At 39.9% G+C, this 263,075-nt stretch overlaps 2 protein-coding genes across 12 annotated transcripts; both read right to left on the reverse strand.

Moving 5' to 3' along the window:
• Positions 1-1,209: 1,209 nt before the first annotated feature.
• Positions 1,210-14,678, reverse strand: LOC124626292 (transcription initiation factor TFIID subunit 3). 2 transcript variants are annotated; one of them, XM_053675670.1, is made up of 18 exons: positions 14,401-14,678; positions 12,595-14,152; positions 11,227-11,409; positions 8,934-9,219; positions 8,667-8,761; positions 8,345-8,370; positions 8,063-8,088; positions 7,653-7,959; positions 7,355-7,514; positions 5,953-6,085; positions 5,763-5,797; positions 5,506-5,575; positions 5,387-5,421; positions 4,685-4,739; positions 3,468-3,545; positions 3,300-3,350; positions 3,057-3,146; positions 1,210-2,955 (listed from the first exon to the last, which is right to left on the reverse strand). In XM_053675670.1, exons 1-17 carry the CDS (start codon positions 14,407-14,409, stop codon positions 3,077-3,079), a joined length of 3,177 nt encoding a protein of 1,058 aa, XP_053531645.1. In that variant the 5' UTR covers positions 14,410-14,678; the 3' UTR covers positions 1,210-2,955; positions 3,057-3,076. The 2 variants fall into 2 exon arrangements, with proteins under 2 accessions (XP_053531645.1, XP_047006811.2); XM_047150855.2 differs by having other exon boundaries at positions 8,063-8,091; positions 14,401-14,677.
• Positions 14,679-18,607: 3,929 nt separating this feature from the next.
• Positions 18,608-232,196, reverse strand: dab1a (DAB adaptor protein 1a). 10 transcript variants are annotated; one of them, XM_017456566.3, is made up of 17 exons: positions 232,100-232,196; positions 208,533-208,590; positions 137,850-138,051; positions 77,974-78,113; positions 75,175-75,273; positions 55,158-55,289; positions 51,923-52,042; positions 51,499-51,537; positions 49,819-49,881; positions 47,350-47,403; positions 42,503-42,565; positions 41,374-41,436; positions 41,185-41,281; positions 35,595-36,203; positions 32,094-32,218; positions 30,236-30,310; positions 18,608-21,395 (listed from the first exon to the last, which is right to left on the reverse strand). In XM_017456566.3, exons 3-17 carry the CDS (start codon positions 137,914-137,916, stop codon positions 21,351-21,353), a joined length of 1,791 nt encoding a protein of 596 aa, XP_017312055.1. In that variant the 5' UTR covers positions 137,917-138,051; positions 208,533-208,590; positions 232,100-232,196; the 3' UTR covers positions 18,608-21,350. The 10 variants fall into 10 exon arrangements, with proteins under 10 accessions (XP_017312055.1, XP_017312054.1, XP_017312056.1 ...); XM_017456565.3 differs by lacking the exons at positions 208,533-208,590; positions 232,100-232,196 and adding an exon at positions 194,621-194,931; XM_017456567.3 differs by lacking the exons at positions 208,533-208,590; positions 232,100-232,196 and adding an exon at positions 194,621-194,931 and having other exon boundaries at positions 30,208-30,310.
• Positions 232,197-263,075: the final 30,879 nt, after the last annotated feature.

The following is a 263,075-nucleotide window of genomic DNA, read 5'->3' on the forward strand; positions in this document are numbered from 1 at the left end:
TCTGTTGGCTAATTTACTTTTTACTAATGACTTGGGCCATGGAAACATTTTAAAACTTTGTCCATTATTGTCTGTACAGAGTGTATAAGTTCTCTTTTCTGAATTACGCATCTGTATTAATTCCATTTTGCAGCATGAAATCCTCCAATGTCCTGATCAAATCGTGAGAAAAGCACACTAACTAGCAAGGTTTTAGACATCTTTCAGCAGACTGAATGTTTACCACTGCGTTTTTTAAACCAGCCCCTTACCCAGCGTGATCTTTGGAGGCAGACAGCTATCGTTAGAAATTAACCTAAAGAAAAACATTTCCACATTGGTATTTACATTCCAGCATTCAGCAGGCACCCTTATCCAGAGCGACTTACATTTGGGCCTTGCTCAAGGGCCCAACGGTGTCAGCTTGGCAGTGCTGGGATTCCAACATCTTAACCACTGAGCTATCACTGCCCTTTGGTTAAATTAAAAAAAAAAAAAAGATGTTTTCCTAAAGTAGAGATTTATTATTGGTGGACAAACTCAATTTTGGACAAAACCAAGTTTTTCGTCTATTTTCGAGAATTCAGCTTTAGCTAAGTTTTTTTTTTTCTTTCTAGAATGCCTCACATATATTCTTGAATATCCTATTTATTTTTCTAGAATTGTTTTAACACGTTAGCACATGGTAAGACAGTTATTCTTCTACCACACTAGTCCTCTATGCTGGGGATTTGTTCTGTAGTTAATGCCTTTGTGGATGAGTTGGTCTTCCTGAATCTTCCTGGCCTTCTGTTTTGTACTGCACTGAATGTGAAGTGGCTTTTGGTCAATGCATGGCGTTTGTGCATCAGTGTGTTTTTGTACCATGTTAGATGTACTGTACTGTTACACTAAGGCTGCAGTAAATCAATGCACCATCCATATCTGAATGTTAAAGAAACTTCAAGCATGAAAGTGCTTAGATGGAGTGATGAGTTTGCAGAAGGATAAATATCCTTTGATCTTTGGGGAGTGAACAAAGTGCAGACACGTAATATTTTTGAACAAGGAGCGGATGTGTTTTATAGTCAGTGGGCAGATTGTGCCTTATTGTGTCTGTAGTAAAAGTCTCTAAGCTGTATTGGCTCTCTCGTAGAACCTGGGAGAGTTTGTTTCACCTGGTCATGGTGCTGCTGGGGTGTTGTCATTTTTGACTAAGCTGTTGATTGCAAAATGTTTAGAAAATCGATGCCTGTACTGCTGAATATGCACCATTACACACTGAAAATCGATTCGTAATGACAGAGTTGAACCAGTTTTGTTTAACAGATCATTTTCCAAGACGCAAACAAGTTTTGTCATTATTTCTCAATTCCAACACAATGTGCAGTAAACACTCCAAACGGACACGAGTAATATTCTCTGCATGGCAACCGTCCAAATCAGTAATCGCAACCAAAGTGTGTTTTTGCTTCTCAGTCGGGCCTTGTATAAGCGTGTGTACATAACATACCTGGTGTGGAAAAGCGAAGTCAGTGTTATGTGTGCGTTTCACTGTCGACGTGCGAGTTTGCACGTTTTTTTTTTTCCACAGATTATGCACTGCATGTTGTTCTCATTTGCACTTTATTATTTATTGTACAAAAAAAGTAAACAGAATGTGTATTGAGCATATAAATGACAGTATTGTCTTGTGGTTATTGGGAAATCTAAATAATTTCATTTTAGCAGTACAAATAAATATGGTTAAGATATGCTAGGAAAGATTATCAAAATGGCTTTACATGCATTTTAGTGTTTTTATCAATATCTGGGTGCCAAGTCCAGTCGTTCTCAAAGAAGCAAAACTATACCTCTATGTGTAATATAAACTGTTTTACATTTTTTTTAACAAGTAACCATTATCCAAACACTTAGACAGTCTAAAGCAGGTGAGACATACACCACACACATTTAATAATATAACTGTACATGGATATAATACTATCAAAGCACAACAGGAATCAATCCATCGTTCTGTCGGGTCAGTTCATCTCAAGTGGTCCAATAACTGTAAAGTTGGTTGCTTGACCATTTTTAATTTTTCTAAATTTTCTTGTTGTGTGATTACCTCTATGTATTGGCATTACAAAACCACCATTTCTTTCCCACTTGGAGCTTAACTCAGGGCCATCCTGAGCCGAGATATTGAGGTTTCTGTAAACAATTGTATAACCAAAATTTGTTGTGTGCCATAACACAAAGATAGTTAAACCAAGTAAAATAACATAACAAAACAAAAACCTGGTGTTTCTTGGTGTTTTGCGATGCCAAATCACTAGAGGTAATCACTCAAAAAGTTTAGGAAAATTAAAAATGGTCAAGCTACCCTGTATTGGACCACTTGAGATGGAATGACCCTGTCAAGTGTGATTGGGTTTTGTAAAGACTGTGTGCTGAGAATACTTTAATATAAACTGAGGCTCATGTTTACATGAGAATAACTAACTATACAAGTACACAACATGATCTTAAAAATCTTTAACAAGAAACAAGAAATATCATTTAGTTTTAGTGGAAATTCAACCAAATGATTGATTGCCTTGGTGTTTTTAACTGTTTTCCAGTTTAGCTTTGTGTCTTACAAGCTCTTTGTATTACATAGCAGTTTCACAGCCAACGTCATCTAAAAGCAATCTTTAATCAGATTACTCAGAATAGCATGGTGGAACTAAAAACACCCAGGTTCCAGAAGGAAAGTAATAACGTTGGACAGCGAACTAGTTACTGTATATTCCTCCATTCAAAGTCCTTCTTAGGTAAAATGGGAGGTAAATGAACCCCACCTTCAACCATGTGTATACCACGTGCATACCCACGCCTCATTTTTATACATGTCTGACAGCATTCTTTCACATCAGCCGGGGGAAGAGTTGCAGTCGAGTTCTTTCTTTCAGTGCACCATCAGACAGACCTAAGCATACGTTGCAGTTTTTCAAAATGTCCATCGCATGTCAGCTGGTGAGGCAAGAGCAGCTGAGTAAATATCAAGCAGCTGAGAGTACTTGCTATATCTATACAATATAACTCATATAAATCACCTAATTTCAATCACATACATGGAATAAATGCGTTCTGTTCACCCCATGACGATGTCAGCATACAAATCTGGAGGTGGAAGGATCTGCAGATCTGTTTCCTCTTTGAGTCTTTACAGAATAGAAGGAAGTGAAGGAAGGCAGGTTAAATAAATAACTTTGTGACAGGGGAATCTTATGCATTCCACATGCAGAACCAGTCTGACAGCATAGCACAGGAGCAAAATCACCATGTCAACATTCAGGGGGGAAAAAAAAACTTACAAACTGACTGGTCCCTCAGCACTGATGGCAAGCGGCTCTGGTTCTTTGATTCTTCACAGAAACAGGCAGGAAGAAAATAGGGATAAATACAAATACTTTCAGGCGCTAGCTAAAAATGTTTATTTTCAGATATTAAAAGACTTGAGAAGCAGGAGAGCTGAATCTTACGGTGTATTGTTCTGCAGTGAGGGCACTTGAGGCTGCGCAAAGAAGGTCGTCAGTTTATGAACCGCTTCTTGTCCTGTACTGCACAGACGCATAATAATTCAGATTGAAACAGAGCCATTATAAACTCAAACATATGAATTCATAAATAAAAAATATGAATTAGTTCAGGGTTGGATGGTATAAATGGATGTTTCTCTTTGAAGAAAAAGTAAACAGAAGGCTCCATTTTTGCTATCCACTTCATCTTCTTTGCTATGAACAAATAACCTCCACCACCACTGTTTATAAATAAAAAAATACACATATAAAGCACTGATTTCTTTGTAGCCCATGCTGGAAATTAAACCTGTTTATATGATTGCCTTTGCGAAATGCCCTCTAGATGGAAAAAAAAAAAAAAAAAAACCTATAGAAATCATAATTGAAACTCTAATGGTATCCACTACAATCCATCAGCTGTTAACCATTAAAACCATTACCAAATGGTTTGCATTACATAGTATGGACGCAAGTCCTTAATAGTATCCACTATACATAACATTCCACCAATAGGCAAGAAATTACCAGTAGAGACCCACAGGGACCATTACAGTTTCCATTAAAATCAATTCAATTGCCATCATAACCATTAAAACTGTTACAAATTCTATGAGGGTTTCTATTGTTTTTTTCAGCAGGGATAACACGTCTATAACAAGTCATCAGCAGATACTGAGAAGACACATGTGAAATACAATTATGGAAGTAATAAAAAGGAATGAGTAAATTACTTTCTTGATATTTTTTTCTCCAAAAAATAGACATTCATATAAGCATAAATTGTACAAATTACACAAAGTTTCTGTCAGAAACAAGTTCCTCGATTTGAACGGAATAGCTGGCAAGTGCAGCTTTTCTGTTTCCTATGCTCGATAATCGAAAGAAACAGCATGATTATGGACTTTTAAAAATGTAAGAGGCCCTGATTGTGTTTTAGGAAGTCCTGAGTGTCTTTTAATAAGCTTGTGTGTCTGTATAAGAGTAACACGAGTTACAGATAAGTAGTAGAATTTAACAGTTAATATTGTGACCAGCCATCACCGAATTAGTTCGATACAACTTTCTAGCAGAAGTAAACACGTAGCATGTAGCATGCTTAAACATGAGCATAAGTCTGTACAAAAACGATTAAACAGATATGCATATGTGTGAAAGATGTCAGTCAGGCTGCCACTTACTGAAACGTATTGCTGCTATCAGTATGTGTTGGTAGAGCTGGAACTGGCTCGGGACCTGAGGTATGCAAGATTAGGAAATGAATGATAAAAACAATACAATATACAGTTTGAAGCCTTTAATGCCTCCATTTATTCTTCTTGACGCATATTATTCAGTAACTACTAAGAATTATTCAGTAGCAATAGTGTGACTAATAGAAAAAGTATGTAGTTATTGAAGTGGCAAGTCTGGACCTGTCATATTTTAAAAGGTTAAACCAAGAAGCGCCTAATTTGACTAGCTCCTGTCCATGTAGCACACACAAGTCCAGTCGTATCCGAGAAGGATCAGTGTGGCTCCAGTCAGGTGATCCAACACATAAGATGATTTTTGACCTTCAGTGAACGATAATGTGTGGCTCCTGCTTGGTTAGAATGAAAGCCTACAGCCACATTGACATAAAACTGAACAACCTGGATGTAGAGGTCGTCACCAAAACCCACCACCCCACCAAAAAAAAAAAAGAAAACGAAAAGACAAACCCTTTTCTAAATTAAAAATCAATGGTTGCTCAAATTCTCTTTTAAAACCCTATGAAAAAAAGTATAGTTGTCACTATACAACATTCATTATTAACATTCTAATATTCTTCCTCATATCTGGGTGACTCATGAAATCAAGTTTCTTTATGGAGAACAAAAGCATGCTTTCTCACGACTCACCAATGTCCGGAGAAGCCGCCCACCGGTTCACGTCTCTAAAAGATTTAAAAGCACAAGACAAGAATATTATGATATTATTATTTACGTGTAGAGAAGACACACTTTGTCTCAGTACTCACAGATCGGTGGCATCAGCTGTTGGGAAAACTGTGTCATCATCGTCAATCCACTCCTCACTGTCATCTTCGACTGAGGATTAAAAACATTCCAGTTTTCACACGCTAAACACGACTAAATCAAATCACAACCTTTAAAATATTAATAATATGGATGAGAGAATATCCAGAACAATTTGTTCAAGAATCAAGATGCAGTAAGTATAATAGTGCCATGCTTTTTCATGCGTTTGTGAGACAGTTCAGAAATAGGAACGTACAGCTCTCGTGGTTCAGGCTATAATGATGTGAGGATCTGCAAAAGCGAAACACAAACATGACAAAAAGCAGTGTAGCACCACAACCTAATTTATGACTAAACAAATAGATTAATGAATGCAGTTAAAAATATAACCTACAATATATGTTGTGCCAGTGCAACACAGTTTATACTTGTAGGCAATGTCTTACATGATGTCTGTACTGGGGGCCTCTGGGTCTATGAACCCATTAACGCTGGTCCTGTTAGTAGCCTTAGATTTATTCCCCAGCACCATCATCTCCTGAATATTCAACTCCACACTCTCCACTGGGATATAGCCATCTGAATAATAAAATATATGCTTAAAATATTTCACAGTGGGTGACATACCGTGTGTTTAATACTGAACACTGAACTAAAACCTAGATTCAGTTTATATATATATATATATATATATATATATATATATATATATATATATATATATATATATATATATATATATATATATATACACATCCATCCATCCATCCATCTTCTATACCGCTTATCCTTTTCTTCAGGGTCGCGGGGAACCTGGAGCCTATCCCAGGGAGCATCGGGCACAAGGCGGGGTACACCCTGGACAGGGTGCCAATCCATCGCAGGGCACAATCACATACACATTCACACATTCATACACTTTGGACATGCTAATTAGCCTACCATGCATGTCTTTGGACTGGGGGAGGAAACCAGAGTACCCGGAGGAAACCCCCGGTTTCCTCCCCCAGTCCAAAGACAGATATATATATATATATATATATATATATATATATATATATATATATATATATATATATATATATATATAAACTTGACAAAGCTTATTCAGTTTTGTTAGATTCTGTAGTCCTGAACCAGAATGTTTAATAACCAGGATGTCATCTGATTAGATATTGATTTCTATACTTCACCCTTTCGAGGTGAGACATTTCCCCCGCTATCACCACTGTCTACTTCAAACCACAATGTGTTGTACTCAGTATAGCATTTTGCTTCCCAGCCCGTTAGCAGAGAGACACCAGACGTGAGCCTAACACTTTGCTCTGGTGTACATAGTATTGCAAAGAAACCATGTTTTCCATAAAGCAATGCAATGTTCCCAAGGAATTTCCACAGTAGCAAACTGCCATCTAACGTTACTGGATGGTGTTACTATGCACTGCCATCCATCCATCCATTTTCTGTACCGCTTATCCTACACAGGGGCATAGGGGAGCCTGGAACCCCCCGGAATCTCGGGGTATAAGGTGGGCGGCACCTTGGACACATTCACACACCACGGACAATTTGGAAACATCAATCGGCCTACAGCGCATGTCTTTGGACTGGGGGAAGAAACTCCACACACTCATGGCGGAGGCAGGATTTGAACCCTCAACCACAGTGGTGCGAGGCAAAAGTGATAACCACTAAGCCACAATGTACCAGAGCTATACACACCCAGGATTTCAAATGTTTATCCAAATAAAGGCAGTTGATATTGAAAATTCCTGCTGTCCAAATGGTATACAGATTATGTTTAACCTACATCTGCTATGTCACATGTTATGTTTTGAGCTAACTCACATTTGTTTGTACTGTCCCTGGCCAGCCATTTTCCTTTAGGGCAGTCTGTGGTGCGAATAATGCTGACGATCTCTCCAGCTTTTATTGCCAGATCATCTTTACGGCCCTTAGTGGTTTCTTTCACTTTAGTTTGGTACAAGGCCTCCTCCTCTGCTGTGATCTACAGACACACATAGAAAGACCGATATAAGGAGCGGTGGAGGGGGTGGGGGATGTTACACAACTTTTTTCTTTTTTTTTTAATGAAGACCTACAATTCCTTAAGTGCTTTAAAACACCCATCAATTTATTGTCATACCTTGAATTTTTTCTTAATTTCATTTACTTTCTTTTCTTTCTCTTTCTGTTCCTTTTTTTCTCTTTCTTTCTCTTTGAGCTCTTTCTTGTTTCTTTCCTTCTCTTTTTGCTCTTTTTTCTTATCCTTCTGTTCATTCTTTTCTTTTTCCTTTTCCTTCAGCTCCTTTTCTTTTTCCTTCTCCTTCTGCTCTTTGTCTTTTTCCTTCTCCTTCTGGTCCTTCTTTTCTTTTTCCTTTTCTTTCTCTTTGTCCTTCTGCTTTTGTTTTTCTTTCGACTTCAGCTCCTTTTCATCTGATACCGAGTTCTTTCTGCAAATGTAGAAATAAGTAAGTCAGTACGTACAGTATCAAGCACCATAATACTTTTTATAAGGGAATTTGCACAAAACTTGAATAATAGATTAAAACTTACTTGGAAAATAGTGTTTTCTTGGGGATCTCCTTTGAAAAAAAAAAAAGATATTTCATAAGAAATGTTGAATGAAAAAAAAGAATTAATCCTATACATTAATTAATGCATATTTTATTTTTCTCTACTACACAACTACGTTCATACATTTAAATCAATTATATTACATCTATTTGTATCTCAATTTAGAAACAACAGCAACTCACACTAGTATAATGGAAAACTGTCACATATTGTAGTAAGCCAGTTATAATTGTAAAAAGCTATAGAAGAAACAGCACTTACCGCAACAGATGCATCAGCATATGGATCTAAAAAAAAATATTTAAAAAAATTAAAATTGATATGTAAACCATTTCAGCTTCAATATCTTGGTTCAAACCATTTTTACCTTTGATATCTTAAAACATCTATTTACTTTGACCTTCCTGTGAGTCTAAACTTGACTCAAAAACTGAATTGTCAGATAGACCCTTATATTTCCAAGACATCGAAGTGTGCATTCATACATTCAATCAAAAATTGGTACATTAGACTGAGACTGCTCTATCATGATGCTGATGATATCAATTGTTTTAAAAAAGAAAGAAAGAAAGTGTTTTCATACTCATAGGAGATCCTTTGCGTTGTTTCTTTGTTGCTTTACTTTTCTTGCTGGTTGCCAGGTCTTCCAAATCTGTGCTACTGTAGTTTATTTGTTTTCTATGGAAAAAAGACAAGATATCAGTTTACTCTACAGTAACTGGCTGAAAACAAGATCAAAATGTCCGTTACTTAAAGAACAAAAACACACAGTTTAAGGGATATACTCTTGGTCTCTGTTTGAAATCATTATACAAAAATTATATGATACATTATCTATATAAAGATTTACCCGGATGGGGATGGGAGAGTTGGATTGAAAGGAGAGTCTGGTACTGAATCTGAAGGTTCAATCGTCACTGTTCTGGGAAGCCCAACATCTGTAGTCTCCATATTTGGGGTCTGATGTTTGAGATTTAAATGTTCCAAAAATGTTTCCTCGTGAACTAATGGTCCAGGATTTCCATAATCTGGAGCTTCTGCATGTGACCCGATCATTTCAGATGGATCACAAATTTCTGAATCTTCATATTTTGAATACTCTGAGGTAAAATCTGCAGGAGCTGGGATAATGATTCCTGTAACAATAATCATGTTGAGTGAGATTTGTTTCTAAAAATGTCTAGACCAAACTACCACATTCAGGAAAAAAGAACATGTAAAAGCCAAAGGCTGTTTGCAACCAAGTGAAAATAGGACTGTGTATATATGCATTGCAGTTTCATCAATACCAATTTCAACTCGATGGTCAGATAGCACATATGTTCACAATGTGCATGATGGCATGATGTTCACAAGTAATTAATCATCTTAATGGCATGACATCTTAAGGACATCACATGCAGCTTGTTTGCTAATTGGAAAGACATCAATGTGGTAATCATCCCCTTTTTGCTAATTAATTTAATCTCCAGGCTTTTGTACTGTTATAAGCAGATTCAGCTCAGGTTTCTTTCACAGAATGTTCCTCCCATGATTAACCTACTTTTTGGGGAGCTTATTTAGATAATAACACAAACAAACAATAAACAAACTAGCATAATCTACTTGGATGCAAATCTTTTGCAGTCAATGACTACGTGAAGTCTGTAACCCATGGACATGAGTTTCCTCCCTTGAGATGCTTTGCCAGGCCTTTACAGGCCTTCGGTTGCTGCTTGTTTGTGGGTGTTTCTGTCTTCAGATTTGTCTCCAGTAAGTGAAAAGCATGCTCAATATGGTTGAGGTCATTGGACATTTAAGAACATTTAATTTCTTTGCCTTAAGACGCTCTTGGGTTGCTTTCACAGTACATTGGTCATTATCCATCTGTTTTGCAGCATTTAACTGAATCTGAGCAAACATGATCGCTTTATACATTTCAATATTCTTCCTGCTACTTCTGTCAGCAGTCACATCATCAATAAACACCAGTGACCCAATCATACATGCCCATGCCATAACACTTCCTCCACCATGTTTGACAGATGATGTGGTATACTTTGGATCATGAGCCTTTCCTTTCCTTCTCTATACTCTTCTCTTCCCATCATTCTGGTACAAGTTAATCTTGCATCAGAACAGGTCAGGCATATTTAGGGTTTTTATTTATTTATTTATTTATTTATTTATTTATTTTGTTTGTTTGTTTCCTATTCAGGCCTTTCCATTCTTGACTGTTACCAGTGGTTTGTATCTTCAGGTAAACCGCCTGTATTTATGTTCATGAAGCTGTCTCTTGGTTGTGGACTTTGACAATGATACGCCTACCTCCTCGAGAGTGTTTCTTGACTTGGCTAGATGTTCTAAGAAGAATTCTACATTCATCTACTTCAATTGTCTTCTGTGGCCTTCCAGGCCTTTAGGTGTTTTGCTTTTTCCACCTAATGATGGCCTCCTTCACTGGACTGCATATTTAGAGTTCCCATGAACAGCTACCAAATGCAAATGTGGAGCTTAGGATCAACTCCACATCTTTTATCTCATTAATTTGTCATGAAATAACGAGGAAACAGGCCACACCTGTCCATGAAACTGCTTATCAGTCAATTGCCCAATTACTTTTGAGCCTGTGAAAATGGCTGTAATTCCTAAACTGTGATATTTGTGATATTTTTGTTAAACCACTTGAATTAAAACTGAACATCTACAGTTCAATTACATTCTGATTGCTTCTTTTAAAATTCATTGTGGTGGTGTACAGAGGCAAAAATATGAAAATTGTGTCACTGTCCAAATCTGGTTGGGCTCTACCACACATACCCATATGGATGATCCACCACTAGTATATACTTAGCACAATATTAGCTGTCCTGTTAAGGAGCTTAGCTAGCTACTAGTCTACTGGAGATTTAACATCAGCTGAAATAACAACTGTCTTTAGGTAGGTTATCTAACACTTTATAATATAATACTAGTACTAATTAAAAATAAATAATACAAATAGTGCACGGACAGTGATGTTTTCATCTGCATGCAAACATTCACTCTGTACCCAAACACACTCTGTACACCCAATCAATTCCAGAACAATTCCTCTTCAATCTTTCTGCAGAGACACATTGAACATAACAATGAAAAGTCTACATGGTTTGAGGTAGTTTTACCATTGTCCTTCAGGGGCCAACTTGGCAGAATGGTGGACTGCATATCTGTGCTTGGAGACTGAGGTGGTTTCTCTGGTGTGAGGCCACCATTAAACAATGTCGGCTGGGGCTTTCTTGGGGGAGGTGGAGGAGGCACAACAGGTTTTTGCACAACCACCACCTTCGGAGCAGGTGAACTTTTCCCTAAAGAGAGGACTGAGAGGTTAATAATCAAGGAAATGCATAATCCAAAACTGCATAATCCAGAGACTGTATTAACACTTGCTATCTCTGTTATTCTGGCTATGGGAGACACGTTGCCCTGAACCACCACATTAGCATTTGTTAGATTCTTCAGATACCAACACATACCAACCCTCCCAATGAAACTTCATCCCAATGCATGAAAAGTGAAATTCTGTAATGTGACCATTCCTTCAAAGTAATAAATAAAAAAGTAAATAATGAGATAATGAATATAAAATACAAATTATCCAATCAAAAACCAGAGGTACATTGTCCTGTAAGTTTTTTTAAAGGAAATTGGCTGGTAGGTTGTTCCACAGTGCTTAGAGATCTTGCTATATTTCTGCAGGTATTAATTAACATTCACTGGCCACCTGTACAACTGCTTATTCATGCAATATCCAATCAACTAAGTATATGGTGCCAGCCCAATGCATAAGTTCATGCAAATACAGATCAATGTTAATGTTCACATCATACATTAGTGAAATGTGAAATGTAATATTTCTGCTTGGAACCTCCTTCACCTGAAAATCACTCACAGCTGTTGAGGATGGCCTGCATGGATAGCCTAAAGATCACTATGAGATTGCCGTGGATGGCACCACACAGATGCCCTAAAGTTCTTCTAAACCTAGCCTAAAGGCTGGACTTGCCAAAATCAGTTTATGCTTACGTCTCAGTCATTAACCTGTCAATAACTTCACTTTGATATAATAGATGTAAAGTTAAAACTCTAATGGACTCTGAAATTACTCTGATGCTCATATGTTAGCACTTTTGCTTCGCACCTCCGGGGTTGGGGGTTTGGATCCCATCTCCGCCCTGTGTCTGCAGAGCTTGCATGTTCTCCCTGTGCTTTCGGGGTTTCTACTGGGTACTCTGGTTCCCCCAACCCCCCCCCCCCCCAACCCCCACGCCTTGTGGTGGGTTGAATGAAAAGGGGTACAGGTGTTCCTATTGAAGTGACTTAACAAAATACAAAACCTTCTCTGAATACTGCATTTAAATATTTGGAAATCAATTTTTTATGTATGGTGCTGAAGACTATAAAAACAATACCGATAAAATAATCTGTTCTTATTAAGATGCTCATTCGTGACTGAAGTATAAACAGGCCAGATAAACTAAACATTCACTTACTGGGTTCTTGGTCATTAAGAGCTGTTTCATAAGGTTGGGTGTTATACTCTCTCAGTGCTGCTCCTTCTGCCTTGCCCTCATAGTCAACAGGGGGGATATCAAGAATATTCCCAAACATTTCAGGGGTATTTGGGGCATCCATATGTGAGAATGGTTCAGCATGGGCTGTCTCTGGTAGTGCAGACTCAAGTGGAGCATTGCTGGGCAGATCTGTCTCAACCAAAGGCAGAATTTCAGGTGTGGATAACTGATCGCCTTTTGTAGACTTTTGTTTAGCCTTTTCTAGAAGGGTAAACAGTCGTTTATCACAAGAGGTATGCTTAACCGGCGCCATCTCTTCAGCTCTCGCTAGAGCAGAGACCACTAAAGGGGTCTTGGGTGAGCTGGACAATGGAACTTCCAAGGGCTTCTCTGTATGTTCAGTTGCCTTGTGGGATTCAGTCACCCTCTTTTCTGCCATGGATTCCACATTTGTTGATGGAGCTAAAACTGCTGGCAAAGGACTGAATATAAAAGCAGAATCTGAATCTGGGGGTTTTATTGCTGGAATAGGGGAGGCTGTACGAGGTAGAGCTGAGCTACTGGAAACTGGAGTAATAGAAAGAGAAGCCTCAGGGAATGAATGCTCAGGAGTAACGTTGGCAGACATATTTAGAACAGGAGTGCCACCATCAAAAAAGTCCTCAGGAATAATTGGAGGTGGAATATCCATTTCAAGAATATCATTGATTTCTGGACTGGATGTTGCCTCCTCTGGTAAACCATGTGGAAACAGATCTGCTGTTGGACTTATTACATTGGAATTAAGTCTAATAGGAATTTCTGGCCTTGGGTTCACCATTTGAGGACCATTTTGGGAGACAGGTTCTGGAACTGTCAGGGCAGGAGGTTTTGAGACTGAAACTGCAGGAGGAGAAATAACTGGAGCTGAGAAAGTAGGGTTTGTTCTAACGGGCGGAACAAGAGCTTTGGAAATCACAGGCTTATTAACTGTGACCTCTGCCTTGGCAGGAGTGGAAATGCTAGAATCTGAATGACCAAGGACAGGGGTAGCTGGTACACCCCATTCTGAGGTGTGTGTCTTCTCTGTCGCATCATAGTCTGTCTTGTTGAAAATAGGCTTCTTCAATGATGTAGAAAGTTTAACTGGTGTCTCCAAAACTGGGGATTGTTGGATAGACTCAGGTTTGGGTGTCTGTTCTAAGACTGAAGTAACAGGACTCATGCGCAGAATTTTCTTATCTTTCAGGGCTTGTTTGATAAGATCTGCTTCCTTCTGCTGGTTCTTATTTAGTAAAACAGGCTTTGCCTTTACTGTTGAGGTTTGCGGTTGAGAAAATTGGTGGTTCTTTTTGTCATCTTTAAAGACCACACGAGGGGCCATGCGGTTCTCCACAGCTGAGTTGATGGAAGCAATTAGGGGGTTGCTGATTTTTGCAGTGGGAGATATTGGGGGGATAGTTTTGGGTTTATCTGGGATGGCAGGTTTGATTCGGATCTTCGAAGTTTCATCATTATGGAACCTTTCCCTCAGGGTCTTAACTTTCATCTCTTCATCCTGGGGAGCAATAAAACATATTCAGATAAAAATTCTTACTTTTTCCTTTCTTTTTTTTTTTTTTAATCAAAGTAAAGGGATAGAATTAACGTAGGTCAAATTCCTAAAGTAGAATCAGGCTATTTCCCTTTTTAATTCATGCTAGTAAACAAAACTGAATGTCCAGTTGTCACTGTTCTGGGAAGCCCAAAATTTGTGCTAAGTGCTAATTCTCTTCAAATAAGTCATGATATGCAACACAAACGTACCTGTTCCATGGTTTTTGGTAACAATTTAATCCTTCTTCAAAGAAACAGCACTTTCCTCAGCATGAACTCTGTCATCTCATGGTTAATCCAACAAATTACCCACTTCAAATGAATCCAATCTGACAAAAAATAATATACGTATGAGCAAAACAAATCCAAAGTAATGTTTGTGACCTAAGCTACGAGACTGTGTTGTTGGAATGAAGGCGGATGGACCCTTCATGCGTAAATCACCAAAAAGCACTTGGTCTTGTTAGACGAGTCCCGCCCGGGTATGACAGAGAGTCATCAAGAGACTTCTGGTTGTTCTCTTTTTAAAAGAATGTGGCCCAGCAGGCATGGCCTGGGCTGCTCACAAGCAGCAGCTGCTTGCATAGTAGGAGTGCTTTAGGTATCGCCTTAGTTTCAGCTCAGTTTCTTCTAGGACAGGAAGGAATTACTCCCATTATTAAACATCAGTGTTAACTGTAGCAACAGATTGTATTTGCTGTTGCTGTTTTTTGGATAATAAGGTTTGGGGCATTATAACAAAGGCAAGATACTGCCTTACTGTTTTATAAACAATGCTTAGATTAGTAGAATTTTTAGAATATCATTGTAAATTTTATTTTCATCTTTATAGATAACATTTCAAAAGAGGCATGATTGGGTACCATGAAATTCTTACTTTGTTGAATTACTCTGTCATATCTTTTGAATGGTATTTAATTCTGACTGTTTAATTAACACACATAATAGTGTGAAAACTTTCACAATATTGAATTGACTATTATAGTGCTCAGGTAGGACTTCCAACTATTCGACATACACACCCACACACTCACACACATCAGCAATATGGAGCTGAGATATTTTTGTTTACGTAATTGTAATGGGCGTGTCCTCTTAGTCATGCACTTTTTGGAAATCCTGTAGGCTAGGTCTTAATCCCAAATTCTTGGGTTCTTGGTTTTGTTTGGCAAGGCTCTTATTTTAAGTCTGCTTTATTTAGATGGGCAACATTTAAATAACTTATAGGAAATATTACTGCATTCTTTTTTGTAAATGCCTGGAATAAATTGAGAACTACAAAATATGTATCTAATCTGACAATGAATAACAAAGAAACTTCTAGAAGTTTTCAAATGGGAAGAAAATGAAGGCTTAATCTATGTCATGAATAAAATATGAACACAATTAGGTTAACTTCTGTTTAAGACAAACATTGATGCCTGTTTATATGTGGAAAATTTGTAGTGACTGCTTAATTCCGTTGTGTGTAGTCAGCCTTATTTTTAGACTTCAACCATGACAGATAAGCGAGATCCATTACCACAGATCTGTTTTACAGTATAGCTCATATACAGCATCCAGCATATCAGTATAGTGGTGGATATCTTAGAATGTAATTTTATGTCAATCATGATGTATTTTATTGTGTATCTATTTAGTATACCTAGTCCCGGGGGCATGGTGGCTTAGTGGTTAGCACGTTTGTCTCGCACCTTCGGGGTTGGGGATTCAAATCCTGCCACCACCCTGTGTGCACGAACCCCTGTGCTTCAGAGGTTTCCTCCCCCAGTCCAACGACATGTGTCGTAGGTTTGTAGATTGGCATTTCCAAATTGTCCATAGTGTGTGAATGGGAGCGTGATTGTGCCCTGTGATGGGTTGGAACCCCGTCCAGGGTGTCCCCCGCCTTGTGCTGAGAGTTCCCTGGGATAGGCTCCAGGCTATAACTAGTTAACTAGTTCCTGTCACACACATCAGTGAAACTTTGTTAAATTATTTTGGTACGTAAATAAATAAAATGTTCTCTTCACAGCGAATGCTGCTTGAAAGGTAGAACCTGTCCAGCATTTTGTGAAATTTAGTTAAATTGCCGTTAGCCATAATAATTACCCAGTACTCTGGGGAACGTACTGCACATGAAAACAACGTAGAAAATTAGAATTGAATCCATTTTTTATTCTAGAGGATTCTGGACACCAGCTGGGAACACTTTTACTTTAGGAAATGGAGATTATGTAGAAAAATAACACTTTTGTGACAATGTTTTCATTTGCTGAGGATGGCCCCATATGGACAGCCTAAAGATACATGAGATAACTTAGGATGGTACCACATAGAAACCATGAAGATGGCTTTGGACTACAGTTGTTATGGCAGCTTTAGAACTGCAATTGACACAAATAGTTTGGCAGTCAAGTCTCCATCAGTGGACAGTGGATAACTTAAAACAGACTTCATGTGAAAATTATAATGAATTTCCTGGTTACACGCGTCCATGTAGTACACAGTTATAGAAGGGAATTATTAATAATCGCACTATCCAGTGTCACCCAGATGAGGACGGGTTCCCTTTTAAGTCTGGTTCCTCTCAAGGTTTCTTCCTCATAAAAAAACCTGCCACTGTCAGTTTTACCTGTCGGTTTTACCTTTTTGTCGGTTTGGCTTGCTCATTGGGGATAAATAAAAAATGTATACATATGTAAAGCTGCTTTGTGACACGGTCCATATACCAATAAAATTAAACTGAATTGAATTTAACTCATATACAGTGCATCCGGAGTGTATTCACAAAGCTTCACTTTTTCCACATTTTGTTATGTTACAGCCTTATTCCAAAATGGATTAAATTCATTATTTTCCTCAAAATTCTACAAACAATACCCCATAATGACAACATGAAAGGAGTTTGTTTGAAATCTTTGCAAAGTTATTAAAAATAAAAAACAAAAAAAGCACATGTACATAAGTATTCACAGCCTTTGCCATGACACTCAAAATTGAGCCCAGGTGCATCCTGTTTCCACTGATCATCCTTGAGATGTTTCTACAACTTGATTGGAGTCCACCTGTGGTAAATTCAGTTGATTGGACATGATTTGGAAAGGCACACACCTGTCTATATAAGGTCCCACAGTTAACAATGCATGTCAGAGCACAAAGCAAGCCATGAAGTCCAAGGAATTGTCTGGATACCTCCGAGACAGGATTATATCGAGGCACAGATCTGGGGAAGGGTACAGAAACATTTCTTCAGCATTGAAGGTCCCAATGAGCACAGTGACCTCCATCATCCGTAAATGGAAGAAGTTTGGAACCAGCAGGACCCTTCCTAGAGCTGGCCGCCCGGCCAAACTGAGCGATCGGGGGAGAAGGGCCTTAGTCGGGGACGTGACCAAAAACCTGATGGTCACTCTGACAGAGCTCCAGCGTGTGTCTCTGTGGAGAGAGAAGAAACTTCCAGAAGAACAACCATTTCTGCAGAACTCCATCAGTCAGGCCTGAATGGTAGAGTGGCCAGATGGAAGCCACTCCTCAGTAAAAGGCACATGACAGCCTGCCTGGAGTTTGCCAAAAGGCACCTGAAGGACTCTCAGACCAAAGATTGAACAAAGATTGAACTCTTTGGCCTGAATGGCAAGTGTCATGTCTGGAGGAAACCAGGCACCACACATCACCATCCCTACAGGGAAGCATGGTGGTGGCAGCATCATGCTGTGGGGATGTTTTTCAGCGGCAGGAACTGGGATACTAGTTAGGATCGAGGAAAAGATGAATGCAGCAATGTACAGAGACATCCTTGATGTAAACCTGCTCCAGAGCGCTCTGGACCTCAGACTGGGGCGAAGGTTCATCTTCCAACAGGACAACAGCCCTAAGCACACAGCCAAGATAACAAAGGAGTGGCTATAGGACAACTCTGTGAATGTCCTTGAGTGGCCCAGCCAGAGCCCAGACTTGAACCCAATTGAACATCTCAAAATGGCTGTGCACCGACGCTCCTCATCCATCCTGATGGAGCTTGAGAGGTCCTGCAAGGAAGAATGGGAGAAACTGCCCAAAAATAGGTGTGCCAAGCTTGTAGCATCATTCTCAAAAAGACTTGAGGCTGTAATTGGTGCCAAAGGTGCTTCAACAAAGTATTGAGCAAAGGCTGTGAATACTTATGTACATGTGCTTTTTTTGTTTTTATTTTTAATAAATTTGCAAAGATTTCAAACAAACTTTTTTTACGTTGTCATTATGGGGTATTGTTTGTAGAATTTTGAGGAAATAATGAATTTAATCCATTTTGGAATAAGGCTGTAACATAACAAAATGTGGAAAAAGTGAAGCGCTGTGAATACTTTCTGGATGCACTGTATCTAGACTGTAAAAGAACAAGTTACTTGCCAATATTCATATATTAATATCATCTACTGAAGAAAATAACAAGGTATAATTTGTTCATGTGTTTATTGGTACAGTATTACATGGTGGATATGTAAATCGAGAGGGGAAAAAAGAGAAAAGAAATCTAAAAATCCACTGTAGAATGTCAACTTCATTGAGATAAAAATAAGATGTCCTTTTACCATTAACAAACCATTAGCTGAGGTAAAGTTAAAATATGTCTAGAAACATACTCAAAGCATTAATGATCTCTTCTCCTGGCTTCTCAATCTTCTTTTTTATATCCCAAGTGTAGTTTATGAACTTTAAAGGGCCAAAATGGCTCTCAGATTAAAACAGGACTCTGGCCATAAAACAGGGAGTATTAGTCATTACAGGTAATGAAATACCAGGAGAACTGGCTGCTCATGTATGTCTCTCTCTCTCTCTCTCTCTCTCTCTCTCTCTCTCTCTCTCTCTCTCTCTCTCACACACACACACACACACACACACACACACACACACACACACACACATACACTGATACTAGCAGGGTTTGATCTTGGTTTAATCTGGGATAAAATGATAAAAGACAGTTGTGGGTGCGTGTGGTCTGTGTTTTACCTATTGTGTAGCCAAAGGCAATTTTCTAGAAATTGACAATAAGGTTGATTTACACATGAGTGTGTGTGTGTGTATGTGTGAGTGAGAGAGAGAGAGAGAGAGAGAGAGAGAGAGAGAGAGAGAGAGAGAGAGAGAGAGATTGAGGGTGTGTTTGGGAATGCACATGTAGAGCAAATGATTGAGGTGATACATTTTTTGTGGTTGTGCCAGTATGCATGATGACACATAAGGCATCTCAAAACAAAACAAAACAAAACAAAAAAAAACATTTTAAACACCAACATACATGGCAGGACAGCTGGAGAATGAGACCAGACTGAAATACCTAAAATACCACAAGGTTATTAGTACATGACTCAGTCAGTGATCGGCTGTGTGAATTCTTTTGCTTATTTAGTTTTAAATACGATATCAACAGTATCAAGATTCCTTGCTTAATTATTGTTAATAATTTTAAAAAAACATGCACACTTTGGAAATGTATCGTAAAAGAAAATACAAGTCTGTATATAACTGGAACGTTTGTTTCATTCTGAAATGAGATTAAAGATCATTTATGAAGGTTGAACTATCAAGAAGCACAATCACTTGCTCAGAACATTATTGGAGGAAGTGTGTCAGCCTACACTTGCTCAATTATCCTATAATGAGTCTTGTGCTATGACACTTGAGGTATTTTAACTACCAGCTTTGCTTCATTGTACCCTAAGGATGTGCGCCACATTGTTAAGTAAACCAAACATGCACAGTGTGTTGACAGCAACATAATCCACAGAGGGGAGTTTTTCGACACATGTAAATATTGCTTGGGTTCCAATGTTGAGCTTGCATCACTTAAGCCTGCCTATTTTATGGCACAGAGCTCCCGTGGAAAGAATGAACATTATTTTTTTATCATCATCAGCGTTATTGTTATTTACAAAATGAGTTTGGCAAACCAATGATCTGATGCCTTAAAGCCATGTTTATCCTTAAAACACGTCTCAAGTCGGCCTCGAGGGCTTCAGTGACTTATAAAATAAAAATCCCGTTTTCAACGTTGTGTTTTTTTTTTTTGTCTTATTAGTATTGTACAAAAGCTATAGAGAAGGAACAGTTCAGTCACAGATTCAGCTTGTTTCGGCAACGTCCACGCCGTTGCAACGTCTTCTCCGTATGAGCTGCTCAGAAGTCTTTCCCGCAAAAAAAGAAAGAAAGAAAGATAGAGAGAGAGAGATTTTGGCAATGTCACTCCTTGAGTCAGATCTCTGTCTGAAAAGTCCACAGAGAAAGACAAAGTCTCTATTTTTTTTTTTATTTGCATTTCTGCATAGCTTTCTAGCAGCAGAATCTCAAATAGATCAGGGAGCAAAACCAAACAAACCCACATGGATGAATCACGTAATCCTATAGATGGATCAAATGGATTACTCTGTAATCGATTGCTCTGGCCTGGACTACGCAGAGAGATGACAGTGCAGAGACTGGGATTATGAAGGATCATGAAGCAGTGATTTCTTGAACTCTCACTTGAGTGAGTGAGTGTGTGTGTGTGTGTGTGTGTGTGTGTGTGTGGTGTGTACAATGGAATGAGCCACCTCTCAGACTTTGTACTCACACTACCCTGGCTAGATGTCATGAGAGTGAGACAGAATTAGAGAGCAAACGAATGAGAGAGCAAAGAGAAAGAGTGTGAAGAAGATCATCGTCGTCATCATCATCAGCTGTGTCTAATATTCCACTTTCAGTTTATGAGTGTAGGAAACATTGAGCGACACAAACAAAGAGCTCGATGGAAGGACATAAAGAAGAGAGGAGTGTCCAGTCTGCAGTTCTCCAGACAGAGTGAGATCCAGAGGAGGACTGAAGGCCAAGAAGGCTGGAGTGATCCATCAAAGGTGAGCTCTGAATACCATCCACTCTCATGCAACCACACACACACACACACACACACACACACACACACACACACACACATACACACACACACACACACACAGTCATCATCCTGCCACTTCCGTTTCTCTTACATTCACTCACATTCTTTCTATTGATCACACACGCTTGTACGCACACACACGCCCATGCACACCCACACCCACACACACCCACACCCACACACCCACACACACAGAGCGGCTCTAAGGGTTTGGTCTCTTGCTCCCCCCTGAGCACTGTTCAGTTGTGTGCAGTCTTCCCATGATCCTTCACTTCTTCCCTTTGCAGATCTTGGCATAGAGAGGGTCCTTCCCCTGGAAAAAGACATAATCCTGTGTCACTTCACTATCAGTGATGAAACACTAATTCTAACTAGTCCAGTGGATTATATCCAGTACATATATCCACTTTACACAAACAATGTCCTTTGATGTTGCACTTGTAAATATGGACTTAAAAAGCATGTATTCAGAAGCACAAGATATTTCAATGTCACAGATTTCATTATAAGATATTTCAAAAGATATGTTTAAAAAACGAAATCGATAGGAAGAAGAGAATTTGAAAAATATATGTAAAGGTCACATATAAATAAATCAAGATCTCGTACATATACACCGATCAGTCATAATATTAAAAACAACTGCCTAATATTGTGTAGGTCCCCTTGTGCCACCTTCATCCATTGCTCCGTGGTCCAGTTTGGATGCTCACGTGTGCCCATCGTAGGTGCTTTTGGTGGTGGACAGGGGTTAACATGGGCACTCTGACTGGTCTGTGTCTACGCAGCCCCATACACAGCAAGCTGTGATGTACTGTGTGTTCTGACACCTTTCTATCATAGCCAGCATGAACTTTTTCAGTAATTTGTGCTACAGTAGCTCTTCTGTGGGATCGGACGAGACGAGCCAGCCTTTGCTCCCCATATGCATCAATGAGCCTTGGGCGCCCATGACCCTCTCTTCGGTTCACCTGTTGTCCTTCCTTGGACCACTTTTTGCAGGTACTAATCACTGCATTTGGAGATGCTCTGACCCAGTCATCCAGCCATCACAATCTAGCCTTGTCAGAGTCACTCAGATCCTTACGCTTGCCCATTTTTCCTGCTTCCAACACATCAACTTCGAGAATTGACTGTTCACTTGCTGCCTAACATATCCCACCCCGCGACAGGCACTATTGTAACGAAATAATCAACGTTATTCACGTCACCTGTCAGTTTTAATGTTATGGCTGTTATGGCTGTTATACTCAACTGAATGTATGGGTATTGTCTCAAAATCTTACTCAACTAAAAGTAAGATAAAAATTTATACTTGACTGAAAGTTTAAAAGTGTCCATGTGTAAAGGCAAGTATTTGAAAGTACAGTGAAAATGACATTTGCACTACATGTGCATATGGAGTCCTTGTGCAATTATGTTGGATGGTGGATTTGATATATATATATATATATATATATATATATATATATATATATAATAAGTCTACTGCTAAGTGACTGAATTGGTAAATTGACAAAAGAAAGAAATATTTGAAACATCTTCAAGGTTTGCAACAAATTCTTGGAAGGTCTACATAAAATGTAAGTAAAAAGCAAAAAGTCTGAAATGTAACAGAGAAAGAATATTCATTTTAAATAAAACAAAATCTAAAACCCTAAAAAATATCCTTGCATTACCACCTCTGCCCCTTCCTCTCTCTGAAAGAGAAAAACTCCATACAAAATAAGGATGAAATCTTGACCCACACACTATCTGCAAAAGTTTCTTTTTTTCCTGTGTGCACTGGGGCTATTATATTTAAGCAAGTTTCACTGACACGTCATCGGCAGTGATGGACAAAGTTTGTGTGAAATAAAATATCAGGAGTAGTAAATATGAATGAGGTGGAATCCTTTTTTCAAATACGGATTTTTCAAAATGCCTTTAAAAAACTAGACGTAAATAGACTAAGCAAACACTGTCCAATCACATCCTATGAAATGACACAAAGGTACATCAGAATTGTACGTTTTGTGTGGTTTGAATCAAAGAGATGACTAAAGTGCAGCTTTACCATTTAACATGCTTAATATTCAGAAGAGACACACAACAGAGTGTGTTCCTATGTGTATGTGTATGAGTTTTATATCTACAGTGAGACTCAGTGCTTTAAGGCTCAGCTGTAATTGTTTCTTTGTAATGCTGAAATCTACTTACTGATAGTAGAATTTTTAACCCTTGCATTTCAAATTATGACTATACGTCACTGAGATTTACACAGTTAACGTGTATCCCTGCATTTCAGGTGACGTCACACTGTATAACTTCTGCCATCTTGAGGACTAAATAGATGACCGACTGCATCAATGTTTTTGAGTCTGATGTGCATTTTCATTCATATGGACGACTGACATCCCGATACACTTCATTACATACAAAATATTTTCAACAAGCAGCAGTGCAACAGATCCTCCATGATGCCGATTTGTAGCTATGTTAGCAAGCTAGCTAGCTTACAGGACAAACAGGACATTCTCAGCAGCAATTACAGCTAACATTACGAAAAAAAAGCAGCAACTTCCTGCCTATAATGACAGTGTTTTTACTTCTCCAGATGGAACCCAGGGATCTTTTACCCATTGCTCTTTAATGCTCTTAAATGATATAGAGCATATACTGTATGTACATAAACAGTAGTGTGAAAAAGTTTTAGGCACCCTATTTTTTTTTAGTACGAACTTTGTTATAGATTGTTTTATTTTATCATTTCTACATTATCAGGTCAGTGCAAAAACATGTTAGATACCCAAACATCAGATTTCCAGTACAAAATTAAATATTACAGGAAAATGTTTGTATGGCAGTAAAAAAAAGCAGCACATTAAGTGGTAAGAGACACTCTCCAGAAAAAAACACAAAATGAAGGCTGCTGGGTTTTGCTGTAAAATTAAGAAGGGAGTGCGACAGTCAAAGTCTCCAGAAGAACGTCTCTGGTTCTGCAAGATACTCAATAAAACTTCCAGCTCAATTCCTTATAAAACTGCACTAATTCTACCTGAGATTACTTTTTTTGTAACACCAAATACTGACTTTTATTTACTTCTGTTTACTGCTCTTTATGGTATTTTTAAATGTAGAGACATATAATTTTATTATTTTTGAAGGCATCTTTGCTCTACAGCATTTCTGTACCTAAACAGTACTGTATCAATCTGTAAAGTACATAAGGATCATAACCTATTTGATCTGCTTTTTTTTTTGTTCTGCTTATTCTTTTCTGACATAAAGTGAGTAATTTTAGCTATCCTTCACCTCTAGTTACTTTCACGTTGTCCAACGAAGCCAGAAATTTGATCCGAAATATGGCATCTGCATCTGGAATCATGTGACTGATAAGCCAGGATGCTTGAAATAACTCATATTTAAAATGAGTTGTGCCTCTCATTTTTTTTAAATAGCTGAATACATTTCCAGAGACCCTCCCCCCTCCAGTAGGCTTTACTTCTTCCATCACTGCCTAATAGCGAACCAATAAAACTTGCAGGGCGCACAGTGGTTTAGTGTTTAGCACGTTTGCCTCACACCTCCAGGGTCAGGGTCGGGGGTTCGATTCCCACCGTGGCCCTGTGTGTGTGGAGTTTGCATGTTCTCCCCGTGCTACGGGGGTTTCCTACAGGTACTCCGGTTTCCTCACAAAGTCCAAAGACATGCATGGTAGGCTGACTGGCATGTCCAAAGTGTCCATAGTGTATGAAAGGGTGTGTGAATGTGTATGTGATTGTGCCCTGCGATGGATTGGCACCCTGTCCAGGGTGTACCCCGCCTTGTGCCTGATGCTCCCTGGGATAGGCTCCAGGTTCCCCGCGACCCTGAAAAGGATAAGTGGTATAGAAGATGGATGGATGGATAAAACTTGCAATAATACATGCAATTCCCTGAGCCGAACAGCAGATGTCAGTAATGGTCTTTGTGTTTACTTTGCAACGCAAACCTGCTAGAAGTAATGAGGTTGCTCCATCTTCCTCACCCTTCCTTTTCTTTTTTTATCTCCCAGGAACTCAGGAGTATAGATGCCAAGCTCAGATAAAAAAAAATAATGTTGCAAGAGTAATTGCACTACAGCAGGTGTTATACCTGCTTTAGACTTCATCCAGTTAGACTGTTCCCCTGCCTCCTGCTTCTGTTTTCACACCAATCCAGTTATTACCGTATAGCGAGCAGGACAGAGGAGGACGGCCCAGGAGGAGGCAGTATGTGTTATTCTCAGGTACAAAGAACGAATGACGGCAGAAATGAAGCTGACTCGCAGCGGGGGCTCGGAGTCCTGCCTGCTGTCCATCCGAAACCCACAAATCAACCTGACACCAGTGAATCAACCAACACAATAATTATGACTCACTTATTCCCCAGTTCCCCCACTGAGAAAGGGAGAAAGGAATAATAATAAAAAAAAGAGATGAGTAAGAGAGGCATGAAAAAAAAGACAAAGAATGGTTCTCTGCCTAACTGACAGACTCGGGGGCTGGCATTACAGCCTGAATAAGAGAGAAGAAAGTATTATAAAAAGAGAAAGACAGAGAGAGGAGGAGAGACTGCGAGCTTATAGACGTTCACACTGAACACAAAATCTCTGCTATGGAGAAGAGCCGATCTGAACAGAGACAGATTGAAGCAGCTCACGAAAGCATTCTCAGTCATGACACTTTACACTCACACACTGCCTATGACACACATTCCCGATAACGCCCCAGCCATCGTCTATCATCCCTGCATACTGGCTTAAAGCACAAAGACAAGGAGAAGCAGAGACATCATCTGTACTGCTACAGATGTTCTACAGGGGCTGAGAAAGGCAGTCTGGTACGAACACACACTTGCCAAAAAATTCCGGGATGCCCTATCTATCTATCTATATAGCTTAAAGCTCTTCTTTGCTCTCAGTGGCAGAATTTCTCACCTTTCCCACTGTCTCTCCTTACTCACCCATGTATGGCAGCCTGTAAAACCATCTGATATGTTGAAAAGTTCTTCTGGTCTCCATGTCTCTTCCATGTTTATTCCCAAGTGCCCCAGATGTTTGTTTTTCCATTTAGTACTGCCGTTCAAAAGCTATATATTTTGTGTTCTGTTTCCCAAAAGACAAATTAATATGATTTACACTGATCATCCTTTTTTAAAAGTTTACATCCCCCTGGCTCTTAATGTAGCGCGTTGCCTTCTTGAGTAAAAGTAAAGAATGTGCAGGACCTGGAGGATTTTTCTGAAGAACAGTGAGCAGTTTAACTGCTCAGGACAAACAAGGGACTCATGAACAACTCTCACAAAACATAAACACATCATGTCGTTGATCATCCAGGTAACGACACACAGGATTAAGAATTATGCGTGTGTAAACTTTTGAACTGGTTCATTTGTGTAAATTCAGTTATTATCGTGTCTTGTGGACTATATGTAAACATCTGTTATGTGAAGGAGCTCATTTAGGGCAGCACTAAATAAAAAACTAAATGCAATTTTATGATTAACATTTTGCAAATTCTGCAAGGCGTATGTAAACGTATGCCCTCAACTGTATATAGTAAACTAAATATGTTTCCCTTTTGCACATATCTCACCCAGAAGTTATAGTATTTTAAAACTCTGGGGGGACACTTTTAAGTTCACACTTTTTTAAAGTTAACACGTTTTAAACGCATTTAAAGATTCCAGTTTGACAGCTGGGATCTATTTACAAGCTAAGTTGAAATCTTTCAGCTGCATATAATGGGTTTTCCTAGGACGCCACACATATCACCAACAACAGTGGTCTTTCAAGAATGGTAGAACATTCCCTGGGTAAAAACACCATCACCAATATATCTGCCACCTTTAAGAGGATTTCTATGCATTTTAAAATGTAAAAAATGTTTTATATGCATAAGGCCTGCTCTTTCCAGAGGCGCTACATCTGTACATGTCTCAGTGGCCATCCGGCATTATTAAGCCCCACACCACAGTAATGAGGCCGGTAGATCGGTGTGCATGCACACACGGACACACAGCTCTGTTTCTTCACACTTTATTAAAGTTTTATACAGCAGAGCCAGAGAGCAGCCACCCCCCCAGCCCTCTGTCTGCGCATTGAGGAGGCCACTTGGGTTTCTAGCCGCATACTACAGTAGTTCACCGAGGCACACATCAGCGCAGAACACTAAATTACACAGTAAGCCGACCCACCACTGAGACATGAAATGGTGTAGTGCGGTGTGGATAGGTGCAGTATCACACGTATGGTGGACGTTGTTGCAATCAGGGTGCAAATTACAGGGATCTTTGACCATCCAAATTAAGACTTAAACCAAAACAAATGAAAGACAACAAAAATTGAGGAAATTCTTAAAATCTACACATACTAAAAATGTTCCCAGTAAAATATGTTTCTGCAGACGTATTAGAAGAATATGTAAATTACACTTAACACTGCCTCAAGCTTAGTATGCAAGCAAGACACATAGCACTGGCTAAATCATTAAACATGGCCAAGAACCGATGCTGAATTTTTCCAATGCAATGACCCTGAAAAACTCATATCACAGAACTGAACTGTATGTTTTCCCATTAAAAATGGTGTATATGAAAATGGTGTATAGAAAACCGTATACACAAAATTGTCAAAATTCTCATGGCACCACCATGGCACCACCATGACAACTAAGGTATATCCAATTCTGTTCTATATACATTGCACCTCAAATACACATTGAGCCTTCATAACACCTTCATAAACAAAAAGACAGAAGAAAACCCAAACATCATATGTATGTGTATGCAAATATCATATACACTCACCAAAAATATTTATTTGGAACAGTATACTAATACTGGCTAGAGCCCTGACCTCAACCCCTCTGAAGACCTTTGGGATGAACTGAAATGCTGACTACTTGCCAGGCCTCCTCACCTGACTTATCAGTGCCTGACCTCACTGATTCTCTTGCGTCTGAATGGGCAAATCCTCACAGCCACATTTCAAATGCTGGTGGAAATACTTCTCATAAGAATGGGGATTACTATAACAGCAAAAGGGGACCAAGGACATACTGTATGGTTGTGACGACCAGGTGTCCACATACTTTTGGCCATAAAGTCCCCTCCATAAGAATTGGAACAGCAAGGCCAATTCTTTTTTCTCCCTTTGCTATTCAATCTCATCTTCATGGCATGAATTCCACAATTCCTAATAACAATAATAATTTTGGTGATACAACTGCATCACACAGTTCCTGCAGATTTTTCAGCTGCACTTTCATGCAATGAATCTCCCGTCCTACCACATCCCAAAGCTGTTCTACTGGATTCAGATCTGGTGACTGGGAAGGCCGCTGAAGAACCCTGAAATCATTGTCATGTTCATGGAACCAGTTTGAGACGTAGCCATTAGAAGATGAGTAAATTGTGGCCATGAAGGGATGAACATGGTCAGCAACAATAATCAAACAGGCTGTGGAAATCAAGTGATGATTGATTTGTATTAACGGGCCCAGTGTTCCAAGAAAACATTCCCCACACCATCACATCATCTCCATCAGCCTGGACTGTTGACACAAGGCAGGCTGGGTCCATGGACTTTTATCCATGGAGATTGATGCCCAATTCTGACCATACCATCTGCCTCAGCAGAAATCAATATTCATCAGACCAGGCTACGTTTTTCCAGTCTGTAACTGTCCAGATTTGGTGAGTGTGTGTCCCACTGTGGCCTCAGCTTTCTGTTCTTGGCTGATAGAATGGAACCTGACGTGGTCTTCTGCTGTTGTAGCCCATCAGCCTCAAGGTTCAACATGTTATGCATTCTGAGATGCCTTTCTGCTCACCACAATTATACAGAGTGGTCATCTAATTTTCTGTAGCCTTTCTGTCAGCTCAAACCAGTCTGGCCACGTCTCTGAACAGCAAGGCGTTTTCGTCAACAGAACTGCCGCTCACTGAATGTTTTTTTCTTTACTGGAGTAAACTCTAGAGATTGTTGTGAGTGAAAATCCCAGGAGATCAGCAGCCCGTCTGGCACCAACAGTCATGCCATGGTCAAAATCAGATCACACTTTTTCACCATTCTAATGGTTGATTTGAACACTAGCCAAAGATGTTGGCCTGTATCTACATGATTTTATGCATTGCACTGCTGCCACATGATTGTAATTGTATAATCTGCTCTTTAGTTAAAGCATCAAGTCAGTGGTTATGGTAGCATTTTATAGACTTTATCAAATTCAAAGGCTAACTAAGATGCATGTGCAATCGTATTTCCCTTATGAGAGACATAATTCAATTGCAAATTCAAATTCAACTGCATTTTGTGCACAGCAATATTAATGGCAGACACAATTAAAATGTACATGTACATGTAATAGCAATCCTTCCATTTGGCATTGCATTTCTTCATTCTTCCACTTGGCCAAAATTAAACTGTGTTTGAGATCCTGTTTAGAATTTCATTTTCACAGAAGTAGAGCTGTCAATCAAATGCTGTGGGTGTGACTACTGGCTGCATGATATGGAAAAAAAATAGCATGTTGTGCTTAATAGTGCTGCATACTGAGACTGTGATGTGCTGTTAGTGAAACTATAATAAGTTGACAATGTTACAAATTTTCAAAACAGCTAAATAAACCATTCACTTTCCAAGTAGAATAGACATTGCAAAGCTTCATTTGAGATGGCGTTATGGCACAACACAATACAAATGCTTAGATGCAGTGTGTTGTGATGTTCATGGATATGCCATGCCAGACTGTCATTCAAAACCACTGCTCTGATACACACTCTGATACTCACACACCTCAGGCAGCTTTGCGGGAATAAAGGAACATTTTCTCATGCATAAAATTAAAAAAAAACTAAAACAGAAACTTCAAATGCACATACCATCTTATGTAGCAGCAGGCAAGGGTGGAGGGATGACAGAGGACAGAAAAGAGAGAGACAGAGAATAACAGGTCAAGAAAGACTGAGAGAGAAGAGAGAGAGAAAACACTTGGCCAGTATGTAGTGGATCTATGTGACGGTGGAGTGAGGTGGCAAGGTGGAGGTGCGCTGACGCGGTGTCACGGCTGGAGCAGGCTGACATTAAGAGGAGGAGGAAGAAAAAGAGGACAGATACCTACCCCGACCTGCCGCTATCTAGCTACCGACCTGAGAACTGTCCGGCTCAGAGCCACCAGGCTCTGCTTGAGGCTCACTCACACTCGGAGACTGTGTGTCTCCAGCCTGCAGAAGGAGGAGGCGGGAGAGAGAGAGATAGAGAGAGAGAGGGGTGGGAGAATGGAGGGTGGGTGCAAACAGATGTTGGAGGGAATTAGACCGAAACAGAAATGTTGAAATAGTAGGAGAGAAAAGGGGGTGAGAAAAGGTGATAGATAGATAGAGAGATAGACAGACAGACAGACAGATATAGAAGAACAAGTGGGATAGATAGATAGGTAGATAGATAGATAGATAGATAGATAGATAGATAGATAGATAGAGAAGAGCAGAGCAAAGCAATGTAGAAAGAGAGAGAGAGAAGTGGAAGAATGGAGGGTGGAGGAAATTATGTTGGAGGAAATTAGACCGAAAAAGAAAGAAAGGTGATAGATAAATTGGGGCACCATAAAAAAGAAATGAAAAATAATGAAAAATAGAAGGATGATAGAGGCAGGTGGCAGAGGGAAATGGGGTGAATAGCAGAAATATAGATGATAGACACAAAGAGATGCGGGAGTACCAAGAGGAAAAACAGGAATGAAAAAGAATGATAGAGATAGAAGAATGAAAAGAGGACAGAAACAGGGAGTGAAAGTGAATTAGAAGGCAATCGAATAGAGAAAGAGAAAGTTGGGGAAGAGTGAGAGAGAAAAATAAAGTAAGCAGAGTGAAAACAGACAAAGCCAAAAAGGGCAAAACAGCACAGAGAAATCCATTCTTCTTTTCATATCTATCCTTCTTCCACACATACTGCCATCTATTCATCCTTCCACTCTTTAACGGTTAACGGTCATTTGAAATCATGCTTTCTTCAATCTGCATATTGTTATGTTTTCATGTGAAAGGATCTGGGCTGCATTATATAAGCACTTTAGAGCTTGCTGAATTAATAGCCTCCTGGTGCGTCGCTCTTAGCACCCGTGTGTGCGTGGGTATATTTAGTGTGTGCTGTGTGATTTGTATGTGTGTGTGCTATTCTGTCACTGAAAAGAGGACGCAGTCTTACTGCGAGAATAATTTGAACAAAATAATCAAACTTGTTGTTCAGCAGAACGATGAAAGAAAAGAGAATGAAAGAGTGAGCAAGGGGTCTCTGATGACTCCTGGAAACAGATCGAGTGAGAGTGTTTAAAACCATGCTACAGTTCAATCAGTGCAGAATTAATATCTCTTACACTCTTTTATTTGTAAATTAAAAGTCTTAAGTCATTCCATCGGCGACGTACAGTAGGTTATAATATGTAGGGATGAAGATAAAATATACATATCAATCCTTTGAAGTTTATTAGCCCTAGTTTCTTATTTAGTATTTCATCAGGTTTATACTAAATACAGAATAGTGGTATGTGATATATGATAGGATTAATAATGTCCTAATGGCCGTTCTGTCTGTTCCAAGGACTAATTTGACACATTATTGGCCACCCGTAGAAGAGCACGCATAATAAGAAAGAGCCAGCGTCTGGTGTGTTTGCCTACTTCCACAGTGATTCATCAACATGCATCAAAAGAAGCAAAAGGTGCTTATTACGGAAATAACCTTGGTGAGTAGAATGAAAAGGTGAAGATTTTGCATCAGGATAATGTTGCATGTTTGTTATGCAGAAGCCTGACCTTTAGAAACAGTAGATGTGACTGATTGCTAGTGTACATGTAAATCTGGGGTAAGATACTGGGCTATTTAAAAAACAAACAAACATATTTTTCATTTGGAAACCTTGTGATACTCTATGCCTATAGCAAGATCCAAAAATCTGAGACTAAAACCAAGTACTATTTTGTGATGCACAGTGTGGGGTTTACTCACAGTGTCCTCCTCGCCGCTGCGGCTGGGGCTGCCCTCCGCTTCCCCGAATGAGTCATCAGTGGGCGGGTCACTGGCCTGCGATGATGCCTTAGATGGGGAGCTCTGGTGAGGAGCTGGTGTGGGCGCTGTGCAAGAGTACATAGTAAATTCAACAATGGACGTACAATTTAGCAATGAATATACAGTTGAGGGCATAAGTTTACACACACACTGCAGAATCTGTAAAATGTTAATAATTTCAAAAATAATAAGAGGATCATAATTTTTTTTTATTTAGTGCTGCCCTGAATAAGCTATTTCACATAACAGATGTTTACATATAGTACACAATAATAACAGAATTTACAAAAATTTCAAAAGTTTACACACGCTGGATTCTTAATACTGTGTGTCGTTACCTGGATGATCAACGACATGATGTGTTTATGTTTTCTGAGAGTTGTTTATGAGTCCCTTGTTTGTCCTGAGCAGTTAAACTGCCCACTGTTCTTCAGAAAAATCCTCCAGGTCCTGCACATTCTTTGCTTTTCCAGCATCTTCTGCATATTTGACCCCTTTCCAAGAGTGGCTATATGATGTTGAGATCCATCTTTTCACACTGAGGACAACTGAGGGACTCGTACACGACTATTACAAAAGGAGCAAAATTCACTGATGCTCAAGAAGGCAACACGATACATTAAGAGCCAGGGGGGTGTAAACTTTTGAATATAATGATCAGTGTAAATTGTTATTATTTTGTCTTCTGGGAAACGTAAATATCTTATGTAGCTTCTGAAGGGCAGTACTAAGTGAAAAAAATTAAGCTCTGTAAACAAAATAGTAACAGTTTAGCATCCAATCAAGTTAATTACTAGGGTAAAAACTATCAAGAATTGTGACAATTCATCATGTGAGTTGACCTACATAACGTTGTTAGCGCTAGAGCTATCTTTGTCTCTTTTCTCTCCCTAAATGGCATGACATCCATTTACTCTGAAAAAAACATGTTGCGGTAGTTTTTGCTAACAATAACTGTCTTTAATTAAGTTAGCCTGTTTTCTTGCTAATGCCAGGATCAACTAGCATTCTAGAGTCCAGAAGCTAACACTATTGGCTAGATGGCAAATCAAATTCTAGCTAATGATAAATACTGATTATTTACAGGATTTTACTATTTTATTTAACTATGTAGCATTAGTCATGCATATGACCAGCAAACATACAGAAATTGATCATTAGAGTAGTTGCTTTAAAAAGAAAATCGCCTTTAAGTTAGTAATAAAAGTTAGTTTTCAGATAAAACATGTCAAAATGACCTGAAGATAATATCAGTATCAGTAGCACACGCATGTAACAATTTTAAAGGGTATTTTTTTGACTCAAAAGCAGTATGAAAGTTAAAAAAAAAAAACATTGCAGACAGCAAACATCTATTATGCATAGAGAGTGGTAAATTGATGGACAGTAATGGTTTAAGTGCATGCAGATCACAACTCGTTAATTACATTAACAGATTTGTGCTATCTGCTGGTCTAAATGGCTACAAACAAATTTGCAATTAATGAGAGATGAACTGCAACACTTACCCGTGTCCCCCCCCAGCACTTTTAGTTTGGGAAACACTTGGCTCATTTGCAATCACTTCATAAATATGATCAAGCCATTTATCAGCAATTAAAACATGAACATCTCAGGTTGGAGCCAATCGGGTGTAAGGTTTCCGTGCATTTCATTTAAAGTAGAACATTTCTCGATTCTTTTCGTTACTTCACATGTAAACATAACACAGTGATATAATGGTTATAGAATGGTGATAGAATTGTTTTTATTCACTCTCACATCATCTCAATGGCTCTCTGTGCAATACAGCTCTCAACCTTGTATTAACCTGAACAACCCAAAAGGCATGATGGTTCACGCTCCTTCATTGTCAGTTCATAATTGAGTATGACCCTCACTCTGTACGTGTGTGATTATTTGCATGGATAGCGCAACAGTGTTACTCAGCAGTAATTACCACAACAGGAATATGGGGATCCAAATAGACCAGAACGCACAATGGATAGCTCTCCTGAGAACGGTAATAATTTCCCTACTTTGTAGCACTGCACAGCTGGAGCTGTCTCTCTCTCTCGCTGTCTCTCTCTCTCTCTCTCTCTTTCTCTCTCCATCTCTCTCCTTTTCATTATTAATTGTCATTTTTCATGCTGACTAAAGACATTGCTCCTTAAAGAGTTGCATTAGAAGCCACCACACAGCTTTTAGTACAGGAATAGAAAGACTCAACAAAATTCAAAAAACAGTGGAAGTTACCAGCAAATTTTGGCATGATCAATCCAGAGTCTAGCCCCGGATCGCAGCTCATCATTAACACACTCATTCACACCAAGGGGCAATTTGTTTTAGTCAATCCACCTGCTGGAATGTTTTTGGGATGGAGAAGACATTACAAGAACATGTACGGAAACCCCACACAGACATTAACCCAAGCTCAGAATTGAACTGGGAACCATAGTGCTGTGAGGTGGCATCAATACTCACTGGACCACTGTCAAAGCCTGACAGAAGGATGAAGAGACAGGCTAATATCTCAGTCTCAGTCTTAATGTAGTGTGGTGAATGGCCATTTTGTAGTTCCAAATCTGATGTAGAACATTTTGTACAGGTGCACACCATAATGGATGGTGAAGCTTCTCTGTTTTCATTTTTTTAAATTCATAACAGTTATATTTAGGAATGTTTAAGTAATCTTATTTTAAAAAATATAGTTGTTTAGATTGTAAAAAATTATAAAAATGCTCTTGCCCAAAATGGTTCTCTCTCTATGTGTCAAAAGCATCTTAAACTCTATCCTAGACAGGGTTAAGGGGAGACTGGAGCCTATCCCAGGGAACTCAGGGTACAAGGCAGTGGACACCCTGGACGGGGATCCAACCCATCGCAGGGCACTCTAGAAGGTAGATTGAAACCATAAAACCATATATAAAGCCTGAAACTCAGTGCTTGTCAGGGTGAAGGCCAATATGTGCTGCTTCCAAGAAACAAAGTCAAAACCTTTTTAAGACACCTGAACATGTTTGGAGAAGAGCACAAATTGCTTTCTAAATTTGATAGTGTTGCTCTGATAGACAGGGAACAGATGAAAGTTCTTTTCCACCCTTCCCAGTTATGTTTTCCTCTACTCCTGGCCACTGATGGCTATGGCATGGTTGATACTTGAGCCAGCGATCAACTTTAAATGAGCTGTATTTGGGGCACAGGGGGAAATGAAGTGTTTGAAATCACAGATGAAAACATCAAATGACTTACAATAGTACTGATGACCAATTACCTACCAATGTTACCCATTAAAATAAGAAAAAACATCCTACCAAATAGAGTGTGCTCTGTTTTGTGTTAACCTATAGATACTGTGTTCAAACTCAACACCCTGTGGTTCACATGCTACTTCAAAATAAGACTGCTGCAGTGATGGAACAGTCTCAACAGCAGTATGTTTGATTCATGCATTCAACTCACGTGAGTTGGTGGACGGTGTGGTGGAGGTGACGGGAGTAAGGTTCATTTGGGAGATGTCAAAGTCATCACAGTCATCGTTGTCCTGTGCCAATCCCACCCGGCTGAAGTAGCTGGTAAAAGCGTCTGTGGTGCAGACCAGATTGGGCTGTTCACTCTTACGTGTACCTGCAGGTGGTGGCTTGGCCATCTGGAAGTCCTTGAACATCTCCTTGCTCATCTTGGTCTGTCCAGGCATTGAACGCTCACCATGTTGCGGACTAGAGGCCGTGGAGGCTGAGGTGCCTGCGGTTGGTGTGCCTGGGGAAGGACCAGCGGTGGGACATGCCGCCGCCATGGGCATGGGTGCCAGTGCCTGGAACATAGCAGCTGGGAGTGGTCCCATGGTCTGTGCAGGGACAAAGGCAGCAGGTGAGAAGTGGGCTCCAGCCATAGCTGCCCACTGCTGCTGTGTGGCGGGGAAGAGGTTGGCCTGGCCCCATATAAGCGGCTGCCCACCAGGTAACACCTGAGCCATAGGAACTGGTGACTGAACTCCGAATGCCAGTGGTGCCTGGGCTGCAAACTGCTGCTGTGCCCAGCCAGGGGGCACTGCTCCCATTGTCACGTAACCTGAAGGTAGGGCAAAAGTAAAGGGAGGGAAAGGGATAGAAGGATACAGTCTATGAGTCATTCATGGACATCATTTAATGTCAGTAAGAAATATCAGTGTCATACAAGTTTATAGTAGGACCATGATGCAACACCCTTCAAATAGGACTACATAAAGTGGTAATATTAATACTAACACTCATTAATAAGTGTTAATAAGTGTAACATAGGACCATAATTATCAGTGATCCCATTCCCCTATCAGCTTTAACCACCATTCAAGCTAAAGAGTCTTGGAGTGAGGCCATGAACCTTAATGTGCAGAAGAAGATGACCTAGTTCTCCTCAGTGAAAAGGTCTTTAAAGCTCAGATGAAGTACTGTAATTACCGCTCACAATGGGTCCAGGCCTAATGAACAGCTTTAGAGGAGACCATTATGAAATCTGACTCACATCATGTGAGTCCTTATTTCATTATGCATCTCCCTCTTTCAAATGACCAGCACCACAGGGAACACCACACACACCTTCAGAGAGGGCCTGTTATATTATGTGCAGTGCTGAAAGATGGCAGGGTTGTATGATAAAGAAATTGGATGAGCTTAAAGATATGTGTTATGGAAATATATAGGCACAAAAGCGTAATAATATCTATTAATATTAGATTAACATAATACCTTGTTAGTTGATGTGCTTGATGATAAGGTGCAAGATCAATCAGTATCTTAAAAGACAAAATTCTTGTTTTTCTGTAATCTTCAATCAAAATGCAAAACATACAATATACAGTATATTGAGTGACAGATTTTTGGTGACATTAGTTTGTGTCATGACGTTGTCTTGGGTGAAATGACAGGACATTACTGAAGCTCGGGGTATTTTCTGGTGTCAGAGTAATATAATACTGATGACATGATTGTCAAGTGAGGCCAAAGACATTTGAGGCTTTTTATTGGCACAGTTTGGGTCCACTTGTCTGCTTTGAGTGAAGTGTCACTGCAAATCAATACAAAGTTATTCTGACTAATCACCTTTATCCTATAATGGAACATTTCTATCCTGATGGGAGTGATCTCTTCCAGTGCACTGAATGATTTGATGAGAATGAAAATGACAAATCACATGCTATAGCCTTCACAGTCACCAGATTTCAAACCTATGGGAGATTTTATTTATTTATTTATTTATTTTAAAATAAATGTGGTAAACACTTCATCAGAAGCCTAATTCATAGTATATCTTTTAGAGGAATGGTGTTCACTAATGAAACTATTCATGTTGCTTACATGAGACACTTTATGTTGGTTATACCTTTAATTTGTCACCTGTCTGTATATACAGGGGTGTGTGTATATCTCACGTAACTGGAATACAGACAGATGCAATTGCAGTTTAAACCTTCATATAAGAGAGGCAAGCAGACAAATCCCAATCATAAGGAAAGATCAAAAATCAATAAACAGGCGAGTGGAAAACAGACAAAACTAGACGAGGCAAAACGTGAATCGAGAAACAGGCAATGAGACAAAAACTAGAACAAAGAACATAGAAACAAGACTTGGTAATGTGAAAGATAAACGGTAACTGAGTGTGTATTTTGTGGCATAACACAGAAACACAAGTGTATAAATAGACACACTAATCAAGGGGAAAATAAAACCAAACACACATCAACGTAAAAAAGTCATGAGATCCCAGGAGCTCCGAGCTGCTTGAGCACACTGAGTGTCAGATCGCAGCCTGGATAATACTTGTGCAGTACCTGACTATATATATATATATATATATATATATATATGAGAAAATATATTACACTACGTCAAGAGTCACACCAACAGTGCATCAAATGCAACAGCAAACCAGGGGCCTGATATCAAGCAAAATGATTTCAATAAAGTCTTTTTGTAAACCATACACAAGATCTTTGAACATCTTTTTATTTTATTTTTTTGGGTCTCTGTACCTAACACCCCAAGGCCCAATCCGGAAAAAAAAGTCCTTTTGATATCACAACACTTCCTTTTGGTTAGCAAAAATTTTTCCTCTGATTTGCACCAACGGCATAAACCACAATTTACTTGACCTATTTTTTAAAGCTTATTTGCTTGTTAGTTGCATCTTATCCCACAACAATAAACATAGAAAAGTATGTAAAATTAATCAAGGCTTGATGAGCGTATGCAATCATGGTTAAGGAGGATGAAACGATTCATTCTTTAAGTCAAATCAATCTGGAGAGACTCGCCTGCCATGACGAGGAGTGTATGAAGTGTAATCTTGTTAGCTGAAATGATCTTGAGGGGTTCAGAGAAGGAAGGGCAGGTAGGTCTGCGCTTGGCTCAGTAAGCTCCAGGCTTCTAATATTTTGAGTTTTACAGAGCAACACATAGACAGATGGGTAGAGTGATGTAGTGTGTGCTTCCAGATGTATTAATCATACACTGTTTAGTGTCTTAGAACAAGTCAATCTGGCTGCAGCAGCTGTCTCAGACGTGTAAGCTAAACTAAAGTGTGTTACAGTGTAGGCAGAGATGACAAAACATTTGCGGCACAAGCGTTGTGTTGAGTTCCCCAAAAAAGAAACCCTATGGCAAGAAAGCTGTAACAATAGACAAACTAACATCTACACATTGCCTGTCATATCTGACATCATTGTTAGAGATGTTAATATGATCAAATATAGACATTTTCCTGTATTCATTTTCATAAAGAAGTGTCAAATAATCCATCTCCAGGGTTGGGGGTTCGAATCCGTCCTCCGCCCTACGTGCGTCGAGTTTGCATTTTGTCCCCATACCTCAGGGGTTTCCTCCGGGCACTCTGGTTTCCTACCCCAATCCAAAGACGTGTGACATGTGAATGTGTGTGTGGTTGTGCGAACATGAACTGCTTCAAAAAACTCTTTATTAACTGTGAAGAATGCAATTCTGTAAACTTCAGCGCACAAAAACTCACTGTGCTTAAAGTTTCTTTTATAACTGTGAACCAATGCACAGAAGTGCGTATGCATGAAAGTGTGTACCAATCAGACTGCAACGTCTGAGAAGCAGAAGCTTGTGGCCTAAAGATATTGGATATTTTGTGGCCTGAGAGAGCCTGAGGCCGAGATTAAGAGTGTGATGTCGGCAGAGTGCGACACTTTCATAATAACATATGATTAAATTTTATTTGTCTGTGGTAGTGGTGCACTTGGGATGTTTTTCTTTGTTTTGTTTTTTTTAAATCCCATTCCTGCCCTTTCCTGAAGAAATCTCTTGTAGAATGTCTCACTATTATTACTGACAGTTATGACTGTTATTCTGTTTACACATGCCTATGATATTTTCTGATGAATGTATTTGGTTCTTTTTCTCGAAATATAAACATAATAATTAGTGATGCACTACTGTGACCTAAATCAGAATAAAGCCTTAATTAATTATGAGTGAATGAAATGCATTGTGTCCATTACACAGTCTCATGAGCATTTTAAAGGCTCTGTGCTAATGAACATGACCTTTCTTTGGCTCGTAAGTTTCATATCTGACTGTCAGTTCCTACCTGCACTCCCATGATATTTTGTTGGGTTCCGTGGTTTAAACTATCTGGCTGACAGAACGTGCAGTATGTGGGCTCGCATCTGTGGTTGGGCTGAAACCGTGATTAAAATTAATACCAATGTGCTTTGTTTGATGCAAGTCAGAATGCAATCAGAATAATAAATGTTATCACTGAACAGTACGTACAGTCGATAAGTGTCTGCTAGCTAACATTTTTCCTAATATTGTCCTATTCTGGTTTCAAAGCCAAGGTTATAGATGTTTATCAGTAGAATACATAAAAATACGTTAAAAAATGTCTTTGTTTATGACCGAAAAGAATCCTGCTGTAACCCAGCTAGAATAGAGTTTGACAGCCCTGCTCTTGTATAGTTCTTTGTCTCTAATAATGGCAATAAATTTGGTGAGGGCGATTTTTTAATTCGTTTTGTGAGATATTCTACTGATCATTAAATATATGATTTGTGCCAACTGTCTGGCACAAAGTTCAACAACAGCTGTTCTTTTTTTTTAGTTAGTAGTTGAATGATGTGTTCTGAAGCCTAGTAGACATTAATAATGTGCTACCACAAAATTTGGATGTAAGAAATAGGACAGGACTTTTAAAGTGCACCTATTATGGTTTTTCTAATATTACCTTTCATGTAGTGTGTTAAATAGCTGTTTGTGAATTTAAAAAGTCTGCGACGTTTCAAAAATTAAAGCGCACGACAAACGGAGTTATTGACTACCAAAAGAAGGAAGCGATTCTGAACAGCTGAAACGAGTCATAAGTGAATGCTGCAATTTAAATTATGAGCACATTAAAGTGTTTTTGACCTTGAATGCATGTAAATCTATTGTACGAGACCTTTAAAACAAAATTAGGCATGTTGCAAATCATAATAGGTGCGCTTTAAGACTTTGCTTGAAGTCAGGAAAACACCATTTGGACATGGATCTTGATAGGCATGAATATTAGCACAATTTTTGGAAAGCGGGTTGGAAAATGCAACTGTGCCACACACCATGAATATCACACCCTATGTGCCATATCATATTTCTAACCAAGAATATGTGCTAGAACTGAGAATGGAAATCTGCCTTATTCCCCATGAATATGCGAGCACTAAGATATTCTTGTGCCTAATTCTTCTTGTTCTTAGAGATTTGTGAACGCGCACAGATACATAGACATACCCAGGGACAGCCACAAAACTCCGTCAGCATCGGTTCAATGCTTAGTTCTTTATGACCGCGCTAAACAAACTAACCTGAGGGACAATACACAGACACAATCTCACACAAACACACTGGGGCTGGGGCTACACTATGTAGTTAATTCAGTCCTCTTTGTAAAGCTTTTGCTAAGCAACCGAGTATACAGGCGAGTAATGAGAGCATTCATATTCTACAGCAAGAGGAGAGAACACTTCATTTAGTCTGTCACTCTCTCCATCTCACACATAAATAGTTAAACTGACCTGAGGGCACAGAGGCAGGGTTGAATGCAGCAAACAGTTCTGAGGGGGGCTGGTGGAGCAGCGTTGGGTCGAGAGCGCTAGCCGGAGAGGCGGGTGTCTGAAAGCAAACACAAACATACCGTGTACATATGCAAATGATATAAACACGGAAAACTGTGTGTCAGTGTGCGAGCGTGTGCGCGCACTCACTGAGGGAGAGGTGATATCAGGTGGAGTGGACATGTCTCCAAAAAGCTCTAATTGGTGGATATTCTGTAGTAAAGAGAGAAAAGATGAGTAAAATCATTGTTCATTTTCTGACTCCCTTTGTTCCTCCATACGATTGACACCTACCTCTGAGTAAACAGGTGGCATGAGCAGACATAGTTGCCCAGTATCAGCAGGGTGTGAACGTTGTATGGATTATGGAATATGATGAAGATGAAATGAGGTTATGACTTATACCCACCACGTACAGACACAAGGATCACGGGAAATAAATATCCTTATATAAACTATAACAGTGTATACCAATTTAGCCTAATCCAGTCATTATAAGTAATCAGATATTTTGCAAATACACAAATTCCGATATTCCACTTTAGTGAAGTTTCACACCACAACTTGTCTGGAATTAGTTTACAGCGCCTATAGTTATTCATATGAAGATTTTCAACACATAAGCAGAAACTTGCAAGAAGCACAAGATGGGATAAATGACAATATATCACTTTCAGAACGACTTTCTTGGAGCATTTACAGCCTGTGCAGATTTGCAAGAGAACAAATTGGTGTCCAAACTCACATGCAGAGTAGCTGAACACACATACACACACATACACCATCTACATATGATGTGTTTGACCTTTCAGCTCACACTAGGTGTCCCATGAGGCTACATACCGAGAACGGCACCGAGACATTTATTTCTTTTTATTGTACTGGCTAGTTGGTATGGAAATATCTTGGCCTGAGGAGGGTTATATTCAAAGGAAACAAGAAGGGGTCACTAATGAAAGGTCAGGTGTCTGATTCAGTAGGGAAAAAAGGGCATATTTAGGTTACTGCTGGACTTTCAGGTCATTTCAAGGGCACGTCAAGGCACACACACACACACACACACACACACAGTGGGCCGTTAAACACTTATGGCAGGTAGTGTGACATTCACTTTATATCATTTACAGAGCGGGGAGGCAATAGAGTAAATAAGGGTTGTGTATGGATCACTTTAACTTTGCCATTTCAAAACAACATGGCTGATCCATCCATCATACAGAAGTCGAGGCACTGAAGCTGAGCGTTTTTTACTCATTTTGTTTACCACTGTGTACCTTACCTGAGGAAACAGCACTAGATCAGCATCTAGATCCAGCAGTTTGGTCTGGCCATTATGTTCATTCTGAAATAGCAGCATGGGGTTAGGTGGAACATGAGATGATGAGATGGAAAAACATTTACACTCACACATAGTCATACACACACACACATGGGAGAAGGTGAACATATGCAATAGAATGAGGTTGTGAATTGAAAAGGTGCTATAGATTACAACGGCATGGGCAGGACTTTACCTGTGTAAGAAAAGTCATAGGTCCTTTTGGAGGATTTTGTGCCCCATCCTCTAGCTCACTACCTCACACATGGTTTCTGCACACTCCAGCCTGACTTCTCTCTGAATGTAACAGGCCTTGGATATCTGAATAGCTACTAATAATGTTATGTTCATTTTCATTCAGACTAAACCCCAGGTCAACCGTAAGCACAGGGGCACCGGGGAAAAGCAAACAGTTCGGTTTTCTTCCGCAGAGCTGCCAGAAGGGCTTTATTGGGAAAGTAATGTGCTGGTACTGTAAAGGCCTCCCTAAAGAGCATACTCTTTCTCCAGTTGGAGAAGAGCAGGGGACCATGAACAACAATCTGCTATCATCTCACATCCTGCAGCGCTATAAAATACCTCCGACTTATGGAAGGACAAGAGAAGAAAAGAGAGGTGCAGAGTAGAGGGGCACAAATCCATTTTACTCATATCATCAGAACTGACAGTGCAAGCATACACAATCAAACACACTCATGCATTCATGCTGTTAAATAAAAGACGTTATGAGGAAGCAGACTCCAGATTGGTAAACAGGGCTAGACTGGCAAGTTTTTACCAGAGGATCATTAGCCCAATGGCCTCTTCGTGTTAGCGCATAGCATTTAGCATGAAAGGACAGACGGCAAGTAGCGGTAGCTAATTAAAACGACCTTGGAGAGAGATAAGAGCTGACTGTAATGAAAAAGCAATGGGAGACGTCCTGCTGCCACCAACCGCCATTTCACTCCTACTATTGCTGAAAGAAGGGGGAAAGTGAAAGAGAGAAAGTCCACAGTGGAGTCCAAGACGTCTGAGAGCACTAGTGAAAATGGTTCCATTTTGCACTCTTTTCGAATTGAACACAAGTTTTATTACAAATTATATTATTGACCGAAGAGTAGAATATTTACATGAATCTCAGAGTTTCTTAGTATTTGGTTCGTCCACTTTGTGCTTTAATGACAGTGTGCACTTGAGCTGGCATGAAGTTTGCGCAAATCCTTATGATCAATTTTAGATCAAATCCATCCAGTGTCGTCTGAACATGTGCTTCAATAGAAGAGATTAGACATGAGCAGAATCTGACCTTATGTACAAAGCACTTAATATGGGCAATATCACACATTTGCTTACATTTAAATAGGGACCCAGAAATAGTGCAGAATCCACTAATGCTAATTTTTTTTTACATTTTAAATTGGAAATAATAATAAAAAAAATTAGTTTATATTTTAAATTGGAAGTAAAAATTTTGGAATTTTTAAAACAAAGGAAGTAAAATATTAAATATTCGAGATATCGAACATTTACTTTCTATATTCAAAGTAAAGGTAAATGTTGAAAGTAAATGTTCAATATCTTGAACATTTACTTTCTTTGATTTAAAAACTCTAGAACCTTCTGTTTACTTCTAATTTTAAATGTAAAAAAAAATCCCAGATTTTCAATGTGGTCTCAGAGTTTTGGACCCTACTGCATATAACATTGAAAATGAAAGCATTCTTTAATAAACCCTAGCTATAAAATACTATACTAATAAATACTAGCTATTCTATAGTAAAACGTTGCATTTCCGAGCCTTAATGTTTTGAAAGAATTCACCATTATGTACTGTTTTCATGGACATCCATGTCCGTTAAGGTTCTGTCACTATAACACTAACTGCACATATTGTATAGTCATCGTGAATTCTCACCGCAAGCACCAAATTCTATACCAGTCATGTTAATGGCATTAGTGGTATTAACTTTATCTGCAGTCACAGATTTTTCTAATTTTCTTAATTCATATGGAAGAATGCCTGAATTGTTTATCAGCCATCATTTTAGACAGGAGGAAATTATTGGGACGTTGACCAGGCCACCTGACCAGGATAAAGCCGTTACTAAAGGAGTAAAAGTAAGTAGTTTTTAAGGTTAGTTATAGCCAGATTCAAAACTCAACCTGGTCAAGGTTCAAACGATCTCCAAATATCAACCCCAATAAGCAGATGTAGTTCGTCTGGTACCTTCATGATATTTCATCAAGAGTTGATCTTGCCAGTATAATAATGTTTTTGTGTAATAATGCTCTTGTACTTTCTTTTAGGCCTTTTTTTTTTCATCCAATGGCCATCCATTGATAAACCAATTTACCACCATCAACTGTTAGTTATGTCTTCAATCTGTGTTTTAATACAGTGTAACTGGTTTGGGATATATGTGGAAGTTTTAGGGATAAAAAAAAGTTCCAGTTGCTCCAGTATTATTAAGTATCTCAGTAGTTGGACTATGTGTATATATATATATATATATATATATATATATATATATATATATATATATATATATATATATATATATATATATATATGTATGTATGTATGTATAAAATAACATTTTGTTGTGATCATAAGGAGGTTTGTCTTTTTTAACTTTCATTTTTTTTTTAGCCCAGGGGTCCCTGGTTCGAGCACATCTGCCCAAAAGAAAAGAAAAAAAAAAAAGAAAAAAAAAAAAAGGCACAGCAAGCATCTATAACATCTTGTGTGAATTGTATTTACTACCTGCCTGGGCGATGGTGAACACTTGGTGTAATTTTGAAGGTCGCAGAGCCGGGTTCATCAGTGTTTACTGGACCCAGTAGCTCAGGCAGGCAACAGTAATATTAGCAGATGTGTCAAGAGATTGTCAAGAGATTCGTCAAGATGTCAAGAGATTCGTCTTTTACACTCCCTGAAGGATCACCATGGAAAGCTCAAGAGAAATGACTAGCAACTATAGGCTACTGTAGTGATAAGACATGTGTCAATCAAAAGCGTATAGTCTACTCATGCAACAGAGAAGTACAATCGATATAATATCATACCCACATAGCGCAGCTTTATGATGGAGAACAGACTACCAACTGTTGAGGACGGATATACTTTTGTAATAAAGCAAGCTCTCTCTCTCTCTCTCTCTCTCTCTCTCTCTCTCTCTCTCTATATATATATATATATATATATATATATATATATATATATATATATATATATATATATATATATATAAATGGCACCTTTCTCTCCTGTATAAAGTTGTTCCACGATAAATACCACCTAATTCCACAATGTAAGAGTGTATATGGGTTAAATGGTCTCCATGGTAACAGTTAGCAGAGTTTTTTTGAGTGGTTTTAGTTAGCTAATCTGTAAGGGAACATATGCAGGGCCATATCCTGATGCAACCTAATCCTGCACAAAGCTCTTGATACTTTCAATCGCCTTCTTTCATGCATTTAATTTCCCTACAATCCTTTTGCACACTCCTCAATCTTCATCACTACAAACCACCTATCCATTAACTGTCTCGCAGGAGATGCTAATTATACGCATGTGTGTGCTTTGCATTGACTTAATTAACGTTGTCTGGCTAATCTCCGGCACAATGACTGATCATGCAAGTATGCACATAGGATGGACTTGAGCGCCGTAGCTGTAAAATGGTGCATAAAAAGAGAGTATAGCAAAAGAAAAGGGAAGGCTGAGGCAGAGAGGTGGTGTGGGTTTTATCATAGTACAGGAGATATTGTTTTGATAGGAGCTTGGCAGCTTGGAGGAGACTTGCAATGCACACTTGGGAGGTCAGGACTCAGAGAGTGGATAAAGAAAAGAGAGAACGGAAGGAGCCGAAAGTAAGGTGGGATGAATAAAAAAAGAACAGAGCACAGGATGAAAACAGGAGACAGAATAACACACTCACAAAAAAAATCTAGCACTGGAGTAGGTTTAAGAGAAGACGCTGAGGATTTAAGGAAAAGCATAAAACTGAAATGGACAGTTCTGACTAGCCAGTTAAAAAATGGTTGAACTTAATGTTCACCTAAAAAAAAAAAAAAAAAAAAACAAGACTTGGCATGACAGAAATATCATAATAGAGGGGTACTGAAATGAACAAAAGCTAGCACTGAATAAACAGAGCAGCAATAACACTTGGTATGAACGTATCAGCCATATCTAAACCGCAAACATAATAGCCATATCATGACCAAAGCATGAATTTATCAGACAGTGAGGTTAACCAGGTCCCGTCTAAAGTTATAGAACTGAATAGAAAGTATACAGTATGGCAGTTTGACCTTGAATGCTTGTCTTGTCTTATCAGGCAGTCAGCAAACAGCATGTAAAATACAGAGCCAGGCTCATTTGGATTAGCTTGTGCATGATTCTTGTGGTGACACGGTCATGGTGTGGAATTAACGTGATGTCTCTGACGCTTGGCGTTGAGTATGCCGTCAGTTGGCCATACACATGGAGTGAAAGCAAGCACACAGCATGCAAACCCACCAAGCACAAAAACCCCTGGCAAGCCTCTCATTACGATGCACAGAGCAAGGACATACACTGGAAAAATCAGCCACTGACACACAACATGCAAGATATACACACACACACACACAAATGCACAAAAATTATCCATAAAGCAGGGAATATGATGAACTTACAAAACTGCACTTGGATTTAAGCCTGCAGATTTGAGAGGCTTGCGAGAAGGTGGACAGGCAAACACACACACACACACACACACACACACACACACACACACACACACACACACACACACGCACACACACACAGCTCCACTCACTGGATGTCGCTTTGGGACGTCATACACTCCCTCCTTTTGTTGGCTGGTAGGGACCTGGGGTGGGCGGCGAGTCCAGCCGAACACACGAGCACAGCACAAGTTACATCACTTTACATTTCAGAAACCGGCTTGAAAAGTGCAATTGAATGTTTTTGTAGTGTACAAATGTGTGTGTGTTAACACTGTACTCTCTATTTAGGTGAATATTTGCACATCTACATTTAATATTTGCAAAAACTACCTAATATGAGCCTTTAAGTATTAGGATTCCATGCTAACTTAAAGCCCTTCAGTTGCTGTGAAAGACCACTTTCCCTTTCCTTCCACTCAGGCAAACGTACTGACCAGTACACACCCACACACTGTTGCTATTTCATTTCCTTTTTATTTTTCAGCTCTTTTCCCTTCTCTAATTTGCCATTGTTCTTAATGTTCCTCTGCCTGGCTGGTTGATTGCAGCTCAGCGGGTTTTCATTCTCATTTTGAAATGATTATTTTTTTTCTCCTGCCATCGCTTTCATTTAAAGATCAAAAGCAGATGGGAGCAATTAATCTCTCTTTCTGTCTTTCATCAGTAAAGCGGGAGGAGATACAGATGCATGCTGCTTACTCACACGGCAGAATAAATCTTAGCACAGACTTGGAAGGTCAGTTTACCAATATTGCTGCGAAAATCAAGCTACAGTCAAGGCTACCTGACGTCCCTGAAGCTTGCTTTAAAGGAAAATCCACCCTGAATGACTTGCATATCAATATTTGTAATCAATATGCTATCTTCAGTGGTGTACACGATTTGTTTTTAATGAACAAGTTGGCTTTCTTTCTTTCATCATGGTATATTTTCACTATGGTTATTGGTTTCTTACATTACCCACAATGCTATTTGACTGCCTGCTCACTGATAGTACTGCCAGTGGGATTTATCCCTTCCTTCATGTCTACCTAAAGAGGCATGTGGCAGCGCTTTAGTCCTTTCGCCGGTCCTCTTCATCTGAACACTTCGCTCAAACAGATCAGCTTCCAAAGCTTCAACATTGAATTGACTAAAAATTTGACGCTGAACATAACTTCCTTGAGGAAATAAGCTATTGCTTTGTTTTTCGGAGCTAACAATGACTATTTTCACTTACTGTATGCCTGAGAATCTCATATGAACCACACAAGCAATGGCCCATTTTAACGTCAGAGCTGCAAACAACCGCTTACTTGATGCAGAATTAATGAAAATGCAGCATCAACTAACAAATTAGCACTTGAATCATTAAGCACAGGACAAACTTTTCAATAGAAACATATTTAATGTGCTTCCGGGTGGAGATTTCCATCAATACGTCTAGACATACAGTAAAGCTGGGCTGAGTAGAGAGTATTTTGCTCGCCATCATCAGACTAATTCAATTCGGAAAAAATGAAATCCTAGTTTAAAACTATATACAACTTATTATGAGTAAATAATGTACCTTTCAGTGTTTTCTAAGTTAAAGGTTAGCCTCCATCACAAATGAATGCCTCGTAAAATACTTTATACGTTTAGAAAAAGGTGGCTAAGGTTCCGCTCATCATCTTGTAATGCATCTTCAACGCACACAATTTTCCCCAAATGTCTTAGAATCAGCAAACACAAGACATGATGTGCACGCTGATTGAATTCGACCTGGTTGATGTGTTAGCGCGTCGGGTGCTGCGAGTGATCAGGCTCCAGCTTCTACGCTTCTGACAGCGTGCAGATGTCTCTTTGATGCTGACTGCCGATGCAACGCCAAGAACCGAGCTTTACAGTCTGGTAAAGAGCTTAGTGTAGCAATTCATTTAAAAGGTAATGGGCAGCCCTGGACAATTCCCTCGTTGCTGTCTTAATATTTGACAAAAGTGGAAGCTCTGTAAATGTCGATGTCAATGAACCACTTCTAGATAAACTCTCAGAACAATTAACGGCCATGTTGGCTAGCAGCCCTTGTTTGTTTTAAGCCTGAGTGAATTTGCTGGTGTCTCAATCACGTGTTTCTGACTGAAGCCACAGGTGACAAGACACATCGGACCCTGAGGGGAGAACACCTGCTGTTGTCATGGTCCTGGTGCTAAACGCACAGAATGTAAATCATCGAGATGGCTGTCACAGTGAATTAGCTCAGCGTAGTGTAGCATAGCACTCTGTCTGTTCTGTCTAATTCACAGGTGGGAGTTTGGCAGCTACACAAAAAAGTGCTGTAGCTGTTCCTTCAAAGACTATACAGATTTTATTTAATGGTGCTGTCCCAAGAACAATCATGATGTCATGGTTTAATGATGCCACGGCCTTGACAAATTTTCCAAAATAATTTATAGTGTTTCTGATGGAGGCTAAACTCTTTCCTAAAAGAAGTTTTAGAAGCTGATCAATGAGATTTCGATCGAATTCTGACAATTTATCTCCACAACAGCATCGGACTATTTGTACATAGTAGTAGAACATAGGGAGTGGCAATGTACCTGATAAATGCTCTCCTCTGATTGGCCACGGATGGACTCGTGTCCCGCCTCAAACACAATGTACTACAACATCGGCAGCAAAGGCGAGATCGAAGGGGAAGGAAAACAGGAACAGGAAGGAGAGGGAAGGGAAAGAGAAAAAAAGAGAATAGGCAGCAGAATGATCATAAAGGAAAAACAGCGACCATGGCCTTGTGAAGCGCTCTGATCCCCATAACCCTGGTGGATAGTCTTATCCTGGATGATGCTTTGGTCATGCTTCCCGCCACAAAAATATACCCAAATATTCAGAAAATATGCTGCAAAATATACTCTGAATAATAAAATATATAGTTGTATATTGTATACATCTACTGGTTGTAATCAAATCACTGGTTAGTCGGTACAACTAAACAGTAGACGGGATCTTCATCTATTCGTCGAGAAATTGAAATTGTCATTCTCTAGCAATAGCTGTACATTTTTGTTTTTGAATGATGCAGTGTATTCCCCCACATTCAGCAGAAATAAATCACAGTGCAGGATCCTCTTTGTGGCCGGATTCATGCATCTTTAATGATACACGTGCTGTACTTGTGAGTGCATGGTGATGCAGACACATGGCCTGCGCATAGCAAAGGGTTGGGAAATCCTCTAGGGGAATTAGGTGCTGGGCTCCAGGTTGCAAATAAGCACACTAAATTGCCACAGAGCTCATACATGCCAGACAGCAGACCTATTCAGCCCCACTTCTGTGATATATTCCTCTGTGATGCAGGAACCATACAGAGACACCATAGCATTACCAGCATGTAGCATTCTACTTAATAGCATATCTGCCTCTTTATATAGCATTATAACTCACAGAAAATACCCTGCCATTTTAGATAATAGCCCAGTCTCTATCATTTATTTCATAACGTATCAACGATTTAATTCACTCCTAATCTAAACATAGCTGCCGATATTGGCTAATCCCTTCCCACTTCTAGACTTCTCAGTGGGAAGCTGCAAATTTGTAGGATGCCCGCTTAGCATCAGAACTGATGATTCTAGTACTGAAAGCTATTGCGCACTTAATAGGTGATTTGTCTAAAGTTATTTTGTATTATTTCTTAAACAAATTACTGTCACTGGCCTAGAATTTCAGCTTTTGCCATTCAGGGCTACGTCACAGATGAATGGAGCCCAATGACTTCGTCAGTGCCAACACATTATGTTAGGGGAATACCTAACCCAAGTTTTTTTTTGTCCCCCCCAGACTACCTCGAACCAACCTCTATTCAACGAACGAACAATACAAACGGAAGCACACACACACGCACACACATACACGCACAGCCCAGAATGATACGTGTTAAAGCTGTCTGTTTTCAGTAAGAGCTAGGAAACCTTTCAGGGCTGGGGTTATGCCTGAATATTCTCACAACAGACCCCAATCAAATTGACAAAAGCAAAAAAATAAATAAATAAATAAATAATAAAAGGATGATTCACCATGGATTTATGCACACGCAATGATGAAATTACAAGACTTATTAATTCAGGCTGTGTGAAAAGAGAATGGAAAATGAAGGAAAGATATTTATTTATACAAGAGAGATTAAAAGCATATTAAGGTGTGGAAACCAGCAGGCAGACTAATTTGACAGGGTACATTTAAGCAAACAGTACGATTAGCGATTTAACACGCAGCGTTACCTGGTACACCGGATCCTCCACATCTTCTTCCAGAATGGTCTTTAGGAGTGATTGCCATTAGGGAAAATAAATTAGCAATTGGTGAAGGAGGGTGAGCAAAGAGAGGAAGAAAGAGGAGGAGAGAAATGAGGGCAGAGTATAATTATTATGATTGACAAAAAGCTAAGCATCAGTAGTCCATAATAATTTACAGATTTTGAGAATTTGAGACAACATAAATTTGGAAGAAAAAAAATTCCTGCATGCAGATTTCCAGCTCAGAAAGAAAGGAATGCTTAGAAGAAAGCTGCCTTGTGAATCTTATTTTCCAATAAATTGTATCCAGTTCTGGATTTGAGTTTAAGACTGGGTGGGTTTATGTACTTGTGTTCTGTGTGTGTGTGTGTGTGTGTGTGTGTGTGTGGTGGGTTTCTGTTTATGGCACCTGGTAAACTGCTTGTTCACACTGCTTGTCTTTCTGAGCCTTTTTCTCAATCTCTTCTCTCTGCTTGATCTCATAGATCAGCTGGAAAAGGTCACGAAGGTCAAGGATCACCGGCTCAGCCTGAGGATTGAGTGAGAGATGGAGAGAAAAAGATCAGAAAAGAAAATTGGATTTATTTAGTTCCTTCAATTCAATACTTCTAATTCAATATTTCAGATTCATAAATATGGAAGGGAACCTTCAACTTGTTCTTCACCTACCAGTGGCATCATTAAATTATTTTTTGGATGAATTAAAATATTTGGCTTTTTTTTTTTTTTTCTCAAACTTTTAAATGCCTGTTGGGGTACCTGGGTATTGCACATGCCTTTGTAATGTGTGTATTAACAAGTCAGTTTATCTGGTGTAGTTGTTGCTTGTGGATGCTTCTGGAAAAGTGTGAATCTGACTACTGTCCTAATTGTCCTACAGAATGTTACACCACATTTATCAATTTGTATAAATTCCATGATTTGCTGTACAAAAACAGAACATCAACACTGGTCAAGAAATTAATTAAGTTCATATCCCGTTGCCCTAAATCTAACCAGTTAACTAAGTTAGGAAAGGCACATTTATTAAAGCTAGCTTTGTTTGTTTGGTTGTTTTCTCAATATAATGCCGGTGTGTAGTTAACTTAGTCTCAGATATTCAGACAGCAATAGATCAGAGAGTATCATGCTAACTTTTACCCATTTAGCTGAATCTTGAAGGTTGGAATCTGCTTGACTATCTCTTCCATTCATACACATTTGTATACACAGGTATCCAATGGCAAAACACACTTTTGAATAGTGTGACACAATTGTCCACATGTACTAAAATATTTGGACCTGTTGTAGGCGGTATCAGGGCACATTCTGTGGGAAGATTGGGAATTCTGCACACAAAAAAAAAAAAGTACTTGAAAAAAAATTTGAAAGTACTGATGAAGAGCACTAAATCAATGTTCTAAACTTCGGGCAATTAGTGGGAGTCAGTTTTTGCAAGCAATTTTCGTCGCCTCAGAAAAGCAGGTGTAAATTAGTATCCTGCATGTTGCTTGGAGAAGTATAGCCAGTGATGCCAAGTCTACAGTTTTCCTATAGAATTTGGCCACTTTTGCATTTCTGGCAGAGTTTCACTAGTTTTCATATATAACCTTTATTCATGAAAAATAGAAAGACTTTTTGAAAAATCAAATAAAAGACTATTTCATTCACTGACAGGTTTATCTATGAGCTACTGAACTTGCATTTCCATTCTTGAGGATGCACAACACCACATTTTTTTAGCTTGAACAATGAGCTTTTTGGAGCAAGATACTGTATAGACAGTGAATTGAAAAAAATGCTCACGGTATTAAGTCTTCAAACGTTGCTAAATGTATTAAAGTGTTTTGTTTGTGAGTAACCATAGTTTTGAGGGTTTCGATTAACTGTGGCTGGCAGTCAGATGGCTTCTTCTTGTGAAAATAGTTCTGTGTCTTGGTTACTTATCACAATGTAAAGTACTAGATTGTAACGGAAATGTCAAATCTGTCTCAAAAGACTATTGATAGCATGTTTACTGGGGTAGCAAGCAAACCAAAAGAAGCCAATCATGGCACTCAAATCACTTTGAATGACCCAATACAAGTAATGCACAAGGATTTTACTGAATTCTACACTAATTCTGTTGTCTTTCTAGGGCAAATAAATGTGTCTATTGTGCCACTACATCTGAATTTTCAGACAGACTTCAAATCAACTGCTATCAACTATCATAGTTCTAAAGAAGTGAGTAAGTATGTTTCCCCTCAGTTTGATTAAAGAGTTTGATGCATCTGCTACTCTCTAAATACTCTCTGATTAGAGGTGACAGTACAAAGTGCTTTGAATCTTAAAAAGCCACATATGATCAAACTCACACTTTGTAGCTAACTTCAAAGCTCCATGTTATCATTAAAAATGCATCCCCTGCCTGCTCCAATCTAAATGTCACTAATAACCCACTAAATGCCCAAATGTACAGAGAATACTTGCACTTAGAATTTGCCTTTGGGTTTATTTCTACTGCTTTCACAAGTGAACAGCAATAGAACAGCAATACCTTTAGAAGAGAGGGAGGGGAAAGCATGGTTTTAGAAATGCAGAGGGCCAATACCAGGGAAAGTAAGTCATATAAACAGAAGAGGTTACAACCCCAGAGGAGGGAAAGTAAAACTGGTGGAGAATAGAGAGGTGGAAGACGCAGAGACAAATCTGAAATCAAACAAATGGGAATTTGGCCATCAACCACAGAAAGAACAGAAATACAGTGAATAAGAGTTCTGCCTATATCCATCTGTGTCATACAACACAGGGTCGCCTGCAGTTCAGAGAAAGCAGGGAATGGATGGGATGGGAGAAGCAGTGTACTCATTGACTGTGAACAGGAAATCAATAGCATCATCCAGCATAGATCTGCAGCACTGCAGATCAGCAATACAGTGCAGTAAAAGAGAAAAAGTGGGAGAGAGAGAGAGCGAGAAGTTGGCAAGCAGGTGTCCAAATTAGATGAGCAGATGGGCAAAGGTTTAATAAAAACTTTCAGCCCGACATTGCAGACTTTTCATACAGTGCAGGAAGGTATTCAGACAGCTTTGTTTTTGTTATTGAATATACTGTGAATATACTGTATTTCCAGTGTATATCTAAAGGTTACATAAAATGTTACAATTTGAATATTGTAAAACGATAGTTGAGAAGAATTCCTAATGTTTCCTAATGTTTTTAGCAACAACATTATTAAACAACACTCAAATGGAAAACGCTACAAAGCCATAGCAAAGACCATAAACATCCCTGTCGCTGCAATTGATTTGACAATATGCCGGTAGAAATTTCATAGAAGCACAACTAATTGTCCCAGGATGGGTACACCACAAAAGATTTTACAACGCTCTCTCAGACTAATGATAAGGAAGGTGAAAAGAGTTGCAGGATGACCTGAAAGCAGCAGGAACAACAGTTACACAGAGAACAATAGGCAATGAACTGCAATGCAATCATCTCCATTTCTACACCTCACACAAATCTCCTCTGCAAAAACATAAGCATAGGGATGTGTGTCAAAAGGCATTTAGACACATGGACAGACAAAATAAAAACAGAACACTTTGGCTATAATTCAGCTCATTGTTGGGAGAAAGAAGGGTTGCATATATGATCCTGAGAACATCATTATGCATACTCACAGACTGAGCTGTTTTGATGGCTACAAATCGGTGGTTGCCCTCTTTCCCACATACATAGCCAAAGGCCCGGTGGTCCGTGATATCCTTGGCAATGTAGGAAATCTCATGAACTGCATGGTGGTGCTGAAGAACCTGAAAAAAAATGTACATAGTAAATGTATATAATTAGGTGAACATATCAGAACTAAACATTAGCTAATCATGGAGAAGAAGAAGTTTGAAGTGATGAAATGTACTTGAGAAATATGCAGAAGATATTTTCAATAAACCTGATAAATGTGTCTCTGAATTAGTGTTGCATGCCAGTATGTAGCCTTTTCAATAGAAAGAGCCTTGCAGGAAACAACTGCTCAAATCTAGGATTGTGACAGAAGAGAAGAGTTCTAAAAATTGGCACAGAGTGTCGAGAGCTCATAAGGGAGGCTCCTCCAGCCCGCTGCTAAACTCCTGTATCCCTACTGGAGCAATACAGCAATCATCTACTGAACTCATCCACTGCAAGTGGCAATCATCTCCTCTCCACCCACTCATCTCCTGCTCATTATAACATCAGCGGCATAATTTCTACTCCTCACTTCAAGAGCTTGACAGTTCATTTGAGGGTTTTGCAGTCTGTGTCATCTCATGGGGATTCATTTGACTGTAAGGTGCTATTTTCTACTCTTAAACACATGGCACAGTACTTGACATGTTAAACAAACTGAGACTTCTTTCAAGAGACAAAAATATAAAAGGTTGATTGGTTGAAAATGAAAAAAAAAAAAAAAGAAGAAAGTCTTCTTTGATTTCATGTATCCACAGAACTGCGAAGCATGGAGCATTTGTAAGACCTAGTAACTAAAATGTAGGATGGGAAAAGTGGTAAAAACATCATGCTTAATCAAATGTTCTTGCCTTCTGCTTGTGGGTGCATATCAAGCTAAGTAAAACATGGAAAATGTCCAATGCCAGGCTAAAAATCCACAAAAATCTATGGCTACACAATACAAAAATATTTTGTCTTTGAGGGATTAATGTAATACAAAGCGACAAAAGCCCCCTTCACCATCAGCTTTAATCTTTCAAGCACTTTCTGAGTCTTAGATGTGAAATCTCCCCGTCAAATAACTGTGCCTTCTTTCCTTCTGGGTGGTTTGAAATTGGAAGCAGAGAAAATCCTTGAAAGATTAATTACTTGTGAAGCCATTCAACAGCAACCTTCCTATACCAATTTCACGGAACGGAATGTTGCCTTGAGCTTGTAATACAAGGATGTGATACCAATGTAGACGGCCGACTTCCAATTATAATGACCTATTACAAAATTGTGCATACACAAATACATACACACGCAGAGGTACACTCACAAGAAAGCAGCATGGCAACATGTAATGCAGGACTTATCAATTAAATGATACACTATTATAAGTAGAATTGCATTTTTACATGCAACTGTCTTGCATGTAAAAAACCTTGGTCAGCATTACAATTGGCTTCAATAAACTTCATCATATATAGTGGAGTCCAAAAGTCTGAGAGCATGAAAAAAAAAAAGAGCACAAGAGAGTGAAAATACTTCTATTTTGCATTCTTTTATAATTTAATACAATAATTTTCATTACAAATTATATTATTGACAACAACATGAGTGTTGAAATATTTACATGAATTTCAGAGTTCCTTAGGGTGTTTTCACATATAGTTCGTTTTAAAAGAACTAAACCCAGTTCACTTAAAGTGAACCAGCCGAAAGTGAGCTCAATCTTTTTGGTGTTCAAAACATAGTGGACTCAAAAGAGAACCCAGTTCTTTTTTAGGTCCTCTTCAGCAATGATGTGATCTTAGACCCTTTCTTGTTCACACCACAACTTCAAAAGTACTCAGACCCGAGCTTGCACCCAAAATTTCATCCAAGTCATCATAGAAGGGACAGGACTCTCCACTTCGACACATTTTGTCAAGGGTGCTCATGTACTTCTGTAGTATTTTTTTACTTTTACCTGGCATTGTAGTGCTGTTCTGTTATAGCCTCTTTCCTTCATTTTTTGAGAAAACAAAAGAAACACTTTTACGTTCTTATTTGTTGAGGATAGTTACCACTCAACCCTGTGACCTGACATGGTGAAAAGTTTTGTGTTGTTTTCAGCAGTGATGGAACATGGCTGCAGGTATGGCAAGCCTACAGGTACACATGTCGAAACGAAACGCAAAGCGGACCAGGACCTCATTGCTTTCACATATCACAAAGAAATCAAACCACAAACGAACCTCTGGAGATGGTCCGAGTACGGTTCGCTTCTGGGTCCTTTTAGGGGGGTCTGAGATCACTTGGTTTGTTCACACATACACGATGAACTGCTCTGAGAGCGTTTGGAGAGCTCAAACAAACTAGGTGTGAAAACACCCTTAGTATTTGCTATGTTCCCCTTTTGCTTTAATGACAGTGTGCATTCGAGCTGGCATGGCATCCAAGTTTTAGGAGCCTTTTTAGAATGGGGTAGATTCCTGCACCTCCAGGGTTGGGGGTCTGATTCCCATCTCCACCCTGAGTGCACAGAGCTTTCATGCTCTTTCCATGCTTTGGGGGTTTCCTCTAGGTACACCAATTTCCTCCCCCAGTCCAAAGACATGCGTTGAAGGCAGACTGGCATCTCCAAATTGCCCTGCAACCCTATGTAGGATAAGCAGTACAGAAAATGGATGGATGGATGTCCACTGCTGATGGATATCCTATATCCTTCAGCCCACACTGTTCTTAATTGTTCGCTGAAGATTTTTTGCTACAATTTGTAATAAAAGGTGAGAGAGGCTATGGTGCATTCGGAAATAATGAAGACTATACAGTGTGGATCAAATGTGGACTGCCCATGGCAACCAACTGTATGATTGTTCCAAACTGAAGTGATGAAAAGGACTTTTTTTTTTAAAAGGCCCACCAAAAGAGAAGGTTACATATGTAACCATTGATGCAACCTATAAAAAGTCCCTGCTCTGTCACACTCATCTAGTGGCAGTTCTCATCAACCTGTGTGACTCAGATGGCCTGGCAGTCCTGCATTTATTCATAAAACCATGCATACATATCATATGTAACCTAACAGTACAACTCACTAAATTATAAATAGTGCTGATACCATTTATTTTTTTAATTTAGCATAAAAGTTGCTAATAGTCCTGATATGGTATTCTGCTGTGGATTAGAATCCCTCAAAGTTATCTGAATCTGCCTCAAAGAAGCAAACATATCTTATATTTGAAACCTTATATTTGCAATCTATATTACCGTTTGAATTACACAAAAGGAATGATAAATTATGAAAGCTATGACTTTATTTCATAAGAATGTAATAAATCCCAAACCCACCCGAAGGACTGAAAGTGTCAAAAGGATTGATTGGTGTCTGTTTATATTATTTACAGTTGCAATCAAAATTATTCAACCCCATTGCAAATCAGGTTTATTGTCAAAATTTACAGACTTTCAGCTGTTTGCACAAATCAAACAAAAGCAAGTGAAATAGTTCAACTCAGTGAATGGTTCAAGTGGTTTCCCCAAATGCAATGGAAAATGCAACTTATAATGACTTCTCCAGTTTCAAATTATTCAACCTCCTGAAAAGAATCCCTCAAAACAGCACAAATATGCAAAACAGGTGTTGTCAAAGCACACCTGATGAAACTAATCAAGGGCTTCATTACTTGCACCAGGTGTGTTTGAACTGGAACACATGAAATGCTTGGACGGGGCAGAAAAAAGAAGCTATCAACGGCTGCAACCAGATTTCTGAGAAGGCAGGTTGTGAAAAACCCTCGAGTCACTGAAAAGACCTGCAGCAAGTCTTAGTAGTAGCAGGCACTGAGGTTTCAGTGAGCACAGTAAGGCACGCACTAAACGCAGAAGTTTTCCATGCCAGAACTCCAAGACGTACACCATTACTGACCAAAAAGGACAAGAAAAGTCTTCTCAAAATCATATACATAAGCCACATAAGTTTTGAGATTCTGTTCTGTGGAGCAATGAAACAAAATTGGAACTTTTTGGCACTATGGATCAGCAGTATGTCTGGAGAAAGAAGAATGAAGAAAGAACACTCTGTCCACAGTCAAGTATGGTGGTGGCTCAGTGATGTTCTGGGGCTGCTTTGCATCCTCTGGCACAAGAAACCTTCAGCGTGTGGAAGGCGAGATGGATCCATTGAAGTATCAGGAAATCCTAGGAGAAAACTGCATTTCGTTTGTGAGGAAGCTGAAGCCTGGTCATCATTGGACCTTCCAACAGGACAATGATCCCAAGCACACCTCAAATTCCACCAAGGCTTGATTGCAGAAGAAATCCTGGAAGATTCTACAGGGCCATCACAGTCACCTGACATGAGCCAAATAGAATATCTCTAGTGGGATTTGAAGCAGCACGCAAACCCAACAATATTACTGAACTGGAGGCCATTGCTCATGAGGAATGGGCTAAGATACCTCAGGAATGCTGCCAGAAGCTGGTGTCTGGCTGTGCATCTCGTTTGCAGCAGGTCATAACAGCAAAAGGGCGCTCTACTAAGTACTAAAGATGCCTGCCATGAAAGGGTTGAATAATTTTGAGACTGGAGAAATCACAAGTTGCATTTTCAGTTAAATTTGGGGAAAGCACTTGAAGAATTCATTGTGTTGAACAATTCCAATTGCGTTTGTTTGATTTCTTCATTGCAAACAGGTACAAGTCTGTAAATTTTGACAATAAACCTGATTTGCAGTGGGGGTTGAATAATTTTGACTGCAACTGTAGATCTTTAATGTATCTTCCAATGAATAAAAAAAAAGACTGCTGATTCCAACTAAGCATTAGCATACAACATAATTACCTGGAAACAACACAAGCTTATTAGGAGGAGCCCAAGGCAGGGAACGTGTTATGTATGTGCCCCTGTGTGGTATATTAGCTTATCTCTCAGGGTTGGTTTGCTGTTTAGTTGGAGGAAAATGAGAAGAAATGGATGGTGAATGCTGCTGTTAAAGAGATAATGAGAGACTGCTGTCCAAAGCTAAGCCTCTAAAACCCACATATTCACAGCTAATTAAACAAACAGTGCACAAAAACACACACACACACACACACACACACACACACACACACAGAGACACAGACACAGTTAACTTACAAACAGTAATGCAGCTGAATACGAATGCATGCTAATTCACCCAAGTTTTATTGGGTCCTTTCGTATCCAGAGGCCAATGGTTTGTGATAAACTGTGCATTTTACCACTCTATTGAGAGTGTTTAGGCCAGAGGAATTAAAAATGCTTGCTTCCAGCTCATGCTGGCTGGGTTATTATGGGCATCATTGAAAACCAGAGAAGAGAAATGCTGGAAGACCTAGGATCCCAGGTTACATCCCAGGATGTAGTTTCCTAAAGCAGCACAGGGAACAGAGGCCCACAAATCCCTTAATCTACACTGATAACTATCTTTTGCCTGTCAACAAGACAGAATTAAGCCGGGTCTGTCAGAACATCCCAAATAAGCGTGCCCCATGTCACCAGCTTTTCTTTAATCCACTTCTAATTCTCTTTATCCAAGTAAAAGGCCAATGGTTGTCGTTGAGCTCAAAATAACTGTGAGCACTGGCCAAACCAGAAGGAAGTCATGTTCTATATACAGTAACAAGGGTAGCTTTATCACACCTGGCCCACTGTGTTCATAATTAATCAGTAGCCAATTTCACATTCTTCTGTGTTCTTACGTGCGTGTTTATGTGTGGTGACAGAACATTGTCCTTACCACGGAAAGTCCAAACTGTGGGGTCAATTTTAGCTCACATTTACTGATTTTCTGGGCTTTCAAGTGGTACAACTGTCCAAGGCACATCTTCAGGAGAACCCAAGATTACATGCAGACAATGCCAAACTATTGGAACCATGGAAAACCATTAGAGGATAATTAGTCCTGATCTCTTGGTGTGAAGGATGCTTTTTCCCACTAGCCATCCATGATATCTGTTAGCTCATGTTTACAGAATATGTCATTTGTTTTGCGCTATCTTCCAAACCTGCTGCTTGTACTGAGAATCAAGTGCCACTGCATGACATCCATGCATTTCTGGAATGCTTAAGACATCTTAGCTGTCTAAAGGTTCTATGTGGAACCTTCTCTGAAAGAGAAAAACCTCTGCTAAATGGATCTATATAGAACCTTTAAGGGTTCCCCTGAGACAGACATACCAAATATGCTTGGGGATTCTAGTGTACACTGTCAATTATTATGTGATTTTCATTACTTTCAAAATTTTTGCCTGAAATAATGAAATTGATGCAGGATTCTATTGCCTCCATTAGCCAATGTCGGACTGCACATAATCTGATTTCAAATAAAAATTAATTAGCTTATTTTAAGAACATATCATCATGGATGGGCATATGGTGGCTTAGAGGTTAGCACGTTCGCCTCACACCTCCAGGGTTGGGGGCTGGATTCCCACCACGGCCTTGTGTGTGCATGTTCTCCCCGTGCTGCGGGGGCTTCCTCCGGGTACTCCGGGTTCATCCCCAAAACATGCATGGTAGGCTGATTGACATGTCCAAAGTGTCCATAGTGTATGAATGGGTGTGTGAATGTGATTTTGCCCTGTCCAGGGTGTACCCCGCCTTGTGCCCGATGCTCCCTGGGATAGGCTCCAGGTTCCCTGTGACCCAGTATGATCAGCAGAATAGAAAATGGATGGATGGATCATCATGGAAAAAAACTACATGAATCTTCAATTTCTCCTCATGCCTGTGTTTTCGAGAGTAAAGGAGAATGACAAAAGCAGAGAAAGCAAAGAACATAGCTTAACTCATACCCGAAATGGCCGCTTGTATAGAGAGGCGGCTTTGTTCTAATTGTTCAATATTTCATCCGATGAAACACAAACTAGCATCTGCCAGCTTGAACCACGCCCAAAAGCTATGGAGCACAAAATCTTCAGGTTGCACATTCATCAAGGCACAGCAGAGGAAAGGTACAGGCACTAACACTTCAGGGTTTTTTTTTTTCCTGACACCTTTGTCCTTTTGGAGGTAAAAAACAGATGGATGAGTCAACAGTGAGACAGCAGTCTACAACAGTATGGATAAGATGAAACATTATTATAAAACGGAACTTATTTAACTCCTTTTGAATATGAAGCTTGTGTGCTACATGATAAGTGGATTACCTGAAGTGAATTCGCAAAATGAAAAGACTTTTGTGCTCTTTCCTGCCAAGAATTTGAAGCCAGGACACGTACTAATACAGTACATGATGTTTTCACAACATGTTAACTCATAGACTTAAGTTGCACATATTTGTGGCTATGACTTTGGTATCTTGTGCCTACAATATAATAATTTGTGGCCATACCCCATCAAAAAAATAATCACCACATCACCTCAGCAGTATGTGTAGGAGTTGGAAACAAATCAAAATGAATTATGCCAAATACCAGAAAAAAATCAGAACAAGAATACTACACCCACCCACACACACACACACACACACACACACACACACACACACACACACACACCACCACCAAATAGTTCATTGCTTTGTATAGTGTGTGTGTGTGAGGAATTGATTGTGTGTGTTATCCTGTAGAATTTGCATTTATTTATGTTTCATAAAAATAATAATAATAAAAAAAAAAGATTATTTTCATCCTTTTTTCCCATTTTGAGATTTAAACAGATTAAGTGCGTGTTCACACCTGGCTCGTTTGGAGCGTTTGTGGTGAGAAAGAAATCCGACCCAACGGACCAACAAACAGACCTTTATAGCAATGCATGATGGGAACTGTGTTATGTAAAAAGCGTGTTTGTTTTGCTAACGGCTTGCAACATGAATCGCAGTTTAACTTGGACCACAGCTGAGGTAAAATGCCTCGTGGAAATTTGGTCTGACATATTTTTTAACAATTTTCAAAAACGCCTAAAAACACAGAAGTTTACAAGGTGTTTAGCGAGTGTCTAATGACGTGTAATGGCTCTTCTCCAAAACTGTTGAACTGCAACAATGTTGTAACATTGACTAAGTTTACATGGGCAGCAGTAATCTAATTACTGACCTTATTCTGAATAAGACAATATTGTGATTAAGGTGTTTACATGAGTCACTTTTAGAATATTCCTTTCATGTTCCTGTTTCACATGTTGTAGAACATAGATTGATTAACGGCGCACGTCATTACGTCCCCACGCCACACCGTCCGACGTCCCTCCAGAATTTCACGTATCAACATACAGTTCGTCTTCGTTATGGCACCGTATACAGTTTTGAGTGTTTCATTTTTAATTTTATGAAAGCATCAAGTGCAGTTAATTATTTGTCATGCTATACATGCAAATAGACGACTGCTTGAAGCCGTGGGCTGCGTCCCAAACCGCATACTTAACTACTATATAGCAGCCGATATACAGTACATGTATTTCTCCTACTATGTAGTAGGTAGGTACTTCGTTTCGGACGCAGCCGTGCTCTCTTCTTTACGAATGATGAGCACTGCCGTGTGTGTACGTGTCCTGTTGTAAAATGCAGTGAAAACTCCCACATGGCGTTAATAGTGTGATTAAGGTGTGTACATGTCTGTAATGTACTTCAATAATGCGACTAAAACAGGAATATTCCACATGTCTTAATTCCATTTGTGATTGCTTCAAGTATGACTTTAGTCGGATTAAGTTAATCAGTAATCGCTGTTTACATGGTAGTTTCATAATCAGAGTATCATTTTAATCGGGTTAATATCGGATTATTGTTGTCCATGTAAACGTACCGATTGATGAAACATGGATTCCTTCTCAAACTGATAAATTATAATAATTACAGTTAAAAAGAAAGCCACAATAAGCTTGTGGAGCTGCTGTCTATCCATCTTGATGGATGACTGCTATGAGCAGAAGCCCGGAACATAAAGAGGCGCACACTGACCAATGAGAGGACAGTTTACTCATATGTGATTTATGTTAACACATTTTGGTGAGCTTTGAAATGTTGCCTTGTGAAAGCGAACTGAGATAAATAATTGTAACAATTCAAGTAATAAATTTGTCCATACTCTCTGCTTAGATATTTTTTTGCACAGCACGTCCTCCTCCATAGTTATAAAACTGAAACACACACACACACACACACACACACACACACACACACACACACACACACACACACACACACACACACACACACATATATACAGAGAGAGAGCTAGGAAACTCAACTGGATTGAGTTGAAGGAGACAGATTATACTCAATAGCAGCTTTTGTCAAGTCACAAGGGAGACAGCAAAGCTTCCAAACTCCCATACTGTACGCAAAACCTCAGCTCTGTCCAGCCTGCACAGATACTTCTTCAAGTGACTTCAAACATACAGTGTACGTGTTCATCCTGCCAGAACACTGAGGCCAGGGTGAGGGAGAGAGAGGTGAAACAGCACAGACTTCGTTTTTCTTTTATAGTATGCAACATTTGTGAGAGACTGACAACAGTAGCTTAAGTGGCAAACCTTTTTTCTGTCTTTAGCTGCTGTGTATCTATAGTTTTCCATTATTCCCCAGCTGGTGCTGTTTATTTAATGGATTTTCCCCTGACTGATCACCTCTCCAGCACTCATTTCTCTTTCTCTCTCCCCATTACAACCTTCTCGAACATTCTATCACTCTTTCATTCACACATGGATACTCATATCCACACACACACACACACACACACACACACACACACACACACACACACACACACACAAAGGCGTTCTATTGACCTGCTTCATCAGACATGAACTGTCATTCTTTAATAGCCTTCATTAAGACAGTCAGCACTCTTGGGCTCACGTTACATTAGCCACAGCACAAAATGATGATAAGCCAGCATTTCCACATGTCCTTGTCACAACAGGCCAAAAATCATCCATGTTAGCATCCAAAAACCTTGTCTTTTTGGCTCTCACTTGCCGCCAGCTGCAAATTTTTGGAATCCTTAGCCTAATGAGCATCAACAACTTGAGGTCCTCATAAATTTCCTTCGTTCATGGCAAGATACCCTTCCACAAACATGCTGTGAAGATCAGACTCTGATCGATACCTGTTCTTTAAATAAAACAGGGCACTCACTCACACCTGATCATCATCCCATTGATTGAAAACACCTGACTCTAATTTCACCTTCAAATTAACTGCTAATCCTAGAGGTTCACATACTTTTGCCACTCACAGATATGTAATATTGGATCATTTTCCTCAATAAATAAATGACCAAGTACAATATTTCTGTCTCCTTTGTTTAATCGGGTTCTCTTTGTCTACATTTAGGACTTTGACATGAAACCTGATGATGTTTTAGGTCATATTTATTTAGATATATAGAAAATTCAGAAACTTTCAAGCCCCACTGTATATTTTCTTTTTAACAAATCCCGAATCAGTCGACCTCCACCAAAACATTTTACACGTTGTGTAGTCCCATGTATCATGCGCCTGTATTGTGCTGTAGAGGAATGGCATTTAATCCAACCGAATATGTGCAAAATAATAAAATCTCCTTAACTTGACGTGAGACCTCACCCACATACTCACATGCAGTGTGCTACAGAGGTTAGGGTGAATATGTACGTAATAAATAATTGCACCATGAGAGATGAGAGGCAGTGTGTTTTTTATTCCGATCGCTCAACCTTGATGACCCGTCTCTGTCTCTACACAATATACGCTGCTGCCACAAAGCCAGGTAGCCACTAATTAGAAGCTGTCATGGAAATTGTCAGAGTTATGGCCAAAGCTTTGATTAGAAAGAGAGAGGCAAAGAGAAGGAGAAGTACACAGATGACTGAAGGGCTCACCGCCTCTCCTGCTCCGTGTCTGCAGGCGACTAGGCCTGAGAGAGAGGTAATTAGTGAGGAGAGGACTGAACTCAATCACAGTTGCCACCTGTGCCAACACACACATAGACACATGTACACAGTGTGAACAAGCGGGTGGGCAGTTAAAATGACTCCCTTGAGAGAAGAACTGGCAAGAAATCAGCTGCCCATGGCTCCCTGTGGGGATGGTGCAGCATATGGAGGAGCGTGTGAGTCTGTGCGTGTGTGTGTGTGTGTGTGTGTGTGTGTGTGTGTTGGAGGGATGCTCTGTGCATAAGAGCTTGAACGGATGAGCTATCCAGAAATAACAGCAAAACTTAGCATTGAAAATCTTAAGAGACCTAAAGCACTAAATTATTAAAATTAATAAAGTATTTTGCAGCAATACCTTGAGTTCTGGAGTGCCCGATTGCATTAAAAAAAAAAGTATCTGCTCCGTCCGTAAATTTTAATGGTTTTTATTTTTATTGATGTAGTCCTCTTTCCTCCTCTCAGACACATACGCTTGCACACACACTCTCTAATGATATTAGAGTAAGTGGAACAGACATAGTAATTTACATCAACATCTGTTTTTATGTGCACCAAACTGCTTTATTGGGCCGGTCAAATCTCATTTCCATGCAAATCAGAAGCAGCTGAGGACGAGGAAGATGACACTCCGGATGTGCCGGGGCTGACTTTTGAAACTAAGTGCTGATTGAGAGGGGTCTCCATATTAGACGAATTATGGAAATCGTACATGATTGGGGTGAGGGATCATTCTGCAAATTTCATTTCTACATATTTGTAAATTGTAGACTTACAAGACAATTTTTTTTTAGCATCCGAGGAATAGAGTGCAGCTACATACACACAACTGAGTCCTATGATATTGTGGACTGTGTCCAACGTATTTTTAGTGTTCAGATGTTGCACTACACTTTTTTTTCTAGCAGTTAATGTGGTCAATGTGGTCAATTTCACTCTCTCTCACACAGACATGACAAGAGGTTTTCTGTCTTTCTTCCCAGTAAAATACTCCATCTCTCTCAGTGGAAGAGTGAAAAATTCGAATGGATGATGTTGGCAGGCCTTCAGAAGGCCTCAATGCGATTAACTGAGTCACTGGGACTCACACAGAGTTCTGCTGTGTCGCATTAATGAAATTAGGAAGTTGCTCCTCTTCATCAGAGAGAGGCCCTGGGGGAGATGCCAACAAGCAGGAGCTGTGAAGTGTAGAGGCACAGGCACGAAGATGCAGACATTATATTAAATTTAAAGTCTGATTCTGAGTCTGTCACTGTACAGCTTGGCAATTTTACACTGCACTGAAATTAGGTTTTCAAAGACATGCGTTGTAAGCTGATTGACATTTCTGATTGTCTGTAGTGTGTGAATGTGTGTGTGTGTGTGTGTGTGTGTGTGTGTGTGTGTGTGTGTGCGTGTGTGTGTGTGTGTGTGTGTGTGATTGTGCCCTGCAATGGGTTAGCATCCCATCCAGGGTGTCTCCCAACTGGTGCCTAGAATTCCCTGGGAAAGGGTCCAGGCTCCCCATGACAGTGTGTATGATAAGTGACATGGAAAATGGATGGAAGTTCAGCAAATAAGATAATGAAAAAAAGAAGATATACATAATGAATATCTTACATAATTAACTTTTTTTTTTAACTTTAGCGGTTTTACAAAGTGCTTTAGATTTACACACACACACACACACACACACACACACACACACACACACACACAATTGTAGCAGAGCTGCCATGCAAGGAGCAACTTGGGGTTCAGTGTCTCGCCCAAGGACACTTCGGCATGTGGAGTCATGTGGGCCGGGAATCGAAACGCCAACCCTACGATTAGTGGACAACCCGCTCTACCACCTGAAACACAGCTGCCCATATTACCATATTACCATAGTACTGTATCACTTTGTCCTGTTTAGCATGCGTAAGTGGTCAGTGATTAAGTTGAGATGATTTAAATTTTTTGTCACTGCTGTTCATTTTGGGTGTAGCATGGTGTCCGACTCACAGGTATTTACAAAATACCTGCCCAGTGGTGTCACTAGTCTAGATTTTATTAAATGTAATATTTGAGGAGCACTTTTTATTTTAAAAAATAAAATAAAAGGTTTGCATATTCGATCCATTCATTAGGTAGAGCAGCTAGGTCAAGGTCAAGATACAGAATGGTCACAGATAGTACAGAATGGAGCTGGTCAAGCAGGTCTCAAAAACAGAGCATGAACTGGTAAGCTAAACTGGTCAACTGGATTTTCTAGCAGGGTGATAAGAGTATTCTCCATTTTGGATTTGCTGTTCTATGAAGGTCAGTCTGTGATTTGATCCATGTGCTGTGATTTGCCAACCCAAAAACATAACCTATCTCTTAGGCTTCCATGCCTCAAACCACCAAAAGGTAGTTCAGCCCTCTGTGTAAATTATGCTCAAGTCTTCTCTTTCATCAAGTCTTAAAAATTTGAAATGGGAGTTGTAAAGTCCCTTTCTAGCTCCACCAGTGTTGCACTCTCCTCTCGTTTTTTTTATTTTACTCTCCTTTCTTTGTACTCTATAATCGTTTGTCAACTTGCGCCTCTTCTAAAAGCTTAAAAAAAAAAAATAGTGACAATTCTCTGGAGACACTGTCAAAAGTCCATCAAATTGTCTGTCACGTCTTTTCATACCAGCAAGTTATAACGCTGTTAAGCTGTTTGTAACCAGATATCACGCTGACTGACAGTGGACAGCAAGAACAACGTAGGGAATGAAGGTGAGAAAAAATGGACATGGTTTAATAAGCCAGAGAACACCTGACAGTGGACTAAAAAAAGGGCAGAGAATGAGAGGGATAGACAGAGATGAAGAGAGATGGAGAGGAGTACCAGAATAAGGTATGGCCTTGAAGGTAATAGAGGGCAGCACTTTTCAGGTCTAATAAAAGCTTTAAAACAGCCACAGTGACAGGATCCAGTCATCCTGCCTCATAGCCTATCACTGTGATATACACCCAGGCTATACACACACACACACACACACACAAACACACACACACACACATACACCAGCCTGACTCCTCTATTTTTCTATAACAGGTCTAAGTCGTGGGATTACCACCACAGTGACACAAGAGCTCTGTAATAGAAAAGAGCAGCAGAGGTTGGAGTGTCATCAGCCTCTCCACAGCGATGTCTCCTCTTCACGAAAAGCACGTTAAACAAGGTGTCAGGAAAACTAGGTATTGGGGGATGACATGCAAAGAATGTCTATTAGATATAGACCTGCTTGTTACACCTGCTAATCCACATCGTATAGACAGGGGTCTGCGATTTTATTATTATTTAATGATGAGCCAACTATTAACTTATTCTTTGTCACAGCTGTCATCATTATTATTTAGTTATAACTTCAGTTGAATGTTTTTTTATTTTATCCATTAACACTAAACTAGGATACATGCTGTTATATACACTCACTGTCCACTTTATTAGGAACACCTACACATTCATGCAGTTATCTAATCATGTGGCGGCAACACAATGCAAAAAAAAATCATGCAGATACAGGTCAAGAGCTTCATTTAATGTTCACATCAATCATCAGAATGGTGGAAAATGTGTGATCTCTGTGACTTTGACCGTGGCATGGTTATTGGTACCAGTTGGGCAGGTTTGGTTATTTCAGAAACTGCTGATCTCCTTTCCACACACAACAGTCTGTAGAGATTACACCGAACGGTATGGAAAACAAAAATCATTGAGTGAGCGACAGTTCCGTAGGTGGAAACGCATGCTCACAAGAGAGGTTAGAGGTTCGATCTGAAATTTCCAGGAGATCAGCAGTTTCTGAAATACTCAAAACAACCCTTCTGATACCAACAAGCAATTTGAAAAGCTGGAAGAAACAGCCAGAATTTTTTGTTGTGTTTTCCCAGTGCTTAAAGAGGATAGTAGTATGATTCATAAGTAATAATGTTAATTTTATAAAATATTCTAGGCTAGGCACCCACTTTGGGTTTAAATTCTCACACACATGAGATGAGATGAGATTCAGTGTTATTGTCTGTGTGCAGTGTACACACACAGAGGAAATGAAATGCAGTTATGTATGCATAAAGAAATATTTGGAGTGCTAAACAGATAGTTGCATTGCATTATACCCCTAATATGTACACATTTTATTTATGCTTGTTTGTTTATGCCATATGATTTCCACTGAAGCACTGGATTCAATAAAACCCATCTTTTCACTCTGCCATGCACAACCACATCACAAGGTCAGTTGGTGAAATTACAATAATGAGAAGATCTAATTGCACAAATAAATAAATTATGTGGTACATATTTCTTTTATGTGCCTAATATTTGAGTAGTTAGAATGAATCCCTACAGGGATCACAAGAAGGTCCCTCGAAATATTTCAAAAAGGAATCAAACCTGATTGCAATAGGTTTGAGAGCGGCCGATGTAGAAGATCAGCAAAAACGTCTGGGTTACACATGTAACCCTGTTCCCTGAGAAGGGAAAGAGACGTTGCATTTAGCTTAACACAATGGGGGCGCCTCTCGCACGTGACCGGCATCTGAAGCTTGTGAAAATCATGCCTATTTATAGGCATGCCATGATCAGGTGTCGTGGCAATTAAGCGCGTCGCGTGATATAAATATGGCATCTATGAACCGTGCCACCAGCCTCTATTATTTGAAGCAAAGACGCAATTCACAGGCCTGCCCTGGTATGACAAAGCTACGCAACATCTCGTTCCCTTCTCAGGGAACAGGATTACATGTGTAATCCAGACATTCCCTGAGAAGGGAACTTCGACATTGCGTTTAGCATAACACTGTGGGAACGAGAATACCCACAACGTCATACCGAGTGTACGGCCTGTTCAAAAAGACCCAAGCCCAAGGGTCACTGCAAGACACTCAAGCCCAGGGTGGAATGAATATCCAGGCTGTAATAATGAATGAATGTGTGTCTCATTTCCTCTGGGTACTCCAGTTTCCTCCCCCAGTCCAAAGACATGCATGGTAGGCTGATTGGTGTGTCTAAAGTGTCCATAGTGTATGAATGGGTGTGTGAGTGTGTATGTGATTGTGCCCTGCGATGGACTGGCACCCTGTCCAAGGTGTACCCCGCCTTGTGCCCGATGCTCCCTGGGATTGGCTCCAGGTTCCCCCGTGACCCTGAAGAAGGAGTAAGCGGTAGAACATGGATGGATGGATGGATGGATGTGTGTCTCGTAGACCACCCTGCAGCAGCACACACATCCTGTAAGGATACCCCTTTGGACAAAGCCTTCGTGGAGGCGACCGCCCTAGTGGAATGAGCCCTTATGCCCAGAGGCATAGTGAGACCATGCACCTCATAAGCAATAGAGATTGCTTCCACTATCCAATTAGAGATGTGCTGCTTTGACACAGCATCACCTCTACAGTTGCCGCCAAAGCGGACCAGCAGCTGCTCCAACTTACGCCACTGGCCAGAGTGGTGGCCGTAAGTACAGAGAGCCCTTACTGGAAACAGCAGGTGCATTCTCTTTTGTTCCGGTGTGGGGAATGGAGGAGGGCAGAAATCCTGCAACACCACAGGGTGGGCAGCCGATGTAGGCACCTTAGGAATATAATCCGCCATAGGATACAGGAAGGCCTTGGCTAATCCAGGGGCAAAGTCCATGCAGGAAGGGGAAACAGAGAGAGCTTGTAGATCTCTTACTCGCTTGAGAGATGTCAGGGCCAGCAGAAGAGCTACCTTTAGAGTCAGAAGCTTCTCAGAGGCTCAAAGGGCTCAAATGGGGCCCCTGACAGACCTTCCAGGACCACAGAAAGGTCCCAGGAAGGTATGCGTGGCCTGCAGGTGGGGCCCACCCTGCTGAGAAACGTTCTTGTAAGAACTCCAGGTCTGTAGCTATTGCGCAGTTCACTGGCTCTACAGTGGATCTCTGCAGATGGGAATCTCCCAAGGAGTGCCATCTAGCAGTGATATTATCTCTGAGAACCATTTTCGAGCAGGCCAATAAGGTGCTACTAGCAGCAGACAGACTGTCTCTGCGAACTCTCGCTAGAACTTGTGGGAGCAGAGCGATTAGGGGAAAAGCGTACAGATGTGACCTCGGCCATATGTGCACCATGGCATCTAGCCCTAATTGTGGGTGAGGAGCGAAGGCCACAGTGGGCCGTGTGTTGTCTCCTCGGAGGCGAACACATGCAGTCATTTGACCTGCTTGGCCAAACCTCGCCATATGGACTCCACCACTTGTGGATGGAGCCACCAATTCCTGGGCCTCAGCCCTTGCCTCAACAGGATATCTGCCTTCATATTCCCAGAATGTACATTGCACTCACTGACAAATTTATCTTTTGCCCAGAGAAGAATTAGTTGTGCCTGCCTGAACAGGGGGCGCAGACATAAACCTCCCTGGTGGTCAATATATGAGACCACCGCCATGTTGTCTGTAAACACATGGTGACCTCTCGATTGAGGAAGAAGGAATTTCAGTGCTAGAAATATGGCCCACATCTAGTACTAGCACTAGTACTGGCCCGGGCTCCACTCATGGATGCCCGGGTGAACTCGACACAACAGGGAAGGAACTGGCTGAATGCCGCTATATGTCGAGCTCACTCAGCAGGTCTGCTTGGTAGGCCTGCAACACTGTCATTGTCTGCAGTGATCCACAAGCAAGACTACTACTGCATAGGCCTTGCCCACCAATACTACGGTGGCCTGGATGGCAAAGCTAGCCCCCCTAATTACCTGCCATCGATGGAGAAAGGTAGCTCGCAAGCACCTCCTCCACCTTCAGCATAGCTAAATAGCCATGCCGTTCATTCCCCAAAATGACCAAATAATTCAACATTGTGGGGTTATAAATACGGCTTATGCATGGTTTTCCACCAGAAGCCTGATATTTTGTCATGCACTTCTGGAAGAAAGGGGAGTTTTCTGCAGTGTGAGGGATTTACTTTCACTGGGGAGAAAACAGCTCATCAAGCCTTCGTAATCACTTCAAGCAGCTCTTTATATGCTGCTCTCAGTTTTTAGCACATCCTTCTGGCTCCTTGGAGTCAGAGAGGAATTATTACTATTATTTTTGTGTGTGTGTTTTTTTCCCCTCTTTTCTCCCTTTTGGCTTTACATAGCGGAAGGAGGAGTCCAAAATTTTGGACGAGTTCCAAAATCCAGCAGAGAGCCTTACCCAGAAGACAGAGCAAGAGATAGAGCAGCGCTTGTCTCCGGCTCTTTTTCCAGATCCATAAGAGATCCCCCGGCCCAGATCCGCGAGGCTCTGAAACCCAACTTGCTTCGGCTTCTGAGAAGAGCATGAGTCGCGAGCGGAGCTACCTAATGTAAGCATTACCATGCACAGCCTCTCGAGGCTACCATCGCATGCTCCAACCCTTAGACACCTCACCCAGAAAATGTGCACTACCTGTGATGAAACAGGAGCAAGCCATAACACACTTCCTGAATTCTCTCACTCATATTTTTCTCTCTCGCTCATTCTTTTTTTTTTTTCTTCTCTTTTTTTAAAGGGATAGAAAAGTCCAGAGATTCTGAGAAAAGATAGAGAGGAAATGAAGCGTCTTTTTGTTTCTTTACACAAACAACCGACATGCAGTCTTTCGCTGAAGATAATAAGGCGGATGGCGCGGTTCACAGGTGCAATATTTATCTCACCTGATCATGGCAGGCCTATAAATAGGCATGATTTTACACAAGCTTCAGATGCCGGTCACACGCGAGAGGCGCTCCCATAGTGTTATGCTAAATGCAACGTCGAAGTTCCCTTTGAATGGGAACACATACATTCTGCTCAGAGAACAGAGAATTCCCTTTCAAAGAGAACTCGACGTTGTGTTTAGGATAACAGTATGGGCGCTCCCATACTGTTATGCCAAACGCAACGTCTCGTTCCCTTCTCAGGGAACAGGGTTACATACCCAGACGATCTTCAGTAATCAGTAGTCAAATGCTATAATTAAAAGCCAAAACCTTCCTCTGCACTCACACATTCAGAAAATGTCAAATGGACTGGAAGACTAATAGATAAGAGGGACCAGATATGAAACCACCACCAGACTCAATCCATCCAGACTCTATATATATATATTTATTTTTTATAAACCTGTGATGCGTTTGCAATTGTTTTATATCCATGAGAGCAGAGTATTTTTGTGACTTTTTTAAACAAAAGATCAAAAGGTCAAACAATAAACACAATTTTTCACAGCCTTCCCTCACAGCTCATATTTACCAAGGGTGCCAATATTAGTGGAGGACACTGTACATGTTTCCCAGAAGACAAAATAATAAGAATTTCACAATTTTTATGATCTCTCATATTTTACTAAAATATGTTTAACATTTCCTAGATTCTGCAAGGCGTATGCAAACTTATGACCCCAACTGTATATTCTCAGTGTGTTTTATTCCCACTAGCCTGTTGTCCTGTACCGTTCGTCACCAGTCTCTTTTCTGGAGAGTTAGCACATTGACTTGGAGCTAGCTCGCGTAAAAGCCTACAGCATTCTATTCCGACACATCTATTCAATTAGACCTGTTTGATTTCCCCAGAGAGCACCCCCTCTCTCCTCTCCTCAAAACGCATCATTAACACAGGCTTAGCGTTCCTATGGGACCTCCTGCCTCGAGTCAGGCCCAAACTACAGAGCTGCTCTGAATCCAGGAAACAAACACCGTAGCCTGAAGCTTTCTGAGGAGGCACTGGAGCCCCATTTAGCTGGCTCTCAGTGATGCTTTATGAGCAGAACACATATTAAGCCAGGAAAAGCCAGGCTTAAAATCTTGACCAAATATCACTCACAGGCCCAACAATTTAATTCAAGTCAACTCAGCTCAAGTTTATTGTTTGTACTTCTATAAAACAGTGGTTTACAAAGTGAGGTCTGTGAATCATAGCCAGGGGTGTATGTGTGTGGAATTACTTTACAGATGTTCTACAAAAGTTTGAGAATATGCTTCGTTGATCTTGGACATAAGGCACTGAAAAAATGGTGAGAATCTGTTGAAAAACTGCTGATTGGTTTTTAGAAGGGAAATGGATCAGAAAAACAGGCAACTGTGCTGCAAGCAGTAATCTCTCTGATTCATCCAGAAGTCACAATTGATACAGAGTTTCAGAGTACTGGATCCCTACCCACTGTGCAAACTCCCTAGTAGTTCCCCCACTCACCCCTGACTTTTCATCGAAGATCTTGATCCCGCCGAAGGACACTGTAAGAAAAACTTTCTGCTTGTGTTCTCCTTTCGAGCGTGCTGAGGCTGCGATCCCCTATAGAAAACAGAAAAAAGACACAAATTCACAACCTCGAGCTTAAAGTTTTTGGAGCTGATATACTGTATGCTGGTTCTTGGTAGGTGGGTTTGAATGTCAGGTTTTATACATTTATAAACTGAAATTTCATGAACAATCATATGGTGATAATACATATCAGTATGTTCAGTCATCACTGAAGTCTTGCATGCTCTTTAAACAAATTTGCATCGGCATCATTATGTGTCTTCCGTGGTTCAGTGTCGAAAACAAACAGTTCCATGTTCCAGAAACATTTACTGTTAACATATTATACTATTATAAATTAATTTATTTGTGCTGTACACCAAAGACATTTGGGTTTCAGATCAAAAGATGGTGATGAGATTAGAGTTTGAGATCTCAGCTTTTATTTCATGGTATTTACATCTAGATGTGTTAAACAACATAAAACATGGAACCTTTCGTATCAGACCACCCAATATTTAGGCGAACAAAAGTATAGAACAGATCAGTCTTGAAGTAAATGCAAGTAAATAACACTTAATATTTGGCTATAGATCCCTTGCTTGCAATAACTGCATCAAGCCTGTGACTCGCTGACATTAGAAAATTGTTGGCTTCTTCTTTTGTGATGCTTTTCCAGGTTTTGACCGCAGCCTCTTTCAGTTGTTGTTTGTTTTGGGGGTTTCTCCCTGCAGTCTCCTCTTCAGGAGGTGAAATGCTGCTTAGCTGGGTTAAGGTCTGGTGATTGACTTGGCCAGTCTAAAACCTTCCACTTTTCCCCCCTGATAAAGATCTTTCTTGAGTTGGCAGTGTGTTTTGGATCATTGTCTTGCTGCATGATGAAGTTCCTCCCGATTCATTTGGATACATTTCTCTGTAAATTGGCAGACAAAATGTTCCTATAAACTTCTGAATTCTTTCTGCTGCTACCATCAGGAGTTCCTTCATCAATAAAGATTGTGAGACTGTTCCAGAAGCAGCCATGCAAGCCCAAACCATGACACTACCTCCACCATGTTTCACAGATGAGCTTGTATGTTTTGGATCATGAGCAGATCCTTTCTTTCTCCACACTTAGGTCTTTCCATCACTTTCGTAGAGGTTAATCTTGGTTCCAGAACTTTTGTGGTTCATCTCTATATTTCTTTGCAAATTCCCATCTGGCTTTCCAATTCTTACTGCTCATGAGTGGTTTCTATCTTGTGGTATGGACACAATTCACTCACATCTAAAAACTCTGGTTTCTTTGTAAAGAAAGTCCACAACCTATTTTGAGACATTGAAGATTTTCGTAAAGCTAACTCATGAAAAATGCGTATGAATTTGAGCAAGCAAGGATGATGTGTAACCTTCATAACATCTTTTAATATCAATTGTAGTCAATATTTTTATGAATTTGGTAGTTTATTGTTTCACGCATTGTTGCAATGAAACATGGGGGAACATAAATATGTAATTGTCGAACGATTAGTGAGCAAGCAGGACCAATTACACTTTCCCAAACATTAAACACACATCTGTGCATTTATTTACTTATTTATTTTTGCATGTGTACATTTATTTTTATGCACTATTGGGCTCTTTACTTTTAACAGCAAAATAACACTATTTTCATGACCTTTATTTTTCATGTAAGATTGTGACAGTGTGTTTTTGACAGGACAAAATATATGGTGAATGTGTGTATGTGTGTATGTGTTCAAGTGTGTGTATGTGCGCGCGTTTGCAAACTAGAAACTGATCTACAAAATGTTGTTACTTTTAACTACCCTGGGGGACTCTACTCATTCCTATCTCCCTCTGTTGTTCAATAACGTGATGCTGGTATCGATTGGTCCTGATTGGTGGAAGTCTGTGGGGCATGTGAGCACACCTCCTTTAGAATAACATAAACGTGTTCATTATTCACACCATGCAGGTGCACTTACTTGGAAAGCAACATTTGAAACATACTGAAGGCTGTGGAAAAAAAAGGATGGCTAGGTTCCAAAAGTGAAGCAGCACAACACAGCTGAAGCAGCATAGCACTGACATATACAAATGCTTTCGATCATAAACCCCAGCGCAGTTCTGAGCCGAGTATATACATGCAAGGAGTGTATGCATATGTGCACGGTTAGTGAGAGACAGAGAGAGAGGGCGAGAGATTAGTAATGATAATGCAGGGCCGTTTGTTTTCTAAGAAGTGAAGGATTATGGGAATATGGTTATAGATTAGCTGGTGAAAAGACAGAGGGGATAAACATCTGTGATTAATGGCAGCCTGACCTCCATTACAATTAATGCAAATCATGAAATCAACACTGATATACACACACATACATGCTTACATCTAAACACACACATACATGCTTACATATTCATATGGATGCACTCACATACACACATACATACATACAGTTTATGTATTACTGCACATACAGTACATACATACATATGTGTATTAAAGCAGCTAAATAATGTTATAGCTCATTTAGTTTTTCTAATTAAAAGTTAAAACCCTTTCGTGAGGCGATTCATTTCCCAAAAGGAGCTAAATACATTCCCACATACACAAACACGCACACATCCACCCACACACACACACACACACACCCTTGGCTGGGCAGTGCTGTTCACAGGGCTCATTAACTCAGCTGATGGATGTAGGGTATGAGAGATCATTCACATTGTGACTGCAGTCACACACACGCATGCAGAGCAGGCACACACCTTTAGCTTCATCATTGAGTCTTGACAGAGCTTGTCTCCTCTTGCGGCGGTGACCTCATCAATGCCGATGAGCTTGGCCTTGTAGCGGACACCATCCCCTTTAAAGCGCTTTATCAGAGCTGCCTCAGTGCGGTCCTGCCCTGAGGAGGGGGAGAGAGAGAGGGACACAACTATTAATTAAAGTTCACTGGCACTGCACATGTCACTAAAACAAGGGGGAAAAATTAAATATTTTGGCAGTATATATCTGTACGTTGTATTCAAGGGTTGCACAATAATGGCTAAAAACTAATCACAATTATTTTGCTCAATATCATAAATATTTATCCTAATTAGGATTTAAAAAGTTTGGACATACTTGATCATTTCTTTATCATCAAATTTGCAGAGAACAGCCTTTTATTTTCTTTTTGTTTTAGTATACTAAGGCCGTGATTTACCAAATTCCCAAATTTAGTTCATTCATCTTCAGTAACTATTTTATCCTGGTCAGGACTGTGGTGGATCTGGGATTACTGATGTAATTTAGAACAGCTAATCAACCTTCTAGCATTTTTTTGAGAGATGTGAGAAAACCAGAGAACCCAGAAGAAACCCACACGGACACAGGGAGAACATGTGTAATTGAACACACACCATAACCTGAGCTAAGGATTAAACCAGAGACCATATACCTGCTGCAACACTTTGCCACCCAGGTCCTAAATAAAGAGTGCTAATATGCATGTGCAATCTGATAAACTACATGTGTAGTCAATGGGCGTGTTGTGGGCAATTTACAAAGAATAACTCTGCCCTAATTGTTCTCAGTATCTATGGTGAATTTAAACCTTAAAGAGACTTCTGGAACACTAAAACGCATGCATATGTGATTATGGGTCAAGTATAATGCAGATTAAAGGTGATAATATACATTAAGAACTGTCCAAATACAATATCAATGCAAAATAAAGGCAGGTATACATGAGATTTTGTTCTTCTCATAACGTATGTGTAAAAAATAAATAATATATATATATAACGTGGGCGGACGGTGGCTTAGTGGTTAGCATGTTCGCATGTTCGCCTCACACCTCCAAGGTTGGGGGCTCGATTCCTGCCATGGCCATGTGTGTGTGGAGTTTGCATGTTCTTCCCTGTGCTGCGGGGGTTTTCTCTGGGTACTCTGGTTTCCTCCCCGACTCCAAAGACTGCCTTAGTATGGTAGGCTGATTGGCATGTCCAAAGTGTCCATAGTATATGAACGGGTGTGTGAATGTGTATGTGAGTGTGCCCTACAATGGACTGGCACCCCATCCAGAGTGTACCCCGCCCCATGCTCCCTGAGATAAGCTCCAGGTTCCCTGTGACCCAGTAGGATAAGCGGTGTAGAAAATTGATGGGTGGATGGATATATAATGTGTAACCTACACTTCTGCAGTAATAACTGAAAATTTTGATAAACCTTTTATTCTGACATACCGAGAAGCTTAAAATAATGGTTTTATCTTGTCTTCAGTTGGCAGAGATGGGTTTATGCACATTTAATACTTGCCCTTCAGCTGTATTAATTTGTGCATGCAATTGCAGTTCCCAAAGTGAATTTTAGGCATAGTAAATTATAGTGCACCCCAAATTACATATTCATTAACACAAACAGGCAAAATAGGGAAAAACTGCTATTTTGCGTGTTTGAAATATGCAATCCTACCTAAGCTCAGTTTTTGTTTTGTTTATTTGAACAAATCAGGACCTAAGAGTTTTTAGATACTCATCAGACACTTCAAAAATACACCTGTACCCCTGCACATTCATGCACTTGTCCAATCTGCCAATCATGTAGCAGTAGTGCAATGCAGATACAGGTCAAGAGCTTCAGATAATGCTCACAACAAACATCCGAATAGGAAAAGGGTGATCTCTGTGACTTCAACTGTGGCATGGTTGTTGGTGCCAGTTAGCCTTATTTATCTGTACATTTTACACAGAATGGTGCAAAACAAAACAAAACCAAAAAAATCAATGAGCTGCAATTCTGCTGGCGGAAACACCTTGTTGTTGAGAGAGGTCAGAGGAGAATGGCCAGACTAGTTTGAGCTGACAGGAAGCCTATAGTGACCCAAACAGCCAGTCTTTATAACTGTGTTGAGTAGAAAAGCATCTCAGAACACACAACACATGACTTTCAGGGGGATGAGCTAAAGCAGCTGAAGAAAACTTTGGGTTCCACTATTACATGCCAAGAACAGGAATCTGAGACTACAGTGAGCACAGGCTCACCAAAACTGGACAGTTGAAGACTGGAAAAAGACCAGGCAACATCTATTTGTCCAGTAAGATTACTGTATATTGACACATATGAATGTCACACTTCTGATTTAACTAATCAAAGTCAATAAAACCCAATATCTAAAGTTAATTACTTAAAATTAGCTCAGATCGCATGCATGCAAAAATCACAATTAATCACAGTTGAAATATGATGAATGAGTGAATGAGGGTACAGTGTAATTATGAGCCAGTGCAACTAATCCTATATGTTCAGAGAGAAGATCACACTGAGATATATGTGTGGGGTGTGTAGGTACTGTATGTCTGGTTTGAGATGATCAAAGGGTATGAAGTTCAGCTCACACATGAAAGCAGCACCCAATCACAGTACAGAAGATAAAACCAGTCCCTCCCATACCCTGGTCACATAAGTTTTAATTGGCACCCTGGACTGACCAATCGATCACTCCTATAGCAAGGACACCAATTAACTCGCCTGCACCCAACAGAGCAGAGACAAACAAACCCAATTAATTCAGAACATCCACACACACACACCTATAGGTAACAGACCCTGCCGACAGTCCTGGGGATACACAGTAAACACCAATACTTTTACCTGGTTATTTGGCAGCTCAGAACAGGGAGGTCAGAGGACAAAACAGTGAAATGTATTCATTACAGTATATTTAAAGCTTGACTGTGGAGTTCTTTTCTTTTACCATGTTAAGCTGTATGACCAGGATTTTAATTCTCTCACATTTTTTATCTCTGATTGACAAGGCACATGACAATCCTGCTGTATCATCTCACTTGCGCTCTCTCTCTCTCTGTATCTCTCTCTCACGCTCACTCTCGCTCCTGGGTGCTGTATTGTTGCTCGTATCAGTAGCACTCCTCTGTTGACCTTGCTCTAATACACTCTTCAATGTTATCTATTGTGGCCACTCAATGGCTGTTCTTGTCTCAGAAAATACAGGGTCGGGTTTTTTATTAATCGAGTACAGCCTCTGGGGCTGAGCGAGAGAGAGAGAGGGAGGGAGAGAGAGAGAGAGAGAGAGAGAGAGAGAGAGAGAGAGAGAGAGAGAGAGTTGGTAGCAAGGCACAAGGCTGTAAATCCTTTACATTCTAGAGCAAGCTTAATAAAAGCTTTGGAAAAAATATGATAAAGTAAGTGGTGTGTAACAAAACAATTAGTTATTAAATACAAGTCTGTGATTTTCCAGAGGAATCATGCAGTATGAGTTCTGTTTACATTACTTATAACTTCAAAAATGAGAGTGAGAGGGCGGGAGAGGGAGACTGCGAGAGAGTGGAAGTCTTCCAATGTTTTAACCCATAAGGAACTGTGCACTTTTGACTTTGTTCTATTCTGTTCTGAGAATCCTCTTTCGCACTGAGCTGCAGATATGGGAAGAACCAGCATAATTTCAACTAAGTGGAGAATGTTCCATAACACGGTGTATGTCTTATCCATGAACTGACCTTTCACTAATGCTTTCAGCATTCTCCATTCCCTTTGCACAGCTGTAACATCACATCCACTGTTTGTCAAGAGTTCTCTGTACCAATTCACTAATGTGTCAACCTGCTCCTCGCCATAGGTAACAACATCTTCTGGTCATGCATCATGACAGAGCACTGAAAATGACCTGATGACCTCTGATCCATTGCATGTCCTTTCTCTGTAACATTCACCAGCATGTTTCCGAATATTCACTCTAGTTCTTTTACAGTAATATCAACTGTTTAAATGGTCTTGTCAGGATGGGAGCCACAGGGACGGGAGAAGAAGACTCGACGCGCTGCGCTTAGCTGTCATCATCTGTAAAAGATTGCACACCGATTGAAACGGGCTGGGATGACTCAAATGTCACTTGAGAACTTTCACTGGTCGAGTTGGTCTAAACATCGTCAGCATCTGATGTAGAGGAGGCAGAGTTTGGACAGGCAGGGAATGAGAAAAAGTCTGATATTTTTCGTTTGCGCATTTCGTTTTCTTGTCAGCTGGCTAACGTTAGTTAACTACGCAGTTAGCTAGCCTACATATAACGGATACATTCAAATACCAACGAACTAAACCACATCAAACTAAATTAAACACCTTTAATAAAGTTAACACTTCCAACTTTTTAACGCGATAAACATGACATTAAACCTGTTTCTGTTCATCTATACAGCCGACGCGTCAACCACTGCAGGACAAGAGTGCAGAGTTTATTTATTGGAAGCCATACAAGAGTGCACGCGATAGGGCAGGTAGACTCAGGCACAAGAGGAGATGAGAGTTCAGTAGCCTAAAACAACAAGACGTATGGTAATTTCCATTTAAATTGTTTTTAAATTTTGTTTGTGGGTAACGGTGGCCACTGGTGACTGGTGGTTGCAAAATGAAAAAGTCAGTCGCATTGGCGACCATTATAGTCGCCATCTGGAGCCCTGGTCTCACTTACCCACTCACTCACTTATTCGCTCATATACTAGAGGTTCATCTGATATAACCACTATCTGTTGCTGTTCTTGAATTATTGTTGCAATTCTTGAAACTATGTATAAATAGAGAAAGACAGAGAGAGATAGTGTAGAGAAAATGTATGAATGAGTTCTACAAGTGGACGTAATGAGTTTGGATGTGTGTGTCAGTATGATTGTTTTGGTGTGCACCCATGTGCAGGCTTGAAGACATTACATCATGTGAACTGTCTAATAGTTGAAGAGGACTGATCATCAGAGTACAGCTTTCTCCACAATCTACAGTCTCTCTGAATACATTAAGTACAGAGCTCCAGCCATAGTGCTGCAGTCTTGCTTTACAACATGAGCGCTCTACTGCCACCTAGTGCTTTGCTTTATACGTCATTAACAGCTGACCAGCATCATGTATAGTGTACAACAAAGTTATCAGCAATGTTGGAGGACACACACTTCCAACATTAGCTACAACTAACCATCTAACACTAACCACTATGCATTCCTGAGTCAAGATATAAGAATGAAATCACAAGTACAATTTTATTTTTTATGAAAATATCAAACATGAATTTAAAGAGAAAAAAAAAACTATTATTATCTGTATTAACATAAACATTGTGTAATCAAAGATTTGTATAGATATGCAAACATGACTATGGCATGATATTAAAAACTTTGTAGACTGCATTTGGGGCACTAGATAGCAACCGATAACATGGAGAAGCAATGAGACAGTAAGTAAAGGGATGTACACACACACACACGCACACACACACACACACGCATTTCATTACTTGCAAGAAGTCCGATATCCCCGATGGCACACAACCTAATGACTTCCAACAAGACTTTTCATTTTCTTACAACGATGCGCTCCGCTTCTTTATTAAATTAAGCATGCTGCTGTTTGTCTTCCCCTCCCACTTACTATACCACTCTCTCTCCATCCTCCCTCCATCCTCTCTTGGAATCTGCTTTAATGACGCTGCCACATTCCACACACATCCACCTCATCGTTTAACCTTGTGTTTCTCTCTTACGGTCTATGATCCACTGTAACCTATCATGATTTATCAGAAAAATAAAAACAACATGCAGGTTGTCTTTTGTTTATTTAATAGATTAAAGATAAACAGTCAGAATTAGTATTCCATGCGAAAGCTTGTTCAAAGGCTTGCTGTGCAACAGTGACTCTGGCGTTTGAAGTGGCTTTAAAATATCGAGTTCATTAAACTTCAAAGAAGCACGCGATGAATACATCACCAATACGACACGTCGTGGTCCCCCCTGGTGAGTCCTTATACACCAAGAAGCACAACACACACAACAAACAGACACGCACACACCAACACGTTTGCACAACACACAAAAATTTAGGTTACACATTCTGTTTGAAATTCATGTCATGTATCTGGAGCGACCCGAGAGAGAGGCGTGCGCATTTACGACGTACTGCATTCATCCTAGATGCTATCCAAAGATATGGCATTATATATTCAGCCACTTCAAGAAAAACGGCTCTGAACCAGTATTTTAAAGGAATACTCCACACTTTTCAACCTAATCTCTATCTACAGCACCTGTACTACAGTATGTGTGATTGCTGCGAACTAGGCTTGTGCGACCTGAATTTTTCCCTGCTCACGATTCGCCGTTTAAAAAAAAATCATGATAGATGCTTTAATCGTACACAACCGATAGACTAAAAGAAGACAAGAAAACGAACAATTCTAGTAATAACAGCAGGGGAAATTGTGAAAATGGGGGATTTTTAAGTGATTCTTCTGTAATAAATACAAAAACATAAATAAATAAAAATATTATTTCTGATCTGTAGTCCTTTTACAAATTGGTCCACATGGCCAACATTTTCTCTGTTAATCTGCTGCTCAAAGTGTTAGAACTCATCTGTGTGTCAACCGGCACAGGAAAACCCCCCAGCATATTTAATCACGTTCTGTAAGTATATTATCACCAATAATACTTTTTGTCATGTCAAGCCAGATTTATTTGTAAAACATATTTCAAAACAATAAATGTTGTACAAAAGCTCAAATGCAGTCCATCAAGGTAATAAAACTAAGTTGATAAAACAAACTGTACTACAAAAATGTACAGTAGTGCTTGAAAGTTTATGAACCCTTAAAATTGTTCTATATATCTAAATAAATATGATCCAAAACATCAGATTTTCACACAAGTCCTAAAAGTAGACCCACAGATCCCAATTAAACAACTGAGACAAAATTATTATACTTGGTCAATGATTTGTTGAGGAAAGTGATCCATTACTACATATCTGTGAGTGGTAAAAGTATGTGAACCTCTAGGATTAGCAGTTGATTTGAAGGTGAAATTAGAGTCAGGTGTTTTCAATCAATGGGATGACGACCAGGTGTGAGTGAGCGTCCTGTTTTATTTAAAGAACAGGTATCTATCAGAGCCTGATATTCACAATACACATTTGTGGAAGTTTCCAGCATGAGTTTCCTCCCCCAGTCCAAACGCATGCGTTGTAGGCTGACTGGCATCTCTAAATTGTCCGTAGTGTGTGATTGTGCCCTGTGATGAGTTGGCACTCTGTCCAGCGTGTCCCCCGCCTTGTGACCCAAGTTCCCTGCGATATGCTCCAGGCTCCCCCGCGACCCTGTGTAGGATAAGCGGTATGGAATATGGATGGATGGATTGATCCAGTTTTGGTATGATGTTCTTCCATGTCTAAGCTACCCTAAAAACTCTCTCATTAGAGTGCTGTAATTTAAAGTTTTAAGGATTCACATGTTTATTGATGGAATTCTACCCTTACGCTGCAATCCATTGTACTCGTAACTTCGAAAAACCTGAACTTCGACATACATAAATACAATGGAATGGTCATTTAACTCGGAAACATAACTAGCCAAGTTCTAGGACATAAAAAAACCTGACGGCACAACAATATGGCGCACAGTCAACTGTAAACCGAATTCCCTTTGCATTATTTTCTTCTACATAAAACTTGATTTTACTTGATCTGTAGCTTCTCTGTCATGAACAGGTGTTTACCAGCTTTGTTGGTTTAGATTTGTAACGTAATTCCTCTGATTTCAGTCCAAATAAAACCATTGTAACATCACCTTTTTGAGCAGGACAAGAGAGTTAACCTGCTTTATACGACATAAAACTGTGTTTTGAGAACTTTTCTCAGAATAGGGAGCTGTGTTGAAATCCTGGTACTGTTTGTGGAAATCACACATATTCTACAGGTGTAGTAGAGAGAGTTTAAGTTGAAAAACAATGGAGGATTATTTTAAGGTGAGCTGGAAAATGCAGACTTGTTTTACTCTCCATGACTAAGGTGCCCCTTCTGATTGATGAAGACAACTGCAAGCTATTAATCAGCTTGGGTATTAATCAGGGTGGTCTGTGCGTGTTCATGTGTGTGTGTGTGTGTATGTGTGTGTGTGCACACGGTATTCATTATTTCTCCATATGAGCACCTGGAATGTAATGCCATGGTGCTCATACTACCACCCATCATAAATCTTTATAAAGCAGTTTGAAGAACTGTGATAACTGTGTTTGGAGAACTGTGTAGGATTTTCACAGTTATGCTTATGAAAAATCGCACAAATCCATTCAGATGGTTGCGCCGACGCACAAGAAGACAAGTCGAGGACGAGTCGAGAACAAGCGAGACGGTGAGAGAAAGCGCAGCATCACTTTGTATTCAGCACATCCATCCGAAAGAATTGTTTTTTTAAGCAAGCTGACAGCTTTCATTTCACTCATCTGCCATGCAGTACCATGAAGCACTTCATCCTGCACGATCCTCACTTCATTCTGCACCCTACAACCTGTCGGTGAATTACAGCTATCCTCTGAACATCAGCAGCACACTGACACAGAGCCGCAGCATTGTGGGAAATGAGGGAGGGAGGGGGAGAGAGAGAGAGAGAGAGAGAGAGAGAGAGAGAGAGAGAGAGAGAGAGAGAGAAATAGAAATACAAGGCGAGTGAGCAGGGAGAGTAATAAATGTCATAGTCAGACTCTGCAGTATTAAATAACCTGGACCTTTGTCCAGACAGACGCTGAGCTTATCACCCACTGGAGACACTGCAAGTCCCCCCCCCCCCCCCCCCCCCCACACACACACAGTTTTGGCAAGTACTCCAGCTGAGTGTTTGATATCATTTTCTGGTGTAGTGTCACGCTCAACATTCACATAGTCTTCATGAGACCACTGCAACGTTTCAGGAAGAAATAATTTATGAAGAAACAGAGAGAGAAAGACAGTGGGGGAGAGAGAGAGAGAGAGAGAGAGCAAGAGAGCGAGAGAGCGAGAGAGAGAGCAAAAGTCATTGATTCTGCTGTAATTAAAGCTCTCCTGTAAACTGCTGTAACCCTGGTGCACACCCTGCCAAAATCGTAGAGAAAAGAAAAGAAAAAGAATAGAAGAAAAAAAATATTCCTTACATTTCTCACAGATCGAGTCAATCTTTAGTAATAAGGAGCTAAAATTTTTGGCTTTGTTTCTCACTGGATAACTGATGTACAGTCATGCAATTGCATGATAGAAAACAGTACATGACCTTTACATTCCAGCTTAATATAAGTACAGAATTTGTACAGCACTAATGAATATGACTTAAGGAGCAAAAAATGACTGTGTCTTGTTCAACTTGAACAATAAGGTAAAGCTCACACTCCAAAACTGAATTTACAACCCCAATTCCAAAAATGTTGCGACACTGTGTAAAATGTAAATAAAACAGAATGCAATGATTTGCAAATCCCATAAACCCATATGTTATTCATAATAGAACACAGAAAACATATCAAATGTTTAAACTGAGTATGTACCATTTTAAGAAAAAAAAAAAAAGGGAATTTTGAATTTGATGGCTGCAAACGTGTCTCAAAAAATTTGGGATGGCGGCAACAAAAGGCTGGGAAAGTAAGTGTTACTAAAAAGAAACAGCTGGAGATTAATTGGCAACAGGTCAATAACATGATTGGGTATAAAAAGAGTATCTTAGAGAGGCAGAGTCTTTCAGAAGTAAAGATGGGCACAGATGGACAACTTCAGAATAATGTTCTTCAACGTAAAATTAAGAAGAGTGAATATCTCATCATCTATAGTACATATCATGAAAAGATTCATAGAATCTGGAGAAATCTCTGTGTTCAAGGGACAAGGGTGAAAATCAATATTGCATGTCTGTGATCTTCGGCTCTCAGGCGGCACTGCATTAAAAACAGGCATGATTCTGTAATGGAAATCACTGCATGGGCTCAGAAACACCTCCAGAACTCATTGTCTGTGAACACAGTTCACCGTGCCATCCACAAATGCTGGTTAAAGCTCAATCATACAAAGAAGAAGCCATATGTGAATATGATCCAGAAATGCCACCGTCTTCTCTGGGCCAAAGCTCTTTTAAAATGGACTGAGGCGAAGTGGAAAACTGTTCTGTTGCCAGACAAATCGAAATTTGAAAGTCTTTCTGGAAATCATGGATGCTATGTCCTCTAAACTAAAGAGGAGAGGGACCATCCTGATTTTTATCAGCAATCAGTTCAAAAGCCTGCATCTCTGATAGTATGGGGGTGAATTAGTGCCTATGGAATGGACAGCTTGCACATCTGGAAAGGTACCATCAATGCTGAAAGGTATATCAACGCATCATCACAAGACCATTTAGCTTGACTGATGGCAAACCAATGGGTCACAATGAATCCAATAAATAAATAACAGCAATCTTCCTATGACAATCCATAGCATACACAAGACATATGAATGAAGATGAAGAAACATTCAGTCCACTTGGTTGTAATGATCGTCAACAGAAAATCCAGCTTCACAATAAATTAATTTAGTACGGTGGTGTTATTATTATTTTGATGACTAAGGAAGATCCATAGCTATAGATCTATGACTACAAACCTCAAATCAGAAATACAGTGGTTCGATAAAATAAAACGTGACCAAAGGTTTTGAACCCTGTCTCCGAATGGAACTGTGATGTTCATTAATGCATAAAGTTAAAAGTACCTGTGTCCTAGTGCAGCATGTCTATTAAAAACCACATGGGCAGGTGAAGAACATATACCCAGTTGGTTGAACTGCAATTCATTCAGCCACCTTCTCTCTCCCGTTCACGGTTGTAACCAAAGCTTCCGTGTGCTGGAGGTTTATTCACAATAATAAAGTCCACAATCCATACTCACAGTAGTAAATCAGGTCAAAACATGATCAAAGAAAAACACAGACGCAAAGAGAAAATCCAAAAGAGTAGGTCCGGATACACATGAAGCAAAACTACAGATCAGGCTCAGAAATTATACACATAAAACTGGAGGCAAGTCTTCGCAGTGTGCATGAATGTGAATTGTCCTTATTCTCCACCTAATGCATTGTGAAACTTTCTGTACCATATGTGATGCTCAGGTCTGTGAGCATCAGGTAAAGGGGACTTTAATGGCTGACCGGTGATCTGTCAGTCACCACAACAACCCTGAGGCATTGCCGTCAGCAACTGTGACCCCGCGCTACTTGAGGGCACATTTTCATTCCTCACACCATACCTATACCCACTGTGCTGTCACTTTCTATTGACGCATTCATTCAATAACATCACCAATTTCACCTCAGCTAAACTGACTCCGAACCCTGCTTAAATCCTCCATTTGGAATTTCACTTCACCCTTTCAGCATGAAGAATTACAAAATCTACAAAAAATAAAATTAAATATGCAATGCATGATAATCATCTCTGCATGAATGACATGATAGTCCTAATAAAATTAAAAAATGGAAAAATGTCTGGTAAAATTTTTTTTTTTAAAAATCTGGTAATATGACAGTGACGACCATGCCTCTGAACACAATTATAAACCATAATAAACATCTGTGTTGAATAATAAATTATTTAATATATGTTATTCAATGCCCAGTAAACTATTAAATCATTTTAAGAGCATCTCTATACCTGTATAGCATCATAAAGAATGCACAGGCATATGAATATGCATGATATGCAAATTACAAACGACAGCATGGAATCTAAAGCCAAACCGGAGATATCTGTTTACTGAAATGGGAAAATGAGTGATGTATCAGTACAGTTAGTTCGGTTATTATATTCCAGTGATGGACATTGCTCACTGCTTCTGTATTGTATTTTATTGTGGGGCACATTAGCACACAGACAGACAGCTAGTTAAATGCTGTCATAGACAAATAATCAAAGGCAGGTTAAAGTGATTATTTCTCTTATACCACAGCAAATTGCTGACAACAATTATTTATTTATTTTAAAAAATAACATATTTTTCCCAATTACAATTACCTAATGTTTTGGAAAGTCTGTGAAACATTTTAGTCCCTGCTAGTCCCTAATGTACAGTAGCAGCTATAAATAGCTGTTCCTCACCAGCCTCTCTCTCTCTCTTGAAGATAATAAAACAAATGAAAATGCAGTTTGTCATATTACCAAGAAAGTACAAAGATCTCTGTCCTGAAGCCTCTGTCATTTTTGGAAACTTCAAGCTACAGCTTGACCTCTGACTGTTACAAAGCCCACACCATAAAAATGCAAAATAAACCTTACACCATACCACACATATATTAAATCCATTTATGTTCAGAGTCCACCGTACAAGTCCCTGTGTAAGTTGTTACTATAGAAACGATAGCGTATTTTATTACAAGCACATTAATTTAAACCTGTGATTCGCCAGCACTCCTTTTGAGTCATGAAGTTTATAGAAAGTTAATCAACACTTTATGACCAATCAGAATCGAAAATTAAACAGAGCTTCTGTAAGGAACAAAACACAATGGGGTGTGCTGTTATAGCAGAATAACCAACACAGGAGTTATGTCATAGCAGCTATAAAAAGTCTTTTAAGTGTTAAAAAATTTAAATGACAAATATATATATATATATATATATATATATATATATATATATATATATATATATATATATATATTGTCATGAAGACTCTTCTGTGGTGGAAAACGTACAGTCTGTTACAAAGCACTGATGCCCAATACTCATTCCATAAACGTTTAATAAATGCCTACTAACATGAATCTTCATGTCATAAATGATTACATGTTTTTCTTTGTTAAATAAGATGTTCTTTAATCCGTTCATTATCAGACTTGGATTAGAATATTGGAGCTTCTGCCATATAAGTGCCTGTCAATCAGTTGTTACTATGGAAATGATAACAAATGAGGATGAGCTCATTAATATATACATTACAGTAATATTTAAAAAAATAAAATAAATCTCAGCCCATTATATAAACATTAATATAAACATCTAGTTCTCATCTTATTATGTAAACATTAATATAAACATCTCATTATCTCATCTCAGTAAATAAACTTTAATATAAACATCTCATTATCTCATCTCAGCATATAAACATTAATATGATCATATCATTTCAATTACTGCTTGAACTACTATAAGAGCTGTGCTGTTATACAAAATTAATCCATGTCTTCAGATTAAAAAAATAAACAGCGCTTTGCTGGTTTATAAGTGTAGTATAAGTTTTACCCAGGCACTGATTTATATCATCTAAAAAAGACTTCTTCAGCCAGAAGAGAACCAATTTTTAATAATTCTGAGTTTCTGAGAACTGTGCAACACTGCCTTAGGAACAATATGGCTTTTGCTAGATCCCACTGTGCCTATAAGTCAGTGCTAAGTCTCCCCACGTTCATCATTTACTTTATGAAAACCTCATCTACGAAAAACAAAAAGCAGTTTTATTGCAACAGCAGCATCAGGTAAACACAGCAAGGGGAGAGCGCAATAACTCAGTATCAATAAAGCAATAAATATATGGCATTCTGTTGCACACTCCTTTCATTGTCTTGTGACTCAGAAAAGGCCTTGGATCTGCAGTGTATTTGGAGTGTATTGTAAGCAGCGATGTACACTATGATACCATTTGAACGGGGTGAAAACAGATTTTAATAACAGCCAACAAGGCCTGAGGGAGAAACAGTGCACATACACACACACAGTGAGAAGATGTACAATATGCTTCAACGGAAGCAGGCACTTCATTCAATTGTCTGTGGTATCTGCAAAAGGAGACAATTTATCAAGTAAGAATTACTGCCATATAGATTTTGTGAACACATCCAAACAGAAGCGCAGAAAGGATATGCAACTGCTTTCTGGTATCAGTTGTATTAGGACCGGATGTCATCTAATGAAGTAGTTTGGATTGAATTATAAAACATATTTTTAAAAATCCTCATGAAATATTGAAATAGATTTTTGCTGCTTTGAAGACATGCAGTTCCCTTTAAAAGGGAACTCAACATTGCATGAGCTTCATGCTATGGGAAGCACCCTTATGCGTGACCAGTGTCTGAAGCTTGTATAACATCATGCCTATTTATAGGCCTGCCGTGATCAGGTGACGTGGAAATAAGGCGCGTTGCGGGATATAAAAACTGCACCTGAGAACCGCACCTTCAGTATTATTATCTTCAGCGAGATGGCATGTCGGTCGTTTGTGTTATGCTCGCAAAAAGCCTCTTCATTTCTCCTCTATCTTTAAAAAAAAAGTAAGAAAAATATATTTTCTGTCCCTTTAAAAAAATGAGAGAGAGAGAGAAAAGTATGAGTGAGAGAGAATTCAGGAAGTGTGTCACGCCTTGCTCCCGTTTCCTCACAGGGGCACGGACACACTGTCTGTGTGAAGCGTCTAGTGGTGGAGCACGCCAGGGCGGCCCTCGAGAGGTCTGACTGTTTATTGTGCATTGTGAACACCTTAGAGTAAGGCAGCTCCGCTCACGGCTCGCTCTCTTCTTGGCCAAAAGGAGTTGTGTTTCAGAGCCTTGCAGATCTGGGCCAGCCGCTGAAAAAAACCCTCTGACTTCAAGAAGCCGGTGGGGAGGGGTGGGGGGGTGTTTGCACCAAAAATGGAGAGCAGCTCTCAGGCATATAAATAGCTGCTTTAAGTGATTCCTAAGGCAGTTGAAAAACTTAATCTAGACTGGCCCAGGGAAGAGGAAGTGGCTCATAGAAGGCTGGACAAGCGCTTTGTCCCCAGTGAAAGTAAATCTCCCTCACACTGCAGAAAACTCCCATTTTCTCCAGAAATGCATGATGAAATAATATCACGCTTCTGGGGAAAACCATACACTAGCCGTATTTATAACCCCGCAACGTCGGATTATTCGGCCATCGTGGGGAATGAACGGCACAGCTATTTAGCTAGGCCGAAAGTGGAGGAGGCGCTTGTGAGCCACCTCTCTCCATCGACGACAGGGCCAGCTTTGCCATCCAAGCCATGAAATGCCACCTCGGCGTTGGTGGGAAAGACCTATGTCTCGCTTGTGGGCCACTGCACACAATGTCAGTGTTACAGGCCTACCAAGCAAACATGCTGAATGAGCTCGATATATGGTGGCATTCAGCCAGTTTCTTCCCCGTCGTGTCGAGTTCACCCGGGCACCCACAAGTGGAGCCCGGGCCAGCGCTAGTGCGAGGGAGGCACAGAACGTCAGCCTGCCTCCCACCATGGAGAGCCAGGGGGACCGGGCAGCAAGCAGACAAAGAAGGAGCGTTCGTGAGTGGCTGCTAAGGGACGTATCAGGGGATGAGATGTTGCTAGGGCAGTTAGCCCCATTACTACTGTAGGGCCTTCTAAGGCTGTCCCAAGTTTTCAATCTTCTCTGGTCAGCGAGCTGTCACAGGGCAATGAAAATCTGATGCTTTCCCTCCAACAGAATGTGGTAGAGTTAACATTACTAAAAGACCATCTGGCAGTGTGGAAACTACTGCCAAATGTGTCTCCATGGGGTCTGTCTACCATAGAAAAGGGTTACCAGGTCCAATTCAGAGCTCGACCCACCTGGTTCAGAGGTGTGCTCACCACAGTAGTCAGCACAGAGCAGAGCCCGACGTTAGGCAGGAAGTAAGATCCCTCTTGGACAAATGAGTCATAGAACTGAGGGAGGGAGGTTTTTACAGTCATTATTTCCTGGTTGAACCTCAAGAAAAGTATGCTTTCTTACGTGCAGAGGACAACTTTTCTAGGGCTTATATGGGATTCAACAACAATAAGGGCGTTTTTATCCCCAACATGGGTAGGGTCCATCCTATTAACATTGAGCAAGATAAAGCTGGATCTAGGCATCCCCTTCAGTGTCTACAAGAGACTGTTGGGGCTTATGGCAGCAGCAGCCAACATCATACTGATGGGCCTATTGCACATGAGACCGTTTCAGTGGTGGCTGAAAAGTCTGAGGACGAAACCTCTGAGAGTAATCACGTGGTGATAGAGTGTCATTCTCAGTGGCGATGCTCTGAGAATTTGGATAGCATCCTCACCTGAGATAGCATATCATGCTGAGTGGAGCCTGGAAGATCCTCACTTCCTCTCTCCCCACATCCTTCTCTTTCTTCTGTATTGACATCATCTTAAAAATTGCATCTCCATCGGAAATAGCACATCATGCTGAGTGGAGACTAGGAGATCGTCACTACATTGTTTCCTCCTTCCTCTCCTCACACCCTTCTCTCTCTGTGTCAAGATCACTATAAACACACCTAAGGTCTATATGCATTACATAACATGTTTTAATGCGAATAAGATGTTGACCATACATGTTTACTATATTATACAAAAGGTCACAGTGAAACTGGAAAATATGGTCTCATTCCCTCAACAGCAGTTCAAATAAAAATATTGCATGCCGTTAAAGGCACACCCTCCCAGGGTCCCTCACTCAAATTACCTCCTGTATGTAAATAAGGTACATCGCTCCACAAACATCAAATGGTCATCACAAACGACACCATTTGGTGGACCCACAGAGCATCTGGGTTTTTATGGGAGAGCTGGCCAAAGATTCAGGGAATCTGTAGACAGATCTCCTGCATGATTACTGTGTGTAGTTTTTCTATACCAGGTATGCAAGTTTTGACTTTCTTATGTTGTTTTATTATGTTTTGAATTTAATTGGAATGTAATGTTGAATGTAATCCTTTTTTGTTTTTATTATTATTAGTATTGGATTTGGATGTGTTCATACCTGGTTAAATAAATTATTAGACTTGATTATATTCTGACTTATTCTGAGATTATTGTCTGTAGTAGATTACGTTAAGTCCTTGTTACCGCACATCTGCGACCAGGTTAGTACAGGCTAAAATCCAGGTTCAGGTGGAGCATTGGGGCATGCCAACTGAGATTTTAGAGTCCAGGCTAACAACGTGGCGTTACTTTGTGTGTACAGGCTCGATAGGGAATTTCCGTTTAAGACAACATAAAGATGATTGACCAAGTGTAAATAGGGTGAAAGTATAAACCTCAGGTTATTGTAATATTTTTCTAGTTAATGTGTACATAGGACACTATGGCATGATTATATAAAGCTAATTTTAACTCAGATATTATTGGTCTATCTCTGTAAATTTTAGTGGACATGACCTCTGACTAGTTTGGGACTGTGTGATCCATGTACACGGCCAGCGCGAGACTCTGAGCGAATGGAATCCGTATGAACGAGCACAATTTAAAGTATAGAAAGAACTACAATTAATCAAATGTAATAGATCAAAAGTATCAAAATACAAATAACTAGGAAACAAATACAACACTGAGGTTTTTACAATTGGAGTCAGATTTAATTTAAGAGAGAGTCAAACAGAATTGGAATGACAAATTTAATAATCTAAATGTATACACATCACTTCAAAAAGAGAGAAACACGCAGGGATCCTTCTACCACATCAATGTATACTGTCATTGGACCAGGGAGTGGACCCCTACACACAATTTGTCATTCCCAACTTGGCTGTCTTTGTATTGCTTGGTATAATCTGACATTAGCTACAATATTAGCTTTCTGCTGTGATGAATACTTTAGAATGTGCCAGAAGGTTTACATCCACCAGCAATTACAGTAGAGTGTTGTGTAGACTTGCTTTTATTAAATGGACCACGCATGCATGCATGCATGCATGCATAAAGCATTTCTTCTCCAGCATGCCATACTGACACTTCCACTCTGCTCTCTTCTGGTAATTGACAATGGATGTTGATTGACCACAGCAGCTACATTCAGCCTATATTTATCTTGGATGATGACTGGATACAAGATACAACCTTTTAAATCCCAGCTTATCTGTTAGATTGTAGATATAACATCCATCCATCCATTTTCTGTACTGCTTATCCTACACAGGATCACAGGGAGCCTGGAGCCTACCCCAGGTAACTCGGGGCATGAGGTGGGGAACACCCTGGATGGAGTGCCAACCCATCACAGGGCACAATCACACACTCACTCATTCACACACTATGGACAATTTAGAGATGCCAGTCAGCCTACAGCGCATGTCTTTGGACTGGGGGAGGAAACCACAGTACCCTGGGGAAACCCCTGAGGCACAAGGAGAACATGCAAACTCCGTGCACGGAGGGCAAAGGCAGAAACTGAACCCCCAGCCCTGGAGGTGCTTTTTCCAGCATCAATCTCTGTCTGTTCTTCTGGGCTTCTTCTTCCATAAAGGTTTCCTACATACTTCACATTTTTCCACTCTATGAAGCCATGGCGCATTTCGACATATTGAAAACTACCTGCCAAACACATACCCATGCTCAAACACTACAAGCAAAACTAAACGATTGGGACATCGGTCTTACATAAAGTATCACCAATTCATTTTGGCTCACACTGTGTGAATCTGTAGAACATTGTTAGATTGTGTTTTAATGAGCCCAGCCTGTCTGTGCACACGTTCCCATCACGGAACACGTGAGCGCACATATTTGCTCTAAAGGAGACTCAAACCACCACCAGCATGAACCTGAAAGGCTGTTTTTATTTTATTATTTTCCGCCTTGTTCTCAGAGAAGCCATTTGAAGCTAAATTATCAGTGGTGAAAGCACAACAGGACAGCACTTCATTATTTTAGGCTCATGCTGCTTGCATGCATAGTCAAGCGAATTTCTGGTGATCATTATAGAAGCAGCTATGGATGTACCTGGAGTGTGTTTTTGGTTCAGTAATAGCAGGTTTTCTCCTCAGTGCTGGTATGTGCTACGATATGCTAGCTCACTTTAATAGCATGCTGTCAGAGAGGCCATGTCTCGATCGATGGTTTGCAGAGCTTCTATGAATACTCAACCATGTGCATCACAGAAAAAGAAAAGGCATCTCTGTTCTCATTTAAGGACTTAACGAGGCTCCTCTCGCTGTTTTTCTCTCCCTATTTCTCTTCATTCTACACCATATACACACACACAACCCCAATTCCAAAAAAGTTGGGACACTGTGTAAAACGTAAATAAAACAGAATGCAATGATTTGCAAATCTCATAACCCCATATGCGCACGGTGGCTTAGTGGTTAGCAGGTTCGCCTCACCCCTCCAGGGGTTCGATTCCCGCCGGGGCCATGTGTGTACGGAGTTTGCATGTTCTCCCCGTGCTGCGGTCGTTTCCTCCGGTTTCCTCCCCCAGTCCAAAGACATGCATGGTAGGCTGATTGGCATGTCTAAAGTGTCCATAGTGTATGAGTGGGTGTGTGAGTGTGTATGTGATTGTGCCCTGCGATGCATTGGCACCCTGTCCAGGGTATACCCCGCCTTGTACCCGATGCTCCCTGGGATAGGCTCCAGGTTCCCCCGCGACCCTGAAACACCTTATTGATGTGAGAGACCAGAGGAGAATGACCAGACTAGTCTGATCTGACAGGAAGTCTATAGTAGGGCCTAATCACACCACACACACTCATATACTATGGACAATTTGGAAATGCCATCAGCCAACAACGCATGTCTTTGGACTAGGGGAGGAAACCTGCAAAGCAAAGGGAGAACACCCAAACTCCACTCATGCAGGGCAGAGACAGGATTCAAACCCCCAACCCTGGACGTGCGAGGCAAACATGCTAACCCTAAGCCATCGTGCAAAAAAAAATTTTAACAAAGGCCAAAGGGAGCATAAACAATTTTCATTACCAGGACCAAACAGTAGCTTCTGGCCTATAGGGATGTTTTTGCAACTCAAATCAAATGAGAAGGAACTAATACTGAGCAGTAAAGTGTGTGTGTGTGTGTGTGTGTGTGTGTGTGTGTGTGTATGTGTGTGTGTGTGTGCATATGAGCATTTATGTGTTTTTTAAGACTTGTTTGATTCATGCCCTCCTGGGTATAGCGGGCTCTTAAAAAGCTGCAACCTCAGGTGTTATGCATTAAACTTTTATAGCTTCATAACAGTTGTTGTATTTGCATAAGTAGCATTTTTGTCACCCTGGACTGATTCAGTGGAGACATAATCCAGCACAGACAATGCTATACAAAGAACCCCACATCATGATTCATAAGCCTTACAAACTGACCACCATGCAGCATGCAGTAGGCTGTGCCTCAGCATGTGTATTGCAGATTCCTTATTCTATCCATCCATCAATCCATCCATTTTCTGTACCGCTTATCCTACACAGGGTTGTGGGGAGAATGGAGCCTATCCCAGGGAACAATCGCGCACACATTCACACACCATGGCCAATTTGGGAATGCCAATCAGCCTACAACCCATGTCTTCGGACTAGGGGAGGAAACTGGAGTACCCGTAGGAAACCCCAGAGGCACGGGGAGAACATGCAAACATGGGATTTAAACCCCCATCCCAGAGTACTGACTTCCTCCATCCTTAAACACTTTAAATATGTTTATACTGAAATATTGAGTGGTGCTACTTGGTTGGCTGTTGCTGTATTTCCATTACACCCATGTCAAGTTAGTGGTTGTCTGCCATGCAGATGTGACATACAGACAGTACTAGCACACGAATGTTTAATACGAGAACAAAATACAATGGTCTCAAACATAAGTGATGATAGTCAAGTTGAGCACTGAACTCAAAGTTCCAGAATGCAATGCAGCCATGCGACACATCTGCGCTGAGATAATACAACTCAGTTAGATAATGATCTACAAGATGACTAGCATGATGGCGTTGATGTGCCAATTTCATTAGCATGAAAGTTGAAGCTTTAGAACCTTATGTGTTTAATCAGAGTGAGCAGATGAGGAAGCGAGAGAGCCGGGCAGCATAAACGATTAAAGCGCTGCTGCATCGATCTCTCAAGTGAGAGATGAAGCACGGAGTCATTTCTACTGGCGCTACTAAGAGCAGGTAAACAAACAGCATCATGGATGATGTAAGAACAAAATTTCAACTCATTATAAAAATTAATATGTAAGCCGTTCGGGATGTTTCCATTAAGTTTGAACTTGTTATGTGTGTTATGACAGTAGATTGTAGGTTCTCAGGTTATGCTTTGATGGTTAGTTCTTGTTTCTGCCTCTCTATAATAAATAAATCCTACTCCAATTCCCATGTTGACCATATGACCTCTCCATGTGGAACGCTCTGGATAAGGGCATCTGCCAAATGCCATAAATGTAAATGTAAGTGCTAATACAAAGCCAAAAATAAACAATGACTACAGTACAAAAGAGAGCAGCTCATTTATGCATTTCAAGAACCTAATCAGTAGTTACTCATAAACTAGCCCCTTTAGAGTCCTTTAACTTGCTGGCAGTCATCAGACTTTCACTGCATTTCACTCTAAGTTCTCTTGACAGCTGCTAGGCACTGCTAGATTTAAAAAATACTAAATAAATAAATAAATAAATAAATAAAGTGCTCTCTGGAGAGCCATTCATACAGCATGTGGTAAAAATCAATGGCAGGTTATTCAGGCTTAAAGGGTATGACTAGCATCCGCAGACTGACCTTTATTTGCTACACATAGGCTTGTGTGCCAGTCAATGGGCTTTGGACCTAAGCACACATTCCCTGAGCAGTTAGCCTTCTAAATAAGAACTCACAGCAGTTACTGACAACACAGAGGCTTAAAAGTTACCTGATGGGTCAGAATCGATGCCACGCTCTGATTTTCTTTGCTGTGGAATATTGAGGTGGAATGTATCGCGGCATTTATTTAAAGTAGGCAAGTTTTTTTTTCTCCGCCCCCCCACGAAGTCTGCAGTGGCAGTGACAAGGATGAAAGACAGACAGCTCAAAAGTATGCTAAACTAGCAGTCAGCCTTCTTAAAGCCTGACCCAGGGAAAGAATTTCATGCAACGCGAAACTGGTCTGAAAATTGAGGCTGATGTTTGAGTTCCTCAGGCAGTGTAACCCCAGTGACAACTCACAGGCTTGCGTATGTGACCTTTGGAGGACAAAGTCATATTAAGCTACGCTAAGGTTAGGATAATGATGATGACGCTTCTAGTTATCTCCATTAGGGCAGGCTGTTTAGTCATTCTAAAGTTAGCCATGTGGAGATGCCTGCAGGGCCACAGTGTTCATCAAATACACAGTACTCATGCTGACACACACACACACACACACACACACAAACACACACACACACACACACAATGGCGGGAGAGAGACTGACTACAGCACAGACACTTTTGAGTGTACTATGGGGTGGATAAAAGTTAAGGATAATGCAGACACTACTGCTAAGGGATAATATTTTCAAGAGGTTATGTTTTAAATAATCCGACAACCCTTTCAGGGGGAACTCTCAGAGCACCAGGCAAAACAAGATGACAGGCTGTGACAGCTGAAAAAACACATCCTGTGTATGACAAACCTTTTACCGTAGCGTCTACTGCTGTTAGCTTCATGACAGGAGTGCCAGTGTGGAGCGTCTCAAATCATGCTGAAAATGTCAAATAATACGCTTTGACAAAATGTTGAGCATCACTGGTTTTGCAAATCACTTAAAATGTTAGAAGTTTGGGTTCTTGATGACAGTAGCGTTGCCTTCATGTGAGGTCTGTTTTGCATGCACTCTTGTCATAGTAGATCACTGCCTAGCGTGATAGACAACTTTGTAGGATAAGTCTGATTTTCCCCTCAAATGTTCACACAGGAAGTCACACTTTCTGTCTGTCTATTCTACAATCAGTGGTAAGTCAGTGTGCCAGTACATACAGCAGTGTGTTACCACCCTGAGGTTGATCATGTTCCAAATACTATAAACCAGAACTTCTCAACCTTTTGAACTAAAGCCCCCAACAAGCCTCCCCTATCATGTGACCCCCCCCCCCCCCCCATATTGGAGGAGACCAGGTATAATGATTATCTATTCTATATAAAATCTATCTATCTATCTATCTATATCTATCTATCTATATATATATATATATATATATATATATATATATATATATATATATATATATATATATATATATATATATATATAAAACAAACTAATCTATAATCTGTTTTGATAGATAGATAGATAGATAGATAGACAGATAGATAGATATTCTTTCTTTTGTACTTTTTTTAATTACTTGTACAACTTTATGACATTTATAAAACTATATAACGTACAAAATGGAACATGAATGATCAAAAATGTTTCTGAACACTATAACTACATTGAACAAGAGAACTAGGCTGTAATAACGTGGACTATTTTACATGTAAAACATTCCATTTGTCTTACGTTCTAAAAACATTCGCATACGAATGATGTAAATTGGGACGAAGGGCACGTCTCGTTATCCATGACATTGTTCAGTGGGACACTGATTTGGAAAGTTGCTAAGGTTTGTCCAAAAAGTCACTAGATTTGTTACTAGGTACTCTTTTTTTGTTGCTAAAAAGTCGCTAACTGGATCTGAAAAGTCTCCAAGTTGGCAACTGGTCTGCACTGACAGCTAGATAAAAGGCAGGCTAAGCTCCACCTCTCAACAGCAAAAACAAAACACAGAGGGAGCGGGAACGCAGAGTTTTTCATTTATGCACATTCTATTTGAAAAGCAATAAAATACACCAAGAACCCAAATGATGCCCTGTCTGTGTTTTTTTTCTTAAAACAATTTGCACCCCCCTTCCTATCTCGCCCCGGGTTGAGAACCACTACTATAAAGCACACCCTGCACTTCATCAACAATTACAATTTATAATTTGGTCGCATAATTTTTTCACGTCATGTTTTATTCATTTATAGTAACATTTAATGTTCATCTGCCAGATGTGTTTATGTTACATAGCCCTAGTCCTTGATCTCGTGTGTTTAAAAAATTAAAAAAAAAAAAAAAAAAAGACTCTGTGCCTGCATCCGTCTCCAAATTATCTGTGAGATAATCCATAAGATAAGTAAGGTCCTGATATAACTTAAATTATCGTATAAACTCTGGCTCTCTGACCAGCCACTCTATTTTCTCTCTCTTTCTTCAAGTTAAAAAAACAACAACAAATGCAGCTTATCATGTTATTGAGAAATAGGGAAGTGTAAAGTGCTCTGTCCTGAAAACTCTCCTGTGGCAGAAAATATATAATATATATAATAATATACAATATAAGTGTAATCTCTTATATTTATAACATACTCACAGCTGAAATTCCTTTCATAAATATAATATATATATATATATATATAATCTCCTTACACATGATTTGCCTTTGTAAATGTTATTAACCAAGCTAAAATGTGGTACCTAGCATAATTTATGCCAAATGTATGACAGCTAGTTAGCTATGTGCATTAATAACCACTGACATTAATTAAAAATGTAGCCACAAGCAACAGCAAAAAAAACATGTGAATGTTATTTAATGTTTTGTTTTAATCTTGCATTAATTGTCTAAAGATATGGAGCTTGTCCACACCGTGTTGCTGCAGTACAATTATAATACACACATTCCCATACAGTTTGGGTGCCTTGAACACAAATGCTAATACTCTTGAGTGCCAGTTCCAAACAGCCAAAAAGCCCGTCTTTAAGTACACTCAAAAGTGTGTAGTGGCTCCTCTCAGGAGACACTGCTGACACTGGGGTCAGAATGAACTCATCATTTCTGTCCCCTGAGCGCCATTCCCATAATCCTCTCTGTCCTGCTGCTGCTGTGCTCCCGCACCTGCCGCCAAGTCATCTCCTGAGATGGGGGGCTAACATATTGGCGAATTAGGTTGTTACTCCTGCCAAGAGTTACACACACCACCTATACCAACTCCAGAGAACAGCACAGCCAGTTACTGAACCCAGCAATGCCTTTAGCCACATTCATCACACAAGAAGTATTGGAACTATACTGTTACAAACAAAACAAACAACCTTCTGCAGTTTAAATAAAAAGTGCTCTAAGACTTTGGTCCCATTTCTATTTGTCAGTCCTGAGGATTGCCTTCACTGCATAGTTTCATGTTTTTATTGATACAATAAATCAACACTTGGTAGGATTAATAATTAATCAGTGTAGTGCTGTGCAGAGTGAGAATGACATGACATATTAACCTTGCATGCCTCAGAAACAAGAGTATATATATATACATATATATAGGCACCCTTGGTAAATATGAGCAACGAAGACTATGAAAAATTGTCTTTATTGTTTAACCATTTGATCTTTTGTTCAAAGAAATTCACAAAAATACTCTGCTCTCACAGATATCAAACAACTGCAAACAAAACACAGGTTTACTTTTTTTTTAAATCTTTGTTTTATATATAGGTGTGCAACAATTATTGTCACCCCTATGAATTCATATCAGAAAAATGTATTTGAAGTATATTCCCACTGATATTTAAAAAATTTTTTACTACACCTGGGTGACTAGGAACAGGAAATTGTTCAACCATGACTTCGTGTTTGACAGGGGTATAAATATGAGGTAATACATGGGCCAAATTCCCTTAATGATTCATAACAATGCATAAGACCAAAGAATATAGCTGTGATGTGTAGCAAAAGGTTGTTCAGCTTCACAAAATAGGAAGTGTCTTTAAGAAAATAGCACAAGCATTGAAAATGCCCATTTCCACCATCAGGGCAATAATTAAGAATTCCAGTTAAGAATTAAGAAATTTGAAACATTATGACTCAAACTGGAATTGGACGTGTGTCTATATCGTCTCAATGCACTGTAAAGAGGATGGTTCGAGGGGCCAAAAAATCTCCAAATATCACAGCTAGAGAATTGCAGAAGTTAGCTGCGTCTTGGGGTCAGAAAGTCTCCAAAACTACAATCTGAAGCCACCTACATCATATTTGTCCCTTTTTGTTGAGTTTTCGAATGTGCACTGAAAAGTGCGGTGAAAATAAACATGAGCCCTGAGCTCTGCTGACATTCTGCCTGCCTCCCGAGTCTTCCTCCACACACACACAAAACGGGGTTCTACGTGCATATTTAGTGTTTGCTTACAGTTGCTTACTGAAGAAATGGGTCTTCAGTCTGCACTTAACAGCAAGGGCTTCATCTGTTTAGACAACCAGGGGGAATTTATTCTACCACTTGGGTGCAAGTACAGAGAAGAGTCTTGACGCAATTCTTATGTCATCTTTTTAAAACTTTTTTTTTTTTTTTTTACAGGCATCAGGATGTAAAATCTAATGAAGATCACAGATCTTCAGGCAGGTGCATTCTGGATTAATTGCAAGGACCTAGTGACATGTGTGGGGCAACCTTGTCAAATCTCAAGAAGGTGACTCAACAAGCAGGTGCTTCTTGGAGAGAAATGTTTGAATCCTTGTGATGCTGTCCAGGATGAACTTGTATGCCTGAGTAAGGCTTGCAACACATACAGAGAACATAAACTAATCATCCAAAGGGAGTTTGTGAAGGTGGCAGAAAGATGAATGTGTGAGGATGATTTCCATGAACATAGCTATAGACTATAGAGTCTTGCTGGGGTTCAGCTTTACGTGATGACCTGTCATCCAAGATGACCTGATGAGTGACAAGTTCTCAAACAAGCCACCAAAAGCTGTGAATACACTACCAAAGAGGCGTTTTTCAGATCTTAAGCAAGGCACCACCAACTGGTCAATTTTATGCATAGATTGTAATCCACTTCAGTGGAAGATGCTTAAGGTAAGAGAACCTTTTAAATGAATAAGATTAGGATTTGATTAAGGGTTGGTATGGCTCTCACACACACATACTACCTAACCGCTGTCTCCCTTTACATTTCAGCACACAGTAGCCACTACTTGATACCATCCATTTAAACGTTCCCCTCACAATTAATGTCTACAATCTCTAAAGAGCAATGAAGAATGAAGAAAGAGTGATGTCTGGTAGACCGACTCCAGAACAGGAAGACATGACCCTAGACGGATGCCAATGCACACAATCCAGTGTGAGAAGTGCAAACAACATGAAGAGAACAGGTGGGCTCCGAGGGGCCCGATGATGGGAACAACACTATAATGGGCTGAGAAAACTGCTTTACAAATTGATTCAGAAAAGGTGTTGAAGAGGCGTTAACAAATACAGTGTGACACAGAGGCTTGCAGATTAACACATTGCCATATGTACACATTAGTGCTGCCAGAGTGAATTTTACTCTTTGAATATTACTTCCACAAGAGAATTTTCATAATAATTTTATCTGTTTTGGATTCCATGGTTTATCTAGTTGCCTTACAGTATGTCTTTTGAAATACACAGTTACGAAACATTTTGGCCAAATCACATGGTTGTTAACGGGCTGTTAATGGAATTTTATTTTACACAGTGCATAGTACGGAGGCCCAGTAGTGCACAACACAAAGGAATCATGCCACAACACAACAGAATTTAAAAAGCAAACACAAGTTAAGAACACAAAGGAATCAAGCCACAACACAACCTGTTGTTGTTGTTTTTTGTTAACCAATTCTTTTTCACAAATTTGCTCAATCCCTGTTAGATTGGATATAGAATATTGATGAATAGCATTAAAAAAAAGTTTTTAAAATAGGTTTTAGTTTTCTATCCATACATTTTCTTCCATCTATCCGGGTCACAGGAGCATCAGTCTAAACAGAGACGTCCAGACCTCCCTTTCTCTAGCCTCCAGCTCTTCCACAGGGATACCCAGGTGCTCCCAGGCCAAACGAGATATAATGTCTCCATCTAGTCCTTGTTCTGCCTTGGGGTCTTCTCCCCGTTGAACATGCCAGAACATGTCCATTTAGTTTACTATTTGTAAATAATTTTGTAAACTGGTTTGATCATCCCTTCTCTTTCTCACATATACACAAACTCACATTTCATTTCAACATTAAGGGATAGATTCATGACATACAATTCCGTCCATTTCAGTTCCAAGGTTATAAGACTACAAAATGTGGAAAAAAGTATGGGGCTGAATACTTATGCAAGACTTTATTTATTCTGATTAGGACATTTGAGAAATACATGTTGAAGAGGCTTCAAGACAGGCTTCTAACTTCTAGTTGAAAATATTGGACAAAAAATTAAGGTGAAAAAAAATTATTTAAATAATTACATATGAATATGAAGATTCATAATAAACTATTATATTGCTTCTCGATCTTTGCCTCTTGATTTACAAATATTTACTTAGCACCAGAGTAAAGCCTGAAGAAAAAAGAAGGAGCAAAGAAAGACAAAAGGAAGAAAAGTAAAGCATAGGAAATGATCACCTTTCCTGTCTTAAGGACAGATGGCACCAGATGGGGTGATGAACGAGTCAGCAGGCTGTGTGTACTTCTGTTTGTGTATGCGTTCGTGTGTGAGAGTAGTTTGACCTCCTGCATTCATTTCTTGTCTCCTAAGGACAGTCTCCCAACTAAATGCACTGAAATGGCTGCGGGATATTAGCACAGCCAGGGTGATTATGTGACTTCCAAACTCTATCAGAAGAGCCCACAGGCAGCTGGCCTTGAGATAGAAAGGGCTGCAACCCATCATCCTCTCTGCCCGTGGAGTCACCCAGCAAGACGAAGCTAAAGCTATGATGAATAGCTACAAGAGAGAAACTATGCACTAATGCACTGCTGAACATAGCCAGGAAGCATCACTGTCTGAAGTCTGGAGTCACTGTGTCTTTTTTCCCCCCAGATTTGTCAGACATTATATTGTACTCACACAGACGCATGTGTAGCAACACACACATGCATGATAATACATTAATATGTTTAAAAAAAAAAAAAAAAAAAAAAAAAAAAAACAATGTTCAAGATTAAGCATTTGGCACGCAGTATGCCTTTTGTGCTATTCATTAGCAACAGACAGTAGGCAAATGAAAGAAAAATCAACACGGTCATACATATTAAATGGTGCCTTCTACCTTATTTTAATATTTGAATATCAATAAGTGTTAATACGTAGATATCGCAATGGAATGCAGAAGAGTGTTTTTAAGTGTGAAGCATCAACTATAATAAAATGTTCTACTGCAGTTAAACCACCTTTCTGTTGGTGGTGGTGGTGCACGCGTTTGTGTTTAACAGGCGTAATATAGAGAAATAAAGAACAGAAATATTAAAGCTGCAGTACTGAATTTTTACCTGCCTGTCTATTGCCATCTTGGTTTGAAACATAAAATTGCTAATTACTTGTGGAGTTTATTTTTTCTTCCTTTTATTATGTGGGTTGTGCTTCGGCACTGCTCCTCTGCGCGGATGAATCAGACAGTTTGAGGTATACTTATCAGAGTTGCCAAGTCCAATTATAATACGCAACTCCGGGCTTCTTTTTTTTTTTTTTTCTGAAGTCACTTGGGAAAAAAAAGAATCACAGGTCACGTTTTTTTGGGCTTGTTTAAAAAAAATAAATAGGGTTGCTTGTTAGAAAAATCTGACAAGCGACTTTGTTTTTCTACATATAGGGCCGCTATTTTCCCCAATGCATTTACACTGTCTGCTCACAGCCTCACAATACTATATCAGCACTGTAGTGTATTTCTCCCTCCTACAATTATTATAGGTTATAACAAAAAACAAGCATAACACTCACATATACTAATAGTTATTATGGTGCTAATGTAATGTCCTTTTCCATCTCTCCAATCATATTCTGCTCGCAGGTGATCGGATAGTGCCTGTCCTCTCTATAAGCTTTGTTGCAGTTTGATGATTTTTTAAAATTTAAATAAAATAAAGAAATTCTGTTTTTGCTTTTCAAACTGTGAGTGGTTTCAGATTAAAATGCTGCAGGTTCAGTTATTGAGTCTGTTTACATTGAAGCCGTAATAGGCTACGATAATATCAGGCTTGTTTAGGGCTTGTTTTTGAAGCTGCAGTTTTGTCTTGCAAGAGTTGGCAACACTGAGGTATACGTATGTGTTGTATATTAGCTTCGGTACTTGACAACAGAGGTGTCGCAGATACTGTTTTCTTGGAGTAGAGGTGCATTGCTATCTCTCAAAGCTAGCAGAAAATAAGTACAATTTATCACACTGACTGTAGCAAAACATTGGAAACTCGATACCTAGCTGAATCAAGCGAACAAATGTGCTAATGTTAGCTAGCTACCTATTGAGCCACTGCAATATCTAACCTGTTCAGAAGAAAAAGCCATCTCTGCGTCAGTCTTCAATCCCTTCAGATATCGGAGTTGCCGCCACCTCTCAAAAGCCATGCCAATATTTATTCTAGTTTTAGCCTGGGATCTGTCGCTTTCCCTTTTTGACTGCAGGCTCTCGGCAGTTCGAGGATATTTGGTTTTGACAACAGCTGATTCCCTGGATGTCAATGATGACTGCGTTTACAACGATCCAGATTAAAAGCAGCTATCTAGATGACAAGTTTAAATTCTAAGCAAGAACAAGAAGAACAAGCTACAAACACTCCACCATCCTCAGCCCCTCACACACGCGATACAGTAGCCAGCTCTTCTTCTTTCTGTTTACGGATATGACGCAAAGATGGATGGCATCAAACTGACATTTCCCACGAAATCCGACCCGACAACTCAATTTATAAATTCATTATTACAGGCTCACCGTTGCGAATCTGGGTAAGGTAAGGAGACCGTTTTGAACACTGATTTTTTTTTTTATGTCCTTGCTCAGTAATTGATTTTTGTCCATTTTTAACCAAAAAAAGTTCCGTACTGCAGCTTTAAATGTAGAGCAAACATTTTACTGAATGTCAATATCTCAGGCTGTAGCCATACAGTTACAGCACTCAGGCGTCGGTTAAAATTCAAACGGGAAAATCATAACTGTAATTATGTGACTTAGTAATGAGCACGTTTTCCTCGCACCTCTGGGCGCTGCCCTGTGTGTGTATGTGGAGTTCTCCCTGTGCTTTGGGGGTTTCCTCCGGTACTCTTCCCCAGTTCAAAGTGCGACTGTGCCCTGTGATGGGTTGGCACCCCGTCCAGGGTGTTCCCACCTTGAAGACACTTGAATCCAGGCAACCGTTTCTGTTGCTCATGCTGCATGCCAGAGCAGTGTAACACACTCAGAGGTAACATACTCGCCATCTACCGTCTTCCGCATATTTAAACTCACAGATGGCAGTGGCATTGTCAGGATTCAAAGTCGCAAACTCCTGACCCTAACTGTAAATCTTTTGAAGAGTATATGCCACTGGAGCAGGGACTTCAGTAATGCACCTCTAGGTCAGCTATCAGGCTCTCTTTAATGTGTATGTTTATGCTTTGCATGTGTTTACACAACGGTGACCTTCTCTGTAGTAGGTGGAATTAATAAGACAGCTGTCCTGATTCCTTAGACATGTGGGTGGAGAGAGAGAGAGAGAGAGAGAGAGAGAGAGAGAGAGAGAGAGAGATTATTACAAGGAGCTGTTTCTTTGCCTTTCCTTTTTCTTTTCTACAAACCACATGAGTCCCTCATCCAAAGCCCATCAGTCAGGCACTAGCAATGCAATGCAAAGCCAGCTGCCAAACTCTCTCTCTCTCTCTCTCTCTCCCTCTCCCTCTCTCTCTCTCTCTCTCTCTCACACACACACACAGCCCATGCTCTCGACAAGCTGACTGGCAGATGATGAATGAATTGGCGATTCACTCCTTTCTCTTCCACCTTCACAATTAATTAGGCTCGCTGGCTCTTCTGCCAAGGGTTCTCTCTGTTACACAGGCATATGCATACACACATGTTTGTCTTACTATTCTTGTGCGGACCTTCTATTTGCATAATTATTAATACTGTTAATTAATGCCATATTTTTCAAGCCTTAACATAAACTTCAGTAACTAAAGGGAAACATTTTTGCTCTTTTAATGTTGTAAATAAATATACAGCATTGTTCCTCATGGGATTGAGACAAATATCTCCACAAGTTCAAAACTGTAAGGTGTTCATTTGGTCCCCACCAAGATATAGAAACATACAAACCCCCACACACACAAACACACACACACACTCCTGCATACTCCTACACACTTTATTGTGCTAGATGCCCAAAATATAACTCCTCTGTTTTCTCTATTTGACAGAAAGTGAGGAGCCTCAAGAAAAGACTACAACAGAGAAAGAGTTGGTAGAAAAAAAACAAATAAATAATTTTATACATATAGAATGATGCCCTGCAATGGGTTAGCTGGGCACCCTGTCCAGGGTGTCCCCTGCCCTGTGCCCGAGTGCCATGAGATAGGTTCCAGGCTCCCTTGCAACCCTGTGTAGGATAAGCGGTATGGAAAATGGATGGGTGAATGGATATAGAATGAGTTTGAGAGAGGGAGGGAGGTGCTCCTATTGTCAGTGTTATTTTAATTACAAGCCAATTAGTTTCACAAATGGAGGGGAACAGTGTCCGTGTTGCAAGACTGCAGGCTGCAGAACACATAACAGTATCCGATCCATTAGCAAAATACTGTACATCTAATCCTCTCCTCTGCACCATTATACGATACAAAATTACACGTTTTACAATACAGGCTGTGAATACGAACAGTGCAGGTGATAATCTCAGAGACTAGATAGAGATACAGATAGAAACTAGAATATAGGCATCCAGAGCATATATTATGTATGCTTACTGCTTATGAGAATATTGACGTTTCCAGTCATTTCAGTTGCTAATGCTTGCTAATTCCTAAAACTCCACCCCATGATAATGATATGCTATGAGAAGACTAGAAATGATCCATAGTTCTATCTAATTATTCAGAATTAGAGATAAATTAGCAGATAACCTTTAACCAGTCAATCCAAGATATCAAGGAAACTCTGCAATATTCTGAGGAGCTTGCAATTTTTCACAATTAACACAGATTTTCTGCAGATCTGTGCTAAAACATGTCATGGGACGTCATCACAACGTGCATTCAGCGAAAGCCCTCTTCGATTCACATACATCAAACATGAGTACAGCTAAAACATCTCATTAACCAACAAGCATCACTTCGAAAGAATTTTGACAATTCAAGACATTTTCCGCAAAAATGCACAAAAAATTGTGCTAATTCCCCCAATAATTGGCATGTGTCTGTAGGTCAACCTGTGAGACTTAGTTTTGTCAAGAGTAGCGTCATTTTTCTTGTTTAATTGGAAGGAGCCAGCAAGTCTTCTGTCTCTGCTAGGACAAGATTCTGACAAGATTATAACTTTTAATGTGACTACACTGAAGAAATGACACTTTGCTACAATGTAAAATAGTGAGTGTACAGCTTGCATAACAGTGTAAATTTGCTGTCCCCTCAAAATAACTCAACACACAGCCATTAATGTCTAAACCACTGGCAACAAAAGTGAGTACACCCCTAACTGAAAATGTCCAAATTGGGACCAAAGTGTCAATATTTTGTGTGATCACCATTATTTTCCAACACTGCCTTAACCCTCTTGGGAATGGAGTTACCAGAGCTTCACAGGTTGCCACTTCCACTCTTCCATAACGACATCACGGAGCTAGTGGATGTTAGAGACCTTGTGCTCCTCCACCTTCCGTTTGAGGATGCCCCACAGATGCTCAATAGGGTTTAGGTCTGGAGACATGCTTGGCCAGTCAATCACCTTCACCCTCAGCTTCTTTAGCAAGGCAGTGGTCATCTTGGACATGTGTTTGGGGTCGTTATCATGCTGGAATACTGCCCTGCGGCCCAGTCTCCGAAGGGAGGGGATCATGCTCTGCTTCAGTATGTCACAGTACATGTTGGCATTCATGGTTCCCTCAATGAACTGTAGCTCCCCTGTGCCGGCAGCATTCATGCAGCCCCAGACCATGACACTCCCACCACCATGCTTGACTGTAGGCGAGACACACTTGTCTTTGTACTCCTCACCTGGTTGCTGCCAAACACGCTTGACACCCTCTGAACCAAATAAGTTTATCTTGGTCTCATCAGACCACAGGACATGGTTCCAGTAATCCATGTCCTTAGTCTGCTTGTCTTCAACAACTGTTTGTGGGCTTTCTTGTGCATCATCTTTAGAAGAGGCTTCCTTCTGGGACAACAGCCATACAGACCAATTTGATGCAGTGTGCGGCGTATGGTCTGAGCACTGACAGGCTGACACCCCACCCCTTCAACCTCTGCAGCAATGCTGGTAGCACTCATACGTCTATTTCCCAAAGACAACCACCGGATATGACGCTGAGCACGTACATTCAACTTCTTTGGTCGACCATGGAGAGGCCTGTTCTGAGTGGAACCTGTCCTGTTAAACTGCTGTATGGTCTTGGCCACCGTGCTGCAGCTCAGTGGCAGGATTTTGGCAATCTTCTTATAGCCTAGGCCATCTTTACGTAGAGCAACAATAATTTTTTTTCAGATCCTCAGAGAGTTCTTTGCCATGAGGTGCCATGTTGAACTTCCAGTGACCAGTATGAGGGAGTGTGAGAGCGGTGACACCAAATTTAACACACCTGCTCCCCATTCATACCTGAGACCTTGTAACACTAAAAAGTCACATGACACCGGGGAGGGAAAATGGCTAATTGGGCTGAATTTGGGCATTTTCACGTAGGGGTGTACTCACTTTTGTTGCCAGCGCTTTAGACATTAATGGCTGTGTGTTGAGTTATTTTGAGGGGACAGCAAATTTACACTGTTACACAAGCTGTACACTCACTACTTTACATTGTAGCAAAGTGCCATTTCTTCAGTGTTGTCAAATTAAAAGACATAATCAAATATTTACAAAAATGTGATACTGCATACATTTTATATATATATATATATATATATATATATATATATATATATATATATATATATATATATACACATACACTCACACACACATTATATTTATATGTGATTGATAAGCTTTAAATTGCAATTTTTATATAGAGACCACCCTGTCAAGCTTAAATATTTGGTGAAACTCAGGGCTGATAAGTATTACCAAATTGTCTGTGGTGTGTGAATGTGTGTGTTATTGTGCCCTGTGATGGGTTGTCACCTCGTCCAAGGTGTTCCCAACCTCATGCTCCAAGTACCCTGGGTTGGGCTCCGGGCTCCCCGCGAACCCTGTGTAGGATAAGTGGTATGAAAAATGGATGGATGGATTGTGTAGGGTCAAAACAGCTTCCACTTCTTTTTAGCACAAGAATTATAGCAAATAAATAAATCTTAAATCTCCTCTCTTCTGCCTCTGAGAAATTCCTTGTTTCTCACCATTTTGTCCTCATTTTGCATTTTGTACCTTTTATGGAGTTTTATGACTATCACTAAATGCAAATGAGCTGTGGCATGCATGGTGATTGGCATATGTGGATGAAATAAATCAGCATTTCCAAAATTTTTATAAATCTGACATGAAGTTTTAGTTCAGTTTGGCCTACAAAAAAGATGTATACACACTGAGACCCATTTTCTTAATCTGTCACTTTCTCTGTCTCCTCGTTTATCCTTTCTCAGAATGTCCACCACTCCAGATCTCCACCTCTGTAGTCTTTTTTTCCTCCATTTGCGGTGCTGCTGTTCTGAATGCCGTGAGCTTAATGAAGGATTGCAGTTGTGCTGCTGCTCTAATCAAGGCACCAATTACTGCGCACATGTTCCCTTAGCTGGGTAAACACAATTACAGCTATCTGATTAGCCTGCCACCAAACAAACCCATCACACACACACACACACACACACACACACACACACACACACACACACACACACACACACACACACGCACAAGACAACACCCACAAACACCTGAATCCATGGAAGGGATAACAGTAGACCACATAATTTGTCTGTAAATCAGAACGCCATTTCACTGTAAAATGATTAATAATGACAAGGCTGGCATAGCTCATTCTGCACACTATGGCAGCTTCAGAGCAGGACAGCTGGCTGAGCAGCTGATCGATGGCTCGACTGATGAATGACATTGATTTCAGAATTAAAGCAGATTGCAGGTGGCTACTAAGCTCTGCTTAATGATACCGAGCTCTACATGTCACTTATACCCATGACAAAGCTGTTTTCCAAGGAACTGAGCTGTCATGGTGTTTTAATATGAATCAGACGTGGTTAAATCTGAAGATTTTGCCTCTTTATTTAGACAAATGTAATTTAGAGAATGTCGGAATGCATACATGGGGTCAGATCATAATCAGAATATGATAGCAAATCTATACTCATTTAAAATGGCAAGCAGAGGTCCATACAGGAAAAAACAAACAAACATCAGAACATAGCTACAAAACTGGAAACTAAAAACTAAGAAACTAAGAACAGTAGGAGAAAGTACTATGACAATGGTAGATATCTTTACAAGACAACAAACAAATTAGTGTACATCAATCAATCATAACATTAAAAACACTGACAGATGACATGAATAACGTTGATTATCACGTTACAGTGGCACCTGTCAAGAGGTTGAACATGTATTGGAAGCAGAAAAAATGGGCAAGTGTAAGGATCTGAGCGACTTTGACAAAGGCCAAACTGTGATGGCTAGATGACTGGGTCAGAGCATCTCCAAAACAACAGGTTTTGTTGGGTGTATCCAGTATGCAGTGGTTAGTACTTACCAAAAGTGATCCAAGGAAGGAAAATGGGTGAACCAGCGACAGGGTCATGAGTGCCCAAAGGTCAGTGTGATGCTCTGACCAATGTTCTGCTGGGTTCTGGCATTCATGTGGATGTTACTTTGACACATTCCACCTACCTAAACACTGTTGCAGACTAAGTACCCATCTTCATGGCAACAGTATTCCCTAATGGAGGGCCTCTTTCAGCAGGATAATGCTCCCTGCCACACTGCAAAAATTGCTCAGGAATGGTTTGAGGAACATGACAAGGTGTTGACTTGGCCTCCAAATTCCCCAGATCTCAATCCGATCGAGCATCTGTGGGATGTTCTGGACAAACAAGTCTGATCCATCCCACCTCGCAACTTACAGGACTTAAAGGATCTGCTGCTAACGTCAGCACATCTTCAGAGGTCTTGTGGAGTCCATGCCTCGAAGGGTCAGAGCAGCACAAGGGGGATCTACACAATATTAGCCAGGTGGTTTTAATGTTATGGTGGTTCGGTGTATAAAACAGTATTATTCCAACCTCAATATTTTAAGGTGTGTGCAAAACTTCTCATAGGGAAGTGGAAGTGTCATATCATGATCATAAATGTCTCATGAAAGGAGAATAACATGTAAAACCTCCTCTAGGTGTGAGTAAAAATGATCAGCACCACAGTCCAGGAGTTCACATTGAGCTACATTCGGTCAAACTGACAAAATAATTAAAAGAAAATATGAATATATGAATCTCATGCTCTCCATCTGTTTCGATCTCCTATGTTTCTATCGTTCCCTTCAGCCAGTTCAATATTTGCATTTAAATAAATGTATGTTGGCCTGGGTAAATCCTTCCCGTTGTCAAAATGTGACTTTTTTTTTTTAATAGTTATGAAACCTACAAACGTTTTCTTAAACTGGTTACACGTTTTGTTAAACTTTTTGTTAAACTGGTTCACATTAACTGGATATGAAACACTACTCTACAAATATATTTTTCTGTGCTATATATACTTTTTTGTCAACTCATCTTCATTTAAATCTTTCAACGGTGTACTGGAGCTTTAATTCAGCTCGAGCAGTGCAGCAAAACTCTTAACAGTGCAGAGATTACAGAGCTTACAAACTGCAGTTTGTCATCATTCCACACAAGAGACATCTACTTTACACACAGCACGAAATCGATGTGTTTTCCCGCCCGCTTTTGCTTGACAGGATATAACCGGCCCTGATCATCGGATGTTTTTAAACTATTTTTAAGTCGGCCGATGGCAGAGAGCATGAAAAATAGCCTTTACTGATACATCGGTGTATCTCTAGTTATTTCAGTTGCTATGAATTAGTAAAAGAGATCTGTTTTCTCAGGTTCATTGCATGAACTGAAAATAATAATCTTCCTTTTTGAGAATTTTGCATAGCCAACTGTTTTTTCTGCTGAGTGATGTCCAAATTATAAATTATAGGTGGCAGATATTTTGACTGTCTGGCACCCAAACTGAACTAACCAATACGTAAGGTACCACGCTATACATGTTTCCTGTTGTTTTGCCAGTAAAAGGAAAGGGCAAATAAGAACGACCAAATAATGAACTAACCTGGATGGTGTGAGTCAATCACTGATGATTCATCATTTAACTTTTCGTTTAACTTCTATTAGGCTGCAATGGAGACGGCTGGATGCCACATCACGAACACAGGCACGGTCATTTGTGATGAATAACATAAACATGCTCCTTAACACATCAGGCATGTGATGCAAATGTGGCAAAAGGGTGTTTGATCTATACGCTGTTATTTTGAGCAGCTCAGAGAACAGATACCAGTGGTTACTATGGAGACATCGAGCTGCCAAACTGGACAAAATAAATGACATGTTAGACACGACATCAACAGGGTGAAGGAAGGATTCCACAGAGGAAATGGCCACTCAAACCACAGGCACAAACAATATTGTATGCGCAGTAAAAATAAGACGATGTCCTGGGCTGCTCTTTATTCTGACATACAGCCTCCCAGAAGTGAATAGTGTTCTTTCTATGGCGCACAGGGGAACACATATAAAAGTCCCGGTACCGGTGAAAAGAAAGACGAACACAGAATACCTGAACAGAATACACAGATGCATCTGGTTGACTGTCGTATAGGTCAAAAGAAATCAATAACAGATGATGTAAGGTTTGTGTTTTGCTTTTCTTATGCATGGCCGTACAACAAATGAAATATAACGAATAATATCACATTTACAGTCTGTTAAACCTGTAACATCAGAGAACTGACATACACAGTATTATACATTAGATCAGGGGTTCTGAAACCTGTCCTGGACGACCCCCAGCACTGCACATTTTGTACGTCTCACCCGATCCAGGTCTTGCAGTCTGTACTAATGAGCTGATGAGTTGAATCAGGTGTGTTAGATGAGGGAGACATACAAAATGTGCAGTGCTGGGGGTCCTCCATGACAGGTTTGAAAAGCACTGCATTAGATTATCTTCTGAACTGTATTGCTTATTTCATGCATTTATTTCTAGAAAGAAGCAAAATAACCTAACAACAGAATTTCATTTGTAAGACATGAGGAAGATGAATGCAAAGAAAATGATATGTGGTGCAACTGAAGTGTTCAATCTATCGTTTGGATCCCGACAATGCCGCAGCCGTTTGTGGCATGGATTTCAAGAAAGCATAATTGGCCATGATCTCCAGGTATGAAGGATGGCATACTCTTACCTGTCAATCACAGCAACACTAGCCAATGTATGTGAGCTCCTTCCTGTTCAAAAAGATGCAGTGGATGGCTTCCTGTAGGAAGCATGTGTTAGCCTCCACCCTTCCTGATTCATAGCTGTTGTGTAATAGGGAGAGCTGGCTAACAGATGGCAATTGGTAAATTACCAAATTGGGGAGAAAATAAATAAATAAATTTATGTAGACTGCAATTTAACATTCCACTTCTAATTTTAAGAAATCATCACACAGCAGCTCTTTACTATCTGTGTATGAATCTAGTTTATATGCTGCACACAGTAAGATCTACTTCATGGTAAAATGTTCATTTAAGCCTGCCAGAAACCCTGCAGGAAGTCTTTAACTGCTTCACACAGCTGAATGTCGGGTCATCTGAGGCTCCTTTCTCCACAGGCATATTAGCAGCTAGAAAGTATAGATATGAATCTCTCTCCTTTGATAAATTATCCAACCAGAATCGCATTTTGATCTCAAAAACCAATAGGCGTTGTGTGATAAGTCAAGAGATAATTCAACACAGCGTAAGGCACCTCACTGTTCAAATTTCACAAGAGTATCACAAAAAAAGAAAAGTGAATCTTAATTAAATAATGTTTGATGGGAAGAAAAAAAAAGGTTTGGAATATTCTGTTTAAAACATGAAAATGATATTCCCTTATCTTTAGCGATAAGGCTGTGTGCCACTGAAACCTGTCCTAAAGGTCATACAGTTGCATATAGCTTTCATTCTTTTAACTGCATATTTAATCTGGACATCCATGCGTGCACCGTGTGCTACAGAGCTCATTTTGCTGCCTATAAATTTTTCCTTACAAGACAAGACTCAATGAGGCTGATCTAATTACACACACATAATACAGCGAGGTCAGCTTAAACACACAGCTCAAACTGCAAGTCATGGCCTCAGCAAACACACCATAGACCTGCATGACTGAATTAGTTCAGACTGCATACATTATTACTAATATACTGCAATATGTAAATCATACTGTATATTAAAGTTATATAATATGTTAGGAGTAATCCAGTATATGCAGGGCTGATTAAGGAAAACATTGTTTTAAAATAAAATATTAAGCTGCTTTTTTTTTTTTTTTTTTTAAATGTCAGAGATTTATGAAGAAATCATAAGCAATAAGGGTTAGCTTTTAGGCTTTCAGATCACACACACGCACACATGACAGCGACCAAATAAATTTGACTTGACACATTAACAAGTGCACTTTGATGCAAGATCTGCCAGTGGATTAACACACAGAAGGGAACGCACGCACATTCACTTAAACACACACGCTCCAACAGTCTTTCTACTGTGTATTATTTGCTTACCCATCTCAGCAGGCTGTGTTGTAATGTGGCGTAATTATTCCTGATTGTCAGAGAGAGAAATCAGACATAAATGCTCATTTAATTACTGCTAGGAGACAGAGAGAGACAAAAAGAGACAGACCCGAGGGTCTGAAGGAATGAGGCATGAAGCCCCCTGCGGGGAAACTGCAGACTGTTTGATTTGCACCCTCTGAGGAAGAACGTTGCCTCTAAAATGGAAAGACCTTCTGCACATATCAGAATAAAGTAGTTTCACAAGGCTGGTGCTAAAGGTCTCCTCAGAATACCATTACAATTTACTGTACAAAGGTTAGCTGAAAGAACATAGCCTTATCACGTAAGGGCACTTGCACCTGCCGATCCTTATGACGTCAGCAGTAGTTAAAGATCCACAGAATAAATGTGTATTGCTTATGCATCCTGCCTTTACATTTTAATTACAGTATGCTCAAGCTCATCATTTGGGTCACAGTGAGCAATTTGAGGCAATTACAATAAATGTATTAAAGTTATTGAAAACAATAACAAATGAGGAAAACAATAACAAAAAATGAAATTACTTGGGCACGGTGGCTTAGTGGTTAGCATGTTGGCCTCACACCTCCAGGGTTGGGGATTCGAATCCCACCTCCACCTGTGTGCATGGACTTTGCATGTACTCCCTGTGCTACGTCGGTTTCCTCCGGGTACTCCGGTTTCCTCCCCCAGTCCAAAAAGAGACATGCATTTTAGGCTGATTGGCATTTCCAAATTGTCTGTCCAGGGTGTCCCCTGACTTGTGCCCCAAGTTCCCTGGGAAAGGCTCCAGGCTCCCCCATGACCCTGTGTAGGATAAGCGGTATGGAAAATGGAAGTTGAATACTTGATGATAGGTATATGCTCAAGTCAAGGTGCCAGGAGTACAAGAAGTGCCTGAATTTATAATGCTTGTGGGTCTTGGGGGAGCCTGGAGCCTACCAACCCATTCTACAACGCATGTTTTTGGACTGGAGTACTCGGAGGAAACCCCCGAAGCATGTTGAGAACATGCAAACTCTGCGCACACAGGGCTGAAGCACGATATGAACCCCAACCCCGAAGGTGCAAGGCAAACCACTAAGCCACCACATCCCAAACATGTAAATGTGATGTTTAAAATTGTCAAGTGAATCTTAAGAAATGTATTGGCTCTGAATTCTATTATCTGAAATTGCTTTTGAACGCCTTTGAATTATAATCACAGCACCCTAAAGGCCATCATCATGAGGAGGGTCACACTGGACAATCTGAATCAATTAAAATAAACATGAAGGTTATGGAATTAGATACAAAACATACAATTAAATTGTTTCTTGTGCTCCTTGGCCTCAGTGTGTAATCAGAGAGTTGACAGCACATAAATTAAATGGCATTTTAATTACAGAGAGACATCAGGGACAGGAGTGACCTCAGTGGCAAACATGCTGTTTGGCTCAATTACAGAGAAGCTGATACAAGTGTAGGAGCGAAACAATATGATACTGGTCTTTTGGTGGTCGCTAAGATTTCCTATGAATCCATTATATAATAATGTATTATAAATATGTATCTAATATGATACATACAGTAGGGCTGGGCGGTACAGCTAAAAAATGCATCTAATATGCATATAATGTTTCATATCATTCGGTATCGATAATTACTGATACATTTTCATCTTTTTTAAACAAAGACCAGTAGAAAAAAAGGTTTGACGCAACCGAACCCCACAGATACGCAACTTGTTATTGGCTGTTTGCTTGTAATTCGTAGCACACTCCTTTATCAAGGCATATGATAGGCTATTTATGGTCCAGGTACGCTGAATTAAAGCGAATTAAATGAAGATGAGTTGACAAAAAAGTATATATTGCACAGAAAAATATATTTGTAGAGTAGTGTATTTCATATCCCGTTAACGTTAATTTATAAAGAAGTTGTTATTATATATCACCAGTTTGATGTCAGTGATGAAGTAGAAATGTTTTTGTTAGTGGAGAGTGAATGTGAGACCGACAGGATTTTTAGAATTCAGTCAATGTTAATATGAATTAATAATATTCAATAAGTTAATAATCTTACGATAATAATCTTCAGAATTTAGTTCATATGTTAATGTTAATTAGAGTAATGTGTTTTCTGTTTATGAGACCAGTTACTGTGAAACAACTTGCTGAAATGGAGAGAATAAAGTTTTTATTTGCATTTCTTTCAGAATTGTGGAATTAATTATTATTAATTTAAAAGAAGGCATAAAAGGCAGAAATTTCGGTATCGTCCAATATCACTCTGAATAATTTGTCATCGTTATTGGCTGAGAAATTTAGTATCAGTGCATCCCTAATTCATACTGTACCTCATAACACCTGACATAAACCAGATATACAGTGTGTGCTCATAGTTACATACAGCAACACTATATAAAGCCCATAACTTCAATTACATTAATATATATAAAATATAAGCACATTCTCAAATCCATGTTTCTTTTCTCAGTTGTACTCAATTCCAGTGTTTATAACAAAATGCATATATAATATAATATATAATGCATTTTACTTCATTATGCTTGGTCAATGCAAGCTGTAAGTAAAGTGGCATTTTATTAACTGCCATATAAATATAAATGAAGTTTCCTTACATAATACACTTATACCTTTTTAATGCTCTTTACATTGGCATGAGAAAGTTACATCTAACCGATATACAACTTAGCATTTACTACTCAACTGTAGATAATCCATTTAAGTAAAAATAGCTGTTTGTACATATGAATAGGAATAAGGCATATATGCTATTATACCATGGTCTGTCTCAATACTCAATTCTGATTGGCTGGAAGGTGTGCGTTCAAACAGTTTAATGCACAGGTATTTCCAGTCAGTTTAATCACCATTTTAAATTAATCTGGTGCCTATAAACAATTTTAACCATAGTAAACTTCATTATTAGTAGAGGCGCGGCACAAACAAATTCACACACGCAGAGTCTCTCTCTCTCTCTCTTTCTAATAACTATTTAAATATATTATAATTAATTCAAATAAATGTAATCTTATTGTACTACTTTATCTCTGTGTATGATTTAGAGCAGGCAGAATTCTAGATCTAACAACCATTTTTGAAATAACTAACAAAAATTAACTGTTATTTTTATCCTTTCAGTCAAATTATGCACTGCAAACATTAATGACAGCTTTAACTTGTCAGTGCTGGCAAGTGACCATGGTGTAAGCGGGATAATCCACAGCTAGGTGCGTTACACCGTTTTAATTAACTCTTTGCTGAGGCAACTACATTTGCCTTTGCCGCCATGTTGTACATTAAAATTGTGTAACGCACACTAGATGTGGGTTGCGCCTTACTAAATGCATCCCTAATGCCCCTGGTATTAATTCCTAGTGTCCAGTACTAGGGTTTGCATGTGTCATTTAAGCAGTGCCTAAAAACGACTACTTGGCTAAATACACCAACTAATCAAGCTCATTTGGAAAGCTATCATGATCGACTTGTTGAAAATGTTCTACTCTGGCTGACTGGCTTTGGGTTTCAATGATGCAAACAAGGCTAGTGTAAAGAGTTTAAAAGGTTTAAGAGGATTGTTTCAGGAACTGATTAAGTAGCTTTTGAACTGCACTCCACTCTACACACGAGCCAAATCCTTCAGATCCCATTCAGTCTTCTTACTAATTATCCAATCAACAGCTGAGGTCTCTGTATCACTGCTGGGGTCCTCTGCCACTAGTGTGAGGTTCAGCTGCTAAAACAGATTTCAGATTTTATCACTAGACAAGGCTAGGACAGGGTGTCCTGGCAAACCTTATCACTGGCTAATATATCACATTACTGTATCTTGTTCCAGTTCCACAACCACTACTGCATGCCAGGGCAAAAGATTTGCAAAGAGTAAATTTCCTAACCAGTGTGCCACCATAAAAACAATACCTTACCTTTTCTGCTGACTTTTAGAGCCACAGTTGCGATCTCCATCACACCATATACTCTTTTGTCTGTATAGAGACATACTACACTTGACACAAAGTGACTGCCAACAAAAAGCAGCAGTTTCCAAGAGCACAAATCTAAAGCTGCCACTCACAGCACTTTGAATTAAAGCGAAAAGGAAAAAACACCCAAGAAAACAATGTATGAATGAAGATGAAAAAGGAAATGGAAGATTGTGTTAAAAAGAGATAAATTAGGAGCTTAACGATCAAGCTCATGGCTTAATAAACTGCTGAAGGCTGATTCTGAGAGGCAGAACGCGTTGAGAAAAGGGTAGATATTAAATAAATCAATTAATTCTTCCGTTCTGCTGATTAGGGTACCTCTGGCTAAACAATATCAATATGATTACTGGTAACACAAGTACATTCATGAGTACTTGCAAACACACACACAAAAAAACACACACACACACACACACACACACACACACACACACACACACACTCACCCACTCTCTCTCTCTCTCTCTTCCACTATCCAGTGTGATACGTTATGAATGATTATGGGGTTAGAGCATTCCAACAAATCACCATAATTCTTATAAAATCCACAAAATCATAAATACAAATTATGTTTGAGATCGGGGTGGAAACCTGCATTTTTCTCTATTCATACTAAAAATTAAAACCATTAAAACCAGAATTAACTGTTTTCTAGCATCTGGTTTTAGAAACTGGAATTTGCTAACTGGTATTGGATTAGCACCAGTCTATTAGTCTGTTTTTGATTTTAAATATGCATGTACTTGTGCAAGATATCTATGCAGCACCAGCATAAACAGTGAGGACCAGATACTACAATGTGTCACAACCTCAGAAGCCGTGGCAACGGCGGCTGTGGCTCAGGTGGTAGAGCGGGTTGTCCACTAATCGTAGGGTTGGCGGTTCGACTCCACATGCCAAAGTGTCTTTGGGCAAGACACTGAACCCCAAAATGCCCCCGATGGCAAGTTAGCGCCTTGTATGGCAGCTCTGCTACCACTGGAGTGTGTGTGTGTGTGTGAATGGGTGAATGAGACACAGTGTAAAGTGCTTTCTAGAACTGCTAAGGTTAAAAAGCGCTATATAAGTGCAGACCATAGACCAACAACCATGAAACTGCCAAAAAAAAAAAACCCAAAAAATCAACAACAAACAAAACACCTAAAAATGTGCACACCAAACTATAAACTGCACACTGCAGAATAGTTGGCATGAAATAGTTAACATTTTACAGTTTTGTGGTGCAAACCCTGGTGCCTAATGGGTAGTGGATTTAGCTTTTAATCCTCCAGATACACCACAGCTTTGCAGATGTGTACACAGCTGTGTGAACAGATGCATGCAGTTATGCATAAAGTATAACTCGAGGCTTACATAGAGGCTTGGCATACATTATACTGTGTGCACACATTAAGAAGATGCTTATGTGTACGCTTATACTCAATGTGTGGTGGCCCTTCTCATGGTGAAATTTTGGCATTCTGTACTATATACTGTATATTTCTGAAAATAACAGACCGGAAACGTGTTTCTTTCTGGAACAGGTTTTAGCCTTTTAAAGTCTAGTCATCTCTAGAAGTGATAAGGGAGAAGACTGATTTTAAATATGTCATTCTGGATGCAACTCTGGAGCAAAACGGGTTTTTTTTTGCTAAAAGATGTCGAGTGTATTAATGGCAGAAAAAAAATCAATGTTACAAAAATGGTTAAAAATAAAAAAAATTCAGCCACAGTGACATCTAATGGATTTTCCCAGACATATGATTCATCATCACACACGATTCAAAAAGCCTGATTCGACCTGCTCAGCTGAGAAATCACTGTGATTTGCTGAGACTGAGATGGTCACAGAGTGTGATCACGGTATTGAATGTGATACATGGATTTCTCTTCTCTGCATCTCACATTTTGCTTCTGCTGGACCTGTTCTGCACTCAACTGCTGTACAATTTAACCATTTCATTCCTGGTATTTCCCCTCCAATCCTTATGTATACAAGTATACACTCACTGAGCACTTTATTAGAAACACCTGTACACCTACTCATTCATGCAATTACCTAATCAGCCAATCATGTGGCAGCAGTGCGATTCATAAAATCACGCAGATATGGGTCAGCACCTTCAGGTAATGTTCACGTCAACCATCGGAATGGGGGGAAATTGTGTTCTCAGTGATTTTGACCGTGGATTTTCATGCACAACTGTCACTAGAGTTTACTCAGAAAGGTGCAATAAAGAAAAAACATCCAGTGAGCAGTGGTTATGCGGATGAAAACTCTGAGGTCATCTGAGGAACTCGTTAAAGCTGACAGAAAGGCTACAGTAAGTTAGATAACCACTCTGTACAATTGTGGTGAGCAGAAAAGCATCTCAGAATGCATATGTCAAACCTTGAGGCTGATGAGCTACAACAGCAGAAGACCACATCAGGTTCCACTTCTGTCAGCCAAGAACAGAAAGCTGAGGCTGCAGTGGGCACAGACTCAGAAAAACCGGACAGTTAAAGACTGGAAAAACGTAGCCTGGTCTGATGTATCCTGATTTCTGCTGAGGCACACAGATGGTATGGTCAGAATTTGGTGCCAACATCTAAGATGGTGCTGCGGATGGCCGCCTCGGTGTGGAGCGCTCCTATTCTTTTGTTGTTTTTGTTTGTTTGTCTTGTGTTTAGTAATCTATTCCTAGTCAGTTTTACCAGGGATGAACATTCGGCAGCATGTAGCAGTTAATCTTTTCCAGCTGTTCAGAGCAGATCGCATCGCGGATTTAACGGGGAAAATGAGAGCCAGTGGAACATGATTTAACATCAATGAAACTTGGTGTACAGATGTAACAACGTTAAAGAAGATGTGCTGTCCTAATTTGTAAGTGTTCTCTATTAACTGCAGGCCATTCTACATGCTGCGAGAATTTTCCTCATTTATTCTGGTGAGTGTATATATCATGCCAAACACGTGCATGAGTGCAGCGTTGCAACAGCTGGCTGATCAAATCACAGACATGGAACAACAATATCCGGACTCAGTTATTATTATTCTTGGGCATTTTAACAAAGCAAATCTCACACATGAACTGCTCAAATACAGACAGCACATTACATACCCACCCAGAGATAGGAACATCCTGGATCATTGCTACACAACAATAAAGGATGCATATCGCTCTGTCCCTAGAGCAGCTTTGGGACTCTGATCACTGTCTGGTTCATCTTCTTCCAACCTACAGACAGAAATTAAAATCAACCATGCCTGTAGTAAGGTCTGTAAACAGATGGACCAATGAAGCAGAGCTGTAACTACAAGCCTGCTTTGATTGCACGGATTGGAGTATTTGTTGAGGCTGCATCTTCTGACCTGGACGAGCCCACAGATACTGTTACATCATACATCAGTTTCTGTGAGGATATGTGCATTCCTATTAGGGCTTATTTAATGTTTAACAATGACAAACTGTGGTTTACAGCAAAGCTCAGGCAGCTTCGTCAGGCCAAAGAGGCTGCTTACAGGGGTGTGAATAAAGTCTTGTACAATCAGGCCAGGAACACACTTAATAATGAAATCAGATTGAAGATGAGTCTGCATTCAGAAGGGAGGTTAAACAGCTGGCTGTCTGGTGCAGTGAAATCAACCTTGAGCTGAACACGTTCAAAATGGTGGAGATGATCATGGACTTTAGGAGGAACACCCAAACACCCTGGAAAAATCACTCTGGACCCCACTCACCCTGCCCACTACCTTTTAAACTGTTGCCTTCTGGCCGATGATTCAGAGCTCTGAGCACAAAACCGTCAGGTTCAGGAACAGTTTCTTCCCCCATGCTATCTACCTCATGAACAGTTAAACTGCTACACTGAGCAATAATTATGTGCAATACAAAGTTTAATCTTTTTATATTCATCCAATACATCCAACTTGTTCTGCCATTACATCACATTCCCTTGCACTGTATATAATAGATTTATATTATTATGTGCAATACACAGTTTTGTCTTATATATATATAGCACTTTGGGCCTGTTAATACCAGTCAATCATCGCTTGAATTCCACAGACTATTTGAGTATTGTTGCTGACCATGTGCATCCCTTCATGGCCACAATTTACTCATCTTCTAATGGCTACTTCCAGCATGATAATTCACCATGTATCAAAGCAAAAATCATCTCAAACTGGCTTCATGAAAATGAACATGAGTTCAGTGTTCTTCAGTGGCCTTCCCAGTCACCAGATCTGAATTCAGTAGATCAGCTTTGGGATGTGGTAAAACAGGAGATTGACAGCAAGAAAGTGCAGCTGAAAAATCTGCAGGAATTGCGTGATGCAATCATGTCAACATGGAGCAGAATCTCAAAGGAGTGTTTCCAACATCTTCTGGAATCCATGTCACAAAGAATTGAGGGTGCTTTAAGAGCAAAGCGAGACCCTATCCATTATTATATTCCTCTACATTCACTGTCTTAACTTTCCCACACTACTTTGTATTTCATATAACTTCATACAAATGCTTATTATCCAGTAACAATGCAGGAATTCATGATTAAGCAAATGTGACATTTTAAGCATTAGGAATGGAACCATCCACTGTTCTGTAGCATAAACACTGAAGTAAATGAACGACCTATTTCCCTTCCTAAAATCAGGAAAGAGGGCAGAAAGAGGAAGCAGGAGTTTCAACAGCACTGTTTTCATTAGGCTTTGTTTATTAGTCATGCTGCATCTCTAACTGTCCCTGGCTGCATTCACCTCCTCAACATTCTAATGTGCATCAATGCCATTCATATTCATTAAATCCAGCCCCAAGAGCAGGCTTATTGTGTTTCTGTGTCTGTGTGAGATCCTTTTTTTATTATTACGCCCCTTGTACAGACCTCAGGGATATGAACACACATAAAATGCTCATTCATTATACCTCAATTAATTTCGCGGCATGTTTGAAAGCCATCCCGTGCGTGTGTGTATCCATCTCACTCGTGCTTGTGTGTTCAGAGGGTGTGTGTCAGCTGTGCTCAGTAGCCAGATGGCTGGCAATGTGGATACACTGCAGTATGAATACTTCATAGATAAGGACCCCTACTCTTGGGCCTCTAAATGAGTGCATGCTGGGTAATGTAGTTGCACAATGTGACACTAATTCGGTAAATTAAAGCTCCAGTAACTGTAACTTCAGTGCGATAAATGAGAAGAGGCTTATTAATTACATGTCACAGAGCATACTGAAGTGCAGCGCCGCTGATGTAAACAGGTCATTAGTAGCAGTGAGCTTCCTTTGCTGTAAGAGCTATAAGGTTGAGACAGGTTGTAATATAATGGTTACCATGGGAATAGAGGCAGCTGTTATTACAAGGCGGTTCAGACTGGGTTGGTTTCCATGGGAATAGTGATGCAGGTCAGAGTCATTAGTAACAACCGCTGCTGTCAAGGATGATTGATGTTTCCTTAGAGACGGATAGGGCAGGAGGCAGATATTGAGTTGGATAGTAAGTGGTTAAATGTGCAAGCTGCAACAGACTGTGTTCACATTATTATTTTTTGTTTCAACAAAAAAGCTAGCCATCACTTTCTGTGATGATATGAAAAAAAGAGGCTAACACAACCTGCACACTGTAGCCACAACACTGCTATCTAGCTCATTATTATTATTTAACTGATCGTTTTTATTATTATGCTGCATGTGACTATTTTTAACCTGTCCATGTAAAGTAAAATCTAACCTTCTAATTAAATATTTTTTCTACTAGTGTGAACATGTAAGATGTAAGCCTGCGTAAAAGATTTTCCTCATGCTTTTCCAACACAGCATCAGGTAGGGCACATTGATGTACATACATATGGATGGATCCAAGATGGCGGCGCGGTAGTAGCACGCAGCAGCCTCTCCAGATCCGAAGTGGTGCTATTTTTGTCTCATAGCCCGTTTTTTTTAAGCACATGGACATCAGAGAAACATTGTTAAAATACAGAAATCATGCAACAACCAACCTGCATGATGATCTGCTGGAGAAGCTACGCAATCTTGGCGTGCTGCGGAGACCAGGCCTACAGTCATCGGGGTCGCCTGATGCTGGTGGCCGGGATTGGGGACATCGAAAACGGTGTGCGAGGAAGCGGGAGCGTGGAAATAGGGCGGGGGCCCTTGCTAGGCTAAAAGCAAACCCTAGCCGGCCGACTCTTCCGTCCATCCTACTCTCCAATGTCTGCTCCCTGGACTACATCCGACTCCAGCAGGCAACGCGGCGTGAGTTTAGAGACTGTTCCGTCTTTGTTTACACGGAGATGTGGCTCAGAGACCGAGTTCCGGACGCCACCATTCAGCTAGACGGGCTCGCCGGGTTTCGGGCCGACAGAAATGCAGCTCTGTGCGGTCAGGCTCGCGGTGGTGGCTTGTGTGTTTATATAAACATGGAATGGTGCAAGGTTGTAGTTACTGCTCATCGCTGGTGAAGTTTGTGACTGTTAGATGCAGACCATTTTATTTACAGAGGAAATTCACCACTGTTCTGATCCCCACAGCGCTAATGTTAAGGAGGCGCTCTGTGAACTGTATGGGGCTATTAGCGATCTGCAGAACACACACCCTGATGGACTGTTTATCATCGCCGGAGACTTCAGTCATGTGAAGTCAATGCTCCCTAAATCTTGTTCACACAAACATCCCCGGCGCGTACAGGGCAGAGCCCCACCCACACCTCGGCTACTCACACCATAGCCCCGCCCACACCTCGGCTACTCACACCACAGGCCCGCCCCCACCTCGGCTACTTGGACCACATCTCTGTTGTGCTAATCCCAGCATACAGACCACTAGTGAGACGCTCCAAACCGATTCTAAAGCAGGTGAAAACCTGGCCTGCGGGAACCATCTCTGCCCGTCAGGACTGTTTTGAGCACAATGACTGAGAGGCACATGTTCAGGGAGGCTGCAACCGACAGCAACTCCCCTAACTTGGAGCAATACATCAGTGACCAGCTACATCAGTAAGTGCATTGATGACCTCACCATCTCCGAGATCATCACCACCACTCGTCATGAGGCAAATCAAGACCCTGCTTCCCAACTCACTGGACCCGCTGCAGTTCGCGTATCGCACCAACCGCTCAACAGATGATGCCATCGCGACCACCCTACAGCTGGCCCTCACCCACCTGGACAAGAAGGACACCTACGTTCAAATGCTGTTCATAGGCTTCAGCTCAGCATTCAACACAATCATTCCTCAGCACCTGATTGGAAAGCTGAACCTACTGGGCCTGAATACCTCCATCTGCACCTGGATCCTGCACTTCCTGACTGGGAGACCTCAATCAGTCAGGATCGGGAACAGCGTCTCCAGCACCACCACACTGGGAACCGGGGCTCCTCAGAGCTGTGTGCTCAGTCCACTGTTGTTCACTCTGCTGACTCACGACTGTGCAGCGATGCACGGCTCCAATCACATTATCAGCAAGAACGACAAGTCAGCATACAGAGCTGAGGTGCAATGGCTAACAGACTGGTGCAGAGCCAACAACCTGTCTCTGAACATGGACAAAATGAAAGAAATGGATGTTGACTTCAGGAGAGAACGGCGCGTCCACTCTCCACTGAACATCGAAGGTTCCTCTGTGGAGATCAAGAGCACCAAATTCGTTGGTGTTCATCTGACGGAGACCCTCACCTTGTCCCTTAACACCAGCTCCATAACCAAGAAAGCCCAGCAGCGTCTCTACTTTCTGCGAAGGCTGAAGAAAGCCCATCTCACACTTCCCATCCTCACCACGATCTACAGAGGAACTATTGAGAGCATCCTGAGCAGCTGCATCACTGTATGGTTCGGAAATTGCAACTCATTGGATCACAAGACCCTGCAGTGGATAGTGAAGACAGCTGAGAAGATCATTGGGGTCTCTCTCCCCTTCATCACAGACATTTACACCACATGCTGCATCCGCAAAGCCACTAGCATTGTGGAGGACCCCTCAGACACACTCTTCACCCTCCTGCCGTCTGGAAAAAGGTAACGAAGCATCCGGGCCCTCACGACTGTGTAACAGCTTCTTCCCCCACGCCATCAGACTCTTCAATACTCAGAGACTGGACTAACACACACACACACACACACACACACACACACACACTGAACTGAACACCATCCCACTCCCATTGCAATATTTGCACATTCCTGCATTTTTGCTGGTACTGTATTATAAAAATATGGTATTTAATTTCTTGTCACTATTGTACACTTTACCTGGCTGCTACTGCAATAACTGCTATGTCCATGTTTGGTATAAGCTTATCTGCTGAAGACTAAGTCATAGCATGTTATGTTTACATTTACACTATTTTTAAGTTATATTGTTACTCCTTGGCATCTATCGTTTGTACTACCTGTTATATTGGACACTTCCATACTAAAACTGTGTACTGCTTGGCGCTACACTGTCACTTACTGTGCCTATTGTTCTGTTTTAGTAGTACTGTACTTGCCTGTGTTGTTTGCACGTGCAATATATATATACGGTGCATCCGGAAAGTATTCACAGCACTTCACTTTTTCCACATTTTGTTATGTTACAGCCATATTCCAAAATGGATTAAATTCATTTTTTTTTTCAAAATTCTACAAACAGTACCCCATATTGACAACATGAAAGAAGTTTGTTTGAAATCTTTGCAAATTTATTAAAAATAAAAAACAAGAAAAGCACATGTACATAAGTATTCACAGCTTTTGCTCAATACTTTGTTGAAGCACCTTTGGCACCAATTACAGCCTCAAGTCTTTTTGAGAATGATGCTACAAGCTTGGCACACCTATTTTTGGGCAGTTTCTCCCATTCTTCTTTGCAGGACCTCTCAAGCTCCATCAGGATGGATGAGGAGCATCGGTGCACAGCCATTTTCACATCTCTCCAGAGATGTTCAATCGGTTCAAGTCTGGGCTCTGGCTGGGCCACTCAAGGACATTCACAGAGTTGTCCTATAGCCACTCCTTTGTTATCTTGGCTGTGTGCTTAGGGTCGTTGTCCTGTTGGAAGATGAACCTTCATCCCAGTCTGAAGTCCAGAGCGCTCTGGAGCAGGTTTTCATCAAGGATGTCTCTGTACATTGCTACATTCATCTTTTCCTCGATCCTGACTAGTCTCCCAGTTCCTGCCGCTGAAAAACAACCCACAGCATGATGCTGCCACCACCATGCTTCCCTGTAGGGATGGTATTGGCCAGGTGATGAGTGGTGCCTGGTTTCCTCCAGACATGACACTTGCCATTCAGGCCAAAGAGTTCAATCTTTGTTTCATCATGATCTGAGAGTCCTTCAGGTGCCTTTTGGCCAACTCCAGGCGGGCTGTCATGTGCCTTTTACTGAGGAGTGGCTTCCGTCTGGCCACTCTACCATACAGGCCTGATTGGTGGAGTGCTGCAGAGATGGTTGTTCTACTGGAAGGTTCTCCTCTCTCCACACATGCTGGAGCTCTGCAGAGTGACTATCGGGTTTTTGGTCACCTCCCCGACTAATACCCTTCTCCCCTGATCGCTCAGTTTGGCCGGGCGGCCAGCTCTAGGAAGAGTCCTGGTGGTTCCAAACTTCTTCCATTTACGGATGATGGAGGCCACTGTGCTCATCACCTTCAATGCTGCAGAAATATTTCTGTACCCTTCCCCAGATCTGTGCCTCGATACAATCCTGTCTCTGAGGTCTCCAGACAATTCCTTGGACTTCACGGCTTGCTTTGTGCTCTGACATGCATTGTTAACTGTGGGACCTTATATAGACAGGTGTGTGCCTTTCCAAATCATGTCCAATCAACTGAATTTACCACAGGTGGACTCCAATCAAGTTGTAGAAACATCTCAAGGATGATCAGTGGAAACAGGATGCACCTGGGCTTAATTTTGAGTGTCATGGCAAAGGCTGTGAATACTTATGTACATGTGCTTTTTTTGTTTTTTATTTTTAATAAATTTGCAAAGATTTAAGATATAAGAGCTGCTTATAAGTGTGAGTGATCAGTGGGACATGCGACATGGTCATGTGACATGTTAGGGCTGATGCATAATGTAGTTCAGCGCCAATTTCGGCATTCCCATGACATCTGGCATTCAGTATACAAACTTTTGTAATTCTGGCAGAAAAATATTAATTTGGTTTTCCTTATAAAAAAAAAAAAAAACTTACACACAGATTGATACATGAATCCCATTGTCATCCTGGAATATAGGACATCATGAAGAGTGATTGCACCACAGAGTAGCTAGTTCCGTCAAATTTCTGCAGGATTATAAACTGTTATACAACCATGCAAAACAGTCATTAGATCTAATGGCTTCCACATGCATGCTACCCAGAGCATTATGGGTGCTACACCATACCTAACAGCTGGCATTGTGGCCTCCTTTGGTTTCCTCCAAACATGCGGTAAATACATCTAGATATATGAAATGTAAGTTTGTTTATCACTCCATATCACTTTTTTATTGCTCATGGGTCATGGACTTTTTGCTCAAGGCTTTTGTGCTCTTCAGATCAAGTTATGTGTCTCCTTGAATTGGTTTTTAATACAAAAAGATAGTACTGCCATGAATTGCAGCTTTTGTGTACAGTTTTGTTGAGAGGTTGTTGTGGTTATTTTTGTAGCTGTGGTTTTTGGGGCATTTGGGGGCAATTGGTAACTAAGAACTTCTTTTATAGTTTATACATGCTGATAGATGGCAGTCAGCGTAATAAAACTCATCTGTGTAGCTGTGTTTGTAATTGTGATTTAGTCACTTCAATGTCAAAAAATCCACTTTCTTTTCTTTTTCCACTTTTTCAGTTATTTTTATGCTCTCCATGTGTATACCTTCAGCTTTCTTTCCATCCCTTTTTCCTTTTCTTCCTTTCTTTTGCAGAGGTGTAGAAGCTCCTGATCGGAGGCTGCCAATTTTACAAAAAAAATGTGGGGAAACAAAAAGTTCCTGTTTACTGACCTACAATTCTTCACAACAAAAGTGACCCAAATTATTATTTCACAGTGTTATACTCAAATGAGCTTGATACACTGCAAAGAGAGGCCAGGAATATGTTCTTTACATAAAAAAGGATCTTTTTAAATGGACTAAATGTCAGCTTTATCTTGTTCAAGCAGCATCATTCAATCACAGAGGAAGTATTTGTTTGCTGTGTCCTGGAATGCTGATCTGCCCAATCAAACATGCAGTACACGGTTCTCCAGTTGAAGTGCTTATCAACATAATAAAGTGTGGAAGTGTGCAAATATCAGGTTGTGCAAGTCCTAGTCTGACCTTGAGAGTCCTGAAAACAAAAGGGAGCTAACTGGAGCAGTGGGTGTCCAATGAGGGACAGGTGGCACATCATAAGAAGGCTCTACTACACAGCTGGTTACAGCATGAGACAAGAGCATGCCCTAGGGCATGTGTGTTAAACTCGAGGCCTGTGGGAGAAACACAGCCTGCTACCACGATCCAATAATAAATTAAATATCAGTGTCAATAACCTTGAGAATTCACACCAAATCCATAGCAGACTAACTGCCTGCATCCCATTTGCTCCACTGTACCACACATGTGGGCTCACATCTAACAGGGCTGAAACTCTGGTTCAATCAGATCGGTGTCTAAAGATGATTCAGAAACACATGTTGGCCTTTAGTGTGATTCAGTGACTAACCAAAATAAAATCCTGAAACGTTGATGGAGCACTAAGTCAAGAGTATAGAAGTGCATTGCTGCCTTGCGAGAAAAAAAAAAAAAAAATCCTTTATTATGAGAAAAGCATCTTGTTACTACAGGAAAGGCATATTATTATGAATAAAGCATCTCTTTTATGATATTATGAAATAAATATGTTTCTCTATTGATTTTACAATTTAGCCTACATGGTTACCAACTGATAAAACGGTGGTTCTGATGAAATGGCATGGTTGAAAGAATGAGTCATTTTACTTCATGCTTGGCTTAAACCACAATGAGATGTTAAAGGCTTCGAATCCTGCCTCCACTCTGCGTTTGCCGAGTTTGCATGTTCTCCCTGCGCTTTGGGGGTTTCCTCTGGGTACTCCAGTTTCCTCCACCAGTACAAAGACATGCGTTGTAGGCTGATTGGCATTTCCAAGTTGTCCATAGTGTGTGAATGTGTGTGCGATTATGCCCTGCAATGCGTTGGCACCCTGCACAGGGTGCCCCTGTTTAGTGTCCCAAGTTCCCTGGGATAGGGAACAGTTGCAAGACTTACTAGCAGATCCTGTGATGAAATTGTGGGGATTTGGACACTTCTTTTTGCATCAGGTTGGCACTTGACCTGAATTTGTTGTGGGACAGTCAGCAAATTGGACAAATTAGCAGTCGTTTGAAATCTGCACCATTTGTAGATGATTTTCCTTACAGTGGGATGATGTATTTCAAATAATTTGGAGATCTTTTTAAATCCCTTGCCAGACTCATAGGTATCCACAACCTTTTTTCTGAAGGCCTCTTTAGATCTTGGCATGATGAAACCACACACCATAATAACAAAGGGCACATGAGAGCGGTATAAACAAGACCGGTTCCACTTGCACTCCCTAAGCAGGTTCTAATCACTGGCACCCAATCTTCAACCCCTGATTCTAATTTTATGGATTTAAAGGTGTGATAAATCTAGGGGTGTACTTAATTTTTCCATGTGACTGATAATTTTTTTGTTAATGTGAATTGTGAAAATTATTACAAAATGGCAATTTTATGTGTCATTTGATAGAGTGTATAACCTTTATTAATAGGCACTGTTTCAAAGAGGATCAAATGTTTGCTTGTCCAAATATGTAAAAAAAATAAAATAAAAAAAAAAGCCAACAATTTCCATGGGGTGTACAGTACTTATTTTTTCACATGACTGTATGCCATAGTGCATACAGTTTAATAGTTTGTATAAGCCCTTCTTTCACTTACTATTATCTAGAGTATTTTTGTGAATTTTTTCAACAAAAAATCAAAAGGTTAAACAATGTAGATAACTTTTCACAGCCTTCTTTACTCATATTTACCAAGGGTGCCAATTTTAGTGAAGGACACTGTATGTTAAAAAAATTAATAGCCATAGTTTATGGTGCTTCAAAGGCTTAGAAAAATACTGATGTGGCCAGGGCAGAATTTCAGTTTGATACCAATGCTCTAGAGCATCATCTCACTGAGATAGCGTTCAGTACTCTGGCACTGACGAGACACAAATGCTTTTCAGTAGTCATTAGGGGATTGGCCCAGCAGGCCAAATGAAACAAACAAACACACACACTACACTACATTCCGTTTGGAGTGTTTGTCCTCATGGGAAGCCTCAGTGTGAGTTACAGAAATAATGGCTGAGATGGAGCTCATGTCAGTAGGAACATAAAGCCACAGGAACATGACTGTCATAGCCATACTGCTCATGCCATTTGTCCTTATGCCACAAATGAGACTACCTTACTGTTCCAAATGGCTGTAGTACAGTCCAAACAAGCAACTAACTTCTTTAACCCATGCAGGGCGTAAAATGTACTTTGTAATATACCAGATGGCGTGGTGAATTCAGTAATCAGCTACCCATTTTATTTGCCAAAATATTGCAACCCAAAATGTGATGTAAATATATGTATTGCATTATTAAAAATATATTGGAATAATATGCACTGTATGTTTGTAATAACATTTGAGTAATTGAGCAATTGAGTACTGCAAGGGCACTATGTGCACTCAGAAAAAAGGATCAGTCAAGTGTTTTGCTTATATGTGTGGTTACAGTTCTAGCTTTCTATAGCGTCAACTTTTCTGATTGGAGACCTTCTGTTGTAGGGTTTTACATAGTATCTCAAATGGTTCCTTTAAATAGACAAACTAAAAATGGTAAATGGTCTGCACTTATATAGCACTTTTTAACCTTAGCGGTTCTACAAAACTCTTTATACTGGTTCTCATTCAGCCATACACCAATGGTAGCAGAGCTGCCATGCAAGGCGCTAGTTTCCCATCAAGTTGCCAGCAACTTGGGTTTCAGTGCCCAAGGACACTTCGGCGTGTGGAGACACATGGGCCGGGAATTGAACCACCAACCCTACGATTAATGGATAACCCGCTCTACCACCTGAGCCACAGCCACCCAAATCTGATGGAAAAAAAAATTATTAATTAACAACCACTGAGTGTGCTAAATTCATAAAACAGTGGTCACCATGCAGTTACAGATAATGTTTTTTTCTGCATTGTTTCAATTTTTCAACACTGAGAGTCTTGACAAAATGTTAGCTTGGATAAACTACGACCTACTATGCCGGCATGTGGCTTAGCTAAGCTTTACAAGGTATTTCTAGGGGGCAGTGGTGGCTCAGCGGTTAAAGGCTCTGGGTTACTGTCAGGAGTTCAAGTCCCAGCACTGCCAACCTACTACTGTTGGGACCTTGAGCAAGGCCCTTAACCCTCAAATGCTCAGTTGTATAATTGAGATAAATATAAGTCACTCTGGATAAGGGCATCTGCCAAATGCTGTAAATGTTACTAGATAAACCATACATAAGCTCCATTTTACATAACTGGCTATTACATAAACTGGAAAAGAGCCAAAGCAGAGCTTTCAATCTTGCTGAATGTGCATGTAGACAACAAGCAGTACATATATCAGTAGTCAGTATATCAATATATCAGGGTTCCTCAAACTTTTTGCAGCTAAGGACACCTAAATGTAAAATGAACTCCATGGATTCCCTCAGTACACATATTTATGAGAACCATCAAACTATTCAATATTAGGTATTAGGTATTATTTAGATACGTACAATGATATTTGGGCTATTTAATGGAGCCATAGAGCTTTTTTTTATTCTAAAACTTGCTTTTTGAGTTATTGAGGATTGGATTACCCATTGAAACCCATTAAATTCTAGTGTCTAGTCTAATTCGATAATATTTTTTTTAATTATAATTTTTTTTAGAAATGAATTCTGAAAAATTAATTGTGATTTCCACCACTGTAAATAATAATAATAATAATAATAAAATAATAAAATAATAATAATAATAAAATAATAATAAAATAAAATCAAGGGTCTCTTGGCTATGTTTAATGTACCCCTGCTGGTCACCGGACACCGAGAACCACTGAACTACACAATATTTAAATACAGGAGCATCTCAACCATATTTGACTTGTGGGTATATATATCACTAAATTCACCTTGTGTTTTGATATGATTGTTATATGAACGTGTGTATATTGGTACTGAGATATAGCACTGCAGAATGGCACCCACTGAACAACCGCCAACACCATGTCTGCATCTATATCTCACGTTTCAGAAAGAAATAACCATTGTGAGCTTTTTAAGTGACTATTTATGTGTTAATATTATTCAGCAAGTGTATATACACATACAAAGAGTGTGTATGTGTACACCTGCTGTACACCTGCCAGCTTCCTACCTCTCCTCTTGGAATCCTTTTTGACACTGGGTCTGGCAGCAGGCTGGAGCTCGGCCTCTGTTGACATATTAAGTGGTTATTCCTTTACTGTGCGGCTGGGTGCCTGTGGCTGGCTCATCCAGAGGGGCTTCCCCACTGCCTCACGCTCACTTGGCCGCTGCCTCTAGCCTCGACGCTGCATCTCGAGTTCTCCTTGCAGTAGCTGCACACACAACACATGAAAACATTTAAAGGACCTCTGTGGGAAAATGTCATTACAATGATAATTTTAATTGATTAGCATGCCATGGAAGATATATAAATGAGATAACTGCATTTTAGGAATATATGCTTGTAATTCGAAATGTCCTAACCCCCAAACCATCACACCAATGACTTTTCAGACTATTAGATCAGGACTGGCAAACACGCAAAAACTAATGGCACCAGTTGACTGAAACATTTTATTGAAAAAGGTTGTTGACTTGTGCCCTCTCAGGAAAAACAGGTTCTAAACTGGTGATAGTGTTATTGGTGTGGTACCATCAACGGTATATCTTTTCTACCTAATATAATTGTAGGGGAACATCAATCATTATGGGCCACTGTTGTACCTTTGCAGGTACATTTCCATGTTTGTATCTTAAAGAAAGAAAAAGTACCCATAAAGTACTCTTAAGGACCTTAAGGGTTTCAGAGAGATCTTGAGAAGATCAGTAGAATATAAGTGTGACAGTTTTGTTCCCATATTCCCTTACACATCCCAGCCATCCATCCATCCATCTATTTTCTCTTCCGCTTATCCTACACAGGGTCGCAGGAAGCCTGGAGCCTATCTCAGGGGACTCAGGGCATAATGCAGGGGACACCTAGGACAGGGTGCCAACCCATCTCAGGGCACAATCACACACACATACACACACTACGGACAATTTAGAGATGCCAATCAGCCTACACCTTATGTCTTTGGACTGAGGGAGGAAACCAGAATACCCAAGCAAAACCCTGGAATCACAGGGTGGGGGGGATCGAACCACCAACTGTGGAGGGGCGAGGCAAGTGGAGGGCAGAGGGTTCTCCAGGCTTAAAGTTGGGAGCCTGTGGTGTAGGTCCGTATCCATACAGGTATATGCAAGACTGAAAGGCACAGTCAGAACTAGACTATGTAAAACTTTGCTCTGTTCTGCTTCATGTTTAACTTCCTCATTTGTCATTAGTGCACTAGAATGTGGAGCCAAACGCTCTTTCAGATACACCTCCACTAAGCCCCCACTCCCTCACTCCTACACCATTTCAGCCGACTCCTGGTACCACTTGGGCAGCGAGCGTCACCTTTCATGTTCTAATTGGTCTCACTGGCACGGTGGCATTTCTGTAAAATGACAGATCAAAAGCCTTGCTACATACCAAGCAGAATATGAGGAAAAGCTCAGGGACTAGCATATAGCAGCCTGCTTGCCTTGCAGCACTACACCACTCTGATGATGAGCAAAGAGCTACCATTATGCAACCAGTTAAAAAAAATTATTTACTCATATTCAAGCAGGTTTTTTGTTTGTTTGTGTGTTTGTAGTTTTATTTGCAATCTTGTTGAGCGTTTCTGGAAATGATCCAGATAATTAGTTCTAGGCAAGGAGAGGAATTATCTCATTTTGTTTTACAAAAGTTAAATCCCAAACACAATATAGCAGGGAGCTGCACCTCGAAAGGAAAGTCCTCACAAATCCGGGACTAAGATTTAGAGCTCCTTCCAGCAGTTTGGAGTAGTGCTGTGGTGTAAGCCGGAGCAGAGAGGATTTACACAGCCATTTCATAGCCAGAGCTGGAACCCGGAGGCCTGAGACAGAGCCACTGCCTGGCCACGTGCCTCTTATTGTGTGGAGAGCATTTAATTCCAAATGGAGAGAGCGTGTAGCCTAGCACCAGGGAATCACACAGGACTCTTTATCTGTGAGAAACACACCGAGAGCCTGCAAGTCCATCCAATTACTGCCATTATCTCTCTGAGAGACAAACACAGACAGTGAGAGAGAGGTTGAGGTGACCAAGAGAGAAGAGAGAAGTGTGTGTGTGGGGGAGGGGGGGGTGCGCTTTGTATGTCTTTTAGTACAACTGTCACTGTTAGATTCTCCTGGTTTTTGGTTCTGAGCCATACTAAGTAATTAAGTTTTAAGATGGATCAATGGAATATTTTTGTAGGAATGTTTTTGTAGTTTAAGCTGAAAAGTCCTGATTATAAAGATTTCCAAATAAGCAAGATGTTTCTCTTATTCTCAGAATGAAACGGTTACTTGACAGGTCTTTGGTTTGTACCACAGGAGGACCCTTTGACATTCTATGTTGAACCTTACAACATAGAGTTTCTCTTTCAGAAAAGGTTTCAAGCAGAATCCTTTCAAACAATGTGAGGTATAAATTTGTCTGAGAACGTATACTGTCCTTAGCAAGGACACTGGTACAGTAAGTACAGCCATGCACCAGAGCAGAGGATTCCACTGAAAACTGAAGCCAGGGTTCTTGCTTTTTAGTTACCCTTGGTAAACTCGGGGTAATGAGGGAGCAGCAGGCTCAGATGTACTTCCAGTTCCAGGGAAAAGATCCTGAGCATTAGGTACAGTATCTTTTCAAAAACTAGAACGCTATCGGGTCAGAAATGGGACAAAAATGTCGTTGCTGCTCTATAGACCAGCATCTGCAATCAATAAAAGAGCAGTTCAGACCATCTTTAACAGTAAAAACCTCTGAAAACCTCTGTTTCTGAAAGGAAGCACTACGTGTTATATCAGACACTTCCATGCTAAAACTGTGTACTGGTCAGCACTACACTGTCACTTACTGTGCCTATTGTCCTGTTTCAGTAGGACTGAACTATCTTGTGTTGTTTGCACATGTTTGCAGATCTTATGTAGTTCCGTGTCGTCTCATGTGGTTAGTGTGCTGTTTTAAGTAGCACCCCGTGGTCCTGGAGGAACGTTGTTTCATTTCACTGTGTACTGTACCAGCTGTATATGGCTGAAATGATAATAAAAGCCACTTGACTTGACTTGACTTGGATTTCTCAGAGGGACAAACTGAAGAACCCTTTATCATACTACGTGGAACCATTTTTCATGATACGATGTACTGTGGTCTGATCCTTCAGGGATCCTCCATGCATACACACAACTAGATAATTCTATACAATGCATTCCTAGGCCATTTTCATGTTTGCATTTGTTTCTGGACACTGGGTCATTTGAGCCTCGATTGGTGATGCTCATTTTTTGAGTCCAGGAACAGTCAAAGGTCCTCTTGAAAATGGTGGTCTGGGGTTCACTTTCACCAAACCTTGCTGTGGTCCACATATATACAAAACCCAATTTTCATAGAACAGGAGTGCTGTAATTAGCTCACGTTTGTGGTATGAGTGCTTGCACTGAGAGCACTGTAAAAAATGAATGTCTCCTGCCAGTCTGCATGGCTAAAAATCCTCTATTACGAGAACAGCTCCTCATTTGCAGGTATTCCTGCACAATGCATGATGCCACGCATCCAAAAAGCTCTTCATCGCTTGAGTGTTGGTACCACAGGAAAAAATAGGAGTAGTGCCTACCATTTTACAGACCTGTGTGCACAAACTGCTCAGTCAAAAGGAATTCTTCAATGTGGATGCAAACGTGCAATTAAGAGCCCCTTCCCCAGGCAAGAATCAGTTCTGAGTGAATGCTCAAGTATTCGGCCAATTGTAAAAGCCGTTAGACCTTTAGAACAGTGTCTACACATCTGTGCATGAAATTTATTCCTAATGATAGACAAATTCCACAATATGCAAGTCTGATAGAATATCACTGTAATAGAGATATATGAACTAAACTAAACTAAGGAGTGTTTTTCACTTGATTTAGCTATAGGCACTATTTCTTAGGTCAGATGCTAAAGAGCTGCCTTACTCGCCCCCATGATGTAATTGATGCTGATTCCTGTCAATGTGACAATCCATTCTCCTTTTGCTGTGGCTTGCTGTAAATGTGAGGCAATGAAATGACAGGTTAGCAACCAAAAGGCACTTTTTGTCACCAAAAACCTTTCAGGAGGAATGTAGGCTTTGTGATGGACGCCCACTTGCACGCCACTGGAAGTAAAAGTACAACCTAAGCTAAAGTATTAGTCTACAAATAGACTAAATCAATCTTTCAAGGGAATCCATGACCCTGCTTTCCCACACATGCACACACACGCACCAACTGCACCAGACATTCAGCTATACTAATTGTTCTCTCCTGAGGCGAGAAAGAACTATTTTGAAAATCTAGGCTAAGGTCTCCTCCGGGACATGCCACATATTCTGAGACAGAGGGAAGAGAGCAGGCAAAGGCACAAGTGTCTGGCTTTACACTGTCTGAGACACCAGTGACTAATGCCTCCTCCATGCCTGCAAAACTGAAACCAAAATCGCTTTTGCTGTTTTCCTGTCTTGACGCATTCCTCATCTTTATAACTTGACCACAGCTCTGCCGAGGACGCTAGACACTATCTGATGTCTGAGAGGAGATAACATGTCATTAGTTTTGTCCCGATGATGCCGCTTAGCTGCGGCTATCTCTTAAGGTCAGATATTTTCCTGCTACCAGCCTGAATATGGGATACACACAACAACCAGCCTTTGCCACAGGAGACTGGGCCTGTTTACTTGTAATCAGCAAAATCCCCAATCTTGAATTAACATGTTTGCATAGTTAAAGAAGACAGATATATATGCCTTTTTTCCTGTCCTGATATTAGCAGGAAGCTCCTTCCTTGTGAACATCAATCAGAGGAAGAGAGCTTAATTTAATCATCTATTTCCACAGTAATTACACTATTAACAAATTTGCATTTTGCATACGAAACAAAATGCAAGCAGAGTGCACCATGCAGCGGATACAGTAATTAACCCTGTCACTTTGGTTAAATGGTTAAAGAATAGCATGGCTTCTGTGTTAGAAATACGGACCGCATGTCATGACTGCGATTAGAAATAGTGAGTGGGTGGATGCATGGGTGAAGAGGCTAATAAATAATGATGCAATTAAAATAAGGAAGAATAAAATACCTAATTTACGTCAATTGGGCTACACTTTGAGAACTGACACCAAGTTTAAACTGCAACGAAATCCAAAATGACACCAACAAGGGCTTGGGACGTGCTCTGTAATGTCACGACAACTTTCTTAAACTAAAAGCAGCATGTTGTCACATAGCCCAACTCTGAAAAGAGCCCTTTGGGAGTGATTGGAGCCCTACAAAAAAAAGCTGATGATGCCAATGCTCAATGTTACAGATATCATTCACTGTGCCAGAACTTGAAGAGGAAGTGTAGCAGACGGTGGAAACTTGGGAAGGAGGAAAAGCAAGAGCAAGAGGAGAGGGAGCAGGCATTAAATTGGATGGACGCGAGTAGTACGCTGCCAGCAAACACACTTAATCCCCATAAATCACCCAGCACCAACGGGAAGACGGTGCCAGAAGCACTGGGCACTGCGGCCAGTTGCTTAAGCCTGTGTTGCTGCTCACTCCCCTGCCTGTATCTGCGGCCGGGCTACTATACTGAGCGTCCTGCATCTATGCACTAGCTCCAAAAGCCTGCTCTAAGAAGAGATGATGCGATTTAATGCAACGTTCAAGCGTATGTATTCAGCGTTCCACGCACTTTCATGCATGTGCTTAAACTTAGGCACGTGGATGCTCTCAATCAGTATAGCTGTTTCTATAAACAGGATATCCATTCTCTTGTTTTCCATAGTAGTACACTGAAATAGCAACACACAAAAGCACACACACGTACACACACACACATACACTCCCCATCACTGCATGACAAGACATTACAGGCATTGTTCTGTTTCCCCTCACCATCTGTGCTGTATTGTTGTTCACTTTGCTGATTGGTGCACGTGCAGGGAATATATCAAACATTTTTAGGAGACATGCAAGAACATGCAAGTCAAGTTTTTCAGTTTAGAGATACAGCATATAAGTTGGTATACGGTACCTTCTAAGTTAGAAGAGAGTTGTTTTCTGATAATCTGCAATTATCTAATCAGGCAATCATGTGACAGCAGCTCAGTGTACAGCAGCATGCAGATACAGGTCAAGAGCTCCAGTTAATGTTCACATCAAACATCAGAATGGGGAAAAATGTGATCTCAGTGAATTTAACCATTGGTGCTAGATAGGCTGGTTTAAATACTGCTGATCCCCAGCAGTCTCTAGATCACCAAGCCTCTTCCTTGAGATCTACCATCCTACAGGTTTCATCTCCAACCAAAATCTAACACATCTGCTTTAGTTGATCAAGAACTTCTTAAGGTAATGATTAGATGGTCAGGGTGGGCATGATTATGGTTGGAGCTAAAGTCTTCAGGAAGCTAGATCTCCAGGAACAGGGTTGGTGACCACTGCTCTGGATTTTACACATAATGCTGAGGAACAACAATAACAACAACAGCAAAAACATCCAGTGAGTGCCAGTTCTGCAGTTGAAAAAACACCATGTTGATGAGAAAGATCAGAGGAGAATGGCTAGACTGGTTTGAGCTAACATGCTACAGCAATTCAAAAAATCACTCTTTATAACTACGGTGAGAGGAAAAGCATCTCAGAACATGCAACACATCAAACCCTGAGGTGGATGGGCTACAACTACAGACCAAGACCATACTGGGTTCCACTAATATCAGCCAAAAAACAGGAATCTGAGGTTATAGTTGGCACAGTCTCACTGAAACTGGAAAAACGTCACCTGGTTTGACATTCAGACCTACAGATATTTAGAATAATATCATTTAATATTTATTATGGAATGTAAAGGTACTATATATACTATATTTATTGATATATTTATACATATCACACACAAACAATATTAAACCTTATTAAAACAATATTAAGAAGTGTGAAGAATTTTCAGACTATATCACACAGATCTAATATACTACCTTCAATTTCATGTACATTTCTCCTGCATGTGTGCGTACATATGATTGTCAAAGAGCACCTTAATACAGTCTGCTATGTGGGTCACGATGCCTCTCAGTCTGCTCCAATTTGTTCCCATCTCTCCCACTATCTCTCCCATCACAGATTGTCTCTTCTCATTTAGGTCAAAGCTAATAATCTCAAAAGCCTACTAACCCATTAAGCAGAAAAAGAAAGAGAAAATGAGAGATGAGAGCAGAATCATAGTCTGAACGTGGGAAAGCGAGAGAGAGAGAGAGAGAGAGGGAGAGAGAGAGAGAGAGCGCTAAGATAACGATAGACGATAAAGAAGAGACACAAAAAAGGAGAAACAGAAAGATGTCTTTGGGGTTTGGAGTTTGTCCTACAGTACTTAAACATGAATTTGTTCCTAGTTTTTCCCACTCCCTCTCCTTCTGTGAGCCATATCTCTCGTTTGTGCTTTGTGTCTGTCAACTGGCCGACTAGATTAGCTCCCCTGCACGTTTGAGCAGCATGAGTCCTAAATAATGATGATATGTGTTTTTATCCCATACAGAAATTCTCGCAGTAGAATTACACTGGTCTCAGAGGTGCATCTATGATGCATGAGGGTGTCCAAAAGGCTTATGCACTTCTAATGATGCTGTTGCCTCTAGACATTTCATTATGAAACAAAGCACCTCGGATTTGTACAGGCCATTGCTGTAATAAATGGGTTGAGCCGTACTGTATGTCTGTATGCGTGTGTGTGTGTAAGCAATGTCTTGTTTGGTTCCCATAGATGTGTAGGATGTTATGTTTTCTTTAATTCTTTCTTGTTTCTGGATACACAATTTATAATTTCTAGGCACGAACTAACGCAGGAAAAAAATATTTCCCATATAGACACCATTTTTCCATAATACCCCTAGAAGAACCGAGGGAAATGAATGGAAATTCAATCTTATTGTTCAAGTTTGGACATGGATAGTTGCTTTAGGTTCCCTGCTGGCATATTTCCTTTGTTTTCTCTCCCCTTATACATCTTCTTCTCTCTCCCATACATAATGTATCATCACTCGATCTTTTTAACATCTATCTATCATCTCTCTTCCTTTAATAAACCATTCCTTTTGTTTTGCTTGAACCTCCCAGTAGGTCAGTGTCAGCTCTATTGAGCGAAAGCTGACCTGCTGTTCCAACACAGTAGCGTGATGGTATCTGCCCAGCAGGTAAACAACACAAACAAGTATGCCCAGTCCTGTGTGACCTTGTCTGAGAGAAGTGTGTGTAACTGTGTGTGAGGTTCAGTGTAGTGAGTCCTAGGGAGGGCTTGGCTGTTGAAATGGTAATTTGGAGTTACTGTTGAGGGGGCATACAGGGTCTTGGCATGGCTCGTTGGTGTATGTGAGAGTCTAGCACCTGTTACAGAGTCCCCACGCTCCAGATGGCAGTGTCAGAACTTATGATATCGGCTAGCTCAAAGAGGACAGCGACCACTGGGGAACACTTCGGCACTCACCTTTGCCAAAAGCATGGAGGTCTGACACGGAGGTCTGACACGGAGGTCTGTTAACATATTCTTTATTTGAATATTTTGAGGTACTGGATTTTTCATTTCCATGAGCTGTAAGCCGTAATAATCAAGATTAAAACAAAAAAAACGCTCGAAATATTTCACTTTAAGTGTAATGAATCTACAATATATGAAAGATCCACTTTCTGAATTTATTTATGGGGGAAAAAAAGAACTTTTCCACGACATTCAAATTTTTTGAGATGCAACGATACTCTCTGTATTGTCTTTTTGTTCTCTCCATACCCAGTGTATTTCGCTCTGTAACACCCCCCCCCCCCCCCCCCCCACTTAAACCCTTTGTACTTCCTTTTTGTCCTCTCTACAGACTTTGTATTTCTTCTTCTTCTCAGTACCCCCTCTGTATTTCATTTTTTCCATCCGGTACCCTTTGTACTTTATTATTGTCTTTTTTTTGTCCTCTTGTTGCCCTTGAACTTCCATCTTATCCTCTGTATATCATATGTACTTTATACTCCCTCTGCATTTCGTCTCCTTTTTCCATTCTGTGTACTGCGTTTTATTCTGTATACGCTTACAGTCCTCTATGTGGCTTGGAAATTCGTTTTTTAATAACACACAGCACCCACTTCAAGAGATTTTTAACCATAAACAGCTAAACAGCTTTTCATTAAGCTGCAGATATACATGATGAAAAATTAATTACACCACTCTGACTGTAGGCGAGAACGCAGACTCCACTGCAGTAATCCCAATCGAAGTACCCTGTTTCAGCTAAAAAATGCTCCGTTACTGCATGCAGTGTCACTTTACACAAAGCAGGACTGAAAGAAGAAAGGAGAGAGCGATGGAAGAATGGAGGGAGTATCTGAATAATGATGAGCTTTAGTGTTCAGCGCACCTGGAACCTTACAGCGTATGATCAGAGGGGTCCTGCTAACATGCCTTTTCACACTCATTATTCCCTCTCAGACTGACATCCCACTTAACACACATGTGTAAACTGTCATTCACCACCATGGCCTGTCAATTATTCTCCCTGTTGCCCTTTTGATATTACAGACATATCCCAGCTGGCTCATCACTGCGCTATCACTATGGCATCATCAGTAGGAGCTGATAAGACCACTTAACCCCCACTCTTGTTTTGCTTTTTCTTCTTCTTCCTTCTGCCTTCACTTTTCCTCCATCACATTCTGTTTGGCTTTCAAGTGTTCCCCAGGTAGTCTGTACATGTTTTCTGACTAAGTGCATCATGTCCTGATGGCTATATGCCCGTGTTTTTCTCAGTTAAATATATCTAGCTGACTAAAATATCTTTTATGATGGCTCCAGTGCTGGATCGAGAATGCCTGAGTTGCTTTTATGGTGGCCTTGTTCATCTCTAATGATGTACTATGATGTACAAATGCAGAACCTTCATTCACCACTCACACACACAAACACACTTTTGTGTTTTATTGACATTTACATTTACATTTATTCATTTAGCAGATGCTTTTATCCAAAGCGACTTACAGATTAGGAAATATAAGCAAAGTGATATATAAAGCAGAGAACAATACAAGTAGTGTTACCATACAAGACCTTTAATTGAGTTCTAGAGAAGCAGAGTGCGCAGAGTAGAGGTGTATGAGCCAGAGTACTTTTTTTGTTGTTGTTTGTTTTTAATAATGTGGGGGTTGGAATTTTAGGGGTTAGTTAGGTGTTCACAGAAGAGGTGGGTCTTTAGCTGTTTTTTGAAGATAGTGACAGATTCTGTGGTCCGGACTGAGGTTGGAAGTTCATTCCACCACTGAGGGATATTTAGTGTGAAGGTTCTGGAAAGGGACCTTGAGCCATGATACGTAGGTACTACTAAGCATCGATCTTTAATTGATCGCAGATTGTGTGAGGGACCGTAAACCTCAAGGAGAGAGTTGAGGTAGGAGGGTGCTGTTCCTAGGTCTTGTACACGAGCATCAAGGCCTTGAATTTGATGCGGGCGGCTAGAGGAAGCCAGTGGAGGGAGATGAAGAGGGGTGTGATATGGGTTCTTTTGGGCTGGTTGAAAACTAGGCGTGCTGCTGCATTCTGAATCATTTGAAGGGGTTTGATGGAGCTGGCTGAGAGGCCCGAGAGTTGCAGTACTAGCTAATATTAATTAGCTAATGAATGTATGAATGCATTCCCTACACCTACCCATAACCTTATCCTCTGTAACCAAAAGTGCTGGCTTTTACCACTTTACCATTTTTTTAAAAAACTTAAAATTGCTAAAAAGACTTTTTCCACACTTCTTGTCCTAAGGAAAGCCTATGAATTATTATCCATGGTAACTGCATGTACGCTACAGATGTGGTAGATAGAGATTGCATTAAACAAAACGGTAGACTATTCCTTTAAGCATTTCCAGAGCAGGCAATGGAAATTATCACATCATCTGACTTCATTATATATGATTATGATTATGTACATTGCGTAATTAATGTGTGTAATTAGTGTAATTAGTTGTGGGTGAAAAATGCCCATTCAAACCAGATGCACACTAGAAATTCCTGCCTATTTTTCAACCAGTAAACTCTAATCTAACTTAATGTAAGATGACTCATGAGTCTGTATAAATGTGCATGGTGCAGAGGCCAGGGTTTCTGTCTTGTGTTGTTTTCAGGTTGACAGACTACAGCTGCTAGCAGGGATTAGCACGAAGCTCTTGTTTGCTCACTAACACACGTCACAACAAAGCACAACTTGGCAGAAACATCTCTCCATCACCGCTCTCCAGGTGTTTGTTCACCCTTGTGTTTATATAGGGGATTAATGGGTTTACGGTTGTGTACTCACAATGTATGAATTGAACGTCCAATGTTCCAAGACCTTGCTGTCCACGGGTTAAGTTTGCCAGCTCAGAAAGAAGTACTCGGCTAAATCTGGTTATCATAATTGAGCCTGTGTGTGTGTGTGTGTGTGTGTGTGTGTGTGTGTGTGTGTGTGTGTGTGTGTGTGTGTGTGTATGTGTGTGTGTTAGCAGTCTTCCTGTAGCCAATTTATCAAAACAAAGAGAGAAAACAAACTTAAATCGTTATTCTGAGAGTGATTACCGAAGAGAAAGAGATTAGAGTTGATTCACATCTCTTTCTCTCCCTCACTCTCATTTGTGCAGACACAGAGCCATGGCAGAATCAAAGTCTCATCCTTCTTAAGGAAAATCCAGTGTTATAGATGGAGAGGATGAAAAAAGACGGAAATCCTGCTCACCGATGAGTTGTGCCTCTTGAGTTTAAATGTAATCTGGACTTGCTTGTCACCTGTTCCTCACGTGCAGCTTTTGTGAGGTGAGGAAAAAAAAAAGGCAAAGCAGAAAAATAAGCAGGGAAAAAAGATTGTCTGTGTATAAATGTGCCTTAATTAGTGATATCTGCCCTACTTTTATTCTGTTCCTTCATTAGACTCTACTCTACACACTTAATGTTCTTTTTTTTTTAACACTTCTTTCACCTGCACGAAGGAAAGCAGTGTTTGATTCCTCATTTTTCTTCTTCTCATATTTCTTGTTTTAAAGCGGGCCACGGAAATATCACCGGGAATTAAACAGAAGAAATATATATATATATATATATATATATATATATATATATATATATATATATATATATATATATATACTGTGTGTGTGTGTGTGTGTGTGTGTATATATATATATATATATATATATATATATATATATATATTCAACATTGTATTTTAAAGATAATTTTGTAAAATCCGAATAAGCTTTACAGATCTTTATATCAGAAAGGATTTAAACGATGTTGTTCATGCTTCTTCAATGAACCATAAACAATTATTGCACATGCACTTGTGGAACAGTCCTTAAGACACTAACAGTTTACAGGCGGTAAGCAATTAAGGTCACAGCTACAGTAACTTAGGACACTAAAGAGACTTTTCTACTGACTCTGAAAAACACCAGAAGAAAGATGTCTAGGGTTCCTGCTCACCTGCGTGAACATGCCATAGGCCTGCTGCAGGGAGGCATGAGGACTGCAGATGTGGCCAGAGCAATAAACTGCAATGTCTGTAATATAAGACGACTAATACAGTGCTAAAGGGAGACAGGAAGGACAGCTGATCCTACTTGCAGTGGAAAATTACATGTAACCGTGTGTCCTCCAGACGTGATCAAGAACTTACAAATGCCTTGGTGGAAGAGTGGAGTAACGTCTCACAGCAAGAACTGACAAATCTGGTGCAGTCCATGAGGATGAGATGCACTGTAGTTCTTAAAGCAGCTGGAGGCCACCAGATACTGACTGTTACTTTTAATATTGACCCTCACTTTGTTCAGGGACTCATTATTCCATTTCTGTTCGTCAAATGTCTGTGGAACGCGTTCAGTTTATGTCTCAGTTGTTGAATGTTTTTATGTTAATACAAATATTTACACATGTTAAGAAATGTGATGGAAAAAAAGCAATTGAATGTGAGAGGACGTTTCTTTTTTTGCTGAGTATATATACACTATACATACATCCTGGAATTGATGAACTATAAAATTCACACGAAAATATCTCCAAAACCCTTTTTTTAGTGAATTAATATATATATTTTTTAGATATACCGTTGTATTGTTGTACATACATAAAGCTCTGAAACAGCGATTTTGGTTTAATGGGCACTTTCCATGAATAGTTACAAAGATTGGATTCAGTAAAATGAGCTGTAATGCCCATTACTAATTATCAAGAAGGAGGAATTAATACCATATGACAACAGCTTGGCTCCCTGTCTGGGGTACTTATCTATGACTGGACTTACGTTTTGAGACCAAGACAGTGTCAAATTAGCCCTGATATCACACAGCATATGCCTCTGTGCTCTAAACAACCTACAAAACATTGGAGTGAATTTCTCCTAAAATATATTTTCAAAACAGTGAACCTGAGGAAGTATTATGTAACTTCTCATAGTATATGAACTTCCTGTGCTCTGGACCTGAGGAATCTGCTGTATAAAGAGGAATGACATTATTAATTATTCAGAAGATGTAAACATATTGCACAATGCAATCTGAAAAAGAATGACAAAGCTAGGGCTCCCAGAAGAGCTGCTAGCGAATCGGTTGCTTTCAGAGTTGCTTTCCACACCATTTCCCCATCGCCCAGACCCCAAGCTAGAGGCAGAGACTCCATAGTCACATCTGTGCATCACTGTCACAGCGCATCTTTTCTGCTTTCCCAAACTCACTAAATAATGGAGACATTCGCAACCGCTTTCTGCCAGTCTCTCACAAAAAAGACATCTGGAGAAGAAAAAAAAAACACTACCCCAGGGGCCCTTACTGATCATTTGGAGTTTCTGCAGGACTGTTAAAGACGTGCTAATCGCTCAGTATGGCGGTGCTTCTGCATCACACTGAAAGCTGATGTCATGGTACAGCGAGCTCAATTTGGATTAAGAAGATTAGTAAATGATATCAAATTGACCCCATGAAAAAGACCACCAAGTGATTTTTAAACGTGCTTTTCTTGGATAGGAAAATCTGCAATCACACCAAACTTGTTGCAAATCCCCTGACATAAGCGGTCACAGAAGACCTGAAGTTCCTTCTGAGCTAGGTATAAGCAATTTTCCAACTCAGAGAAAACAAGAGTGCGGGACATTTCTTATTCTTTGGAGGGAAAAAAAAGGATTTAGAGTAATAAATAGATGTGTGGAACTCCTGCCCTCTCAAGACAACTGCCATTGGCTCCTAATCTGTATTCAATAACAGATGGTTAAATATTTTATGGGGCGCAAAGTGTGGATAATTGGTGAGCTTAAATGACATTTTATCACTCCAAGTTGTGGAATGTTTAACCTTTGCCTCAGTGCAAGCTGCTAATCGGTAGAGGGCTGCTTTTAATTGGGATCAATCAGGTGACTCGTTCAGAGACTTTTAGATTTGTTTTCAATTTCCACACTTGCAGACAATGGGACTCTAATACATTCGACTGGGCTTAGAAGAGGAAAAGAAAGAGAGAAAAAGGGAGGGGGAGAGAGAGAGAGAGAGAGAGAGAGAGAGAGAGAGAGAGAGAGAGAGAGAGGAATGAGGTAGGGTAGGATGGTGGAGGCCTCACAGGCTTTATTTTAAGATGTTCATTATGAAATTTGGAATAGCACAATAAACTCAAAATTAACTGACAATAACACTTTTATCAAAAGTTTTTTATCAAAGCAAATCACGAAAATGTAATATTGCTGATTGTTTCGGTACAGTTAGATTGCTAAATGCTCAATTTTGGCTCTTCCTATAGTCCAAATGGTGCACTTGTGATCCTTGAAGTCCTCAAGGCCATATTGTATATTTTAGTGCTCAAAGGGTGCTCTCTTGAATGTGCTTTTTTGGTGATGCCACACTGACACAGACTAAATAGTGATCTCCTACCCAGTACCTCTTGCGATTTTGGCTGGGACCAATCACAGCAGATGGGGTAGTTAACATTAGAGAGCAACATGGCAGATGCAACAACATTAAAGCCAATGATGAAAAAAGACAGATATTTAAATCTTTGTTAAACTCTCTCCTGTCACTCATTTACCTTTCCATTGAAAACCATTAAAGTTGTAGCTCATGTGGACCAAAAAATGTAAAATAACAGATTAAACAGAGCACTATTGATTATTCAGTTCCATCTATAATGGTTTGACGTACAGCGCTATCATGTCCTATCATTATATGTGAAGTTATTTCCATGATGATTGTTGATAATGATGTTTAGGTCATAAACATAAGCACATCAGACAAGCAGAGCATTAGCAGTGACACAAAGTATATCATTTTAACTATTAAATTGTTCAATTATGTAACAAGAGTCGTATCGGGCTGTGTTCGATGTTGGCACCTTAAGTTCAAAAGTTACACCGCTAGATTAAGTTAGACTAAAAGTCTTAGACAAAGATTCAAATAAATATCCAATAGTAGTTGTCTGATATATTGCAGATATACTAAGGGTTATGGAATGAAATTTGTGCTAAAAGTATTGAACGTAACTTTTCAAGAAATTAACACAAATATACAATGAGAGAAGAAAAACTCTCTGAAACTGAAAACAGTGAGCTCAGTGTCAAAAACGCAACATGTTCTTCAAATAAACAGCAATCTTTGGTAACAGTTTTCTAAGCTTCCTTTTCACTAATCACGCTTTATGAATGCGTTGCCAGAGTTTTCGTTTACGCTCCACAAGTTTACGATGCCGACAGCTCCCTGACCAGGAAGTAGAGACTTCAGTGGCGTGAAATTTGGAGAGCGTTCTGGATGCGATTCTCTGTGTAGTTATAGTGTTTCTACTTTGTAATGAAAATTACTTACTTACTTACTTAGTCAGTGTATTAGTTCGTAATTAATATTTGAGGTTTGGGTCTCATATGACTATTTTGTTTCCAGATGAACTCTCAGGAGCGGCATGGAGGGTTATCATCATCATCATCATCATCCTCATCCTCCTCTTCCTCCTCAGCTGGACACTCGAGCTGTCAATCCAAATCTCACTAGCCAATGAGAGTAAATCGCTCTTAAGCCCCGCCCACACGAGAGGTTTGTGCCAGAATGGCGAGCGTAAACGAAAACTATCATAAACCATGATTAGTGAAAACAAAGCTTGGAAAACTGTTAACAAAGAATTTTCATTTGAAGACCAGGTTGGATTTTTGCGACTGAGTTCACTGTTTTCAGTTTCAGAGTGTTTTTCTTCACTTATTTTTTTCATTTCTTGAAAAGCTACATTCAATACTTATTTTTGGTGGTTAAGGCTCTGGGTTATTGATCGGAAGGTGGAGGGTTCAAGCCCCAGCACTGCCAAGCTGCCACTGTTGGGCCCCTGAGCAAGGCGCTTAACCCTCTCTGCTCCAGGGGTGCTGTATCATGGCTGACCCTGCGCTCTGACCCCAGCTTCCTGACATACTGGGGTATGCGAAGAAAAGAATTTCACTGTGCACATGTATCAATAAAAACTCATTATCATTATAGGCTGAACAGCTTGCTTTTAGTAGGCCTAGGTGAGGTTCCTAATTTTATTATAATAATTGATGAGCCAAGAAAAGTTTGTCCTCAATATAAATGTTGTCGGTAATTAACATTCCATATTCTTTGGTCTCCTCTGTGCCTAGCAAAAAAAAAGGCCTCTGCAGGGACGATTAAAACAACAAATGAATTCATATTATACACCAGTTAGCTCCAGTCCACTAATCTGATTGGTCGAGCAACGTTCCAAGTGTGCTTATATTTAGTATAACTACACTGGGATGTTTCACTGTGTGGATCACTCCGGCTGTCTGGGTTCGTTACGTCAAATTCCACTAGATCGAAGTGGTTACTACAGTAGTGTTAGCGACATCATCAGCAGACATGGCAAACGATACATTTCATGACTTTTGACTTAAAGTATGTACTCTTGGCAGATGAAGACAAAAAGGAAGAAGGGAAACCAATTTTGAATGTAGAACGTAGAAATGAAGAAATCAGTGTGAGCTAGCCGACAGGCTTTAACGTGAGTGTGGCTTCTTCAGGATCTATTTCCACTAGCGGAGCAAAAATAAACAAAACATTTGGTCACACTGTGTCTGAAATGTCAGTCACTTGATATTCATTTCTTGTTTGTAGAACTGTTGTATAAAAGCAATATCACACAGCTGTGATTACCTGCGGCACTCCTGCATATGTCCGAATCACAGCTACAGTATATTTAATATTGCCTTCTGATGCCATTCCACAATGTTTGGGTATATTGTCGTTGTGCAAAACTATTATATTTTCAACATGACATGTGATTGCATCAAACTATCAGACAGTGGCACTGGACTTAATACTGCTCAAGACCTGTTTTGGTGGCACAAATGGGACCTACACAATATAAGGCAGGTGGTTTTAATGTCATGGCTGATCGGTGTATACAGTATGTGGCATATACCGTAAAGCCATTACATGATTCTCTTGCTGCAAAAAGTAGCTGACATTCACAGCTACTCATTAGCCAGCAATGAAAATAAAGACATTATTACCTCACATTATATATGAAAGATGCTTATGACTTATACAGACAGTCGCTCAAGTGTTTAAAGTGCACTTATTATGGTTTTACAAATATTACCTTTCATGTAGCGTGTTATAAAGCTGTTTGTGAATGTAAAAAATCTACAACGTTTCAAAAATCAAAGCGCAGGACAAACGGAGTTATCGTCTCCCAAAAGAATGAACCGATTCTGAACAGCTGAAACGAGTCGTTAGTGATTCCAGACTTACTTCCTGTACTAACCTGCATAGGTTTGTAACTAAAAGCCCCGCCTCTGGTCTTCACTGGCTGCTCGCTGACAGCGGTAGACCAATCACAACAGACTGGGACATCTGACCAATCAGAGCAGAGTATGCTCTCTGAAAGGAGGAGTTTAGAACTAATCCTGTAGAACGGATCATTTAACGAGTCGTTTGTGACACTGGGGGAAAAATGTAATGTTGCAGTTTAGATTATGAGCACATTAAAGTGTTTTTGACCTTGGATGCATGTAAATCTTTTGTATGAGACCTTTAAAACAAAATTAGGCACATTTCAAATCCATAATAGGTGCGCTTTAAAGTTAAAACATCACTGCTAGCTCACTGAGGCTCTCATTACTGAGGCCGGTCTGCTATGAATTCTTTTAGCATAAAAATGTTTGCTTTGCACTCTCCAAAGGGACTCTCCATACATATCATAAAACTCCAAATATTGTGATCATGCGTCTTACTGTTCCCTTCTCACACTCACACACACACACACACACACACACACACACACACACACACTGCAGCAGCAGCAGTGTGATCACAAACAGAGAGTGTGTAAAGAGCACTGTTTGTGCAGATGAGCTGTCAGCTAAAGTGTAATCATTCTACTGCAAACTCTAACACCTCAGCTGTAAAGTGTTAATATGTGTGTGTACACACAAAATACACATCAACACACAACAACAGAGAAACACTTCACCCATTCAGCAATATCCCTGTTCATTTAAGGAGCTTGGAAGGAGAATAGGGGTTTCGATTTCATTACATTTTGATTCAAGATGCAATTAGAAAAATAATACTGAATCTTTTATTTCTCGCCATAGCTTACATTATCATGCTTACATTATATATTTATAGTATAACCACATCCTGCTTAATATGATTATCAGTTTCATCCTTCATTAAAAACATGAGGGTTCATCTATTTCCAATGCATTTGTTTTTTCATTAGAAATGTTTGGGACATAACGTTTTTGTGCATTGATATAATGCCTTTAAAAAAATATTTTACATTATTTTTGCCAACATGGCAGGAGAGTGTCTGTCTGCATACTAAATGATAATGCATGGGGGAAAAAAATCCATCATCGTCTTCTTACAGCCAGTGCTGGAGAGCAGCCAGGATAATGATCTATTGTTCATTTCAGTTTGTTCTGACCAGAAATTATATTGTTTGGGTTAACGCTCTAGCTTTCCACACCCCCTCTTTAGTTGGAAACTAGTTAGAAAGAACAGCTCTTTACATACAATCAAGAGTAATTTGGTTGTCAGCGCCCTCAGCCTTCAGTGCTAACGTTAGTTGATGGTTCGCATTTACAGTTTTCTGCATAAAGTGATGGAGGTTTTCTTTGAATGAGATATTGCAGGTTAACGCTGTGATCGCCAGACATTAGAACATCAGAACATCCTGTGATATATGATCTAACATCACATCTTCTGTAGCCAGGCATGCAGGAAGCGACAAATTCTGGACAGGAATTTAGGCCTATTGTGAAAATCTTTAAGTTTAGGCTACACTTTCTTGGAATCACACTGAAACAGAAAAAAATTAATTATTAATTATTTTCATGCAGTCTCTAGAGTTGTATATAGCTCTCTAAAATGCTGCAACAACAAAAAACAACAACCAAAAAACCCATCATGTGAGCAGGAGCTGATTGGGGAGGTCAGAGGGGAATGGCCAGACTGGTTCATGCTGACAGAAAGGCTACAGTAACTCAGATAATAACTCTGTACACCCGTGGTGAGCAGAAAAGCATCTCAGAAGGCACAACACGTCAAACCTTGAGGTGGATGTGCTACAACAGCAGAAAACCATATCAGGGTTCAGGATTATCAGCCAAGAACAGGACTCTGAGGCTACACTGGGCACAGGATCACCAAAACTATGCGGCTAAAACTGGAAAAAATTAAGTTTACTGATCTGATGAATTTCAATTTCTGCTCAGGCACTCAGATGTAAGTTCAGAATTTATCATCAACCTCATGAATCCATGGACACAACCTGCCTGGTGAGAACAGCCTAGGCTGGTGGTGGTGGTGTAATGGTGTGGGGATTTTTTTCTTGGCACACATGGTTTACCTTGTACATTGAGGTGTACCTTTTGTTTAAAAAAATATATTCATAAATGTTTCAAATCTGTCTCCATTTATATACACTGAATGATTTTATCCCCATCACCACTGTTTGTGCTAAATTTGAAATCTGATCATATTTAACAACTAAAACGCTACTTGAGGAGACTTTTTCTAGGTGATTTTCTTACTTAAGTAGTTATTTTAATGATTACATTTTCTTCTAATTGAAACATTAACCAGGTTGCAAGAAGGAAGATAAAGCTTTAACCTGGATTAAATCAAAGCTTATCTATTCATCTTTTATCTATTAACTTTGTCTAAATTGTATTTAAATCCTGGTTGTAGTTTAGTGTTAATCATGTTGTTTTTTCTGCTGTTATTTAATCTTAGTCATTTTCCAAAATAGCTAAACATATTAAAGTTACTGACAAAAATGAAACTGTTCCTCAAAGGAAAATAAATTGATTTTTTTTTTTTATCTCCTTTGAGCAAAACTATCAATAATGATTAAAGGTTTTGACTACACACACCTCTGAATACAGTATGAGTGGGTCCAGCTAACACTTGTGCTAACCATAAGCTTCATGTAGCGCACACAATGCATCACCTCCTAGAACTGGTTTATGGAGTGAGTCAGTGATGCAAAAACATCAGTGTTATATGCATCTGTTTTGATTAACCTTTGCAACTGTACACGGATAACAGTCAGAGGCTGCGTTCATTAGCCTACTCTGTCCTGCTCTTGCTAATGTAAAAGAAACTGTTCTGTGCCTGTGACAAATGTGGCTAGTGGTAGCATAGATAGCATAGCACAGATCAAACCACTATGGGAATGTCATTCATTGAACTGCTATACAGCATATGTAGTTACCTAGCATATGGACCGTTGAGAAAGCGTAGCATTACGAATAGCAGAATTACCAGTATTGCCAAAAATACCAGTATTATATTCTCTCCATCCATAGCATATGATATGAGAGGTTTGAGGGCTCCTGGTCTCCCAGAGGCTATCACTTCTAGATTTATTTATTCAGAATGTGTGTGTAGAGAAGGAAAGAGAAAGAACGTGCTCAGGACATGACATCCTCGCTTCCCCTCCTCCATCTCGCACACGCTTTCACCTCCATCCCTCGTTCATCTGTTCTTAAAGCCCCCAATTTCTTTGTTTCATTTACTCCCTTCTTTATGCATCACCCTACTGTCTTCCAATTTATCTCTTCACCATTATATATATATATATATATATATATATATATATATATATATATATATATATATATATATATATATATATATATATATTACCCCCTATCCCTCCCTCCCTCTTTCTCTCTTTCTCTTTCTCTACCCCCGAAGGAGCATTACAGCAGGCTGATCTGATAGTAATGCCCCATGGCAAGTCTCTTCTCGGCCTCAACATTTTTAATTTAAAGAGAAAATGGCCATGCTCTCCGGCAGGGGTTAGAAACAATGTGTTCCTCAGAGTATACATATTTTTGCCTCTCAGTGTAAAGCCATGCTGAGCTTAGTAGCAGCATCTGACACGCTCCCTGTCCCCCTCGCCTCTTCTTTACAGACACAGAGTCATCCCAGAACAAATTGGCCATCTACACAGAGAACACAGTGAATGCTAACCAAAGGAAGCCTGTCAAACCAAACCAGCCATATGTCAGAGAGTGTGTCTGTGTGTGTGTGTGTGTGTGTGTGTGTGTGTGTGTGTGTGTGTGTGTGTGTGTGTGTGTGTGTGTGTGGTTTAACTCAACATTTCAGTTTTATTTCAGTATGAAATTCAGTTTTTCTGGGCTGCTTAGTGGAATCCTTGGAAAATCCTCTATAGCATGGCCTCCAAATACAGCCCTGGTTTGTGTAACCACATATACAGGGGATTTTATGATGCCAGAAGTATGTGTCCACACAAAATGAGCCTCATTTATCAAACTGGGTATGAACAAATTTATTCATAAATTGTTCACAGGAGCATTTACACAAACCATGTAGTATCCATTTAGACTTTCGAATGAGTTTGTGTAAATGTATGTATAAGTAGACTCACTAATGGGAACCTTGATTTCTAGGTTGCAAATCGTACAACTGTGAATCGTGTAATCGTGATTTGTGAAACAATCACACCAGCTGCTACACGTTGCAGAAGTCATTCTAAGTTGCATTTTCAGCTGAATTTTGGGAAACCACTTGAAGCATTCGTTGTGTTGAACTATTTCAATTGCTTTTGTTTGAGTTGTTCATTGTAAACAGCTGAAATTCTGTACATTTTGACAATAAACCTGATTTGCAATCGGGTTTGAATAATTTTGATTACAACTGTATCAATAATCAATCCGTACAGGATTTTGCAGAGGATTTTTGGGGATTGTTGCGGCCAAAAATGCTTGATTTTGCTACGGGTTTTGTTGTTTATTTTTCAATTTGAGATGCAACTTGAGTTTTTTGTCCCTTTTTTTTTTTTTTTTGCAAAAAACTGGCGAAATTGCAATTGCACAAAATTATTTTGCATGCACTTTCGCGGTGATATTTGTTGGCACCTTTATGACACCTTTTAGCTGTACTCATGTTTGACACACGTGAATCGAAGAGGGCTTTGGCTGCATGCATGTCCTGATGCACTTGGTAATTTACCAGTGACTGGCATTTATCAACACGCAAGGAAATCTTCAAATCTGATGGAAATATGTAGTTAGTAGTTTGGCCTGCATTTACAATGTTTATAGCCAAGCAACCAACACAACATGCAAAAGTGTACACACACACATGGTACATACCACCTGTACTGCACACCAAACATATCAAATGTGGTAAATACTCATCAGTAGGTGATAATAAGGGTGTGAGGGGGCAGAGACACTCACTCTCTCTCTCTCTTTCTCTCTTTCTCTCTCTCTCTCTCTCTCTTTCTCTGCCTGGTGGCTCTGCAGTCTACCCCATCAATCCTACTTTGTGTGCTAATGATAGAGCCTTGCATAGCATCCAGCACACAAGCAATGAGAGGCAGCAGGCATGAAAAGGAGGGAATCTACTGCCAGCAGCCAAAGAAAAGGGGGGAGGCAGTGTGACTGGAATTAGCAATCAGCAACCTGCTGTTGCAAACACACACACACACACACACACACACACACACACACACACACACACACACACACACACACACACAGTACCAAAAACATGCACATAATACATATACCCTAACATGTATACACTCTCACTTCATTTTCCATGTCTGATAGAAAAAATGGATACAATTAATAATACAATGTCATAGTCCGCAGAGCAGAGAAGAAAAACAAACATTTCTGAAAGCGTTTGTCCAACTACTAATGTGACAAAAGCTTAACTATATAAAGAAGTCATTAGAGTGTCATTAAGAAGAAGTCATTAAGAGTAGCCTGACCCGGGCTGTTTAAAGGCTGTTGCAGAAAAGTGAAAGAAGAATCCTTACTTTAGCCATCTCTATTCTGTGACTGAAATCATATGTAGTGTCATGTATTAATGCTCTGTGCTATTGACTCTTTTAAAATCTGAAAAGATTTTTTTGGAAGTCAAAACTTCCCTTTTTGGCCATTTTCAGGCAAGCGGAAATGTGGAAAAGTAGCAGCAGGTGAAATTTCAGTGCATCCCTACTGTATATAGTGGACTCAGTTCTTTATACACCGATATAAAGTGTTGTGTGAAATTTACTTTCAAAAATCGTGCAGATAAAGGTCGAGTTTTAGTCAATATTCACATCAAAAATTAAAATGAGGAAAAAATGTGATCTCAGTGACTTTGGTGGTGGCATGGTGCCAGACTGGTGCCAGAAGCGATGGTTTGAGTATTTCAGAAGCTGCTGATCAGCCGAGAACAGGAATCTGGGGCTACAGTGGGCACAGTCTCACCAAAACTGGACAGTCTGTGATGTTTTTCAAATCCTTAACTGTCCAGCTGAAGTCCTGTATCTGCTTGAATGGCTGAATGGATAACTGCATGAGTGAGCAGGGGTATAGCTGATCCTGTTAAAGTTGCTGGTGAGTGTGTCTGACATATATCACTTATCTGACTCTCGTCACGTATCTGACTCACACCACGTATCTGACTCACACCACATATCTGACTCACATCACGTATCTGACTCACATCACGTACCTGACTCACATCACGTATCTGACTCACACCACGTATCTGACTCATCACGTATCTGACTCACATCACTTATCTGACTCACACCACATATCTGATTCATCACGTATCTGACTCACATCACGTATCTGACTCACACCACGTATCTGACTCATCACGTATCTGACTCACATCACTTATCTGACTTACACCACATATCTGACTCATCACGTATCTGACTCACATCACTTATCTGACTTCTCATGTCCCTTATCTGACTTCTCATGTCACTTATCTGTCTCACATCACTTATCTGACTTCTCATGTCCCTTATCTGACTTCTCATGTCACTTACCTGACTTCTCATGTCCCTTATCTGACTTCTCATGTCACTTATCTGTCTCACATCACTTATCTGACTTCTCATGTCACTTATCTGTCTCACATCACTTATCTGACTTCTCATGTCACTTATCTGTCTCACATCACTTATCTGACTTCTCATGTCACTTATCTGTCTCACATCACTTATCTGACTTCTCATGTCACTTATCTGACTCATATCTAGAGCTGCAACAACTAATCAATAAAATTGATAATAATCGATTCTGAAAATCGTTCTCAACGAATCTCATTATGGATTAGTCGGTCTGCGCAGCACGGGGGAGATTTACTCATTACGTTACTTCGGTTCCGAAAACACGCTTCGGAGAGTAAATACTAAAGTAGTGGCCCAAATAACATACTATACACTTAGACTGTGCACGGAGTACTCTACCGTCTAGTGTGTGGATTTTAGAAAGGTTATATCATCTCAAATGGAACACTAGCGGGTTTTTACTAACCGGAAGTATAATCCACTTCCTAGTCGACGGCGCTTGACGTCACGCGCACGTAACGCGACACCGCTAGCTTTAGCCTCAGAGGCACCGACACTGACTTTCTTCAGTTTACTGTTTTTGTCATCGTCACCTTTTATTCCCAACATGACCTCAGTCCTCATCAGGCAGAGGTGTAATCATCACGTGACTGAGGAAGAACGTGTGCGACCTCCTAAATCCTCTAAGGCAGAAGAGCATTTTATATTAAACACCGCCAAGAAGATTTATAAACGTTATAAAGCAGCGTTTCTGCAGCACGGAAGCATGACGGTGATGCGGTCGCGAGTTGCTTAAAGGTTTCATTTAATTCCAGTATATTGTCATTATATGCTGTATTTGTGTGCTTGCAGTGTAAATTCTGTCGTTTATTATAACGGAAGTGATGTGTTAGAAACGAGGCTGCGTTGCTCCTCACGTGCGATGCAGACGCGGGGATACACAGTGTAGCGCGAGTAAGATCTGTAAAGTCTAATTAAAACACTATGATCAAAAGTAAAATATGTCTAAAGACAGCGAGTAACAGAAACCACAAGGTGCAGTGAAAGTGAATTTATATTATGAATTTAGGACTGGAGTTTAATTCAGTGCTTTTTGTGCATCCATAAAATATCTATCTATCTCTATCTAATTTAGTTAGTTTATATTTATTTTATATATAAGTACTTAAGCATAATTTTTTTATGGATTCACAAAAAGCACCAAATTAAACTACAGTCCTAAATTAATAATATATATTCTTGTGTGTGTGTGTGTGTGTGTGTGTTGGGTTTTTTTCTGTTTTGGACAAACAATTGTGTGTAAAGTTTTAGTCTGAATTTATATTTGTAACACTCAGTTTGTGGATTTTATTTTAAATAAACAAAAAAAAAAGGCATAGAAAGTTTGCCCCGCCCCATGTGATTAATCGATTAATCGGAAAAAGGAAAAAAATTAATAAATAAATAATCGGTCACTAAATTGATTATGAAAATAATCATGAGTTGCAGCCCTACTCACATCATTTATCTGACTTCTCACATCACGTACCTGACTCACATCACTTATCTGACTCACGTCTCTTATCTGACTCACGTCTCTTATCTGACTCACGTCACGCATCTGACTCACGCCACTTATCTGACTCACGTCACGTATCTGACTCACATCACTTATCTGACTCACATCTCTTATCTGACTCACATCACTTATCTGACTCACATCTCTTATCTGACTCACATCTCTTATCTGACTCACATCTCTTATCTGACTCACATCACTTATCTGACTCACATCACTTATCTGACTTCTCATGTCTCTTATCTGACTCACAACACTTGTCTGACTCACATCACTTATCTGACTCACATCACTTATCTGACTTCTCAGGTCTCTTATCTGACTTCTCATGTCTCTTATCTGACTCACGTCACTCTTCTACTCAATCTTGTTAGCACTAACTCGAATATTCCATCTGACACATTTATACAGCACCTATAAATACTTGTTTTAGCATATGAACATATGAGCAGTGATGACCCAAGTTTGACCAGCGTGCATTTCCAATTGGGTCTAACCTAACTGGCTCTCAATTACGACATGGAGAAACCACTGAGTTAATTTCAGAGTGGGACACCTGTGGCTCCTGGTAATAGCACAGATTATGCACATTAGACCATTATAAAAGAGCTGAGGAATGGCTGAACATTTTCCTCATGTCACTTTAAAAGCAATAATGATTATGATGTAAGCCATAGCAATTGAAAAAGTTGCTTTTTCAAAAAAGAAAAAAGAAATAAACAATTTCCCTAATATATGCTGCTATAGGCCTGTAATTTATATTAGTAGGGAAGGCTGGTATAAATTGTCTAGCAGCAATAAGCCTCCTGTCTTTCAAAGATAAAAAGACATCAGTATAAGGTTTCAATTTTGCTACAGATAACAGGTTATTTAGGATATTATTCTGGATTTATTTGTGGTATCAAGCATAACACCACCGTGCCTGGTCATAAGAAAATGAAGAAATGAAGGCGTGTAGCAAAAGCAGGACACAAGTGCATATTCTCAGCATGTAGTTTTAGTTTTTTAGTTTTCAGAATTCCAGGCATGGTTCAGATTAACAAGGGCAAATCCATAATCATAAACGATAAACGTGAGCGAGCATCATAACCAGGAAATGCGGAACTACACAGAAACAAGAACGCTAGGAAACTCGGAAATAAGGCTCAGAAATGCACATATACACAGACCGAGTCTTCACCAAGAAACAAAGGAGGGTATAAATAGACATGCTAATTAGGAACTAAACCAAAAACAATCAGGAGACATGCAAATGAAAAGACAAGGGGCGGAGACAAGACCAGGAAAGTAAAACAAACAATTGCTGCATCTCAATTCGCCTACTATCCGTCCTAAATAGTATCCGAGATTAGAATTAGTGCATCCCACATGTTAGTAGGTTGAAATGAGTATCACAAAGGTACCCGGATGGTCTACTATTTCTGGAAGATTTTCGAAGTGTGGATCAGTGGACACTTTTGCAGATAATAATGCCCACAACTCACAACCTGCGAGACTGAGGGAGGAAGAGTTTTACGCAGTTTTTGTTTTTGCTTTTTTCCATTTGCAACGTTTTTTTTTTTTCCATTTATAAATTAAATGTGGAAAAATAAATCAAGGGAATGGTAAATTAAATGATATAGTACAAATTATAAAAGGAATAATGAATAAAGAAAAGCTTAAATGCAACAAGGAGTTTGTTTACGATGATGGTGTGCGTAACTAGGCAACAGCGTTCTCTTCCGTTACGTGACGTGTCAGTATGTACAAGTACTTGCGTACTCTTTTACTACACACTCAAAAGTTTTTCTTCACATAAAGAGTACATACTTTTAGTGTATAGTATACGGTAAGAAGGTGAATTGGGATGCAGCGAATGTGACAATATCAATGTCACAGTAAGAGCACGGGGGTTTATGCATGTACATGTACAATGACTATACTCTGGTTTTCCAAAAAGAGTACTTTATATATATTGTATATATATAGTGTGTGATTGTGTGCCCTGCGATGGACTGGCACCCTGCACACACACACACACACATACACACACACACACAGTATCTCACAAAAGTGAGTACACCCCTCACATTTTTGTAAATATTTGATTATATCTTTTCATGTGACAACACTGAGGAAATGACACTTTGCTACAATGTAAAGTAGTGAGTGTACAGCTTGTGGAACAGTGTAAATTGTGGCAAAGTGTCATTTGTTCAGTGTTGTCACATGAAAAGTTATAATCAAATATTTACAAAAATGTGAGGGGTGTACGCACTTTTGTGAGATAATATATATATTATATATGCATTATCGTGCAATATATATATATATATATATGTATATTGGTTTCACTCTGCCCACGTTTTACAATTTTTCCTTCATTCTTTTGAATGTCCATGGAATAAAATGAAATATCAGATGCCACGAGTGAACCTTCTGCCATCATTTACATATTTTAATGGCCATGTACGAAGCAACGCGATAACATGAAATTAAAAATGACCTTATATGGCCATGGGCATTGTTTCGCCTCAGGACCGCTGTCATTTGCTTCTATTATCAAGTAACTGTTTGACACCGAACACAACAGCACTTCACCTTCGTGTGTTCGCTGAGACTAGGCTAATGGTTGAGAGGCAGGAATTTAGCCAATAGTTGCTGCAAGTCTTTTAGAATCAACCAATTGGTGTGGGAACTAAATTTTCTCAAATTTAGAAATCCCGGCCGGATATGTCCGAAAAAGAGGACATGTCTGGGGGGGGAAAGGATGTATGGACGCCCTAGATATGTGATCAGTGACAGTGTAGGTTTTCTCACTGTAATATCAGCATATGTATGATTACGAGCCTTCACTGTATGTTATGCTACGAAACAAGCTACACAGTCGTTTGGATAACTGCTTGCAAAAATCGAGTAATAGCTCACATCCTAAATTCAACAAAACACCACAGTCTCAGCTAACAAATTTGCTGCCACTTTAGTGGATTCCCAAAGATGAACTTTTCCCATGTTTAACATTTGTGTAATTTAACACTTGACATTTCCATGTATTTAGAAATAGGCCTAATCTTTTGGAGGCTTCCTCAGTGCTTGCAGTTCCAGGCAGTTTCTGCTTTGCTTGTCTGTAGCTATGCCTCTCTATTATGTACAACAAATAACAGAAGAGAATGCACACAAATGTTTCTTAGGTTTGGCTGACAAGTACTTGTTCTGACAGGGTTTAAGCCCTGGCACTGCCAAGCAGCCACTGTTGGGCCCTTAAGCAAGGCCCTTAACCCTCTCTGCTCCAGGGGTGTTGTATAATGGCTGACCCTGCGCTCTGACCCCAACTTCCTGGGATGTTGGGGTATGTAAAGAAATGCTGTGACCAATAAAGACTCATTATCATTAACCCAACTGTGATCACATACACCAAAATATTGAGATTATACATGATGTCTCCATCATTAGACCAACCTTCTCATTCTCTAAGTCTCTTAATCTGTTTGTGTGTGTGTGTGTGTGTGTGTGTGTGTGTGTGTGTGTGTGTGTGTGCGTGTGGTTGCTTTGCTTGTCCTACAGAGTGTTCCAAAGTTTAAAAAAAAAAAGACCCTGGGGCTCAGTATCATATCAGAGCTTTCAACCGTTTTAACTTTGGTTATGATATGCTAATAATAATGAAGAGAAATTAAGATGAAGTGCTTGGGGCTTGTATGGATAAGCCAGTACTTATACGCATAAAACCTAATTAAAGAGTTAAATCTATTCCCCTTTCTGCATCCTGCTCGTCCTAAGGCAGAGCTTCTTTTTTTTCCTAGAGAGTCTGATGTCTGAGTTAGATTAATCTTTGACCTTAGATGTGTGCGTGTATGACTTCTAGACTTCAAGTCAAGCGTCGAATGCTTGTCCTTTGACTTTAAGGCTGCTGGTGTGATTTTGAAGGATTTAAACTGCTTTTTTCACACATGCACACTCTTTAATATGATTTCTAGTCAGTGCAAGTGCATATGAACACAAACACACACATACTGTACACTCACACGCAATCACTCAGTATGTCAAAATAAGTACTGATAGAGAAAAATGTTTGTTCAATTGTATCTGAGCCAGTCCAGCAACAACGACTTTAAAGGCCATGACAAGGGCATCATCTCTGATGTTTTCATTTTGTGTGAATGTTTAAGTATAATAATCTCCAGGGTAGTATGACAGACATCAATGCTGTAACTACTCATTGCAAATCCCACCTCTTGCAGCACTACTCGTATCAGCCGAGGCACGATCTGGCTGACTGTAGAACGATTACTGTGCACATTAATTAGCATACAGTGATTACCGAATCGGGAACATGCAAGTATGTGAAAACAACAACAACAAAATTCAAGCCAAAGCTGTTATATATATTCATCGTCCACGTTATTAAGAACACCTGTACATCTGCACATTCATGCAATTATCTAATCAGCCAATCATGCGAGAGCAGCGCAATGCATAAACTCATGCAGACACAGGTCAAGCGCTTCGGTTACATTAAATAGTTCTGTGGCAGCAGGGGCGTGGTCGAGCGTCAGCTGCAGACGGAGAGGAGGCGGGTCAAACTGGAAGGTAACGTGCGATTATTCTCACCTGTGTCTTATTACCGCCAGTCTACTTATTTGTGTCTCTTTGTACTGTCAGTGTTTCCCGTAACTGGCAAAAAAGAGAGAGTGTGATACAACTGGAAGTGCTTGAGAGAGCATTGTAATTCCCTGTGGTCTCTCTCTCTCTCTCTCTCTCACTCTCTCACTCACTCACACACACGCCACGGTGCGTGAACTTGAACCTGACAGAGCGAAAGCCGTGAGTCCGTGACGTGCCTGTTGTCTGTTGCTGTCCTGTTTTTGTTGAGTTCTTGAAAGTGCGCTGAAAAGCACAGACCGTATAAACGTGAGCCTGGAGCTCGGCTAAAATTCCGCCTGCCTCCCAAGTCTTCCTCCACACCCTCACACACCAGGGTTCTACAAATTCACGTCAAATATCAGAATGCACAAAAAAGTGATCTCAGTCATTCTGACCAAGATGCAGGATGGCTTGAGTATTTCAGAAACTTCTGAAATGATCAGCTGGGAAGTTCATGCACAACAGTTCACACTGTTTACACTGATTTTTTATTTTTTTTTTAATTTAGCAGATGCTTTTATCCAAAGCAACTTACAAATGAGGAAATACAAGTGGAGAACAATACAAGTAGCGCTACCATATAAGATTTATATATATATATATATATATATATATATATATATATATATATATATATATATATATATTGAAATATATATATTTTAATATATAATATATATATATATATATATATATATATAAAAGGGGGGAGGGGCAAGTTAGGGGTTAGTTAAGTGTTCACGGAAGAGGTGGGTCTTTAGCTGTTTTTTGAAGATAGTGACAGATTCTGCTGTTCAGATTGAGGTCGGAAGGTCATTCCACCACTGAGGGAGGGTCAGTTTGAAGGTTCTGGAAAGGGACCTCGTGCCTCGCTGAGTAGGCACTACTAAGCGTTGGTCATTAACTGATCGCAGGTTGTTGTGTGGGAACATAAACCTCAAGGAGAGTGTTGAGGTAGTCTCATTCTGCATTCTGAATCATCTGAAGGGGTTTGATGGAGCTGGCTGGAAGGTTCAAAAGTAGTGAGTTGGAATAGTCGAGTTTTGAGATGACAAGAGCCTGGACTAGTAGCTGTGCAGCCCCAAGTTTTCTGGCTGTCCCAGTTGGCTTGAATGGGGTTGGAATATCAGAATGGTGCCAAAAACAATAAACATTCAGCGAGCAACAGTTCTGCAAGTAGAAACACCATGTTGACGATTACATACACCCAAGAATTGTGTATACTTCTTTCCAATTTTGACCTTTATCTGCATGATTTTATGCATTGAACTATTGCCACATGATTGCCTGATTGGATAATTGCATGAATGTATACAGGTGTTCCTAATACTGTGAGCGTAACTCTTCTTCTATAAGTAAATCACTTCACAGGTAAACAGATCAATAGTAAACAAAGACGATAACCAAACACGAAAACATTTTTTCTCCGTTTTCTCCCCATTTGCCAGTTCCCACCCTTTAGCCAGCTATCCTCTATTATATGCTTACCTTATGAAGCTGAAGTACGAAATGTCAGCATTAATTTGAAGTTAATGACATTGTGAGTTATTCCTTCTTCTCTAACTTCTCTAAATCTGCCTATCAAACAATCAGATTTTGGAGGTCATCACCTCTTCACACCCTTTACAATGCATACACATGCTCTCTGGACATCTGGGCCATGTTGTGCCTGTGTCTGCTTGGGCTGCCAGATCAGGCAACAGATTCATCTTGAAGAGGTGCCAAGATATGCCACAAGGCTCTAAGGGAAACCAAGCAGGGAAGGAAGAGGCATGCGGACCTAAGCAAGGTCAATGAGATTTGCCAGACCTTGGAATCTCCACAGCTTTCTGACCTCTCTCACCGCGTTCCAATTGGCTCTGCAAAAACAAGAGTACCCTTCACCTCCTGCTGCAGGTCCTTCTGATTGGCTGCCTCTCTCTTTGATAAAGGAGGTCAACAAATAGATTTTGAAGCACTTCCAAATACAGCCCCCCAAACACACACACACACACACACACACACACACACACACACACACACACAAAACATGGGTTACTCCAGATATTACAGTGGGCAAGCAAATCTAGGAAATTAGTTCCAGGCTGCTGTGGTGGCACAAATTTCATGAATAACGCATAATCCTCCTTAAGTGGAATCTCCAGCCACCGACATTCAAAGGAGGACAGGAAGGATTCAGTAAAAGTAACACAAGAACCCAATTACATCACAGAAATGTAGAAAGTCTTGGGCTCGTTTCTACCTCCTCAAGCCAATAGACTCAATCAGATCAAAAAGAATGCCTGCAAGAATGGCAGGCCTCTTCTGCTTTCATTGCTTACCTCATTCAGATTTACCAAACAACACGAGTCTTACCCCCCTTTCTTATTCATATTACGCTTTGCTTTTGGCACTTGAGACAGGGACAAATCCTTAGGTCGGAAACCTCTGACCAAAGATCCCTTCACTCAATGGCATGAATCAACATGCACAGACTAACACAATAGCACAGAGTCTGAAAGGAAGCATGATGGCATGTAAAGAGGTAGAAAAAAAGAGACAGAGCTGAAAAGAGTGAGATATAATTTTACAGACTGTCTAAAGCTTAAGGTACTGAAAAACAACTGTACAAATTTCCACTGAATAGTAAGTGCAGACTATCCCAAATGATGTCGCTTTCATTGTGTCACTTTGGTATGAATACGTCCATCCAATGGGCCTTATTTATCAAGCTGAATGTGACTGGATTCATTAATAAATTGTTCATTACACAGTGGATTCACGAAAATCCGTTAGTTGGGAAAAATGTCTATATCCTAAGTGAGCTCTTTTAAAAAAAAAAATAAAAAATTTACATATAACGAGACTCACTAATGTCAACCTCAACAGACAGGCCTTAAGTCATATAATTGGTACGAGTTATATATGGATTCCTTAGTCAGGGTTAAATAGTTCTATATTTTAAAATGCACACACAAATATAATGAAAATGTCATGAAACTCAGTCATTTCATATTAATGACTTGAAAGAAAGCAATACAAGACAAATCCACTAGCACTAGCCACTGACTTAGGACAAAAGAAACATCCTCTAAACGGAAGAAGACTTAGTGTGTGTCTATGGTAGTTGATGCGCTTCAATTAAAGATTTATGCTGCTTCGACTCAAGGTTGCATCTTCTAATTCCCAACCTCCAACCAGGAAAAGCCAAAGAATACACCCCCTCAACATGAAATTCCTACTCATCAACTCATTAACTATGAGTCCTTCCCAGTAGTGCTGGGTGATAAAACAATTCCCTCGATAACGATAAGCTGAGGATATTAAAATTCAGTAAACATTAATTTCTATTTTCCCATCTAACTTCCTGAAATAGCCAACGGATGCAGCCTGATTTCACAGCATGTAGGGTTGGCATAAAACCAGCACAAGAGCCAATCAGGCTGCATGCTGAATTGCATGCCCACTTTAGAAAATCACATCTTTAAAAAAAAAAAAAAAAAAAAAAAAAAAAACTAGGGATAGATGGCGAGTAGAGAGAGGCCTGAGGGCGAGAGGATATTTTAAAAAAAAACTGTGACAGTGTTATGAAATTTTGTATTGTGATCATTATCAAGATCGATCAATATTTTAAAAAAATTATTATGATAACATTTTTGGCCTAGCTCTACTTCCTAGTTCACAGAGTGTCGGCAAATTAACATGCCTGTGCACTGCATCAGAAGTAAAGAAAGTGGTACTTCTCATCTTTACATGAGTCATGCTGTATTTACAAGTATTTGCTTTAGATCAATCAACGATATGCAAAATATACATCACTCATCACAGTTAGCAGGCTAGCGTGGAGTCTAGGTTTTGTTTATTCCTCCCCCACTTACGCGGTAAGTCGAATGCAGCATTAGCGTACAACGGTTTTGCCGTTTTCAGTTTTATCAACAGGTGCACATGAGCGACAATCAGTGTTATATAAACTTTTGTAAACATGGTGGGAATCTTTCATTCTGTTTGGCCTACAAAAAATTTGGGATCAAGGTTATCCTGGGCTTATTTTGCGAGAGGACATTGCATCATCATTGCAGGTTTGTTTCCATCCATCCATTTTCTGGACCGTTAATCCTACACAGGGTCACGGGGGAGCCTAGGGCCTTTCCCAGGGAACGTGGGGCACATGGATGGGGTGCCAACTCATCACAAGGCACAATCGCACACACACACACACCCACTACGGACAATTTGGACACGCCAATCAGCCTACTACGCATGTATTTGGACTGGGGGAGGAAACTGAAGTACCTGGAGGAAACCCCCAAAGCACAGGGAGAACATGAAAACTCTGTGAGGTGGGAATGGAACCTCCAACCCCTAACCACTAAGCTTCTGAATTGCACATTAATTTGTATATAACATATATCTCTTATTTCTATAGATATCTTACATAACATATCTGTTAAAGTCTATGCAAAATGGGATACATTATACATGCCTTTATAGTACTTATTAATGTATATTTAAGGTTTATTATGATAATGTTTATTTTAAAAGCTGTCCCACTTGACCAATCATATTGAGCTTGTCATGAAAAAGGACTGAACAGAAAGTGTCAAAATGCCATTCAAGATGCTGTTTTCAATTCTTCTATAGTATGGGCTACTATACACTATAGTCACACAGTTTATACACACAGTTTAATAAATATACTTTCCACAAACTCTGGTCCCACAGGGATATGAGTAAAGGAGAGCAGGGTAAGAGGACCCGGTCTCTCTGTGTGTGTGTGTGTGTGTGTGTGTGTGTGTGTGTGTGTGTGTGTGTGTCTGTATGTTCTGAGAGCTCCTGAAGAGAACATTGGCTCAGCTCTACCTGGGCCACCTGCTCTGGCATTCCAGAAAGCAGCCTGAGGGGCAAGAAGACACAGGAGCCACAAGCAAGCCAAGACAATTCTTACTTCTTACACACTGCTACATTTCTTCATCCTTTTTACAAACTAGTCCTTAAACACACACACACACACACACACACACACACACACACACACACACACACACACACACAAACACACTTTCCACTGAAGGCCCTCACTCCCCAGTCAACACTGTGCCAGATGGCTGGGAATATCTATATTTTGCAGAGGAGATGTTTTAACTGCTGCTGTTACCTGGAGCTCTGCCTTTCAGACATTCCACTAGTGTTGTCTCTATTACATCAAGTGTATATATGTCGATCCACTCCCTTTGCTTGGGTCAAGGATGATCCCAGAATGAGAGACAAATTATAAATAGTTTTGGGAGCTTCTGAGGCATAAAAAATGGGTTAAATGCTCTATATTGCAAGCTTCTTTTTAATGCAACAGGACAGAACCACGGGGGACACAAAGAAGCAGTTCATTATAGTGATGGATGTGAGCTGGTATAACTATTCTACTTTATACATTGTCTCTCTGCTTCACCTATTTAAACCATCCTTTATCACTGTGTGCTCATCCCGATTATTAATTAAAGCATATCGGCATTTTTGAAAACAGCTTCTGTGCAAATGCTGTAATGCAATGTGGACTACAGAAGTGTGAAAAGGAGGAGCTGATTATTAGAATGTGTGTATTTTAGTGTTTGAGCTGTGCCAGCATTGAACGAGAGCTTCAGTGCTGAAAGGTAATTAGTCCCACCTGGGTCTGTGAAGTGGAGTTTGTGTGTGTGTGCGTGTATGTGTGTGAGAGAGAGTGTGAAGTACAATTTGTCTCATTAATCTGCCACGAGGGTAATTAAATGCATGGTAAAACCTGGAACCGGCAAACGTGCCTCCAGTCACCTGTCCATACATCTTTACTCTTCCAAAGCACACATCCACATAGACACTGGGCAGCAAGCCTCTACAGGGTGTCCCAAAACTCTCCGTACAGAAGGGGACTATGTATTCCAGCTATTCCAGCACCCCGTCGGGTCGTGCCTTCATCAGTGGATGTTGGTGGACGTCCACGTCTCAGTTGGTCTGTAACACTTCCAGTCTTTTTGAATGTGTTAATAAGTTTGGCGACAGTGTTGTGTGTGTGTGTGTGTGTGTTATGTGCTTGCCATGTTTCCTGTTAAAGTCCATCACAAACTTGTGACCGCTTCCCGATACATGAGAATGATTTCAATACGTTCTTCTTTTGTCAAAGGCTTTCTTAAAGGCTATCTGAAATATATAATAAATAAATATATAAACTAAATATGAAACATTTTGGAAGGCATCTTGCTAAAAAGTGTCAATTTCCTCTATGTATTTCCCTTTTGGCACACCCTGCATCAGGAAAAGTTCTTTTTTTTTCTGTAATTCAATTCAAAAAGTGGAACTTTCATATATTCTAGATTCATTACACATAAAGTGAAATATTTCAAGCTATTTTGTTTTAATCTTGATGATTACGTCTTACAGTTCACAGAAATCAAAAATTCAGTATCTCAAAATATTATAATAAAGAATTCATAATACAGAAATGTTGACCTTCTGAAAACTGTTAATTTATGCTCTCAGTACTGTATTTTACTTTTAATCCTTTTGCATGAATTACTGCATCAATGCGGCATGGCATGGAGGTGATCAGCATTGCTGAGGTGTTCTGGAAGCCCAGGTTACTTTGTTTGCGGCCTTCAGCTCGTCTGTATAGTTTGGTCTGGTGTCTCTCAGATTCTCTATGGAGTTCAGGTCAGGTGAGTCGGCTGGCCAATCAAGCACAGTAATACCATGCTCAGCAAACCAGTTACTAGTAGTTTTGGCACTGTGGGCAGGTGCCAAGTCCTGCTGGAAAAGGAAATCAGCATCTCCATAAAGCTGGTCAGCAGATGGAAGCATGAAGTGCTCTAAAATCTCCTGGTAGACGCTGCATTGACTCTCGACTTGAGAAAACACAGTGGACCAACACCAGCAGATGACATGGCACCCAAATCATCACTGACGGTGGAAACTTCACACTGGACTTCAAGCAACTTGGATTTTGTGCCTCTCCACTCTTACTCCAGACTCTGAAACCTTGATTTCCAAATGAAATGCAACATTTACTTCCATCTTCCCCATGATTGTGGTTGTGTGTACTGAACCAGACTGAGAGATTAAAGGCTCAGGAAACCTTTGCAGGTGTTTTGAGTTAATTAGCTGATTAGAGCTCTTCTCAGGTCGACATTTCTCTACTATAAATTCATTTTCCTGACTTGGGCCAAGTGTTTCCAGGATAGGATGCAAATCTACCATGATCCTGACCAGGATGAAGTGAATAAATGTATAAAATCATAAGCAAAGTTTTTGACATGCTGAACTAACATTAGCTGCTTGTTACGCTCTCTGAGGCCTGTTTCACAAAGCGAGTCGAACTAACTCATTTTTTTAATGTACACCACGAGAAGCCGGCAGAGATTGGCTCGAGAAGCTGGCGAAAATTTATATCTTTTGTATGGTCAGATGGTCATGGGGAAAAGCCCGGGGATTGTGTCTGTCCCTAGAAGGTCTTTCCCTTCAAAGTGGCCTTATTATTATTTGCGCTCTCAGTTCCACAGGATTCTTCACAAATGGTGAAGCCATCACTACAACCACTAAAGGGTTAACTTTGATGCGTCAGATTTATATCACTTTGCTCACAGCTGATTGGTCCAAATTGGGTTTGCGATTTCTTAGCCAGAATTAAACCTGCTCTGGAGTAGTTTAGCCATGTAGTGTAAGTTACCATGGCAATGAAGACGGACAAACCAGAGTTTGCTCAAACTAAAAGCAACCTTACCTGGCTAGCCACTGAAACTGGCTTCCTGCAACAGGCCTCTCATTGCCATTAATACAAAACTGATAAACTGCTTAAAAAACACAGTCTGCTTTTCTCTTCTCTTGTTCGTTTCAGCCTTTCTATGTCTCTTACCTTTCTAACTCTCTGTTGATTCCTGCTACTGCATTCTCTAAAGAAAAGAACGCTGCAGAAGGGAATCACAAACACATTACCGCAGCTCTGAGTTTACCCAAAGAGAGGATGGTAGGTGTTCATATGGCTAAGGTTATTGGATGTAATCTTGTTATCAACATTGTTTGCTACTTATTGCAACAAATCAAAAGTGCTACTACGGCTCTAACTATCCAAACAGGTTGTTTTACAGAGGCTCGGAGGCTGATCTTCGTAGCGATTAAAGCACATGTGAGAGATCATTAATCTTCATTCGGTTTCAAGTTCTGCCATCGCACTTTCAAGACTTCCAAGCTAAATCTCACAGAGGGAGGTCGAAAACGTTAAGCACACATTCAACCCCAGCGCTTGGCTCTCATCTTCAGCACGCTCAGCCAAATTCAAAGTAGTTCACAAATCACTCTGAAATAAAAACAACTCGAAACCACACGTTGTATTCAATGAACTCAGTTCTACAGGGCCGCTGTGCAGGGCCAGATTATCCTACTTTGGTCCTACATAGTTGTTTTAATATGGCACGCTTAACTAGAGCTGGCTATAATCCAGGCTACAAGGACACACAAGCGAAACAAAATGACTGTAAATGAACAAAGCATTATTCTAAAGCGGCTCTCGTTGGAAGCCCATCATGGACAAGCAAATGAAAAACAAACAGTAAGGTACATTTCTAATGGATGGTTCCAGCACTTTTACCTTATTAGATCCCCCCCCCCCCCCCCCCCCCCCCCACATGCTTTCTCAGGGAGAAGGATGAAGGAATAAGATAAAGTGAATAGGATTGGAAGATAGGAAAAAACTGAGTGGCCATTTTATATCAGCTAGGCTTCCATCAACATAGAGAAGAAAAGTAGCAATGACAGTCATGGCAGGAGAGAGGATAAAGCTAGAACATCTCTCTCTCTCTCTCTCTCTCTCTCTCTCTCTCTCTCTCTCTCTCTCTCACTCACACACACACACACACACACATTTTGCTAGCTATTGGCTGGCTGGCTGAGGCTGCAGAAAGGACAACAAAGTATTTAGTTCGCTGTCTGCCTGATGTATCTCTGCTTTAAATTACATTAACCTGAATGTCAGAGCTAGAAAGAAAGAAGAAGCAGAAGTAGAAGATTGGAAAATGGCAAGAAAATCATAGATTCAAATACAGTCCTCTCTGAAAGTATTGGAATGGCAAGTCCAATTATTATTATTTTTTTTTTGCTATACATGGAAGACATTTGAGTATGAGATCAAAAGATGAATCTGAGATGACAGATCAGAATTTCAGCTTTCATTTCCTCATACACTTACATCTAAATGTGTTAAACAACATAGAATATGACACCTTTTATTTGAACTGACACATTTGTTCAATATTTGTTCAAAAATATGGATCATGTGACTGTGTTTCTTGCTGCCCAGGCGTGTTCTCTTCGATTGATTGTTTAAAGAATGAATAGCTGTGAATGTCGACTCTTGTAATGTAATGCGTCATGTTACTACATTATCAGAAAAAGTAATTAGATTACAGTAACGCGTTACACCCAACTCTGGAGATCAATCCAGTTTAATGTGATTTCTGGAACTGTCTTTGTTCATTCATGATTTACACGTCTTTTCCTTGGGTCATGATGTTCTGTACTTGCTCATGTTTTTCTCCGATCTTAACCTTAGGCATTATTGATATCTTCTAGCACATGTCCTCTTGCACGCACACATCAGTGTAAAAGTGTTCAACTTATGTTTTGGACTACAGAACGTCCAGGTTGTCTCTGTGTACACAATAAATTATCTCCTTTATTATACCCTGGCTCATGATCTCCTGATTCTTCAGTCATCTTACTTCAAACTGCAGTATTTTGATGGCCATCCAGAAAGATTTACAAATGTGCATGAGTATAGTCTACTCCCAGAAATACAAGGTACAGCACATACACACACACACACTGGAAACACAGATGAACACTGGAAAATGCTGAAAAAACAGTGCTGCTGGAAGCAAGATATGTTTCAAAGCAGAAGTCTCTTGAAGAGTCAGAATGGGGCCCTTTAAGCAGCACTTCATTATAATACCTGTACGGCATTCTTTTGTTTGTACAGAAATATGGAAGAAATATAATGATAATGAGCCTTTATTGATTCCATATACATTACAGCACAGTGAAATTCTTTTCTTAGCATACCCCAACATGTCAGGAAGTTGGGCTGAGAGTGCAGGGTCAGCCATGATACAGCGCCCCTGGAGCAGAGAGGGTTAAAGGCCTTGCTCAAGGGACCAACAGTGGCAGCTTGGCAGCGCCAGGCCTTGAACCCCCGACCTTCCGATCAGTATCCCAGGGCCTTAACCGGCAAGTTCGCGAGTTTGGTTTTATTTTGGAGTTCAGTAAGACGGTGTTTAAGTCGGTCTAAAAACAAAGCATTTACCACACCCCACACTGCACCACACTTGATCCAGTCTTATAGCACTGCTCCATTGAACCAGCATCTTTCAGGGTAGAAGGAAGACATGCATCAATGCTCTCTGTCCTGGCACCTAGGTAATGGAATGACCTTTCCCTGGCTGTCCAAAAAGCCGAGTTACTGGCTATCTTCAAACAACTACGAAAGACCTACCTCTTCACACAGACTCATGGTACTCTTAGTCGCTGACCTAGTGAATCAGTATGAGGGTATGTTTATTAACAGAGACTTCAAAGCACTTCTGTAAGTCACTCTGATAAGGGCGTTTGACAAATGCGAGAAATGTAAATGTAAGTCTTTTATTTGTATCACATTAATGAACTTCTATGTCCCTTGAGCATCGTTGCCAGTTTCCGTATAATGTCTGTGTACTGCAGAGATGTACTACAAATCAGATATGCCCACCACTGTTAACTTGTTTCCCACAGAGAGACTGAGAAAAAGCCTCTACCTTTTATGCATCTACCTTTTCTGTGCCCAAAATTTTTTGGTTAGTTCCAAGACTTTTGTGCGTTATTTGGAGATGTAGTTGAAGTGGGAATTCTGTTGAAAACTGACAATCCTACCCACAAGCGAGTTTTAAAGCACATTTTGGAAGTAGTTTTGTCTTGCATGATCACAGTCCCGATGCACACACCTAGTCTGACAATTTCTGGCAAGCTGTCTTTTAAAAAAAAGAAAAAAAGAAAAGACAAATTAAAAAAACAAACCACCACCTCTTGTTTGTATCTGTATTCGTATATGTTTATGACGTGTTATCTACGGTATTTGGTTAAATCCCTATGAGACCATCCCTCATTTCCCGCTCCACAGCACAAAGCTATATCAGTAGGAACGTATTTAGCATTGGTATCCAGATAAAATAATATATTTGCCAGTTTACATGCTCCATGTCCAATGTGTATACTGTGATTTCAGCTTGCTAACTAGCTAGCAGAGTAAAATAATAAAGGTTTGGTAGCTGACATAAATCGATGGAGAAATGGTTTAAACCAAGTGCTACCAATGTCTACTCTTTGCGCTGCTTTTAATAGAAGAAAGATTCAATTTCAGTGCCTTCTTTTGCTTGAGTCTATGGTTTTGATGATTCGATCCTTTGACCTTCTCATCTATTGAACTTCACTTGAGCTGAGTATGATTGGGATGATTGTTACAGCAATAAAAAAACGAGTCCAAGATTTCTGTAAGTATCTTCATAGCGACAGGATATGAATAAATCATACACTATATGGAATTTGAAAATATATAATTTAAAACATCCAGGACCAGTGGGTCCAGACTTAAACTCCTCACTCTGTTAAGGGCACACCTTTCCTGATTTTCAGTTTCACTGTAGTTGATGAATAATATGCTACACAATGAAATGTACTCATCTTTATACGAGAAAAATGAAATACAGGGCAGAATCGATGAATTTTAAAAGCATTATAAAATCATTCAAGTATGACTGGCAGATAGCTGATGTTTACAGCAGTCAAGCCTAAGATCACAGAAATGGATTCAACATCTACAGAATGAACAGCCAAACCAACACAAATGCTATACCTTTTACTGAAAAAATATTGTCAAATTATTAATTCAATATTGAATTTATTTTCATTATCAAAATGAATTCTATCACACCGTATAACACTAAGTGGACAGGGGCTTAACCAATAAACATTTAAGCCGGCAATATTGTCCAGATTGGAGTCTAAACTATATCCGTTACTGGCCAGTCCATCAATTTTCTCAAAGCTGTAATAATAGGTGGAGGTCAATGAGGGCAGAGAGTTCAGTGATTCATTTATGGTGGGCTTAACCAATAACTCAACTGAATTTAATGTGGCCATCGGTGACAATCAGGCCATTTTTCACTCCATTTCTCTCACTCACTCTCTCTTTCACACACACACTCCTTCCCTCGTTGTGTTTTTCCAAATCAGTAGTTTGCAGAAAGGTTCATGATGTGTAAAATAGCAGCATTTTATGAGCCTTATCTGTGAGAAATGGTAATAGTTAAAACTGCAGTCGACTGTAACAGGCCTAAGGATGGATTTTTAACTTCCATATGAGCTCTAGCACTACAGTGGAGATCTCAGAATGAAATAGCGGCAGAAAGAGGGGAACCATGAGCTCTGGATGGATTACACACTAATACACACACGAGCAAAGCCCCCGTAATGTTATCTCCCCGTACAGCTCCTGCCCAAATTGCCTCATCCGAACTAGACATGCTTGCCAGGGCAAAATACCCAAACACTCGCATGCTGAGACATAATAATAACAGCTCTATTCAAGCAAACACTGTTACACAGATAATGACACACACACACACACATACACACACAGGGTCAAAACATTTGGGTTATCTCCATGGTCTACCTTACTAAAGTGATTTTACCCCAACCGCTCCCCTGCTGCATCCCTTCCACTCCAATTTTTCACTCACACACACACACACACACACACACACACACACACACACACACACACACACACCTTTGCAAGCCATCAAATGAGAGTAAAGAGGACCTACAACACTCCACATCCCGAACACACAAACTTCAACTTCTGTTGAAAATGTATTCGATTTAACTCATTTTTCCAATTATATTTATTTCCATTTGACGTATTTAGATTGCCTTTTGGTTTACTGAGTTTAGGTTTAGGTATAGGCATTAATTATGTCTAGTCCATATAATTATGGAAAGTCCTCCCAACGATAGCAAGACACATGTGTGTGTGTGTGTGTGTGTGTGTGTGTGTGTGTGTGTGTGTGTGTGTGTGTATGTATATGTTTAATCTCAATCGTTATTGTGTGAGAGTATCTCATTTAAAGAAAGAGGGTTATCAAGCCCTCTCCTCTAATAAGAGCCCGTCGATATGGAGAGGCTCATCTTATGCTGTCTTTATCTGCCAGATGGAGCTAATTGAAGATTCTCCATCTCAACTCACACGCTAACATAAAGAGGGACAGTCTAATGCACTTCTATGAGCCTGGGAGGTCTTTTAGAGATGGAGAGAAAGGGCTTGAACTTTGACAAGAAGACATACACATAAAAGGCGTATTGGACATGTTTCCATCAGGTATAGGCGTTCTGCCTTTTAGAAAAAAGTCTGGACAGATTCAGTGAAGCGTTGCTTTCCGCAAAGGAGCCAAATTACCCGAGGAACCTCCAATTCATAGGGCAAAATGGGATGAATGGAGGGTAATCCTGACTCAGTTTACTTTAAAGGAAACATACTTTTATAGTCAGTGATTCTGGTAAAAAATGACTTCACTGTTTTGAAATACAACCGAGCTGTTCAGTCATACCTTGAAAAACCAGGTCCCTAAAACATGTATAAACTAGATTATTGAATGCAAGTGCGACATCACTAAATCTAAGTCCACATTAACCCGGATAGATCAGAAAATTGCATTTTGTGTTAAAATGCTCTCCGTCTACACTGACGTTCTCAAACGTTTTCCAAAAACTGCTTTTCCACACTGAAACATCTGAAAACGATTACATCCGTATACTGCGCGTGCGTAAAAATTTTAGTGACAACATATTTTTATTGCACTTTCACATTTAGTAAGTTTTCTCATGCCACAATATAACGCACAAGTAGGCATGAGAAAACTTGAGCTGGTCAATTATGACAAGGATTTAGGAACATAGTGTGAGCCATGACACAATAATTTACCTTCTGATAAACTAAATTTTATTTTTTCAGTTAATTTTACAGACTGTATGCAAAAAACAACCGTTAACCTGTTCCACCTTGTAAACAAATACAATAAACCTCAATGTTTAGTGTTTGAAGTCTGCTCCTCTTAAATATATTTAAAGCTACACTATTAGGCATTTCCACTGTCATGATTCTGGGCTGGAGTCAGTTCTCAAACTGCTCTGTGTATATTGTGTGTATATCTGAATAATCTCATATAGGATGTGATTGGGTGAGTTCATTTACCCGTCAGATGCAAAGCGCTTTAGTTTAATGGTGTTCATTAGGATTTTTACAGCCGATACCAATCCAGATACCAATCTTTTTTTGTTTAAGCTTTAAACAGGAGGTCTGTCAAACAGTTAAATGTAAGCTCTCTGCTCATGGTCAATGCTAATTGAGTTAAAATAATAGCAATGAGGAATACTGTTGGTTAATTGATAAATAAACAAGCATAAAATATTTATTTTTAAATATCTTAAAAACAATAGAGAGTCCTAATTAAAAGTAGACTAACACAAAAATGATCCATATTAGGAAAAAGGCTAATAGCTTTCTAAGGAAATAGCGAACTAAGCTTAATGTCAAATTGATATTAAATGCAACCCATAGTAATTTAACATTATTTCATTTCTCATTTTATTTATATTTAATGAAGTTATTATAATATTAATTTTTTTATATTAAATGATTTATTTACAACTAAGCACATTTTCCCTCTTTACATTTTAGTAGATTTATTTTTGCTTGTTTATCAGTTTTAGATTGGTTCCCCCAGTACAATGTCCATGTCTGCTGATAATATTGTGTTTTGGGGATTCAATCAAAACATGGAAACTGGAGTTGACTTTTCTAGTGATATCTGGCAACCGTGAGTTTAAATGAAGTGAATTAGAGTTAGTGAAGGAGAGCAACAGCGTACTGTATGTTTACAGACTGAACAATTGCTAATCTTGATTATGATTGGTGAGGAATTTTTTTAATAAAGAAGTCTGAATTAAACCCACCATCATTAGCATTATTATTAATTATTAATTTTTTAGGTTCAGGTCATTTTGCGGGATCAATAAAAGATGGCGGTTTGTGAGTTCGGGAAGTTGAAGCAGATGATGTAAAGAGTTACTTGTCATCATAATGGCTTCTCTGAAGTATTTCCACACTTGTTCAGTTGACTGAGGAGATGAAAAGCGGTGTGAAAGTAACTGTTGCTCAGTGTAGATGCATTTTGGACTTCCTGCAGGTTTTATTCCGGTTGTATTATACAACTCCGAACAGGTCACTCGCACCGGTGCAAATAAATATTTATTCACAGTCGCACAAAGTGCTTTTCAGTCACAAATGCGAGTGACATGGTCGCACAGTAGAGCCCTGAGTTTATCTGCAAAGTTTTTTACCGTTTGGCGTGATGACGTTTAATGTCCCTGACAACCTCTCTTTTGCCATTTAGCATCATGTTAATGTCATGCTTTCTCCTCATGCAAAGCGCTGGAGCTCAAAGCGAAACTGGCAGCTCGAGCGCTAAAATGCTAACTCTGTTTCGGGGTTTTGGCACTACAAAATTACGTCATCCCTGCGCCGCTCTATGGTGTGAGTGTAGCTGTAAGTGTGGGAAGCGCTTGATTTGATCTGCAGCTGAGTTTCTATGAGTGGAGGACAAACTTTAAACGTTAATATCGCAGTCGATTATGTTCATTTAATCGTGGGCAGTCAAAATTGTAACCGCCATCGATATTCGATTAATTGTCCAGCCCTAAGGGAAACTGTAACGCTACAGCATTACAATACAAATCCCTGGTAACAGTTAAGGGAAGGCCCACATATGGGTGTGACAGTCAGGTGTCCACATACTTTTGGCCATGTGGTATATAGGCCAGAGTTTGTAAAAGTGTTCTGCCTTCATGAAAAGCCATGTTTATTTAAAATGCATTTAAGTCATATGTCCTTATCTGTCTGCCTCTATCACAATCCCATTCTTTCCAAGCATTCTTTCTATCTCTATCTCTTCAGAGCCATTTATCCTACATTTTTAGAGAGACAGGCTCTAGCCGCTGTGGCATTTTAATATTGCCTTACACACACACACACACAAGGTTATAGAGTGGCTGTATGTGTCCAAGCTTGTCTGTATTGCCGAAATGGAGAGCGAGAGGTGCGTAGTTATCACAGCAAAAAAAGCACCCTCTCATGTATCTCACACTTACCCTTTCTCTTCATCCCTTCTTCAATCCTGATGTATAAACAGCCGCCTTCCTCTCTGGCCGAGGCGATAAGAGGAAAAAAAGAAAACAGATTAAAAGATGGGATTCCCACAACCAATGCGAGTGAGAGAGCAAGCACGGAGAGTGACAGAGAACATGTGAGAGCAAGTGTGAATGGAAAGGAAAGTAATTTCCACCCAAAGTTTCAGCAGAAGGGAACATAAATGCAATTGCGCCAGAGAGATGTGCTTTCATCCTGATCAAAGGCGGGGAGTAGATTTCCCAGGCAACTATTCAAAAAGCAGTATTAGCCGCCAGTGGTTGTAGAGCTAAGAGCTTAGCCAAGAACCGGGCTGCTGACATGGGTGAGAAATCACACTGCCACAGCTCCAGCAACACAGTTTCACTGAGATTGGCTCTGAATTCACTAGCAATCAAATCGGCATGGGGAAACCCCCTGTTGAGCAACACACACTGACCTTGCTGACAAACCTGATCTCCTCTGCTCAAGCTTGGCCCAGTGCACCTTTGCACTCTAGGAAGCACTGCATGCACCAGCACATACACACAAATCTGAATCCTATTTTCTGCAATATTGTGAATGCTATTTGACATTTTTCATCTACAGCGTGTTGACTGTTTACTACAACTGCAACAACTAATCGATAAAATGGATAATAATCGATGATGAAAATCATTGTCAGCAAATCTCATTATGGATTAGTTGGTCTGCGCGCGGCACGGGGTGTGTTTACTCACTACGTTACTTCTGTTCCGAAAACACACTGCAGAGAGTAAATACTAAAGTGATGTCCCAAATGACGTACTCTACACTTACACTATGCATCATATACTCTACCGTCTAGTGTATGAATTTTAGAAAGGTAATATCATCTCAAATGGAACATGAGTGTTTTTGTACTAACCGGAAGTATAAGCCGAGTAGACTCGATTTTGCTGCTGCTCACTTCCGGTGTAAAATTTTATCAGTGCAGAGATTACAGAGATTACAAACTGCAGTTTTGTCATCATTCCACACAAGAGACATCTTCTTTAAACACAGCATGAAATTGATGTGTTTTCCCGCCCTCTTTTGATTGACAGGATATAATCGGCCCTGATCATAGGAGGTTTTTGCGTGAAAAATAGCCTTTATTGGCCGATAATTGGTACATCGGCGCATCTCTAATAAATACTATTATATAATATAAACTTATATATTAGTTTATTTTATATATAAGTATTTATGCATAATTTTTTATGGATGCACAAAAAGCACGGAATTAAACTACGGTCCTAAATGAATAATATATATTCTGGTGTGTATGTGTGTGTCTGTGTGTATTGGGTTCTTTTCAGTCTTATATAATTGGACAAACAGTTGTGTAAAGTTTTAGTCTGAAGTTTATATTTGTAACACTCAGTTTGTGGATTTTATTTTAAATAAATGGGGTGGGGTGGGGTGGCACTGAAAGTTTAACCCCCCCCCCCCCCCCAATCCGATTACTCGATTAATCGAAAAATAATCGGTCAACAATTCGATCATGAAAAGTCGTTAGTTGCAGCCCTACTGTTTACACACAAGAAGGAAAAAAAAATCAGAAAACCAGAAAGACTTTACTGATCAAAATGGAAGGCTTTTATTCATTACATTGATAATAAAACAACACCAATCAACAACATCCAATCACAGATAAATGACTTTTAGTGAAGACATGTTCAGAGTTGTGCCACTGTTAAAAATGCAGATGGAGCTAAAAAAAAATAAAATAATAATTACAAGAACAATAATCTTGCTAAAGAGGCCACCATTTGGATTAATTGATGAGCAATTCTTTGCCATATGCTGTTTTGCAGGTAATTATTTTTTAGCCTTTATGATATTTCTTTTTATTATTATTATTATTATTATAAATAACGTGTTAATCCTGCTTGGTTTGATTTTTTTTACTGACACAAAATATGATTTGTTTTTATACTAACTCCTTTCTAACAGGACTTTAACTTGATGGTATTCTTAGATGTTATTGTTTTTATACTAGCGTATGGATATTTTTTTTTTTTTTTTTTAATGGGACTACAAAGCACTTTTCACTCAGGAGAGAGAGACCTTTAGGTGCTCTGAAACTAGGGCAAGACCAGCGCACACTAATTTAATCCCACACTTTTGGGCTAAAACATGCTGACTAAAAGTTGCACAGCAGTTCAGCAGAGCTATACAACACACTACGAAGCTGTGTTCTAATACACACAAATGTACCTTCTCAGCTTCAGCTCATTTCGCATGGCAGTGTTTTATTACAGCTTATTCCACAGTGTGGGTGAATGCTTAAATCTGATTGGTCAGAAGGCTTGTATTATTTGTGTAGTTTGTAATATACATCCATCCATTTTCCGTACCAATGATCCTACACAGGGTCGCGGGGAGCCTGGAGACTATCCCAGGGAACTCACAGCACAATGCGGGGGACACCCTGGACAGGGTGCCAACCCATCCCAGTCCGATCACACACACATTCACACATTACAGACAATTTGGAAATGCCAAGCAGCTTACAACGCATGTCTTTGGACTGGGGGAGGAAACCCCCGAAGCACAGAGAAAACATGCAAGCTCCGAGCACACAAGACGGAGGCGGGATTCAAACCCTAATTAAGCCACCCTAATCGCAATATGAACATTAATATTAGCGAGCTAGACTAACATGTTATTGTTTCTATAGTAACAGCTCATACACAGGGAGGTGTACAGCAGATGCTTACACATAATCTAAGACAAATAATAAACTGATTTTAAAAACGGGTCGAGAGAGAAAGAGAGAGAGGCTTTTGAAGAATGAAGGTTTATCGCAGCTGTAACGTACCAAGACCAGGAACCAGGATTCTCTCAGGTGTTCCATGAACTTTAAATCTAACTACGAAGCGTTAAGATACATGACGTGTCATTCACTAACAAGTTAAACATTGTAATCATCGGCGTAAGCGGAATAACATGCTCCACGCTGTACTGTTATACTAAAATTACGCACCCCCACCCCCGGCACGCATTATTTTCGTATAGCAGCACGTAGTGTCTTGTGTTATTCCTTACATCTAACAGAACTAATGTAAAGATTACTCAGGTCCAGTCTTCAAACGCTTCTTTCCAGTTGAGTGACAGATGTGTTAGACTACTCGTTTATTTGGATATGAGCCAGATGGCGATTTCATCATTGTACAATAAAACTACATAGTGGGGCAAACATCAGAGTTGGAGCATAGGCCCAGAAGGGGAGCATCTGACAGAATGCACAGACAGCTGGCCACATATCTGCATCAGAAATCTGTATTGCTGCAAATGGAGCAAACCTATTTGATAGAGTCGGCGAGAGAAAACTAGAAAGAAAAGAGAATTTCTCTGTCCATGCATTCATGAATGTATTTCTCTGTCTACTCATTTAACCATCCATCATTTCTTCTTCAATTTACGCCACCTGACCGTGCCGCAGCACACACATCTATCCGCAGAAGCTTGTTTCAGTCTAACCTCATACTTCTGTGTAAAAGCCATCGTGACTGCTGCCTCCCGCCTCCACCCTGCATCCCACTCGCTCGGCTATTGAGAAATGCAGCCTTTTCATTTCAGCCGCTTAATGGGAGCAGAGAGAGGCCCACGCATACTAAACAGCTCTGGAGCAGAACCCAACGGGGCATCCAAGCGGGGTCTGAGCTCGGATCTTACTCTCGCTCCTTGTGTGAAGATTACAATGAAAACGGGTTTTCAAAGTGAATTTAAGAACATACCTAATTAAAGACGATTTACAAAGTCAGAACCGAATTGTTCCTCCAAGCTGAGCTCCTTTGAGAGCCATTTTGTCGACATGCTGCCGCCTAAGAGATTCCTACTAATTCTTAGGAAACAAAAGTGAGTAACACAAGACTGTGTGCATTTGTACACTGCCATAAAAGACCCGTGTCCTCGTAGACACAAGTCACATGTTTTAATTTGCTTTATTTATTTGTCCTGTGCCTTTCTGGGAGCTACATCCAAATGTCAGAAGAAGGTGGATTATAATGGTGCATCCCAGAGCGAGGCATACATTATCATGACTTCCAAACACCTGCTCAATACAACGCTTGCCCTATGAAAGACAGGTCCATTGTGAGTGTATTTATGAGGGCAAATGTGAATCCCAGAAGAAAAGCTGACACGTTAATGCACTGTGACCGTAACAAATGCCGCATGTCAGCACACACACCCCGTGTTGTTATTCTGCATGCAGCACATGCATCATAAATCTCCAAAGACCGCGTTATCAACCATTGAATTTTTGTCTTAGCTTTTTCTTCCCTTTCCTTCTAAGGGGAAGATTGGAGTCAGTAGAGCGGCGCATTTCTCCATACCGCAGTGAGGGATGTGGCGAGGTGAGCGAGGGCGCGAACGGAGGGGGAGATTATTTATTCTTACTGATTTAACCTGGGAGAGGGTGAAAGAAAAAACAAATGGAAAAATAATGCGTTTTGTCTCTGGATCAACAAGGTAATGTACACTTCAGAAGAATGAGCAGTGTAAGAGGTCATAAACAAGGAGTGCATGAGAGAGACAGAAGGGAGGGGGCGCGTTACCCGAGTACAGCGACTGAGATCAAACACGGGAGTAAAATATAGATTGAGTGTCATCGAAATGGGCAAATAGAAGAAAATATGCCACCCTACAGAGCAGCAACAGCAACGTTGTGTAGACAACACGGCGCTCCTTAACCGAGCGTCAGAAACACAGCCAATTACAGGAAATCTATTTCAGCATATTCATCTTCAATTCTACACTCTCATCAGCACCAATAAACTGCGTATCCTGTTAGGAGAGCAGATGAAAAGCAGAGCAAATTGTGAGTCAAACATCGTTCTTAAAACCTTGAGAGCAACTATTATTACGTTATACATAATTTAATATAATAATAGCTCATTCTTTTATTTGAAATATGACACACTATCAATAATATACTTACCCAAGGACAAATATCACCTAATTCAAGATTCATATCTGCAAAAAGTGCTGAAAATCAAACCACAAACTACAAGATGAAAGACATATCGTCGACAAAATAAATGGCTAAATTCATTTTCACATAATGTGCTTGGTGCGCTTTAGTTTTTTGTGTTCTTGTTTGAAACAGCATTCCCCAGAATAAAGCAAGCACATGTCTCTTGACTCTACATGTGGCAGTGGCACAGGCTGCATGTTTGAAATGAACGAAATGAACAGCAATTTTATTATGAACCATCTAAAATAAATACATTTAAAAAAAAAAAAAAAAAAACATTGAAAGTTACAAAGGCTAAGGTTCTAATTACAGCAGCTAGATCTCAACCCAGGCTCAGGATCCTAAACGAGTATTCTGTCCTTTGTGGGCTGCCACCACCTGGATGAGGGAATTGCTTTAGCTCTAATTAGGAAGAGCAGATAACATCACCCAGAATTGACTGATCGATATGGAGGACGAGGAACACCAGTCAGTGGCTCCTCTCTGAGTGGGACAGATTTCTGAGACAGGGCATTCCCTGCTAGATCAGGATTCCCCCAGTGCACTTAATCTCAAAGCCCAGCAGGGAGTACTGAAAGATTACACCCCAAATGGGAGAGTAGTCCATCGCAGGGCACCATACTCACAAACATTTTTAAACTTTTGCATTTTTTTGTAGCTAATCCACCTACCGCATATTTTGGGAGGCAGGAGGAATGTGGAGAATCTGGAGGAAACCCAAATGAGCATGTGGAGAACATGTGAAACTCCCCATGTACAGTCACAGAGCTATGAGGCAGAAACACTACCTGCTCCCTGCCACCATGTCACCCAAGGTTAGTCGTTAGGCTTATTGCACAGGTTCTCAACCCTTTTCCGTGCTCTAACACACCCACTTCAACTCAGGATGGGCTGATTAATCATCTGATTAGTTGAATCAGGCATGTTGGATGCAGGGAAACACTACAGGGGGTCCCAAAAGTCTCCATACACAGGGGAAATAAATGTGTATATATAAGCTGTCACAAGGTTGCGATGGACTTTACCAGGAATCAATGCAAGCACATCACACACGACACTGTCGCCAAACTTATTAACAAATTCAAAAAGACCTGAAATGTCATGGACCAACCGAGAAGTGGACATCCACGAACATCCAGTGACGAAGGCACAACCTGACATTATGATGGGGAACATAGTCCCCTACTGTGTGGAGACTTTTGGTACACCACGTATACTAAAATGTGCAGGACAAGGGGTTCTCCAAGACCATGGTTGGGAACCTGTGGTGTACTGAAATAAAATACTTTTGCCCTCCATCTCATCTAATGTAAAAAAGGATGCCAGTCACTTCATTTGAATCTTCTTTGGAATGGACTGCAGTTTTTGTCTACCATTTTCAAAGAAGAACAGTCTATTTTAAATCTATCTTGCGGTATAAACGACTGTTAATAAGCAGGACAGATGAGTATTTGTCATGCTCCAGATTCTGAAAAGAACAGCATGGATCAAAACAAAAACCAACCTTGTTTTCCTGAGTTCAGCAGCTCTAGCAAAGCAGCCAGAGCTCATTAGCCGACTCTTTGCTTAACTCACTAATGCAGCAGAAACAATTCCTTGCACGGATCCCCACTCTTGGTTCTGCAAAGCCCCCAAAACCAAAGCCCAGCTTGTAAGGATGACTAAATAAGCCAGTGTGGATAGCGAAACAATGTTGGCTTTGTAGGCCCCTACACACTGTTCTGCGTCTCCATGGACACACACTGTTGCCTGCTGGGACCATTCAGGCAGAAGGGGATGCCTTCCCGCCGACACACACTCAAAAGTCCGGAACACAGAACCCACGCTCGACGCAGGAGCCCCATCGTGGTCTGCTTCTGTCGATCGCCAGGTGGTGTGTGAGGAGGCTGTCGTGCCAACAGGCAAGGACTGGCAGAATGCCACCTCTGACTGAATTGAGACCCTCTATTCAAAAACACTACCTATAATGAACTCTACAGTGAGGTCACTGGGAAAGATGCAGTCTAAAACAGAACTAAGGTACATGTGGACTGATAAAAGTCAGCCGATAAAATCGGTCTACCATAAAAGAAATAAAAATCAATAAATAATTATCATTGTCCAAAATGACTGAGATGGTCATCAGAGATATTTCAACTAACCTGTGATTATCCTTTGTGTTGTTAAGTCTGCGTCACCATATTGATTTCGGCTGAAACAGCCAAAGGCTGAAGACATAATTGCTTATGACACTCTGTTTCCTTCGTGTATTTTAATTAGAGCCATGAACAAATGACGGCAATGACAGGGAGGTCAATGTGCAATGTGCATCAGGACTCATCATCATGGCACTGACCTGGGACTGAGAGGTTAACTGTGTTCAGGCTACGCCATTCTTCAAGGCAGCACTTCCTACAGCAACTATACCAGGGGGCCACAAGACACATTGGGATCAGTGGGGCATAGAGGCAGTGCCTCTGGGCATCAAATGAGAGAAGAATAAATTAGCTTCAAATAATCTCTCCTTCTGTTTGTGTGTGTGTGTGACTGAGTTGTGCATATGTGTGGTTACTTGGGTTAGTAGCCACTTTATTAGAAACACCTTCAATGCAGATAAAAGATATTGACTGTAGCCCTTGTTGTTAAGCAAAAAACCTTCCTTCATTGTAAAGGAACCACCGTAGGACCACCTCTAATAAGATATTATTTGGATCTGTGTATGTGTGGTGGTACAAGGCAGAAGTGGGCTGATACACGTTGCATAACAAAATATGGGCCAGAGTCAGTCATTGTAGGGCTTGGCGACATGAAAAAATATCATATCACGACACTTGAGGACATTTCTACGATACACAATGCTTATCACAATATAGAATCCAGCTAACAAACTGTCCGCAAAAAAGTAGTAAGATAAACAAAAAAAACCCCACTAAACTGAAACTGATGATACTTTTCTTTAAGGCCTACAAAAACTAAGAAGATTAAGTTTTGTTTTTTATTACGTCAAATCAACGGCCTCTATCCAGTATTATTTAATTTATTATTTAATAGATCAGTCCATCGGACCGTACAGGATTTCGCTTGAGTTTTTTGTGGAAACCTAGCTGAATTGGCGGAATCACAATTGCACTAAATTGTTTCACGCTGTCTTTTGCAGTGATGTTTGTTGGTAAATGAGACCTTTTAGCTGTACTCAAGTTCGACGCACTTGAATCGAAGAGGGCTTTGTCGGAATGTGCGTTGTGATGATGTCACATGACACGTCTTGGACCAAATTTACAGAAAATCTGAGGTAATTTTGAAAAATTGCAAACTTCTCCGAATATTGCGCCGTTTGCTGGATTTTGCATAAATTTCTGCAAACACGAAATCCTGGATGGACTGATAAATGAGGCCCATTGCATATAGCTACAAGTTAGGAGTACTTAATAAACTGAACACCATGTATATATTATCAGTTCAGTTGTGATCACTCTTTATCCAAACTGTGGTCCTGGAAAGGCAGATTCCTGCACATTTTGCTGGTTCTCCTAACGCACTTGCTACAGCTGACTGTTAACCTAATACAGGGAACGTTACGAATGATGAATGAGTGAGAAGTGATCGCACCGCGCAACGGTGATGACGCACGGTTGCTTACCTCGTCACCGGAAATCCTGACGCGCTTTGCCCTTCACGTCTGCGCGAGCTCATAAACCATTTCTGCAGCGGTTGTTCCTAAAGATTTCATCGCGCGCACCCTGCTGCCCAACAGGCATAAGCTCTCCGAGGAAGCGGACATGTTTTCTGTCAGATCAAATCATCCTACTGCGCGCGGACACACACACACACACACACACTCGCGCGCGCACACACAATGGAAGCTTATGGAAAGGATTCATTTAATATAACTCTTTTAAATGTTGTGGGGAAATTAGTGCATGTGCAGTTGTGGCCAGTCACATGAGTGTTTGGTAAATACTTACTTCCGGGTTATTAGTTTATAATTGACATGAAGAAAATTGAGATCTTTAACCTGCATGCACGTGTGTATTACGCTCTGCACTAGGGTTGTCTACCTGTTACACTACTAATCCATTAGCTACTTATCCATTAACACTGATATTGCTCTGGATGAAACTGAAACAATAACAATCAACTGGTGCCTCTGTTTCTTTTCTTTCTTCCTTTCTTTTTTAAATTATTAATTCATGAAAACAAAAGCTCAGGTTTGCATCACTCGTAGACGAGCCGCGCGCGCGTCCCCGTAACTAGTATTTACGGTCACGCTGACAGCACGTGAGGACAGCGTACGATCACTGCAGACTCTTGCGCACACTTGCACGCACGCGCGCACACACACACACACACACACACACACACACTCTACCCCTATAGTGCGTCTTGTTTCCTATCTCACTTTTTTCTTTTTTTAATAATAAAACGATCAGAATGGATTTGGGCTACTACACTCTAAGCTCTCCCCGTTCCCCGAACTCCTGGATCAGAGGAGGTGGTGGTGGGATCTTCATAAATGTGACTCGGTGTTCGGGGCAAGAAATCTTCACGCGCCAGTCCGAGAGAGTCGAATCCGCGCGGATGTCCACGTAGCGCACGCGCACACGCATCACTTCGTGGCCAGTACATGATGACTACGGTGTTTAATCTAAAGCAGACCGGCAGTGGATAAAACCAACAACCGTAGCTTAATCAATATCTGTCGGGGTGTGTGTGTGTGCGGATTTTTTTCTTCGTTCCGTTTCAGAGCAGCACACAGCTGGGATGTATGTCAATGCAGCAAAACCGCGCATCTCCGATCCTGCCTTCACACGAGCGCGCGCTCTGACCGTCAACCGGTGGCAAGTGCACAGTCCTTAAGTCCTTAAAGAATTGCGTCTTCCAAAACTATTTCTGCAGACAGTTAACAGGTATTAAACTGGACAACAAATAAGCATCCATCACTGGTAAACCGCGATTAAAAAAAACAATCAAAACAAAACAAAAACAAAACAATATGTGGAATAAAATCACTTCCGAGCCCTCCGGAGTAGAAGATAAAACCGCACCTGCCCTGATCTTACCTTTAAACTCGTGCGTGATGGGGCTGTTTCCATACTTGGCATGGTTAGAATCCAAACGCGAGCTCTGTACGCGGTCCACGGCTCTCAGAAAACGCAGTAATCCACTTTCCCATGCCCGACACAGCCGGCTAAATCGGGACTACATCCTTCCCATTGCAGCCGGAAAACTGGGACGGGATTTTCATCGCTTTCAACCCTTTTCCCACCGGTTTTTTTTTCTCGTAGCACAGGATACACTGAAGTTGCCTAGTTACCTCTGTTTTAAGGCGGCTGAACCCAGCGCTCGAGTAGCCTATCACAAGCACGACTGCGCGTTAACCCCCTGTGCACCGTGCTGTCCTGATTTCTCCGTTGGTGGTGGTGGGGATGAGGGGGGTTGGGCAAGTGGGTGTGTGGGGAGGGTGTAGGGGCAGTACGAGTTCCGACATCAAGATGCGCAAAGGAGGATAAAACAGAGAAACAACTGCAGGAGAGAGAGAAAAGCCATGGGCACACTGGTGATGACAGCGCAAGGAAGGTGTCCTTATGTGTATAAGATTTTTTATTTTATGACTTGTACATTATCGAGTCAGTACTAAAACATTTTAGCATGTTAGATTCCCAAACATTAGTTTTCCAGCACAAAATGAAATGTTACAGAAAAATGTTTGCATGTCTTCTCTTTACTTTATTCTATAATGTAGAAACATTTCATTTGATTATTTTTAAAGGCATCTTTGCTGTACAGCATTTATTTGCATGTGCCTGAAACTATATATATATATATATATATATATATATATATATATATATATATATATATATATATATATATATATATATATATATATAGGCTAGAACACATGCACAGGTTAGATTACTTCCTGAACAAGTGCGGACCCGAGTACGAGTTGCGTTCACAGTTGCGGGAATCACAGCACAGTTCCAGAGAAACTCAGACCACCTCCTACAGGTAGTCTCGGGTTCGGTACCTCGGTGCACTTCCCAGTCCGCATGACAGCTTTCACATGATCGATTTTTCATGCAAACCGTGCTCTGTTTCGGATTAAACTGCTAGTGTGAAAACCCCCTTAACCAAGACTGTATGAAAGAATTCAAATCCCATTCCAACAGAGAGGGGGTCTTTTGGCAGTATAGAGAGAGCTTTGCTTTAAACTAGTGAGACACCTTATCACTCGGTATATTGATTTCAATTACACCTTCTGCTCGAGAAGGCACCACACCCTCTCCATTTTCAATCATGATTACCAGAGCCAGACAAGGACCACAGGGTGGTCTATACTGGTAGGAGATCATACCACCAAGGCAAAACCAAAGCAAATGACCGTCCCTCCAGGGTTTCGAAATTAAAGTAATATCAAGAAAACTCCATAATATTTGGAGGAGCTTGCAATTTGTCTAAATTACCACAGATCTTTGGCAGATATGGCCCAAGACATGTCATGTGACATCATCACAATGTGCAGCCAGCCCAGGCCATCTTAAATTCACATGCATCGAACATGAGTACAGCTAAAAGGTCTCATTTAATGTACCAACAATCATCACTGTGAAAGACAATTCTTTCAAAAATTTTGAGCAATTGCAATTTCGCCAATTCAAGTAGTTTTCCGCAAAAAAAAGCACATTAAACTCAGCAAATTGCATCGCACATTTGGACAAAAAGCCACAGCAAGATCAAGCATTTCTGGCCACAACAATCACAAAAAACTCTGCAAAATCCCATATGGACTGAAATGAGAAAAGATTCAGTGGGGTCCAAAAGTCTGAGACCACATTGAAAATGTGGGATTTTTTTTCTTAACTATTTAATATTCGAGATGTTGCACAATTTCTAGGTCACGTTTTAAATGTAAGCAAATTTTTGATTTTGACCATGTTGACTCCTTTGTGATATTGACCATTAGTACGTTTACATGGACAACAATAATCCGATATTAACCCGATTAAGATTATACTCTGATTATGAAACTAGCATGTAAACAGCGATTATTGATTAACTTAATCTGATTAAAGTCATACTCGAAGTAAACACAAATGGAATTAAGACACGTGGAATATTCCTGTTTTAGTCGCATTATGGAAGTGCATTACAGACATGTACACACCTTATTCACACTATTAACGCTGTGTGGGAATTTTCACCACATTTTGTAAACAAATTCGTAAAGAAGAGAGCACGGCTGCGTCCGAAACTACGTACCTACCTACTATATAGTAGGAGAAATACATGTACTGTATATCGGCTGCTTTATAGTAGTTAAGTATGCGGTTTCGGACGCAGCCCACGGCTTCAAGCAGTCGTCTATTTGCATGTATAGCATGACAAATAATTAACTGCACTTGAAGCTTTCGTAAAAATTATAAATAAAAACACCCAAAACTGTATGCAGTACCATAACGAAGAAGAACTGTATGTCAATACGTGAAATTCTGGAGGGAATGTCAGATGGCGTGGTGTGGGGACGTAATGACGTGTGCCGTTAATCGATCTATGTTCTATAACATGTAACACAGGAACATCAAAGGAATATTCTAAAAGTGACTCATGTAAACACCTTAATCACAATATTGTCTTATTCAGAATAAGGTCCATTATTAGATTGCTGCTGTCCATGTAAACGTAGTCATTGTTAACCCTTCGCACAAAAGGTCAGATTTTCCATTAGTTTTATCCCTTCCATTGAAGCATGTGTTCAGTTGACACGCCAATCTAACGTGGATCATCAGGTTTTACACAAAATTGTGGAGTCCATGTCAGCTCGAGTGCACACTGTCATTGCAAAAAAAAGGGATGTGCCAAATACTAACAAATTCTGAAATTCATGTAAATAGTTCTAAGATTCTATGTTATTGCTGATAATATCATTTGTATAGACAAACGTTGTGTTAAATTGAAAAAGAATGCCAAACAGAAGCAAATTTTCCCATATGTGTAGAATGAGTAACTTAGTGTATATCTCAATTTATGCAAATGTGCATCATGACAGAATCAGCAGATTGCCTCAAGGCCTCCTAGCGAACAAGGCGGTATGTCATGAAACAAAGAAAAGGTAGGTGTTTCTTGCTTTAGTATTTTTCTCCAACCACAAAACAGCATGTTGCATAATGGATCAATAAGTACAGAGAACCTCGAGATCTTCTAACAGATTGCTGAGTGGGAACCATCGATATGGAGGTGTTCTAGACAAGCTCTTAAAGCAACTGCTGTAAGATTCCACAGGAAGCATGCCTTCCCTTAAACTTTAATATGAAAAAAAGCTTAAATTATTTAATATTGCTACATTACCTATCACAATTTAGTGAGTATAAAGTCTGGAATATCAGCATTACATCAGCATCCAACAGTCCAGTGTACTCTGCATGAAATTATGCTTAAAAAGTCAGTATACGTCTAGCCCACAGAACCAAAGTCTGGATTCAATCGAGCACTATGGATTATTATTATTATTAGTAGTAGTAGTAGTAGTAGTAGTAGTATAATTATTATCATCATCATCATTATTATTATTATGAAAATTTGTATAGTCCTTAATCGAATTAGACTCATCTTTTATTTAATATTATTTTAAAGTTGGGATAATTAAAAGATTATATTTATATTACTGTGCATTTGTTTGTTTGATTGTTTGCTGACTAAATATAACTTCTTTTTGGACATGACACACACACACAACTAATGTTATCAACTAATAACTTTATGTAATTAGATTTTTATTGTCTAATTCACTTATTTAGGAAAGATTCCAATTAAAACTGGAGGACAGACCAAGATCCAATGTTTATTTGACAGGGAGCTCTAAAAAATAACCAGAATGAATTTGATGCTGGTTCATGCTGGTTAGTGCTGGCGTGGTTGACTAGCAGAAGGTCAGGCCTTGCTCAGAGGCAGGCAGGCCTTGCTTCGATTTTCCTAACTGTTAGACTTGAGCTATATATATATAAACTGAGATTATCAGGTAAAGCCAAGGACGACTCACAAACGTGATGAAAACTCACCAACATTCTTAGTATCCTGATTACTCATTGCCATACTGTATAAAACAGTGCTAACTTATTTGGTACTGAGAAACTTTGACTGAGCAACTATCACTCAAACCCTTAGTTTATCATCAAACTGATTCCGTCATCAAGCAAGTCCTATGACAGGATGACTCAGGATGACGATCTAGGATGATTATAGTCAGTGTGCTGGAGACTCTTTAAAGTGCCAATAAATTCAAGGCTGATTTATTAACCAATACTAGTGGAGCACCTGGGGTGCAGTGGATGAATTGCCACTATTAAACAGAGTAACCTGTTGCTGGAAAAGACAAATAGAGTTTTTATAATGCACTACAGTATAACATATTCTATTGCTAAAAAGCACATATATCTACCCAGATCTCAACTGGGAGCATTCGTGACCTACACAGCTACACAGATTTCAAATATCTGGTCACTGTGAGTTCTAAATTAGTTATAGATTATTTGAAATGTTAAATAAATACTGAAATCTGAAAAGTCTGTTGGGATTTGTATAGTGACCCAAATGACATGATAATGGTGCACTTAGGTCTACCAATTTGCACTTTTGTACTTTTTTTTTTTTATTAGAACTTACAAACTTGGCAATTATTTGTTGTCCATTGAGACTATGGATGATGGACTATGGACAATGCCCATGCCATGAACATAGGGCTTGTCCGTATCACCTATGACACAGTACATAGATTTTGCTTCTGATTTTTGGCACAAGTGGAATCAGTGACACTATGCCATATATACAGTCATCTCATATATGATTTCTCACTCTATGTGTATGGAACATTCTGCAACAGTGAAAAAACATGATGCAAAACACATAAACTATTGGTTTCATTAGTGGCATGCAGAAAATGTTACACACTGAAAAGCAAAACCTTCCCTGCACTGCTCTTATGGTGCTTAATCTTTTCATTGAAAGACAATAAATAATGCTAAATTCACATCTGAAGTAAATATAATTCCCCACTGCATTACATTTCACTTTCATCAGCATGTTGCAGTCGTTCCACAATGAAATGCAATCACTGTCCAATCACAACCCTAAACTTTATATGCATGGCTGTAACTAGAGAAGGGGGGAAGGGCCCGAAAGAATTATGCTGTAGTCGACTAAAACTCGTAAATCAACCTCTGACTAGGAAAAAACAAATAAAACTCCCCTTAACCTGGTATTTCTACTCATCAACTTGCGACGACCTTCCGAGTTCAGCACGCAATGTCAAATCAACATGGTTGCTCACAGCAGTGAACAAAGTACCTTTAAATGAGTTACTTTATCTCAATCATCATACAGACATATTCACTTGTTAAATCTGTAATATTGACTATACAGTTCACTGTTTGAGGATAGGGTTTTTTTCTTCTATTTTTTCTGGGGGGGGGTGCGTCGTCTTAATAGCGTTCTACCTTCTACCATCATTTACACATTTGAATGACCATGTAATACGACGCAATGTGATAACATGAAATTAAAAATGACCTTATATGGCCATGGGCATTGTTTCGCCTCAGGACTGCTGTCATTTGCTGCTTTTATCAAGTAACTGTTTGACGCCAAACACAACAGCACTTCACCTTCATGCGCTCGCTAAGAGTAGGCTAATGGCTGAGAGGTAGGAATTTAGCCAATAGTTGCTGCAAGCCTTTTATAATCGACTAATTGGTGTGGGAATTACAGAGAAGGGTTAAAGCAATGCAAATATGAGCAAACATGATGCAGTATTAGACAATAAGCACATCATAATGAAACTAAAGCCGAATTCTTTACATTTTCTCGAATTCAGAAATCCCGGCCGGACGTTTTTTTAAGGACCGAAAAGAGGACATGTCCAGGAAAAAGAGGACGTATAGCCACCCAATTTGAGGAGGTAAATATACATCACTCATCACAGTTAGCTGACTAGGTTGTTGCTAACAAAAGCCAAACTATAAGGTATCCATGGCTTTTTCCTACTTTGTAGCTAGAACACATGAAGCTTGTAATTCCAAGTTCCATCTTCCTATTTCCAAGGTATTCCAACTGCAGCATTATTTTCCAGAACACATTACCATCCATATAAACAAACACCATTTATAGATGGTCTTTATTCATTGAACCATTAATCATTAAGCTTTTTTTTTCAGATTTCTTACTAAAACATGACATGACTAAAATACTTATAGATCACAGCAGGACCTAGGAGTTATGTTATCAGATTTCTTAGACTTCCTTTCAGCTTTATAAAGCTATACTGAATAGGACAATCTATAATGCTATATATAGCAAAACTACGAAGCATGTTTCTTTTAATGGTCGGCAATGCCTCCTGGAAATTGATGCTTTCAGACCCTTCTTTTCTTGTCTTTTACTTTTTGTCACTGCTATGATCACTTTCTGTCTTAAACAGATTGTCACATTGAAATGCAGTGCAGCAGCATGGATTGATTGTGGACCACTTTCACTCCAGACACAGCATTTAATTCTTAAAAAGCAATCCCCTGCTAATAGTTTTTCACTTTATCAGTCTCTGGAACCGAACTGGAGGAACGAACACCATTTTTCCAAAAGATATTCCCTCAGTTGGTGTTTTGATGATGGTGATGGAGAGCACTAACACATCCGTCATCATCATTTTCATGCTTAAATCATTCAGTGAGCCAACATGTCCCTTCAGAATAGAAATGTTTCAGCATATTATAAAGGTGATCAGTTAGTATAACAAAATTTTTTTTTAACCCTACCACTTTGCCCCGGAAGCCCTGGAAAAAATGTTATTTGGAATAACAAGTAATTTTTTTCATTCCCAAATAATAACAATAAATAAAATCAGTCCATCCAGGATTTTGTGATTGCAGAAATTAACACAAAATAAAGCAAACAACGCTTAGTAATCTTTACAGCACCAGGGTGCTCCGTTCCATCCTGAGCTTGGGTTAGTGTCCGTGTCTGAGTTTTGCATGTTCTCCCCATGTCGGTGTGGGTTTTCCCTAGATTCTCCGGTCTTCCCACATCTCCTCAAAACATGGCACTAGGTGCACTGGCTATGGTAAATTGCCTCCAAGTGTAAATGAGTATGAATATGTGTGTATATCCCACCATTAATTAATATTAAAGTAATATTAAATGAATGCTCAGAGAAATTCCCTTAACAGACCTATTTAAAAAGATATCTATGTTAATCTTAAACGAAAAAATGTTGTAAGCAGATATCATGATATACTGAAAGCAGTGGTTATATGGTATATACTGTGAATATATCATACTAATATGATCTCACTGTACTCATTTAAATGCCTTTCAGCACACAATAGTCCAGTGCAGTCTTTTCATTTCCCGTATGACGTGCCTTTAACACTCTTTCTAACAGCGAAAGAGTAAATATCATCTCAGTTTTAAAGCCAGCACTTTCACAGTGACCTTTGTGTCAGAATTAATTGATGAAAATGGACCTGTAAGAATGGTTTCCTGGCCTCAGTATAATGGTTACTGGAGCACCTTTTAGTCACTGTGGAAGACATTGTTATAAGACATATCTAATATTTTTCTTTAAAAAGCTTAATATTTGTCCATAGGAACATATCAGGACATTGTGCTGTTGCATTTTTCAATTTCCCACCAATTCCCCCAATGCCCCCACTACTCCCCATCCTGTGCCCAATGAACTTCTCACATTTACAAGTTTTTGCTTTTCTTTAATATATAACCATGATATAACCGTGATGGTGTTACTTTTGTTTGTTTCTGTTATCTCTCTCTCTCTCTCTCTCTCTCTCTCTCTCTCTCTCTCTCTCTCTCTCTCTCTCTCTCCCGCTCTCTCTCTCTCTCTCTCTCTCTCCCTCTCTCTCTCTCTCTCTCTCTCTCTCTCTCTCTCTCTCTCTCTCTCCATTCAGTACTTTTATTAGACCTGTTTTCAATATACAGTGGGGGAAATAAGAATTGGACGCATCAACATTTTTTTTCAGTAAATATATTTCTAATGAGGTTATTCACATAAAATTTTCACCAGACATCAGTATTAACTCAAGAAGTCTGGAAATATAAAGAATTCGCAACATTAAAGTCCATAAATAAAGTTATGTGTAATAAAGTGGAATGACACAGGAAAAAAGTATTGAAAATGCTAACTGAAATGTATTTAATACATTAAATTTTATTACACATAACTTTATTTATGGACTTTAATGTTATGAATTCTTTATATTTCCAGATTTCTTGAGTTAATACTGATGTCTGGTGAAAATCTCATGTGAATAACCTCATTGGAAATATATTTACTGAAAAAAAAAATGTTGACGCATTTAATACTTATTTCCCCCACTGTAAATGTCACCCCCCCCCCCCCCCACCTTGTGTTAAAAGTAATGTACAAAAACAGGTCTTCTGTTCTGTTTTAATAGTTTATTACACACTGATACTGCTGTTCTATATTAAAACCTAGTGTGTGACAGGAGAACAATGTAAAAGTAGAAGTAAATTGGTTTTTAACAAATCACCAATAGATGAAAGCTAATCACTTCTATTTATCATGCAGAGCATGTAGCATGTTGTTTTATTTCTATACAAATACATATAAGGAAAGATGTTTCATATTGCAGGTGATCTTAAGGACCTGCAAGTAATGTTCTGTAATATGAATGATGAAAATTGTATTCATATAAGCAGAGGTGGATAAAATAACAGGCCTCCGTACAATACAGTTGGTGGTCAAAAATCAACAGTGAAATTGTGCATGCTGAGAAAAACACACACACACACACACACACATATATATATATATATATATATATATATATATATATATATATATATATATATATATATAATGGTTATAATGGTGAGCTGTATAACAATCTTACTAAATATTAAAATATACTGGCTCTTTTTTTAACCTCTGAAATGTAAGAATCATTTACATAAATTCATCGTCCATTTATTAATTTCTTCACGTTAATGCATGGTGGGTCATGACATCACCTAACCACGTTTACCCGAGGAAGGAAGAGGTGCATAAACTATACCATTATTTTTTCTCTTGTGGAATAAGGAATATATGCAGGAAAGAAGAATAATCCAGGGATGAAGATGAACACACAATGGACATGCCTAATTTTTAGCAGATTGGTGGAAATTCTTTCAACACAGCCATCGGACTCTCAAGGTAAACATATTTATTTAGTATACCAATATTGAACTGCACAGAGACGGGGTGTGTGCGCTGTCTCAAATGAATGATAACTGTAGCGATATTAGAGCCACTAAAGCTGGGAGACTGATAGGAACGCATTTACCTACCTCTATTAAATCCAAGGTAAAATCGGTCTGTTTCTCAAAACAGAGTTCTCACGTCATTATGTCATTATGAATCAATCTCCTGTCATTACGAATGAATGGGTTTTGTTGTGGGTCTAATGTGTTTATGCTTATCACTGTTATGTACAGAAGACCATAATACTTGAATAAGTATGCAGTGCATCATAAATACACAATGAACTCTCCTGCTGAGAAAACAGCTACCGGGATGTTCTTTGCAAGTAAAGCAAAGTGTGTATAGTCCTAGAGCTCATGGAGCTTTCTGAGAGACAGGGCAGGAATACAAGAATATAACATGCCCTGTTTGCACACACTGCCACACTGCAGGGAGGTTTCACAGAGAAGGCCTTCAAACCTTGACTACACAGCAGACGCTTCTTATACAGTCACAACCCCCGCACAAACGACATGTCACACCTGCAACACAAATTTGCATGATTTTTCTGCAAGAATTTCAATCTGGAACACACATCCCTCCTAGGCTTTTTGTCATGAACTGAAAAACACACTGAACCCCTGACTGGAATATGTTTAACAGATTTTGCAGTGGATGGGGACGTGATGCAGCATCTATAAACTTCATTGGTTAGTCCTTATAGCACTTTTCTGGCTTGTCAAAGATGTTTACTCTACCATGAGTTAGCAGGGAGAAAACCTCCAGAGACCCATCATTAACACAACATGGAAACAGTAGGACACTACACTACACTAGCACATCCTGAGAAAACGCACTAGTGACTAAATTATTCAGTTAGGACCTCATAAAGACTTTCTCCTCTCCTCTACCTGTACAGTGCCTTGCATTAGTATTTATCCCCTTTTCCACAATTTGTAGTGTTACAACCAGGAACTGAAATAGACGTCATTGGAATGATAAATCCCAAGTTATTTTCAAATTTAAAAATAAATAAATAGAAGCTTTGCAATTGCACAAGCATTCACCCCTATTGCTTTGATACCATTAAATTAATTCTAACCAGGATAAAGTGGCTGCGAATTGCCGTCAAACATCACATAATTACTTTAATGGAGTCCACCTGTGTGCAATTAAAATGTCACATGATCTCAAGCCCCTGTTTGTTTGTTAGACTACATCCCTAATCATGCAGCATCATGAAGACCAAGGTGCTATCAAAACAAATCAGGGTTTGGTTGCAAGAATTACCCCAAACTTTGAACATCCCATGGAGCGCCATTTAATCTATTACTAAAAAAGCTGTAGTATGCCATCTGTCAGATGATTGACCTTGATATGGCCTTACCCCTGTTTGGCTCAATTCCAAAATCTAATCAGTTCATCTGCTGGTTACACTGGCTACGTTTACATGGACAGCAGTAATCTAATTATTGAGCTTATTCTGAATAAGACAATATTCTGGTTAAGGTGTTTACATGAGTTGCTTTTAGAATATTCCTTTCATGTTCCTGTTTTACATGTTATAGAACATAGGTCGATTAACGGCACACATCATTACGTCCCCCACCGTGGCCCTGGGTGTGTGGAGTTTGCATGTTCTCCCCATGCTGTGGGGGTTTCCTCTGGATACTCTGGTTACCTCACCCAGTCCAAAGACATGCATAGTAGGCTGATTGGCGTGTCTAAAGTGTCCGTAGTGTATGAATGGGTGTGTGAATGTGTATGTGATTGTGCCCTGCGATGGATTGGCACCCTGTTCAGGGTGTACCCCGCCTCGTGCCTGATGCTCCCTGGGATAGGCTCCAGGTTTCCCCATGACCCTGAAATGGATAAGCGGTATAGAAGATGGATGGATCATAACATCCCCACGCCACGCCGTCCGATGTTCCCTCCAGAATTTCACGTATCGGCATACAGTTCGTCTTCGTTATGATACCGTATACAGTTTTCTGTGCTTTTATTTTTAATTTTTACGAACACTTCAAGTGCAGTTAATTATTTGTCATGCTGTACGTGCAAATAGACGACTGCTTGAAGCCTTGGGCTGTGTCCTAAACCACATACTTACCTACAATATAGTAACTGAAATACATGTATTTCTCCTACTATATACGTGTATCTCGCCTGCTATACGGTTTTGGACACAGCCGTGCTCTCGTGTTTGCCGTCATACGGTTGAGCACTGCTGTGTGTGTACGTGTCCTGTCACAATATGTGGTGAAAACTCCCACACAACGTTAATAGTGTGATTAAGGTGTGTACATGTCTGTAATGTACTTCAATAATGCGACTAAAGCAGGAATACTCCACATGTCTTAATTCGATTTTTGTTTACTTCGAGTATGCCTTTAGTCAGATTAAGGTCATCAATAATCGCTGTTTGCATGCTAGTTTCTTAATCAGAGTATCGTCTTAATCAGGTTAATATCGGATTATTGTTTTCCATGTAAACGTACTGACTGATAAATCCACATAAATCGTACAAACATTCAACCAAAATCTTGGACAGATGCACAGACAGACCGATGGAATGGACAGAGGCATTTACACCCCGAAAATGTAATGCCTCCACTTCCTAGTGGTGGAGAAACAAAACTTGAACGAATGCAGCACAACTGCCACTCTTCCTAGAGGAGGCTGTCAACCAAAGGTCAGTGACTGGCTAAGCTACCAAGAAGCCAAAGGTAACTCGATGGAGCTGGAGAGATCCACAGCTCAGATGGGAGAAGCTGTTCACAGGACAACCATAGCCTAGACATACCACAAAGCCGAGCTTCATGGAAGAATGTTGAGAAAAACGTCGTTATTGAAAGAAAAAAAAAGTAATTTAAAATCCAGTTTAGAGTTATCCAAAAGACAACAACCAGAGACTCAGCAACATTTTGACCTTGGCACAAAATGCTACATTTAACAGACACATACCACTGCTTATCACCCTGAATTGTGAAGCATGGTGGTGATAGCATTGTCATGATGATGCATTTCAACAGCAGGGACTAGGAAACTAACAGGGTTAGGGTAAGATGGATGGAGCCAAATACAGGGCAACTAGAACAGAACCTGCTCCAGTCTGCAAGAGAATTGATAGTGATAGTTAAAACCCAGAGCTCAGTCTGACTATGAATCCGTGGCAAGAATTAAACCTTGCTGTTCGCCGTTTGTTCCATACAATCTGACAGATCTTGAGCGACTATGACAAGAAAAATGGGCAACCCCCCCAACCCCCCCCAACCCCCAACCTCCAAAAACGATATCCAGATGTGCAAAGCTGATAGAAAAATGTTCCCAAAAGTCTTGCAGCTCTAATTGCAGTCAAAGGTGGCTCTATCAAGTGTTGACCCGGGGGGATGAATACTTAAACAATCAAAAAAGTTCAGATTTTTTTTATGATTTGTGTCACAATTAAACATTTTTCATATTTCTCAATGTTCGACAAATTGTGTTAATTAAATGGGAAAAATTCCAATTCGGTCTATTTCAATTCCAGACTGTTAGAATACAAAGGAGGTTGAATAGTTATGCAAGTACAGTATTTACTCAGTTATGAAATAACTGTGCTATTAAGTGCTATCCTAGTTTACCAAACATCTGCATTTATATCCGGGAGGAAAGAAGATGTAAAGTGTTTCAGAGATTTGGGGTTACTTCTGTTCCTCATGTACTTCTTTCATATTTTCTCCAGTTTGCTTTGATTTAGTTCGGCTGTAAGATCAGTAAATCACACGCACTTTCTACTTTCAAAAAGCTCACATCGCAAAAATGTTACATGTGCTGAAACACTTTTGATGTGTGTCCCCATGTTATGAATTATGCAAAACAATAACATACTGTATCTGCTCTATATTTTCCTGAGTCACTCTCAATCATTGACATTCAGCTTTATGGTTATAGTTTACCAGCTGTTTTGTTGTTTTTTTTTACCATGCATGTGATGACACAGGTTAAAGATTCGTACTACAGATGTGATATGACGTCTGACCTACACAAACACACACTTTAACTGTGACACTAATCTGTCAAACATCTACTTCAAACATGGCTTACTGAATGTTTAATCAGTCATATATTTTTAGCAAAAATGTAAAAACCAAAAGCTAAGAATAATAGTGAAGCATAAAAATAGTCGATTTGCAGGAAATGTATTTATTGAAGAAAGGAAACTGCTTTACTTTACTACTTATCTTTACTATTAAAAGCTTTGCACAAATACTGTGTAATTCATCAATGAGTTTCCATTGGCAATGCCCTACTGGTTAATATGGACATTTTCATGCAGGCTGCACTGTCAGCCAAAAATAAAATAAATAAAAAAATTAGCTTTTTGAATGAATGAACAGCATGATATTACAGTGAGTGCTATGCGAATCTATTGAATTTCAGAAAGAGTGATGAACTATATAGACACATTGGCAAACATTTTATTATAGCACCATAGAGTTATATCAATACAACGGGTCATTCAAATTCATCAATTCCAGGAAATATCGAACATGGAGAAAAATCATGCCATTTTACAGAAGATACTAACCACTGAAATATGTGTAAACTGAACTTCAGATTCAGTGTTCACCACACATGGTTCTATTTCCAGCCTTTGTAGATTTCATGATAGTATCTTTTAGATGATGTAAAGGCACAGTATGGGATCACACCAGTTATCTGGATTAAAGAAGACTCACCACAGCTCCTCCACATCTGCTTTCCATAATAAGGCTCTGCTGGTGGTGGAGAAAATACCTGAGAGACAGAAACAGAGGCTTGTTGAAAAAAAAATCTGAAAGAACACACATTATCACATTTGTTGAGAAAGCCTTGCTTAAGCCCCCCACTGCAATCACTGGAGTGGGGTAGAGGAGTTCTGGGGGATGTGGTCCGCTTAGGTGGATGATAAAGAGGAATGGATCAGAGAGTCTTTAGAGGCAAAGCGGCAGATGTGGACGTTACCTTATTTCCTGTGCCATGATTCCATGTGGCCACGGAAGTGATTATTTCATGACCTAATCTGAGTACTGGCACCATTCCAAACCGAGCTCTGACCTCCACTCTGCAGTCTGAACACTTCACATTTTTCCACAGATGAGAAGGAGGTGTATAACACATGTAAAGAAGGACTGAACACAGTGACAGACGACAAAAAGGCTTTTCATTATACCATGGTGTGAAAGAAAGAAAGAAAGAAAGAACGGAAGGTAGAGAGGAAGAAAAAAAGGGAAGAAATAAAGAACATAAGAGAAACTGAACAATTTTGGAGAAAAAAAAAAAGAAGGGAAGACTGGGAGGGAAGAAGGAAAATGGAAAGGAAGAAAGGAAGGAAGGAAGGAAGAAGGTAAACAGGGTAGAAGGAAGGTGGGGAAGACAGACAGAAATGGGCAGAAAGAAAGAGACTTCAAGCATGAAAGAAAAAGATACAAATTTAGGGAGAAAGAAAGAAAGAAAGAAAGAAAGGAAAAATATATCAGAGGGGAACAAAAAAGAAGGCAAAAAGAAAGGAAGGAAGAACAAATGAAAGGAGAAGTAAGAACAAGGTGGAATACAAGAAAGAAAAAAATGAACAATTTAGGGGAAAAAGGCAGACAGGAAGGACAGAAGAAGGGAACATGGAAATAGAAGAAAAGAAGATGAGAAGGAAGGAAAAAATTAACTGATGAAGGGAAGAAATAATACAAAAAAATATAAAGGAGGAAGGAAGAAAAAAAATATTTGGAAGATAGAAAAAACTAAAAAAAAATAATAATTTAAAAAAGAGGAAAGGAAAGGGACAGCAGAGAAGGGGAAGGAAAATAAAATGGTAGAGGAAGGGGTGAAAAGAAAAATAGAAAGAACACTTGATCCACAGTAGACAGAAAGCAAAACTGTTCACTGTGTAATTAGTTGTTTATTGCTATTTTATACCAGTGCTTCACGTTAAGGTCCTAAAAATAAAAAACCTATATAACCTGACTGGAAGCAGGAAGCCCTTATGTTACTGAGTATAGTTTGTGCTAGAAATAAAACAGTCTTATGGAGAGTGTTAAGTTCTTTGTCTGATACCAGTCAGAACCAAAATTTGAACCCTGGTCTGGTTGATTTCCTCTCGTCTAGGCCCTGGAAGAACTCACACTGACACCATCGTTCAGTGAAAGCTTCTTAGTTTAAGGATACACAAAGCATAGTACATATACACACCGAAATATTGATAAAGAATGATAAGTATCAATTAGAACAGGTCACAAATCAAATCAGAACATTTATTACATACGTTCGAGTGATATAAGAACTAAAGATGTCTAGTCTACCACATAATAATAACAATAATAATAATAATAATAATAATAATAATAATAATAATAACAATAATAATTATAATAATAATAATAATAACAATAATAATAATAATAATAATAATAATAATAATAATAATAATAAGAGGAAGATGAAGAACTGAGAAAGAGAGAGAGAGAGAGAGAGAGGGAGAGAGTGAGAGTGAGAGCGAAAGGCAAGGAGACAATGATATGAAACATATCAGAGAGTCTCTGTACACAATGTTTAGAAGATGCGCACCTTTTGACATCTTTTTTTTTCATAGATATACCGCTGTTACCTCTTTATTCTCTTAATTAAAAAAAGGCAATGTTGTCTGGCACATTTCCACAGCACCAGACACAGCAGGAGGGCGAAACATTACTTAGCATAATTTATTAACCATTATACTATTTGTATAAATATTGAGCACATGGTCAGTTGTGAAGAGCAGAGTAGAGTAACAGCCACAGTTCAGATCTCTGTGATGATGACGCACGTATGAAGATTAAATATTAAAAGAGGATTTATTCCTGCTCTGGCAGAACATAATAAATAATCGACTACAAACCACAGAAAAACGGCAAGATCTTTATCCTTTACAAAAAAACCCTGATCTGCAAGAGAAAAATCGATTTGGGGCAAATGATGAGATGATATCAAAGACTGCACTGACTCTAGATTGACTTTTAATGACTGTCTGAATTGTGAATAATGAATGGCGGTTATCGCCCTGCTGGGAGAAATCTATTTAAACACTAGGAGAAGAACAACATAGACATTGAAGAGGGTTATGTTGTGCTCCTGCCACTAGGTCAAAGGTTATGGCTCAGCACTGTGCCATTTCTCAAGAGATGTATTGCTCAAACTCTCGTTGTTCCGGTCTCAACATAAAAGAAAGCTCTAACTCTGATATTTTACAACATTTTGTCTCTCTCTTTGTCTCTCGTTTCCTCAAGGACACTTGGATAAAGGTTTGGGCCCCCCTGCTCAGTCTTAATTGCCCATGATGAGTGCTCCACACATGAGCAGACACACATCAGACCCCTGCTGACAGGGAACATTCTCGGGTACACACACACTCAGATCAAGCTGGCATCCACATCAGCAATCTCAATTTGCCCTCTGTATCTTCTCGCCATGACTCCTTATGACCTGCGTCAAAAATGACAGACCCCACCCCCACCCCCCCTCACCCACCCAATGGAGAAACAAAACTCAATGCAGACTCTTAGTCTATAGGCACGAGACTGGGCTGAATGTGTGAATTCAACTATATTAATGGATTATTTTGCATGGAACAAAATGCTGGGAAACCCTGCAGGCCAACCTGACAGACAAGCAAGAGAAAGCAAAGAAAAAGAGAGAAGTCAGAACAAGAGAGAAAGCATCTTCATAAAATATTTATCATCACCAATAGTGTGAGCCAGCTCCCAAATTGTTACAGCACAAGCTGATTACAGAGTAATGATTATTTGTCTCCTTCCTCAATATCTAATTGAAATAATTGCATTTAATTAGCTTAAAAGACAGGCAGGAGAGCGGAGACGCATGGCAGGGTGGAATCGAGGCAGAATTTTAATGTCATCTTTCCAGATGCAGTCAACTCGCTGAATTTAAAAAAAAAAAAAACGCACAACGACAGGACTCATAAAACAAGACACCATTCAGTTCTCCATTTAGCCTCGATGATAAATTATCGTGTTTACTGCCTGCTGAGGAGTTCAACATTTTCCGGGTTTCATTTCCTTTTTTATCCTTAATTCAATCGCTCCACAAGCAAGTGCTGTTTAATAGGTGCAGCGAATTGTACAAATCAAGGGTGGGGTTGGGGAAGAGGTGTTATAAATACCTTAAGTATTTAGAAAAGATTTGGTCCTTAAAATGATGAATGCAATGAAGAAGCAACGGAGTCTATCTGAAAGAGCCTATCTACTCAAATTCAAATTCAGTTTAATTCGAGTTTATTCATCGGATAAAAGAGAAGGAGTAAAGCTTGAGTGTGCACTTTGTTAATGTGTGCTTTGATTTTTTTTAAAAAAACAAAAAACAAAAACAAGGCTTTTGGACAGAACCGACAAAGCACACACACTAACCATACCCAAGACTGCATAATCAGAGCCTGACCAGGAACTGATCCACTCTTAACATAGACTCTTGCTACAACAAATTCATAATGTAACTAATTATTATGCATGTTATGTACTAGTAATGTATCAGTAATACCATATGTAGTGCACTCTGACGTTAACTATGCATTAATTAGTCACAGGTACATTAAGCCTATCAATCAAGACTGGTGTGTGTTGTCAGGGAAGGGGAAGGGAAAGTCAGTGGCATATGGGCGTACTCACAGAGCAATAATTCAAAATAATTAAATGAAAAAATCTTTTCCTTGAAGTGTTGAATATTTTTTAAGCTATGGTGGAAAAGGGCTATGTTTTTACTCAGGCCTAAGCAGGTTTGCCTCGTTTGAAGCCGAGTTCCCTGAGATAGGCTCCAGGCTCCCCCGCGACCCTGTGTAGGATCAGCGGCACAGAAAATGGATGGATGGATGGATTTGCTGACGAAGACAGTGATAGTGGTTATGGATGCTATCACATAGTAACACACGATGTTTTTCCCAGTACAGTTTATTTTTACTGATTCATTCACTGTCACAATGTTATTCACTATGTAATAACACTATTCACAATGTTTTGGGCGAGTACCAAATGAGAGAACTGACCCACGGGCTGCTACTAGGACAGCCCTATGATTGGAAACCTGTGCTCAATGACACACTTGCAGTCTGAGTCTGAGTTGCCCTTTGCATGGGCCATGAAGCTTTTATGTCTTGAACACACGTCGTACACTTTTCTGGCCACAAGCTTCAGAATCCTGAAGGTTACAGTCTGAGCATGCATCGTGTGCCAGTTTTTAGTGTGACACAATGAGCTTCTCTGAGCCAGATTTAGTCACTGGCCTGAAAAAAATGTTATTTAAAGAATCCCATCTGTAAAAGAATTTTGATTGAAGCAATTAGTGGTGATTAAACAAGATTTTTGCTAAAGATGTTTTTCCTATTTGCTAACAGGCTATGGGAAAAAGTCTGGAAATGGTCATCTGCAACTTCGGTCACATTACCTCCTTCCATGAAAGTGCTCGGAGATATTTATTCATAAAATGTACCTCTGGTGAAATGCAAGAAGTCTGACCAGCAAGTCTAGAGTTGTTGTGACAGAAGGCCTTGGCATGGATTCAGTTTATACGGTTCTTGATGGGATTCTGGGAAGAGCAGGATGATAGAAGGAAAACGCATGGAACAGTGGACGGATTTTTAGTAATGATGGACAGGCAGAGCTAGGAATAAGTTTAAAGCAGTAATATATTGAACAGCGCATCCAATAATGTCCCTGCGTCCCAGAGTTGAAAAGAAACAGAGCTCCATTTCTCGCTGGATTAATAGAAAGAGAGACAGGCATGGCTGCAATTCATGAGCTCTGCTGGCATGCTTTACTGCTGCTGGCAACATGCCGCCCAACACCCTGACAACCTCACCATATCACCATAGCTCATGTTCCAATGCTACTGCTAGACTCAACATTACCCACACACACACACACACACACACACACACACACACACACACACACACACACACACTACAAGTAGAGCTGTATCTCTCTCTCCTCCCCTACCCGTGGTGCTGATTATAGCATTTGTTTATGCACTTCACGCTTTTGATCTCTGTGTCCTCCTTTTCTTGCTTTTATCTAATAACGCCGTTCTCCCTCCCGGTTTTCACCAGAGCTTTGAGCATTATTCTTCTCCGGCATTAATTTTCCTGACTCTCTGTGGCCTTTACTTTAATGGTTATGTGAGAACCACACCCTTCCTCACTGTGCGATGAGAAAGAGACTGCAATAGCACACATCTGCCCTTGCTAATTTTCTACACTGCTTATTTACAAACAAAGCGGGCAGGAGATCGGCACACAAACAGCGATTTCCTTCACAAGAGGAAGTCGAGATTCGGCAGATCTTTTGCTCCCCCCCCTTTTTTTCTCTCCAATAGTCACTTGCTTCTTACGTTATACTCCACCACCCAATGCCCCACTGCACCCATCCACGTTAACTGCTGAGCTAACTGTGCTGGACTAAGCCAATGTTCATAAGGTGTCCACCTGACTGCATATCACATCTCGTCAAGTGGAAAACATGTGATTGCTCTGAAAAAGTTAGGTATACTGACAGCCGGGCTGAGATTTACTCACTCGTGCACGAGAGAGAAAAATACTACCAGAGAGAGGCAGGGGAATAAGAAATTTATAGAATGTGCATGTAGTTACTCACATGAACCTACAGATTATGTACTTTATGCGGTGGGTCTTAAAGGGGCACCATGGCTTAGTAGTCAGCACGTTTGCGTCGTACCTCCGGGATTGGGGGCTCGAATCCCGCTTCCGCCCTGTGTGCAAGGAGCTTGCATGCTCTCCCTGCTCTTCGGGGGAGGGGTTCCTGCGAGTTCCTGTGTGCAGGTGCTCTGGTTTCCTCCCCCAGTCCAAAGACATGCACTGTAGGCTGATTGGCATTTCCAAATTGTCCCTAGTGTGTAAATGTGTGTGTGATTGTGTCCTACGATGAGTTGGCACCCCATCCAGGGTGTCCCCCTACTTGTGCCCCAAGTTCCCTGGGATAGGCTCTGGGCTCCCCCACGACCTTGTGTAGGATAAGCGGTATAGATGGATGGTGAGTCTTATTTGTGAATATATAGAGAGCCATAATTACACACAACGGTTTAAATCACTCAAACCAATAAATACTACGTACTTTCTTCTAACCTCATTAGAAACATTTTTCTCTAAATTATAGTATTTTCTGTCAAAAATTTAAATAAATTCTTAGTTAGCAAGCCCGCTTCACTGATATGCTAGTTAGCTACTTAGCCGAGATGAAATGGGTGCTGCAAACACAGAGCTCCTCGGACCAATTATCCCTTCTAATTGCATTCACATTTACATTTATGGCATTTAGCAGACGTCCTTATCCAGAACGTTTTACAGAAGTACTTTGTAGTCTCTATCGAGCCTTAATTGCCTGTAATCACAATCATCTTCTGTTGGCTTGGAAAGGTAAAAACAGAGGTGTTTATTAACACTTTTACTGATTCTGACACGCAATAGCATTTTAGAAAACAAAGTCTGGCTTGCTCTTAAAAATCACATGGTCTCCCACTGTGTTTTTGCACCCAGGAGGCTGGTTAATGTCAGCGTGATGTTTGGTCTTTATAATATTCCCATATGTGTTATGTGTGTTACTCATTTTACACGGGCATTTTTTACTCATTTCCTGAAGGGTGCCAAGGCATGTGGAGTTTAAATAAAGATGAAGGATCACCCTTTTTTGCTATACCTTTACTCATGCAGTAGTTTTTTTTGTGCAATTCAGATTTTGTCTGAACTGTGTTGAGCAAATTGTTAAGAATTTGCCTAACAAGATCACAACTGTCTTGAGTTTGTAAAGTCAGGGCCTGAGTCAGGCCCATTGCAAATACCACCCATAGCAAACATGGATTTTAAGAGCCTTCAATTCATAGTTTTCAGTCACGTGACTGGCGCGGAGACGTGGAGGACAAAACATTGTTCCAAAATGGCAGCCAACACTGGACTGTCCATTTTCCATCTGTTTCAAGCCACGACCATTTTCATCACCTCTCAAAAGAAGAAAAACAAAGGTATTTGAACAAACTGCAAGTTTTGGGCACTTGCGATCCATATACAGAACCCACCACATGTATTTCAATCACTGAAAACAGCTAAGTCCCTGCCAGAGCTCCACTTTGGTGATGTTTACATATATCTTGTGGAGAATCCAGTCCTTACACTGCTGCCATGATTCTGCGTAGACAGTTATCTGTATTTTCGATCTGGATGGGTCAATAATGCTGCCGTTTGGAACAAGAAATACTTCATTGTCAGAGCAAAGGTATGAGCTAATTAGCTAATGTTAGTATCAGGTTTCAGGTAGTCAGCGTTCTAGGGCAATAATATTTTGGTTAGGTTAACACAATATCTAATGACATAAATGCAATCAAAACTTTTTTTCAATGTCAGGTAAACCATTCCTACAGTTTAAATTGTTAGTGAATCTGACTGAACAGCAAGTATCTGGCATTTTGGCTAAACTAATCTGGTATTAATAACTGGCGGGCAGCGGAATAAAGATGTGTTTTGCCCTCCAGGTGGCCGTTCCTATAAGAATGTGACGGCACGTGAAAACTATGAATATGCCAAGACTCTCTAGGTCATTGTGCTTCTTAATATCTCTGGGAACAAGACAGTGGCATGTAGCACACGTCACACTGAACAGAAATGTGTTTGTGTCTGGTGACATTGTGTCATCTGGGCCATTGTATACTGTACGTATCTAAACTCTGTAAGCACTTGGGGAGTTTTTAGAGGAAGGGAAGCAAAAGGAAATAAACGTCAGTCCCTTGCAAGACTAAGGGAAATGAAGGTTTTAAAAGTCTTTATCCAGCTCCTCTGCTCCTATAGGATACAGACGGTTATTTGACAGACAGAAACTGGGGTGATATTTAAAAGGTTAACTCCTGGGAGGTATAGTGGCTTAGTGGTTAGCATGTTTGCCGTGCACCTCCGTGATTGCGGGCTCGAATCCAGCCTCCGCCCTGTGTGCACAGAGCTTGCATATTCTCTCTGTTCTTTGGGGGTTTCCTCTGTGTACTCTGGTTTTCTCCCACAGTCCAAAGACATACGTTGTAGGCCGCTTGGCATTTCCAAATTGTCTGTAGTGTGTGATTGTGGAGCTCCTGATTTTTTTTTCCTCGTCTTTTTCTTTTTTTTTTTTTTTTTTTTGCATATATGAGAATGCAGCCATAAAAAGCAAAATCAAGTGTATTATTAGTCAACTACCTAGGTGTTAATTAAATAGATTTATGGTTTGCTGCTTATGAAAAGCCTTTTTATATAGAACATGTCATTACAGACATGGCAAAGAAAGAAAACACTCAGAGAATGTAAATTCATTTAAATGTTATGACTGATTAACTCATGAAAGATAAATCTATTGATTACAGATCATCTGTGGAAGCCCAGGCTTCAGTCAGTACCTCCATTTCTAGCTTTACTGATTCAATGAGCATGCCACACTTGTTTTAGGGTATGAATAATTTAGAGCATTTGTACGCTCACTCCATAGGATATGCCTTTAAAAGGGTTATTGGCCTATCATTGTAAAATAATCTCATTTGGAGTGCCTGTGTGGGCTGCCTTGGACTCTGGGATCAGCCAACTGGAGTGGGTAGGAGTGGTTGAATAAATTGGGCCGTTTGGAGAATAGCTCTACTGGGACATGAAAGGGTTGAATTCTGGATAAAAGAACTGACAGAATCTTTTAAAAGGGTGTGCTGTGTTGGAAAATGCAAGACAGTGCTACCTTACTGCTGCCTTGCTGAAATAAAAACGATCCCCTGTCAGCTAGTTCAGTTAGCTAGATTAATATCAAGAATGCACTGTTTCTTCTATAAGAGTAGAGGCTAAAATTAAATTGAGCAGATGAGCACCAACAAAAAGTGCTTTATGGATATCCATGTTCATTATACTCTGTTCAATAGTGATAAATCTAGCTGTAAAGAACACGGCCATGTGCAACGTTGTAACCTACAATAAAACTGGAATAAACAACCCACAGGAACGAAAAAAATACACCATTTATTATTGTGCCAAGGACAAAAAAAAAAAAAATCTTGACTTTGTTTATAGCCAGCCAGGTTATTATAGTGAAATGCACATAAAAGACTTTATGTTATGCAGTCATAACTTGAATTGCAAATCAAGCTTTGGACAAGAGAATTTCCATCCTTTATGGCAGGAGTGTAATGTGGCATGTTAGACAGGAATCATGAAAAAGATGAGACAGAGATCAGGGAGAGAGCATGAGAAAGTGACAACATCGCTCAGCGCACCCCTACTGCTTAGTCAGAGGACAGAAGCCCAACTAAGGGTCACCTGACAAATCAACACAGCATAGGCAAGTATATTAGCTGCCTACGTGCCTAATAATAAAATATATTCTTGAAGAGTCTGTGTGTGTAGGATGATGAAACCATGTGTAGAGACATAAGCTTGTAGCATGGGGAGGATTTATATTGCAACACATCCAGACAGCTGAAGGGTAATCTTAGCCTTGCTCAGCACCACCACACAGCAATCAGCCACATACAAATACACACATACACACACTGGCCAAGGCTATAGTCAGTGATTCCACTGCTCCTGATTTTCTTAGTCCTCTCCACTCTGTTTCCCCTTACTTTCCTTTCTTACATTCCTCCACACACCCACATACATACATCCAACCTGGCAATTAAATCCCCATATGCATGAGCCATTAAGGACATCAGGCATGGCTATTTGCCTATGTGTGTTAGAAGAGTGGGGGTGTATGTGGGTGGAAGAGTGCATCTGTTCATTTCCACTTGGCCTGCGCCTGGCTCATCTCGTCTCCACGGTGATGCTCAGGGGCTCATCATCAGCACCTGTGAACAATTCATTACTGTAACCTAACTGCAGGGGTGAGTGTGTGTGTGTGTGTGTGTGTGTGTGTGTGTGTGTGTGTGTGTGTGTGTGTGTGTGTGTTGAAGTTGGTTCTAGGCAACCACAGCCATGCAGGCACGTCTGTCCCTTAAAGGGATGAATTGATGGACAGAGGAACAGGAGTTCCATGGAGAAAAGGGAAGTGTCCATTGAGATGCTTGAAAATAATTTGGTCTTTCCAGGAATGAATTAATGAATGAATGAATCACTCACACACACACTCTCTCTCTCTCTCTCCTCAGTGCCATGCTATGACATTGTAAATCTGCATCAATATCTCTCTCCATTTCCACAGTGCATGCACATTTGTTTTTGGCAATTACCATCAAGCTGCCGGTGGCCAGCAAAAACAGATAAACAAACATACACACCCTACACTCATAAGCAACCTTTACAGTGCCCATGATGATAGTTTAAGGTTATAAATGCCTCTGTTCATTATTCATCACAAAAGCCTAACTGCTAATTTGCCGATACTGGCTCTGGCACAAGTCTTATTTAGGACAGAGTTTGTGTGTGTGTGTGTGTGTGTGTGTGTGTGTGTGTGTGTGAGTGTGTGTGTGTGTGTGTGAGAGAGAGAGAGAGAGAGAGAGAGAGAGAGAGAGAGAGAGAGAGAGAGAGAGAGAAATTTAGAGAGCATGAGGAGGCGAGAGGACTGGAATAGTCTTTGGCAGCATTTGACTTCAATCAATTATGTTGAAATATTGAGAATTTCCCCCATCCAATCAGTCGTTAAAGGCCATGACCATGACTATACCGCTGCTGGAGTGCCTCTTAAACGTTTCAGCAATAGTAACTGGCATTATGACTCACTTTAGATTTAAATGACTCACTTATATGAATTGAACAGTGTGACCTTTGATTAATTTGATTCATGCTTCTAGGATCACTGACTAACTAATCAAGTCACGAGCCCAGTGGTTCCAAACCCTGATGCCATGCATTAGAGTTTTCCCTGTTCTTACTCATCATATCACCAATCCAGGAGCCACCACGTATATAGAATCCAATCCAGTCTGGACGTTAGCTGACTCTGACTCATCTGCCTGTTGAACTGACATGTTTCCTGTTAACCCTCATTTACTGTACTTCTTTGTATTTATATCAGTTCACCTAACTCTGTATCTGTGTGAGGCTTTTCAGTTCCAGTGTGTATTTGAGTGGTGTTTTGACTTCTGCTCTTCATTATGATTTTGATTGCCCTGCATTGCTCTGTTTGCTTGACGTTCAACCCCTGCCTGTTTCCGACCTTGAGTTGTCAACTGATTAGGATGGGTAATAAATGACTCGCATTTGCATCCGTCTGCCTGCACTGTGTGACAACAATAAGGCAACAAAACACAATAACAGCCAGCTGGAAGCACCAGTTAGAGCTGCAAAACTCACCAGCTACATCATTATCAACTTGGTGATATTGAATCATTACAGTAGCTTAAACAGCATAACATATTTAATTGGAGTTTGTTACAACAGGGTATGAATCCAAGCAAAGCTCAGATGAGAATTTAACTTAACCCTTTCTAGCAGTACAGTGGCGTTCCGTTCTGCCGGAAGAATGGAAATCGACTTATCGGATATTTTCAATCAGTATAAACAAATGAATTTTTTTTTTTTTATCGCTGCAGGTCTGTTATAAGGTTAGTCAGGATAGTGTTGGGTTACTGTGTGTAGAGTATCGTGACTCTGGCCCTGTTTACACTAGTGCATTTTTTTTTCCACAACTTTTGCTACAGTTACGCCTGTCGTCTACACTACTCCGGCTTTTGGAAGCTTTTGGAGACGCCAAAGACCCCATTTTAGTTTGAAAACTCCGGACTCACGTTTCAGTGTCAACAGACCAAAACACAGACTTTTTAAAACGAAGGCGAGGCTGCCCAAATTCGCTCCCTGATTTGGTCCTCTGGATCATTGGGCGGCTGTGGCTCAGGTGTTACAGTGAGTTGTCCACAAATCATAGGGTTGGCAGTTTGATTCCTGGCCCACATGACTCTACATGCCGAAGTGTCCTTGGGCAAGACACTGAACCCCAAGTTGCTCCCGATGGCAAGTTAGCACCTTGCATGGTAGCTCTGCTACCATTGGTGTGTGTGAGAATGGGTGAATGAGAAACAGTGTAAAGCACTTTGGAACCATTAAGGTTAAAAAAGCGCTATATAAGTGCAGACCATTTACCATCATTTATGTATCCCTCCCTGATATGTCAAGCCCTTACCATATGACCATTACGCTAACTTAAACATATGCACAACAACACTGAGACTGAACCGCAAGCTTTGCTGGCTTTGTTGCCATTCTTAGCAGCCATTGTGCAGTTAAATTCTGTATTTTATAATAATGCAGCTGCCTACATGCACAAGAGGCGAGCTATGAATAGAGAAATAGCCAGCAAATCTCATTTCAAGCAGCATAAAACCCTACATGGAACGCCGGTTTGGACTAGCAACCAACTTCCTGTTTACACTTGTATGTGCATGCCCAGTGTGCACGAATGGTCATGTGACATGCATATTCAGTCATGTAGTGTGGACGGAGATCGTTTCTGAAACACGGTGGAAACGCCAGTGGGGACGAGGATCGTTTTCATTTTAAAACGCCGTTTTACAACGAAAACGCACCAGTGTAAACAGGGTCTCTGTGTTTAGCGGCTTCTGAGCAGGACACTGGGAAAGGGGAGAGGTGTGAGCTTCCTGATGGGCAAACAATTCACACCTCTCTACAATAACACAAGTACAGAGATAAAACGGACAGCATATTTTGATAGTAGAACACCGTATACAACCACCACAATAAAATCCGTGCAAATTCGTAAAGCCTTGAGTATCCTCCTTTCATATGAGACATTACCCACTACTGTGGAGTGTGACATCACAAATAAATTCAGTGCTAACCACGGGCACCCCCAGAACAGGTGGAAATAAAATTTTTGGGCCTCAGGTAAAAAGAGTGGTGTGATTCACCAATATCTCAGTGCTGCTGCCTTGTCAAACACACTGCTCATACCTGTACAGACACACTGCTCGTACACCGTGTGTTTAATACCTAAGCAAAGATGTCTCATAAGAAAACACTAAAGCTATGTAGCTGTCAGTGCACTTAGCCGCTGAGCAAACATGCAAACTCTAATTACACCGTAAGCTTTCTTCACAACCAGTGCAGCAGTGGTAAAGGGGCCACAGTGGGAATGCTAATGAATGTTTGCAAAACAAAGACTTCCCTAATGACAGTTCTCATATAACAGGGTGCAGGCCAGCTGAAAAGAGAGAGAAAGAAAGAGAGATACTCTCGTTAGATCTCGACAGCCACATTCTGCTACAGGGACAGGTATTGTTATTTTGGATAAAATGAAGTGCAATGATTTTATATCATTACATTTGCATAGACAGAACCCTGTCTGTATGATCCAGTATACAGCATAGTGACCAAGATCATCCCTTTTGATTTTATTGCAATAATATTGTCTATCCATCCATCCATTCGTTTTCCATATTGATTATCCTACACAGGGTCATGGGGAACCTGAAGCCTATACAAGGCAGGGGACACCCTAGACGGGGTGCCAACCCATCACAGGGCACAATCACAGACACACACACTACGGACAATTTGGAAATGCCAATCAGCATACGGCACGTTTCTTTTGACTGGGAAGGAAAAAAGAGTACGCGGAAGAAACCCCTGAAGTACAGCGAGAACACACGAACTCTACACATAGAGGGTGGAGGCAGGATTCGAACCCCCAACCACTTAGCCACTGTGAGCCCCACAATGCTATTGTAAAATATATTTGGCATAAATTCCCTCAGTGGTTTCAAATATATTAAGATTTTCTCCCACAAATCCAAACTGTTATATAACATGATAGTAGAAGGAGTTCTCTGGAGAGCATTGGATGTTGACTAGTGATGTGCATGATTATGTTTGAAATTCCAAATGAAAAGGAAACCAAGCATTTCTCATATGATGTTAAACATGTGGGCTCAGCTACTCAAATGCCTGGTTACTAAAATGAATATTCGGGTATTTGTTATGCCTTATGTTGACATGGAGTCGGTGAAAAAATATGAAAAACGGAGTGTTGTGGTATTCTGTCGAACAGCAATAGTCATGGTATGAAAGGACTGATGAAAGTCTTGGGAGTGAACAGTTTTCACTCTCATGCACATAGGAGCAGGTGGCCAGGTATGACGCTTGAGGGACAGAATAAAGATAAAAACATTTCGAGTAACATCCACCACAACACCATTAAAATGATAATGAACGCAGATCAGGCTTGCAGATTCAGCTGGTTTGCAGATTACAGCACATTTTACACCAGATCCATGAAACGTCTGCCGCTGGCCACTGTTCTCGCATGGAGAATTCAATTCTGTGTTTACATTCACTGGTTTAGTAGATATAAAATGTCAAATACATGTAGCAAGCTTAAGCATTTCCAGCGAATTTCATTGTGGCAGTAATGATGTTCATGAACTTTGAATTTTAACCGAATCAAACAATAAGACTACAGGCTGAAGTATTGAGCTGACATTCAGTAAAGGCTTTGCTGTGCATTATTTCTTCGAATTATGTTTGTCAAGCACATAAATTTTTGAACAGGATAATCGATGTAAATCGGTATTATTTTCTTGAAATACCTTCTTTGTTAGCACGTTCGCCTCACACCTCCAGGGTCGGGGTTCGATTCCCACCGTGGCCCTGTGTGTGCGGAGTTTGCATGTTCTCCCTTGCTGCGGGGGTTTCCTCCGGGTACTCCAGTTTCCTCCCCCAGTCCATAGACATGCATGGTAGGCTGATTGGCATGTCCAAAGTGTCCATAGTGTATGAATGGGTGTGTGAATGTGTATGTGATTCTGCCCTGTGATGGATTGCCACCCTGTCCAGGGTGTACACCGCCTTGTGCCCGATGCTCTCTGGGATAGGCTCCAGGTTCCCTGCGACCCTGAAAAGGATAAGCGGTAGAAGATGGATGGATGGATGGACCTTCTTGAGCACTGGTGAATGTTTTCACCTTTTGTAATAGTTGTGTACGAGTCCCTCAATTCTCCTCAGTGTGAAAAGATGGATCTCAACATCATATAGTCACTCTTGGAAAGGGGTCAAATATGCAGAAGATGCTGGAAAAGTAAATGATGTGCAGGACCTGGAGGATTTTTCTGAAGAACAGTGGGCAGTTTAACTGCTCAGGACAAACAAGGGACTCATGAACAACTCTCACAAAACACATCATGTCGTTGATCATCCAGGTAACGACACACAGTATTAAGAATCAAGCGTGTGTAAACTTTTGAACTGGTTCCTTTGTGTAAATTCAGTTATTATTGTGTCATGTGGACTATATGTAAACATCTGTTATGTGAAATAGCTTATTCAGGGCAGAACTAAATAAATGCAGTTTTTATGATCCTATTAACATTTTGCAGATTCTGCGAGGCGTATGTAAACTTATGACCTCTACTATAAATACGCTGACTTCGCAGTGACTTGTAAACACACCTCTCCTTGCAGTGGACTGATACAATTAAACAGAAAGCACAGCCCACATGCATAACATCTCATGTCTTCTGCAAATGTTGAACTGTTGTGCATGAGCATGCTTTAATGGTAGTGAGCACACCCAAACACAGCCAAGTCTTTCAATATTTAAATCTTTCTTATAATACAGAAGTGCAAACTGAGACAATGCTGAAGCTCAGCAAAAATACAGAGTCACACATTTTCTGCGGATGAATGACAAATGGTGATCTGTTATGCATTAGGTTGGGTGTATCATAATTATATTATACCATAGTGCATGTAGTGAAGAAAATAGTAAATAGGTAGTTATTTGAAGATGATAGAGTTTATGAAGATCATGGGTATGGAATGTATAATTAAACTAAATATCATTAGTTGGTACCACGTTTGTTTTGCACCTCCAGGGTTGGGGGCTCAAGCACCACCTCCACCCTGTGTGTGTGGAGCTTGCATGTTAGGCCCGTGCCTTGGGGGTTTCCTCCAGGCACCCAGACTTCCTCCCCCAGTCCAAAGACATGTGTTTTAGGCTGATTGTCAATAGTGCGATTTTGCCCTGCGATGAGTTGGAACCCTGAGTAACCTGGGATAGGACCCAGGCTCCCTGTGTAGGATAGGTGGCATGGAAAATGGATGGATAGATCAGCAACAAGAAAACATTACTGTGATTAAGTAAATAAATAAACTAAATGGCAAAATGAGGACACTTCTTAATGAAGTACAAAAGAGTCAAAAAGTTGTAAATGATTAAAAAGTTGAAAAGAGGAAGATCTGAGAGAAATAATAAAGTAGTGGTAGTTATCTACCAGTGTAAAAGGGATTCTAGCCAGAGAAATGATCAAGATGATTCGGTGATGATTGGGTTTGTCAGTGATCTGCGTTTTTTTTCTTTTTAGCTCCATCTGTAGGCCCTGGTTTGACCCACATGATACCTGGGTTTTAGTCAAGCACATAAAATTTCATGTTTGGAAAATACAGTATTAAATATTATTTTAGTTCATTTGTCAGTTTGATCCAAACAGAATAGGACATAATATACAGGAAGCCAATTTAAAGGTGGAAATTTTTTTCATAATAAATAACAAAATAAACACCATTCTTCTGATAGATATTCCCTTATTTGGTGTTTAGATGATAGTGTTTGGTGAGTCATTTTTACTGTTGTGATGTTGTGGCTAGGACACTTCTGAGTCAGAATAAGAAATGATTGTAAATCCCACTATGCAAGTTACCAAAAGGATTTTACATCCAGATAGAAGGCAACATAATACCCAGCCATATACCACTATACTTTCCCGATTAATCCTTCAGGTTCATTGTGATAATGATTACATCCACTTGGTGTTTAGGAGATTTAATAACTGGACTTGTGCCTTCTAAAGGCCAAAAATCATTTCATCTCCTTTTTCACCTGATGAACAAATTACCATCCTCTGTGTCACTGCCACTGAAGCATTATGAACAGGAATGTTTGGACGCAGCACTGTGTATTTTCTGTTGGCCCCTCATGCTAACCGTCCATAATTGACTAAATAATCAGGTGTAATTGCAATTACAGAAGTGCCACGCTTCCATTCGTAACTTATGAATACAAATTGACCCTGAAGTAACCCGTTATTTTTTGCATTTGTCTAACTTTTCTCTCTCATGTGTGTTTGGCTGAGTTATGGGTAAATATTTTACTTTGAAAATAAATGGTGTGTAAACAAGTGGAAATTAGTGGTAAAAGGAAAGGTTTTTCAGAAATCTCTCTCTCTCTCTCTCTCTCTCTCTCTCTCTCTCTCTCTCTCTCTCTCTCTCTCTGTCATCCAATTCTATAGTCATGCCAAACCTAAAACCCAAAGCTTCCCTGATGGACTATATTAATTTATTGGCAATAAGCCTGAAGAAAAATCAGCTAATTCCATCTTGGATGTCTCTGACATCGATGTGCAGCAGGGGACATAAAGAAGCTGCCGTTGTAAATAAGACTATAAACAGTACAATTTCCGTTGATGCATGGCCACGCAGACAAACTGAGACAAACACATACCATGCACATGAAGTCTTAAAACACATTCCCTACACACTACCCAGTCCCCGAGGCAGCACACTATCTTGTGTCTTCTCTGAAAGATCAAGATTGATTATAATGAATTTCTCTATGCTTTATGGCCTTAGGCCACTGATCATCTTGCCCTTTTATTAATAGCCTCCTGTCACATGGTGCTTACACACACACACACAAAGAGAGAGAGAGAGAGAGAGAGAGAGAGAGAGAGAATTAAAGCTATGTTGAGTGTACAGAAGATTTTCAGTATGTAGTAGCCCAGCATAGCTATATCCCTTCTACATGACTAGCCAAGAAGAGACAGAATAAAGCTTATGTTTTTAAAAAAAAAAAAAAAATTCAACTAAACACCAAACACCAGTGTAGCTTGAAATATTGAAATTTGCATTTTGTAACTCAGTTTCCTCTCTTGCTGTTTTTTTCCGCTATCCAATAATTCCTCCCATCCTCGTGGGCTAGGGTGGGGTTAGACAAGTTTCAAAATAATGAATAAACATGTAAGTCTGGGCTGACAAGTCAAGGGCAAACATTAATTAATTAATGCCAAAATGTTGAAAGCGACAAGTTAGTTTAGATTATTTTTGAAATTTCCAAGGCATTTAATTAAAAATATGCAAATGCTCTCTCAGTTTCCAAAGTGTGGAGTGCTCATGTTAGGGAAATTATTTTTTTGGACTACATTTCAATTATATTCACACAGAGTATTTATCCTCAGTTATGCAGAGAGAGAGAGAGAGAGAGAGAGAGAGAGAGAGAGAGAGATGAAATTACTACTGTCATAACCAGAAAAGGCAAATGGGGCGATGTTATTAATAATAATTATGAATTTGCTCCCTTATGGAGCTTGATTCCACTTTGAAGTTAAGTGAAATGGCAAAAAGGGCCAGAGAGATGTGAATGAGCTCAACAATAAGCATGGCAGCAAAACATTTAGCCTTTATGGGTTTTTTTTTTTTACATGCAAAAATTCTATGATGATTTGCATTGATTTGACATGCATCCTGCTGCCATCTCTTCCCCAGGTAAGTGATGCACTCAGCCGTCCACATGATGTAAAAGAAGACGTGATTCATCAGACCAGGCCACCTTCTTCTATTGCTCCATGGTCCAGTTCTGATCCTCACGTGCCCATTGTAGGTGCTTTTGGTGGTGGACAGGGGTCAGCATGGGCACAGCAAGCTGTGATGCACTGTGTGTTCTGACACCTTTCTATCATAGCCAGCGTTAACTTTTTCAGCAATTTGTACTACAGTAGCTCTTCTGTGGGTTGGACCAGACAGACTTGCTTCCCCCCCGCAACCCCATTACATGCTCACCAATGAGCCTTGGGTGCCCCTGACCCTGTCGCTGGTTCACCGGTTGTGCTTCCTTGGACCACTTTTGTGAGGTACTAACGAGTGCATACGGGGAACACCCCACAAGACCTGCTGTTTTGGAGATGTTCTGACCCAGTTGTCTAGCCATCACAATTTAGCCTTATCAAAGTCCCTCAGATCCTTACGTTTGCCCATTTTTCCTGCTTACAACACATCAACTTTGAAAACTCACTAATCACTTGCTGCCTAATATTTCCCAACTCTTGTAATGAGATAGCAATGTTATTCACTTCACCTGTCACTGGGTTTGATGTTATGGCTGATCAATAGTATAAAGATAAACATACATGGGTAAGAGGAAAGATAAGAGGAAACAGCAATTGGTTTACACCAATTTAAAAACAAAGGTAAACTGAACTGAGTGCTGTTAGACCAAATCTGAACTTGAAAGCCATTTTATCACAATACAACATACTAGCATGAAACGAATGGCAATAAAGCCGATATTGAACATTTTGGCCTCTCAGTCAGGCTAACAGGGCACTACGAATTGGTGTATTTAGAGCAAACCAAAATAAATAAATAAAAAGTGACTCAAATCAGTGTTGCTGCTTTTTCCTTCAGTAAGCACCGTCACTCCATCTTCAATCTATTTCACACAATGTTTTCTGCCTTTTAGTGCAGACCTTTAAAATGCTCTTTCCCTAGAGGCAGGGAATCCAGTACTCATGAGTTGCAGAGCAGTTGCTATCTCTGCCACATCACTTCAGAATTAAAACAAGCTATACAGCAATGTTAATATATATATATATATATATATATATATATATATATATATATATATATATATATATATATATTATATATATATATATATATATATATATATATATATATATATATATAATCAGTGTAACTCACCAATAAGTCCAAACTAACAACCCTCCTATTGGCCATTCATAATTAATTTCTATTTCTTCTTAAACAACAGCAAACATGACCAAATCCAACTGACCTCTCTTTACCATTGCATATTTCACTTTTGTGTTTAATAATCACATGCTAATTTGGCTAGCTTAGGGGTGGTGGTTGTTGTTGTTGTTGTTTTTTTTTTTTTTACCCGTCTTTGAAACTTACTGAATGTTTGACACTTACAACAAAGACGTGATAAACAAAAAGTGATAGTTATTTATACCTACTGTATACAATAATCTAAAGTAATGGTTATACTATGCAGTGGTCTTATAGAAGTTTTTGCTTGAATTCCTTTTAACATTTTTTTTATATCATTATCTCTCTCTCTCCCTCTCTCTCATATATATATATATATATATATATATATATATATATATATATATATATATATATATATATATATATATAATTTATTTTTCGTTCAGCAATTGCAAAAACAAAACATGATGAGTTTATTCTACTGTCACTCCCTAATATTGCTGGTGGATAATAATTAATGACTGGGTGAGTAATACTTTGTATGTATCCAGACACCAGGGAGAAGAATAATCCTGATAATATTTCCACTGGATTTTCATGATTTGAATAAAATGTAAGCCAAATTATAAATTAGAAAAATGAAATTAGAAAATTAGTACAACTTGCACATATTCTCAGCAAAAAAAGAAACGTCCTCTCACATTCAACTGCTTGTATTAACATAAAAAAATTCAACAACTGAGACATAAACTGAACGCGTTTCACAGACATTTGATGAACAGAAATGGAATAATGAGTCCCTGAACAAAGTGGGGGTCAATATCAAAAGTAACAGACACTGTTACTGCTGGTGTCTCCTCCAGCTGCTTTAAGAACTACAGTGCGTCTTATCCTCATGGACTGCACCAGATTTGTCAGTTCTTGCTGTGAGATGTTTCTCCAATCTTCCACCAAGGCATTTGCAAGTTCCCATTCATGTCCGGGGGGGACACACGGTTACATGTAATTTTCCACTGCAAGGACGATCAGCTGTCCTTCCTGTCTCCCTTTAGCACTCTCTTAGTCGCCTTATATTACAGACATTGCAGTTTATTGGTCTGAACACATCTGCAGTCCTCATGCCTGCCTGCAGCAGGCCTATGGCATGTTCACGCAGGTGAGCAGGAACCCTAGACATCTTTCTTCTGGTGTTTTTCAGAGTCAGTAGAAAGGTCTCTTTAGTGTCCTAAGTTATTGTAACTGTGACCTTAATTGCCTACCGCCTGTAAACTGTTAGTGTCTTAGGACTGTTCCACAAGTGCATGTGCAATAATTGTTTATGGTTCATTGAAGAAGCATGAACGACATCGTTTAAACCCTTTCCGATAAAGATCTGTAAAGCTTATTTGGATTTTACAAAATTATCTTTAAAATACAGTCTCCTGAAAAAGGGAGGTTTCTCTTTTTGCTGAGTATATAATGCATGTCATTTTTAGTTGGAAATCTTTTTGCTTTTCTCTGGTTTCTCTCTTTACACGTTTAGCATGGTGCTGAATTCCTTTCTGCTACTTACACATTTCATCCTATCAGCTCCCCGTCTCCTTCACACTAAACCCTTCTAAACTACGCCTTCTTCCTCAAATCCTCTTTTAACTTCATGTCAACAATAAATGCTTTTCCTTCAAAAGAGAAAGTCTTTTTTTTTTTTTTTTTTTTTTTTTAAACATTTTGTATTCTTTAACACCACACAGTAAATATTGCAGTAGTTGATTTACTTGTCTATTATCCAGATTGAGTTGGCAGCATCTATTTTCTGCAAGCAGCACAGAATTGGCAGCCGGCTTCTTTTTTTTTCTTTTTTTTTTGCTTCATCGTCTTTCACACAACACAGATTCAACAGCATCTTATCTCAGCTGCAGGCAAACTGGCAACATATTCGAGAGGATCTTGAGCAGGAATTAGTCTGCTGCACCAACAGGCCTGACCTGCGTAATGCATGTAGACAGGAGAAAATCTGTTAACTGATGTCTGGATCTGCGAAGATATCTCCTTTTCTCCATGGAACTCTGGCTTAAACGTACATCTCAGAGATGCAATATGTTTGAGGGAAGACAGATGAGAGAAGACTATAATGGAGGTAAAGGTGTCAAACAGATTGTAGTCAAGTCAATATTATTGTTATTCCATTGACATGCACAAGACGAAAACCTGTGCAAGAAAATGGTGAAACACACTTAAACATGATAATCTCTCTCTCTCTCATGACTACATTAAATACTTGAATGTATGCAAAAAGACAGTCCAGCAATACAAAGAACATGTCTGTGCATGTAATGATACATCATATTTGTGCCAAGCTGTACAACTATCATAATAGTGTTAGCAAATGAGGGTTCAGCAGCACATACACACACTACTCAGAGTTTACGTGCAAACATTATGCAAACTTTGACATCAAATTATTTTGCATGTTATTTTTGAAAATATCATGCACCAACACTTACTTGTGCACACAACTTAATGAAGCCATAAGATACTAAATGAAGAGTGTAAAATTGTAATGCGTGTGTGGGATCTCTGCTACTCTATCACACCTGTCATTCAAACTAATAAAATATTGCAAAGTTTTTGTTCATATGATCTACTCCACCTGTACAGAAAATGTGTCCATGGCTTGAACAATAAGCTGACTGAACACTCATCTGCTACACTTACAGCTTACTTTAAGTTCATTTGTGACTTTAACCATAACCGGCATAAGCACTGCCTCCAAATAAGCTGCTGTCTCCTCAAAAAAACCCTTTTTGTTGACTTTAAAGGGATTATACTATCAGTGAATTACTAGTGTCATGTATTTATCTATTTAATATAGGCCTCCACAGTTTTTAAATTGTATGTAAAATGCTCAAATCATAAATTTCAGCATGACATAGTTACATCACTGAGAATTTATACTTCCAAATTTAGTAGAATTTATAGACTAGTATGAAAATCATGTTCCCATTTGATTGGCAAATAGTGTGCAGTCATTGGCTGGATGAGAAGAGAACAGATATTTGTGATTTGAGTACTTTGAGGATCTAAATTTAAAAAAAATATTTAAAAAGAATGTGGTTTTTTTTTTATTTTATTTTTTTTTTTTTTTAGAAATGTAACTAAGAGTACAAGTAATTAGTTTCAATAATACCTACAAAAAAGATAAATAATGCTTATGTATAGTAATGAAGTACAATTACTTAAGTATTTTTCACCCCTGGATATCACAAGAAAAATGGGCTTATGTCCAAAGTCAGAATTATGTGTAACTCAGACATTCGTCTGTCTTCAGCAAACATAACCCCTTGTGTGTAACTTCTGAATAGAGCTTAATCCTGTAGTTACATGTGACGTCTGAATACTGATATGTGAACTTTCGATATTAAATCTTCACTGCATACATGCAACCCAACTCTGATTATGGTCCTATATTGATATTCTGTCATCAAAACCATAGATAAAAGTTTTAACATGTTCTCGCTGTGTCTACGTGGGTTTCCTCTATGTTCTCCAGTTCTTTCCTACCTCTCATGGTGATCTGCAAAGGACTGCCATGACATCTGGGTTGTATTCTTGCCTCAAGCCCAGTGTTCCTGGGATAGGCTCTGGATCCACCACAGCCCTGTCCAGGATAAAACAGTTACAGTTCCATACATAGAGATTTAATATCGCTAATGAAAAAATGTATTCAATCCATTGCTGCATCTCGGATGATGTTGTGCTGGTGTGAATAATGTTTGGGGTGGGAACGCCTTTTGATCTGGTTGGTTGGATGACACAAGGTGGTCTATTTTAAGTAGTGAGCTGGTACAGGTAATGTACAAAGTGCACACCAAGAAACTTGAAGCTTTTGGTGCATGTTGGAATGTGCGTACATAAGCAGCAACAAGCAAGTGCTAAAAATCAACGTGACATTTTATTGAGGGAAATTCATGAATTATCATCAGTACAAAAGCAGGAAGCATCAAAAAGGGAACATTTATAATCACAAACGAAAACAGGCGCAAAGGTCAAAAGTGATTTGGGAAATACTAAACTACAGCTAGGGAGCTAGGAAATGGTAACTCAGGAAAATACAGATGTTAGGAACCTGGAAAATAAGGCTAAGTACTGCACATTTACATGAAATGAGACTTAGTCATTAGACAGAGAAACGAGGGTATAATTAAACAAACTAATTATGAAATCAAAAAGTAACAGGTTGGTACATTAGATATGACACATAACAAGGGACAGAGACAGGTCTAGGAAGTGTAAAAAAGAGTGTCACAATGTAGATGGTGCAAACAAAATCACCGTGCTCTGAGAGGATTCCTTACACATCTGACTTGAATCACGCATTTTGGATTGTATTTTTACAGCCAGAGTGACTGCCACAGTTTTTCTTAAAAGTACAGGCTATTAAAACATCTCTAAAAATTGTTGGAATTTGGAATCATTACATTCTGTTTTTATTTACATTTATTAACCTTTTACACAGTGTCCCAAATTTTTTGGATTTGGGGTTGTATATATACATATACACACACACATATACATATATATATATATATATATATATATATATATATATATATATATATATATATATATATATATATATACATACACACACACACACACACACATATATATATATATATATATATATATATATATATATATATATATATATATATATATATATATATATATATATATAAAATTATATTATATGTCATTAGGGTTATTTCAACTTTAGTGAAATAACTGTTCTGCCATTGTCATATTGTTTTATATTAAGTCATTTGTGATGTACTTTTTGTCTAGATTTTTTTTTTTGCAGGTTTGTTTTTTTAACCTTCTAAATGCATGCTTACACTGTCATTATTCTGCTGTTTTACTTAAGTGTTCATACTTTTATTTCAGGATTTGAGGGGCCTGTGGGATTATCGGCTACGGCTGGTCCTATGTAAGGGGTGCCCTAGTTTGTGTATAAGAAGGAGAGTACAATTATTTACACAGATCTGGAACTTTACCATTCTTCAAGCTGACCCAGTTGAACTTTGCAGGAGATAATTTCATTTTAATTATGCTGTAAATGGGAGATGCTGAAAGACAAAATGGCTTCATCTAGGATTCTTAATGGGCTAATTTTATGAACCTCTTTCTTCTCTCTCAAACACACCGTAGCTCTCTAGCTGGCTGCAGGTTTCCTGCAGGATCTATGGACTCTTATGTACTCTGAGAACTCAGTATGTAACACGGGAAAGCCTGGAGCAGCCTGCCACACTAAGCTCAGGTGACTTGTGCACATACACACACAATCACACACCCACATGGGGAGACAGAGCAACCTCAAGAGTAATGCTCAATTTGAAAGCACACTGACATGCACACACTGTACTCACACTTGGTGACCTTTTCATGCAGCAAAGGAGACGTCAAAAGTGGAGTTCTGTTGTAGAGAAGTACTTGGTTTACAGATTAAATGGGAAAGTGGTTGCTGTGACTGACCAGAGGCAGATGCTACAAGCACAAGTCTATATAAATAGCATTCTAATCCTAACCACTTGCCCTGAATGAGTCTGTACGAACCCATAAAAACCATCAGGACCAAGACAGGACTTTGATATGCCCCTCAGCTCATGTCAAACTCCTTGTATAACCTTTGAAACTGACTGATGTTAGAGCTTGGGTTAGGAAAACTGAAGCTCAAAAAAATGTGTGGATAAGGACAAAAAAATAGGATTAGGAGTTTAATCTTCCCTGCACTACTGTTCTTGTACAGTACAGTTCTGAGTGCTTCCCTCTATCCTGACTCATTGTGCAGAAGACCTCAATTTTAGACCAACATGTTCCAGATTTCAATTGAGCCCCTGGACCTTGATCAAGCTCAGACACAGGAAAACTTTCCTGTGGTGCACGTGGAGGTATCCAGGATGCAGCACGTGCAAAAATCATAGTCAAAATTCATAGCGTAGGTTGAAGCAGGGGCAGACAGCATAAAATGGGGGGGGGGTAATCCATAATTAATGACCAAAAAAAGCACAAACAGGTCAATATCAGGAACCTCGGAAGACGGAACTAGGAAAATCCAGGGAAACTAAACCTTTCACTGAAATTAAGACACGTGACCATATATATATATAACCAAACTGATCAGGAACTAATACAAAACTGGTGAGTAAAATCAAAACACTATCAGGCAATAAACCAATGACAGGACAAGGGCTGATACGAGGCACAAATCAAGCAAATGCACTTTTTCTTGCAAGATGCAAGATAAAGACAAAAACCACAAACTTTTGGTCACACTGAGAGTGGGAACTACATAACATTCACCAGCTGTCTGCACATGACAACTCAATCTATTGCTGTGGATTGGTCAGAGTACTGTAACACTATGGCCAACCCAGGATTCATTTCTGGGATTGCTCACCCAGTTGGCTGGCCACTGTGGGATACCTGTTATATCGTATTGGAAAGCAGACTATACCAGCATCATATAGGACACACTTAGGGGCAGTGGTGGCTTGGCAGTTAAGGCTATGGGTTACTGATCGGAAGGTCAGGGTTTCAAGTTCCAGCACTGCAGGGCTGCCACTGTTGGGCCCTTGACCCTTGAACCCTCTTTGCTCCAGGGGCGCTGTATCATGGCTGACCCTGCGCTCTGACCCCAACTTCCTCACATGCTGGGGTATGCAAAGAAAAGAATTTCACTGTGCATATGTATATGTGACCAATATAGACTTATCATTACATTTGCAGAATTTGCAGAAGCCCTTATCCAGAGCGACTTACTGAAGTGCTTTGAAGTTTCCCTCAATAAACACATCCTGAAACTGGTTCACTAGGTGAGTTGAGAAACTCTGTTGGGGAGGTAATGTATTAAGAAAAGCTCACAGACAACATGTTTTTTTAAGCGCTAGTTTAAGTACTTCAGGAAGAGGAAAGTCTTTAGACGTCATTTGAAGACATAGGGGAACTTCATTCCACCACCTAGGTTACAGAACAGAGAAGAGTCTTGATGCATACCTTCCTTGTACCTGAGAGATGGTGGGACCAGTCGAGTGGTGCTAGAGAATCGGAGAGAGCGTGTTGCAGTGCGGGGTGTGATAAGTGCTTTGAGGCAAGTGGAAGCTGGTCCATTTTCGGCTTTGTAACCAAGCATCAATATTTTAAATCTGATGCGGGCAGCTACAGGAAGCCAGTGGAGGGAGCGTAGCAATGAGGTGGTGTTGGGAGAACTTGGGAAGGTTGAAAACAAGTCTTGATTGTTGATGATTCACTATATGGCCATTACATTTATCCAGAGTGACACTGACTGAGCCTGGTAACAAAAAGTCCCTCTTTCTTATCTGTAAAGTTGGTTGCTTGATATTTAATTTTCCTAATTTATTTTGCGTGATACACTATGTATTGGCATTGCAAAACCACCATTTGTTTTGTTTTTTTACTTAGTTTAACCACAGCAGTCATCTTTGTGTCATGGCACACAAAAATTTTCATTATACAGCTTTTTACAGAGACCTCAATATGTCAGCTCAGGATTGTCTTAGCTCTTTGGAACAAAAAAAATATTTCTAGAGCACATTACAAGGTATATGGACATATATAAACATTTCAAACATTCTTGTTCCTTAGACTTAGAATGCAAGTCCAAATTGAATGCTCAAGTAGCTCACAGTTCCACTTTTAGGGTCAATTTATAATGGGAAGAGATCCAGACTCAGTCTTCATTTTTAGGGGGTACCTGGATAAGTATAGCGTGCAAGCAGAACATTTCAGGTTTGAGAATTCTCTTTCTTTTTTTTATGGGGCGAGAAAGTGCTTTTTTCATTTATTTGTTTATTTTAATTCCCCCACTTTTGGGTTGAATATCTCTGGTGGGGGATGAGATACGAATCTGAAATTTTCAAAGAAATAAGTCCTCTATAGTAGCATTCTGCTGTAGAAATTATACGTTTGAGATCCCATTGGTTACAGAGCAAGGACTAGTAAAATCTGCGGAAAAGCCTACTTTATTCATGCATTTTGAGAAATGAATACATGTAATATAAGCATAACAAATATTAAAAATGAATAAGAGAACAGGTTGGAGAGATGCACCTTTTCCCCTTGTGGATATTTTCATACACACCGTGTGAACACGCTTATACAACATTTTACCCAAACTCATAAACTTTCTGCTGACTGGGCATTCATCTGAGAAGCAGAATGAAATTCTTATCTTTACCTCATGATCAAAAGGAGACTCACGTTTGATTTTGGCTCCTTTCAAGCATTCAGTAGCAATATCTCATCTTTCTGTAATGCAGCAATGACACAGTGCTTCCAAAATGCCAGGCTTCATTAAGCGCCGATCAAAAACACATGATCATGATTAATGCCTGCATTGCAGGAGAGGATGGAGAGGAAACAACAAGCCGCAAAGGACACAGTAATACTTTCATCAGAGCGTTGCCAGATAAATCTAAGAACACTACACAATGTGTATGCAAATCCAATTGCTCTGTGTTTAGCTAACCAAACTTTTTGCTTTGTGAGTGTGCCCTGGACAGCTATCGTCTATGTAAGCGTTGGAACAACATTTCAGTCACTGTTAGTGTCTGGAGGTGTCATTTTGTAGCTCGTCACAGTAGAAACATATCAGACAATAGTGACTGTGTATCAGCAATGTGAGTTTAGCAATGTGACAAATCAGGACTGAACAGGTGAATGATAGAGTGGTTTTCTAAGAAGAAGCTATAAATCTGGTCCTCCATCCCTAGACTAGAGTCATACATTATCAGACATACTCTAATTTTGTGCCTCAACAAATTTAATTCAAACCGCTCAAGTTCTAGCACTGCAAAATCTCCCACTTGTTTGGCTTCTCATTGATTAAAAGTGCAATTATTATATATAGACACATTTCCATCCTGATTTGCTATTTCTTTCATTCTTCCCCTCGCCCTTTCCCTCTGAGTAGTGTTACACATCAGCAAGCACCTAAACTTGACCCGAGAACAACAAAGTCCAAAAACAACAACGAAGTCCAACAACAATAGCAAAATGATAATTTTTTGTTTGATTTAGCTTGATGTAGTTTCTTTCACACTGTCCTGTGTAATATATACAATCTGTTTTTACAGTACACACAGTACGCTGAATAAAAATCATATCATGCCCAATATTCTAAATTAGTATTGAAAGCACTGCCAGTTTATACTGACACCCTTTCTTTACTGGTTTAGACCTTACTTGACTGGACAGTTGTTTGCTAGCATTCTGACAGTTTAACAGTTTACTAGTGTTAATGGTGATTCTTCTTAGCCTGAAAATTGCAGTATGGTATACCACAAGGTTCTACTTTAGTTCTCTTATTATGCACAATTTCTACCAAGCCCATTGTAACATGTAACATCATGTTGTCATGACTTCTATGATGATTCAGCAGCTATGACAATGGAAGACTATCAAAGACATACTTGGATGGATTTTTTTTTTAATCCTTCTCCTAAAATTTGAGAAAATACAAATGCAGGGCTCCCAATTGGTGCAAGGGAAAAGCGTTCCAGAGATTGCGAGTTTGAATCACAACAATGCCACACAGAACAAAATTTGCCATTTTCTCTGGGCAGGAGGTGTGAGCTCATACAGCCGTCCCAAGCATCTGTGAGCTCACGTATGGGCAGGTAGGGCAGACAGCACTTTCCTCCGAGTGTGTGACACTGCATAAGCAGCAGTTCAAAAAATTGTGGAGGTTGGCTTCACATGTCTTGGAGCCATCACCCTCACCAGTTGGGAATTGTCATGTGATAGCTAGTGAACAGGTGGGGATTGACAAGGCCAAAATAGGGAAAATAAATAAATAAATATATGCAGATGTTTGGTACCAAGTCTACCCCAAAATATGATGACTGATTTAACCCTAGAGTTGGATAGTTTAAGTGTCCAACTGCTATAATGATTAAGACTTTATTTAACTTAAGGCTGAGAATTTCACTGATTAGATGTTCACTGAGATGTTCAGTAACAGTTCCAGAAGGCATATGCTGTTTTACAGTAAAATGAACTAAATGTTAACTTCCTAAAAAATGCATGTATAGGCTATGAAAACAGCTAACATTTCTGCCTCCTGATGTATAAAGAGCTCCATAAAACTAATGAGTTTGTGATAAATTCAGAATTTTCAGATGAGTGCTGTCTTAAGGTGTATCCCCATAACCGGGCACACAAAAGGACACAGCCTCAACGTCCTGATCTTCCTGTTTTATATAATATTTTCCATAGCATAATCAACACTACATTGGAAATTAACGGATATGTGTCAAGATATGAGCTAAATATGGAATTAATTAGAGCATCCAGTGGCTATGTTTGTAGTGGGTAATTATAGTTGTGTAATTTGAGAGATTGGGTGTATGACCTTGTGCACAAAGAGATTATTGTCAGGTTACAAAAGTCCATTAATTCAGAATTAACATTCAAACTTCACAGTTAACCAATGACGAACACCTCATACTGCATAATTCCACAATGCAAGTGGTGTTTGGGAATTTCTTTTTTGGCTTTCTCCCTTACTGCTGGTTCTGTCTTATGGCAAAGATATTGGCCAATAAATACAACTGAAGCCGAAAGGTTTTTATGACACATTTCATGTTACCGTACATTTCTTCTTGCAAATCAATTAGGGCATCTACAGTACTTTGTTCACATCAGAGGAAATTTGATAGGAATCAATAAGAGACAGATTTATTTCAGCTCCACAAGTCCATTCCTCATTGGGAGCAATTTCTAAACATCTGACGATACTACACGCATCTATACAAACTGTTGTATGGAAATATAAAAATCTTGGGACCACAAGGACACTGCATGATTCAGGAAGGAGGAGAAAATTAACTACTTCTGATGAATGAACTTTCAACTGTAATGTTCAACTGAACAACTAGAAAACAACAGAGGGACTGGTGAAGGAGTTGGAGGCATCAGGTAACAAAGTATGTGCATCCACTGGTTGTCATGCAAGGAAAAAGCTCCTACTTCAAGACCCACATAAAAGAAACAGACTGTTTGTTTGTTGATCACAATGACAAAGACCTAGCCTTTTGGATGAGTGTTCTCTGGTCAAAAGAAGCAAAACTTGAACGGTTTGGCGATAGTGATCAGGTTTTTAATCCAAAGAACACCATCCCAACTGTGAAGTGGCATCATGTTCTGCAGGTGTTTTGCTGGATAGGGACTGGTGCACTTCAGAAAATAGATGGCATCATGAGGAAGGAGGATTATCTAGAAATACTGAAGCAACACCTCAAGACATCAGTCAGATCAATTCAACCTTGGTGGCTGGCATACGTCTAAAATTGTAACAAAATGGCTTGAAGACAAATCGGGAAAGTATTTGAGTAGCCATCATAAACCCTCGCAATTTGTGGACTGAAGTGCAAAAGCATGTCTGAGCTAGGAGGCTCACAAACCTGACTGATTTATACCAGTTCTGTCAGGAGGAATGAGCAAAGATTCCAAAGCAAAAAAAAAGTATTGAGAGAAGCTTGTCAAGGCTATTGTTCAAGTGTTTAATTCAAAATAAGCAATTATAAGACAATGCCACCAAATACTAACAAAGTGCCTGTAAACTTTTGATCATCTGATATAGTATATAAAAGCTGAATTAAATCTGTCTCTTAGCTTTATTATGGAAATAACAGTTATCCTAATTGACTTAACATATGAAATGTATGGTAAAATGAAATGTGAGAATCACTATAGCCTACTGTAGGTGTATGTAAACATTTGGCCTCAACTGTTGGACAAATTATATTTCGTTAACGAGTCTAAACCAAAGAGATGGATAAGGTATACATAATGTACATATAAGGTATGCATACTCACTGCTCTAACTGACTTCCCTGCAGCATGCAGTTTTTTTCTCTACATATAGTGAGAACATTTGTGTTAAATATTAGCACTGTTCCCAATGTAGTGCTGACTTCACCACCCAGAAGTTTAACAGCATGACTGAAGCAGGAGGACAATTCATGAAAGGTCCAGGCAACTGGTATTCTCTACTTAAGCATTAAAAGTGGATTAGACATCAATAATTCTGGCTGTTGTTTTTATCTGTGAAAGACAGATAAAGCATTGTAAATGAATGCTGTGCTCTCGAGTATTCGTGCTAATTGCTGACATTGTGAGTTTGTTGATCTAAATGGGGGTTCTGTCTGGTTTTAGATAGAAGGTCGCCATCTAACAGTGAGAGAACAAAATCTAGTCTAGGTAATACATTTCACCCCTTTTATCTATTAGCCAAATAACCTTTTCACACCATGAAGTCCTGATTAATGGTTCGAAATGGGCCATGTGTTAGAGAATTTGCCACAGCAAAGTGCCAAGGTAATGGACTCAGCATGGGATTGGTGAGTAAGGAACCACTAAGTGCCCCCCAATTTATACACTTGTGTCAGGTAAAGCGGGTGTGTGTGTGTGTTTATGGGGGGGTTTGCATATTTTATGTACACCATAAACCACTCACAGTGTAACATCCATCACCATTTAAAACACTAGCTGCTTGCTTCCATGTCAGCATACAATTTTGAATCTCATTTGTCTTACACCAATGTAATACCATTTCCTTTTCTCTGGTTTTCAAATTAAAGCTGAAATTTTCATGGTCATATACAGTATATATGAAAAAATACAACTTCATGCATTAATTTGCCAGTCTAGTTGGAAATGTTGTATTGTTGTACGAAAATAATCCATGCCAGGGTGCTATGATACAGACTGACACAAAGCAGGGGGTTCTGGTGTATACTTGATGCATGATTTTGTATCCAGCAGCAGCAGCAGTAGCAGCATTGCAAGCGGCATTGTTCACACATATCTTATACATGTGTATCTTATGTAAGCCTACATCTTGTAGATGCTACACACTGGTGGTGGATTGAGATTTCCCCCCATACAATGTAAAGCAAGCACTTTAAGTGTCTAGAAAAGCACTATATAAATCTAAGAATTTATTATTATTATTATCATTATTATTATTATTATTATTATTATTATTATTATTATTATTAAAAGTGACACTCACTAGATGGCACATCAGGTTTCCAAGTCAACTTTAAAATGTTTAGTGATTTCATGTCCAGCAGTTTGAAATATCTATAGAATAGTGCGCAAGTATCTATAGAATAATGCGCAAGGATCTATTGAATAGTGCGCAAGTATCTATAGAAGAGTGTGCAAGTATCTATAGAATAGTGCATAAGTATCTATAGAATACTGTGCACGTATCTATAGAATGGTGCGCACGTATCTGTAGAATATTGTACAAGTATCTATAGAATAGTGTCCAAGTATGCAATTTGAGACAACACTAGTTACTGCCTCTGCGGCACATGGACAGGGAAATTTGTTCAACGTGGTTGTTAGCATGTTATTATAGTGAACGCTCTTCATTTAAATTTGGCTTGTCTGGATGGTCTTCCCAACAGTATTTTAAGATATTAACACACAATAGCAGTCTTTTATATTTCTGATATTAATTTGTAAAATAAATGAATGAAACAAAAGAGAACATTGTGAGTTTCTCTCATGACCAAATTTATAAATCAAGCAATGCCTAGTTTGGGAAACCCTGCCCTAACTCGATTCTATTCTTCTCTAGTCACTCTTGCAGCACACTGACCATAATAATGATGTTGTTAAACAGGTAGGTGTATTGATTTTGGACAAACAGTGACTGACAGTGCTGGACATTGTGTATCAGTCTTAACTTAGCTTGATAACTCTTGGCTGCTGTGTTAACATGTGACTCATCTGCAAAACCGCAGCACTCACTATGCCTGGTCCATTACCTTGGCATTCAGCTGTGGCAAATTCTCTAACACATGGTCCATTTCAAACCATTAATCAGTACTTCATGGTGTAAAAGTTGTTTGCCTAATAGATAAACGGGGTGAAATGAATTACGTAGACTGCAGATGAGAGTTTGTTTCTCAAGCGTTTCTCAGTTGTGACACAGCAACATTTTAAAGGCTCACGAAACAGTGCAACAGTTCTCTAAATCATTGTAATGTATTATAGAAAAGGTTTAGGAGCAGCACTTCCCTGATTTGTTAAGAAAACCAGTCAGTCACCACTCTATGAGGCCTCTACATAAAGCTGTAGGGTTGTGCCTCTCATTTCTCAACAAATTAACTTAAATAAGTACGGTTTTACTGGATTTAAAAACATTCGTGTTTGGGGATGTGGATTGGCACCCCATAAAAAAAAAAAAACCCCAGATGTTTTGAATCCAGTAAAAACGTATTTAAAGTCTCAGTGAAATGCCTTGAAACGCGTAGGATTATTTGATGTGTTGACATAATTTCCACTGAAAAAGTGTCACATTTGCCGGTAGATGGCGCTGCGGCGTGCACGGACAGCTGGAGAGCGCGCACGTGCACGAGATTATGTAAGGAGGACTGTTTCCTATGGACACGTGTCTTTGTTTTGGTTTTGGTTCTCTTCCTGTTCAGGTATTGGTTGATGTTCAAGGGTGTGTCATTATTGGTCCCAGCGGTCTGTATTCAAGCATGATTATGTTTGTTATTTAAAGACCTCATGTTGCTGTGCACTTCGTGCAGTATTGAATGAATGTATAGGTGAATATGTTTAAGAATGCCAAGCGGTCATGTTTTCGTGTCCTGTTCTTGTTCCATGCCTCGAATCTAGTTTCATGTCTAAACCTTGATTATCTCTTCCGGTCTAGACCACGTTTCATGTTTATTGACTTCTGTTAGTGAATAATAAAGACTTTACTCCTGCGCTTAGTTCCTGTCCAAGTCTTGTTACGCAACAGAATACTGCGCCAACTACGCGGAAGCAGCAGACCAACATGAACGCTGCCGGAGCTGCTGAGTCTGAGGAGTGGCGTCGATCGTTCTATGAACAGAGTAAATTGATAAACGAACGCCTAGATCAGACCGACCGCTTACTGGAGCAAAGAGCGCCGCTGCCGCGAGCCAGCCATGCACCACGTCGCCCCCCGTGCAATCTCACCCTGCCGGAGGACTACGCTGCGCTACGCAGGCAGCAGAGCCACCTGAATTACTAGTTCTTCCCGCTGACGGGGGACTACACTACACTATGCAGGCAGCAGAGCCACATGTATTACTGGGCCTTCCTGCTGCTGGGGGACTACACTGTGCAACGCAAGCAGCAGGAGGTCTCAGTCCCAGAGCCACAGCCCAAGGTCAACGTGGCGACCTTGGAGCCTCCGTCTGAGGTCAACATGGACACCTGCGGGGAGGTCTCGGCTGCTGAGGAGGCCGCCCTGCTGTCCTGTCCAGTGGAGAAAGCTGCCCTGTTGTCCTGTCCCGCCGAGGAGGCTGTCCCGCCGAATAGGCTGTCCCGCCGAGGAGGCTGTCCCGCTGTCCTGTCCCACAGAGGACATCCCTCTGTCTGCCCTCCCAGCTGTCTGTATTCAAGCGTGATTATGTTTGTTATTTAAAGACCTCATGTTGCTGTGCACTTCGCGCAGTATTGAATGAATGTATAGGTGAATATGTTTAAGAATGCCAAGCGGTCGTGTTTTCGTGTCCTTTTCTTGTTCCATGCTTCGAATCAAGTTTCATGTCTAAACCTTGATTATCTCTTCCGGTCTAGACCGCGTTTCATGTTTATTGACTTCTGTTTGAGAATAAAGACTTTGATTTGTGCTTGCTTCTGTTTATAGACTCATTTCATATCAAAAAGGAAGTCAGGGTGGGACATATCGAGTGAGTCCTCCCCCTTTTTAAATAGCCAATAGCGTGTAGCTTATCTCATAGCCAGGAAACTTACACCTGTTGGGGGCGGGACACTTCAGATTCTAGAGAGCATTTGATTGGACAGGAAATCTGATGAGAAGCCAAAATGTGCAGTGCAGAATGATGTCATCAAAATTGTTGATCTGTATTGGTGGTAGAGAGAGACTGTACGTTTTGAATGTATATATCTTCTAAATGAGAATTTTGTCATTGTTTTGGAGCACACTACCTTACAGAGAACCTTAAGGCTGACATATTCATACTAAAAGCCACAAAACAATTTTGATTTCATGGGAACAGTGTGTAGTTCTTCTCCTTCTTCTTATTATTATTATTGTTATTAGTGTTAGAAAGAAGACATTTTGTTCATACGGAAAAGCCAGATAAGATTACCCGACTATCTTGCCTTACACCTTCAGACAAAACATGTCTCTGAGCAAAAGCTTTTTGTTTTTCGTGTGTGTGTGCGCTTGTGTGTTGAATTAGGGAAATATTTAGGTTCTGTCACTTGTTATTATGTCCTGCTGATCGTTTAGGGAGAGTAAGACAGAGGGGGCTCAATGATTCGCTCTCCTCTTATTGATTTCCTTTAGCCTGCCTAAGAACTGGGGGCAGGCCAGAGTGAGTGAGTGAATGAGTATGTGTGTGTGTGTGTGTGTGTGTGAGTGTGTGCGCGTGTGTGTGTCGTCCAGTCATACTGGATGTGTAATCTGAACATATTTATGAGCAGGTTTAATTCAGTATAGTTGAAATTTTATTATATATGTTGTGAATATGTATGCAAAATGGAAATATTATTACCAAGTCCACATACAAAAAAAAAACAAAAAAAACCCACTATCATAAATACATATTTCCTCACCTTTAAACTGCTCTTGTATTCTTCACGTGTGCATTCATGTCTATATATAATGTCCTTAGGGTTTTATGGCATCATGATAATGCTAGGGGTTTCCTTATAGAGTGGAAGGTAATTATCAAGTCACAGCTGCAGCCTTGATTGATTTTGAAGCGTAATTTCTCCCAGAGTGATGCGCGCGCGCACACACACACACACACACACACACACACACACACAAATAGTGCTGCCAATGCTATTGATACCCAATTTTGATTCAGCCTACAGACAAATTGGCAAGTTTAACAAGGGCTGTTATGCACTACTATACTGACTCACTCACTCACACACTCAAACACACACACACACACACCAACATTATAAATGAAGGTTCTAATGTGTCAAACTATTGCAAGGATAGCAATAATCCCTTCTTACAGAGTAGAGAACATCAATCTATAGTCAAGTGGGAGGAGGGTGGAAAAAGCAAGTCTGTTGATTTTTATTTATTTATTTATTTATTTATTTATTTATTTATTTATTTATTTGGGGGGGGGGGGGGTAGTAGTTTAAAAAGTAGTCCACAGTCATCAAATCTTTTTAAAGAAAATAACTGGGATAAATTAAATGAATTTTTGCAAACATAGGCTATGGTAAACACATAGTACATATAAGTGCAAACAATGCATCTGTGATGTACAGAACGATTTCTGTTGTAAGAATTGTAACAATGTTGTAACAACATTTCTGTTGTAACAATTTTCTTTACAAAAATGTAAAGAAGGTGAAGGATTGGATAATATCTGTACTACGCGATTAAAAAAAATCATGTTGTAGGCACTGCAGATCAGCAATTCAAAAAACATCCTCCCTTTACACAGTACCAGTCCAATACCAATGCAGTTTAGTTGGGATGGAAATTATGTTGAGATCTGTCAACCCTGGTTACTATTTTGACCCCGGGTCTGCACCCCAAAGGAAGTAAAAACCAGCAACGTGTAAGAAATGCAGACCAATGAGACAGAATTTGTTATATTTATAAATGTAGTGTTAATTTTTTTTTTTTTTTTTTAACTCCGAGACACTGTTTATTTTGCCTCATTGTGTCTGAATCTCTGCAGTTTGCAAAGCAAGTAACGTTTTGTTGTTTAGATCACTGTTTGGTGACTTTCATTTTACTTTTTAACCTGAGTTTGCAAAGCTTCAAAATCAAGTATCTTATCTAAACTTTGACATTGCAAATTAGCATAGCAGTCTTTGATGCTCACTTTTTTCTGTGGGCTTTGGTCTACAGTACCCCATAAAAGATCAATCGTGAGTTTTATTTATGACAAATGCAAAAAAAAGGATGTTAATGTCTTGCGATCATGACAAGGAATATGTGTGCATAAAACCTATAATGCAACAACAAGTGATAATAAATAGAATCAAATGCTAAGTCTTTATCATTCTGATGGACGCTTGAATACAGAGCCTAGTGAAATGAAAAGGACTGCCACAGACCTTCATACAGAATTTTATAGTGCTGGTGTGTGTAATTTATCTTGTAGGGAGGAGCTATTGATGGGTCTCCCAAAACTGAGCACAAATCAAATCACTGGAGTCTGGATATTGAATTCCAGCAACTAACTACTGCCATTTCATCAGCTTGCAATGATGGATTGGCAGAACTTTATAAATGTTTTTGGAGAGCGCTTAGAATTACAGAGTTTACATAGCCTTGATTTGTTGGAGAGGAAATTATGTTTGTTTTTCACAGGACAATGACAGAAATAACAATAAGGTTGGCCAGGCTTGAAATAAAAGAGGCAAAGGGCAATGAAGGATAGATGTACTGAGTTGGGGGGGGTACAGTGGCTTAGTGGTTTGCATGCTTGCCTCACACCCGAAGTAGGAGACTCGAATCCTGCCTCTGCCATGTTCTCCCCATCCTTCAGAGGCTTCCTCCGGGCACGCCCGCCTTCCTTCCCAATTCCAAAGACATGCGTTGTAGGCTGATTGGCATTTCCAAATTGTCCATAGTGTGTGAAACAGTGTTGGAGTGTATGCACAAATGTGACCTGTGATGGATTGGCGCCGAGTCCAGGGTGTTCTCCACATTGTGTCCCAAGTTCCCTGGGATAGGCTCCCAGCTCCCCGCGAACTTTTTTACTGAGCTGTCTTAAGCAAAACGTCTCTCTTTCTGCCAGTCTAACATGGAGTTCAAAGTGGAACTGCACTATGATTTGTTCATTGGGAGGTGTTGACATAAATTCTATTTGTAGCAACACATAACTACCAAAGTATGTGGGCATGTATGAGACTAACAAGAAGGAATATAGTACAAAGAAGTCCTTGATCTTGAGCAAATGTTGGAAGTAGTAGTGCCAATTAGGTTGAGAAGAGAATACAGTTAACCGCCGGCATCTCAGCAAAACCTTGGCCACCTTTTCATGTTCTGACATATGGGACTCATAGGCGAGAATGAAGATCCATTTGTAAAAGGTTTAATACAGATCAAAGCAAATGAAATACAAGAAATCAATGTTTTGAATAATCCAAAAACAAGGATGTCAGCAATAACAAAGACTCAGACCGTACTCACATTAATGGCAGTAAACTAACTAACATGAGCTGCTTTTATAGTCTAGAACTAAGAACTTATAGAAGAGGTCATGCTAGTGCTCGGGTTACCATTACCTCTGCCCTAGCTCTTGCTAAACATGTACCTGGGGCAATGGTGGCTCAGTGGTTAAAGGCTCTGGATTACTGATCAGAAGGTCAGGAGTTCAAGCCCCAGCACTGCCAAGCTACCACTGTTGGGCCCTTGAGCAAGGCCCTTAACCATCAACTGCTCAGTTGTATAAATGAGATAAATGTAAGTCTGTATAAGGGCATCTGCCAAATGCCATAAATGTAAATGTACACCATTTGGCAAATGTATGAAAACACTTGACCATAACACCCATATGTGGTTCTTTCCCAAACTGCTGCCATAAAGTTGGAAACACACAATTGTCTAGAATGCCTTTGCATGCCGCATTAAGAGTTAACTAGTGTTTCATTGGATCTAAGCATAACAATGTCCCTGTGCATGAAGTAGGATCCATGAAGACATGGTTTACCAAGTTTGGTGTGGAAGAACTTGAGCATCCTGCACAAAGCCCTGACAAAGCCTGACCTCAACTCCACTGAACACTTTTGGGATAAACTGGAAAACCAACTTCTCTCCAGACCTTTGTGCCGGACATCAGTACCCAACTTCTTGTGCTTGTCCATAATCTATAATGTAATGGAAAACCTTCCCAGAAGAGTCGAGGCATAGGGAATGGGTTGTTCAATGGTCAGGTGTCCACATTCCTATGTTTTAAATTGTGTATTATTTCAGCAAAATACAAACATACTGTCTCTATCTTCTTGACAGTGTCAAACAACACCATCTCTTTTACCAAGTTGCAGGATCACGTTAATGTACACTGGCTGTATTTTGTATAGTGAAAATGAAAAGTATAAGCCCAACACATTGGGAAAACCCTATACCCCTTAACACTGATTATAATATTGTCCATCAGTGATTTATAGTGGACATGATTCAACAATGGTATCTTTCAAACAGTGTTCCAGCCCGAAAATTCAAACAATGGAATTTAAGAAGCCTCACACATTTTTATTTCTAGCCTACCCTTTCAACACGTGGCCAGCTTTTTTATTTTTTCTGATTATTAGTCTCAACTCTTATGATTTGGCAAATCAGTTTCTCTTTGCTTATTTTATGTTTGGCTTTAAGTAGTCCATGGTGGGTTAGAAAATGGTAGGTTAACAGTTAAAGCTATTTAGTGTGTATTTTGATAGCAGGGTGGCCAGTGGTACGGCAGGTATCATTGCTGCATCACAGCTACAGGGTCCACAGATCGATTCTGAGCTTGGGTTACTGTCTGCGTGGAGTTTTGCATGTTCTCTGTGTCTGCATTGGTTTTCTATGGGTTCTCAGGCTGGTAAGTAGAATGGCTATTCCAAATTGCCCCTAGGCATGATTGAATGTTTGAATGTGTGTCCCACCCCATGTCCAGTGTTCCTGAGATAGGATCTGGATCCACAGTAACCATGACCAGAATAATGAGGTTACTGTAGATGGATGGATGGATTTTGATAATAAAACAAATTCTACTATAAAAAGTATTTAGAAGGCCTGGTTACTCTCTGACTCCTTCTCTTAGTGTCCACAGTAAATGCTGTTGGGCTGTGAGGAACACAAAGGTAATTCATCAGGTTGATTGAGGTACACTGTGTCATGGGATCGTGGCTTGAGACGAAAAGCAGATAAAAAGCCATTTCATTTGAAAACCCACAGAGGAGACCTGGTGCTCCTTCATCCCAACTGCTCCTTCATCCCACAACAGCATTTATCTGTAGCATAGCAACCACCTGCGCAAGAGAGAGACTGACAAACTCAGAATGTGCTCTACATCACACATTCAAGATGAAGAACAATTATTGTCCATCCAGGGAGCACACCTACAATTTAGGTGTGTGTGTATGTGTGTATATATATAGTGCATATATGTCATATATATGTCAGTGGTTTAACAGAATTCATGATTTTGTATCATTGTCCTGTTTTCACCTATGTAGCAATGATGTAGCAAAACTATAATACCCAGCATTCAAGATGCAAATACACCAGTCAGTATAGTATAGTGATTTTTTGGAGCAGGCCAGAAAATGTTGTATAGTGCTGTTGGGTATCAGAATCAGAAACATGTTGACAAACAGATTCATTTTTTATGGCATACTATCCTTACTTCCAAGCAAATAGGAGAGGGTTGTGTTTACAGGGAATTAGGAGGTATAATTGGTCCAAGGAGCTCCATCTTTTCCATGCCCATTTAATCTCAGTAGTAGCTAACTCTACTCTGTGAAGTTCGCATGCTAACTAAGAATTGAACAGGCTTATCTTGCTAGTTAGTTAGCATGCCTAATTTATATTTCTTTAATAAACTTATGTAGTTCACCTAAAATCCACAACAAGAAACTAGCTACCTAATGCTAGATAGCTAGTTTACGTTCTTTCTGAGAAGTTGTCTATAATGGGCATTTGTTATTGTTAATGCAAGTTGTCCGATCAGCCAATCATGTGAGAGCAACACAAAGCAAAGAATCATGCAGATACAGGTCAAGAGCTTTAGTTAATGTTTCCTTCAAAAAACATGATTCTGTGACTTTAACCGTGGCATGTTTGTTGGTGCCAGAAGGGCTGGTTAGACTATTTTTTGATTCTGCTGATCTCCTGGTATTTTCACAAACAACAGTCTCTAGAGTTTACACAGAATGGTGCTAAAAACAAAAAACATCCTCTGTTTAGAGGGTCTGCAGGCTGAAACACCTTGTTGATGAAAGAGACCAGAGGAGAATGAACCAGATTGGTTTGAGCTGACAGGAAGTCTATAATAACTCAAATGATCACTCTTTACAACTGTAGTGAGCAGAAAAGCATCTCAGAAAGCACAACACATCAAACCTTGAGGTGGATGAGCTACAACAGCGGAAGACCACATCAGGATCCACACCTGTCAGCCAAGAACAAGAAAAAAAAGCTCATATACAGTGCTGTTAACAAACACCAAACACCACCAAAAGAATGATGGAAAGAGACTTTAAACCAGAGGTATTGGATCTTCCACTGAAGAAGATGGTGATTCTGTATGCATTTAGTACAAAATGTAGACCTGAGCAAAGTTCCATGCCCAGTCAACCTGACCAACTGGTAGGACATGTAGTTATTGTCTGCTAGCAAATGATTGTCCTGACCCATGTAACTATGAGTAAGATGGCTAGGAAGGTCATTAACACAAAGGTTTGCTAGCATTATGGTAGCTACATGTGTAGTTGCTTACTTCAATTATTTGATTCAGAGTCATTTTGAAAGCACTACAGTTTCTCTCCTGTTGCCCCTCTTGCTGGTGCAGTTAGCAGTTCTTATATGTCACTGTGTAACAGTAACTCAAAAAAATTCTAGCTGTCAGGCTTCCCTGAACATACCATTAGTTAGTGAGCACCGCCCCATCCCCCCTTTCTCTCCCCATTCCCCTCCCACCCAAACGCTTGTAGTAGATAACATTTTGCATCCACCATAAAGATACCTAATCCAGTGGGGTTTTCGCCAGTATTCAAACTGGGAAATCTCGCTACACAACCCACTGCATCATTTATGATTGATTTATCAATGGTTAAATTATTGATGGTCCTTCCACACATAGAGTAACCCAAGCTCAGGATCCAATAGAGGACCCTGGAGCCGTGAAGCAGCAATGCTACCCACTGTAGCACCATGATACCCAGAAACTTAGTTAGATTTTTTTTTTAATGGTATAGTGCAGAAGAGCAACATTCTGTTCTACTACTTCGCAGTCATAATTATCTTTTTTCTCCCTCTCTCCTTTCGCTGAGCCCCACACGAATTTATGGAGATACTAGAGATCCAGATCCTTTCTGCCTCTGGATGGAGCTCAAATCTTCTTTAATTCCAGACTGCTGGGACTACGGCTGCTCCTAACGCCATACAGACTTCATATAAATCCATAATGAACTTTTTCACATTATCTGTTGTTACCCAGATGAGGATGGGTTCCCTTCTGAGTCGGGTTCCTCTCAAGGTTTCTTCCTCTTAAAACATCTGAGGGAGTTTTTCCTTGCCACCGTCGCCACTCAGTGGCTTGCTCAGTTGGGATAAATTCGCACCTTTAATATCTGTATACCATGTTGATATTTCTGTAAAGCTGCTTTGAGACAATGTCTATTGTAAAAAGCGCTATACAAATAAAATTGAATTGAATTGAATTTACAATCTCAGTTTGGAAATTGGCAGAGTAATGCATTTAGAGTTTGTCACAATTTAGGTGGCTTTCATGTACAAGAGGACCCACAGTACCACACACACACTAAAATCCCATGGAAAAAAGTACAAAACAAATTCAAATAACAGGGTGTTGGCTTACATTTTTTAAAATAAGACACAAACTATAACCCTGTGCATAACCTTACTGCTGAACTTTCCAACCTTTTGTGTGAATGGAATGGAGTCTTTGGCACAGTTTGGAAAGCAGAACTCAACTACCTCTTTTGTAATATTGATCTCATCTCCTGAATTTTCTCATTTTAAATCATTCCCATCAGTCATGTAACAACCAGTCAATGCCATTCTCTCTCTCTCTCTCATTGGAGTGTTATGGTTTCCTAGGGCTCAAGCTCCCCATGGCACCAGGTGAGAAGGTGAGTGTTGGCTTTGATTAAATGGGCTTCAGTTAGCAGTGCCACTGGAATGCTGATTAGCCATTGAACTGCAGCTTGATTCCTCCATTGTTTGCTGATAAGGATCATTAAGTGCACGCAGTTGCAGACTGGGAATGACAGGCACTGGCTCTTGGTGATGGAGGCACACTTCATCTCTCAGATTGCCAATTCTTTTCAAGCAGGCATGGCAGCCCATCAAAGTAGAGGGCCTCTAACATAAACGTTATAACACACTACTCAGCAAGGGGATTTTATCACTCTAGCCTTCTAATTCGCTGAATTACTGCTGCAGGAATTAGCACACTCTTTCCTCTTCCACTCTTTTTCATGCCAAGGCTTTATCAAAACTAACAGATGACAGATCGGAGACATACTGAATTATTCAAAGAAAAAAAAAACTCAAAGACATTTCCAAGTGAAAGTACAAAGGCAGCGTCTGAAGGGAAGTGGATGAAACATTAACGTCATGCTCTGTTGTGTAACTGGGTAACATCTGGCATTATGCTCCCTTCTGAATAGGTTTCCATAAACTACACTTTCGGGTTCAAGATCGAACTGGCTTTTCTTAGAGTCAATGATTACATTTACATGCACATCAAATTCTATCCGAGTTCCAGCCATATTCCGAATACGATGTTTATATGTGTACCGCCATCAGAATATTCCTGTATACACAGTTGTTTAAGTATGCCTGAGTTGCCATTCCTAAATACCTAGCCTACAGCTAATCACCTGTTAGCACCTACAATTCCTTGCAGACTGAGCATGCGCATATATCTCCCTTCAGTGGATTTTCTGAATAAGGTGCAACACATTTCTGATTAAAACTGACATATTCCAGGAGTGGGAATCAGAATATTGTCTTAATCGGGCAATTGGATTGCGCCATTTACGTGACTCAATACTAATTAGAACATTGCGAAATTGGAATATTGATGTGCATGTAAACATACTCAATGATTTTTATTTATATTTAGTTTGGGGCACATTTCTGTTTCCAGCCAGTGTTTAGGGACAGCTGGCCATTTTTTAATTTTTTTATTTTTTTATTAATCGTGGCTTTGTAATTTGAAAAGTACAATAAATTGCTCGGGATCTTTATTTCATTATTAATTGTAATTAACAGAAGATGTGATGGCAAGCATGGATAAAGCTTCATAAAGGAAGCTACTTTTGGAAAGTAGCTTGAAGTGTAGCTGACCAAAATGGTTTGTAGCTTTGCTAACTAAATTTATACAGTTGCTGATTGTATATAGTGGAACCAAAAACTGTACATAGAACATTTTGGCTGGTTAGCATTGATTGGCTAAAGGATAAACCAGGGTTGGCTACTATGGGTGATAAGTTGTCAGTATTTTGGGGGAGAATACATTGAGTATTACTGAATTTAACTTCTTTAAGGTATGTGTACAATAACAACAAATTCAATTAAAAAATCTTATGAACAGAAGAGCCGATCCTTCAGTGCCAACTGAACATTGATAATAACACATAACACATAATAATAACAATGTCAATTTTCAGTTTGCACTGTACAACAAAATGACCACTATTCACAAGCAAGTGAAAATGAATAATACCAAAAGGCATACATTGTTTTTCAAAATCCAACATTATAAAAGAAAAATGTGTTATGATTTTTTTGTCTAATGTTCTCTAAGACTGAAAGTGCTAAAATGTACACATACACTATATGTCATGGCCAAAGTTTGTGGACACTTGACTATCACACCCAAACGTGTTCCTTCCCTAAACTTTTGCCACTATATTGGAGGCATACTTTTTTTTATTGTATAGAATGTCTTTGTTTGCCGTAGCATTAAGATTTCCCTTCACTGGAACTAAGAGGCCCAAACCTGTTCCAGCATTACAGTGCCACTGTGCCCAAAGTGAGGTCCATGAAGACATGCCAAGTTTGGTGTGGAAGAACTCGACTATCCTGCACAGAGCCCTGACCTCAACCGTCTGAACACCTTTGTGATGAACTGGAATGCAGACTGTGTCCCACGCCTCCTTGCTGAACATCAGTGTGTGACCTCACTAATGCTCTTGTGATTGAATGACCATAAATCCCCACACTAAGTCTTTCTAGTGGAAAACCTTCCTAGAAGAGTGGAGGTTATTATTAACAGCAAAGGGAACATTAAATCTAGAATGGAATGTTAAAAAAAAAAAGACATATGGGTGTGATAGTCAGGTGTCCACAAACTCTTGGCCATACAGTGTACAGAGACGCACTTGTCTGTAGGACAACAAAATGCTGCAGATAGGAAATATAACGTCAAGCAGAATAGGAAGTGATTTGAATATAAATGGAGAAAGGAGTAAAGATGTGTATTTGGTTCTTGTTGATGATGTCCCACTCTCCCTCCTGTCCTGTCTGTCTCTTTTTGCTAAGGAGTGAGGTGGCAGGGGGGCAACCCAGAGGAAGTTGTCAGGTTGGTGTGTGTGTTTGATCCAGTGCTGTTGACAGCAGAGAGTGACAGAGACTGCACAGCTATGCCGCACAACTCTCATAACATCAATTATTCAATCAGTGACAACCACACACAAGAGCTTGTTTTCTGTCTCTATTGCTTTCTTCCTTTATCTCTCTCACTCTGTCTGACTGTCTCTTTCTATTCCACCCAGCATGCCACTGCCAACTTACTATTCTAGTGGGCATGCTACATTATTCCATTACATTCAACTCTTAGGCATTTGTAAAACCTCTAGTATATGCTGTTCAAATGTGAATATGTACATTTTTCATGCGTTTAAAACATACGTGCCAAGAAATGAAAGGAAAGCCTGAGAAACAGAAAGAAACTATGGCACATAGCTTTAGGGACTGCTTGGGGCAAGTTCTGTTTTCAATGCAAGAGCTGTTAAGCATAGTTGCTTGTGACACTAACACACACTGGCATGCATAGAAACTTGTATGCATTGCTTAGAAGCCTTACATCCATATTGGAACGGACCAAACTGAGCGCTCATAATTACCAAATGCTATAGGTCTTAACTTAGATCTCATGTTATAGCATACCAATTACCTGCAAGAACTACACATGTGGCCTGAAGATTGCCTGCAGCAAGGCCAATGGGGAAAACCTGCCAAAGAGAAAATGAGAGAGAGAGAGAGAGAGAGAGAGAGAGAGAGAATGGAATATGAATTCTCTGGAACTGTAATGGAGGAATGAACACCATTCTTCCAAAAGATATTACCTCATCTGATGTGATGATAATGGTGGTAGAGAGCTAAACTACCCTTTTGAAAAAGTAGCTAAAAGAAGTTATGATATTTTCATTTTATTGTGCAGCTACATTATTGCATTACTGAAACCCCCTTTGGCCATGGCTGGCTATGTTATATAATCAGAAAACATTTGGGGGGGAAAAGCTTCTGTCGCCTGATGAGACCAAAATGAAACTTTTCCTGCTACAAACGCAACACTGCTCATCAGCCTGAGAACAGCATCTGCAGAGTGAAGCATGGGGGTGGTGGAATCATGATGTATGATGCATGATGTGGAGGCGTAGACACAAGCAAGTGAAGTTTTGCTAGTTTAGTCAAATAACAAATCCAAAGGATAAGGCAAAAATCACAAAACATAGACAGGCAGAGGTCAGACTATCAGGCAAACAGTCCAAGCAAGGCTAGGCATGAGATGAGAGATGAGGTCGTTAACAAGAACAAGGTCAAAACCAGGATAAACAAACAAGATATCAGGGCTTGGTATAGACAGAGAGACTGAGCGTATACTTCACAAAGGCATTGTGTGTGAACAGTCTCCATAAAGGAGTGATGTGGGTGAAGGTGCAATTGGCAGCAGATGTCTCTAATTAGAACTCAGGAGATGGTGAACATGTTTGTGTGTGTTTGGGAGTTGTAGTTGTCTTCGGCCATGTTTGTAGTTTGTGGTGCAATCTGGTAAACGTAACCGCTGGTTTGCTGTGATATAACACGTGATGGATGTGGGGATGCTTTTCATCAGCAGGAGATAGGAAACTAGTAAGTGCTGAGGGCAAAATGGATGGTGCCAAATACAGGGCAATTCTAACAGAAAGCCTGTTTGAGTTTTCCAGAGGCTGGGGTATGACCCTAAGAATACTGCCAAAGCTACACTGGTGTGGTTAAAAACCAAGAACCTGAAAGTGTTAGAATTAAAGTCAAAGTTTAGACCTCAATTTGGGGCAACCATGAAAATTGCTGTCCACCAGCAGCCTCCATCCAATCTGGGAGAGCTTTAGCAAATTCTCCCAGAAGAATGGACAAAAGTAACAAAGGAAGTTCTGTCAAGTATTTAACCAGAGTGAATACTTATGCAATGTCGGCTTTTTAAATTTTTTTTATTAACATTTGTATCACAAATTAAATATATTTTGCACCTTCAGATGTTAGGCATGTTTTGTAAATCAAATGCTTAAAAATCCCAATCAAGTCCATATGCTCCTATCTACAGGGCTCTTTCTAAGGTAACTTTATTTCTGGTAAGAATACAATTACGGCCAAGTCTATGAATAAGAGCGTATGCAGCTAACCGGTGCAATATATTTCTAAACAATTTACGACTACTTCTCGCTGTGGTTGCTGGGACTACGGTTGCTGCTATGGTCTTAAGACTGCAATTACCACATACAATTTTGCACTCAAATCTCCTTTAGTGAACAGTGGACTAATTCAACAAACAGACTTCATATAAAAACCATAATGAACTTTCCTTTACTTTCACACTATCCGTTGTTACCCAGATAAGGACGGGTTCCTTTCTGAGTCTGATTCCTCTCAAGGTTTCTTCCTCGTATCATCTTAGGGAGTTTTTCCTCACCACCTTCACCACCGGCTTGGTCAATTGGGATAAATTCACACACTTAAAATCTGGATCCTGTGTTTATATGTTTCTGTAAAGCTGCTTTGAGACAATGTCCATTGTTTAAAGCGCCATAAAAATAAAACTGTACTGAATTGAACTTCATTTTCTCTAGCTTTTCCACTGACTATGATCCGAGGAAAAATGCGTTTGTGGAATTTTTGTCGAGATGAAACAATAAAAATGTTATTATACCCATGGAAAATATGTGTAACGTTTCACTACTGCACTAAAGCATGCCTCTACTGCACTGGCCATGTTCATCCTGAAACACTAACAGTATCTGAGAGGATTCACAGCTTGGTAGAGTACATCCTTACCTACACTTACTTGTTGGAAAGGAAAGCTCTAATCATTTTTTGGAATGCTAACATTAAACATTAAACTCTCAGCTGTTCTGTGCTGTTCATTAGCATGTCTCATATTTTGATACTAATCTATTCGTCTCATGCTAATTGAAGTGTTGTGCATAAGAATTTTGATTCAATGTTGAATCAAAGAGAATGTTGCATTCATCATACACTGAAAACGTTTGGTACTACAGTGTGACACTAATAACCTTTACATTCACTGGATAATGCCCTGCCGCACGTTGCAAAGTCGCCAGTTAGGCTACAGAAGATGTCACTGTGATCCCCAACCATTCTAAGCAGCTTTCGTGTCTGTGGAGTCCATCTGTTGCTCTGCAAAATGTGTCAGCATCCTCTACCCTCTCTATTAACTGAAAAGGACCACCACTGAGCCAATACTATTTGTGTGGATACACTTGTACCAGCACCATGCACATTACAATATCAGTGTCACTGCATACCAAAAATATTTACATTTATTCATTTAGCAGACTTACAAATGAGGAAATATAAGCAAAGCGATATTTCAAGCAGAGAACAATACAAGTAGTGCTACCATGCAAGATTTTTAATTCACTGGTACATGAGCAAAGTGCACAGAATAGAGGTGTAAGAGCCAGTCTAGGTTTTTTTTTTTTTTTTTTGCGTGGGGACAAGTTAGGGATTAGTTACGTGTTCAAGGAAGAGGTGGTCTTTAGCCGTTTTTTGAAGATAGTGATGGATTCTACTATCCAGATTGAGGTTGGAAGTTCATTCTAACACTAAAGGACAGTCAGTTTAAAGGTTCTGAAAAGGGACCTCATGCCTTGCTGATCGCAGGTTGTACGAGGGAACATAAGCCTCAAGGAGAGTGTTGAAGGAACACCATACAAGACCTGCAGTTTTGGAGATGCTCTGACCCAGTCATCTAGCCGTCACAACACATTTGGCCCATGTCAAAGTCACTCTGATCCTTACACTTGCCCATTTTTCCTGCTTCCAACACATCAACTGCGAGAACTGACTGTTCACTTGTTGCCAAATATATCCCACCCCTTGACAGATGCCATTGTAACAAGATAACCAATGTTATTCACGTCACCTGGCAGAATAACAATAATTTTTGTCATTAATATTGTCATTATAAAAGCCACTGGTTGGGAAGACAACCTTTTTAAACAACATTCAACTGAAAAGTTACAGAGCCATAGCAGAGACCTTAAACATCCCTGTCACTGCAACTGGTTCGACAGTATGCAGGTAGAACGCTCATGGAACCACAACTAATTATCCCCAGACAGTTGCTCCACACAAGATTTCACAATTCTCTGTCACACTAATGATTAGGAAGGGAAGCTTGAAGCCAGCAGTTACTTGAAAGGAGTTGCAGGAAGACATGAAATCAGCAGGAACAACAGTTACACTGAGAACAACAGCCAATAAACCGTACTAATAATCATCTCTATCCCAACGCCTCACACATATCTCCTCTCGTAAAAAGGAAGCACAGGGGTGGGCATTTAAAAGCATCCATACACATCAAAACTCATTTGGAACAATATACTCTGGTCAGACAAAATGATTCAGCTCGTCTTTGTTTGGAGAAAGAAAGGTTGTACACATGATCCTGAGAATAGCATACATACAGTGAAGTACAGGGGTGTAGCATCATGATATGGAGTTACTTCTCTGAAAATGGTACCGGGGCATTACATAATATTGAGGGAAACATGAATACCAAGACATATTCAAGGAGAATCGAATCTCATTGGCCAAGAAAAGGAATCTGGGGAGAAGACGGATTTCAACAAGACAACAATCCCAAACATACTGTACAGCCAAAAGGTCAAGAAGACCTACACATGAATCTCTTTCTAAATGTATGGAGGATTTTGACATTGAGAGGCCATGAGAGTGCCTCTTATAACCTTGGGGAATTGCCAAGTGTAATGGACCAAAATTGAAGCACAATGCTGAAAAAAGCTAATTACTTCTTACCATCGACATCCTGAAGCTGCAACTGCAAACAACAGCTTTGCAACAAGGTACTTAGGTTGGTCATTTGTGGTGTCCAAACATTTTTTACCCCATCATTTTTTTTTGTTTTTTTTTTAAACATGTATTTGCTCATTCTTATGAATACATACTTTTTGATCATATTTATAACTACAAAGTCAAAAGACATTATGTGTAAACCTGAAGTGGATATGTGCAATGGAAATTTAAAAATATATATAAATGTCTGAATACTTATTACTTAATTAAGTGTGTGGCAATACTCTCAGTGTCATACTTCCAAGTTTGCCCATAACAGTGTCACACTGACACAAATGAAATACTTTAACCTTTTTAATTAGAATGTGTTGAATAATAAATATGCAAAAACCCAGCTGTTGTTTTTTTTTTTTAATCATTTCATGCATGAGGGGTAATTTCTTGTAGAAATTTCTTGTATACATTATTTCTAAAAAATAAATATGTAAATAAATAAACAAATTTACAATTATTAGGGTTGATTTGTATAACTTTGAAAAATGAACTATAAGCACTTATACATGTGTATTGATTTGCAAAAAGAAACTATAATTACTAACCACACTTGGCCAGCTCACACTGATGAGGATGCACAGAAGAGGAATAAAAAAGCTTTGCATTCCTGCACAAGAGAAAGCAACATGAAGGAGAAACAGACTGTTTCTTTCTTTTTTCTTGATTCAGTGAAGGTTCCAGTAAGGACAAGGCACCTGTGGACTGGCCAAAAAAAAAAAAAAAAAAAACCTGCAACGGACCCCAAAGACCTCTGCCTCTGAGTACAAAGACTCTTGCTCTCTTTATTTATTATTTAGTTTTTTTTTGTCTTCCTCTTGTTCTCTCTTCCCCTTTCCCTCTAACTAGTCACCTCACCTAAACGTTTTGAAAGTTAAGAGAAGGTTTAATTCCTTTGTTTGTGATATTTGGAGTGGTAAGGGGGGTGTGTGTGTGGGTGTGTGTGTGTGTGTGTGTGTGTGTGTGTGTGTGTGTGTGTGTGTGTGTGTGTGTGTGTGTGTGGGTGTGTGTGTGTGTGTTGGATGTGTGTTGAGGGTAAGCATGAGCTCCATGCTGGCTTAGCAAACAAAATTTACACTGGACCATTTTTTTTTTTTTTTGCATAAAATTAATGCTGTGTCCCTCTAGGCCAGTATTTCTCATGAAAAAATAAGCAAACAGAGGCTCTGAGTAGGTGTAAACAGGAGGAAATGCATGACAGATGACAGATGTGCGTATGTGTTTACAACACTGAGGCTTGAACAGAAGGGATGTTGGAGTTAATGCCAGGTCAGTGTGTGGGTATGTGGCATGTGTGTGAGACAAAAGTAAATCCTAACAATATATTTTATTAATTAACTAATATCATCTCAAATTGAGACAACTGTGTAGTGCCTACAGCATTACTGTGCTCATAGCACGTAAAATAATGATCTACACTACACATTTCTAAATGTGACCCAAACACAGTAGTAGTGCAGGGTTTGTTTTTGTTTTAATTATTTATTTAACTTTAAATGAATGATCCAGTGGTTTTCAACACTGAAATATAGAATAGAAAAGAATTTCAACACATTTTTCTGTACTGACAAACAAACCTTATAAAACCCTTTTATAAGGAAAGCCTGATGGCAGTTTTTGGAGGCAATGACTATATATAAGTGGACAACATTTACTCCCACTGTGCAGTTTTTTGGTCGAATCAGAAGTCAGTATCTTGAGAAAATTGGAGCCAGAGCATGCACCATAGATACAGTCGGTCGGACACCGCATGGGCGGGGTTAAAAATTGTACTGCAGCCAGCCACTAGGGGGCCGCAGAGACATTTTAGCTTCACTTTTGAATCCCTGTTGCAACGTCCATCCATATATACCGATCAGCCTTGACATTAAAGCCAGTGACAGGTGAAGTGAATAACATCGATCATCTCATATACAGCGGCACTTGTCGGGGGTGGGAAGTAAACAGTTAGTTCTCGAAGTTGATGTGTTGGAAGCAGGAAAAATGGGCAAGTGTGCGGATCTGAGCCTCTTTGACAAAAGCTAAATTGTGATGGAAAGATGACTGGTTCAGAGCATCTCTAAAACGACAGGTCATGTGGGGTGTTCCATGCAGTGGTTAGTACCTACCAAAAGTTGTCCAAGGAAGGACAATCAGTGAACCGGCGACAGGATCATGGGCGCCCAAGGCTCAGTGATGTGCGTGGGAATCGCGTTTCTTTCACATCATGTGTATGGCCAGGTTTGTGTGCATAGCTTACCTGGGGAAGAGATGGCACCAGGATGCACTATGTGAAGAAGGCAAGCTGGCAGAGGCAGTGTAATGTTCTGGGCAATGTTCTGCTGGGAAACCTTTGGTCCTGGCATTCATGTGGATGTTACTTTGACACGTACCACCTACCTAAAGATTGTTGCAGACCAAGTACACGACTTCATGGCAACAGTATTCTATAATGGCAGTGGCCTCTTTCAGCAGGATAATGCATCCTGCCACACTGCAAAAACTGTTCAGGAATGGTTTGAGGAACATGACAAATATTTCATGGTGTTGACTTGGTCTCCAAATTAACCAGATCTCAATCCGATCGAGCATGTGCTGGACAAACAAGTCTGATCCATGGAGGCCCCACCTCGCAGCTTACAGGAATTAGAAGATCTGCCGCTAACGCCATGGTTCCAGAAACCACAGCACACCTTCAGAGGTCTTGTAGAGTCCATGCCGCAATGAGTCAGAGCTGTTTTGGTGGCACAATGGGGACCTACACAATATTAAGCTGGTGGTTTAATGTTATATGTGTGATCAGCATATCCTCTCATTGTTTGGAGCAGCTAATGAAAGTTTAAACCACAAAATCTTAGCATGATACAGATGTGTTTCTGGGTTTACTTTACACTACAGGATTTGCTTTCCTTCTTTTTTTTTTTCTTTGTCTCAGTTGACAGCCATATCATGACCTCAAAATTATAAGGTGCTGTCTCGCGTTTTGTTTGAAAATGAATTAATCCCATAAACATTATCACCAGAGGATACTTTATTTTCCTGTCGTATTGTTGTTGTTCGTTTTTTTGTTGTTGTTCTGTCTCCAAACTTGGTTTTATACAGTTCTATCAGTCTGCCAGACAACTGTCAACCATAATCAACATATCAGGAACAGAACACAGGCGACCTTGGCCAATCAGCATCCATGAATCCAACTATTTAGACTCTGACAGAAAAGAACAACCTCAGTATGACAAGCAGGAAGAGAGAGTAGCTTTTAGCTGTACATGCTCCATGAGAGTAATAAAAAGTAAGTGTATAAACAGGTCTACTTTACTCACCAGGTTTACAATGTTTAAACATTCTGCCACATTAGAAAGCATTTAGTACAGCAGAAAGCTAATACTGTGGCTAGCATGATATACCATCTGCATTATTACTGGCTTTAGGTAG

The sequence above is a fragment of the Ictalurus punctatus genome, chromosome 25, assembly GCF_001660625.3.
Source record: "Ictalurus punctatus breed USDA103 chromosome 25, Coco_2.0, whole genome shotgun sequence".
Taxonomy (NCBI): domain Eukaryota; kingdom Metazoa; phylum Chordata; class Actinopteri; order Siluriformes; family Ictaluridae; genus Ictalurus; species Ictalurus punctatus.

Coding starts and splice junctions, on each gene's coding strand:
- LOC124626292 (XM_047150855.2), bottom strand. Junction 8,092..8,344: donor ATGCTGATGCATCTGTTGCG/GTAAGTGCTGTT, acceptor TTTTTTTCAAAG/GAGATCCCCAAGAAAACACT. Junction 4,740..5,386: donor GGCGGCTTCTCCGGACATTG/GTGAGTCGTGAG, acceptor TGCATACCTCAG/GTCCCGAGCCAGTTCCAGCT.
- dab1a (XM_017456566.3), bottom strand. CDS start 137,916: ATGTCAACAGAGGCCGAGCTCCAGCCTGCTGCCAGACCCAGTGTCAAA. Junction 78,114..137,849: donor AAAGGATTCCAAGAGGAGAG/GTAGGAAGCTGG, acceptor CCCCCTCCTCAG/GGCAGGACCGCACTGAGGCA. Junction 42,566..47,349: donor ACGTCCCAAAGCGACATCCA/GTGAGTGGAGCT, acceptor CTGCTATTTCAG/AATGAACATAATGGCCAGAC.